This window comes from Syngnathus acus, chromosome 6, assembly GCF_901709675.1.
Source record: "Syngnathus acus chromosome 6, fSynAcu1.2, whole genome shotgun sequence".
NCBI classification, from domain to species: Eukaryota; Metazoa; Chordata; class Actinopteri; order Syngnathiformes; family Syngnathidae; genus Syngnathus; species Syngnathus acus.
In genome coordinates this window covers 2,839,887-3,088,387 of record NC_051092.1, presented here as the reverse complement: position 1 = coordinate 3,088,387, position 248,501 = coordinate 2,839,887, and the positions used below count along the sequence as shown (strand labels likewise).

The 248,501-nt window shown below is 43.3% G+C and overlaps 3 protein-coding genes and 1 long non-coding RNA gene across 9 annotated transcripts; 3 read left to right on the top strand and 1 right to left on the bottom strand.

Moving 5' to 3' along the window:
• Window positions 1–14,382: 14,382 nt before the first annotated feature.
• mef2aa (myocyte enhancer factor 2aa) lies at window positions 14,383–50,055 on the top strand. 3 transcript variants are annotated; one of them, XM_037255449.1, is made up of 10 exons: window positions 14,383–14,533; window positions 25,639–25,906; window positions 28,690–28,893; window positions 37,950–38,081; window positions 38,152–38,286; window positions 39,670–39,886; window positions 43,748–43,932; window positions 46,591–46,711; window positions 46,809–46,932; window positions 47,087–50,055. In XM_037255449.1, exons 2-10 carry the CDS (start codon window positions 25,853–25,855, stop codon window positions 47,445–47,447), a joined length of 1,533 nt encoding a protein of 510 aa, XP_037111344.1. In that variant the 5' UTR covers window positions 14,383–14,533; window positions 25,639–25,852; the 3' UTR covers window positions 47,448–50,055. The 3 variants fall into 3 exon arrangements, with proteins under 3 accessions (XP_037111344.1, XP_037111345.1, XP_037111346.1); XM_037255450.1 differs by lacking the exon at window positions 37,950–38,081; XM_037255451.1 differs by lacking the exon at window positions 38,152–38,286 and having other exon boundaries at window positions 14,384–14,533.
• A 2,728-nt stretch (window positions 50,056–52,783) lies between these two features.
• Window positions 52,784–210,533, top strand: mctp2a (multiple C2 domains, transmembrane 2a). Of its 2 annotated transcripts, XR_005098410.1 has the most exons (32): window positions 52,784–52,927; window positions 53,266–54,123; window positions 54,295–54,342; window positions 54,436–54,541; window positions 56,129–56,271; window positions 56,348–56,424; window positions 57,119–57,233; window positions 57,331–57,354; window positions 60,299–60,469; window positions 60,996–61,126; window positions 61,209–61,395; window positions 61,737–61,830; window positions 61,906–62,008; window positions 62,085–62,187; window positions 62,328–62,429; window positions 62,508–62,582; window positions 62,972–63,091; window positions 72,674–72,793; window positions 73,909–73,950; window positions 77,710–77,819; window positions 77,895–78,004; window positions 78,803–78,900; window positions 81,152–81,403; window positions 81,783–81,891; window positions 87,113–87,202; window positions 128,064–128,226; window positions 131,831–131,982; window positions 184,999–185,131; window positions 188,156–188,253; window positions 204,629–204,661; window positions 208,783–208,886; window positions 209,857–210,533. XR_005098410.1 is itself a non-coding variant. In XM_037255448.1 (23 exons), exons 2-23 carry the CDS (start codon window positions 53,278–53,280, stop codon window positions 81,209–81,211), a joined length of 2,985 nt encoding a protein of 994 aa, XP_037111343.1. In that variant the 5' UTR covers window positions 52,784–52,927; window positions 53,266–53,277; the 3' UTR covers window positions 81,212–81,762. The 2 variants fall into 2 exon arrangements, 1 of the variants encoding a protein (XP_037111343.1); XM_037255448.1 differs by lacking the exons at window positions 81,783–81,891; window positions 87,113–87,202; window positions 128,064–128,226; ... (4 more) ...; window positions 208,783–208,886; window positions 209,857–210,533 and having other exon boundaries at window positions 81,152–81,762.
• Window positions 210,534–225,832: 15,299 nt separating this feature from the next.
• nr2f2 (nuclear receptor subfamily 2, group F, member 2) lies at window positions 225,833–234,058 on the bottom strand. Of its 3 annotated transcripts, none has more exons than XM_037254439.1 (3): window positions 233,683–234,058; window positions 229,488–230,015; window positions 225,833–228,063 (listed from the first exon to the last, which is right to left on the bottom strand). In XM_037254439.1, the coding sequence occupies exons 1-3, from the start codon at window positions 233,720–233,722 to the stop codon at window positions 227,789–227,791; spliced, it is 843 nt and encodes a 280-aa protein (XP_037110334.1). In that variant the 5' UTR covers window positions 233,723–234,058; the 3' UTR covers window positions 225,833–227,788. The 3 variants fall into 3 exon arrangements, with proteins under 3 accessions (XP_037110334.1, XP_037110331.1, XP_037110332.1); XM_037254436.1 differs by lacking the exon at window positions 233,683–234,058 and adding an exon at window positions 230,575–231,851 and having other exon boundaries at window positions 229,488–230,033; XM_037254437.1 differs by lacking the exon at window positions 233,683–234,058 and adding an exon at window positions 230,575–231,846.
• On the top strand, window positions 233,164–236,070 carry LOC119124448. Its single transcript, XR_005098275.1, has 2 exons — window positions 233,164–233,460; window positions 235,223–236,070. It is a non-coding gene; the product is annotated as an uncharacterized LOC119124448 (long non-coding RNA).
• Window positions 236,071–248,501: the final 12,431 nt, after the last annotated feature.

Sequence of the window (248,501 nt, the reverse complement as noted above, 5' to 3'; positions counted from 1 at the left end):
GTGTGGTCACATGAAAGAGCTTCTTTGTGCGCTACCGTACACATGGCCGGCTTCCGTTAGCCATTAAATCTGCCATCTTCTCCCCGGGCCAGATGCGCTACATCCGATGGGAACAAATCAGCTCGTCTTTAGTCTTTAATTGACCACCCGAGTGTTTGTTTGCTTAAGACTTGTCGTTATGGGCTTTGGAATGCCAATTTAAAAACTTAACTCCGAGGACAGATTAGCCCATTTAGCATCTCCTGACAACATCTTTCACACGAGACACGACTTAAGTGGTGGAGCTAAGGCTTCCACGTGGGACTGGGCCACGTCTGTGGGTTATTTTTTTTTGGGTTGATGGTGATCCTACACTTAGAAGCGGCCCATTGCCAGGAGCTCGCCTTGACATCTTTATCATAATTGCCTTAAATATCCCCATTAGAGGAGCTAGCTAGTATCCTCAATAACACGAGTCATCCCTGATAGCACCGGTGCATTTAATTGCCTGGACTTTTTTTTTTTTATATGAAAGATTGCCTGACACCAGCGAGGCTCCCCACGGGCCGACCCTCTTCATTCTCTGCCCAGTAAAGCATATCGTTATCGCAGCCGGCAAAAGAGACCCGGCCTCGCCGCTCTTGGATAATTAACTGTCTAGCTTAACCGCGTAATGGAAAAAAGAAACGATGGCGGTCCGACGGCAGGCATTCGAGTGGACCTCGGAGATCCGGGGGGCTGTAGGACAATACTCGAGTCATCCCGCCAGGATTGGGTGATAATTTTCAAGCATTAGAAGTCGGAGCAGAGACAGAAAAGCTCGGCGGATCGTTTTCATGTGGTGATTAGGCTCCTATGCTAATTGTTGAGGAATCTTGATGAATTACTCGAGCTGGAGTGCAAGCGCGCCTATATCGACTGTCCCCGATGTCCTCCACTTGAAAGGTTTCAACCATCTTTGCATACACAAATACTGAATTTGTGACGACAAAATAATAAAAAAAGTGTTAAATAAATGATTAAAATGTAACTCGTCTGTTTGGGGTAATTAGAACATGGCCGCCATGTGTTTGTCTTTGTTTTGCTGTACGGCGGAGCTATCAAGGACACGGGCATTAATGAGCACCTGGAGAGGAACAGCTTGCGTCTCACGGTTGGCGTGACCGCGAATGGGGTGCATAGTCATCCTTTGACTTCCGATGACGTGACTGATGGAGTGGCGGGGCCGCTCTGTCAGATCTGGGGCGCTCCCGGGAGCTGTTGTTTGTCTCGACTGACAATAAAGTTGACTATCGGGGTCCATCTTGAGTGGAGTTGGTAGTCTTCAATTAACCTCTCGCGTCAACTTTAGGAAGTAAGAAGGTTCAACTCCCTTTTGCTAAATTTGAAAAAGCATTATACGACACTATACATTATACTTAAATGCATACGTATCCTCGTGGTGTGTTTAAAATTTCACATCTCTAATAAAAATGTTGCCAAATAAAATTTTTTTTTAAAAAACAGCTGGATTACAGACACTTATCTAAATCAAACCTTTTTTTTTTTTTTTTTTTTTTTTCTTCAAAGCCAGGCAAGCCGCAGTGGCACATGCATCCGACTCAGGATGAAAGGAAGTGAATAGAATATTAAGTGTCAAAACACTCTTTTGTGAACGCTAAGAGAACAAAGCCAGAGTGGTATCCTCACTTACATATGGACACAACCGGATGCATATGGGACACAAGATATAAAAAAAGCAGCTGGACGTCAGTGTCTGGCATTACTTTAAAGTACACTGAAGCCATCCCATTGTAAATACTGAAAAGTAAGAGCATTAGCCATAGCATTATATATTTCTAGTTGAGCTTGTCATCAACAGTCACTGAAGATACCTTTCCGATGTGACCATGTTAGGAAGTTTGAACTGGAGGTGAATTTAAACTTGCAAGCCACAACCGAGTCACATAGGGAAAGAATTTATATTTCTTAGGATGTTATAGTCTCATGGTAAAGTTTTTTTTCTTCAAGTTTAAATGTGATGAGTTTTCCAGGTCTGCTGCAGTTGCCGTTTCTTTATTGGTACAATGTCCCCCCCCGGCAACAGCTCAGTTGAGCAAAATCTTTTCAACTGTTGGGGAAAAGAAAAGCTTATGAGTTTCGACTTGTATAATACATGTAGGTGAAACAAAAATGAAAAAGTGAAGGAGGTCATCCTCTACCTAAAACCGTCCTTGTAACTGTCCACGCTATTATGTGAATGCTTGGCAATTTCTGTAGCTCATAATGTTCTGCCAATACTTTCTACTAGAACTATTTGGACCTTCTCTCGTCATTTATGTCCATTCATAGAGAAGAACCTTCTGTGAGGTCACAGATGTGGGACGAGGGGTTTCTGGCAGAGTTTTGGTACAAAAAGATTTTCTGTGCTTATCTTGGCAAGAGACCTAGCCCCTTAGTACCGTATTTTCCGCACTATAAGGCGCACCTAAAAACCTCCAATCTTCTCAAAAGCCGACAGTGCGCCTTATAATCCGGTGCGCCTTATGTATGGACCAATATGGATTCGTAGATGAGGACTAATTTATTAAAGTAAGCTTTACGTGTTTATTTTGGGTGTTGTGTGATATTTACGTTTGAGCAACGTTGCGTTATTGATTTATTGTTTTCACTATTTCGAGTGTTACTATATTGTGATTGCATTAACTTTAGAGCAACGTTGAGTTATTTATTCTATGTGCCTTATAATCCGGTGCGCCTTATATATGGACAAAGCTTTAAAATGGGCCATTCATTGAAGGTGCGCCTTATAATCCGATGCGCCTTATATTGCGGAAAATACGGTATTTATTCCACTGTTAGAACCATCAGAGGTGGCAAATCCAGGTCCAGAAAGTAAACGAGGACAAGCAGCATAGATTGGATTAGACTCCAAATGTGTGTGTTATCAATATACTCCATAGTTGGTCCATAGAAAATGGCAGTCCGAGCGCCTCGGGGACTTCCCCGCTTGTTCTACAGCTGCCCATGTTTACCATCCTCTACCTCGGGCTCTTTCCACTGAGAGAAAGATGTCAGCTAAGGTGCGTCTCTGCAAATCCCACCTGAATGTGGCATTCGAAATAAACAACCTGGGGGCACGGCTGCCACCCTTTCTTTCTTTGTTTTTTTTTTCTCTTTTTCTCCCTGTGTGCCACTTCAAGCCCCTCGAGTGTCGCTTCCAGCCACCTTTCATTTGTCACTTGAACTACCCCCCGTATAAATTGTCGCTGTTCTTAAGTGGTTCCTTTTAAGCGTGTGACTTGGCTCATTCTTCATGAGGGGAGGAAGATTTTGGTTTTTTTCGAGGGAATGATTTGCCTGATTTGTGCGGCGACGGTTCCATGGAGCCGACAGTAATGTGTAATGGCAAGGGCCGTTACTGATGCAGAGGGGCTTAGTGGTGGGCGTTTCGGTTCCTCGTCTGGAGTTGTGGGGCTTACTTTTCCTTCGCCTCCCACCTGCTCTCCTGGCTGTTCCTTCACCGGGCCGCTGTTCTTAGACAGACGAGGCTAATTGAAAGGGACAGCCGCTCTCCCAATGATCGGCTCTGACAGCAGTGTCTTGCCAGAGGTGGGTGCGCCGCCGCGTGCTGGGACTTTTCACAGCAAAATAACAGCGCCGGCGTGGAAAAAAACGTGCCACGATTTCCTGGGCAACTTGCCAGAAGGAGCCGGATGAAGATTTTGCGGACAGGAGGAGAAAAGAAGGGAAGCCCGCTATGCTGACCGCCGCGCACCGTCTGCCATTTGTGTGGCTTTCCAACACCGCACCAAATATGAGCGATTGTTCTTGTAAATTTGAATATTCAGTGGTTAACAACTCGCCCACTCTTTTTTTTACCACCGACTACAAAGTTACAGATAGGGCGATATAAACACGCAATGTTCACTTTCGGCCAACAATTACGCCATTGAAGACAATAGGAACAATATTATTGCAGTTTCAGAAGACTTTTTTTTGGTGGCGTAAGCCAAAAGAATTCAAAACAACCGTCTCCTTGGTAACTTGAATTTACTAGTACATTTCCAAATCAATAGGGGGCAGCATACTAACCTCGCTGAACGTACGACCCACAAAAAGGGGTCACAGTTCGGTCTGTAAAATAATAATGACAAAATTTGGTGTGTGCCACCTATTGTAAAACACACTTTAAATATGATTTTTAGAGTTTCAGTATGACGTCATTACACATGTCTCAGAAGGCCCCGACCCGGACTGACCTGCAGCGTGACTGCTATCAGCGATGGCAGAATGCAGTGACTTGATAGACCGGGACAGGCTGGGACCTCGAAGCAGGCCCATAGTGGACGACTGGGATTACTTCTGGCAATAATTTATGCTCCCCTCTGATTGAAAACACGAGATGAAGATGAAGGCGCAAAGTCCAAGGCATCACCTGAAGATATAAAACGAAGCCTCATCTGCTGTCGAGCGGGCCCACCTCCGGAGGCCTTCTGTCTATCCAGACCACATCGACATAGTTTTTCCCCCCCTCAGTCGATCTCGGAAAAATTCTATTTGCTCACGCACACTCTGAGGTGTGCCTACAGAGAGCTCTGTGAGCTTGGAGATTAGTACACTAATCCCAACAAAAGCAGCGTGCGGCCGCTTTGAACAACTATCTGCACTATTGTTTGTGTTGTCATCCCCGCTGGATTGCAAAGTGAGTCTGCGTTGACAAATTTGTTGCGCATGATATGAATTCCTTTGTCAAAAAGGATGAAGCGTTGTGCTGATTGTTGATGTGCCGTGGTAACAATCTTTGAGAACTGTACATGAGTACCGTATTTTCCGCACTATAAGGCGCACCTAAAAACCTCAAATTTTCTCAAACGCCGACAGTGCGCCTTATAATCCGGTGCGCCTTAGATACGGACCAATATGGATTCGTGGATGAGGACTAATTTATTAAAGTAAGCTTTACATGTTCATTTTGTGTGTTGTGTGATATTAACGGTTGAGCAACGTTGAGTTATTGATATATTGTTGTTTTCACTATTTCGAGTGTTACTATATTGTGATTGCATTAACGTTTGAGCAACGTTGAGTTATTTATTCTATGCGCCTTATAATCCGGTGCGCCTTTATATATGGACAAAGTTTTAAAATGGGCCATTCATTGAAGGTGCGCCTTATAATCCAGTGCGCCTTATAGTGCGGAAAATACGGTAGATTTTTTTATTTCTTATTTTACTGTACAAGGTCTGAGTACTTTTGTCAGACAAATTTTGTTACATCAGTGAAAACATAAGATAAAAAAATCATTTCATACGGCCTTCAAACAGATTTTACCGTCGTCACCGATTAAACTATTCAAATGAGATGCAATGTATGTCTTTGGATTCCTTCCACCTGAGGCAACATGCAGTAATAGGACATTTTTGTTATATGTCTGAGCCAGTCGCAGCCGCGGCCGCTGTTGTGACGATTGCCTGTCCCATTTTTCCGTGTTAAAACGACATGGCTTCACTCTTGCCATTCATGACAACGTTAGGTTACCAAAAATCTTGACTGGAACTCTGTGCTAATCGTTAAAAAAAGTTTCCTTTGACTAGAAATAAATCTCCAAGATCCCGTGATGAAAACGACGGCTTTGATGAACGTGTCTCTTAATAGAAAACACGTTTTTGTTCATTGTATCGCGTCAGAGCGACAACGAGGCAGTTAGCAAATGCTTTGCGGCATCAAAACATGCCATGCCAAACAATGTGTGCGTTCTACTTGGCAGCAAACAATGAAAATGAGCAATCTCTGGAGAGTGGGAGGCCACCTTCGCCTTGTTGAACACAGGAACTTCCAACAGAAAGGACTCCAACAATCTCAAGGACCTTCTCGGTCACCACAGTGCAATAACGTGTCAAAAATGTTGAAAGTTGCTCTTGACTTAAAATGAAAAACAAATAATGGATGACAGACAAGCAAATATTTTAAATGGAAGCAAACAAATTTTGCTGCTGATGGTGAAAAAAAGCAATTAAAAAAAAAAAACTTTGACACCATCTGATTGGGGCTCAATTTTGCTAATACCAGCCAAGTTCATCAAAGTACAAACCCTGGATTTGACCTAAAATGGCTGCTTCAAACCAATATGGCCGACTTCCTGTTTACACACTCGTCTTTGAGACTTTTTCATTCGTGCTTTTATGACCCATTTGTAACTCTCCTCTGGGTTCCATTTCGGAAGCTTGTTTTCTTAGGATAAAACTTTTTGTTATTCTACATACATGCTTACAATTAGGCATACTGGGCGTTCATCATCTAACTAAAGGTCAAACTTTGCACCTCCCGTGCTTGAGGACACCCCCTCCCTTAATCTTCCATGATTACCCCGTGTCACGAGGTTGTGGTTATTAATCCTTCCTCCTATAGAGACTGACAATAATTCTTGCACTCTGTCCTGGAGACAACTCAGCCATTCATCACCCTGTCACCTCTCACGAGGGATCCGCTGGTGTCCATTTATCTGCCTGAGAAACATTTGACTTTGGACTGTATGCAAAAAAAACAAGAATAAAACTGTTGTTAGTAGCCTACAGGGGAAACTGGTGCAAAAAATATTTAGAACATATACCAGCAGTACTTGATCCCAAAAAAATAAAAAAAATAAACTATTAATTTAATTTTTTTTAAATTCACCGTTGTCTTTTATGTAGAATTAATTACCTAATTAGTTTAGGCAACAGTTAAAAAAAATGCATTCACCAATGTTTATAATTGTTCGGTGGGCCGTTTTCAAGAATGGAGCTGGTCATTTGTGGCCCGCAGTCCATATTTTGCCTACCCCTGATATCTTATGTAAGACAGGCAAATTTCTCCAGGATCTGGTCAAATTCTGATTTCACGGTCATTTAACTTTCCTCTGTGTAGCGGCAGATATTATCTAGAGATGCTCGATGTTCTTTTGTCATTTTCCATCCTCTCTCTCTCTTTCTCTTCCACCTGCGCTTGTGCACGGCGCTGATCTTAACAGACACCGTTGTGATGAAAGCATTTGTATATTTCAGACGCCATCGTTTCAGTGAGTATTCTCCACAGGGAGGCCTTCTCTCCTGAGTTCTCCCACAACCCAATGGAGTCATTAGTCTGCTTACTGTGTTGAACGCTTTAATCATCTGTGTGCGTTACAAAAAGTATTCCTCTGCGACGCACACCCAAGAAGCCATCTTGGGCTTGCTCAGGTCTCACTTTGATGTACGCAAGCTGTTGTGTTGTCGCGTTCCGTTCCCTCCGGGGCGAACTGTAATATTTTCGCAGGCTCGTTTTGCAAGTTTGTTTTTGTGTGTGCAGACTGAGTGAATCGAATTGAGATGGAAAAATTCTGATGGACAGAAGTGTGGAGAAAACCCTAACCCTAACCCTAACCCAAAAAAATGCTTTGACTGCCACAATATGCAAAATCTTTACCACGTTCAACCAGCTGTTACATTCTGTATTGATTCTTTTCTTGACTGGGGGGAAAAACATGATAAACAATCGGAACTGTAACCTAACTCGCATCTTTTACATGCTTGAATGTTCCACCGGGATACAGGCAAGCGTCGGTCGATCCCTCCGTATCACATTTCGCTCGGGTCAGACAATGGCGAGGAGTTGCCCAGTGGCTGCAAACGGAACAATAGAACTATTCGGCGGTCCGAGCTCCACTTGAGCTGATCTGTCAACCCGATCAAGCTGTACAAACCACGTCGGGCTCGGGACCTCCTCCTTCTTTCACACACAATAGTGTAGGAGGTCAAGAGTGTGAGGAAATGGAGGGAAATTCCCAGCATGATATGATCAACTCTTTTACAGTGTGTGTGTGAACAGACCACAACACAAACACATTTTCTCTCTTTTAAGACACTCGCTGGTCATTTATACTTGAATTTGGTGAAAGTGCTGCAAATCTTGACATCCCTTCGCCTTTCAGTATAGATGAAGGGCGAAGAAAAAAAATCAGCAAATCACTTTTTGAGACATTCTGCTGTGATTTATACCGTGCTGTCATATTAGCTCCATTTGGCTTCATCTATGGAACATCTGTACAAGGCTTTCATCTCATGTAGAAGGGGTGGGGTGGGGGGGACGAGACGAGACGAGGTGTTTAGTCAGGCCGTGTGGAGTTCCTGCAGGGAGCTTGGTCTCAAAGTGGCCACTAAGGAAAGCAAGGCGGTGAAAGCCAGATTTTGTTCCAGCTTTTAATAAGCCACACTACTGCAAAAGCCGATGTGTGTCGCAAACCCTCAAAGCGCTCCACGTGTGCTCGGCCAATTTGTATCCGGAACGGGGGGACGACTCTGTTATTTCACAAACACGACCTTATTTGGCCTCTGTGATATGCCCAATTTGTCAGCTGAATTTGATAGAGTGCCACAAATATTTGCCCAGGCACACATTAGTGCTGTTTGCCCAGCGCGGAGAGACAAACAAACCGCAATGGTGTGCGGCGAATGTAATAAATGTTAAACAGTTAGACACTTTATGTAACCCACCCTGTGCAAAAGGTATGCCTTTTTGGACGTGGCTTCCATTTTTTTTTTTTGGATAGGCCGTTATTCCCACTTCCTGACCACCAAGAGCTATTTTCGGGTGTTTATGATATGCAGACGTTTCGTTATGAGGATTGTGCCATGAAAAATGTTGATTCCTCGGTGAAATCAAAAGCTGAGAATAAAACACATTGATTTGAAATGGCTTGTTGTACACTTGGAGATAAAGCGCACACTGTCAGGCTATTCAGGTCACCCGAGTTCCTCTAGATTTGATTACGTCATCCTCAGCCTAAGCGATAAAACAATAGTAGTCTTGTGAAATAAAACCATAAACATCTGCTAGATTCAGACACTGACTCGAGTCACTAAATCGAGTCAGTGAACAACCAAAACCGAATCATCTTAGTTGGTAATGTTTCTGCGGACCTGAGTCATCGAAAAATAACAAAGCAGTAACTGCGGTATTTCCGGTGAGCCTATTCAGTTTATTTAGTCCACCGATTCAAGTGAATCATATGAGTCTGACGTGTTTTTTGGGAAGTTAGTTGTTTCGGCTCACTGGGACAATGGACGGCGAGACTCTCAGTGATAGCCGAAACATGTCAGGTAATGAAACCTAAATAATTTGTTGGTGATAAAAGAACCGGTAAAATAACTGCTGACTCTGATTCTGTTCGTTCACTCAGCCAAGTTAGTGAATCTTCAGGACACTCTATGGAATCGAACGACTCGGTTGTATAACTCACCGACTCAAATTAGCCGCTGTATCTAAACGTCACGATGCCCGAATCAGCTTGGGAAAAAAACTAAAGGAGATTCTGTTCATGTCTTTCTTTGTTGCAAATATTTGAAAAGATATCCGAGAGCTTGATCCTTCCACGTTTGGAGCGTCGTAAAAGACAAAACACTCTTGACTCGTCTGTGATTGATGACTGAAGCGCACGTTGCATTCAGCTACAGATCAGTCTCCCTCCTCGACAAATCTGACACTCGCCAAACCCGGCGCCCCACCTGCTCGCTGCCCCCGCACACCAGCCATCAAAACCCTCACAGCCGTGCGCAGCCATAAATCACCCTCAACAAAGCGGCTCGTAATCTGCGACGCGCAGGCCTGACATGCAAATGTATTACCTGTTGTCGGCAAAAGTGCGATTGCCCCCTTCTGAGTGAATCCTCTGTTTACCTTTGTGGAACCAGTAGGATACTGTCGAGACAAAGTCCGCCACAAAAGAAGCTGATGGCGGCAATTCAGGAGACAAAGCCCCTCTTTCCCCCAACACGCCCGCTGCCTTTTCATGCCGGATGACATGCTTGTATGACTTTGCCAGAAAAGATTTAGGGATTTTTTTTTCTCAAGCACGTTTGTAAAACACGAATAGCAAATGATCTCCTGTGAATTGGCGTGTGGATAGCGGCGGCGTACGCTTGGAATTAGCTACAATGCTGACTTGCAACGCTTTGAGTCTACGGTTTTTTAGGGACGGGAATTGTGAGGGAATATCGTATTTGTGTGACAACTTTTTAAAGTGTTGCTCTGTCGCTGAAATGGTTATCAGCCGTTGATGCTACCCGTTAGCCAGTCAGTGGGTTTTTCCGTTGTGTTAGCTGTAAGCTAGCATTAGCAATTTTGAAGTTGCATCATTTGGAACAAACTGTGTGAGAATACAGTATTTAGTCATTCTATCTGGCAAAATAAGGTCAAATGACATTGTCACCATATGCTAACGTTAGCTAGTCAATAGTGTTTTCTGTTATGTGTTAGCATTAAGCTAGCATTTTTTAAGTTGCTTTGTTATTTTAAAATATACAGTATTTAGTCATTTGAACTGGTTAACTTCTGGTGTTGATTTATTGAACATAAATATATTTGCTGTTGTATTTGGCGGTAGAATTTTGACACTTTGCATGACGTGACCAAGTTCGGCTGCGTGCCTTCGGGTTGTTCGTCGTGGGCCTGGCTTCTAACATTGCCTCTACACTTCATAAATCTTTTATGATGCAAATTTTCAAAATCCAAGCAGACTGGAGGTTTGTTTCAGATCTCAGCTTGGAGTAGTTAGGAATTGCTTTTTCATCATCCCGAGAGGCGTTTTATTACCATTTGTGCCTAATGAAGTCTCCGGCAAGTTTATACCGAGTCTGATAGCCTGTTTAAAATTTCAAGACTGCGGAACACTTAAAATGTTGCGAGTGAAGAGCGGGACATAATTGGCTTTCTTGCGCTATGGTCTGACAAAATACGTTACACAGCACAGCTTTAGCTTGATGTGGAGAAATGGATAAAATGTCGCGGAAAGGCAGAAACGAGGTCCGCCCACATGTTCCTTCGGGGCATTTTCTCTCTGTGCTCGGCCCTCGTGTTTGTATATATATTTTTTTCAACATGGAGGATTAACAGAGATGCTACCTGCTGCCTGTTGAACTTCATCATCAACCCGTGATGCAATCATGTCATCAGATGTATAGAAAAATTAGGCAATGGTAATGTACGATTGCCTGAAATGGAGTTCTTTTCAATAAATGTTGCTTGTCCTTTTAATTAAACGGAACCATGGGACTTTATGCCCGCCGGGTCTTTTTGCAGTCACTTTCGGATGAAGACGGAATTTGCTAATATCACGGAGCAACTTGTCATTTGAGGTGATTAATTAAAAAAGGAGTTGAAATTAGGGATCAAATGAATAATGGCGAGCGCAGCTTCGTTCCTGACCTTGTTCAATTTTTAATGAGTTCAGTACAATAGAGATTCATTTTTATAAATGGAGCTACAGGCTCACGTGAACACTGCAGATAATTAAAGATTGTCTTCTTCTTATCCGGATTTTTGCCGGGGAAAGTAAGTCCCGTGTTTGGGATTCTGCAGCTCACACTTGATAAGCATTCAAGGAGCCAGATGAAAACACAGAGATGAATATATCAAGACACTCCTGAGACTTGTGTTCCCAGGAGAGATTATCACAAAGACCTTTTCAATCCTGATGTTGGCTGCCTCGGGAAGAAGTCAAAGTTGTTTGCCATGTGAGAGATAAACAAGATTCTTGTCGGTAAGACTTAACAATGAACCTCGCATTACAACATCAGTCCTGAATCTTAAAGGGGACAAATTGTGGAAGGGTGACTCGGAAAGAAATTGTTGCATCTTCGGAGTGCCAAGTGCCAGACACGACTGCCTCGTCAAACCAGGCTAATTTATTGACTGCCACTGTCAGTTTAATTTGTTTATGGTCCGTAAAAGGACAACATACTGCTGAGCTACGGCCTACATTCAAACAGGCATTTTATCCAGGCAGCAGTATTTCACTTAATGTGAGATCATAAAATTCAAGAAAGAGAAAATCAATCAATGGTACAGTATTAAAATAACAATTAAGTGATTAAACCTAAAAGAAATCAAATTAAATAGAATCAAAGTATTAAAAATAATTAAATGATTAAATATAATAATTAAATAAATACAAATAAAATAAAACCAAAGTATTAAAATGACAAGTGATAGAATCATGGTGGATTTTTTTTTTTGCCAATCCTTGGTTGCCAGTATAATGATCACCATTCAGATGTCATACTGTCATTGCCTTGCAGTTGCGTGTTATTCTGTGCTGTCAGCGGGCCGTCTGTTACGTTTTAATTACAACGGCAATCGGGAGGATATGCGGACTGTGAGAGGCAACTTATTTATGGAGTGTGATCTCAACTGGATCACATGGAAACATTTTTGAATTTGGAGAGACTTTATGTGTTGTTCCTGGAACTGGGCTGTTTTCGCTCTTTATGAATCCGTTTTAAAACTTGCATCATTGACAATTACTGTACATCACGTTTAATGATGGCAACAGATTGAGCTTAAATTAAAAAAAAATGTGTTTATTTGATCAAACCAATTCGTGATTCATTTGAGGCGTGTGTAATGAAAGGTAAATGTTATGCTGACAGTGGTAAATGAGGAAAAAGGTTGGCAGGGGCGTCGAGGGTCTCCTCAGAATGGCACAGATAACGAAGTGGTGGGACTCCAATGTTTCTCCTTCGCTGTTGTTGCAGATCAAACCAGACTTGCGCAGCCTAATCAAGCTCTCGGCTTGAGACGTGCGATTTGGGCTTTTTTTTTTTTTAATTGGGGGGAGAAAGAGTGTCTGGGTCTATTTGTGGTGTGGCGCAGTGTTGGAAATGCCAGCTGTCATGTCATGACTGTGCTGGAACAAAAAGTTATTTGGAAAGCTTCACGCCACTTGTTGGAATGCTGGTAAATAATGTCCTTTTGTACATACGGTATTTTTTCTTCAATCATGATTGACACTTGAGACTAGTCCGCAGATGCATGGCCGACAAATCCATGTCCACGATGGGGTTCAAGCCAAGGTCCTTTCTCTCCTCCCTCTTGGCTCTGTGTTGATGGATCCATGTACCATCGGTATGTCAATAATGTCAGCGTAGAAATGTGATTTGGATTTCAAAAGACGATAAGACACCTCCAACCGAAGCCCGGGTGTAGTTTTTGGAGCCTTTTAATTGACACAAGCAACCTAATACTGTGTACGCGCTGTGCTCCTAATACCTGACACATGGAATTTCAGCTTGCCATAATATTGTCCTTGTACAGCTTGAGTTTGCACAGCAAAGCAAAAGGGGATGAAGAAAAATTGCAGGAAGAGCCGGTCTGCCTCGCTTCGCCCCGCGCTGGCCATAAAGCACACTCTCATTTAACCTGGATGGCCGGCGTGGCCAAAAGCCAAGAGCACAACAATGCAGACATGGCCAGTTAGTCTCAAACGCTTGTCCGCTGCTTGTTTCCAACTATTTTCACCCTGACTCTCCTCTTGTGTTATCTGATACTCAGACCATGTGCGAACCACATTTTTTTTTTTTTTTTTTTCTGCCAAACTCAATGCAACTATCTTGCTGATTTTAAGCTGCTCTCTTGATTATACTCGTTGGACTTTGCCAAGTTATTAATTGTGTTTACACAAGCGGGCCAACAAGTACATTCATGTTTGACTGAGTTTTTTGTCCGTATCTCATGATATTGAATTTGAACTTGAATTAATCAAGAATGTGTCTATCATGTCCCATGACCGGCATGATTCAGTCTCATGATGTTAAGATGGGTTAGTGTTATGCTGAACAATCACGGAGGGGCTCATACTAACCAGATTAGTGCTACAATGTTTTATTGTATGACATCTGTTGCGACCAAAATATTGTTGTAAAGATCTTCTTAAGGCTAGTTAGGGATTACAGGTATTTGTTCTTTCTTGCTTCCCACCACTACCATGAAAGAATAATGTTCCTTCATTCCCCCCTATTTTGTTTATTTAGTCAACCTTCCTTCATTCTTTCAACCACCATTTCTTTCTCCTTCTCTCACTTCATTCTTTCCTTCCACCCAGCCCCACAATCAACATTTTTGTTTTGCTCAAGAATAGGCGAAAAAAGTCCCTTTAAGTGCACGGAGGCTTGCTTTCGTCAGCGTCATGTCTGACAAGCATGACACCTGCTTTCCTCTCCCCATTTTTACATGATCAACAAACATGCTGTCATGTTCCAAAGGCACGGCCACGCCTCCCCTTTTGGCCCTTTACACGTGACCTGATCCCGCCTACTCTTTTCTCCGATTGGTCACTCAGTTGAGGCGCTGCGTGCCACGATTGGTCGCTGCGCACGCCCTTCACAACTACCGCTGTTGTCTTGGCGATGTGACGTCAAAGAGCGTTTTTCTGTTTATTCTAGTCCCCATTGTGTCCCTTAATTATATTTTAGGATAAAAAGACTATTAGTTGATTATCTGCTACCAACTTTTGTAGAAACAACTGATTGATGTTGTGCGCGTGCGCAAAAAAGAGCGAGTGACTTAAGTGGGCGTGGGCGAGGAGTGATGACGTATGACGAGGGGGCGGTGCCTTGCTGTCAAGAGGCAGACTGGCTTTTTCTGAGTTTGTCAGCTTCCCCCTCCTCCTTCTCAACACCCCCGAAAATAGCAGCCCAGCGTGTTCAGTGTGTTCAGTGAACGTTTTGTCCAGCGGATCCGCCGATAGTGTCCTCAACAAACCCGACCCGGGACGAAAAAGGTGAGTGATCGCAAATAGAAACATTTGTTGTTGCAAGGCAGCCGTGGCTGACGAGGGCGAGTTGGACACGCCAGAGGGAGGCGTACAGTACAGTACAGTACAGTACAGTGGTTCGTCGAGATTGGAACACGTAAAAAAAAAAAAAAAAAGTAACATTTCTTTTCACTGACAAAATTGTCAAACGGCTGTTTTACTGCTGCTAACGGTTTACTTGCGCGGTAGTAGGACGTCACAATTCTACCTGTCATTTGCTCCTAAAACGAGAGAAAAGTTGACAGTCCTTCCCCTTTAACCTGATTAACCCGACATTTGAGTCCGTTTGGCTAAAGTTTGCCCAGTCTTTGATGATCAATGTCTTATTCACCATGGCAGCACCAGTTTTTTTTTTCCATGCACAATTTGCATGCATTCTTGTTATTTAGACAAGAGAAAACTTAATATTCACTATTACTCTTCCTAAACTAGTCTAACTAGTCTATTGTGATTTTTTGTTTTCCCCCCACTAGATTTTTGAACGTTTTGTACAGCATGTCTAAACAGTGCTGATCACCTTTGTGCATGCATGATTTGCACTCCTGCTTAGGTTTTTTCCTTTTTAGATGTAAAAAAAAAAGTCGCATTTTTCTTCTCTTAACTCAGTAAAACTAGTCATTACTTCCATTTTGCTTGCTATGGTTTAACTTTTACACTTTCACTGTCAAAACCACTTGATGTGTGCATCATGATATGAAAAAAAGTTGACAGTTCAAACCTCAAACCTTAAATGTGCCCACTTTTGATGATCGGAGTCTCCAGCACCTGCTTTTTTCCTTTCCATAGTGGCACGCTTGCTATTGTTTTTGGTTTTTGTCACGTAGCCAGGTGAAAACCTGACAGCATTCATTGTTTCTCATTGCATGCAAGTTGACATCCTGGGTGGTTTAGGCTTCTGGTCTTGTTGATCTCGTTGTTGTTTAGACTCGCAAAGCGATTCGCTGCCAACTCTGAGCACTTGAAGTAAAAATGCTGCCAGACTGAAGTTATTATTAATTTATTTTGGAAAGTCAGCACTATCTGGCTGCTTTTTCGTGGAATTTAGGTTTGAGGGTGTATTGTAAGAAGTAATGAGAGATCCTTTTTTTTTTTCTCACAAAGAATGCATTTTGGGACTTTTGTTTGCTAGTAGTCTTGCTAGCTCATCTGTTCACTCTTGAGCTATGCAAACTTCTCATTGGAAGTCTTGGTCCAACTCCAAGTTTAGCTCAACTGTATTGAATTCCCAATTCCCAGCCCGAGTCGTGCGACGCTATCGTCGTCGTCTGGTATTTGTCTTTGGTCACGATGGCCGTTACGGCGCGGCAGCTAGCGGCTGTTTGCCGCTCCATTATGATGGCAAAGCAAGCGAAGCAGCCTCCAATCTGCAGTCATTAAGGCCCGCGCGTCGCCTCGGGCCTCAGCGATAATGTTGCTCATAATCCGCGTCACGTGATCTTTGATGCGTAATTTGCGGACAAGAAGCATTTGAACAATTTACGAGCTGTGTTAGTGCGTCTGATTGAGCTGTCGTCCGCGTCTGACTTGTGCATGAGTTGTTGGTTTAACCTCAGTGACCTGTAATGTTTCCATCATGTAAATGTTCTTTTTTTTTTTTTGACAGTTTATGAAAATCCCATAGGTCTCTAGTAAGGTGCATTTGGAAGTCGTCAGCGTTTTTCCTCGAGTTCCTAATCGAAAGGGAGATAGAGGATGTGCGAGGAAGAGGGCAGCTGCAGCGTCCTCTCCCCGCACTCAGTCCCCACTTTAATCTCGACGCTTCAGCGTTCTCCTTCCACCGCAAATGTGGAGTGCGTGGGCGCGTCGGATCTGCAATTAAAGCCGGTTGTCAGAAAGAGAAAACGTGTTTTTAACACTGCGATAAAAGACCTTCTCCCCTGTTTTTCTCTCTGGGTAAGAAGTGCAAGGGCACCGGAGATTGAAAAAGAAATATTTTTTATTGTTGTCAATGTAGTCCAACAGCAAACTTGTCCATACTGTAAATTAAATCTTGACTTGGTCAATTGAGGAAAGGAAAAAGGAAAAAAAAAAAAAAATTCCAGTCTATTGACATGTTTTTCACAATTTTTTTTCTCAGCTTGTTTTTCTTTCTTTCTTTTGAATCAAAATCATTTTTACTATTAGGAGAGGTTGCTCAGTGAATGCCCCCCTGCCCCTCCCGTTTGACTGAGAAAGCATTTGGTAACATGAGTCATTGTTTATTGGCGCGCCATCATCAATATGGAGATTTCAGCGTTCTACTGTGAGACCTGGAGGTCACATGCAGAATCTTGAGCCTGGCAGATAATGTTTTACAATGCCGTTTACCGGACGCCATCGCCCCCCCCCCTGCCAAAAAAATCCCTCTCAATAATCCTCATATAGAATCGTTCCCGCTGCTTGATGATAAACAATAATTCATATGAACATATTTATAATTTACAATTTGGGTTTTGTGCTAAATGGGTCACCATGTGTGCTGTCATGCTAGCACTAAAAGTTTTGCTAGCTTCACAGTAAGTCTTCAATTTCCCCCCCCCCACACACTTTTCTGTTTGTGCAAAAAAAAATCGCTTGACGTGAGTGAATGAGGCCCTGTTTGTATAGCAAGACGGCAAGCGGCGACCTTTCAACTATCCTGCTATGGATCGAGACCTGTTGGTGAGCCCTTGGCTTCGGCTCACTCAGCACGCGTGTTGCTGAGCAGGGCAAAGCAGCTCAAGGCTCGGCCGAGCTTGTCATTTTTTTTTTTTCCTGTCAAACGGTCCTGACACGAGGTTTGGACCGGACTTCGGCGTTTGCTGGGAATGGTTGTCTAAGTCCTTCCTTGCTCATAGTTACCTTCTCTGTTTTGACTTGTGGTGGAAACTTGTGCATGCGTGAGGTGATGACTTTTGCAAAGTCATTTAGCACCTTTGTGAGAGGTCCCCTCCACTCATTTTGGCTTTCTGGGGTGTGCAGGAAGAACCGCACAATCACACTCTGCATCACTTGCAAGAGTATGTGGGTTCACTCAAAACCAGCAAGGCCGAAACGTTTGTGGCCCGTAAGGTTTCACATCAGTCATAAAAAGTGGTGACTGACTGATGTCATTGAAAGCGACTCTCGGGACAAGACGTGTTTGCTGAGTTGCATTTTATCAGAATTTAAATGAGACTCGGAAGAAGAAAAAAAAACCATACAGTAAATCAAAGGAATATATTACAATCTAATTTACTAGATCAAAAGATTCCCATGATGACTAATATACTCTATGTATTAAATTCCTGATGCAGATAAACAATTGGATTATGAGCGTGGAAAATCGTTTCTATAAAGTCCTCAAGTTCTGAGCGAGTTAGCCTATTTTGATGGCATTGTCCGTAGAAAAGAAGCACTTGTCCAATTCCAAGTACATCTTTTGTTTTTGTGGTCACGTTGGACAGAACTAGCAATACGATTAAAGAAAAAAAACAAAACTTGATGCCCTATTTCAGTCACAGGAAAGCAATATTTCATATTTGTCTAACAGTCGACAAACAAACCGATTGTTCGTTTGCAAGTCCGATCCGGTAGCTGTGGGAAGCCCCACAGGAAAGGACCCCGGCATCCTTGTTTTTTCGTCTGTTTGAGGAACCTTGTGAACCAAGACAGCTGGAGGCGGCGGGAGGTAAGCCGAGTCGCCGCCTTATTCAGCAAAACGCATCAAGCATTACGACAGCAAAAGGGAAGCGACGCCCCCGCAATCACGCACGCACGGCCCCGGGTCCGACCCACAGTCCATAAGTTGAAGACTCTTCCGTGGTTCAGAGAGAGCAATTTGGGCTCTGATTGGATGCTTGCGTTGTTGCTCTTCTTTGCGCGTCTCATAGGGGATTGTGATTCTGTTGCGAGGTGTGGAGTCTGCCCGCTGATTGCGCCTCTGCTTGCCCGTCGAGGTGAAAATGGTATCGGGTTCTTCGCCAGCGAGCCATCGGTGGCCCCGCCATCTCATCAGATGGCGGGCGTCCTTTTGGCTTGCACGTGGAGAAGAGTGTCCAAGCTGTCTGCTTGGAAATTTGAAATGTATGCAGAAATTTGGGGAGATGCTTGGAGCTGCTTTTAGTGGTATGTCGAGAACCTCCCCTTTAGGGTCTTTTTTTTTTTTTTAAGGGGGGTATCAAGTAGTTATTTGTTCGTGGGCCGCAGATTAGAGTTGACCAGGAAACAGCTTGGCAGAGAAGATTGCTAGTAAGGCAAGCAGCAGGGCCTGTGGGGGTCTCTCTCTCGCTCTCACTCTCTCTCGCTCTCTCTCTCTCTCTTGCTCTCTCTCTCTCTCTCTCGCACTCTCTCTCTCTCGCACTCTCTCTCTCACTCTATCTTTCTCTGTGTCTTTCTCTGTCTTTTTCTCTCTGTCTTTTTCTCTCTCTCTCTCTCTCTCTCTCTCTGGCTCCTTCTGTCTCACTCCATCTTTCTTTATCATGGTGTTTGGACACAGTGTTCATGTGATCGTGAGATAGCATCATCTGATTTGTGTGTGTGTGTGTGTGTAGGGAGGGGGGCTGCAAGAAAAACTCTTTGGCTCCCGTAGTAGAACGGCTATTCTATCCACAGACGTTAGATCAGAGTCAGCGCCGCCTTTAACTTATAATTACTCGGAATTATTGTTCTCGCGTTAAAAAAAAAAAATGAAACGGGTTCATCTGCGTGATGTGATGTAAGCAAGGAAGAACTGAAAATAGACTGTGGGAATTTCCCACACAATTATATCAAGATAAAAAAACAACAACCTCTTAGATGATTGTAGAAGTTGTTAGGAAAAAGTGTGATACGGCTTAAAAAATGTGATCCCTTAAAATAACACAAGTGCAAAAAACAACAACAGAGGTTTGGAAACCAAGATTTCATATCCAAAACTTTTTACCAGTGGTCCATTTGAGGGTTGACTCAACTGACCCCTATGTGAACAGCGCCACTTACATCCTCCAAAAAAAAATCAGCTGCACTTATTTTCTAGAAAATGAAACATCACTGCCGGTTGAGCTGGTCCAAGTTCAGTGTCGATATGACTCACGGTGGACCAACCTGGTCGGCCGGATTGCATAAAGCTTTTATGCAACGCCACGTTGAAAGAGGCATCAAGTGGAGGATAAAAATGGGAAGAGAAAATCAAATATTTAGAACTATCGTTTTATTTCCTTTACAACCATGCAAAAAAAAAAATGCACTTAAAGAGTACAGCGACTCTCTCTGAACTGTTGTCTATTTTTTTTGGGGCCCACTGCTTATCAAGCAATGTGAAAGTCGCAAATATCTCCAATCGGAGTCTAATCTTGATGAGATCGGCGTAAACGGCGTGGAGTTTGCTGAGACGCATTATGCATGACATCCCTCTAATATCCTTACGCCGCGGATTCCCCCCCCGGAGGAAGATCTCAGTTCATCATCGCTGTTTACCATTTTGGGAGTTGCAGCGTGCGCGCAACATCAAAAGGCTGCTGTAGCACAGCTCGCTCGCGGGCTTCTTGCCTCGGAGTGTCGGGCACCGTCGCTCCCTATGGCGGCGTTGGCATTATCCACGTTTCCCCAATGGGGACGTCCGTCCGATGATAGACAGACATGGCCGACTTGCATATCACGAAAAGGTGATGAGCGGGAACCGACCTTTTTTTGTTTGCTGTTAATGATGGCCAAAAATTGTAAACAAATAAAGTTAGTATCATGTCTACCTCACATTGGTTAAGAGGTGGGTCCTAAAAGTCCACGACATATTATTCAGGAATTCATGGACAGGCAGGGACGTGGTGGCCATTGTTAATCCAGATTTTTATTCCGGCCTGATAAAACCGCATTATGTAACCTCGAAATTTTGATATCAGTTTCCCTGTACTGTATTTACATCCCGTGTAAATGCGGGAGCACCGAATGACATCGTCGTAAAGACTGTTTATTTCTGGTCTACCGTGTTAAGACATTAACTTGTTAAGACGGACATTCCCATGTTGTTAACGTGATTTGCGTCATGAGCTTCTGTCAATTACATTGACTGGACATGGCATGACGAGCAAGGAATGGTAGCTAAGAGGCTCAAGTGGCAAACTTGATAAAACACGCTCGGGTCGGTTAACAATCTCAAGACGTATAATGACAAATCGACACGCAGATTTTAGTCTTGGAATGAATTCTAATCAACATACACAGATTCAGACCCTGAATGTCAGAACTATGACGCAGAAATGCTAAACGCTATTGATAACCAGTAAATATTTACTCACACGATTAATTGTCGATTGATTCTATCGTTGCATGAATGAAGTGATTCTCATTCCCGGAGTACTCGGGACGTATTCGATAACTTCTGTTTGACTTCTTTGAATGGATTTGCGGAACCAACATGAGAAAAGTGAAAAATCACGGCGATCCTTTTCGACAGACGGCCCATGTGGTCATCGGGATAGACGGAGGATTTTTCATGTTGATCTGTGACTTAAAGTGATTGGAGATGATCCAGCGTTTGTTTGGAAGAAAACCCAGACGCTTGGCTTTGTGCGTTGCTGAAAAAGAGGCAGAAAGTGGGCCAAGTGGGGAAACGCTACAAGCCGCGCCCGACGTGTGTCTGACTTCTCATTTGCATTCATTTTTAATGAGCCATAAATCATCACCGTAGCTCGGCATCAAAGACGTCGTCATTCTGTAGTTGGTGAAAAAGTTTCCATCCAGGGATTTACCTCGAGAAGGAGACGAGCTTCTTCCACATGAAATGGATCTCACCGTTAGGAGAGGGTCATCTCTTTATCCTTGAGAAACTGAGAACGCATTCATCGGCCGGGGCCACGAGAACCTGACTGACGCAAATGGATCATTGGGAATAGAAGTGTCCCAGCAGTAATTATATTACCACACCGCCACACACGCACACACTCGCGCTGAGGTAGGATGGCACGGGTGCGGGATGCTGCCTTTCTTTCGTCTCGTTTCCCCTCTGCCACCTTCCCTCACGTTAACGTAGTCGAGCCATCTTTTCCACATCCGACTCGGAGTCTCAATTTCTTGAAACCCCTGTTAGCAGACACCGGGAAGTGTGTCGGAAAAGTTTGAGGCAAATGTAATTTGTCTTTCTTAATATGGAATGTCGGGAGGGGTAAGTGACTGGAACAAACAATGCAATAAAATAATGAAATAATAGGGTTCTAAATTAATTTTAGCCCCGGATTAAGATGACTATGAATACGCTGCTTGTGCTCCGATTTGTTATTGAGATATTTGCAAAGTACAAATTTTGTTGTTGTATTGACACTTTAGTTAAATCTCATGGATTTAGGTAAGGAGGTTTGTTTTATCTTTGATTTTCGATTTAGTGACATTTACCCCCCAAAAAACAACCCTCCATTTTTTTTTAAGGATTTTCACACCGAGATAAAGTTAAATAAATACTGCTATGGGAGAAATTAATATAAATCTATAAAGGTTTTTTGCCTGGAATAAATATTGTTAAATATATAATTTTTTCATATATATTTTTTAAATTGTCTGAGAAATAATTTTTTTAATTTTATTATTATTGTCATTCTTCATTATAACCTTCCTCAGCATCCCTTTACCTTCCGTGTCAGTTTCATTTTTTTTTGCCCAATACGCTGCTCCGTGGTACTAAGTCAGTTACAAAAGAGACATGAAATTAATGTGGTGTCGTCTTCTCATGAAACCCCAGGGCACTCGGTCAAAGTCACCTTGCATAGTCCTCTCTTCCCCTGACGGTAGCGCTGGAGTGAGATGGAGATGTCTGCACGCTCGCACTGTCAGCGTACTATGTCCTATTTGGTTGTTATTCGCCGTCATCGTTTTTAGATTTGTTTTTTTTTGGGGGGGGAAATGATCTGCACTTTTTTTTTTTTAAGACAGCGGTGTCATTCGGTGAACCATTTTCTCTCACGTCCTGTGAGGCTTTGGCTTCCTTTTGATGTCATTTGCTAGGTGATAAGTAGCTTCCCGTCTGGCTCGTTCCCCAGCTTGCGCTAGGTGCGAGCAGCATGAAGGATTGTTTGAACTTGCATTGATTCAGTGAGGGATTACAGCTAGGTCATCGGAGACTTGGGCCGAGCCGCCGCCATCGTCGTCGTCATGGTGGCAGATTAACCACTCACTCGCTGTCTGTCTGCTCGGCCGCCGTTTGGTCGTGCGCGCCGGTTTAGGTCACACTCTCCTTTTCAACTATAAATTTTTATACGCCGTTTGATTGATTTTTCTTTTCGGCTCGATCCGATTGTGGGGTGGATACATATTACTTTATCGAGTAAAGCGAGGGAGATACGCCGTGACCTTTTATCACTTTCAAGTTTTCCGTCCTGGAAGTGTTTTAGATACTTTTTAAAATTGTATTTAAATTTAAAGACATACCATGAACTCTTGTTTATAACTTCCGCACTGCAGGGTGTTTCACAAATTCTGGAAAGTGACAAAGGTCATATTGCCCAGCTCTCCCTCCAAATTTTTCAATTAATCTTTTTTTTGTTTTGATCTTTGCGCTCTTGTAATGGCGTTTATTAATTGTCTCATTAGTTGCCGTGGTAACTGCATCGCAGTTATCGATTCATGTGCTTATCAAAAAGTGAAAGGAGTGATTCACAAAGACTAAATTGTCCGAGATGAGCAGCTTAAACGTCGGTTTTCACGGAAGATTCCAAATTGCCCGTAGGTGTGGGCGGTATCGGCTCCTGCTCACCCTCATAGAGAACGCTTGTAAGGGGGGGATAGTTCATCCTCCAGCATGTTTCCAATGCATATCTGTGATTCATTCTTATGTAACCAACCAGATGAGTGCTTTGGAAAGTAAAAAAAAAATGGAGGGAAAGGTCTCCAGCAACCAATGGTAAGCTTGCGCACGTCACCGAGCCTGTTTAATGAAGCTTCCAGTAAACATAATAAGCCGGCGAAGCGTAGCCACCAGAGATGAACCCCACTGTGGTTGTTTAGTCTCACACTAATCATCACAACGGCGCTCAGATGGGAAGGGTGTCCCCGAGGTGGTCACTCCCTTCCCTCCTCTCCAGATTTTTGCCTCTGACTGCGGAGAACAAGCAGACGTGCCGAAGAATAACAGGAAGTGGACGGGCAGGAAGTGGAATCTTGTCTACCCGAGGCCCGCCGTTGGATTGTGAGGATAAGCAGTTGGAATCCCCCAACTGTAACGCGAGCCGGGCTCGCTGGCTACACTTCTTATGATTTCCTCTGGCAGGAACGGCTTCAGACTGCACCCACACACACCTCCGTACACATTTTTGGGGAGAAATCTGCTGCTGTAGGCCCCCGTTCCCACCAAGCAGTACTGTTTGGTACTCGTAAAAAAAAAAATATCCGACTCAAAACTGTCACTAGGTTTAGCCTGGGTTGTTAGTGGAAATCAGTACACCACTGGATTTTTTTTTCGCAATCAAATCTTTTAAATTGAATGCAAGATGCCCTTCATTGACCAATCATTACCCCCCCGGTGGCCGATCAAGGAAATCTCGGCAAATGCCAAACGCGAGAATAGCCGTACCTGCAAATGGAGTATGCAAGCATGTGCACATCATTATCTCGGCTGTCACAGCGGGACAGCTCAAGACTGGAGGCATAATGGACGCTGCCATGACATTTCTCTTACACCGATGTGAAATGACAAGCTGAGAGGGAATTCAGACAGCAGGTGTGCAACACTCTCAATTTATTGCACACGCTAGGAAAAAAACTTAGCCCAAAGCTAAGGGTGGCTCTTGGGCACAGAACCAGAACCTGAATCCTCTCTTTGGTCCATTTAACATCATTGCCATGAACAGGTGTTCAGTAAATTTAGTATATCGATTAATTGATTATTTTTTTCTCGTTCACTCTCGCATTTGTTTTTATTTAATAGGATTATGTATGGAAAAAACGTCAACATTGATTTATTTAAATTACGAGGAAAAAAACATTGTAATTGGTGAAAGATAACATTGATTTAATGTATTTTTATCAAATTAGCTAACTGCACGACCAAAACAGACTTAATGTCCTGATAAAGCTTTGAGTCTTTAATCGTAATTCTATTTAATAGGTACGAGATCAACATCAAGCTCACACATTTTCATGACATTTGCTCTGGGTGATCTCTTTGCCCGATCCAGAAAGCCAGACATGGTCATTTCAGCTCATCTGTAAACTGTAATGACTGCGTGCCACCGGAAAATGCGCATTTCTATTGACACTGCCAATTCTGCCTCTGGCTTGCTTGCTTCACAACTACTAACTGCATCTAATCGACGCAGTTGTTAACCTTTCTACATTTGCGCCCCGAAGGCCGAATGTCGACAATTTTATCAGCTCGCAATATGTGATTAACGTGCCTCCAGGGCAGGGGCGATAATTCTTCTTTTCGGGACAGACTGACGGATTTTCCCAAGGCAACATTGGCCAGTTTACACCTTCATATGAAAATAGATATTGATATATTCATATAGTCCCACCCCTGTGATCTCCTTTGCAGCCCAGGAGACTTGTCGACCTGGGACTGGGTGCTGTCTTAATCATCTTAAGAGCAAAGTTGGCATCATGGTCAGCTTAGGGAAGGTCAATGTAATGTCACCGCGCTGCGTTTGCAAGCGGAGCATAAATTCTTTCTGTGGACGTGCTTAAACACTTGAAGAAAAAACATCCTCTCTTGCTGTTAATTTCAAATTTAAAAGAAATTAGAAAATGTGACTAACACCGAAAATGGTCTTGTGGTAGATGCTAGCACAAGTGCGCGTTAGCTAGCTAGCTTCTGATATTAAATCACAAACAACCCCGAACGAAAGACGGTTGGAAGTCATGTGATGATAATACTAATTGGCATCTTTTATCCTCTGACTTGTTCGTTGATGTTGTTTTTTCTTTCTTAAAAATGGCAATGTAGCCGTTTACAAATGTTTCCCCCGCTGTCACTGGCTGTCTTTCATTGACTTCATCTGTAGCTCACATGAGGGGCTAAGGCCCCGGCCGGACATGTGGGTTTCATACTCGGAATGACATTGAGAACAGAAGACATTTGTACTTTGAAGTGCCTAAGGAGACATTACCGAGTGTCATGTTAACTGTGTTCCGTCTCTCTTGCTCACTCGTCTTTTTGTTTTTTTCCCTAGGTTGTGCCGGGTGACTGCTGAAGAGCATATGGTGCGTGGAGACCAGCGAAAGTGTGCATACCAGAAGAAAGGACTTGCAAAATGTGCTAGGAGAGCGTTGGACGTGAAGTGTGTGTGTGTGTGAGTGTGCGCGTATGTGTGTGTGTATGTGCGTCTTCGATCGTCCAATATTGTCGGTGAAGTGTCAGAGAGACGGGAAAAAGGACAAAGAGCCATGGGGCGGAAGAAGATACAGATCACCAGGATCATGGATGAAAGGAACAGACAGGTACATTGTCGAACTCTAAAATTGATTGGGCAGCACTGCGGGCTAGCGGTTAGAACATCCGCCTTGCTAGTTCTGAGGTTCGAATCGGTTCTGGCCTTCCTGTATGAAGTTGTGAAAGGGTTGCTGGTGATCTGTCAAGTTTTGGGTCAAGACGCCGTGTCCAGACCTGATCGCCAGCAAATCGTACAGTCAGATAAAACATAAATACTTCAGTTGGCTGAGGTCCGCGCGGACTCAGTGCTCTTAATGTACTCGGTATGGCGCTGATGTGATTTCCAAAGTGTGTCTGTCATCAGAATGCTTTTTCCTACCTCCCTCCGTCGTTTCCCTCCCGCCTTACCTCTATCCAGAGTCCAGCAGCTGTCTTTGTTTGCGTTGATCTAAAGAGACGGCCCTTCCTCAAGTCTTATCCGGTTCACTGAGGACCGTGACATTTCTTTGTCATATTTACAGACTCTCTTCCCCTGACACCCTGCAATTACGTCCAGAAAAATTGATGAGGCAGCAGGAGTGGCAACGTTAGTCAGACCACCACCCGCCACTTGGGGCCTTGGCAGTAGGCCTGCCCCACACCCCCCCACACCCCACCCTCTCGCTGTAATGTGTTTGGTAGCAATTAGAAGCGGCCGCAACACCGCAGCAGCCTCTTATTTAGCAGGGCGGGTCATTGGGGCGCACAGCATCCTTCTCCTCGGTCACTCTAGTCTGGCCTAGCCGCAGAGCTGGATAGAATAAAATACCAAACAGATAAACTCTCTTCGGAACACCCTCGATTGGTCAGGAACTCTTTGAGTCCAACCGGGACTGTTCCAAAGTCACAAGAAAGAAAATGGGCCATTGCATTGGGAACGAATGAAAGGTAATCAATGTCCCGGTAGCTGCCCACCGAGTCTTTACGGTTTTATCATCAATGCTCAGGCAGTTTGCGTTTGCTTGATTTTGCTGACTCTGCAGAAAATGCGTGAGGACAATGCTGTAGAATACAATCGTTGACATGATGCAGCTAAGACTTTGACGGTCCAGCTGATCACCAGTCATCAAGCCAGATTGTCACGCTGATTGCCAATGAATGCTGGAAAACGACCGTCCAGCGGTATCGGCGATGCTTGATTCTTCTCATTCACCTTATGACCTTTGGGAGTGGCAGATAGAAGTAGACCCAGATGGTCTCTAACAGACTATAAACTAGTCTTTAGGTCTGACCTGTATTTGGCCTCAAGATTCAGTTAGGCAAAAACCTGATCTTCACATTTGAGTAGTTTTTGTTCTCCAACTTAAGGCGTTTATTTAACTTCAAGATCAACTCAGGACATCGTTCCATGGGCATTCCCACACAGGACCTTTGCATCCTCATTTGTCCACATGGTGATCCTCGGGGCTCTTTGCTGTCTCCAGCAGAGATGATCCAGACCGACAGCCACGATAGACTGTGCACTACAGCAGCCACAGGGCCAAGGTCATTCTGCCAGCTGGTGCTAGACCTCCCTTTGTCTCCTCTTCTCTTCAATTCTCCCTGCATCTCAATCGGCATGTCTGCCATCGGGACTGACACGAGGTTCTAATAAGGCTTCCAGCTCCTCACCCCTCCAAGGTGTTAGCAACTCTGGCGTCTTCTGCCGTGGCCCAGTCACAGCTGCAATCACAGCCCCAGATGTCTTGTTTGGCGCCTCCGCCCGAGGAATGACATTGATAGACCCGTTAAGTGACACACCAACTGTGTGTGTGTGTGTGTGTTGAGGCAACAACTGTTGCTGTTGTAGGATATTTCATTATTTGTCTTTGTCGAATAGCAAAAAATCCCAGAATCATTCACGCCCCAATCTACGGACACTCCTCTCTTCCGCTTCCAGTTCATCTGCTAAAGAGCGGACAATTTGTTAATCGTTTTTCCCTTCCCGCGAAGCTGGCCCCTTCTCAACCCCGTTCCGCTAGGTTGAGCAAACAAACCGACAGGCTGACAGGCGGATGAGTGAGTACGAAGGGCGAGGGGTGGAAGGTGGGACATGTCCCGATATTGGTCTTTGCACACGTCCGCTTGTCTGCTTTCATATGGTAATCTGCTTTCAGGCCATCATCAGAGTGACAGTCAAAGATTGAATTACAAAAGAAATATGGAAAGAAAATATTCCTTTAATTCACTGTGATCATTTTGAAACATTGACATTTTTTGGGTGATATTGGTGTAAAGGTAGAAAAAAATGATTGGCCACAGGAAATAGTTTGGGTTTATCATGTAAATATTTATTATAATATATTCATTTAATTTATTTATTTAATATATACGCTGTATATATAGTTTCTATTATTAGTATTATTATTATTATAATATATAAAATGAGATGTACCCTTTTTCCAAAATTTAAAACAGTTCAGGTTTCTGAAACAACTAAATGAAAAAAAAATTGACGACAATGTAGTGTGGTGTAACATAACGACACGACCGTCCAGAAAAACAGAACTGCGGAGATTCAGGACATGGTCACTTTGCTTGGGGGGGGTATTTTTGGGGCGGGGCGGTTCCATTACCAGTTGGAATGATGTATGACCCGATGTCCCATCTGAGGCCTCAAGTTACAAAGCTTGTGCTGCGCTACACAGATAGCTTTCCGTATATGGCGTCAGTGGCTACAGTAATGTATGGACGCTTCTGACTCAGCTCGCTGACTTCCGCATCTTTGCCCTGACCTCTTAACTAGACATTTTGGACCAGCGCCATCCTTTCGAGCGGACAACATCAATAATTTGAATACCCAACAGTAACCTATGCTCTGTTTCTCCGTCAGGTCACCTTCACAAAGAGAAAGTTTGGCCTGATGAAGAAGGCGTACGAGTTGAGCGTGCTGTGCGACTGCGAGATCGCCCTCATCATTTTCAACAGCTCCAACAAACTGTTCCAGTACGCCAGCACGGACATGGACAAAGTGCTGCTCAAGTACACCGAGTACAACGAGCCCCACGAGAGCAGAACCAACTCGGACATTGTGGAGGTGAGCCTGTTTTTTTTTTTTGCTTTTTTGCAGGTGCGCCGAATATTTTCACTTATTTCTCGGCTAGCTGTTGCGTAAATGCGGAATGATCATTTTGGTTCCGGGTTCAAGGCCTCATTAGGCGGCTAGTAGTGCTTTGCTAACGTTTTGGACATGCGGCAGACATATGAAGTTCCCTTCTTCAGTATAGGTCACTTCATGTCTGCGCTCCCTGATAAGTTCACGTCCACCAACTGCTGGAGGAAACCTATCTGCTAACCGTTTCCCGAAAGATAGCGTCCCCCGTTGTCGCTGACATGTCCTCAGCGTGCGTTTTCAGCGGCTGTAAAGTATAATAGAAATTCGGCATTTGCTCACTGAGCCTTTTAAAAGTTTCCCCGGCGTGTAATGGCTGCCTGTGGCGTTCTGCCAGCACAGAGAAGGCTCTGCCAAAAGGCTAAACTGTGAGCTAAAGGACATTAATGAAGGGGAGATCTTATTCTGAGTTGATGGACAAAATGGAAAAAAAATATGAACGCATTGAATGTGCTAATTTTCTTGAGCCAGTTAGCGGGTATCTGGAGGAAATCTGTCACCTCATGAACGGCTTTTACTGAAATTAGAGACATTACGTGTGGCACACAAGAGTCAGCTGTGGCCCATTATCTTTTATTCATGCCGCCACTGCCGCTGCTTGTGAATTACCTGCTTGGCAGAGCTGCAGCCAAGTGCACTCTGGCAAGCCGGGAAGACTCGTGCAGTCACTCTTTCATCGGGGGCCAGCAGCAAAAAAAAAAAAGCCAGGGCTCACCTGCATAAAAAATAAATAAGCACATGCCTTGCTTACGTAAGAGTGACCATAAATGTCTTTTTCTGTGCTTGTTTCGGTTTGACCTGAAGATGAAAGTTTCATCAGTTCCATCACACGCTAGTACCGCTTATGACTTGACTTTCGGATCAGTCGCAACTCTCGGGTTTGATTTTCCTTCCGTCTCGTAAAACCCGCAGTCGTCCGATAATCGACCGAAATCGGACACATCAGCCCATCCCGTTTGAATAGAAGATCTTTGATTCTCAGGGTCTTTGAGTGGTCTTAAGTGGGCAAATCACTGCTTTTTGGTGGCCAGGTCCAATCACCAAAGGAAGATTTCTCATGCACGAGCAAATATAGCTGATTGTAGCTCGTTTGGGCTACTCAAGGAAGCTTCACAAAAGGGCAACAACAAGGCGGCGTTGTCCCGGACAAATCACCCTCGCCCCTCCCATCCCCCATCTGCCTACCGGCTACATGTTGGGCGCTCAGAAGTGAAGAAGCAGAGCAGAAGTAACCCCGCCATTCCACTTCAGAGCATCCCGCAGGCACAACCTCGTTTTGCTCGGCCCTGTCAAAGGTGGACGATTGACTGTTGAAATTTTGTCCTCTCGCCAGATAGAAGCCAGCCCGCAATTACGACAAGAATCCAAATTTGTCCAGAGAAATGAGCCTCACATGAGAGCACTTTTCCTGAACATTTATCTAAATTTTTTTATTGCGTTAAACCTTTTTTTTTCCTTTTTCTTTCTGGGGCGGTGTTAACAATCATGTGCCTGTTTGTTTGCAGCAAGAAGGCCGCCGGGTCGTAGTCTCCAGACTTTTCACACAAATGATTATCCTTTGGTGACAAACTGAATAAAAAAAAAAAAAAGTTACATTCCTGCCTAGCATGCGCAGATAACCGTACAGCGTGGGAGAACATGCCTGCATGTTTTCCACAGATGGATGGTTGAGAGTCTGGCTCACAGTTTTGATAACCCGGCGGAGGACCGTAGACTTTGGCTCCGAGTCCAAAGCCAAGCAGTCGGCTTTTTTTCCTTTGTGAGCGATAACGGATGAGCGCTTTCTCATGTGGCACTCTGACGGAAAATCTCCGTCGATACGTTCACCAAACCAGAAACAAAGATGGGGTTGAGGATGGAGTCGAGCGGGCTGTCACGTTTTTTTGGCCCGTTTTCAATGTAATACAGTACAAAGGGAAATTCCTTTCCCGCTTGATTGATGTCGGTTGTACAACACTTGTCCAGACTTTGAGGTTTTTGTTTTTCCCCACACGAATAATCAGCCACACATTTTGGCTGACTGGACTGCTGGCAGACTCTTAGTTTGTAAAATCTTTTTTTTTTTATTCAAACTTAGCCTAGTTTGCAATTGTCTCCTTTACGTCTTTGGGCCTCGTAGTAGTTGGCGTTTTTTAATGGAATAAAAAAAAAAAAAAGTCTGCTTTTTTTACCGATGATGCGTTCGTGTGCCAACCCGAGGTAAGCCACGTCGGGGTTTTAAGGAATGTTACCCGAACCATTAAAAAGTCACGGACGTCCAAGATGAGTGTTTTTTGGAAGGAGTTCTTAGAATGTTTTTTCATGTAGCGAGGCAGTTTTCTCAGAAGACATATTTTTTTCTGTTTTTTTTTTTTTGGTTTTGTCCCAAATGCAGGGAAGCCCTCATGACAGGTTTTAACACCACTGCGCCAATTGTGTTTCTTATTGAATTCTTTTTATGCCACAAATGAAAATGCTGCAGTTAGTCATTACATTAATCTAATAATATTCACTCCTCCTACCCTCTCTCTCTCTCATTCTCTCCCCGTGTGGAGGTAATGAGATTTTGCCCTCGCTCGACTTCTAACCTCACAGTGTCATGGCCGACACGGAGGGATGCTCGTACGTCACCGGGGAAAACTTTTAAATCGGCATCTTACAATTAATACACTTTAAATTGTAATCAAACAGAACCTAAACCCTAATTTACTGATCTGTTGTGGCCTTCAGTGTTATTCAAAGATTTTTTGCATTTCTTGGCTGGCTTGTCAGTCTTCTCTCCTGATGAATTGTGGACGTAAACAAGCGGCCATCATTCATAGGGAAATTTTTGCCTTATCTTGCTTCATAATAAATAGGCCTGGCCATTGTTCCTTTGGGAAGAAATGGACAATTCTTTCTCCTTTCATGAAAGACCAGCCAACCCCCTCACATGACGGAGGAAATGAATATATAATTATCAGGCAGCTTCCATTAGCTTCCATATCAAGATTGCCATCAACTTTTTTTTTTTTTTTCTTTGTTATAAATGGACTTTTATAAATCATTCAACGCAAAATGTAAATTCTGACCGTTACAGAATGTCAGCTGCATTTTGGCTTTCCAAGCACTAAGCTGCCTTTTATTTGATTTTTTTATTATTTAAAATTGGTGGCGGTGATGGGCGGAGGTTCGGAATGTCAATCAAAAACCTGAGCGCTATAGTGATTAAGACTCATTTCTAGCTTAATGAATGCAAATTAGCACATCTGCTACGGTGGGTTAGCTGTCCGGACTCTTCAATTAGTGTGATTGATCAATTATCCGAGTGCTGGTGGCTCAACGGAAATGGAGGCTGTTGCGGATGGCGAGGAAGAAAAATGAAAAGGGGCAAAAAAAAAAAATCCGCCGCATTGAAGGCTTGTATCTCAAAACGTTACTTGTATCTCAAGGCAGCATAATGTTAAGTCGTTTAACAGGTTGTCGTACTTGGACGCCTGGTGTGTTTTTTCTTTGCTGGTTCTGTCATGAGCCAACTTGTGAGGTTTTTTTTCTTCTTTTTTCTAATGTCACTTTTAATAGGACAAGGTCTCATTTCCCCTTTGGGCTTTGAGTGGGAAAAAAAAAAAAAATCATCAGCCTCCAATGTAGTTAGTATCTGAGGGCAATGAGACAGTCATTGGATTGTTCATGTGGTTAGCCCACAAAGAGGCCTGCTAAAGGAGCAATTGCTAAGTTACAGTCGTCCTTTCCTTTGTGAACTTTTTTTTTTTTAAACTCAGTGGTGCCTCACCCGGTGTTATTCTGTCTCAGCTCTTTCTATTATGATGCTTGTTACCAGGATACTGCCAAGAGATTTTCTGCTTTTTGGCACACATCATGCTTCATTGACGTCAGTGCTCAATTATGTTGCATATGTCTCATTTCACACTGAGGGTCTCTCTTTGCAAAGTGCAGAATGAAAGGATGCACGGCGAGTCTGAGTGGCTTTTTTCCTTTTAATCTTTTTCATCTAAATATCTTGGAGCAGTGACGCAAATACTTCATGTAGGGTCGGTTTTGTCTTGAAATATGAAGCCGATATCGCTCGGCGCTAATATCGTTCGTGGAAAACATCGCCAGTTCAAAGTGTCAGTTAAAATGTGATCAATTAAAAAGTCATTTTTGAAAATATGTCCTCTTGAAACCAAACGTGATAAGTTTATGAATATTTCCTAGACTAAGTCGTTTTTTTCGCGTCTATCCTACCATCACTCCATTTTCTATTAACAATCAATTTATTTATCTTGCGCAAATATTGTGTCCCCTGCAATGAAACAAATGCATTATTGTTAAAAAAAAAAAAAAAAGGGGCGGGGGCTATTTTTCCATAACAGTGATATTACAGCTTTTATTTTTAGAAGGAAAAACAAATTACTTATTCACGCGGAAATGTTTTTTTTTTTTTTTAGCCAAAGATAAGCAAGTGAGAAGTAATCACTCCAGATTTTGAAATAAAACAACCACTATTTTTCGGATCCCCAAATTACAGTTTACTGATTGTTTTTGGCTCTTGTACCGTGATTGACCATCATTTCAGGAAGGCCCCAACACCCGCATTCATCTGGGATAGTTTCCATAGCGACCACGACCCCAAACGGGATGAGGCGGTGTCGACAATGGATGTCTGTGGTTCCGTATTGTTTACAGAGCAGGACACGTCAGATTTTGAACGTAATGTAAGCAGCTCGTGTTGGATGGTGGGAATTAATTGCGCAACGTCTCCCGCTCGTAAACCCGCGTGTTATGAACCACATGAAATAGGTCAAGATCGGGCTGACCTAATTTGATTGGCTCTAGCTGGGCGGCGGCGACGTTAGCGAAGCTGTTAAAAGATCATTAAACCGCAAGCCCCGAGTCCACCCTTGTGTTCTTCGGCGACCTTCAGCAAGGTGCTGAAATACACCGCGGTGCCTTTTGAGTTAGCAACAACCTGCTCGCCCTTGTGCCCCCCTCCTCCCGGTGTTCCCGCTGCGTAGCCAACCTCCTCCTGCCCAGGGGCGAGGACGGAGCAAAGCCCGCTGGGATGGGCTGGCTGGCACCACGCCACCACCCCCCCCACCCGCAGCAACTCGGACCGACCGGAGCCAGAAAACGGAGGTTGCTTCAGATTGATGAGGACTCAGGTCTGCGGTCAGGGTGTAGAGTGTTGCGGAACAGACGTCCTGCTGGCATTTCCTGCCCTCTTTGCTGCCCAACAGCGCCTCACCATATTCACTTCATCGGAACCCCTTATTGTCCTTATGAATATTTTAGAAGCCAGCAAGGATTGGAGTTCAGGGCGGGGGGTACGGTTTCAAGGGGCCTGGCAACTAATGAGCCATTCGATGACCAGCGTAGGCAAGATGGCGGAAAATGGTTGAAATTGAAAAATGTCTTTCCCAGCTTACAAAATTCGGCTCGTGACGCCGCTGTAGGAACTCAACTTGGTTGTAAACCAGCTTATCTTTTTTCTCTGACATCGTCCCTGATCTCATTCTCCTGATGACATTGGTTTGTCTTTCATTTGCAGTTGAATTCCCTCCCGGCTCACGCTGGAGATACTCAGGCCGATGATTACGCTCGGCGACTGCGGGAGCTAATAGCTTTGTCGCATCAGTCATCGTTCACCACGGTCTCAGAGCAGCCGTAGCCTCTCGCAGTCCTCTGTCAAATCAGTTGCCTTTTAACCGGGTACAGTAAATGGCAATTGTCAAGCAATAACAAGATGGCCGCCGTTAGCCAATTTGACCTTTTTCCACTTAGCTCCTCCCCAGCCTATAAAAACTCTTTGGACAGAAGTAGTGACTCGCTTCCCACGACAATCTTTAAATGTTTTGAATCATCGGTCATGGCATTTAAACGTTTGCATTCTATAGCGCTTCCTCGCCACTAACGATCCAGACAATAGAGTGAGCCAAAAGGAAGGATATGACTCCAAGCTCATATCCTGATATCAGTCCGACTCAGTCATGCGTAAGCACCACGAGATTGAGCGAGATGTCTGGCAATTTTGTTGTTGTTGTTGTTGTGTAATAGCCAAAAATTCTTAAGATTGGCCTTGATACGCTGTAGCCAAAAGACTATATATATATAAAAAAAAAAAAAACTTTTTTAATTCCCCTAAAGTGAGGACAACAGCGCCGCGAGGGGAATTTGAAACATGGTTGGAGTGAAAGTCTCTTAAGGTGTTATATAAGCATGCCAATGTTCCTTGGCAAGATAAAAGTCTCCTATCAGCTGCCTCCCGAGCTGCTGATTTCCGAGTGCCTCGGCATTCAAAGGAGCCCTTTGATAAGCCCATTAGACGGAACCGCCCGGACACAATGGTGATGTCATGAGGATTAGCGTGCTACCTTTACGAGTCTCCCGTGCCAGGGGCCAATTCTTGGCTCTGCTGGGTTAAAGGCTGCCGAACATCAGCCAGTGTTTTTTTTCCCCACAACATGCCCGAATTAAAAAGGCTATCGCATAAGTGCAGACCTTCCCACCAAAGATTGTGGTCGCAACACTTTCTTTTAATGCTACTTTGACTTACAAGCTTAATTAGTTCCATGACCTAGCTTGTAACTTGATTTTCTGTTCCACAAGCTTTTATTATCCAACCACAACGGTAGATGCTCCTCTTCTGCCTTTGCCTTAAATGCCATTCCTTGAGTGAAAGGACTCTTGAGGTCCTTAAAGGTCTTAAAGGACCACTTAAGGAGCGGGTAAAGAAATATAGTTGGACTGCTTTGAATCATTCAAAAAGTCAACGCTGAGGTTTACGGAGCAAAATGACATGCGATGGGCACATCCATCATGAGGAGACACAAAGTCTCAAGAAATAAAAACAACCAGACTGCCATTTTGGTCTGAGGCGGCCATTTTATGGTCATTTGGGAAAATGTGTTAGAATATGAAGTGGAAGGCATCACGGTTTTTCTATTTAATAACAGTACGGTCCTGATTTTTACTGGGCTAGTGTAGGTTAGCATCCAGCAACATTCTTGCTTTGGTACAAATTTGGGTTTCGTAGCCACTGTGGAATGGAAGCGGAATGGAATGTCATTAGAAATCGACATGACCTCAGCAGGTGGTGTCACTAAGCGACGTTTTACAATCAGCCAGACCACCATGTGTTGCACTAGATGTCTTAACAGATGCAGAAAATGGCGAGCTAGCAAAAGGAGGAGGTATGCGCAGTTGTTTACGTATTGATGGCGCTGGGCAGCTTTTGCGTGTAAGATGCAGGATGCTCCCAGGGGGTGGTCAGATCGCCTCTGGTGTCGGCAACTCGTTCCTTCTATGGTCATGTCTCCGCACAGCTGAGATGGTGCCGGGTTCTGACAGGTGTTGGGAGGTGCGACACCTGTTTGGCCATGTGCTGCTTGACTGATCCATTTACTGGGAACTGTGGGCGGTCACCGCGAGCACGCCAAGTCATTCGGCAAAGATTTACAGGCACACTCAACCCCCCCCCTCCCACTTCCCTGCAGCCGTCAGTCACCCACATGCACGAGGATGCCTCGACTGGAACTCTTTCATTGATGAACTAATGCTCAGCAGCTGTCTCGCATATGCGCCACCTCGAATCACGGCTTTATATAACGTTTTCAAAGATGCGTGGTAGCGTGATTGATGATGAATGTCTTTGCACAACTGCTTGTCCTTGTATCTTGTTCCTTTGCTGTCAAGCCCTCCCTACAAGGCTCAAGCCTGAGCGTGTGTGCGTGTGCTAGGAAAGAGGAGCCCCGGACCGGCACAACCGAGATATTCCCATAATGAGTAGGATGGCGTTTTAAATGTGCAGACTTTTTGGCCGAAGAAAGTGCATAGCGGACGGCTAGAAAAACACAAGCCTTGACTATAAAGTGCCTTTGCTCGGTAAACAGGAAATGAAGCAGCAAGGCGTTGTCTTCGAACCGGAGGAATGTCGCCGCTTTTTGTACCCGCGTCGGTCGGGTTGCTTGTGCGGTTCAGTGAGACCCGGTTATTATGCGGCCCGGTTCTTTCGTCTTCTCATTGCGGACGTTCCCGTCGGGAAGAGCTGGGTGGGATTGGGAACATCTCGGCTATTCTTTCTGCAGTATCTTTTGAGTTCAGTGGACCTCAAATTGGGTGTTTTAAGGCGCCGGAGACTAAAGTTGAACGGAAAGAAACTCAGTAAAGAAAATATCTGCTTTCAATATTTTGCAGGAATCTCAGCAAACCGTGTCTTGGCATCTTTGGAAATGTAAAAAGTGAACTTTTGCCGAGCGCCGTGGAGGTTAGCGAAGATGAGGCCCGCTGTCACGGTTCTGTCAAGTGCTCCGACGCCCCTCCCCGTTGCGCTCGCACCAAACTTGCGCATTCTCACCCAAAACAACACTCGCTCCTATTCCTCCCGCGTGTCTCTCACACACACATTTCATCATTCTGCCGAGCGATCGAGACAAGAAACCAAGAGTGAGGTCTCATTAGTGTGTGTCGGGTGGTCTCACCGTGACCCTGATACGCGCAGGAGTCAGCGACCTTCCTGTACACGCACGAGGCCTACATCCTCAACCCCCCTCCCGATCCCCCGGCGGCCCGCCTGGCACGAGCGGCTCGCCGCGACGGGCCTGCGGCCGTCCGATAAAGGAGCCTTGAGAGGTGGCCATAAATCATGTTTTGATGTACGTCCGCTGCTGTATCACAAGCTGTCACATGCTGTCAGCTAGCCTTGTTAGCGCCGCGATTCACAGCCGTAATGAGGAGCGGTGGAGCACGCGGCTTTTTATTTTTTTGAATTTGTCGGATTATTTGTTGTATAGTGCAAAGTATCCACACTACTTCTTACAGTAATTTTTTCCACATTTTTATTTATATATATATATATATATATATATATATTTAAAAAAAATATATGTACACGTACATGCATGTATATATTTAAAAAATATATATAAAATATAATTAACGCCTTGTTCACTCTGTTCTGCAAAACTAGAGCCATAACTCGTCTTGTCTTGTGTTTATTTCCCAATTGTGCATCTTCCTTTCAGAAATTAAGAAACAAAGGCCATAATGACTGTGCTAGCCCCGATCCCGACGACTGTTTCGGGCACAGCCCCCTCCCCGACGACCATTTCGGCAAACTAAGCGAAGAGAGCGATTTAATGTACAAGCGCTGCGGTGTAAGTACTTTCCTCCTGTCCCCTGCTGTTTTGTGTTGATGGTCTGTCTCTATGTTGATGTTCACTGCAGGCGCTAAACAAGAAAGAACACCGAGGTTGCGATAGCCCGGACCCCGACGCATCGTATGTCCTCACTCCTCACACTGAAGAAAAGTATAAAAAAATTAATGAGGAGTTTGATAATATGATGAGAAATCATAAAATCGTAAGTACTGTAAAAAAGACAAAATTCTTTTTTTTTTTTTTGCTTGGCTTTGTGTGCCACACCAAAAAACTCTTTAATTTTTTTGTTCATTTGACTTTTTTTTCTCTTTTAGTTAACCTGGCCAAAATCTCTTTTCAGAAATTTGCTTTTTATAAAACAAAAAAAAATAACACATCTACATCTGGATTGTTGTATTGATTTATGCTGCGAATGAGTTGTAAGAGCACCTTGATAAGATCACACCAAATTTTTGAAAGATATTTGCAAATTCTGTAATTAGCTCATCACATTGACCCATGAATATTTTTCTGGTGTAGCAAAAAACAAACAAGAGGGTTAAACATCAGCTCCCATTTTGTTTTGGGGAATTTGTGTCATCTTATCACATGTGCCTTTGTTCATGACTTGAAGAGCACCACTTTTGCCATTAACCAAAGTTCAAATAATGCACCGACTGACCCACTGGATGAAGGCTGTACTCATTTTGTTTTTAATCACTGACACACGCAGTTGTCATTGCCGCTTTGCAGTAAGCACGTGGTCACTAAACGCGTCACCTTTCTTGTAGCTGCCACGATCCGTCTTTGCTATGTTGACGAATGCACGCACAGATGCTCCAAAATGCAAAACCTGCGCCTGTTGCGCCGATGCTAAAGTGATGCCGAAATGCATGGTTTTTTTTGTTGTTGTTTACAAGATTTGTCTGTTTTGTTCTGTGCTGCAACAGCACTGAAATTCTGTCGACTGTATTTACTCTTTCAAATGTGTTTATAGTCCAAAGTGATTCATATGCTGGACAAATGTTCAATTCAAAGGAATTTTATTTCGTGGCTTTTTGTTGGAAATTGTGAAATTGGCAAAACGCTAAGATTATTTTTATTTTATACGATATGCCATTTTTTTTAACGATAGTTGCAAATTTTTACTGCGCAATAAATTGGGTGAATTTTACAGGCATCTTTTTTTTTTTTTAACCCAAATAGTGTCATTGGTTTTATTTTGACCTGCAGATTAATTTTCTTGTTGCCACCCTTTAAAATTTTATTCGCTAAACTAGCAGAATAAGGGAAAAAAAATTAAAAATAATTACTCAGTAGTGGCTAGCAGATGAATCATTTGGGGCTAAACTGAATATATCTGACCAAATGTTTTGATGTATCGTAATTCTTGTCAAATCCACATCTTGACGATACAAAATTGTAAATGACGATGCAAATGTTTGTCGATTTATTGTTCCTGTCACATGTGCCAGGCTGTTACATGAATTTGTCTCAGCTCTCAGTTGCTAATACCATGACAACCACTGATCATAATCATCAGGCCTTGGATTGCGTTTGTGTGTAATCATCCGGCTTTGTGTGTGTGCTGGTGTCCCTCTCGTAGCCTACAGCGTTGCCCCATCAGAACTTCTCCATGCACGTGGCCGTGCCCGTATCCCACCCCAACGCCATGTACCAGTCGGGAGGCGTGACTCTGGGCGGCCAGAGCTTAGCGGCGGCCGCGGCCTCTCTCGGCGACAACGGGATGCTGTCCCCTCCGCAGGCCTCCTTGCATAGGAATGCGGGTTCCAGCGGAGGCCCCCAGAGGCCCACCAATGCAGGTTAGTTGATGACGACCTCGCCGTCAAGAACCGATGAGGCACCAATTCTCAGACTTTTTGGTAGAATTACTTTTGCACTTGCCAGGTGCTTTTTGTTTTTGAGTCTTCTGATTGTGGGATGACTGCTGTGGGTCCAGATGGCTTTGGCTACACCGCATATGATACGAGTGCACGCGGCAAGGCGTGAAATGCCTCGTTCCGACGTGACTTTGTAGCACAAGTGTCCTTCCATTATGCATCATATTTTTTTTTCTCTCTCTCCAACTCTCAAGTTCTGGTAGTTTAGTCAGGAGGTTCTGGGCTCCCGGCCCACATGCTTGAGTTGGTAAATACTCAGTGGGCGAGAACCCCTGGTGTAAAGTCTGCCATAATTCAACAACCTAATACGTCTCCTTCCCTTGGATGTTCCGTCCCCTCCACGGCATACTGATATGAGAGACCTTGCCTTTTACAGACCCGTAAAATAAATCTACACGACACGATGATCACGTCTCGTCTCGAACCCTCCACACATGCGCTGCTCTTTTTTGTGCAGATGGTTAATCATATCACTCATTAGGTGGCCCGCTTGATAGCGCCGAGCTCTCAGTGGCAGCCAAGCGGCGTGGGCTCGGGCCCAGCGGGTAAGTCCTTCCCAAAGCGATTTAGATGCTCTCTGTAGCTCTGCCCACCGGACCTCCTGCTTAGCACTCGAGCTGGATGCTTGCGTTATCCATCTGTGATTGGTTCAAGACGACTCAGGATTGAGAGAGGGGGGGGGGGGCTTTTTTTGCTATGTGATGTGCTTGTTCGACACACGTGTGCAAGTTTGGAAATGGTTAGTAAGCGCAGCATTTCCTCTAAACCTCCCCCCCCAGAATCCCCCCATGGTGTTTCCTTCCCCGTGTTGACAGGTGCTTCTACCCTCACAAGCCTTATAAGGCTGGCCAGGGCTCCGTAAGATGGCCAGAGCAGCATAACCCTGGAGGTATTCAGGCCATGATATCCCTCTAAGTCCTCAGTACACAATGACCGGACAGCCTGTCATTGCTGCAATGTGTTGCGCGAGGGGCACTGGCAGGTGGGATTTTAAACCCTTCCCTGCCACTCAGCTCGCCTGTCGCCAAATGGGGGCCTCAGCTTGTTTGTAAAAATAAGTGCTGCACAACTTTGGGGACTTATTTATTATTTTTATTCATTTTATTTATTTATTTTTATTATTTTATTTTTGGTTTTATTTTTATTTTCACCCGCACAACGTTTGTGATTTTTATGATAGTCTGATTTTAATGGAAGTTTTATTTTTGTCCTTTTTCGCCATCACTTTATTTTCATTGGACTCATGTCCACTTTCAAGCAGCTTGCCTGTTTTGAGAAACGGTGACTCATTTAGTTACCGGGAACATGCTTTTCTTCTTCCACGATGTCGTCTCACAAGCCGCCGTGCGTAACGTCGAGGAACAAATACATTTCCCTCTGTTTTGTTTTCTCACTCGCCATCTGCTGCGGCTCCCGTCTAATTTAATATCAATACCCCAGTGTGCCATTCAATAATGGAGCAAAACAATCTACACGATTACATGCTAATTGCACCCTCGTCGTTTTCAAATGAAACTTTTGGCAAATCAGCAGATCGAGGGTGCGACTCCCATTGATGTAAGTAATCATAAAAGAAAATGGTCAACTTCATTTTGCTTATTTACCCCATATTGTCTCTGCAAACTTGTAAATGAATGAACCTCCATCCAGCCAGTGATGAGCAACAAAAAGGCTCAAATTGGAATAAATGAGAGAGGTGCAAACATTGCAGAGTGCGTCTCACTTTTCATCCACAGCAAATGCCCTGTGCACATAATAACTTAATGGGATTGCACAGAAGAGCTTTTATTATTTGCATAGCGTATAAGAAGTTTAAATCCCTAAATAGAAATATAATACAAACAAAAAGTTGTTCACAATTTAATGTTCAACATTTCAGGTCCTTTTTAAATAAAAGGGCCAGAAGCGGCGCCAAAAGCAAATCACGGCCATCTGTCGTCGTGACAAAGGTGCCGCCACGAATCTTTCAAGTAGAGCGCCAGCGAGTCCGTGGAAAAACAATCGTCCGCTTCATGGCGGCTTCAGGTTAGGCGAGTTGAAACGAGAACACCCAACTTGTCTGACTCAAGATCGAAACTTCCACGCACTTTTTTTAATCGTGGTAATGCAACTGTATTTGTGTGAGGTTGCAACTTTATCCCCATGATTTAAATGTATCCACAATATTTTTATTTATCCAAAATATGAAATATAGTATATTTTGATATGAATAATCTTTCAATTAATTATGCCCATTATTTAAATAATATTTTCTATTTATCCAAACTATAAAAAATAGTAGAATTTTGATTAAGTAATCACTATTTGTGAAGACTTTGATTTTATGACCCAAAAAAAAAAAATCAATTTCACCTCAGATTATGAAATTTTCAGCGCTCATCACAGCGTGGCCAATCTGCACGGCAGTTAAACGGCGCCGTCAATTCTGACGTGATCAAAGTCCCAGCTGACAGCTGCTTGTGGACATGCTGTTGATGCAGCTGTGCGATACCATTGTGGCCTTCATAACTGTTTATTTGACGGGAATTGTCGCCCGGTCCTTATCGTGCGGCTATTGTTCCATTATGTTCTTCGCCGATGCGGACGCACACAATAGAAGTCAAAAGTCAGCGACTTGGTGAAGTGTTACTGATCTGTTGATGCGGTGCCAGATACCATTCATTCTTTCAACCCGCTTAGCTTTATGGAATAGTGTAGCTTGGCTCACTAAGTGACTTTAGGGGCTTTAAAGTCCCATCCACTGTGTTTTATGAATGATAAGTCACACTTCCCCCCATCGTTTGGCTGCAACTTCTACTCTGGTGCAATTTGCAGATATTAAAATTTGACCTGTCTGTCAGCCAAATTTCCCATTTCCTAATCTTGTCGACGGTAGTGAACCAGTCCAGAAAATGTGACTTTAGTCCACTGTTTTGTTTCTTCTTCATGATACATTTTTGGATTGTATACTTTGGAGGGACTTATATAATTTTTTTTATATGTATGTATATATTAAAAAAAAATACAAATAAAAAAAACCTCAAATACCAAGTTATAATCATATTTTTTATATATATATATATATATATATATATACACACCGTATTTTCCGCACTATAAGGCGCACCAGATTATAAGGCGCACCTTCAATGAATGGCCCATTTTAGGTGCGCCGTATAGTGCGGAAAATACGGTATATAAATGTATTATTATAACTTGGTATTTGAGTTTGCACTTGTAAGACCATGCTGAAAATAACCCAAACCTCAGTTTTAGGAAACTATTAATGTGAACATTGTTTATGTAAATGAGTATTTTCTATTTTTGATAAAACAACTGTTTTACAATGCTTTGACAAGGGTACATTTCCAGTGGTAAATGTAATTCCTTCCATAATTGTGTGAACATCTAAGTGAGAGTCCAGCATGTGCGTGTTCATTGTCTTTTCCCTTTAATTGTTTTTATCCGGCCGTAATGGATTCAGCTATTTCTTTTACGCGGTCACGCTACATTTGCCCGGGAAACTGCCCCGTGTCTCCGAACGTGAAAAGAAGCCACTTGAATGTAATCATTCAACACTAAAAAATAAAAGGCTCATCAATTTTAAAATGGACATTTTATTTTTGTAACTGTTCGGGATAATTATCCACGTCCATTAAAACTTCCCAGAGGGTTGAAAACACTTAATGCCGCATGGAAAAAAAAACAACAACAACACAAGCTCGCCTTGATGACGGCGCCGGTCGCCGGTCACGCTTTGTGCTTTTTGACGAGGTGTCGCTGTTGCTGTGTTTGCTTCCGCAGGGAACGGCTTCGCCAACCCCAGGGGCTCTCCGGGCCTCCTCTGCGCGCCAAGCGGCAACGGCTTGGGGAAAGTCATGCCCAACAAGTCACCGCCACCCCCTGGAGGGAGCATGGCAATGGGAGCCCGCAAGCCGGACCTGAGGGTCGTCATCCCTCCGTCGAGCAAAGCGATGATGCCCCCGCTGGTGAGTAGATGGACTCTTAATATGCGCCACATGGACACAAGTGTTGGGCTATTACATCTGCCAGCATTTTTTTTTTTTTGCTTTGTATTAAATTTTCAGAGCTTCATGAGATTTTAGCAGAGCTGTTTTTGTCCAAAGGATCCCCGTCGAGACTGCGTGCTGCTTGAGTGCTATCACGCCTAATCATTTATTCGCAATTAAGGGCAGGGCTTTGTCTAATGGTGATAATGAAGATGTAGGGCACCTTTGACCACATGGAACACACTCTTTTTTTCATTTTGGATTTACACTTCAGGTCCGAGTGCCCACCACTCTATTTAATGTGTCTGTTTGATTGTCTATTTCCATTAATATTTTAAAGTTGCACATATCCCATATGGCTGTGTTTATATTCATAGAACACAACAAAAAGTAAATTAAGATAAATATAAATGACTACCGGAGTTGGTGGCGTGTGGAAATAAGCAGAACATTTTTTTTGGTTTTGTCCAGGAGGTAGCCATTTTGTCTTTTGACAGTACACTGAAAATGACATCACAGTTGCTCAGGGCTCAACAGCCAATCATGAGTCAGCTTTCAATTGTCACATAACCAAAAGGTTAGCCGTGATTGGTCGGTACCTGAGCCCTGAGCAAATGTGATGTCATTTCCAGTCAACAACAACAACAAAATGGCCGCCAGGTGGATCTCGCTGCTTAATTCATATTCCATAAACGCAATATTAATCACAATGTCGTGTTAAGGCTAGTGGTGGCTCAGAACAGATTAAGAACATTTTGGGGTTAACTATCACTTTAAGGTGTGGCTTTAATTGATTTCACATTTCCTATTACACTGGAGTAAGTCAGGTTGCGTTTTAAGAAGCAGGCTAGTCGTTCATGTCTGAGCCTTTCAGAAGCCTTCACAAGCTTTTCAGAGGTTGGCGGCTGTGGCGGGTCTGCAGACAGCCTGTCATTAGACCGTAATGGTATTAAATTAATCACATCTTGGCATGACAGAGTGTAGATGAAGACTTAATCAGGGGGCCCAGGGTGTGAGCCAGATAATATCTTGTCGCCCTTGTCGCGGCTTACTCGTGCTATTGATTGAGTGCGTGTATTAAGACGACCCGGTCAAATGAGAAATGGAGGAGTGGAAGTGGAAGTAGCATTTCAGAATTCAAAGTTGTCTGTTTTTGTGAGCATCACGAAACAATATTTGCAATCTGCGCTGTTGTTTATCAGCCTCCAAACAACTTTGCGACTCTTCCACCCTCGCAAGCCATTCGCACGCCATTGTTGTGGCCAAGCGTGTGAAGTCAAGACGCATCACATCTGGCGCTTTTTTGCTCGCGACAGACAATCGGAGCGTTGTCTTGTAACTTTTCTTTTGCTCTGTCGAGGGTAGTCGGAGGAGGAGGAAACGGGGTTGGTGAGTTTTCCCTGAGCAAGTGGCTGGCTTTGAGGCATGGTGCTCAGACTGGAGATATTTTTTAAAAGCAGGATGCACACATTTTCAACAACTAAACTGATGTGTTTTAGTTTTGAGGGCTGAAAATGCTCCAAATCAGACCGGTTATCGGCATGTGTGTACCCTTAGTATGTTGTCGAGAAAGAAGCCATTTTGTCTCGCTGCATGTTTTGGCTTTCGGGCTTGTGAAAATTGCCTCAGCCTGTTCACTTGGCTCCTCCGCATTCACGTAGGCCACTCCACGCCCGGACTGTGAAGGACTGTTTTTTTTTTTTTGTGTGTGTGTGTTTTTGTGTAGCATTTTCAGAACAACACTCCATGATTTTTTTTCCATCAGGAAGATAAAGTGACATCATCTCGAATGAGGTCATTGTGTCAGATACATGTTGAAGTCATCTGGCCTCAGAGTGCTGGAACAATGCGAGGAAGCTGTCAGCATGATGATGATGATGATGATACTACTACTATGGCAGCTGCACACGTTTGTTGCATTACATTGGCCATCATGTCTGACATTGATTGTTGCTGCATAGCTGCACTATGCAGTGTTGTTTGTTGTGGATTAAATGACTTGGCATTAAAATACAGCAAAATTTACATTACGTGATCCCATGAGGCTAAATTCATCCCTTGGGTATTGCTTTTCAATGCATGACATTTTAAAGAAAAAGTTGAGGGACTTGTGCTGTTTATGTTGGATCAAGTCAGAGCCTAAACATAGCATACGGAAGGCTACAGCACCACCGTGTGGTGGAAGGTATTATTACATGAATGAACGTACTGTGGAATGGCACGCATCAGTTGCCTATTCATTCTTTTTTTCCCGCTGTTCATATAAATATAAAATAGTGTATTAGTAATCCGTATTATTTAAATTTAAATAATTGATTCAACCATTGAATATAAATAATTAATTGCCTTAGAGACTGGTATTTGAAATTCTAATGAAATGAAATTAGAAATGTATCAAACACAAACAATTTTTAATTCTTCATAACTATTATCTATAAATGCATCAGATAACATAAAATATGAAATGACATTAAAGATGTTTTCATGTAATAGATATTTATCCAGCTTCTGTGATATGAAGTGATTCAAATTCAATTCAATTCAATTTTTTTTTTTTTTAAATCACACAATCTATAATGAAAACCTTTGAGAAAGGCAAGCATGTCAAGTATTTTTGTGTTGTTTTTGTCGTTGCAGAACACCCAAAGGATAAGCAGCTCCCAGGCACTGGCCACTCCAGTAGTATCGGTCACCACACCCAGCTTACCTCCACAAAGCCTGGTCTACTCGGGCGTGCCCACCTCCTACAACCCTGCCGGTAAGCCCGAACCCCCCCAAAAGTCTCACTTGGACTCTGATTGACGACTGCACTTATGCCATCATGATGGAGTGTGTTTTTTTTTTTGTTTTTGCAGAGTATTCCCTGAGCAGTGCGGAGCTCTCCTCCCTCCAGGGCTTTAGCTCTCCGGGGCTCTCGCTGGGCTCCATGTCAGCATGGCAACAACATCAACTGGGCCAAGCCGCGCTTAATTCTTTGGTGTGAGTACAGAGGACACGCTCTTCTGATGTACAAAACATTTGAGACTTCTTAGGCATATTTATGTCCCCAAATGAGACGGAATACGCTGTAATGACCTCATAATCTCCAAAGTCCACTTTTGTCGTTAACATGTATTTGTGTGGTCATCTCCAGAAGCGGCGGAGGGCACCTACCTCAGGGCTCCAACCTCTCCGTTAGCACGAGCCAGAGCATCAACATTAAGTCGGAGCCCATCTCGCCACCACGAGAGCGCGTCACCTCCTCCGGTTTCCCGCATCAGCAGCCGCCGTTGCCGCACCCGCAGCAGCAGCAGGGGCCCGGCCGGCAACAGGAGGGTCTGGGACGCTCGCCCGCCGACAGCCTCAGCTCCTCCTGCAGCTCCTACGACGGCAGCGACCGCGAGGACCACCGGGCGGACTTCCACTCGACCCTCGGTCAGGGCAGAGCGCCGGCGGCCGGCGACAGGGAAAGTCCCTCGGTCAAGCGCCTGCGCATGGACGCGTGGGTGACATAGAACGGCCGGCGGCGGGTGCCGAGCAGGCAAGAGCGAAGGGTCCTTCCAGTTAATGATATCTTCACTCAACAACCCCGGGTTCAGTTTGTAAACGAAGCAGGTACTGATTGTCAGGCGGGAACAGAGAAGCGTTCCCAGACAAACACCTTATAATAGTTTGTAGTCATCTGACAATTATATTTTGTCGTCGCTGTTTCGCTGTTGTGCTCGCAAACAATCAGAGAGCAGGCTGAGGGCCACCATTTTTTTTTTTTTAAAGAATCATGCTGTAAACATACACACATGCGTTTATGTAGTCATGTCAAGTGGCCTCTAATTTATTGAGAATGTGGTGTAGAGGGAGAATATCAAATGAAGGAATTGGCTGCAAAAATGGCCTCGTGTTCATGTTGCTGTTAAAGGGGACATATTATGGACTGTTTAAATGCTTGAGCGATAATCCCCACGCTATACGCAGAGGGGAGGGACTGAGCCCTGGGAAAAAAAAAAACAGGCTTTGTATACAAATAGAAGTCCACATGCACGTGCAGTCAAGACTCTCCGTAACCTCATTAGCAACCCAGGCTAAACTAAGCTTCCTCCCAGCATAAAATGCAAACTGGATAACGTCAACATTCTTCTTTGGCACCAATTTTTATGTCGATACTTCCTTAATCTTTGTGGAAGTCGTTATCAGGTCAAGGTGAGATGAAAACGTCTTGTAACCACTCTCGAAAACCGTCCTTGTGTTGGTACGCCGCACATAGTAGAGGAGAGGCGGGATGAGAAGTGGCTCATTTGCACATGACAGGATTGTCCACTCAAATGAAGCTTCAAAAAAAAAAAAAAGAAGTTTTTCTTGATCCTTGGGGTGAAAAAAATGCATACTATGTCTCCTTTAAAGTTAAGAGTAAGAAATCGGGAGGTTAAACTTGCCCGACCACTCAAATTTATTGCATCAAGTCATCTCCAGTTGAAAGCCAGACAATTGTTTTCACTTGTAAATATCCAGGAGATCGCTTGCTGCTCCGTATTTGAATTCTGCTCCTTTAGTGTCCATTGCGATTTTACGTTATCATAACTACACATGTCCACTGCACATTGACTTATTGTCTAAGGCAATGGTTCCAACGTTATATTGGAAAAATAGGAATACAAAGCTATTCTGATTTGCGAATGGCAAGGGGCTAGGCAGGTTAATTGTATTCTGCCCTCTAGTGGAAACGCATTTAATTGCTCTGCCTGTCACGACATGTCAGTGACATACATCCCGTGCCACAGCCTCGACTCGTTTCCCTCCACCATAAGCAAACACGTGACTCGGCATGAACATCCTGGGCAAACGAGCCACTCTCAGAAGGCGTCGCTCTGCATTGGCCGTGCGCTTCTCGCTTCATGCCGTTAGTCCCAAGTACACCGCGGTGATCTATGCAGTTTTTAAGCATACACATTACATATGATCCACATACTATGATGTCCTAACATAAGCAGGATCTTCATTTTATTTTTTCCTCTTATCTCAGGGGGTCCGCAAAATAAACAAAATGTTTTACAAACCCTCAAAAATCATCAGAAAATGCCTATTAAGATTGTTTTTATGATCCTTATTGGGGACAGTTGGAAATGTTGACAAAAATTCCTGATAAAATGGGGAAATACCCAAACACTAATTATCTGGGGTGTCCAAGCATAATTCATGGGAGGCCAGTGCCCCCACAGTCCCCCCCTCTAGCTCTGCCAGTGCATACATTCACCTCATGTTATGGTGGAACCTCCAAAGGATGACAGTTCAAATTTCCAAATTGAAAATGACCCAATTTGTTTGCCTATTGCCATCTTAATCACATTGCTAACTATACAGGCTATGTTTAAAACAACATTTTAACATCAGTTATACAAGCTCTAAACACAGTTTGTAGTTGCAATGGCCAGACATTCTACTATATTTATATATAATATCTAAATATTCACTTAAGTTATTTCCATCATCATTTTTTTCCATGTCATCACTGCTACCATTCTGTGATGGCGTCACAAAAACAGCCAAAGAAAAACATTCTGGACATGTTGCGGCCTCCCAAAAGGTGATTCTAATGCCATTTATCATTAAATGGCCCAAAAACATTTAATGCATGCATTCCGTCAATCATTTTCTGTAGTAGCTTTTAACATAGCACAACTGAAACTAGCAATAACAATGCGACTCCCAACATAGCAGCACATTTTATTTAGCACTTGATGCCGTTTTACTCTATCAGGGAATTTTCTAGTCTAAATATGCACATGTAGAAAATGCCTTATCCCAAAGAAATACGACAACACTCAGTAAAAGTCACACCTCGGTTCTCAAGAAGAAAAAAAGCGCACGGCCAATAAACAGTCAGTGACACACTCTTGCTCAAGATGACAAATGTGGAAGGAATGACAATTTGCTTTGCTTGCTAGCTTTAATATATATTTAAAAAAAACACAAGTGCGTGTGTTTGCTCAGTGTTTGTAATCCCAATTAGTTGACTTCAGAAAAAAAAAAAAAAGCTGTTTTCTCGGTTTGACTGCTCGGACCGTTTTGGCGGCACAAGCTGGACTTTGTTGCCAACAATGAAGTTTTTGCCCCCCCTCTCCCTCCCCACCAAAAAGAGAGAAAAAATGTTAAGTTAAACTGCTTTTTATTTCATTTTCATCCTATCATGGAAAAAAATCAAGTGAAGTTTTTATTGAAAAATTCAAATACTATGCTATTAGATATTTGTTGTACAAAATTTGTATTTTCAGAAAAGTACAGTTATTGGCTTTTAATGTGTCATTTAGGTTATATTGTTCTGTGTAATATATATATATATATATATATATATATATATATATATATATAAAATGACAAACGCTGACATAGTATTTGTCTTTTTATTGTGAAGAGACACACATACACACACATACAGTAAGAAACTTGATTAAACACATCAGTGTATGTTCAGACTGGACGTGGTGTCTAATTCATCTTTGACTTGCTCATTAAATGCAATTATTGGCTTGAAGCACTATTATTGTGTGCTCACATGAAACTACATTTTTTATATGTATTTTATTTCATTCAAGCACATTCATTTGTTAAGATTAATATGGTGTACAAAGCCGGTAGACCCATTGTTTTCCTCAAAGCTACAAGAGAATCTCAATAAATGAAAATCATAAACAAGTAAAAGTCGCCTTTAAAATTTTCTAAGATTTATTGTTTTGAGCAATATTCAAATGTACTTGACCTAGAAAAACAAACCTTTTCAATTTGTGTTTGACAAACTAATGCAAACTAGAACCAAATAAATATTACCTTATGTAATGTATAAATGATTTAATTGAACTAATTATCAACTTTTTTTCTTTTTTTTACTTTATCTCGTCTTTTTACTGCCTAAGCGTAATGATTTAGTTTACTTGTACTTCCAGTATCCGTCCACCAAGTAGTTGCAGTTCCACGCCCTGGCCTCTATGTGGTGCTGTGTGACCATGGATAACATGTTCCACTTTTAACCTTGAATTAATGGCGTTGAAGAAGACTAACGAGGAACCGCGTGTTGTTAACGTTTCTTAATTATTTACTTTCATCGATATTTAAACTACTAAATTCATGATATAATTTACAGAACTATCGCTAATGTGTCATTTATTGCAAAACTCTACCTGATACTGTTCAGTTTTACAGCATTTTTATCGTTTTATGAAGCGTGACTCCAACATACGTCGACGTCAACGGACAGGTAATTTGTAGATTGTCATTGTACAGTGCTAAAATATAATTTCCCATGAGAGATTATAATATGTCAGAAGGGCTAGTAGTAGTGAGTTTGTTTTGTTCACACTTGTCAGGTTTGGGGTTGAAATCCTTCTTGTGTGGAGTTTCCACGATTTCCCCGTGCTCAAGTGAACTATGTCCAGGTAGGTACCCAACTCTATTTTTTTTCTCCAACTTGAAATTACATATTTGGTTCATTGAAGACCAAATTGTCCATAGGTGTGAATGATTGTTTGGAAACATCTTGATTTAGTTTCAGCTTTAATCTGGCACTCAAACTGCACTCTGATGATGTTGCTGGGTGAAAAAGTTTCAAAGCAGAAAAAAGGGAGATTCATGTAGATCCCTTGTGTATTTAACATGTCGCGTCTTCGATTTGATGCCATCAAGTGCGTGTTCGAAGCTCGCGTCCTTTTGGACCAGCTGTGCAGCAGGCGGGAACAGGTCCAGTGTGCATGTGTAGAGTAACCAAGTAGGCTTTGGGCCTTGTTTGAATTGCACGAGAAGGGGCTAGGAGCCACCTGCCGGAGGGGCTTGCCCTGTTCCAATCCCCCCCAAATCCCGCCTTTCAACCAGGAGCCAAGCCGGGGTTCTTTCGTGTGGGCCTGATCCACCGTTAAGACCTGTGCAAATATTGAACAAGCTTGGGCCCAGACTCAAACGCATCTGTTGTCATACAGTCTCCACTCTCCTGGCGGTGTCCAATGGGGGAGAGACACAGTTGAACACCACCAGTTGGTATTCAGTTTTTGTGTGGACGGGGAAAGACATAGTTTATACTTTGCAAACACAAATGATGAGTAAACAAATATGGGTGGGGATGGGGGGGCAGTTTGGAAGACCTGAAATGACCAAGAGATTGCCAATATTTCATATGCCGCCTTCATGTCTGTCCTTTTTCATCTAGGAGTATTTTTGGATAGTCATGACAGGATGGAGAGTTTCACTTGTAAAGCAGGAGCAACACAAAATGAGGGCGAATTGTAACGATTTCCCGCCCCTCTGATCAAAGTAAGCAAAGGCTCCGATTTTCAAATGTGTCTAACACCGTGGTTCTCGAATTGGGTTCCGGAGACCCGCAGGGGTGTGTGAGCCGTAACTCAGGACTCAGCAAAATAATTGTCTTATCATATCAAAAAAGTGCATACCTACAAATGGGCAGGGCGATCAATAAAAGAAACTTACCGTAACTCCGACCCGATTAAAAGTTTACATATGATTGTGACATCACATAAATCGGACCTCCCTGCAAGAAGAAATTCAGGGGTGGTTTAACCAAAAGCAGTTTTATTGCAGAAAAGATGTCCACTTGTAAAAGAAAAAAATTACAAAAATATCCCTAGCTAAAATTAGATGTCTCGTTGGATAGTAAAGGTCAACACCCCCCAGTCTCGAAATTGACTTTGTGACATCATTTAAAAAAATCATTTGTTTACGCCTCGTAACGTTTGGGGGAGGTACCTTTTTAACAGCTCCGCTCCGAAATGCAACAGTTGCATTCTCACAGGTGTTGAAACTCGTCTCGCAAGACAGGTACGGCCAGTCTCAGTGGGGCCACACCTACCGATGACCGACCTCCGACTGGCGCATTTTGACGCACGAGTTTCTTTTCAAACATAAATATGATTGCGCCGCCTCGTTGAAAGCGACTTGGATTTTGGGACGCCGTTTGACAGAAGAGGCAGCTTGTTCTGAACTTCACTGCTCTCGCAGGGTAAGTTTATGAAGAAATCTTCTTCTTTTACTTTATCTTGTATTTATTCAAATTTTCGGAATGTAGCGAGCTATTTTGGCATTATAAGATAATGCTTAAGATTTATAGTACTGCTAAAGTTTTTATTACTGTGAACATTTTTTTCTGTTTCCTATTGAACTGTATTAAAAAAAAGATCCATTTTGTAACGACTCGTAGTTTCAGCAAATTGTTACAATATTGCATTTGAGTTCGAGACACCCGTGTGAGTCACAGAGGAATGCTTTGTCATTCATTAAGTTGCCATCATCCAACTCTGCCTGTGCACTTTTCAAATGTCTACTTTTTCCATTTCCAAGGAACCACTCAAAATGGAGGAGAAGAAAAAAACAGTAATGGATAATATTCGCTTGAAGACAAAACTGATCAATCTGATGAGGCTGCCGGGTAAGAAGGCGGCAAACAAGCAAAAGAAAAAAGTACCGGTATTCACCAGGCGCAGTCTATCCGTACCGGAACTGAATGTCAAGGAGGTCGAAGCGCTTCCTCCAATCAGCGCCTTGGCCAGAACATCCGAGGCCATATTTTTTGGATTGAGCGATAGCGATTCCGTCGCGAGCGGCTCCATCCCTGACGGCCCGACTGTCACGGACGGCGGCTCTATTAGAACTGCTTCCTCGTTCCATCTCAGTGAGGAATTTAATAACGCGATGTCAAACACGGAGAAGAAAGCATACACAAAAGGACCCTTGTTCACCTTTGATCCCGTTCCGACCCCGCGATCCGTCTTCCCCAAATCGTCATTCAGCTCACCAGCGCTGAATCCCGCAATGACCTCTGAACATTCCCGGCTCTACGAGGACAATCCGACGGACAAAGCGACAATCTCAGAAGTTCTGGCCAGAGCGAACTCAACGGGAGAACAAACAAACATCAACGCACAGCCGAGGTTTGTGCATTTCAAGCGGGACAGGCCGCTTTCTGGAAAATTCCAACTGTCGGCACGCAGAGACAAGACGCCCCTGCCGTCGGAGTCTCTCGCTAAACCTGCCGACGGCGTGGAAAGCGTCAGCGAGTGTTGGACCGGCGAAGACCAGGCAGCCATGCGGTGGTTGACGGACACGGAGGGACTGGATCCCGATGAGTTCTCCGCCATCGCTAATGACTACAGCATTGAGGAATCTTCACTGGAAGGAGCCACTCAGGAGGACATTGAGGTCAGTCTGATAGACATTGGTAGAATCCGGTGGGACAAGGCGACAAACTTAATGTGACTCCTCCATCATCGTACGCCATTACGCAATCTCGTTTGTTGCGAAACTTCAGAACGTTCGTCGGTATCGCGGTTTGCATTCACTTCCTTAACTTGCTTTGCAATCTCCTAACAGATGTCCAGTGAACCATTTGAATTCTTTGAGGACCCACTCGAAACCCCAGTAAGTGCTCGCCTTGGCCGCTTCGCCAAAATCTGCAAATCATTCGACGTGTCGACAAATAACATGAATGTTTTCCCCTGGGGGGGTGGGCAGCTTTCGCCATCAACTTCGGACTCCCAACTCCCGGCCCCCCTCCAGAGGTACCTGCTCTGCATCAGCTTGAAACATGGACAAAACCTGGTCATTAGAGACAAACGCGGTAGGTGAACAATACTTCCACATTTTGCTCACACACAAACTGCCCCAACTTGATTTTGATTGCTCAACACCTTTAAAACAGTACCTATACTTTCACTCTTTTGTTTTTGGCCAATTGGAGCGTTTGAACGATATCCTCTCCTGGCAAAGGTTTGTGGTCGTGTGCAGTCGGCACACTTGAAAAATATGCTGTCAGACCAGTAGGAGAGCGCAAAGAATGTGATACCAGTATATTGAAACTCACAAATTCAATTACGCGTAGAGTGCTTTGAAAACCGGGTGGGTGGATTTGAACCTTTTCTGATTGATCACCTGTCAATCCCAAGGAAGGCGTCCCTCCAGGCTCACATCCGCACCCACTGGCAATTAACTGTCTGAGGTTCATCAATTTTGTTATTTTAAATGACGTGATCCGCTTCAACTTCTTGACAATCAAAAACTGTCTGGAGGCACATTATTAAGTCCAAATTTAGATTTTATTTTATTTTTTTCTTCCCTGGTGACCTTATTGACCTCTTCCAGAGTCCTATCACTACCGGTAAATTTGAACTCGTGAAAGCAGCGACATCCAGCGGTAATAAATATCATCCGTTTCTCAATCATAGCACATTTTAAAAAGCACGATGAATAAAATGAAAATATTATAATACAGACGGAGTCACAGGGCCAAAACAAGCATTGTGCCTGAGCGGTTAGCACATCCGCAGAGATGAAGAAGTGGGGATATACCACCAATACGTCTGGAATGTAGCCCCCCCACCCCCCTCCTCCCAGGGCATTCACTGTATTCGAGTTGGACGTCTCAATGTGATGTCAAAGGGCGCCCTCCTCGCTGACAAGATGGCACGGCGATGATGCAAGCCACACACGTTCCGTGCCTCGCCCCCTGTTTGCCCAACAATCAGCATTGTGCCAAAGGCTCACCAAGGGCGTACGTTGTCATTACATATTCTGAAAAGGACCCACGCCACCAGCCCCCTCTCGCACTCTTTAGGTTCGCCCCCCCCCTATTAATTTCCATCGTGACCGTCCTCGCTTGTGCCAGAGCTTTTCTCCTCCCGATCTGCCACATTCTCCTCCTGTCAAGTTGCCTGGAGGTTTCCCTGTCACAGGCTGGCAGGGTGGAGCTGCTGTGGGTCCTGCCTGCCTTTTGCGAGATGTTCATTTGGAGGAGGGAGCTGACAGGCCTGACAGCCCATCCCCACAGGGCCTTTGTCATGTGATTCAAGCATCCCTGCAGGCTCTCGCCAGCACCCCTTTATCCCCCCCCCAGCGCTACACAAACCAAGGCATGGAAATGGCTTTCATTTTTTTTAGGGCAATTGCAGAAACAAAAGAGATCTCATTCCCTGGCCCCAGACTTTATTAACAAGCCTGGGAGATTAACACCGGTTGCTTCGAGATTCTCGCTTTTCGCTCGTCTCACGCTGCACGAGTGTTTCGGCTCTTTAGCTATTAAACGGCGGTGTGTGTGGTACTCCCCCACCCCCCCCCCCCCCCCTCTGGAATCGGCGTATGTTCTTATACAAGACAATTCAACGACCTCCACGGTGCGTTATGCTAATACGTACCCCGTTGTGCTTTGAAGGTACGAGCGACCCGTACGTGAAGTTCAAACTGGAAGGAAAGCAGTTCTACAAGAGCAAAGTGGTTTATAAAAACTTGAATCCCAAGTGGAACGAGTTCTTCTCCTATCCCCTGCGGGACAAAGAACACGTCGTGGATGTCCGGGTAGGCGAAGTTGTCATCAATCTGACACGGGCAAATCAGTCTCAAACGATCAATTACCCAATCATGTTTGTTCCAGGTCTATGATAAAAACCTGACGAGCGATGACTTCATGGGTTCGAGCAGCATTTCGCTGAAGAATCTCGAACTTTACAAGTGAGTGGTGTCCCTCTACAGCTGTGTTGTGAAAACAATACAAGGCAGGTGCAGGCAATAAAATGTTTTTTACAGCAAAAAGTATTTCATAAAAACTGGCCGTCAATGTTATTGGACAGCTTTAGCACCATGCACATAAATCTTTTTATTTTTTTGCAGCCACCACTTGTTAAATGCTATGCTAGCATGTGCTGTTTTTAAATCCAGTTAAGGATAATTTGATGTGGCTCAATAAATTTGAATTCTATAAAAAAAAAGTGAATTTATTTCAGAAATTAGTTCAAAAAATATAACTTTTCTTTCTTATAAACTTGGATTTTAATTAGTTAGAGCAAAGAAAAGCTCACAGTTTAACATCTCAAGAGATTAGAACATAATTAAATTTTTAATTGATTTTGATGTAGGAATTAGGTAGGAATAAAAAACAAAACAATAATCCAACTTCACTTTTCTATGTAAAGATAAAATGGCCTCCCTTGACAAATGCATGCTTCTTGTTGTAAAACACATTTTTAACTCAGTTTCAACAACTCATGAATAAGCATAGATAATCTTTGTCATTTTCCACTTAATTAGGTCTAAATTCACATCTTTTTTGTCACGCAATGATATATTACTCAGTTTGTTAAAGGGATTTGAAAGTTTTCTAGGGATGTGTGCGAGCTATAATATCAAACATCCCCTTTCTCTGTAGGACTTATGAACTGGAGTTGCCCCTCACCGATCCCAAAAGCAAAGAAGACGACATGGGAATCATCTCGGTGGACGTGTGCCTCATGTTTCGTGACGCCACCATCAAACGGAACTGGGTGAATATTATTTGTAACATAAAAAAAGTCTGCGTCATGATGACCGGCAGTAAAAAAAAGTGTTGTGTTGACTCTTGTCCATGTTTTCTTTGTACAGAGATGGCCAGCCAAAAAGACAAAGGTAAGAATGAACACTAGGGGGCAGTATCTCACTGTGTTATAGTGCAACAAAGACCAAGGTGAATGCTCTGTGGACTTTTGTGCTCTAACCTTGATTTCAGTGCCACTGTGGTGGCCTTCATATGCTTATCATTTATCAGCAGAAAAAAACACAATGTGAGATTCTGATCCAACACGTGTTGTCTTTAAAAGAGCTTAGTATTACAGGGCAGTAATTGCGTTTTGTAGTAAACAAAGTTGCGTCGCCTCAAGTGGTTTTCGACTCGCCGGCGCCGTAATTAGATTCGGTGCGAAACAGTCGTGCGGCTGTCCGGGCCCGACTCGCGCCGCACCGAGTGGGTTTATATTCACACCGATGCGGTCCCCACATCTGCCACTGTTGCGTCTCTTGATGGTCCAGCAGACCATCTCAATTTGAAACGAGATGACAAAGGAATGAAGCCATTTTGGTGCACTACAGATGGTTAAAGGTACTCAAAGGGAGACGGAAAACGTGCGATGGGACTCTGCACGCTTCTTTTCCGCCGCCTAAGTCATCGTGCTAATTTGACAATGTAACAATGCCAGCCCCGCCTCCACCGTCCCCACCTCCCTCATATCATTTTTGACAATATCTTTAACACCTATCCTGGAAGTGCTGAATCGCCAGCTTTTACAGCTCCGCTCCCCCCCCCTCTGTCTTTTGCGAAACGTGCTTTTTCCTTGTCGCCACCGCGGAGAAAACTCCGTTTGCAAACGTGTAAGGGAGGCGCTGGCGGCAAAGGCGGCACGCTGCCAGAGCAACGCGCCTAAGATCGGCACGGTCACTAATTCCCAGGCAAAGTGGGCAATAACCCAGATGTTGGGGAGTAATATCGCAGCTGTGGACGGACAGCGGCGAGGCGGCGGCCAAATGGACCCGGGTCTGAGCTCGTTGCGCCGGTCCCCGTGCTGTCTCGCCATATGGAAGCCATCGCGCGGCCCTTTTTAGGACCAGGAATAGATTCTCTTCGGGGGCCACTTACAGTTAAGTGGAATTGTTTTATTGGCCGCCGAGTTAGAAACGTGGCCAAGATAAACACTTGGGACGACTTGGCTGAGGCCTGTTTTCTATCGCCGTCCCACTCCCTCTGTTCTTTCGCCTTTTGAAGAGGGCTGATATTTATAGGGCCTCCGTGTTAATTCAGGTCCCCGAGATGAGCTTTGATCCCGGCCGGATTGGGTGGCGAAGCAGGTTGCGACCTCCGTAGCGAGGGCGGGAGGGGCCGGAGCGACAGCATTGGGGGGGTGGTATGTTTCCAGCCCCAGAAGCCAAACAATCAAAGAGGTCTGAGCGGATGACGGTCCCGCTCTTTAATTACCGTGGGCCTGGCGCAACCTCTCTGCTGTTTGTGTTTTTTTTTACAGCAGCGCGCTATCACCGAGCAGCCTCACGGGAACACTAACAGGGAAACGTATCAAGGCCGCTCTGTCTTACTCCCTACTCGCCGCCCGCCGGGAAGAGTCCCTTTGCCGAGCTTGTCCTCAATTTCCGACATGTTGACTAATGCAAAGCGTTGGAGCGTATTTTATGTTAAAGGCGACATATCGTGTTTCTTTTTTTCTCCCTCTCTATTTAAAACTCAGGTCCCTTAATAACACTTCTGTGACATGCTTTCAAGAAAATACCCAAAGGATGAAGAATTAGAGAACGCTTTACACCCCATTTTTTAAGCGTCCCGTCTCATAAAATTGAGTGACAGCTAACCCAAGGTGTCCTCGGGTCATGACATTCCTGACGTACATTTTTTTTTCCATTGGATTTTTGACACACTGCGCTTTTACCATTCACTATCTATCCTTTATTATTCTTTGAAAACACCCTGAGATGCCAGCTGATAATTCCAGATCCCTATCTAAATAGGAAAGTAGTACTGCTGGTCCTAGGAAATACGTCCAAGTGATACATCTGGACTAAGAGACAAGCTTTGAGCAGTTTATTAAATTTAGCCTGGGTTGTTAGAGAGAGTCTTCCTAAACCATCTGTAAGCCATTTATTTGTTTTAGGGCGGAAGTGGTTAATGATCACATCAATGTAAGTCATAGCTTTTCAAAACAGAGTAATATTAACATTTGTGCTAATCGAGTGTACCTAATATTGTGAGCGCGGACTCTCTGAATTTCGAGGCTGTACCCACGTACGAAAGGAACACGCTGCAATGTGGGCCATACGTGCTGCATTTTTTGCATAATATGCTGATGAGCGAGAGCTGCGCGTGCTCGCCGTGCATCATTACTCACTGCCGCCTGCTGTCTCCGCTGCAGCGTGCCAAGTGTCCTGACTCCCAACACTCAGCCTGGAAGCCAGTGATGAGTGGGACTGTCACAGCCCGGGACATCTGGCTGCTCGCTGTCGTCCCGCTCTCTTTTCCTCCTCCCCCCTTCTCTTTTTGCCAGCCTTGCCTGTCAGAAAGGAGACGTGCTAATGTCCTCCAACAGAGATGTGTTGCATAGTGTAAACCCTTGTCTTACTTTTAAAACGCTCGGCGAAACATGACGAGGTGTCGGGCCGAGGCGGGAACGGGGAGCGTGTGCAATTTGAAACCCTAAAGCTGGAATATAATTTCCGGCCGGGGACTCTCCTCAACTACCAATTTGTAACAGTTTTGATGGAGTTGTATCACGGACCGGATTTAGTTAGCTTAAACCTTAGATATGTCACAACCCTTAAAAATAAATGGCTTACAAATGATTTGATCTTGAAAAAAAAGGTATCAATATATTTCTTTGACACCAATTAATTTTTTCTTGCTAGCCAGATTTTTGGCAGAATATTGCCACATCTTAAGCCATGACAGACAAATTACAATGTAAATTTTTATTTAGCAGGTCGCTAAGGGAGGGAAAAAAAAAAACCATGAATGTAGGGAGTACTCTTAACAATACTCAACAAGCGTCATGTGAAAAATCTTCTCATTGTTCTGCAGAAAGCTACGCAGCACCCGAGCTCGGCCGACATGCAGAAGAGTCAGCCCAAGAGCCGCATGTGGACGGGGGCTCTGGCCATCACGCTCGTGGAGGGTCAGGATCTACCGCAACACGGCCAAGGCGACATCTATGTCCGCTTTCGACTGGGCGACCAGAAGTACAAGAGCAAGGTTAGACTTTCAAAAAAAAAGTCTCCCCGGTTTCTCACGCTCTTTTTACTGTCTTTTCTTTTTGCGTGGAGGGCGGGGGTTCTTCGTTTCGCTTGTGTGACTCACCCCCACCTTGGCTCACCGGGCCGTGGCTCATTAGAGCGGGCCGGCCTGCCACTCAATCGCTGCTGCCGGGCTCCACTTTCATTTGCATACGCAGCACGCCTCTGTTCATCTACCTGGACTTGTTTTTCCTCGCCCAGCATCGGCGAGTCTGCGGCGTCTCGCTGCTGTCGTGTCATTTCCTTTGTAAACCTCTCAGCCGTCCCTCTCCGCTTGTTTGTTTGTTTGTCCAACAAAGCCCATTCTAATTGGGAGCTGTCAACGTTTACAATCCCGCCGTGGCCACCGGAGCGTACCAACGCGCTCGCCGCCTCCTCCGCCGCCGATTGTGATGACTTAATCCAGCCGTCACGTTGAGTTTGATAAGGCGCCGGATGTAAATGTCTGCGTGGACAATGATGAGTGTGTCTTTGTGGGCCCTCAGAACCTCTGCATTCAAGCCAATCCCCAGTGGAGAGAGCGCTTTGACTTCAATCAGTTTGCAGATAACCAGGCACCTCTGCAGGTGGAGGTGCACTTAAAGAGAGGCAGGAAGGGCGAGGAATCGTGGGGAATGTGAGTACTTCCTGCTGGGTCATGTTAATGGAGCTCAGCACAGGCCTTCACCTTCCCAGCGGAATCGTTTTGTGTGCCGCAGGTTCGAGGTTGACCTGTCCAACCTGGTGTTTAACGAGAGGCAGCTCTACACGCAAATGCTGGATCCGGGAAAGGGCAGGCTGGTGTTTCTGGTCACCCTGCTGCCTTGCTGGGGCGTCTCCATCTCCGACATTGAGACGGCTCCTTTGGAGAAGCCTGACGAGAGAGACGCCGTGGTGGAGAAATTTGTAAGTGGGAGCATATTTTTGGGTAGAATTGTACTGCTGGGCCAAAGTCTTATGACCTTTGTTACCATGACAACATGGCAAATACGTGTGGGATTTGCAGCACGGTATGGATAAAAGAATTAAATAAATCTAATAATTTTTGAAAAAAAAAAAAAAAAATGAACTCCCATAAGAAGAGAGAGAACATTTAAAGTGGCTCACAACTTTATTTATTATGATGCTTTCACAGCAGTCGCGATTGCAACAAAGCGCTGGACACAAATCACAAAACACTGATAATGATTTTAACACCATCGTAAATAGCCCCAATTTATTACCCGTTTGCCATTTTTTTCCTGCAGAGCCTCCGCAACTCGTATAAATGCAAGGGCGAAATTGGTTTCCTCCAAGTCAAGGTTTTAAAAGCCAACGATCTCCCCGCTACAGACATCAATGGTAAGCGTTCACCGCGCTACTTTTCCCCACAATGATTTGATGTCCTAATGATTAACTCGGCATTGCCGTTTGCAGGGAAAAGCAACCCCTTCTGTGTGATGGCACTGGGAAATAGCAAACTTCAAACCCACACCATCTACAAAAGCCTCAATCCGGAGTGGAACACAGCAATCACATTGTAAGAAGGTCAATAGGGAATATTGAAATCTTTTTTACATTCAAGTTTTATATGATGACATGTTGTCATGCTGCAGCCCGGTTAAGGACATTCATGATGTGGTGGAGCTGACCATCCTGGATGAAAACGGAGACAAAGCACCGGGCTTTTTGGGCAAAGTTGCCATTCCGTTACTGACTGTAAGTTTGTGTAAGCCGCGACATTTCTACCCCTGCATGCTTTTTTTCCTGCTTGAAGCAAACCTATTGTGCATTTTGTATTTTCATTCGCGGCGGCAGCACTTCATTCACAAGCGTAATATGTCTGACTGTGTTCAAAGGTGCAAAATGAGCAGCAGATTTGTCTCTACTTGAAGAAAGAGGACTTGAGTGGCCCGGCCAAAGGAACCATCACGCTTGTGTTCGAGGTTATTTACAATAAAGTAAGCGGAAAAATATTTCCAAAGATGCCTCGTGTAGTTTGAAATATAAAAATGATCATTTATTTTCTCTTCTGCTAGGTTCGAGCTGGTATTAAAAGTTTCCAACCAAAGGAAGAAAAGTTTACAGAGGAAAGCGTAAAGTTCTCGAAAAAGGTATCACGCTACTCGTTTGTTACGATAAAGCAGGAGCGTGCAAAGAAATGATTAATTTTGCTGATTGAGCATTTTCCTAAAATTCTATATTTGTTTTTCTTTCTTGTTCATATTTAATATTTGTATTTATTTGTTGAACTGAGTGATTAATAAATCAAAATGAAATTACATTTTATCGTTAAAAAAATACAGATTTACAGGTGTATTATTAAAGTTCACCATTTCACACATTTTTATTTTATTTTTGTTTTACCTCACTTATGAATGAGCTGACAATTCTTCATATAAATTTGTTAAATTATAAGTTAGTCCACTCTTGTAATAAAAGCTCATTGCGCTCATGTCCAGTGATACTAACCACCGTTTTGTTTCAATTCCTCCCCGTTCAGGTTCTCGCCCACAATATCTATCGAGTTCGCAAAATCAGCACAGCAGTTCTGTACACGTTACAGTACATCAAGAGCTGTTTTCAGTGGGAGAACACGCAACGGAGCCTCATAGCCTTCCTGGTAAGTCATTGCTCCACGTTAGTTAATGAAATGCCTTTGAGCCCGGAGGTGAGACGTGTTTGTCCTACTGGGGAGAATCGCTCAAGGAAAAACAATGTCCGCCTTCCTTCTGTTTTGGTCCCGCGTGTACGCCCTTTATCCTTCAATCAAACCCCGCGTGGCTCTCCTCCAATTCGGATGACTTTTACAGTCCAAGTTTGAGACGTTTGCGCATCTGACTTGTGAGCAAAGCCTCCCGACCCCGAGGGACGCCGTGAGGAGGGGGATCACGGGGGAGGATCACGTGGAGGCGTGACGGCCTGCCTCCGAGATGTGAACCGGCGTTTTAAATGCCTCTGTTTAGCTGTTTTTAATGAGGCGACGTGATCTGAGGTCCTAAGCTAAAATAATCTCGTATCGCCCCTGCGAATCCCTCCTCAGAGCGGCGCGCCGTAATGTCACGATTAAGAGCACACATTCGTCAGGGTGAGGAGGCGGTCACAGACGGGGCGTGTTGTGAAGGGCTAGCCTTTGGCCACCTTTCCTTTCCGTCCGCGCCTTCTCAGGATGACACGCAACTCGTATCCTGTGAGAGCCCGAGGAGCGATTCGCCCTTAGGCTGTAAGCCTACGTAGCTCAGCCTCGCTTGGAATGGCAAGACGCGCAGACAGGCAGGGCGACGCGCAGATACTCGGAAAGGTGGAGAACAATGTATAAGAAGACGAGTGAGTGGGAGGCAGAATTGAGGGAAATGTTTGCCATTGGAGACGTGGGGGGCCGACAGGTGACGGCTCAGAGAAAAGACCCGAGCGCCGACAAATGGAATGTACAGAAGTTACGGGACGCACAACTTTAATAGACTTAGCGGTAGATTTTATTTGTTTGTTTTTTTTAAAGCGGGATAACGAACAAAAAGAGTGCACACAATCGGAGGAGGTTTGCTAACTGTTAGCTCATCTGCTAACGACGTACATTGCAACTGTACTTGTACTTGTAACCTCTCATTTTTATTGTGGTGAACCACTTGCGAGACACGTTATAAAAACACCCATAATCTGCCAGTTCGCTATTTATTTACTGTTAAGCAGCTCATATTCACTTTTTTGAAAGTACATCGGACTGTACCAAAACTATTTGCAACAGACACACTAACACAGACTAACTTATGAACAAGATGTCAAATTAAATTTCCCCCAAATCCATCGCATCTCAATCTCACCTGATTTTTTTTTTTTTCTTTTTTTAAATTGCCAATCATTCACATGCATCCAACGGAAAACGAGCACCTTAGCCGTAAAGGCTAACGAGCGGGCCTCGGCGCGCCATGCCCCCGGCCACTCCGAGGCCGGCCTCCGTACAGCGACCCCTCCTCCCAGTCATCATCTGCAATTAGATTCCTCTTTGGAACCGTCTACCATGCAACACGCCGCCCGTGCGCTCTAATGAAAGCGGCTCCCACTCCTATCTTTATATCTTTAGGCAGTGGTAATAAGGTAACTGATTCCGACATTGACAGATGGCCTCTGCTTGCCTCTGCGATGCGCATAATTATACCACTAGTGTGTGCTTCTCAGGCTACGCCGGTAGGAAAAGCTGCAGTTTGCGCCGCAGCTTCAATATACATTACGATACATTATTTATCAAGCCGGGCGGACCGGCGTGAGCCTTTTTACACCGCATACATCCTGTAATGCATTACCGCCGCCTCTGCTGGGACCACGGGGATGTTCCTCGCCTAGTGCTTTACCAGAAATACTTAGCTATTATATCACTCGCTCCCGCGGGCCAATTTTCTGACCTCGGCACGGCACGCAGCCGCCATTTTTATCCTGTTTATGGAGATGCAAGTGTGCATTATGAAGGATCTCATTGGCGTGTGCCGGCTATGTGGTATTCACATGACGGATTATTCACGGTACACAAAAGGAACCTTTTCTCCCTTTAATCTTAATTTTAAAACCGTTTGGAAAATCCATGCGATGTGCACAACTGGCCAGCAGCATGGTGAAATTGTTGTTTGCGCGTCTGCCTCACATTGAAAAGTTCTCAGTTGGAATATCTCAGTGTGGAGTTGACTTTCCTTGGTCATTTAAAACAAAGAACAAAAAAAAAAAGCTTTGTGATTGCATTGAAGGCTGGAAGTGGTAAAAAAAAGTTTTGTTGAATTAGCCACTGTTGCATTGCAGATGTTGTGTTTTAAGTGTCTTGCTAATTAAGTAAACATTTGTTTTTATGATGTCACGTTCTTACAAAAAAAGTTTGGGAATAGCATTTTCACAAGTGGATTCCAATACAAACAAGATTTTTTTTTTTTCCCTCTCCCAGCCTTCTCCTTGTTTGTGCGACTGTAATGAGCCTCGAATTGAAGCTTCTGAAGAGTTTGACAACAACGAGGCACTGTGACAGCTAAAAAAATCTTTAAAATAACCTTCTTTAGATGTTCTTTTGGCCCACTAAGATGCAGAGCCAGTTGAATGCGCCATACGTCCTCCTGGAGGGGTCACCCAGAGTTCTTTACTGCATGTTAGTATGCGACCTTTAGATGGCGCTATAGCACCGCTGGAGACGGTGAGTGAGGGCCAGCTGACACTTTTTTGTTTTTTTTTCTCTCCCTCGCAGAAGCCTTTTCTTGGGGAACAAGTTAGTTGTGAGATCCTATGCTTTGTGAGCAGCGCAAAATACAAGTTGGAAGAGAAATCTTAAATTAGCACGTATTAGCCAGGCAAATTAATCGTCTTCAGAAGTTCAACTTTTGATGGCGACTTAAAGAGAAAAGGGATCATTTGCACTTGAAAGCTGATTCGGAGCTTCTCTGTCATTAGAATCGCTTAAAGTATTTAAGGAGAATTAATATTTCAACGTGAGAGCTGCTTGGGAAACCTGTATATAGCTCGAGTGGGCTCTCTTTTTGACCCCAACTGCCTTTTCTTTTTTTTTTTTTTCCGACAGCTTCTAAAATGCTGATTGGCTCACATCACACTTTGTAAAGATTTCATTTGATGAATTTTTGATACGACGCACTTGTAAATACACTTGGCGGCCAACGGCGGGAAGTACGAGTCCGTCGTCGCTACGCTTAAATGGCTTTTCAGGTTACTCTACTTGAGTATTGATTTTTCTGACAATTTTTTCTTTTCCTTCCCACATGACAGAAATAGAGAGAGGCAAAAATGTGATTGCCAAGTTAGCAAGTGACGTGTCAGGTTATTATCACTAACGTAAAATGAGAATTGTACAGTATAGATAATTGACAGTCAAATTTCTACTTCAACGTTGAGACAAGGGCCTGCCGGGGGTCTCGGGTGACCACCTATGCAGAACCCTTGGAAGCGGCGGCCATTACCCAGAACACCTCAGATCAAAGACGCAATCAGACTCAGTGGTAATTGTTCTTGTCAACACCCGTCCCTGAAAAGTGGAGGCTTTGCAAGTCCAACGGCTCGGCTGTTAATCGTCACTTTGTTTCTGCTTTGCATCTGTTTTCTCTCTCTTTTGGTGTGGGGGTGGGGGGGGGGCGACAAAAAATAAAAAGTTGGAGGCCTCAAAAGGAGAGCCTCTTTACTCCCATGGGGGTTACGCTCTCTAGCTCCCCCCGAGCTGTGGGAGTTTTCACAGCCTGTGCGGTGGGAACAAAAACGGCAACGGCCGTGACGTTGAAGTGTGTGCTGATTTCATAATTATTAAACTTCACGTTGGCAGCATTTGCCGATTTAAGGCGGCGTAAATGTCTGGCGACAGCTCTCGAGGGCGAATGCAACCTTGAAACGCAGCCCCGTCGACTTTTCTGTTCATTATGGCTATGAAAATGATTCTCGGTCATCATAATAAATCAGTTTACATTGATGTTCGATACAAACAACATGATGATGTTCTGGCAAAACATTATTTATGTTATGGGACGTGGTGGCCATTGGGAATTGTTTTTTCCCCCCCAAACGGCTGGTCTATTCCCAGGCCTTTTACGTGGTTTGGAACTTCTACTTTATAAATTTTTTTTTGCAAATTTCATCAAAGTCTATAACCGATGTTTACATGTCCAATTCATTTTAGAATTTAGCCTCTGCTTCTTTTACTATTTTTTTTTTTTTTTCCTTCAACTGTTCATTACAAGTCGCCTCTCACGGAAGAACACTCTGTGTTTAACCCCACGGCGTATGTCGTATTTTAATGACTGACTCGCCACCTTACCGGCCACAGTGGACATCTCGGCCCAGGCACTTGAGGCGCTGACCCCGCCTCCGCGCCCTGGTGCGTTAACGTATGTGTGAGTGGAGTTGACAGCGAGTCCATGCCATTTCCCCCCACCCCCACCCTTCGGGTAAGAGGAAAAGGCTCACATGGCAGATCTGTCACCCAGGAGGTCGCTCAGTGTTAACGCACCCGACACGGATTAAACACTAGTGGCCAGCGCCCGAGTGCGGGGTCAGCGCGGCGGCCGCTGACAGCCACTACGGGGCCCCCCTGCTGACCGGCTCGGCCCCCCTTTCGTGCTGGTGCTGCTGTGGCCCTGGCATGTGTCAGACGGGTGGGGGGGGGGGCGTTGTGAAGTCCAGATCTGGCCCTTGGGAGCACATGCTAATGCTTTGCCTGTCGATGGAGAGACTGTGCAGACCTCCTCACGAGCATTTTCTTATCTCCTCCGCGCAAGTCGGACAAATTGGTTTATTTTTTAATTGCCCTGAAATAAGTGACAATGACTGATCACTGCCATATTTTGGTCCCCCCCCTCTCGAGTCAATCATGCAATGCAAGGGATGTGTATACCTTTTAGGCCAGAACAGTTTTGCTTAAATACAGTCAGAGATAAGTTGAAAATGTTCCAGAGAAGACATTTTACAAACAGTCCCAAAGTAGTGTAGAGGAACTGTAGATTAGCAATGATGGTTAAAATAACGGCGATGGACTGACATGACAGTTCTGGTTTGGCTTGAAATAATGGCGGACGAATAATGACGAATGACCGACTGGCAAAATTTACTGACACTTTTCGATGAAGGGACACGACAAGTACTGCGAGTGCGACCTGTGTAATTTTGTTTGTAATCACAGCTGACCTCTGCTTAAAAAGAAGTTTTCTCCCCGTCTTTTCATTCTCTTCGCAACTCTGTTTCGCTTCCTCCTCCTCTTGCTCCTCCTCAGTCGATACGACTTGAGCTGAGCGTATGTGAAATATTTATTCGGAAATAATTTGCTCCGAGCGCCGATGCTGCCCACACACACTCACTCTGCGTGCCCCGAAGAGAAATCTTATCTGCGCTTCCTCCGCCTGCCTGCAGACATCCACCCCCTCCCCTTCCAAAAGCCTGTCCCCGCACTTGCCCGATCTCAACACACATTACATGTCTCATTGCTCTGCGTTTACAGCCGCTCGAGAGACCCGACGGTCTTCGGTTTCAAGACCGGCGGCCGTGTGCATGCGCCTTTTGATTCATCTGACTTTTCTGACCATGTTAATTCATTTCACCGCAGAGACAAATTGATCCTTTCAACGCGACCGGCGTAAAAATTGCTGCGTCTTCATTTTCGTGCTGGGGCAGGTCAAGTTTGCCCTGTTTGGGAATATGAAAGACCCTGTTGCTGTTTACGCACCTGACAATTTAGTGACAGAAAGTGGACTGGAATTTAGACCAGCTAAAAGCCAGTCTAAGTTGTGGCGCAGATGTGATTTTTGGTCAATTTTATGGAGAAAGGCAGACGGATTCTGAGTTCCACAGAGCTCAACGTATTTCATTCCTTAATACGCCTTAATAGCCTTTGAATTATTGTCGAACAAATTCATTGAACAAAAGCCCCTTTTGTTGATCTTTTCCCCGCCGTGCTCCATCCGTGGGTGGGACCGGAGCTGCCGTGCTTGCTCAGCTTTCAGTTGTTTTATTCACACTTTTAATCGTTGAGTGCTTTATTATTTGGTGCGGCCAAGCAAAGGGTCTGCACGGTACATTTAGTGGAATAATATTAATGGCGCAGTAAAACAACTCTGTCAGGATCTTCTTAACCCTGCTGGTAGATTTACTTGCCCTCCTTTCTCATTGCTTACAGGTGGCGATGAAAGTGCATCTCCATCATAGCTACACTTAATACTCCGCTAAGTGCTAATTGCTTTATTAATACATTGTTTGTCTCCTCGCCCGGTCCCCCGCTTGGAATCATGCAGCTATTTTTCAGCGACCCGGTAGAGACGCTCCTGCTTGACTAACACTTGTTCAAATGCTAGTCATTTGTTAGCCCAGGTAGGCAAACTTTCATGCCATATTAGTCTTTTAATATAGATTTAAAATAATAATCCTTTCAAATGTTATTTAAAATTTAATAGGAGTGTTTTTGACGTGTTTATTTTACTAATAGCTTCTATTTAAATAATAATTATGAACAGTTGAATACTTCACCAATATTTACATCCATCCATCCATCCATTTTCCGAACTGTTTCATCCCCAATAATTAGCCAGGTCAACAGGAAATTTTAATCAGAGATATTATTTTTAAATAATGTCTTTATTTTCTAAAACATTATTAAGGTGGTTGAATTTTACGTTTTAATTTTGACATTTAAAAGCTTGTGCATTTTAGAATTTACAATTTAGAGCTATGGTGTTTCAGAAAAAAAACAACCACCTGTTGTTGAACCGTATGTGGCCCGCGAGCCACACTTTGCCCACCCCGCATGCCACGCGCTCGACCGCATTGTTTGTTCTCACCCGCTTCGTTTCGTCTTTTGCCTTTAACACGTTTGTCGTGTTTCAGAAGGTCGAGGTTTTCGCTCAGCGCATGTAATTTGTTGATGGAAGGAAGGTGGGGAGGGAGAATTAGAAAAGCGCCCGCGCTCGTCTTTGACGGCAATTAAAACGCGGATTATTTTTATACAGATTTACAGTTGCACTTTGTCCAACGTGTCCTTTTAATCACTCAGCCGCTTGCTAATAAAACACAAGCCACTTAGTTGGGGGGAATTAGTCTCGTCTCCTTTCTAGCTGAGGGACTCTGGAAGATGTGAGGGGACATTTTTTTTTTTTGGGCGACCCAATCTTTACCTCTGCTCATTACTTTAGAAGACTTGACAACGACAGTACCTGAGTGAAAGTCATCCCTCCCCCCCCTTTTTTTTTTAACCACCCAGATGTTTAACTTTTTCATCGCAAAACAAGCTTGTAAAGGCAGAACACACCAGTGAGGGAGGAATGGAGAAGCTCGTCTGACAGTTTTGGTTTATACCCTCATTTAGGCACTCACTTTTCTCCCGACACCAGCCATTGTCTTCCTGTAGGCTTTTATCTTGTCCGCTGAGCTGGAACGCGGCGAGCAGAAATTTGCATTAGTGGGCGATTATGAATACCTGTGACAGATTCTCTCTCTACCCCCCCTTCGGGCAAAAATGAATTGGCCTCCTCCGTTGACTCGCGCGAGAAGACGGAGGCCGAGCAATTAGACTTTTAGTGGTTAATGCGGCAGCTTTCGCCAGGCGAGAACAAGGTGGTGCGACATTCCTGCTGGGCTCGTGTCACTTTTCCCTTCCTTTTTTTTTTATTTCTATAATGGGAATACGGGGAGAATATGACAAGCTACCAGTCGGCCAGCCAGTTGAATTCCTCAGGGGGGGGGGGGGGGGGCATTGCTCTGGAAGCCTCTCACGGGAGCTGAGGTGACAACTCATGACGCAGGTTATTCATAACAGAGCCCCCATGCATATTCATTGTTTACCTTTTTTTTTTTTTTTCTTACTTCTACCCCCCGCTTGTGCTAGTTTGTTACTGTAATGCAAATGAGCTATTAAAAGAATAACAGCAGCATGTTGTCTATTTGTGAAACCCGTTGTACAGCGAACCCCCTGCCTACAGTATTTGCAAATACACGTTTTTGCTTACACTGTACGGTAGCAGTCAACTTAACTCAGGTCAGTTCACATTACAAAAGAGAATCACAAATTGTATATTTCTAAAAAAAAAAAAAAAAAGCCAAATGTCTCAGCCTTCAAATAGTGCACTAGCTTAATGCTAACAAATAATGGGAAACACCATAGACGAGCTAATGAAAACAATCATATAGATGCTGATTGTTTCATAAGCTTTTAAGGATTGGCTAATTGAACACAAAAGGTGCAGCAGCATAAGTAGACAGACAACAGACCAATTGGCATATATTCTTTAATTTCCTTTAATCACTTACAGTAACTGAGTGAAGCTCTTCAAGTTTTTTGGGGTGGTTTTAATTATTTGCAGTTTTTCCACAATTCATATCAGGCAACTATCCGCCTACGAATAGCGGCGCATTACTGTAGTCTCCTCAGCTCACCTACTGCTCTGTCAAAGCATACTAAGTGGTGCAGTGGAGATGCTCGAGGGCGTTTGTCTGCATTACTCACTGTTCCCTGAGTCCTGGTGCGGGACTAGGTAGACTGGCCCCGGGAGCCGACGCGTACACGAGCCGCTTGTGACACAAGCAGTCTGTTGTTTGCAGGGCCTCGATATACCCCGAGCTCTTTCTCGCTCTCTCGGTGTTTCACATCCTGTCTCGGGCTTTAACGCAAACATATTGTTCACTCTCCAAGCAGCCTGCAGCCCTTTTGAGCCTGTTGTTATTTTATAGCTTTCAGGCGCTAGCGTGGGTACGAGCTCCAGCCGTCACTGCTAGGAAATAAACTAGGATTTACTTTAAGTCGTACTTTTTCTTTAAAGAGATGGCGAGTTTACTCATTTCTGCGAGAAGTTCCAACAGCTCATAGGAAGTCATAGCGGTTATTAAGTACTTGTCTTGGCATGCCTAGTTGTACTAATGTGCCTTGAGATTATCTGACGACCGACCCAGCTTGTCATTTGCTTGTTTTTTATCGGTGACATTTAACAGTCAGGCTGTTTCCAAATTTCGTCTGACCGGAGGCCGCAATTTGTCAGTTTGAAAACCGAATAGTAAATGAATACACGTACTTCACATGGCCTTGTCGAGTTTATATGAATTTCAACTTAATATCTGGGACATTCCCCCCCCCCCCCCCCCACCACACACACCTTCTCCTTGTCAAGCGCCTGATAAAATCCTTTTCACACATTGCCGTGTCATTTGGGTTGTAGGCAGACTCATTAGACTTGCCACTAAGTGGCTTTGAAAGCAACCATCCAATTAGCACTCCGCTGTGAAATGCAGCGGCGTTTAGTGCGCTACTCTTTTACAGAATTAGAAGGGATTACGCATTCAGCATGATCCGCCTTATTTCTACCGGGGGGGTCAGTATCATCGCGGCCGAGGGGGTAAACGCTGCAAACGCTCCTCCGGTTGCCATATGTGCCTCGTCAGAGCTTCTCTGCCGTCTCTGACTCTAAGAGGATTTGACGCGCCGGTTAAAAAAGACGGCGTGCCGCGCCTATCCGTCATATTCTCTATTCGGCAGGAATGCTCCATGCCAACACAGCGCTATCTCTATGTGTATAAATAGGATTTGGACGTATTAAAAAGTTGTCTCTGGAATTTTCAGACATAATCGGTTGCCGAAGGCTTTCCGGAGATTTCGAAAGCGCTCGAATCAATTTTACTTTTTGTTTTCGTTCCGGCCGCACGGGCAATTTGAAGGTTGCATGAGCCGCGTGGCATTTAATCTGTCTTGTCTCCTCAGATCTTCCTGGTGACAGTTTGGCACTGGGAGCTCTTCATGTTTCCCCTCTTCCTGCTCCTGCTCTTCATTTGGAACTACTTTCAGCTCCGTGGCAGAAGCGTCACCTCCAACCAGGACCTGGTGAGTGAAATTGACGTTGCAGTTGTGCATAAGCGAAGAAACCTACACAATCCGCCATTTACATATGATCACAAGTCCGTCTTTAGGCTGAACAGCAGCGGTAGCTTTCACCGCTGGCGTCGGATTGGAAAAGTGGGCACTTTGGACATAATTTACTTGAATTATAGTTAAAGTGTGGGTTGGGAAAACGTCAGTCTGGTGTGTGGGTTGGCGGTAATTCCAAATGGAAAAATGGAGTGCAACAAGTTCAAATTAAGCCCGCGGGGTGTTGGACAAAGTCGACAGAGGGGAGGAAAGAAAAAGTAGTGCAGAGAAGTGTGTGAGACAGGAGACATTTAAATATCAACTATGTTAAGACACAGCAAGCACAATTATATCAAGATTAAAAAATACACCGTTTTAGTTAGCTACAGAAGTGACAATAGCGTCTTGCTCGCCGATAAACAAAAATGCAACCAACCGCAAAACATCCATCCAATCTGTGGCATCTCTACCGCTCTGGGCTTGAAGTTCGCCCTACACATGCCTGTGAAGGTTAATGCCGTTCACACTTCCGACTCCCACCCCTGCCCCAAGCCTGGCCCGCTCACACGTCCTCCCCAAAGTGGTGCCCCACCTCCCCAACAGTGAGCGCGTTTGCAAGCAAAGGTTGCCTCCCCGGGCAATGTTAAATCCCGAGCTCACCCTCCACACCCAGTTGCCGAGACCCTTTGGTAACCCTCCGGCTGGCAATGACAAAAGCTCTGTTCTCAGGCAATGTCACGGCAGGGTCAGGGATGACTTGATATAAAGTGATATCGGCAACAACATCCAAATTAAATGTTTTTTTTTTTTTTTTTTTCCCTCCACCCCGTGTTTTTTTTTGTGCGCTTATGTTGCGGAGAAATGAGATTGCTTTTGTGCGACAGTGCTCGCATGAAGAAGGCTCTCTTTCACCTCTTCCTTTTGTGTGAGTGAGGTCACCTCATGATGCTGTTTCTATGGAAACAAGCCTCTCCCAATAGGGGTGAATGTACTCAAAGGAAATTTCATTACGAGCTGTTTGTTAAAAATGCTCCCGTCCCACAAATGTCCCATTCACTTGAATTTCTCTCTGCCCTTTTATTTTCTCTCAGGTGAACATGAGCACGTGTGAGGACGAAGAGGACGACGAGAAGGTATTTTATCTCTTCTCGCTCCGATTTTATTTATTTTTGTACCGGATAATGTGTTTTGGTGGTAACGTCTTCAGATTTTGTTTAAAAAAAAAAAAGTTTTCCCCTGAATGCCGACTTTTGATGGCCCAAGGAAACATAAATAGACGGATCGAAATATGTTGACTTTCTGGCCAAGCCGTGCCGTTATAAATACAACTTGAAATTTTTTATTTAGCCGTGGCAAAAAATTTTTTTTTACTGCTTTTGATACATCAAATTTTCCCCCAAAATATGACAGCCACAAGAGGCCGCTGCGAGTACCGATACCTTGAAATAAGGCTGATATCTGCACAGATACGTCTCGTAAAAAGCGGAGCGTGGAGAGTCTCTGTTGCTGAAGTGCAATCAACAAATGGAGCTAACAATATAGGTCGCAATTTTTCAAAAATTGGCGAGTTGGTGTGTGCGCAAGGGTGATTTGCCAGATGTGAGTCACTGACTATAATTTGTTTACAGTTGCGTTTGGCCTTATCGCTTGATGAACACAAATTCTTTTAGGAAACCAGAGCAAAGTCAAAACACCAGACACGTGAGGCAAACGAGTTAAGCACTTCTCACAACTGTCCGAAATGTTTACTTGCATATAGCCTCAATAAATGACATTCCCGAGCGTATCTTGCGGTAGTCAACGTCTCTTAAATAAATCCACTAACGTCCTGTAAGCCTTTTATTATAACACATATATTCACATTCCCTGGCCTCGTAAAATGCATTCTGTGGACTGATTTAGATCTCTTGTGTCACGACTGTCTAAATGGAAAAGTAGTGGGTGATATTTACTCCCAAAGTAGCTGTAAAAAAACAAAAAAACTTGTGCTTTTGCCCAAAGGGCTTATGAGCCACTTCCACTAGTTCACTTGGTGAGAAAAAATCATAAAGCATCTTTATTACTGTCTGCGGGAAAACTAAAACAACAGGAAATGTTTAAGGAGGCTGAAAACTTAGACTTCTCCTCATGCCACGGAATACCATATTCAATTACACTCATCCTCCCGTTTGGTGTAAGGAAGGGACAGTTAACAGCCATGTGCATTATTGCTTTATGCGGGCCCAACGCAAAGCCTGCCAGCGCTGACCCTTGCGTCCAAGCCCGGCATTCATATCCATAATGCGCTCAATATATTTTGTTGTGATGACCGCGGGCTACCGGGAGGAGGGGAAAAAAACACCAGCACATCCTGTCTGCGAGGATGATGAAACTCGCATGATATGTCTGCAAACACACGCACGCAAGTTCACAGGAAGTAGCAGTAAAAAAAAAAAAAGTTTTTTATAGCTATGTGACAAGATGGCCGCCGTGTAATTAATGTAATAGCGACGCTCGGGAGGATATTTATTACGTTTGTTTTCACCTTGAACCTCCGCTTTTGATCAAGGTCTTTGTCATTTCGGCGAAGAAACGCCGACGTCTCCTTCTCATCTTAAAGCTCTCTGAAAAAATTTGCGCGAGCCTCGCTAAGCCCCTCCCGCGTACTGCGAGAGGGGGAGAGAAAAAAAAAATGGAATATCTCCTTTCATTTACTAATTAGGCAGCGGCCCGTGTTTGTTTTAAGCTGTCAGCTTTAATTTAAAGTGGCTTATTTGAAAGCGGTGTTATGGTCCGCGCTGTCACTCGAGCGCCATATCGCTCGGCGAGATCAAGCCCGTGTCGCTTTACACCTATCAAAGTCTGTCTTCAAAATATTTGGGGTTAAAGAGTGATCAGTTTTAAGTTTGACGCCTTCAAAGCCTCTCGGCTAACGTGCCGCGAAAGACTCCCCTCCCCGTAAGGGGGTTGCGATTACCACCCGAAATATGTTTTTTATTCCCGTTTCTCCCCCCGAGGAGGCAAACGCTAAGGCGTGATGTTAAAGAGAGTCGAAAGGCGACGCGGTGGTACAGCGGAATAATACACAACAGATCCTCGGCCTGTGAACAAATCTGTCCTCAGGGGTGGGACCAAACAGCTTACAAATTACGGGTGGGCAAAGTGACTTCCCTTTGGCCTTAGGTATCAATTGTGCACGCGGACGCTGTTTAATCATAACACAAAGAAACAGGAGAGGCAAAAACAAGTCCCGAGATCTCCAATAGAACTCAACTCGGTGGAAGATGAAACGGGCTGGGCCGCCCTTCGCTCGCTCCCAGAGGGGGAGTTATAAAGGGGGGGTGCGAGATCGGGGCAAGGGGGGGTCACTAGGTCGCTCCGTCCCTCAAGCGGGTCTCCTTGAGTGCAGCAAACTGTCCGTGCCTTCATCTGGAGCCCTACCAGGACACCATAAACCGCTTTCTATACATTGTATTTATTTGACAGTAGAAAACAAGGAAATTGACGTTCTTAACATAAATATCGAAGTAAGCTGAGCTGATATGAGAATGCGATTTTAGCAGCTTTTTTTTCCCCAATCAGTAGACATTTCGGATTTGTGCAGCCCGTTTCAAATGGTTTTATTTCAATTTGAAGGGAGAAAAAAAAATGGAAAGTATGTCTTGTCACCAAGGAGATGGAGGAGGACATGAATAATGGTAATCTTCACAGCCGCCTATTTATTTATACTTCAGAAGGCATCTATTTGTCTGTTTGCTTTCTTTTCCCGTATGAAAGCCAACACTTTGGCTCTTTATTCTCGCTCGCTGTAGTTCTATTGTGAGTTTTTGCGCTTATTATTCGGTAGATGCATGCGGTATCTATAGTTCGCTTTGTGTTTTCATGGCTTCCCACAGGTCACGTATTTAAAAAAAAGCCGAGCCATAGTCACCAACGCACTTTTTAGCCATTAACGATAAAACACAATGCAGAGTGCACTCATATGAAAGCTGCTGTAGGCCACAACTCTCAACCAGACTCTCACACCACCATAACCCCGCCTCTTAAAGGGGACACAAACCCACGCCAGACGCGTCTGGAATATATTCCCCACGCCAGAAGGGGTTTGTCCATCATGGTTTGGTACCCATCAGAATTCCAAAGTGCATAATGTACCAAACTGAACTCTGGAAGTCCAAACACTGATAGTCTCCTTGATGCGAGCGTGAGATCTTCCTCTCAAGCAAAGCATATTTGCCATGCTTCTGCCTTTTTTGGCCGGCGGCGGACCTCCAGTGCGGAGCCAGGATCCGACGCCCGGCGGGGGAGGACGTGCTAGTGTGGGAACGGCTCGCTTCCTGTGGGTCTGACAGCGGGCGGGGAGTCCCCCCCCTCGCTTGAAGACGCCACGTTCCCATGGGCGGCCTCACCGAACCGCGATAGCGGGCGGCGTCCCGCCTGGACCCCGTCAATACGCTTGTCCGGTATCATAAACATATACGGCAGACATCCTCCAGCCTCCGTAGCAACTGCCCCCCCCGTCTCCTCATCCTCCTCCATCTTCTCTGTCATCATTGCTGTCATTATTTCCTCCTTTTGATGTGAGCCTTTTCAGGCCTCTTTAGGCGGCGTTATCTCCACGCTCGCCTCTCCCTCTGGAAGGCTTCACGTGTGCGTCCTTATTTTGTGCCTTGATGTGATCAAAAAGACAAACCCTCCATCTCGCTAGCACCCCCTACCTAGCGCATGTTGACTCACCACATTGCCACACTCAATTATGATGTCAGCCCGTTAAATGTAAATAACGGCTCGATAAAAGGTGAAGCACACTCTGGGTTATTCAACTAAGATGGACTCTTGGAAAAAAAATGGTCTGTGCGTGCGTGTGTCTGGCTGTCCTCTTAACTGACCTCTTGCTTTTTTATTTTTTTTAGGAACCTGAAAGAAAGTGTTTCATGGACAAGATACACATGGTGCAGGAAATTGTGTTGACAGTCCAGAACATTTTGGAAGAGCTTGCAACCATCGGGGAACGGATAAAGAAGTAAACAAATCTATTTTAATACCACGTTTGTTTTGAATAGATTTTCATGCTGGTCTTCTTTTTTTTTTTTTGCAGCCTGTTCAACTGGTCTGTTCCCTTCATGTCGTGTCTGGCCTGCCTGGTCCTCTTTGTAGCCACATCGCTATTATATTTAATTCCACTGCGCTACATGGTGCTCATATGGGGTGAGTGCATTCACACCGTTGTGCAAAAAAAAAATGTCACGAAAAATGTTTGTGCACACACCCAGTTCGAGAAGCGCTGTGTGTCCTTACTTTCCGCCCATCATCTGATGAAGTGAAGTCTTTTCAAGATCTCTCCCATACACCTCTGCACATGTAACCAGATCAGACATCTGCAGCCGACGGGTTTGTAAGGAACACAAAGGAGAGCCGGCGAGCCGTATATAACGAACGGCGTGTCCTTGGGCGCTCCGAAGGCCCCGGCTCTCATTATCGAGTGTGGCGAAACAGCGCAGGCCGTCATCTCGGTGGTCAGGGAGATGCGTTGCCCTCCACGGGCTCTCCTCCACCGGCTCGCCAGCCCACAGCCGCTCTGTGTTTCCACGCAGCCTTCGACGCAATCGATAGCAGAATCCCTTCGTATCAAACAAAAACACGCTTCTCTGCCTCCCCTGTTAAACTCCATCCCTGCGGTTTTCAAGGCGAGCCTTTCAAGTTGCGCGCACAGATTTAGGTCCCGGGGTTCTTTGTCTGCGCGTTGAGGTGAAGCGCTCGCTAGCTGCCAGCACCCGACCGACCGCTTTTCCACTTATTTCCACGCAGTGTCTCACCGAGTTGCGCTCGAAAGTGAGCAGAAGTTGGCTCGTCTTTCCGAAATGAAACAAAACGGGGAACCCGCTTCGAATCGCCGTTCACAAATTGTGCTGACTTATATTTACAGAATTCCAGAAAAGCGACGTATGAAATTGATCAGATATTTGATCCTTGCGCATTCCTGAACCCATTCTTTCTTTTTCACAGGCGTTCACAAATTCACCAAGAAGCTGCGCAACCCGTATGCAATCGACAATAATGAGCTGCTGGATTTCCTCAAGAGAATGCCGTGTGATGTTCAGAAGGTAAAAGGGCCTTATTTTTCCATACAAATAGGGACCCCCATTCCCACAAGACGTTTGCATTATTTGCCATACGAGAATTCCCAAGCGTGCCGGAAATGCATCTTGTGGCTTTGTTTGATTATTAATGGAGCGACGCTTTTGTAAAGCGGCCCCTCGGCCCAATTATCCTCAGTGAGGAGATGTTCGGATGTGTCAGGTCGAGCCGAGGAGTGCTAACATTCAGGTGGCTGTGCCGCCTCGGGGAGTACATCACATACTTTCTTTTCACATTATAGTTTCTGCACAATTAATCGAATTCTAATCACGGTGACGATTTTGGCCGCCACGATGACATCTGCCTACCACTAGGGGGCGTACTCATGGGTCGAAATAACAAGCGAGCAACCACCAATCGCCCAAAAAAATGGAGATGAGGAACATGATGGAGTGCCTCTAAAAGGATCAACTAAAAATTCTCCATTAAAGCCGTGACAAAGTATTACTTTGTTACTTGGCAACGGCGGCTCTGCTGCTTGGTGCCGGAGGTCAACGAATGTGCGGCGCGACGACACATTAGCCTCGCGCTATTGACGTGACTGAGCTTTCGTAAAGATGTCGAGAGATTGGCCGTGCGGGGAAATGAAGTGCCACGTCGCTGCCTTCATCTCCCAGGTAGCTCACCCCTTCGCCGAACCCCGGGGGGAAAAAGAAATCCTGACGGTGCGGATCCAGGCGAGACTCTCTCACCCTTGATGTCCTCCCGCGGCAAAGACACGGCCAAGCCGTCTGTGATGTGGCTGGAGCCTGTCTCGTTTGAGATTTGGAACGGCCCAGTTGGCAAAACAAGGTGGCGGATGCGTTTTTGATTCCGCTTCCTTTTGTCCGTCTTCCTCCCCCGTTGGGATACTTTTTTGTTTTTTTTTGTTTCGGCTTTGAAATAGCACACACACGCACGGAAACAACACATTTTTTGAGAAAAAGCTCACGTTGGAAATAGCTTCAAGATTCTTGGGAGTCATCCCAAGTGCCTTTTATTATTGCTTGCAATAACCTTAACGTCATATACCCAAGAGACCCCTTGTAAGAAAGCGCATATTTTGTTTTTGTTGACTCGGAACAATTGTCGGATGCGACGGCAAAAAAAACACCACAAAGGCTGCAAACGGACTCCTGTCCTTCTTGCAAATGTGACTTGGCAATTAGCGGGCCGCGCCAATCTACAAAGTCGTCCTCAAACGCGGGACTTCTGACAACGCGGAAATGAGAAGCATCTGTCAGTTGTGAGCACGGTTTCATGTCGCCATGCACCAAGCTGCCACTTTGTTCCCGCACTCGCATCTCCTGTTTCTAATAGCGGGCCGCCCGGCTAATTAGCATAACGTTTCCTTACCTTTTTACCCAACACATTTGCCGCCTTGTTTGAGCGCCTGCCGGCGTGCTTCAAAAGCAACTTTTTAGCACGTTTGTTTTTAGCTCGCTCCCTCTTCACGACACCCCGTGATCACTTGAAAAAAATGTGCACCGCCTGAATCTTATTTCTTCAAGATTTTAGAAGGAGGAAACGCTGAAAACTTGAGTCTTGGGTAATTTGACATATGTACTGAATTGAAGACAGTAGATTTACTGACACAAAAATATGTGTGGACGTGTCTGTGGTTCATTTGGGTTTAATTAGTAGAGCGTAAACATGGTGACGCAGCATTTAGCTGTTATGCTGCACACAAACTGTTCTTTTAGTCGATATATTTTATTTCCGTCCTTTGTTTTTCAGAAGTTTATTTCTTATGACTGGACAAGTCTCATGGACACATACATGAAATGGAACTTGTCGTTGGCCAATTTGGTTTGAGGTAGGCTAGTCGCCAAATGAGTAACAATAATGTGAAGCTATTTCAAGAAGAGGGCCCGGCACGTTCGTCACTACTTGCAGCTTTCGTGTTTTTCCTGGACTTGGATTTTAGTTTTCTTCAGGGACGTAAGTTTCAGTAGCTTTGCAAGTCATCTCAACCGTTGATGTCCGCTTCTAATATTGTGATTGGGGCGCAAAATGAGGCGTTAGTACAAACACCCCTTTGATTCCTGAAATCCTTCCCCGTGCGTGATTAATCCCCTCTGCTCTCGTGTTTAAAAAATGATTCATTACATCGCAAGCCCGCCTTGCCTTTTTCTTCTCCCCGCCGCACCGGCTTCTCCTCAGGGGAGCCATTACCGTACGCTCGGCTGAGCTCGGATTACCTGGCTCCCGCTAAAAAACTCCCGCTTGTTTTTGCAGGTGCGCCACAGCGCACTGAGCGCGCCCACCGGCCGCAACCTGCCACGCAAGAAGAAGTAAGAGAGCAGCGGTCCGACCCAGTCCGCCTGACAAACAACGCACCGGTGCCACCCCAGCTCCACTGTAGCGCCCCGACTCGGCACCCTTCGCCCCCCCACGGCGCCCTCCGACTTGTGTTTGCCTCCCCGGCTGACAGCAGGAGGAGGAAGAGGAGGAGGGCAGCTCACGGCCCCGTCAATCATCAGCCGGGAGGTAAAAAAAAAAATCAAAATAAAAACATTGCCTTCGTCTTTGGATGTAATTTAATGGAGGAATGGGGCTTACCTCAGATATCCTCCTCTTTTTTTTTGCTCAGATATTCGCCCCAAGCTAAAGTTAATACCGGACTTAACAATTCATGGAAAACAAACGATGGCAAAATATTGCTCTTGATCCGTGCGCTAATATCATTAAAAGCCAACGAGCGTCGGCGTTCCTCTGTTTTTGCACTGCTGTCCATTTTCGGTAAGGATGTCGTATCTATGCTTTCAGTTAATTTAATCTCTGCAACTAACTTTTCAATCAATGCTATGTTATTTAAAATGAAATAAATGTACAAAAAAAATCTCTAACAGTTTGTCAATAATTTCAGCGATTTGCAAGCGCTGTACTGCCGGAGAAGTTGAGCTTAATTTGCCCGAAAAAAAAAATTGGGCAGAAGGTTCACCTAATCTGTGTATTCACCTGTTGACATATAGAGGGTAAGTATTTTCGAGTACTTTCAGATGTGATTCACATTATTTCGTTTTATACACTTTTGTTGGAAATTTTGATGTTCTGTGTTTTATTCTTTATGCAAAATGTGTGCTTTGGCGCAGCAAAAGTTGAGAACCACTGCTGCATTTCATTCCAGGAGGAGGACTGACAATATAAAATAAACATAGTCAGAGCTGATCTGAGGTTTGGGTGTTTGTATCTGCCGCGTGGTGGTGGTGGTGGGAGGGGGGGGGGGGGGTCTGATGCGACAGCCGCCCCCCCCTCATTCTCATCAGCAGTAGCCCAGTGGTGAAAGAGCATCCATCTGTCCTTTGTGCAGACTTTGATTGGCTCGGGGGGGACCCCGGTGGAGCCCCGGGCTATCTCTTTTTTGACAGGCTGATAGAGACATCACTTGGCTCTCCCAGGAACTGCCACCAGGGGTCCGTTTCAAAAGTGAGAGGGAGGTGTGGAGGTGACCCCCGAAGCTTCTCACTAGCTAAATCCCCCACACAAACACAAGACCCACCTTCAGGTGGTGGCTATGGAGGGGGCTGTGATGGGCTTTGGGTATGCCATCAGATCACTGGCGGAATACCCAAAGATGTGTCCCCTGAGAGGACTAACCAGTTTCAGTTTTGAGGGATTTCAATCAACTTCATATTGTTTAAAAAAAACTCAACTCGAACCAAAAACACTTACTGGCTCACATGGTTGCTTATTCATGTGATAACAGTTCACAATGCGCCCTAGTTGTTGTGCTTCCAAAGCTGTCAGATGTGTGCAGCGTGTATCAGCGAGGTCATTAGGAAGCCAATGGCCTCCTCCCACCGGATCATAACGAAGAGTGTGACAGCAGGGTCACGGCGGTTGTTGCACGCACTGGCGCGCGCGCTTACACCGTGAAGGCATGCCTTTGTAGTTAAAGAATTATTTATCAATGTGTTTGCTCCCGAAGGAGAGGATGAAGTGTCACAATGCAATATGGTCCGGGAATTCAGAGTTGGTCTCTGGAATTTTTTTTTTTACATGCTTGCTAATGAACATTTGAACCACACAGTAGCTAACATGGCCTCATCACTAATACTGTGGATGTCGTGGATATATATATATATATATTTTAATTTGTTTATTTATTTACTTATTTATATTTTTTGCACACCCATTCCCATATGTAGGTATGCACTTGTTTGAATAATGCAAAAACGATTGACAATTACTGCATTTTTGTGCACCCCATTTTGAGGACCCCCATTTGAAACTCCCCAGTAGTAGTTGTTCATGGTGTGACAGTGATGTCTTCATCTGGCTGTCAAAAAAGGAAGCGCCTGCAGCTGTTGCGGACCACCCCCCCTTCACACGCACCCCCCCAGAGCCTGTCACACTGCTTGTTTCCATGGCAGTCCTTCAGGCAGCACCACAGGCCCTCTGTGTGTGTGTGTGTTGTGTGCATTCGTGCGTGTGTGAGAATGTGCGTGAGTGTCTGTGTGCGGAACCTCATACAACCTGTTTTCCTCTCCATGCCGACGTTCCTCTGATGTTGAGCCCCAAGGCGGGCATCAAACTAGCGCGAGAGAGAGAAGGCCTCTAATGTTGCATGGTAAACATCTTCATTTGAATGGACCGCTCGTTTCGGCAGATCCTTAGTCACGATTACGTAGGACAAAGCGATAAAAGTTGACTTGAAGGCTTTTCTGTCACTTTAGTTTGCCGTTGACTCACAACTACTCAAGGGTGGAGTTTTTACTGTGCTGACTGCGCATGCGGGAAAGGAGAGCCACAATCACCATTGCACTTTTCCGCCAATTACTGAGCACCGGAAAAGCTGTAAAACATGTGACGCAGGAGCTGCTGACGGCCACAGCTCACGCCCACTCACACACGCAGTCTTGTCACATGCCAGGCCCCGCCTCCAAAAATAATCAGCCCAAAGCTAAGATAGGAAGGAGTCATTGTATGTTTTATTTACACGTCGGTGGCCATATTTAGGTATTCACTGAAAACATTGAACTGGATTGCTGATTGTTTAAAAACCACACGGAAGTTTAGAACTAAAATTCAATTCATGCATGCCTCTCGGTGTGTGTGTGTCAATCTTAAGTGAGCATTACTGGCAGCTATGGGGTGTCACTGGCATGTGGGTGTACCATTTTGCGTCTGGTACACTGGGAATAGAGCCAAACGGAGGTAACAAAAGAGGCAAAATGGTGACTAATAGCAGTTTACAGCGGCGTTACGACACCATAATTCTTCCAAGACGACGATGGCCTTTAAGTGCCCGCATGAAATCATTGGCCTTTAAAAGCAGCTCTCCGAGGGCCCCGCTCATTAATCCATTCAACCGATTCCGCTTTAATATTATTCCCAGCGCATTCAAATGAAGACAACAGCTGGGCTGGCTGATCCGGGATCAGAGGTTTGCCAAGCCCTGACACCCGAGGACCACGAGTGGCTCACTTAAAGATGAGGTCACATGGGAGGCACTTGCCAGTCCGCTGGAATTAGAACAGCAGGCACGTTTAGCTTCTCAGAAAACAATACAAAGAAAAATGTCAAGACTTACAAAGAAAAAATCGGATTTAATTGCGTAAGTAAAATGATCTGTTTTCAACGATATGGAGTAAAACTAAGAAATACAGACATGTAAAAAAATTCAAGTATAATAATAAAATATTGGCATTTCCCTATAATTAATAGTGACATAACGTAATGTGATTCGTCGCCTCTTGAGGAAACTGTGCCATTTTTTAAAATTATTTTTTTTTCCCCCGTGATAAATCGGCGTCGGCGAGTCTGGCCACACAGCCCGAGGGAATCAGGTATCATTAGAGACGTGAACGCATCGGCTTTTTGTCTCTCTGCGCACAAGCGTTCAATATTAATAGGCTTTCATCAAGGACGCAATTAGGACGCCTCCTTTTGACACCTTCTATAGGCTGCAGATGAATAGGAATATGCCAGGTCCCAAGGAAGGAGCGTGCTGGGCAAAATTAACAGCTCATGACAGTTGGGATCTGATTTACGCACAAGACTAAAAAAGTACATTATTGTTAGTAGTTGTACAGGACACATTTGTAATTCACAGCCGGGGGTGGTTTGTATATTTTTCCGTATTTGCATGTGATTAAAACGAGCCCCGTGTTGAACAACTTTGCAAAACCGTGCCATCAAGTTGCATCAACTCTCGACTCCCGGATCAGTGGGGCGTTTCCACGTGGGGCAGATTGGGTTCAGAGTTCCTAATTGCTTGCGTGGTTTTCTTCGGCTTCCTTCCGTGTTCCCAAAACTGATTGGCTGTGTTGCTTCTCCACCTGTAGCAATCGTTTGAATCATTCAAATCGTTCAACGATTACCGTCATTGACATTAATGCTAATTCCTCCTAGCCCATCTATGGCTAGACGCATCATATGTTAGCATTAAGCTAGTTTACCTGCGTTAGATGAAATTATGAAACATAAATAGATTTTTCTTAGGTAAAATATGTGCATTGGCGCCATAAAGGTTGGGAAACACTGCAATAGGCAAATGGGGGGGAAAAAAAATGTCTATGGTCCTTTTAAGCAAGCAGCAAGAGACCAATTAGTGAGTATCTCTATTCAATTTCTCCATGGCTCGACTTGGAGCAAAGTAGGGAGGAGGGGGTGAGTAACGGGGGGAGGTGATGTTGGAGGGGGGAGGAGTTTTGAGACACGCCGACAGGAAGCCAGAAAACAAAGCAATCATCTGGGCGCGCTTGCCCTCCTCTCCCCTCTCCTCGGCAGCTCCAATTACGAGGCTCCTCTGGCCGCCATCAGTATGCAGCGGGGCCGCCCGCTCTCCTCCACTCGCCGCGGGCCATTGAATACGTTACCTCCACTGTGGGGCTCGGGGCTCAGGGAGCACGGCGCCCCCTAACCCCCCTGGATAATTTGGGATTCCTGGGCTCCTGCCTGGCAGAGGCGGAGAGAAAAAAAAACCAAATAAAACACCTTAGATATAGAAATAAGGTTGCCTTGCAAATATCTAGAGAGAGTGTGATTTATTGATTTGTTCATTCCTCCACTTATTGTTTGTAAATCATTACTGAGGCGATACCACCCACTCACAGTGGAGAATTGCGCTTGGGTAAAAGTTTGGGAGTAGCGCATTATGTAAGTGTTAAGTTAACACAAACTGAAGTGCGCTATTGTCATCCAAATACGAAAAAAGGAACCGTGCTTTTTTTTTTTTCATCATCTCAAATAGTTCCCCGACGTTGCCAAAATGTCAAACTATTTTCATGATCAAGCATTTTCATCAAATCATCACAAGAATTAAGAATTATAGCACACTTTATACTTGAGTGAAATTAGCCTGTTTTCATCTTGGTGCCATCTTGAATCGGCCGTGCACTGCCAAAGCTAATTTATTTAATTTTTTTCTCTCAACTTGAGTGCATGGAAAGTGAACGTGTGAACCTCAAAACATGAAGTCGGTAAAAACCTGGATTTTATTTTCACCTGTCGAGGCAGCGCTTCATTGTCGTGTCAGCGAATGCTTTCACCTCTCAATCTGCGGTCCGGATGATTGTTCCGTTGTGATAATGTCAAACAATATACATGATGTATGTAATATGTAGCGTGATGTCATAGGCAAAGTGAAGTAATCCACTTAGAATGATTAAGAGGCCCCCTTCTTTCTTCTCTGTGCACATTCAAGGCTGTAATGAAGGACTGCTCCATAATGGTAATGACGCTCCAAATATTCTCCATATGAAACAAAGCACGCACACACACGAGGATGAGGAATGTGACACGCTCGTAAAGTATCATCTGCTGTAATGCCTTATGACAATGTAAGATTAATGAGGGTGCATTGAGCAGTGCTAAAAGCGGCACCTGCTCCTCTAATCATTTTCATACGCCGACTCCCCGCTGACACACTAACCTGCCGCCGCTCCTCGGCCTCCCGTACCCTCCAAAGAGTTTTTCTTTTTCTCCAAGGACCGCCGCGGTTACCTTTTCTAATGCGGCCCACATGTTACGTCGGCGCGCTTTTGTGCTCTGCTTCGTCTCATTCCCGCCTGCTAGCTGACCCCTGTGGCCGCCGCAGCCACACGCTCTCACTTAGTACAGCCCTTTTTGAATGTGCAAATACTGAACCTCCAAGATTGATAAAAAGTGGAAGCAAAAGACATGTTTGTTTTTTTGCATGAGCCACTGTTAAGTGGGTCCAAAAAAAATGATTTACTTCTTCTCTCCCGCCAGAATTTGAATAGGTCTAGTGTCAGCAGAGAAAGAAGATGCTAAAGTGGATCCAAAGAGATGAAACATTGGCCAGAATTTACATTTCAACAGGTAAGTTGATTCAAAATAGATGCGGTGGAAACTCCAAAATGTTTATTCCCTTGAATCCCATCATTGATTAGAGTTGACGTTTGTCATTTTTGTGCTATGCTTTTGTTTCATTTTCTTGATCAGGCCAATTTGCTTGTTAACCCTGCAACCAACCAATCAGCACTCTCCAGGCTGTCTTGTCAACCAATCAGCACTCTCCAGCCCGTCTTGTGTGCCTCGTTGTCACATCAGTCTGTTTCTTTTTTACTCTCCAGGTTTCCATTCCTTCCTTTACAATGATGTCCTAATTCCTCTGTGGTGGTGAGTTTCATTTGTTCACTTTCTATCTACTTTGCTGTTTTTGAAAAACTGAACTCCCCCTTGCCTGCGTCCCTGCACTCTTGTCCAACTAATTCCAACGTACCACCATGACAACGTCCCAAACATGACAGTATCCCTCACCCTGTTCCCAAAAACAAGCCCTTACCTTAACCACTAACCCCAAGTCATAGCCATGTTACTGCACCAAACCTTGACCCTTGACCCGAACTCCCCTAATACTATCACAAAGCCAACTGATTAAAATAAACATGCTTTAAAGACAAATCCTTAACCATCGCCCTAATTTATTTTTCTTCATGCAACCAAAAGGACCCTAATGGCAACGTCTAACCACAAACCCCAACCCTAAAAACCTCCATTGCTCTTGAGCCCAAAAGCATGTACTCCACAAATTCTCACAATACATAATTGTTCTATCTTCACTTCCATCACAGTGTGCCCACGAAAAAAAAAAAAAAGAAATAGCCCCTGATGAGGAAAAAGCTTCTGTGGGTTTGTTTAAAAGAAAAAAAAGTTATTTTATTTGTGTGTGATTCTTCTCCATTGACCTGCAGGGCATAGCCACACACAGGCATCACACGAAGGATAATAACATAATCAAGGACAAAATGTAATGGGAGTGGGGCGGGCGTGAGAGAAAGCACGTGAGGAAGAGAGAGGGGGGGGGGGGGGGGGTATCTCTTTAAACTTGTGTCTCATCTAGTAGACAGGCCAGGGAGAGGTGCCAGCAGCTATTCAGTAGAGAGCGGGAAAGCAGGTCATTGGAGTCATGGCCGCTAAGAGCAGCCGTGCTATAGAGTGCCACTGACAGCCAAACACAAGGCCATGGTCTCATCTGGGTGCACCGCCCCCAAAATTTGGAGACCCCAATAGGCCGCTGACAAAGATATCCTTAAGAAGGCCATCCCGAAATAACTAACCTTGAAAAAAGGGGAATAAAAATGTGTCAAATATGCCTTCTGTCAGGTGGATGGAGGTTATTTATGTAATTTCAGAACCTAACTTTTTTTTGGGTCGGTGCAGCATTCAGTGGCAGCCCCAGATTCAGAAAAAAATACCTTATGGTTTTTTGGGGAATTTTGTGTTCTATTGTGAGTCCAGTACACAAGTTTCAAATTTGATCGTAGTCGGACAATTTAATTTAATTTTAAAAGGAAAACTAAATCGGCTTGTGGTGGACATTTTACTGTGAAAATAGTCCAAAATAACTGCCTTAAAATAAAATGGCAGACTTCCTCTCTCTCTTTGGGCAAGGGTTTTTGAGACTTTTTGGGTGGCTCTACTCATGATAGACATGCCTACCAAATGTCATGTTTTTTGTCTTATTTTTTGGTCCGTGAGCTTTACACATGATATGGGGGGGACGAGGGCGAGTGGGTATTCCAACCCCCCCCCACACACACACACACATTGCCGGGCGACCACTCGTCACACACAGACAGGAAATGGACAGCCACTTTGGGGAAATCCAATTGGCTTGTCGTCGGCTGTGGGCAAGATTGAATCATGAAGACATTTGAGGTGATTTAATGGTGTTAACATGCGCACAGTGGAGCTCCGTGGCGTTAAAGCTACACGCGCTTTCTTGATGATTGAGTTGGCCGTAAAATCAGTCACTTCTCCAGAGTCTGTTTGACTGCCAGAAATGGATGGGCATTATCAGGAGTTGTGAAAGTGATCCGTTTTTACACAAACTGGTGATGGATTTCGCTTTTAACAGCCACTCTAACTCCACTGGATCTCAATTCTTTCTTTGCGTGCCGTTTCAACTTATGGTGGGCAACGAAGTTGGCCGTTTTTCTATCATTTGAAGCAATCTGTCGATGGAAGTCAAATTGCGAGGATTTCAATAGAAGCTGCCGACAAAGGATGATATCTTGTGTGTGTGGTTTTGTCTGAAGCTAGTTATGTTAATATTTGCTAGTCGCTATAGTTTAAGTGTTGTTTATGGACATGGTACTCATTTTAAAATAAATATAGTAGTTATTTTTGTCCTACAGTGTCATTGCAGTATTCCGTTTTATGTTGTCATAAGGTTTAGAATGATTGGAACGTCAATGCTAATTAGCCCGTGTAGTGTTTCTCATTATTTATTAGCATTAAGCTAGCATAACTTTAATTAGAAGTCTACGCTTTGGTGAAATATTTTGGTGGGTAAACAGACGTAATGTCTTGTTTTATGAGTCCATTTTACAGTAAAGAGTGACAGGAAAATGCCTTGAAGAATATTTTTAATTGTGTTCGTTGTGTGTGGGAGGAAGAAAACTTTAAAGAAACTACATTAAGATTTCTAATGTAGAATTTTCACCAAACATCCCGCACGATAAACAGATTGATCATTCATCTTATCCTCCCAAAAAAGGACTTCATCCCTTCAAGTCCACGCGGCAAACACTTTCACCATCGTCTTGTCGCTGATGAGCTGACCACATCCCCGGAATACTTCACAAGACAAATAATTGAACTCTTCAACAAGCCCCCTTGATGGACAAAAATTGCTCCTCTAGCCACCACTTCTGCTTCTCGCCTTTGTTCTCCAAAAGCAGCAACAGCGACCAAGTGACCGTAAATGAGGAGGCCTTTTGCACCAAACACACCTCGCAGCCATGATAACACATAAGAGCGCCGCCGCCGCTTACTTGCTTGCATTTACGCCCCCAGCTTGGCTGATTTTTGCAGCCATTAGAGGCGGCCCCGGCGTGTTGTACAAATAGTAATAAAGAAGCCTTCAAAAGAGATATGTGATCTTAAAAGAGTTGTTTTATCCTGGCACGCCGTGACTGATGCCACCATCAGCAGTTAGCAGCAATCAAGGCAGTAAAATAACCAAGAGAGGACCGAGCGGATGCTTGGAGTTTTCTTTTTTTGGTCAATAGGTGGCAATGTGCACCCGCAGAAAGCGCGTGTTGCCCGAGGACGCTCGAGGGCTGTTCAGTGGATTTAATTAGACAGAAACAGATACTCACATGTTCATTTCTCTGCAGCCTTTCTGTTAAGGAAGGGAGGAAAAAGAAAAATGCACTTTACGCTCCAATGGCAACTGCACATACGCTCGGTGAAAAAGGCCAAGTGTTAAGACCCAGCTTCACACCTCCTGGAGGCGGCGGTCATTATTGCAGGTAGAACTGTCAGAATAGCAGGCTAACGACTAAAATACGCTTAAAAAAGATGGGGGGGGTGTAGAAAGTATTGAAATGTAAGTCCTAAAGACCACACCCAGGAAACTTTAACAAAGAAAATTCGGGTAACACCTACTGCCAACACTTTGAAGTTAATTTTTAATGAATAATAATAAAAAAAGTTAGACTCTGACATGCAAACCAGAAATGTACAAATATGAAGGTTGATAATTAAAGCATTCCTTTGGTCGTCTTTTGTTTTTCCCCTCGGGGTTGCAATTCCAGATTTGAGGCGCATTCATCCATTATCTAAAGCATCTGTAAAAATATGTTTTAAAAAAAAATCACAACAGAACTAAAACAAAGTAAAATGGTATTTATTCAAACGTAGATGGACCCAACACAAAAAGCCAAAGAAAGAGCAAAAGCCAACAATTTTATTCGTCAAACGACTCTATCAACAAAGTCTAAAGAATCTATTCAAATTAAAGACTACTACTAAAACTATTCTATCACCAAAATCTGAAGAATCTATTCAAATTAAAGAGGAAATCAGCCATTTTGTTTTGAGGCAACCATTTAGGGCGAATTCGTACTTTGACTAACTTGGAAGGGAATCGGAAACAGGTATTCCAGAGAGTCTCTTATAACATTTCTGCTTTTTAATGTTGAATTCAAATCCATCAAATTCAAGCAAGAGACCACAGAGTGGGACAAAAGAAAAATGTTTAAGGAAAAAAACAAAAGGATTCGCTCTAATTGAATCAGACGAAAAATGTGTCAGTGTTAGTGACATTGGGGGGGACAAGGAGGAGCCAGAGGAACAATAGTCCGAGCAATAGTAGTAGAAAGAGCAGCTTGGCCCGAGCGCTAACCTTCACATGCATATTAAAAGCGAGGCGCCACCTCATGCAAATGAGAATTTGCCGGCGAAAATCAAGCCGGCCATTGAAGTCGTCGCGGTGAGATCGCCGCGCCATAAATAGTCCATTTGGCCGCCGGCCAGCCAGCGGAGGGACGAGGGCGTGAGGAAGAGGGCCTTTATTGTGTTATGACAGACAGACACCAGGCGCGCAAGATACGGGCTTTCCTTTCCACGTTAATTAAAGAAAGGATCAATTAACAGTGATGAAAAAGCACGGCGCCGCGCTGCCTCGCTGATAGGCCAATCAAGCCTTGAAATGCAGAGTAGTTGGCATGTTTTATCTCTCACAACTTAATTGCAATTTTCCAGAGGGGATGACGTGATCAAAATGACTGCAATAGAGTGAGCTGCACGCAAGTTAGTCCTCATTTGATGCTTCCCTGATTTCTTGACGCATTTGTGCGTGTACGTGTGTGTGTGTGTGTGTGTGTGTGTGTGTAGATATACGTTGTGTATATAAGTATGTGTATTATATATGTACCGTATTTTCCGCACTAGAAGGCGCACCTAAAAACCTCCAATTTTCTCAAAAGCTTATAATCAGGTGCGCCTTATATATGGACCAATATTGAGCCACTACAGCAGGCGTGTCCAAAGTCCGGCCCGCGGGCCAATTGTATATATCTTATATATGGACAACGTTTCCATATATTCATTGATGGTGCACCTTATAATCCGGTGCGCCTTATATATGGACAAAGTTTTAAAATGGGCCATTCATTGAAGGTGCGCCTTATAATCCGGTGCGCCTTATAGTGCGGAAAATACGGTATATATATATTTATATATTTAGCATTGGGTGTTGCGCTGAGGTGCAGCAACGTTGCGCTGAAAGCAAAATATTAGCGTCCATCATTAGAGGCAGCTAATTCTGAAAGGAATTTCCTTTCAGGGTTTTTTTTTTTTTTTTTTGGGAGGGAGGAATCAAATTAGCCAGCCAGACATCCAATTTGTGGTGCGGTGTAGTCAAATGTGGCTAGCAGACAAAACATTACATAACACGCACAGAAAGGGAGGGTATTGTGCTGATGAACGGTTGACAAACTGCAAATCCAATGCGAATAATAATATGCGTCCATTAAAAAGGCTTGTTAAAGTAATTGTTGGTCAATAAGCAAAGCGACGCGTGTGTGTGTGGAGCAAACAGTTTCCCCCCTGGGCTAAATCATATCAGATGAACTATCGACAGCATCCCGTCCGTCAATAGCGTCGGCCCTCCGAGGCCTGCCTATTTGCACGTTGACTGATTGACTGTTTCTTAATAGACACATAATTGGTGACAAAGACCTTGCAATGAGGTGTCATGTGCCAGAGCGTTTGTGATAATTCACAGCTTGGCCCATTTTACGTTGGACCGTGTCCCAACGCTGAGGAACAAAATGGCCGAGGTATAATCACAACCAACGGAAGACAAACAAGCCGCTTGGTATCGGATGAGAATGCAGAGGATGCAATATGGAGCGTCTCCAACTTTGACCTGATAAGATTATTCATTGGCTGTATTATTGCCAGTGTTCCAGACGAGGGACGTTGTTGATGGATAGTCATTTTTACGTGGCACTTTTGTTGCGCCTCATTTGTCGGCTTGGGCTTCACCGGGGAGATTTTGCGGCTGCTTGTCGGGATTGCATCAAAGCATCAACAGAGAAGTGAAACATTAAACAACTAATTTGAAATACTGTGAATATTTGGAAAAAGAAAGAAAAGCTAAATTACAGTTAAGGCTTGAAAGAAGTGGTTTTGTATCATAGTTTGCAGGGAAAAATTTGCCAAAACTGAAAATAACTACTGAGACAACAGCCTAAAGAAAGTAGAAGAAGAACCATTGTGTGCTAGCAGCTAGCTAGCGTCAAGCTTCGGCTAGCTACTAGCTAAGTTAGTAATCGTTACTTCCACAATGGCGAATAAGCTACATCTCTGACAAGTAACATTCAGATGAAGTTGTGGATAGAAAATATGGCATGCTAATTGCTAAACTAGCTTAAGCTTGATAACTAGCACGTTTAACACCAAATAACTGATATTGGCGGCTGCTTTTGTTTTCTTTAACTTTCCAGGGTGTGCTACTGAGTAAATTTTGGGGCACTGTGTTCAATACACACGAAATGCATTTCCACCAACATCGTCGCACCGTTGTTCCGAACGAGTGGAACATTTCAACTTTATATCGGTTGAGAAATATGGCCGCTTGAGAAGGACAATTAAATGGGGTAGAAGAATGAAAAACATAAAGCGCTTCGATCCAGAATGACGTATGTGTGAATCACACAATTAATTGCCTATTACTCCAATTACAAGGCCGTCATTGCGCCTCGGCCCCCCCTTCCTCACAAGCCCCCACGTCAGATAGCGCCTCACCTCCGGGGGGGATCCAATCACAGCCGTCCCAACCACCAGCGGCAGATGTAAGCAATTTACTTGTGATTTCTTCATATTGGGCGCGAGGCGAGCTCCTGGTGACCCACGACCCCGGAGCCTGCAGGATTCTAACCCTATCAAATTAAAGCTCTCTGCTCACTTATTCCCCTGCGCTCCTCCGCCGCTAAGAAGCCATCTCGCTGCATAGCAACGCCGGCCGGGCGTGCCGGCTCATACGCCCGGCCTCATCAGCTGCTATTAGGGAAAATATACAGTCCTCTAATTGGATGAGATTCAGCTAAGGAAGTGCAGTTAAAGGTCACCTTCCAGCGTGTGCCTCCTGCTCTTCAGAATAATTTCTGTGTCCTCCTGTCTTTGGGAGATGTTAAACAATAGGGCCTAAGTTTCAGTCCTTGCCGCGACAGAGTGCTTTGAGTCGTGATGAGCAACCGGCGCTGCCAATCATGTCGACAACATGGGCCGGGCGCTGACGGGTTCTGACGGATGCTCCCCTTGAGTTAACTGCACCTCAACTCTGCCTCCCGGAAGGTTACGGTCGACTACTCTTGCTGACTGTTGTTTTAATTAGAAGCCGTCCTCATACTATTTTTTTTTGTGGAACCAGTCTCCAGGCTTTCACATTTTATTCAGAATTTTAAAAACCCTATTAAGGGTCGATTGCGATTTTAAAAGGTGTAAATGTGAGCGTGATTTTTTTTTTGTCTGGGGTCTTAGTGTCCTTGTGCCACCAAAATGAGCACTCAAGAAACCCCAAAATTGTATTTTGCAGAAAATTGGCTGATGGTTAGCAGATCTCTGTTGGAGAATCCAAGTGTAGAGTTCTTGTAAGTTTGCTCTGGGTACTCCAACTTGTTCCCACAAAGCAATTTAGGTTAAGCGAAGACTCTAAATTGCAAGAATGTGAGTGGAAATGTTTGTCTTTATGTGGCCTGTGATTGATTGACTGAGTCCACGGTGTACCCCACCTCCCACCCAAAGTCAGCTGGCGCTCAACCGCAACCCAAACGGGGACAAGCACGATACAGTTGATGACAAATGACTCATTGCAGAGTAAATATAGCAAACGAGTATTATTAACAACATGTTGGCTCAAAGTCGGCGACCTCGGCTGGTGTTAAACGCACGTCGGTTCTGTTACAGCATGCACGGTAATCCTCTCAGGAGAGCCATGGATCTAAGTTCAAGAGCTCTCAAGTCACAGGCCACTTCATAAATAAATGATTGTCCTCGGTGCGGCTGAAACCGAGTTCAGCCCTACAATAATGACCCACTTTCATTTAGTGCTTAGACAGAAGTCACGTTTATTGTTTTTCTCTTCTCTGAATCTCGGATGTAGATGGGCATTGGGAAAGTATTTTTTCCCTAATTTAGTAGCCCTCATTTAGTGCACTGTTCTGACCGTCCATCCATTTTGTTTGTGGATGGGTCTGCTTCTATCCTGGCTGTACACACCTGATCGGTCGCCACCCCCCCAGAAATATAGAGAAGTTCGATTTAAGAAACGCATTCATGTCCGAGGCGTCTTAACGACCCCCCTCAAGATGGTGTATTTGTCCTCGCAGGCAGGCCGGCAGGGGCGGCGTCTGGCTCTGAGTGAGCTCTGCCGCGCATTGATCTGTGTCTGACAAAGCCGCCGGCGTGGTGTGCATGGTGCCTGGTGGCTCTCATTCCACTCAGGCGAGTGCATTTCAGCGCGCTGCGGTGGAGCTAATGCGGGACACGCTGCGCCAGTCACGGCCTTTGGGATTTAGTCTAAGTGATGTGCATGGCGGTGCTCTGATGCGCCCGCATTCTCCGGCACACAAGCCTTGAAACTCTTTTACATTCTTTTCCCTCGTGTTTTATTTTGGTAATAACTCCTTACAGTTTTTCAGACAGACCTCCTTGCACATGTTTCTAGTCTGTTTAGTTTTATCAGTTGTCCGGATTGTTTTGTAAATTCCTGTGTGTGCTGGATATTGTCAATGACAGACGCCTGTGTCTTCTCGTAATGTTGATAGTCAACACAGAGTACCTCATTACATTGGGGGAATTTGGTTCTTGGTGGTCATGGTAACAAAAAACTGGTTGCTGTGAAAGGAAGTTTATTGGTTAAAGCAGCTTAAAGCTGGTCAAAGTTGTGGCGCAGGTGGTGTAACGCAGATTCCTAATTCTACTCTCATGACAACAATCTTGGACAACAAACTTGGAAATTTGCCCGAGTGAGCCCCGATGGCAAACTAACTATGCTAAATTGCCAAACGTTTTTGATTTTATTTCAAGGGTTCTCCATGTAAATTATGTCAGACATTCAAGGACAATACATTTTAATGTAGATTTTCATTCAAATTGCTTTTCATTACACCCCTAGTATTTATAATCAATATTTGTTATTGTTTTTTGTAACATTGCCAGTAGCTTAAAACAGTTTATCAACGGGTCTCCTCTGAAGAATGCGCCATGATTGCTGAGCAAACACTCCTGTCCGGCGCATTTGACAGATGCCGTTTGAGCTCTATTGGCTTAGACCTCACCGCCTGTCACCTCTCACATCTCAATGAGTCCGGAGGTGACCTCCCAGCACTGCCCTTATTGGCCCTAACGCAATCAAACGCACGTTCAGCAGTCGGGGGGGGGGGTCGACAGCAACGGGCCGCTAAGGTGCCCCCGTGCCCGGGAGAGGGCCAGTGGTGGTGACCTCCGGCACCTGAACCATGACCCTCATTTACAAGTGGGTCACTTCTGCAACAACTGCATTTACTCAGGGTCAAGCGAGCGCTTCGTACTCACAAACAACTCCAAAAAATACATAGCGACTTTAATCCTGCAGCATTCCCTAATAGCGGGAACGCGATGCACATCAGCAACACCCGAGAGCGGGGTCACGGCGTCAATAAAAATAATATTCTGCTAGCACCTTCTCTTGATACAACAATGATGTGTATACCTAGTGCAGGCACGTGGGATCATAGGTCACTTATCAATACAGGTATTGAGAAGTCAAATGTTGCTCGAAAGCATAGGTGTCAAACTCGAGGCCCGGGGGCCAGATACGGCCCGCCACATCATTTTATGTGGCCCGCAAAGACAAATTGTGCAGTGGACTTCATGTGTCAATACTAAAATTACAAATTGCGAAATCGCTATCAATTTTTATTACATTCAACTTTTTAAAATATTCAGTCACAAAAATGGCTGGATAGATATTTTAATAAAAGTTTGATAGCATGCAGGTTTACTACAGTGGGTTAATACACATTAAACACGAGATGAATTAATTCTTTCCCAAAAGTGTGAAAATCTAGCAGGTGTGCTCACTGTCTTATCACCAACATCCTCGACCACACAGTAGCTATGAACTAAAAGTCTCCTTTCTTCGGCAATCAAAGGAAATAAGATGACAGAGACACACATTCATTCTTAAACAGTGCTCTTATTGCTGGGACATGTCAGTGTGGGGAAAAAAAAAAAAGAAGGGTGGCGCTTTTTCTTTGACCTTTGGAAAAGTCTAAATGGCAGCAAGGATCGTTTTATGCTTAATCCAATTCCCACAGAAGAGTGAGAACAGCCTTGTGCTTTACAAACCCATTTAATGGTCATTTTCCCCAACTTGTGTTGAACATTGTATGCGTTTTAAAACTCGTGAGAATCTCATTTCATTCCTATTAATAGAGAGATTCACCTGTCACACAAGAGGCCGACAGACAAAAGCGGCAAAAAAGGAGGAGGATGTGGAGTGAGCGAGAAAGGAAATAAATTGAGAGAGAGAGGGAGGTCACAGCGACCGTGTGATGGTCGCTGACACCCGAGTTCAGATGACGGTCAAGGCGAACGCTTGAAGATGAAGCAGGCGCACAGGCCGGGCTCTGTGTACAGGTGCCCCCTCGCTGCCCCGACAGCTTTCATCCACCCCGTCCCACTCCCACGTCGGGGCCCGCCAGCCCCACCGGCTCTCCACCAATCAGAGCTGGAGGGGGTGGTTGGGGTAAGGGTGGACGGGGGGGACGGCGCAGCAGGGACACATCAAAGCCTTCTCAGGCGCTGATGCTGGCACAACACAGAAGAAAGCGGACCCGGCCAGTTAAAAACGAGAAGAAGAAAAAAATCTGAAATGTCCAAATGGATTTGGAGGGGTGGAGTGGGGGGGTCCAGAACAAAACATTTCATTCTCTGTACAAACCGGCATTATGCATTTTCTCACTGCCTTGAGCCAATGGCTCCCTTGAGTTCTTGAGTTTCCGATTTAATTTCATCAAGAAAATCAAATTTTGCAGTTTGGGGTGGAGACGTGGAGTTGAATGATCATTTCTGAACAAAATGAAGAATGACGCTCAATGTCTTTTGTCAATTTCAGATTTATGACTGTAATGGTTAGCATGGCTAATGGTTAGCATGTCTACCTCATATTTCTGAGGTTCATGTTTGAAAAAATCTTGCTCGTGTACGTACTCCAGCTTCCTCTCCTATTCTGAAAATGTGCAAGTTAGGTGCTTTGAAGTCCAAATTTCCCCACCCCCGGGATCAATCAATCAATCAATCAAATGATTCCCCCCCCGCTCATACGTTTTATAAGTTTTAAAAAAAATCGACCGTCACCATTAGTCAACTCCTCAAATAAAACGTAAACACCCAAACGAAAGGCTCCATCTCAATGGAATTAATTCCAGCTTCCAACTCTCGCACTATCATTAAAACATTTTTCGTTCCGAGTCGATCAAACCGAGATGTCTCCTCGCTGTCGTAGCGCGGCCCTTTCTGTTTGCTCCAAACGCTCGAGTGACTTTTTGACAAGCCCCATCAGCGCACCGGGAGAGTTTCACTAAATGAGACGTGGCCCTCGCAATGCTGCCAGCCGAGCAGCGGTCTCGTAATGCGGGTGTCAAGTCCCTAAGTGAGTGCGATACACGATCCGATGAGCTTTTTGCATATGCTAAGACGGATAATGGACTCCTGTGGGAGATGCCACTCGGAGGCCCAAAAGTGAGCACGCCTATGAAAAGTATTGCATGCGACACGGAAAAGTGCAGAGGGAGCCTCAATGAACAAACACCACTTTGAATAATACATTGGCGGACGTGTGCATGGAATAATAACAGTTTAAAGGTTTGACACGCTCCTTCCCTCAGGCATTGCTGGTAATTTGAGCAAAATGTCAGTCATGGCACGATGAGAAGAGGGAAAAAGGCAAAAAAAAAATGTTGCCTAAAAATATCGTTTGATTCGCTAAACACTCGCTTTGCCCGTCCTTCCCCCCGATGGGCGGCAAAAGATGAAGCGGAACATTAAGATCAATAATGACGCAAAAGCAGACAGCTGCGAACCAAACAACACCCTGGTGACTTTGCTGGATTTGTATATCAAATTAATTTTCTGCACGGCTATGAATTGAATGCCAACAATTCATTCCAGCGTTGAAAATTAGTTTTTTGTTTAGCGATCTTAATAAAGCAAAAGAGCATTGTATTTTGGAAAATTACAAGACATCAACCGGTTTTATAAAGTGTAATTGTGACCGATGTGGATTTTTCGAGGCCCATGTCGATTCTAAAATTACAAAAAGCAATTAATTTACCAATTAATTAAAAAAAAAAAAAAAAAAAAAAAAAAAATATTTATTGGTGGTTTTTTTCTATAGTTTTGGGAGTTAAGAAAAAATACACATTTTTCCACTGCATTCATAATGGCCTCAAACATTATTTTGTATGTCAAATGAAAGACAACGTTCACTTTTGGCAATATAAGGCCAACGCTAGCCATCACGCTCTGCCTCGGTAGGCAACCATGACGGCCTATTGACTGACTCTGGCCTCTCGTCGGAGGACAAGCAGGTGTTAAAGCATTGCGTCTTATTGATGGAAATATCGAAAGGCTCCAGACAGACATGGTTGACCCCCTCCATGTCGGTGTCGCTGCCGTACTCTCGCCAGCGGGCACTGTTTAAGTGCAAATATAGACATGGCATCTCAACGTAATGAAAACCGATGGATGCCCCGCGCCACCGTGATGATGCCATTGATTGAATTGCACCCAGCTATTATTTGTATCATTTCGACGCTTTGACATTTGTCAATGGTGTGGAAAGAGAGGCGTGTTTAATTTGTACCTTGTCAATCACCTTCGTGCTCGGAGAAAGAAGTAACTGCTATCTATTTTCTATCCTTGTTACCTTCGCAAGTGTATTCACATTCACATCTACAGTCGAGAGCAAAGGTGTCAAACTCATTTTTGTTGTGGGCCGCATAAGCATTACGATATCCCTCGTGGGGACATTCATGGCTTAAATAGGAATGAATAGGTGGATATTATCACGTATACACAAGTTCAACAATTTTTCAGTTTGTTTTGAAATCGGGGAAAATGTTGCAATATCACACTGTTATTAAAAGGAAAGAACATTTAGAGTTTTGGTATTTTAACAAGAAACATTGATTGATTGATTTTGCTTTTGCGGGACACATAAAATGATGTGGCGGGCCGGATTCGGCCCCCAGGCCTTGTGTTTCACACCTGTGGTCGAGTCAACAAAGTAATCTAATTGTGATTTACTTTTACTTTACTTACTAAACATTTTTTTTCAAAGCCCCATTCGAACGTTTTTCCTAAACAACGCATAAATGAATGTGTATCAAATATCAAATTATATTTATCGCGATCAGCAAGATCCCCCACTTGCAGATGATGTCAATTTGGCTTCTGTAAAGTAACCACTTGGAGACCACCTTCCACCATCTGTGGTCTGTGTGACAACCCTACCTCGAGAAAACCAGAGCCAAAACTGAGAACCAGAACTTTGAGGCAGACGTGTTTACCACATGCTACACAGAAGCAACAATATATATATATATATATATATATATATGAAAAAAAAAGAGACAGTGGCATTTGTGACAAATCTGGGGATTTATCGGCGAACAATAAAAGCGAGCTGCTCAGCACGCCCAACACATGTTCCGTGGTGCGTGCAACTCCATGTAAAGGCCCAGCTGACATTTTGGCAGCATCCTCCTCTCTGTTTTCACTCGCCACTCTCTGTTCCCGTGCCAGCTTCTCCTGTGTGTGGTCTTGGCACGTTACCCCCGGCGACTCAGATTACTGCCTTTTACAACCGTTCCATTTAATACAAAGAGAGAGCCACGGACGAGACGAAATGTAAAAGAGAAAACGGCGCCGTGTATATTTTGCCATGACCTTCCCGCCGTTCCCGAGAAGAGGCGGCCCCTGATCCCGGTCTGGCGCCCGCGGCCAACCTCATTAGATCCACGGCGACTACCTATCCATCTTCTCTCATTGTGCACAGAGGTGACAGCTGGCATTCGACTGTTTGCAAAAGGCCTTTCAAAAAAAAATACACAACCTCCATCCTAGGCTACATTAAAGTAATTAGCTGCCAAGCTAGTAGAAAGCAGCCCCCTACCAAGTGCCAGCAAGACTGCCGATTGAAGTCGGCATCCTGTTTGACACATCTGGGCAAGGGAGAGTAATGAAAACAGCTGCTTCTGCCCATATGGCAGCCAAAGTCTGGCAGTGCGCTGGTGTGCCGTGCCAACCTTAGGCAAATTATCCATCATTAATCCCAGGATCTGACCAGCATACGAGTTGCTGCTAATCAAAACATCTGTGGGCGGTGGGAGAACGGCCGGCATGAGGGAGGGAGAGGTCTCACTAGGATGTATTTTGGGAAAAACAGTGGAGGGTAGGGTTAGTAGACAAATAAATCATGGGGTTACAGGATAAACATGGCAAATGTTTACCTAGAAAAGTTCCTCCATTTTTAAAATTTGCAAATAGCTAGCTCCGCCCCTTATTGGTCTTAGAGCAAAGGCTGAGGGGTGAGCAGTTGGATGAGACCCCACAAAATCTGTTCACCCATGAGGAAAACATATTTTATTAAGACACCTGGGACCTTTTTTAAAAACTCGGGGAAAAATCCACAAGACCTGGAGCATGTTGAAGAAGAAACCTTCAGATCTAAATCCGATCTAGTCTTGCATAACGACTGTTATGACTTTGAAGTGAAATGCTATTGCATGCGATAAAATCAGCTCCTCAGCTGTTTTGACTACAAATGACCGTCACATACATTTCTGCGAGCGATACGCGCCCGCCCTCCTGTGCTTTTCAAATTGGCTTTTTAAATTCCCTCAGAAAGTCAGTGACATTAAAATATCCTTTGATGCACCTTCACCAAGCAGGGAGCACAATAGTGATTCTGTCACTTCATGCTTTTCCGGGAAGGAGATCAATAGCTCTTAAATGCTAAAGTGGGACAATTAAAAATAAATAGGAGCGCGCTCTGGTTTAAATCAGATTATACATTGCAAGCCCGAGCAGGGTCCTCAAAAGCACAGTGTGGCTCCTCGATGAGTCATCTGCGCGGCACCCCCGGTTTGGCACTGATGCATATGTAAGTGAGGATGAACAGGAAACACAGCTTTTTTTTTTTAGTGTGCTGCCAGAAGCTGCCAGTCGCATCATATCAGAGCAAAATTGCCGTTGGAGAATTGTCGGATCGACTTATGTAGCACCGTAACCGATAGGCTATATCGCGTAGATCTATCATTTATAGCAAGCATTTTTTTTTTTACGTTTTAGGTATATTACTGTGATGCCCTTGACTGTGGGAAAGGAGATCCACAGTTGTAGACTGTGGGACACACACAGGAGCTGCTTTTGACCGCAGCTCACAACCAGGCACTCGCGCAGACTCGTAATGGCTTGAACCAAACAGCTAACCTCCTTCCAGCTCGTCGCTTGTACCTTTTCAAATTCATTCATGGACATTTATCCCTTTCATATAGACTCAGATTGATTTATGAGATAGAGAGGTTTACGATAAGGAGGCAAGGAAAGCAATGAAATGGCGCAATAATGACATGACTGAGATCTATATAGGCTTTGGAGGTCGCAGGCTGGTTCCAGCTCCCCCGTGGCCACCTGGGTAATGTCAGCTCAGCTGGTAATACACCCGTAAGTAGACAAAGAGCATGATGGGAACACTCGCTCTGTGACAGACATGACCGAGCCCAACGCAATTAGCCGGTGACAGCAGGTGCCGCCTAACTCGCTGGCATTAACGCGTCTCGGGTATCCTTGCGTAATGGCCGCAAAATGATCCTAACTTTCAATTAACACATCCCCTGCCTCCGCTGCCACTACACGGCTAGCCACTTATTTCCACGTCATCGCCATTAGCGGCGTGGGAAGCGCTGGTGACATTTTTTTTTGCTAACAAACTTGTAATCACATTTTTCCCTACACAAAGATTTGACTCCTATGCTTAGAGGAAATTACATTATATAAAAACTTTTTATTCTATTTGTTGAATCTATTAAGACCTGACAATAGTACATTTGTAAGATAATTTATGGGGAAAAAATAACTCTCTAGCCCCAACTATTATCTTCAATTTAATTTTTAAGAACCACCGCGTAGGAAGAAAAACAACCAATTAGACTGCCCGATTAAAAGCCTGAGGAAATGTATTTGATCAAAACATATTCCTATAGTTTTGCTTAAGTTAGTATCTAACCAACAAAAAATACCACAAAATCGAACAATCTCCTGAAGAAAATATTTGCACTTGATTCCATCCCACCATCCTAAACAGCATCCTTGGGAGGTTTATAGCATGAGAGCCGGCGTATCTGTCTCTGTCCAGTGCGAGAAGGAAGTACTGATGTACCTCTCTGCACTAAATCAGGATAAATGACTGCACCCTCCAGGAGGAGTGGAGGAAACCAAGAGCACACAGTGTCAACACCTTCTCTTCGCCAGAAGGAAAAGGTTCATCTTCATTCAATAGAGCACTATCCATCACCCCCAGAGCCACATCTGTGTCACAGAGCCCTACGGGGAGGGGTGGAATCGCGCCACAAATAATTGCCCGTGTAAGGAGTGGAACAAAAGTCTTGAAGAAGTGGTCAGCGCTGTCGTTTTGAATCCGCCGACCTTCTGTGATTCGCTAGTAGTACTCGATGAGAGGGCCTAATCATGCAGGCGGCGAGTCCCCGCAGCAGCTTCCAAGTGGGAATGACCTTGTTAACAAATTAGAAAATATTAACAGGAGAAACCACACTCGTATCTTCAAACCGTGCCTTAATTATACCACAAGCAAATCTTCTTGTCGAGTATTATATCAATTTTAAAAGCCGGAAAGAAACATTTCATTTGTCGCCGGCACGTAATTACCCACGCCTAACATGCACATATGATTCGCCTTGCTCAAAGGAAGTAAGGTGGCACATCTGCACCAAATCCCAAAGCTAATTCCTTTCCATGTCACCTCAATTATGACAGCTTGTCTAAAAGCTAGAATACTTGTCACGGTTTATTTAGACCGTAGGGCCAATGGGAGTCTCCTCTAACATCCTGAGGGGGGCCCCCGATAACAATGACACGTCCCCACGAGTGTAAGTAAACACGTGCCGTTGTGAAAGTTGCATGCAATTTGTTCAGCGCGTCGTGCTAAACACAGCTATTCCTTTTTTTTTTTATAAATGGATACATCTGTCGGAGTGGAGTCTTTCATGCCCACCACTCATTACTGGCACAACACAACACTCCCCAAGGACGTACCTTTTTACGCATTCACCCGCTGAAATCCACTTTCATGTTTTTCAATTTGATGAGCGCTGCCTCCAAACAAATTTTGTCTGAAGCAATTAAAAAGTATCACCACACAAGTCCTTTTTTAAACGCTGCGCTTTACATTCGCTTTTTGTCTCGCCGATTGCAAAGCACGCGCGGCGGTGCCATGTTTTGACCTTGCTTTAAACTGCTCATCAGGCGTGAATTGATTAAACATGATTACTTGTTTTTCCCACTTTCATATGGATTATTGTTTAGCTGAGTATTCATCCATCCATTAACATTGTACTCGCGACAATAATGGTAACGTGAGCATTCCCGGAGTAGAAGGCAAAATTAAAAATACCACGCAAATGTTCGCTACAAAAAAACAGGCAATTATGTAGCGGTATTAGTTTTATTTCACGTGTAGCGTCGCAATTTTTCTTTTCTGTGTTTGCCTTCTAAATTGGTTTTCTATTGTATAAAGGCATGACCTGAAAAATGTTGCCACTTTTTTTGTGTGTGAAAAATTTGCGCTTCCTTGTTAAGGCATGTAGGAGTCGGAGAAATGCTCAAGGCACTGCTACATGCACGTTTTCAGTGAATGTGAATACCTTGGCTGACGTTAAAGGTCATTTAGGTCAGTTCTTTGTACAAATTCTTTTTCTATACTGAGCTCATAATTCTAAGAACTGTCTCAAATACTGTTATTTCCATCCCCTTCCAACCATGGAAACAAACAAGGTAGCCACCACCAACTATGATACGAGCCTGACGAAAATAGTTACGAATTGTCTTAAAAATAAGGTCAAAGTGGTTGTTTGAGGGTGTAAGTAAATGTAGATACCAATTAACGTGCTGGCAATGGTGTGAAAGTTGTAATTAGTTGAGAAACAGTCTCGTGCTAATCAGCGCTAGCATGCTAATTAGCACTAACTTATTAACACCGTGAGGCTTGTTTTTTTTGTAAAGTGACTTAACGAATTGTTATCAATGTATATTGTCTGAAAAGCGACCCGGGATATTTTATTGACATGTTTCGACTTTATTTGGTCCATATCGTGTTTCCGTGACAGACTCAGACGCACTGCCACGCTCAATCAAACGCGGGTCAACATAATAGCGGTTGAAACCTAAAGTGTTGAGAAAGGTCCTGACATATGCAAGTGGACAGAAACGTGAGCCTCTTTGGATCACGAGCGTTTCACGAGTCGTGAAAATAAAAGCAAAAGAAAAAAAATAGGGCAGCTGTTGCAGATGAAATCAGTTTGTTCCAGACCTCATTGAAAAGGTCAAAGTTGACTCAAATGACAATTGCACGACACCAGGTCTGTGATTCAACATATGCCTGCACTTAACGTAATTAGATTTTCATGGAGGGGGGGGGGGGTTGAGTTCATATTTACTTTTGCAAGTGTCACTTGAGCGGCGCAAAGAACCAAATGTCTTTGTTTCAACCAGGGATAACAAGATGGCGGGTCACGGAGGTGGACGCTCAGATGCTAGCAATTCAGTTGTGGCGTCTTCGTCCTCACCTTGCCCTTGAATTGAGCGCAGAATTACTCGTTTCCTTCTGAAAATATTTTCCTACTTTGTTGAGTGTTGTTGTTACAGCTGTTTGTGCATAGCTCCTGGCTAACTACTTTTCCATCTCCTCTAATATAAGGTCGAATGCGAGCCATTCTCTTTGACTCTACGCTATTTAAGAAAAGAGGCCGGGTTTTATTTTAGGGGCAGTTAGACTTTGTACGGTCGCTCCAGTCTTTGAAATAGTCGGACTATTTGGTTGGGTGTCACAATTTGGTAACTCTCTGGCATAACACACATTTAAAGTTCATTGAAGACTGACAATTGTCCAAAGACTTCAGCCATCAGATGCCAAATCCGCAATTTGTTTATATGACAGATTTCTATTCCTCCCTATCACAATGTGACATGACAACTCGGATGTGACTTCGGACCTTTTAGACGCGGCGTAATGTGCTCCACTGCCATTCTTTTGTCTCGCCGCCGCCGCCGCCCCGCGTTCTCATTAGAGAAACGAGCGGTGACAACGGGCCTGTGGGAGTCTTGACATATGCACCGATCACCTCCAGCTGTCAGGCAATTGCACCTCGTCGGGAAACCGGCCTGATGAAATAAACGCTGGCTGCTGACTCCTCCAATTTCACAGCGCCGCTCATTGTCACTCCGAGTGGCTTTCGCCAGATTGAGATATTTGCAAAGTGTCACTGCCCATGAAGATCTGTCGGTTGGCTCGGCGCTCTAACGCCTCAAGACTCGCGGCGCAACCTCACGAGTCAGCATTGTTGCAGGAAAACGGCTGCGAGAGTCACGGAACCACCGCTGTCACTCACTTCCACTGACTCGTTATCTGACATGCTCCAATCTATGAACTCTATTAGTGCTTGCAAATCCCTCGCCCTGTCTTGGGGGATAAAACGAGCTTTGGCACGGTTCCGCAGCAAGATTAAAAGTTGTCATGTCTCGTGCGGACGCCCGACTAAGAATAAGTCTCGGAGGCTTTTTGGGATCATATCTGGCAGCTCATTACTTTCCAGGGATCCATATCAGATCCGAAATTCTCGTTATCTCTTTTCGTATTTTGTCTAGATTACAATGTCAGGAAAACTTAAATAAAACACCAGGCATGGCTGAATTAAATGATGTTATAATTCCTTTCGCGTCCCGTCGCCTTATCGGGCCATTAGTCTTCGCCTCCACTCGTACATTGACTAATGCGAAGGGCAAAGCTTGGATTATATTAGGCTGCTTGGGTTTTATTACTGGGTGACGTAACGTATTACACGGATGGCCGTCTGATTTGCGATTATACGCCTGGAAAAACGCCACGTTACTTCTGTATGTACATTAACGGGATTAACGAAGATGCCTGGTGAGGATAACTACACGTAACGTGAGGCTAATTGAACGTACAAAAGGCACACGTGTGAGCTCTAAAATGTTTGGGCATAGGTTTTTCTTAGGGCCTCATTAGCAATCCGAGCGGGAATAGCAAAAAAAGTCGTAAAAAGGGCGTGTTTGCAGCCAATAAAATCGGGTGTTTTCGGGCCCATAGCTCACGGTTACAACAGGAAATGCAGACAGGCTGTTAGGCGGCAACGCGGGGGCATTCATGTGCGTAATTGTTACCACTGCTGGCCCACTTTTAATAGCCATACGATCCACCCGGCGCACCGCCAGATAATATCATAACCTCGTATTTACCGTGGAGGCGTTTAAGATTTCCTCCATAGCTCTTGTAACACTAGAGCGGCAAATTTGTTAATGTCATTAAAAGATGTTACCAGTAACTGAAGCTGAGAGAATACAACCCTCCCTCAACACCACCTCCCATAAGACCGCAGCCTGTGGAAATAATTTATAACGTAGCGGCTATAAAACATGTACAAGTTATCAAGTTCAGGACCTGTCGCGCTACCCCGAGGCTCCTGTTACACATTGTGCACTGCCCCGCTGAAATGGATTTTCCACTGTTTCTGCGTGGGAGGAATCGGCCGTCTCACAACGGAAAGTGGAGGGAAAATCCAAGTAAAGACATTAAAACGCAACAAATGGGAGTTTTAACAACACTATGCGGGATTGCGTTGCCGGTATATTCACTGTGTCTCTGGGTTATCAGCGCAAGTGACCAAAGTCTTACAAAAGGCTCCCAATTTAATTGCTTATCAACAATATCACCCTATAACAGCCATTTAGTCTGCCTTAAGGTGACACAAATCCGCGTGACCAATCAGCAAGGGAAACTAAGACGTAATGGGCCTGGCCGGAGAGCGGGGACACGGACGGTCATTGAAGCTGCCAAAATGTTTAGTATCTCCTTGATTGTATTCACTGCGGTAATGCGATATGTCACACTGTTGCTAATACACTTCTGCCTGCTGTCATGGCGCCGTAACGCTTATCAGGCCCGCGTTGATGATTTGCCCTCTTGTCAGGGCCAATTACGCTCGGATGTGTCGCCGAGGCAGGCGGCCCCGGCCGTTATTACTGGAAACGGAGAGATGACGTGAGGCTGCCGCCAAGTGCCTGCCTGGCCTCTCCACCTAAGCGCAGGTTTAGATATGCTCAACTCAATCTCCTAGCTGAAGGTCAATGTCAGGCTACCATGACTTCTTTTATGCCATTGCTTAAGTTTCTCAATTGTAAACGTCAGCGTTTGTACATAATAGCTCGTCCTGTACTTGGTATGCATTCCCTGTAAAAAAAATCCTTCTTGAATCTGACCTTGGCAAGCTCATAACAAGACTGTCATGATATTTGACAGAATGAAATGTTGAACTTTATCTACGCTTGTCTGCGCTGTATGTTTGACCTTGGCTTTGATTTGTCCGTCACCTGAGAAGATCTACATACCGTGATGCCTTCTTAGCGGAAGAAGAGCTACTTCACCCTAAGGACCGTTGCTTTGTCAACACTTCCAAACATCAGGTAGAGAACCCAAGCTGTTAAGTCTACCTCGGCGCATCAAAGGTGTTGAAATGCCATCCGACCGTGACAACCGGTTCTTGGACGAGGACTTTGTAGTGTTTCCCTTCAAGCCGTGTTTGCTTCTGAAACGAGACAGTTTCCCAAAATAAAACTCCTCTCTGTGACCTTCCCTTTTCCACCGAGTACGGCGAATCCTTATTCTCTGCCAACAAGGACTCATTACTCCCTGTTTTAAAGGCAGCTTTCTGGTCTAGGAGGCCTCATTACAGCTGGAAAAGACACCCATGGGACATGCGAGGAAAAAAACACGAGACCCCCCTTGAGTAATAAGCCCGCAAAACTTCTGCAAAAAGAACTTGGCGAGCGGCCCCCCCGCTGTTCCATAGGAGCGAAGTCTTTGAGCTGCGGAGATCGGATGGCTCAGTAGTCACAACTTTCAATGCGCACAAACTGATTAGCAGCGCTCGGAGGTTTAACGCGGCAAAGCGGAAGACTTTGACACCTTTGCAGTCAAACGAGGCTATCTTGAGAATATTTAACCGAATGACAGCGCTAATGCGTCTCCACTGTCGGAGCCAATTAAGAATCCACTCTTTAAATCGAAAGAACTCCCCGGTGAACGCAAATTGATAGCAAATAACTCGGCCTCCCAATCCACAACAATGTCCATTTATTTTTAGTTGACCTCGAAAACGCAGCTGCTCCCTTTCTTTGGACCAAAAGAAAAAAAAAAAAAAGCAATCTGGAACAATAAACTTTGGACTTGTAGTTTACTTTAGAGGAAACATGAAGGGATTCTACAAGTCCAAACTGAATTTTCCCACAGAGTCACGCAGAAGGTTTTGTTTCGGTATCGCTCCGAGCTGCGATTCCCACGTGAAAGGCATCAGCGAGCGGCCTCGCTGTGTCACTCCCCGCTAAGGACAGGGAGAAAGTCCGCTACGTCAGTGTCACGACCCCGCGCCGCAGGCGATGCTATCCACCCACGACCGACTCCATAGTGTCAGTTACACGGCCTGGACTTGATCACCACGCACGCTCGCCAACACTTTACACTGCCCTCGGGCAGTCAATATGTTCACAGAGTGTGAGAAGGGAAGTTTTTGCAGTTCTCGCTCTAAATAGGAGATTCACACGTGAACATTTTTTCGTGGTAGCTTAACTTGGCTCACAAGACGTTCAACTCTGTTGGAAAATAAACAATCGTGAGATTGACTCTCCGTTTTACAGCTGACATCGAGTCTGCTCTTCGGGCGTCTGATCGGTTATAAATGTCAGCAGAGGTCGGCATTCCCAATACAGAGGCAGATGGCGCCTCTGTAAGATTTACTAACTCGTGATTCTCTCTTGAGGAAGGTCCTCGACCCATTTATAGCATCAACTTCAATCGCTAACGTAGCGACGGAAAGGTAGCCGTAAAACCTCGACCCTCATGAAAATTCTTTTGTCTCGCTGTTTCTAATGCCGGTTTTGTGTTTATCAACTCTACAGAGACTTGAATCTGTAAATGCCTGTGTGTAAATGTTAATGGTGGATTTTATTATGCAGAGGACGGACTCAGTAACGTACAAGGGGGGTCTTCGGTTCACGAGGGAGTCCCGTTCCTCACCCCGAGGGCTCTATTTTTGCTGTGTGCGTAATCTTCATTTTCCTGCCCGGGCAAGGCTTGGTTAGCTTGTTTGTGAATTTGGTAGACCGTGCTATGCGTTCCCGGTGCATCTGGCAATCTGGTGACCCCAAGGAGTTATTTAAATGACTCCCGTTGGAATCTTTTATATCTCAAAAACAACATAAACTGAATTTTCCATTGAATTTGGAAGAATCGGCTGCCCATGATCGTATTTATGACACTTTGGCGTGATAGGGAATGAGCCGAATCCATTCACATGTCAACAGGTTGCGTTTGAGTCATAGGGGACTGTTTATTGATAGGCCTTTAACTCTTGTAGTGATTTTAATTGATCACCCCCGGAGCTTTACAGGCTGTGAGGGTGCAGGGGAAGCTTGGAGGGCGGAGGAACTTAAGAGCCATTAGGCACAAGTGCGCGAGCACGATCGTTGACGTGAACAGATGATTGTGGCCGGTCAAGCCTCAAAGAACACTGATGGCTGCGATTAGCGTTGCACCGGGAGCCCCGCGAGTGCACTGACACCGGCAAAACATTGAAGTGACGTGCGGGATTAAGTGCAAGTGGAGAGGGTTTCCCCTCGCCGCCGTCGATCAATGGGCCGCTGCCTACCGGTCTAAGTGGCTTTTTGTTGGCTCAGGTTCATCTTCATTGCCGCAAACTTATTAACCCTTCAGCTCGGATAGCTACTTTATGCTAACAGCACTACTGTGCATTAATTCGGTTGGACCACTCAGTTTGTCCCCGAATCGTAATTATTTGGGTTGTTTAGATGAAATTAGTGTAAAATTGAAACAGCCAATTAGAAATAAAATTTCCTAAAGCCTTGAAATGATCCTCCCTCCGACTGTCAAAGTAACACGCTACTCTTACCACACCCGAGATTTAAAAAGACTACTCTGGGTGTCTCCCGTTGATATTTATTTCTGAAATTACAGTTGTTTTCTCCACTTTCAGAGTTTTTATTTATCTGCTTTGTGAGTCACCACAAAAAAAAACCAAAAAAACACTTGAGTGACAGAGTATTGCCAAATGCCAAAGTTAGGAGCGCTTTCAAGTAGAGTCGGCAAAACTGACACCGACTGATTTAGCAAATGTCAAGCAGTTATCTTGAGCAACAAGAGCCGCAATCGGGAAAAGCTCACTTTCAAGTAGCTGTTGAAAGAGGAGATATATATATATTTTTTAATTTAAAAAAAGGATGTTTCATCTACTTTTCTGCACATTTTGCTCCGGTCCATTATTGTGAATTTTCCGTGCTTGTGTTTTTATAATGATAGCTACAACCTTGATATTCCAGATTTCTCGAATCACACATGATAAGGAAAAAAATAAATAATACGCCACTGAGAAGAAATGCGTACAACAACACGGCGGGCATATCGAAGCTGTCACCGAGTTGTCAGAGAACAGTGACGCCGACAATTGATTCATGTGCAAATGTTGCCGCTCTCCGGATGCCAGTCGGAGTATATAAGACTCCGCTTTTCCTCGGCAGGAATGACAGGATGCGGCGAGTCAAGACAACAAAGCTGTCACAAACAGCTGTCGGTGCTGACAATTATCAGATTTATTTATTGACAGTGATCAGGCAGAACCATTCCATGGGAAGAAATGACAGGAAACGTCCTCTCCCGCCAGACGCGACGGACATGTATGCTAATGCTACGCGCACTTCCGCTGAATGGTTGTTGTCAATCATTTCAGTTTTTTTTTTTAAATATATGGCAGGAATCTTCATTAAATAAACACATTACCTTCCACCGTTGCGGAAAATGCAACGACTAACATCGTGAATTCCACGACCGGTAATGAAGATGTGCGATGCTAAGCAGGTAATGATCAAAAGGCTAACGCTAATATCATCCGGAGTCACCTCCGGGTTATTTTCGGTTTTCTTGAAGACGACCTGTAAGAGCGTCTCAAGACGTTCGCCCCCCTCGAGCGGCTTACGTACTTCTGGTGCCCTGTGGCTCATTTGATGATCTCGCTAGCAAAAGCAAGCGGATAAAAGGTGAACGTAATAACACTTGTAACGCGACTTGTTTGTAGGAGAGCAGCGAGCGCATGTGACTTGGCAGCGGGGGACGCATGATAATCCCGGCGGCCTGATAAGCACTCGCCCCCATCCAGAGGCAGCGGCCCTTTATGTCTCACGGTTTCGCTTGTGTGTCCCACTGCTACCCATTACCTAAAGAGGCTGCGGCGTTTGTTCGCCGCCGTAAGAGTCAGACCTCGCTGAAGAAGTTCATTTGTATTAGCGGAGGCACACAGCATGCTCTGGCCTTCAACCCTGATGGGGCACACGTATGCCGAGGGCCACCAGCTGATTTGGGTAACAAGGTTTTCCAATGAGCAAACATTTGGTTGGCTAAAGGTGGCCTTTAATTGGCACGGAAGAAGGAACCGGTTGTAGCTTGTTGAGTTTTTGGAGGAGTTTGTCCTATTTGGGGGCTTTGTGTCGTGACCCTCCTGCTGATAAATCATCTCTATGGATGCCACTAACGTATATCCGCAGCTCTTTTGATATTAGGAGTGAGCTTCTTAAAGATCAAATCCCAACAAAATCCATTGACGACAAAAAAAATAGTCCTCAATGTGAAGAATATGATATCCGAGACGGAACAAAGACACAAACCGTGCTATTTAATTCGGAGAATGAAATCGTAAACACCCGGGCGTTGTTGACATAGATGTTCTTCTTCTGTCATAAATAATCATCACTTGAAAAGAACAAAAACAACCTTCAAGTGATTTTTCAAAAAGCAATTTTTTTTTATGCTTCCTGCCAAGAAATGGAATTGCCAAAGCAAATTTAAAGAGCGATGCCTGGATTGGATCGTACGCCATCACGGGAATCCATAGGTAATATTCTCATCTGAGAAAGCTGTCACAGAAATCCACTCGTTTAAAAATCAACACCATAAAGACATTTTATCAGCAGACGCGAGATAAATCAATCTTGAACGAGAAAATTGACGTACGGCGCCACAGGATTTCCGCTCGATGATCCGTAAATAACTAAAAATCTGTCGGGTTCAAATCGCCGTTTTCAACGTTAACACATTTACAAAGCATTTCCATTTTGTGTTTCTGACTATCATCAAAAAGCTCTTTGCAAAGTTTGCAGTTGACAAGCACTTCATATCACCACGCCGACTTTTATCCACTCGCTGGTATAGATTTATAAACAAATCATTGTGAAATTATGCCACGACGGCTCATTTTCTCACGGGGTCCCAGGTGCCGCTATTCGAATCATTACCTAATTGTCGGGCCGCTCTATCGACAGCGCCGAGGCCCGCCGCTCGCATTCTGCTGACACCGGCAGGCCCTTTTAAGATCCGGGTTAACCTTTCGATGTTCCTTGACGGTCCCCGGGCTGATGATGATTGATCGGCGCGGCCCTTGCCGTTAGATAATACCTAATCAGCGTTCGGAGTAATTTGTGTAAATGAGACCTCATTATTGATGGGAGGCAACTTTAGAAGCTTTGCTGCACGTTGGATTTAAACTAGGATTGGATCAGCAATAAAAGTTTGCTCTAGACCTTCTGCGGTGTCTGAGATTGAGGGCAGGTGAACTGTCGGGTGGCGAATAAGCGGGAGAAGATGAGCGTACGTTTACGGAATCCAGAGGACTCCATTTTTTTATTTAAAAGGATGCGCTTCCCAGTAGGTGGAGCTCTGCCCCGCCAGTCGCGATTCAAGTGCGGCCATCTGACAAGACGACACGGGGCCGTGATGATGATTGATCATGTTTTCTTCATTAGCCTAAAGCCAATAAGCACTGGATGTAATTTGAGTAATGGCTGCTCATTATTGGCAATTCCGGATTTTAAGGGCTTCTTTAATGCACCTCTCTTAAAGGAACCTTTGGGAACGGATTAAAGGATCGATGGTGCTCCTCCTCCTCTCTTTGCATACACATGGGATGCTCGCTGATTCTATTTGAGGGTGAAGTTCAAATAAATGGCCTCAATCGTGCCATTATTGGCCCCGTCACAAACATTGGCACAATTTAATAAGCTCCATTAAAGTGTGTTTTTGAATAAATAAGCTTCATGTGTACGTGAGTGAGTGAAGTAGAACCTCAACTCAGGTTTGCTGAGCGTGTGCAGTATATTAGCAGCAGTCTACAAAAACAAATCTGAAGGATAGCTGTTTTTTCTTTATAACTACATTAATTGCCGTGAATTAAGAGGCGCACAGTGCTGATTATGACTCTGACTGAATCAATAGTTTATGAATTACAAGTACCAGGAGTCACTGAAGTGAAATGAAGGTAGATTGAGGCTATATGAATGAAAAGTGAATTTAAAAAGTAGTTTGTAGTTGTTAATGAGCCACTTGTGAAGCTCTTCAATTGAATTGCTTACTGCGGCAGATAGATGATATTTCGAAATGTATTCATTTCGATATTTGTAAGATGTTTACTTCAGTCCCTCTATTTCTGTAAGTAGAGTAGAAAAATGAACCTTGGCTTCCTTTCTTTTGAAATTCTAATTCATTCGTAGCGCCACCCATAAAATTATAAGTTCCGACACCCACTTTTGTTTTGCTAACGATTAGCTATTGATGCTGACCGTGAAGGGACCGCGACAGACGAATAATCAAACAGGCCAGTTATTAAAACAGGCATTTGAAATATGAGCACTTAATTAAAATGACAGCACCGATTACACAGCGCAGTGACGCTGAGCTTTGATGGAGTTTCCAATATCACTCTAGTTGATATTTGAAGCCAATTAAAAATAAGACATAGCGATCCCTAATTACATTGATGAACCCTCTCAGCTGCTGAGCGACAGGAACTGTATAGAAAGGTCACGCCACAAGTTTACACGGAGAGATCCGAATCAATAGAATATTTGTAGAAGGAATATTAGCAGTGGAATTTTCATTTAATACCAATCAGTCTATGACATAGGTGTCAAACTCAAGGCCAGGGGGCCAAATACGACCCGCAACGTCATTTTATGTGGCCCGCGAATACAAATTTGGCGTCGACTCGGTGTCATAACTAAAATTCCAAATTGTCTTCACTTTTTAAAAATAAAGCTATTGCTAGCAATGTTCATTTTTTAAACTATTTGAACAGTTTTTACTGATTTCAAAACTAGTTATTCATCAGATTATTGTGAAGCCTGTACCGTATCCGAGGGAAACTATGACGACAATGCGGCCTGCAACAAAAACGACTTCTACGACATTTACTTTAAAATAACGCTGATGTCATGTCTGCCTTGCGTCGATTTTGGCCAGTGCGGTAACGACAGAAAACGACATTGTTTGAATGAGCCTTAATAGTAGATCCTGACTTTGACGCGGCCACAATAACCTTACAATGCCACACTGTATGAAAGAATGCTTCGGGACATGAAAAAAAAAAAAAAAAGAATCAGCAGCAGCAAAGTCAACAACAACTCTTGTTTGTAGCCTTGACATTGTTGATCCTGTGAGGCACTAATGCCCCGAATTAGAGCAGATGAATGGGCCACTCTGTCGGTCATGACGGAGGAGGACGAGGGGGGGGGTTCTCTTGCCATCTTGTCTCTTCCTTTTCATCTTGTTCCCTTTGGTGAATCCCCGGTCCAAATGTTGTCCCCTTTCTTCCCGTCTCCATTTGGGGCCATCAAAAGAGAGGTGAACATGTGTCCAAATTCTCTGGGCCTCAGCTACAATATACAATGTGTTATTAGAGGCCAGACAGGGGTGGGAGGGGGCGAGTGGGGGGAAAAAAAAAACACACCTATGCACTCAGTCTAACATAACATAATCATGGCAGAAATGTACAGTACGCACACAAGTAGTGACGTTCATGCACCCGACTAGCGCACCTGCTGGTGCTCATTTGATGTCGGACCTGTTTGAAGCTAAATTCTTGTTATCACTGCCGTATAGTGCGATCCATTTTCAAGGTTTGGACGAGAGTACGTGGCTTTCATCTGAGACGATCCAGTCTATATAGGCGCCAACGGTCCGTCTGATGTTTAACATTTCAAACCCGGCCGGGTTGTGTTGATACCGTAGAAGGAAACGAGTGGAGACCGTACGTTGTCACCGGTTAATATCCTCCAATTTCTGTCAGCCTCCATGAAAGCAGACTGATAATATTTGCGGCAAATCCAAATAAAACATTTGCCATTAATTGGGGGGGGAAAAGAAATCTGCATTTTTTGGCCTATTTATGAACCAGAACCGTAATTTAATTAAAATTATTCTAAATGGGAGATATAAACATAATAATTAAAAGTTTTTTTTTTTTTATTTATTTTTAATTTTATTTATTTATTTATTTATTTATTTTTACAAACAATACTGAAAAAAAAGGAAACGGGTGAAAATCATAATGGCAAAGTGTGTCGGGCAGGCTGAGAGCGTACTTGGCTTTATTGTTCTAAAAATGTTCACTTCCCTTTTGAACAGATATTTGATTAACTATTTGGCAGCATTTCAAGCAATTCCATCCTCCATTTTCACAAGTGGAGTTGGTTGACACTCGAGCAGAACTCACTGCGGGCTTCCCTGGAGAATTCCTCCTTCATTCAGCATCCCCATCACCCCATTAGCCCGACCATCAGCCGACATAACGGCTTCCTCTTTCTCCGAGACACCTTCTTCATCCCCTTGTCTAATTCAGTTGCTTGATAATGATCTCCAATGCGGAAGGTAGTGTTGGAATCTTACCATCTACAAATTTCCACACTTTTACTGAAACTAAAGTAAATTGTTGGGAAATGGCAACGCAAACCTTCCCGCATTTCATCCCCTCCTCAAAGCCCGACCACTCGATGGAAATTCAAAGCCGTGGCTTGCTCTGAAATTAACGTCAATATGTCAATATGAAGTTGAAGAGACAAAAGTAAAGGGTCAACTTGTAGAATTGGATTCAAGAGATGCAATTATTTGTACTGAGTGTCTCGGGTCGTAAAGCTATCTCAAAAACGAAAATGGTCATTTATAACAAGGGCTTATGGAGCGCTAAGTGAAAAGCAGAACCAAGGTCCAAGACAGACTGCAACAAAATGGACAAAACATTAAGTGGGTTGTGTGTGTCATATTTTAGTGCCAAGTTCATTCATTGATGGACGCTTCCCTTTCATAGTAACCCAGTTCTGTACCTTCATGCAGAGGAATTTAATTGGCCTCTGTGACAATTATTTTTCCAAAACCATGGAAAAGTGTCAAAGTCCTTGACTGAATCCGAGTCATCTCGACTGTCGCATTTCCATTGGCTGCCATCAGTGACGACGCCACAACTGCGATTCAAATTTACAGCTAAAACCAGCGGCCGGGTAAAAGTCAGTAAGCCCCGCCCCCTTTCCCTGAGAGTTCAGTCGGGTTCGGCGGCATCGCTCGGCAGCCTTTAGGTGCCAAAAGATGTTTGATTCGTTTGCTTAACACTGGCAAATATGTGAAATACGGCAATAATGGTGAAATTGCGCTGTGTGTTTTATACATGTAGGGCATAAATTATGTCAGATGGCGCCAGCTCAACTCCGCCGTGGAACAGCTAGTCAATGGAGAGGGCAGGGAAAAGCAATGGAGCGAAGTAATGTGTAATCTTACTACTCAATGGGCTGTGCCCAGCAACGGGCCTCTGAATGCTGGAGGTGTCAGGGAGATAAATAGCGGAGTGTCCCCCTCGAAAAACATGATTAATACCCCGCCCGGTGACGCTGCTGAAGATGAAGTGGGAGCAGCTGGCTCAGGCAGCGTCGGCACGCAGGGAGAGGTGGGAGGGGCGGTCGGGAGCGAGCGCACTAGAGCAGAGAGGGCAAAGAGTAGGACATCCTGGCAGCTAGGGGATAGCAAGGCAAAGGCAAGGGCAATGCGGGCCACCGTAGGCACAGGAACTCTCATCTCCTCTCGTCTGGCCTTGTACACCGCTTCATTTGTTTTGCCTTTTCTCGTGGTTTAGAATCGCAAACTTCCGTAATGTGGCGCTAAATGAAGCGGAAAATGCAACGGCGGCAAAAGCCGGAGTATGAATGCTTGTTTTGTTAGCACGTGAATCAGGAGCACCTCATTCCGTTTTGAGGGTGGAGTGTTCCAAAGTTTTCCAGTGGATTATTTTTAGTAGTGATATTTTTTGTTCGATTTCAAGATAGCATAACAGATCTCAAGCTAGCATAACAGATTGTGCGCCATTTGAGAGCTTCTGCTTTGTGACTCTAATGCCTACTCGAAATCCTTAGTTCATTTGACGTGAACCGGCGCAGCTCGGATGTCTCAAGGGGTCCGCGAAACAAACCATAAAACAATTACAAACCTCCAAAATTCTTCATAAAACACTGAGAAAAATTCATTACGTGTTCCTTACGAAAGGATGCTGAGGAATTGTTGAACAAAATTCCAGTCAAACTTTTCTGGCCCAGAATCTGCTAGCATATTTCAGGGGCTGGGGGGGAAGTGCCCCTGTACCCCCCCCCCCCCCCCCCCCCCACCTCTAGCTCCGCCCGTGAGTATATGTCAAAGTAATGCTTTCGATCTTGGCGAGCAAATTTCCAACTGGGGAAACAGAGTCAAGTTATCGGGCCGGTTTTGTTGTGTGTGTAAACATGTCGAGGGGTGGGCTACTTTTTCACGGTTTAGAGGCCCCAACCCTCCCCTCACACAATTAACTTTTCCACTGTAATGAGATGATTGATATGCTGGAAGTGTGGGCTTTAAGGAGATATTAATCATTCCCTCTAGTAATTTTAATCATGCGTTCCATCATCCCCAGCTGCTGAGGATCACCTTCCTAGCAAACAAAGGGCAGCCACACCACTTGCATAGTCATTCTGTTCTAGTTTAACTTTATTTTATGCTGGTTCCCTCCCATCTGTTCACACAAGCCTCGGCGGCCCACGTCGCACGTCCTCAAGCTGGGGAAGCGGCGTGTGGGTGGGTGATTCTACCGCTGTGTGTGTACGCGCACGCTTGCGCGTAAAGTTTCCAAACACGGGCATCTTTTGAAATGGTAAATCTCATCCCCCGGGTACGTGACGGCTTGGTACAACGCCACCGCTACCGTGAACACAACACGTACAGGAGCAGCGCACGGACAAGCGTAGTCATACGTTGAGATATGCACACGCACTAAAAACGGAATTTTGGGGGTGTCATGTCTAAAAATATTTTCTGAAAAAATAATCCTGTGAATACCCCGGAAATAGCAATTGTTTACTGTAATAAATATAATATCATAATAAAATGAGAAAATGCAAATTAAATAAAAATAAAATAAACAAATAAAATATTTTATTGCTGTCTATACGTAAACACATTTCCCGCTTGACAAGTTTGGTTAATACTCACTTAATCATGCGCAAAGTTAATGACGCCCCGCTGACAGATATTCCATCATGGTTGCAAAAGTTTGCAAAAGTTCTTGAAGGGGGCTTGTCTGTTCGAGCACATAATCGTATCGCTCGCAGCCTGCGCAAGCTAACCGATGGGGACAATTTTTACCTTGGTACAAATTCAAGTTGTGTCACCACTCTGGGAAAAAAGATACTTAATGTGTCTCAGAGATTTCATAAGTGCTCTCAGTTAGAACCTAATCTCAGCTGGTAAGAATTCAAACAAAGGAAAGTAGTACCAAAGGAGGTCAGTGTGAAGGGAGGGCGATTGCCGTTTGATGTGAACAAGCATCGCTGTGATCTTTTTAGTTTTCATCGCTGCTCATAAACGTTGTCACGACTTCCCACTTGTCACGGAGCTAAATCACCTCAATAGAGCCGAGACGTCATTTTTTTTCATGGGGTGCTTTAAAAAAAAAAAAAAAAAAGAAAACATGACGACTTCAACAGAGCCCTCATTATTCCCCACCTTGCCTTCCTACCTTGGCAGTCCTGCTCCAACGCATGACTAAAAGACAATTAATTCTAATAATAAGGGCTTGAGCTATCATTCCTCATTCTGGCAGGCCTCTTTTTCCATAGGGGCACCGAGGGAGTGCCCCAGCCATGGATCTGTGCTACACACATGAACCTCTGACAGATGTTGAGTGAGCAGCTCGCTTAATCGCTACGCTACCTTACAGCACCTGCACCCAAATGAAAAAACTTGGAGCGAGTGTGTGGACGTGATCTTGAAATACTCGACAGTCGAGAAATGTTAAAAATGTTAATTTAGCGTGGTAAAGTACATTGTGTGAATATATCTTGAGGAAAAAAATGAAATTGGCTCTAATTTTAATCTGCTTTTCTGACACAAAGGCTATTTTCCTCGTGAAAACAAAACAACAAAACAAGCATAATTTCTCTGAAAAAGCTTCAATTTTCAAAATTCTTGCCGCGTTATACTAAGGTTGAATTTCATGAAGTCTGTCGTTAGCAGACAAGCTAATACCGCTGCCTCTCACAGGTCAAACCCGGAACTACAGCAAACATTTGCGGTGCTGTGTATCAAATGACCCCACGCCGTACAAGACCAGTAAGAACACGTCTTGCCTTCTTTTCCGTGTGCAAGTTAAAATGCTAAAAATAACGTCGTGTACTTGTCGAAAACAGTGTGGTAATATCGCTGCCCTTCCATCCAGACAGGAAGTTTGCAGCTTCAGGCGTGAATGAAAACAATAACCTCACACTGTAGCAATTACCGCCGTCCCTAAAACTCACTAAAATAGATGCCAGCGCCTCGGCAGCACTTAGAGCATCCCACACAACCAGCTCATTAGACCCGGCGTGCGCTCCCTCAGAACTGAGCCGCGGGAACAAATACAATAACACCTGAGCCGTGTTCACCGTGTGCCATTTTTCCGCTTTAAAAGATCTGAAATGCAGCCATGCCACTTAAATGATATTCTACACCCCTCCTCTTTTTTTGTCCATGCTACATGTTAGCGGGCAGGCATATTAATCACACTCACAGCCACTAATGCTAACAATCAGTCAACACAGTTGGCCAGCCTCTCTATCTCGAGAGACGCGGAGGTTTGTCCTGAGGCCTGCTGTGTCGTCCTGCTAGGTCATACCACCAAAAAAAAAAAAAGAAAATCACTGAAACATTAGTCAACAGAACGCCCCTGTTGTTTAGAATAGTCAGTGTTGATGCTGAGAAACAAGCTAGTGCACCTACAATGTAATCATCAATTTTTTCATCGCTATTATCCACGAATTTTAACTTGGAGGACAAAATTAGGTCAATAGAAAATCTGATTTATTTATTTATTTTATCAACCCATAATTAATACACAATGTCAGTAAGCCTATAAGATTTTGGTGAATATACGTATCTTGTATAAATAATAATAATAATAATAATAAATAATAATATAACATAGCTAACAAACAAACAAAATGTGAATATATCTTATTTAATATATCAATAATATATAAATAAAAAAATATGTATAATATATAAATAATACAACATAGCAAACAAAGAAACAAAACATATTCACCAATCTCGGTAAAGCTGTACAGAGAGAAAAAAGATATCCATCACATTTTTACCAAGACCGTGTCGAAATGAGGCACACGTTTGTCAGCAGAGTGATTTTCCGCAACATATGCCGAGCAGTCAAGTTTTGAGAGCTAAACAGCTGTGTAGTTCAGCTGAGAGGAAGCTTCCCACTGAGCTCCAGTGATCTCTCCCCGAGTGTCATCCGCCAACAGCGTGAGGCAGAAGCGGCACGTTTGGATTCCCGCCGTACTGAACGACAACGTCAAGCTGACGGCTGTGACGGCACCAAATTAATAAGCAGCCTGCGCGAGAACCGAGTCGCAAATCGATGAGGTGGATTTTGTCGTGTAGTTTGGAAGCCGTGCAAATTATTGAGCATCAAGGTAGCGTAAAGAGTGCATCTGTGATGGCTGTCAGCGCTTGACTGTTCAGATGGTGCACAAACTGACAGCGGGTGGTCTTTCTGTCTTCTTCCACACTGTGGTGGTGTCATTTTTTTTTTTTGCTCTGACGCCTATCCATTTTTTTTGAATCCATGCGTCAAACATTGGGGATGAAACTGACGGTGGCAGTGACACTGAGAGGCGATCCGCTGGCAACATCTGCTTGTTGCCGAGAGGAAAAGCCTTCTGCTGGACTTGATGCCACATGCCGCCGCTGTTTGTTCACAAATGTTTCGCCTCAGTTTGTTCTGATACCGATCCAGATTGTTCATTCTGTAAAGCGACGTGGTGTCAGCGTGTACGGGAGTTTGCATCAGACTACAAATCATTGAGTTTAGAAAAATCTGTCTTGACACTAATTACTTGGGAAGAATAGATTTTTGTTTTAAATAACAGGATGTTTTTATGGATAACACGACATTGGCTCTTTTGCACTGGCGGAGCTAGGGGGGGGGCAGGGGCATGCCCCTCCCTCCCTGAAATGTGCTTGGAGCCAGATAATTGAATATTAACTTGTCTGATTCTTCCAATGAAGAGCAGCATCTTTCTTTGAATTCACTCTGGACTTAATTTTTTTTTTAAATTATCATTAAATAAGTTATTTTTTTTACCTTTAAAAAGTAACTTCTGGTGTGTGCACCTCAATACAGGAACTAATTTGCATAGTGGGGTAAGAATACTGGAAGTGACAGCAATGGAAAGCTATGTTGGAATATTCCAAAATATTTTTCTGCCGTTATTTCTACGATCCAAGATGGCAGAATTTTAAACCCATTCTCGGCGGGCTGTAGTTCAATACGGCTATACCGTACTGCCATCAGTCATGTCACACTTGATGTGTCAAAGTGCACGGCGGGTAGATGTAAAAGGCAAAGAGTGGAATGAAAACCACAACAAAATGTAAAACATTTGTTGTAGGCTGGCGCAGGGTTGGAAGTCACTTGGCTGATTCTGTGGCCCCAGGGAGGGCCAGCACTGAAATGCTCTCTGACCATGAAATGGCCCCGCACGGTAATGGTGCTTAATGGCTATGTGGTGCCGAGGCCGGGAAGACGAGCATGTTGACTGAGACACAGGCTGGCGATAATGTTGTACTCCACAAAAGCTTGATGTATATTTTATTCGCAAATTGTAAGATATGATGAAGCACGCCGGCATGTCGGAAGACGTTCAGCTGTTCTGGTGTCATAGGACTCGAGAGACAATTTACCATGAGGGAAAAATCAAATTCAGGACGACACCAAACATCCATTTTGACTGCGTTGACCTTTTTACATGGCAATATGCCTCTTCTATCCTTTTGCCCTTCGACTTTGTGCCCAGTGAACCGCAGATGACGCAGGTCATTCTCGTGGCCGCTTTCATTTACCGCTCCCAAGTGCTCCGATCTGCCATATTGCCCTCCTCACCGCAAGGTTTCATCAGCCAAACCATCCAAAGAGCAAAACCCAGGGGCAAGACGCAGCTATGGAGACCCCCTAACAAAGCCACGGCATATCGAGGATCCTTCTCGCCCTGAGGAGCTCGCTATCTGAAGGCCAGCATGTGACATTACTAAGGTGATCCATGTTAGTGTCTCTCTCTTAAAGGTCATGATTAACAGACAAGCCATTGAATAGTCCCACTAAGTAGAACAGTCGGCGTTGGAACACAATCTGATCCCGGGGTTGTTTTTGAAAACAAAGAATACATTCAAATGCAACACTTTGGTCTAGCTGGCAATGGCAATCAAAATGTCAACGAGAAAATCCTTTGATAATTAAACAAAAAATGTCTCACATGAGCGGTGCTCAGAAGTTTTTTATTTTGGACGCTCTCGTGCTCTTGTCAATTGCCGTAAGCAGATGATGTCCTGTTCTAGAAGTCTTTGATGAAACTGATCATCGCGTCCTCCATGAAAATTGTCAATTATGAATCGTTCTTCCTAGAGGAATGAGTGTTCTAGATTTGTGATTTATGTTCGTCCACTTGTACCCCCCCAGCTGGCAGGCCAGATAATTGATTTTTGGGTATTCACGATTTTTTCGGGAATTTTTTTAACGACTCTCCACGTCCCCCTTAAGGATTTTACAAGGAATCTTTCCTTGAATTGTTTTCTGAATAATTTGTGAGGGTTTAATTTTTATTTTGATATCTTTGCCCCCCCCCCCCCCCCCCCCCGTAAAAAAATCCTAGCTCCGCCAGCGCTTGTTGTGTGATCACACCGCGCACAAACTAACACCCAAAGAAAATCTCCACGCTGACTGACTCCGCCGAGTCTTCCTAATCACATTTGACGACAAGTCGCGTTGAGTCATCGGCTGTGACGGCCGCGGCGAGGAGAGGCGAAGACGACCAAGGGTTAAGCTGCGAACCTCTTCTGACAACGCTTGTCTGAGGAAGCATTAGCCGGCGCAATGACAAGTGAAATATGGGGTCGACTATCAGTCATTCATCAATGAGCCCGTCTTGTCGTCATTTGAATTTGGAGCGCTAGGCGATATTAACCTTCGTCACCCACCCTGAGTTGCGTCGGACAGCCTGGCACTGCCTGAGACTGACAGGCACGGTATCAGAGTAACTGTTGGGCGTCACTCCAATAAATGCTTTCAGGCACTTGGAGACATGGAGAAAGTGGTCTCAGCATGATGACTGGCAAGTGGAGGAAAAAACAAACTACATTTTGACTGAAACAGCTAAAATTCACTCCTCTTTGCCTACTGAATAACGCGGCCTCACCGTTCCAATACTTGATGACATGTGTACAGTAATCCCTCGTTTATCACGGATAATCGGTTCCAAAAACCACCCGCGATAAGTGAAATCCGCGAAGTACCGTCACCAACAAGAAGTACTGGGCAGGCTAACGAGTTAGTGGAAAGATGCTAATTCACGATCGTGCTAACACGCGAAAACGGACTTCTAAAGGAATGTAAACGAACATTTGGAGCAATACTACATTGTCCTAAAGGTTAGACACATGGTTCCACAATTGAAAAGTTTTATTTTGACTTTTAAATGTTGTTTTAATTTGGAAAAAAAAATCCGCGATGTAGTGAAGCCGTGATAAACGAAACGCGAAGTAGCGAGGGATCACTGTATAGTATTCATCCACACTCTATTAATTGGTTCCGTAGGTATCGTCTTGTTTTTTCTTCCATCAGTATTTTCAAATGAATAACTGAAGGCACTTTTCAGCGCTTTGGTTTAAAATGGCCGCGCTCATCTACCTGCCAAAGATGGATAATAATCCTGGAAATGACTCCCTTTGGAGAGAGAAATTAACCTAGATTTCCATATCAAAGCGTTATGAATGGAGCTCCTTTTCCCTGCCTGGCCGCTCTGTTTAAAGAAAGCCGGTCGGTGGAAGTAGCCCGCAGTGATGCACGGCGGCCCCGCGTACAAGGCTCCTTTCTTCAACGGCAGCAACGCCGCAACAGAGGAAATCAGCGGCTTTGCGCCACGGCAAAGAATGAGATCACTGGGCTTTCTGCGCAAGGTCAACTCTGAGGCGAGGCGCGGCGCCGTTTAAAATTCAGTCCCATCCTTTGGCGAGCACTTGAAAGACACAGTACCAGCCGGGGGAACCCGCTCGCCATTATGCAAAGAGGCGATGGACTTAAAGTAGCTACGTAATCTTAATGAATGCTGGGATCTGTGTGGGGGGGGGAGTCAAGTAGACGAGGCTCAGACACGCATGGTGAATAATCTTGCGTCAACAAGAAGCAACTAGCTCCCTCCGTCTCAATGGATGCGTGTTTACAGTGAGACAAGTTCAAAGGTTTGCTGCAAAAAATAAGTGGAATAAATTTCCGAGTGAGCCGTTTTATCGCCATGTAAATAAAAAAAACATCTGTATGTAATTACCAACAGATGATAATTGGTACTATTTATTATTTTATGTATTTTTTTGCCAGCAGTTTGTTCATTTGTTTATTTTCCTTCCCCGTGATGACCTATGTCATCATCCCCGGCCGCAGAGACTTAAAGCAAAACGACAGCCATTAGCTGACATGTCACACAATGTCGGGGTCTCGTTCTGGCCCGCTGCCTGCTGGCTGTGTCCTTTGCTTTGCCCACTTGGCTTTGCGAGACGGCCAGGACATCGAGCCTGACACATCGGAACCGCCGCTCCCTCTCGGTGCCCTCTTTCATTCCCACTATGGGAGGGTCCGAGCCCGCAGAGATGGAGCTGTCCAGAGACCCGAGGCCCGCCGGGTTTGACTGGGCCAAGATCCGATCAAGCCTGGAGTAGAGGGTCATTTTCTTCCTTGACTTCCACTTGCTATGATCTCTGAACCGATTCTGAAAAGGTCCCCTGACTTGATATGAGCAGACAGCCCCCCCTCCCCTGAAAGCTGCCTTCGGTTCGGCTTGCCTAGCCCGGAATGGGAAGAGCGAGGTCAGGCTGGAGGAAGGCATGGAGAGAAAGGGGGGAGGGAGGGGGGGGTTGTGGGCCGATAGCAATGCTTCAGGTGCAGATGGCACACTGTTTTATGTGTGGCCTCAATGGAGTATGTCAGCCAAGCTACTGGAGGCATTTAACATGGGAAGATCACACAAAAAACATTGTCATCCCAAATCCAGAGCTTCATTAGCAAAGGTCATTTGCGTGACAGCCCATCCTTAATAGATGGACGATGAAAGCGGGTGGAAAGAGAATGTCATTTCAACAAATAGTTTTTATAATGAAGCATAGATGCAGGAAGCAAAATATATAAAAAATATAATATATAAATTATCATAAAATAAATTTAAAAAAATAAATATATATATAGTATTCAAATATTATTTTAATATAATATATTATATCTATCACGTTATTAATTATTAAATATTATTTAAATGAAATATTTGATAGTCATGATGGGATTTTCATTCACATACTTACTGTAATTAGGATTTTTTAGTGTTAACTTTTTTTCCTCATGGTTTTGCAGGTTCTGCAAAATCGGTAAAAACTACACATGCCACCCAAAATTCCGAATTCCTAACCTGGAATGTACCCACGCTTGTGTTAGCTTCCTGTCTTCCTCCAAAATTCCCAAAACAGCTACATTTCCGCATATTGGGGTGATAAGATGGAGCCTGACACTGAGCCCCAAGTAGCAAGCCTCGAAAAAGCCACGCGAGCGAGAGGTCGGCAGAGGTGAAGCAAAGATCCAAGTCCCGTCCCGTTGTGTGACATGTTCCCCTTTGCCCGCTCACCCCGAAGGCTCGGTGTCAGTGTTAACACTTCAAACGCTCAATATCTTCACCAAACACAAAGGACACAAGCGCTTCGCTATCCACATCCTTTCCTCCAGGAAAGGCAGATATGGATCCTTCCCAAAAGGTCACCGGCGGCTGAAGTTTCAATGATTAAGCGCGGCGGCTTTGTTGTTTGACTTTTTTGCCGCTGAAAAAATCTACTTTTAGGTGCAAATGGCCTCGTTACTTACGTACGAGAATGGAATGGAATCGTTTTCTATATGTCAATCTTAAATTGCAAGGGGTTGTCATTTTTTTTCTGTGTTTGATAGTTTTGTTATTAATGCTGACTCAAAATGTCAATAAGGGGGAGAAAATGACATTTTGAAACCGTGCATATCGGAATCAACAGAAATATTGTTGTCCGCCAAGTGGTGATTCGTAAAATAATCACGTATGTCTCGACTTCTCCCTTCTTCAGAACCAAGATGTCTCCCGATTCCCTGTAAACTTGGGTCACAAAAAGGTTGCATGACCCTAAAGCACAAAGACAGAACTGAACCTCAACAAGACTCTCAAATAGTCTGCTCGGCAACAGGTGACAACAACATTGTCAATCAAAAAGAAAGGGGAAACACATTCATGTAAGTAATATTTATTACTTTTCATTCTAATGACACTCGAGTCGATGTTCCATACTTTGGCACCTGTTCTAAGTTGTTGGTAAACGCTCGTTATCAAGCTAGCTTAAACGGCGTTCACCACGCGGCTGTCGTGGCGGGAACAAAACGTTCCCAATTCCAGGGGTGGATTTTTTGAAGCCTTTGTCTTCAGCAAAGAAGACTTCGGTGAAGGGGCGATACAAATATTTAGGGTTAAGTAGAGGTCAATATGTTGCTTAAATGGGGTACGGAATTTTCAAAAAATGTTAACGATCCAGATCTTAACTTTTCTTGCCTTTCTACTCCCAAACAAAATCTGAAGTATTTTTAAAAACACACTCTCCCCCCCCCCCAAAAAAAACTTGCGAACAGACGAAACAATTGTCTCCACTTTTACCTGTTCATCAAATCATGCAGCGACCCACATACCGTTTCTGGCTAATCTCTCCAAAGACTGAGATCTGATTTCAAGGCAGCGCGAGGTGATTCAGCAATCAATGCGGTGAGGTCCGCCGCTGCTCTTTGAAGGAATCTCTAGTGAGGTGACGATGAAACTCCTCGCTGATTACCGTAATTTTCGGACTATAAGTCGCACCGGAGTATAAGTCGCACCAGCCATAAAATGCCCAAAAAAGTGAAAAAAACCATATATATGTATATAAGTCGCTCCTGAGTATAAGTCGCCCCCCCACCCAAACTATGAAAAAAACCGCGACTTATAGTCCGAAAATTACGGTACTGATCTCGCTTCTCCACGAGCTAGCTAGAGGACGCACTTCCATTTTGAATACCTTCTTCCCGTTTTACCTGTAAGCGGGCGACACGTGGCGAAAAATAAAGCAGAACGTCGGATAAATACATAATTGTTTGTTCAAGGATGTTTTTGCACAAAGTGAGACCTTACCGCGTGGAATGCTCCGCAGGAAGTCTCTTGAGGGAAGGTCTCATTTTCTGCCTCCCGCCGTGAAATATTCAGCCGGCCCCGAAAATAATACGGGAACCGTTTCAAGGCTTAGCACCTTTCAGATATTCTGGCAATAATGGACAGGGGCATTAAATGAAGCGCGGCCCTCTCGTAGCAAAAAGGGGAGTGGGGGGGGGGGCAGAGGTTTGGAGTCTACAGCCGGGCTTTGGCATAATACTAATGACGGTTGAAGTGCCGTGTAGATATACGGCGCGGCGTCGTGATTAGCCGAGGATGAGCCTGCGAAATACAGCCGACACTTTTTTTTTTTTTTCACCTTCAGTCATTCAAGGTCTGTTATGGTTTTGGAAAACAAACAATAAGCGCATAATTGATGATAAATAAAATAGCTACGTTTCACCAGTGAATGCCAAAATGATACCCCCCCTCGGCAGAGAGAGAAAAGGAGCGGGAACTCAAGGGTGCGCACAATAAATGCAGCGGCGGCGAAGAGAAGATTGTTATAGGAGGGCTTTGTTGAAAGGATTGGAGGGTTTAACAGTCCCACATCCTCTCAGGCTGTCCTTCATCTCCAATAATCAAGCTTGGCCGCAGAATATCCCGAACCGTGTTGCCGTGCCTGCCTGGCACTCATCTTTAAACCGCCAGTCTCGGGCTTTCCTCTTGAAGTCTATATGTCGCATTTACGGCTTCAAACGCCAAGCGCGGCAGACGGACATGTCTTTAAAGCCAGATATCGCTTGCTTTCTTTTTGGCTCTCTTTTTTTGTGCTACATTAGCATCAGATGAAGGGAAGAATTTTGCGTGTGATGCAATGGGTTTCCTGAGAATTGGGTGCTGCTGTGAACTTTGTTTGCAAAAAGGCCTGTGAAGCAAACTCTTGAGCTTAGGTCAAAGTGCAGCACGTAGCTCCATTGTAGCCTGAAATTAAAAAAATATATATATATACTTTCTGTGTATATTAACCTTTTAATGAAAATGGTATGATACTGTACAGCAGTACTATTTATAGAGTTTTATTTGAAATAAAGAGCCTTTTTTGTTGAGGAAAATTAGAACAGAATAAACAAAACTATTTGTATAATTTCATCTTTTTAAAAATATTTATTTTGGGATTTAGAACCTGCATATACAGATTAATTAAACACATTGAAAGCAATTCCAAATAATTTTCTTTCTTATGTAGTCTAATTTCTTCATGACAGTGATTTTTTTTAATACTCAGCAATTATAATATTAATATTTCACTCTGTGTATAGTGAATCTGTCAGCGTTTTTGAACCATTGAAAAAATGAATATCTTCGCTCTCTTATTGAGGTGCACTTGAACAGTCTGCTCGTTTTGCCACTGCCAGTTTGGCCATTATACACTTGGGGGCGCTGCAGGCCACCAATTCCATTTTCCACTTCCATCAGAGTTGCTTGCTTTGGGCCTGCCTGTCAGTGACGAGGCTGTGCGCCGCATTCGTTTGTGTCTGCACGCACTTTAAGCAGGATGAGACCACAGGTACCAGGTTCACACCACGGTCCGTGTCACTGTCGATAGAAAATTAAACACAGAGAAAACAAGAGCGCGACCCCAAAATTGTCCATATTCCAACGGCTCGCAAGGGCTCACGTCACCTCGCTGTCGGCTAGTTCCAACCTGTAACGTTTTGCACGGTGAAAATAGTCCAGCTGGACGCATTGTGTACACTCAACCCCACCCCTCTCTCGTTTAACGCCTTTGTGTGAGACCTGTACGCCTTTGCCTGCTAATAGCTCGTCCGGTTGAAGGTCAGGGTACTCTCCTAATGAGCTGCTGCGAGGATTTGGATCAGCAATTTCAAGCAAGCATGCAAGGCCACGAATTTGGACGCGTACTGGACACAACATTAAGGACACAGAAGTGTGTCAAAATGGTGTACAGGATTTCAAAGTGAGGTCGGAGTTTGGGAGTCTAGAAAAAATGTTTGCATTAAATTTCAAAAAGTGCTTACCAACGTAATTATGAGCAGCGCGTCAATAAAGCAAACATACTGAATCAATTAGTTTGCTCTCGGCGTATTAAAGTTTCAGACGTGATTGTGATTAAAACCCGACATCCCGACAGTCGTTTGTGTGTGTCTTTAAAATGGTATTTATTTTTCAACAACAGTCTTTTGTAGAGTATGAAAGGCTGAATTGAACAAGAATGACATTTAATATTTTAACATAGCACAACAGTTGCAGTTTAAAAGATAAAATGGTTGAGGTCAAAGTGAAATCAGCAATTTAACCACAAGACATGTCAGTTACTCGTAATGGAGTAAAACAATGATGAGGTCTGTATGCTTTCTACACTCCAAGCCTGTCGGGTTTCCAAGAAAATGCGGAGGTGTGAGAGCTGAGATTTCACAGAACACACACACACTTGAGTCTTCAGCTCCTGCAGGGTTTGGTTCGGGGGTTCCGTCGAAAAAAGCCCATTGCAGATAGTCGGCCTGCAGCCAACTGGTTTGGATTGTAGGGTGGGACCCAAACAGATGGGAACTCACTCAAAAAGGTGAGGACGAGGTCAGTCTGAGCTCGGGCGATAAAGCTGTGGGCAGCGCTCGTAGCACTGTTTTAAAAGTTAACTGGAGAAAACAGCTTGTGCGGTCGGACTAAACTAAGAACATATTTTTCCCCCCTTTTGTCTAGATCGCCACAGGCGGAAGAAGCAGACACCAAATGTTTGAAAATGATCTGAAAAGTGGAGTGGTTTTTTTTTTTGGGCTAACCCAGATTTTGCCATACGCGGGAAGTTGAAGCACTGTCCACGCCCACCGCGCGTCAGACGGACGACATCACAGGTAATTAAGGAACACCTTGCAGTTTGGAGTTCAATGATCAAAAGTTAAACACTATTCTCACTCATAATACAAATCCCATGAGGACCTTCACCACAAGTAAACTCTTCATAACTCGTGCTGTGATTGGGCAACATTTCCCCGTCACCACTACCCCTCCCGCCCCCTTCCCACCCAGCATCGCTGTAAAAACACTCGCCTCGGCGGCACCAGATTAACAGAGAGCCCCCTAATGGAGTAATTACACCAAGCCAAACATCTATTTTTCACCTGTGCTCCGCCATTATTCTCTGTCTCCCTCGCCACTCTATTGGAAGTCACTTACTCGCCTTACAATGACTTATCATTGACTGCCATTTAGACGTTCCTGAGCAATTTGTCTTTGGCCCGACCGGACAATCTTTCTCCCTCCGTTATATGAAACATTCATGGGGAAAAAAGGGAAGCGAAAAGCCCTCGCACAAACGTACACAAACAGCGGCAGTGTGTCTTAACAGATACTAGAAAGGTGACAGACGAGGAAAATAATGTTGGCTAGTCCAAACGCCTCGGGGACCAGTTGGAGGGGGCGGGAAACATCTCCATGACACAAATGTGTTAAATGGGTCGTGCTGCTACTGCTGCTATTGCATCTGGTTAACGCACTTACAAACCAACAAGATATATGTTGCCCTTTGATTGTCGATACAATACTGATAAGATATATTTATAGTATCTTTTAGATATTTAGCTGCGCTAAAGGCGAGCAGCTAGCTGACTAACACCACTGCCACTGTCAGGGAAGCAATTAGCAATTGGCCGCTAACACTAGCGGTGTATAATTTTTTTTTACCGGCCAGAGAGGGAGATCTGTGTTGCAAATACGCCGCGTTGTGATCGACACTAAATTAGTGTCTATCATTTTGTTTGGAAGCAGCCATTTTGGGCGAATTCCAGAGCTACTACGACAAATTGCGACGATCGGTTTAAGGCACGCTAAACAGATGCGCCACAGTAAATAGTGAAGCTTTTTTCCTTACGGCCTCTAAAGTGGGCAGAATGCAGCCTCACTCCGATGATCATTTTGAAACGTTGTGTTTTCATTCGCTAATGGCGTCCTTGAATTCCAGCTTATGTTGTATTTTGCTGTCCTTCGTAGTAATGTTTAGACTGCTTTTTGCCACTTTGCACACATTAGCTTTATGAATTCACAATATCAACCGACACTCAAGTTTTTCCATGCATAACATAGAACAGCACTGACGGATCGTTTAGCCACGCCTCCCCGCGCGTACGGCGGTAGCCGAAAGGGTTAATGACGGTCTTAACTCAGGGGGGGGTTGTCTGATTAGTCTCTCTCGCTGCTTAACACAATGACAAATAACCACGATTCTTTTTCTTGCACTGATAATCAGGACAACATTTCTCACCGGCCCCGAGTGAGACCATTAATCCTCCCGCGATGGCGCCGATAAGTGGTGACTTCAGAGTAATGGCCTTGTCACCTTCAAAAAAGTGGGGGAAAATGTAAGCAATTAAAAAGCTACGCTTGTTATGATATCATTTTGGCGTGTCACATCTATCTGTGTCATCTGCCAGTTTTAATAGACTGATTAATGGAATTATGTTTTTTTTTGTAATTAAAAGGATTAAAAGGATGGTCTCTACACATAAAATATTATTTATTGCGTATGTGGGGCGGAGGTATGAGATCTAGATTGCCGTTGTGATTTTTAGAAAAAATCTTACACCGCATCGCCTGAAGCTTGAATGTACTTTTTCCTTTTAGTTTATAATATTACAGATGAAAAGATGATGTTCTTTCTGGGAATGCATCGCTTTAAAATATCTTAATAGCTTTTGAAATATCGACTGTCGTTTGTGTTTAATCTTAATCTATGCAATTCTGGTACAAGTATAATTTGTTCTATGACTAAATTCTTAAATCAATTTAATTAACGCAAGCTATCACCGTAAATTAGAATCGCCTTGAATTGTTATATTTGTGTCGGAAGACGATGAGAGTCCAATATCTCAACTTATTTATGTTATGTTACATTGTACCCTGTGAATTGAATTTTTTGTCATTCACCATTAACCATGCACAAAAAAAAAACCCTGATCATGCGATACGCAGTACGTCTAAGGCTACAGCTAAGTTTCCTTCAAAAGGGTCCCGGGCCCCGAGTTTCAAATCCCTTCCAAAGCCCGTTTTGGCGACTCTTTGTTTGGCTCATTGGCATTGTGACCCCATGCTTTCTCAGACTTTGAACTCAAAGCTTTGGCAAAGCCGTATTGCTTCTTTAAACACATTATCAGCGGACTTGGGTTTTAAGAATATCACTAATCATCTTAAGGTTTTAGTGCAGAGCGGCAGCATCATCAAAGACTCCCTGGGTCCATTCACTGACTTGGGACACTGTAAGAACAGTGAAATAGCCACACGTGTATTTGCGGCTATTCGTTTGCGAGTGATCGACTGAAATCCTATCCAAGAACTGAAACTACTTTTCAATGTTCCTTAAAATGCCTCTTCAACTGAAACCTCCTCCCCACCCCTTTTTGTCTTTCATCAAAAATGTAAATCAAGTACAACAAGATTTCCAGTAACATATTAGCAAACCTCAAACCGCAGCTTTCATTAAGGCTGAATCATTTGCTAGGTTAAGATTTCCGCCTACACAGCGGCATCATAACTTGGCATCTTGTGAGTCTTTAATGAATAATGAATGTCTAAATATATCAACTGACAAGAATCGAAGGCCGTGTTTTTAAGACGGAGACTCGGCGTGCTTAGTAGACAACGTTTGTACGTAATTAGCGAAAGCTAACGGTTGAAGCTAATGCTACAGTACGGTTGGTGTTCCATTTCCTTTTTTATCCATTATTTGTGCCTTGTTTACAAAGTTTCCAACATGGCTGAATCTTTCTCACTCACTTTTCTAATCTTAGCCGTGTCATCAGTGTATCAGAAATTCATATTATTTCTTTCACTTGATTATTATTTGTGGATCAAGAAAACATTTTGTCCAATTTATTTCAGGTATACTTAATTGGTTACTTTTAACAATCCAAGAGTGGATCAGAATCCTGTGGGGTAGTCAGCGGACTTTACCGAGAGAATCTTGGCGTAAAGTAGTTTGGAGTTTACTCTTTGCCCGTCTTTCTGGAGGGCACTTTGCAGAAAATGTGTTTGCGCATGTGATTGCACAGCGGTCCGCTTGTGCCCCCTCGGCTCCTTCTTAAAGCTCCTCAATCTCGTCAGTCCCCCCACCCGTGATTGCGATTTGGCACCTCGAGTCACATTGTCTTCATCTGGAAATATTTCAGCCGCTTTTGGGGAGATGAGGGATAAAGGAGGAGAGGGTAAAAACACACCCTGTTGTGTGAATCCTAGAGAAGGCCTTGAACCCTGCCATTCAGTCCTTTCACTTCATCAGCTGAGTCTAATTGCCAGAGAGGACAGAATACCCCAGGCCCAATTGTTCTTTATCCTCTTTGGAGCCTCTGAGGCATGAAAAGCGAAAGGCCTGCTTTTGATCTTTTTGGGTTGTTTTTTTTTTTTTCTTCTTCTTCTATCATCCCCTACTATCCTCTCCCTCAGAGTGGGACACTCCTTTTCAGACGATGCCCCCTTCTTCATCCACACTAAATAATTATCAAGCTCCGCTTCATCAAATAATAGCGGCTACGGGAGGTCACGACGGGGAGGTCCAAAGGTCCGCAGGGGTGGCCGCGAGGACGCGGCGGCGCTCCCCAACTCATCTCGGAGGCATGCTTCTCAGCGGTGACTACCTTTACAGACCTTGACCCCGGGTTTTGGTTTGCCCGTCCTAATGAGACCCTCTCGCGCGTCCCCGCCAATGGCCGTGTTGGGAGGCCGACGTACAATGAGACGCAGCGCCGTGCTCAAACAAGAGCGCATCTGTGCTATCTTATTCAAGCCTTGGAAAGGAGCTCATGCGTCTCAACGTCCCATAGGCGCAGAGAGCCCGTCTATTGACACCTACTTGTCCTTTGCGCTCGCCACCTTTCAGTCACACCCGAGCTCTCATCGCAAAGAATTCTCGTTGGAGTATTTAGCCCTGCAAATAGTGCTTAACTTGCTTAGCGTGGGGATGGAGAATTTTTTTTTTTTTTTTTTTTTTTGTCAAGATGAAAAAGTCTTTGACGCTGCTTGTCATTTCTCTAGTTCCAAAGAGTGCCCTCTCCCCACCTCTCCTGACAAAAGCAAACATTAGTTGTATCAAAAGAATGCGGGGGCACCAACGTTTCTTTTCAAAAAAAAAAAAAATGTTTTGTTTCTTCAAATGGATTCACAAGCATGCAGATGCTTGTTGATTTTTCTTTCAGAGTTGCTCATACATTTATTTATTTTTTTATCCGGCCTTCAGGTTTTGTCCTTGGCACTCACATGTGTCAAAACGTGACGACTATAAAATGGCACTCAGGTGATTAAAGGAAAATGTGCAAGAAATAACAAGACCGCCAACCAAGAGAACGTGTCAACAACAAAAAAAGCGACAGCGGGACATGCTAGGAGGGTTTGGAGCAAAGTGACAAACAAAAAACACAAGTAGCCCCAACAAAAACCTTCAAGCAATCATGTTACGCACGCCTAACATCTGAGCGCAGTGCCAGAACAAAGCCGAGCTGCTGTCAGTGCATCGATCCGCTCCTGAAGGCGCACACACACACCTACACACACACACACACACACCTTTAACTCTCTGAATGACCCCCCCCCCCCCTCTACCCAGAGCCTCTAACGCTCCGCCCTAACTGCTCCCTCAGAATGTTCTTATTGATCTGGCCTACTTCGCCGGAGTTAACTCGCTGATAAAACCGGACCGAGGGATTCCAACGGCACGATGAGTGTTTGGATGTCTGGTAATGACGTTGAAAGAAAACACTTTCAAACAACTCGATGCACACACCGACTGCCATTTTGCTCTTGTACTGTAGAAACTGAGATTCGACGTAAACTTTGACAAATTGTTTAGTCAGACTCCGAAAGAGATTATGCAAGGCAAGTTTATTCGTAGAGCACAATTTATATACAAGGCAAAATACTTTACATCTATGTGCATTAAATGACAAGAAAGCAAAAAAATAAAATGTTAAAGTGACATTTTCAGGATGACTGCTCCAGATTTTAGCCGCATGAAATTTTAGATGTAGCCTCTCCGTGTTTAATCCTGACTCCAGGCTCCAGCAAGGAGACCACTCCCTTTGGTTCTCAAGAGCCCAAGAGGGCTCTTCCGACATGTCAGAGATGTACTTTAGCGCTAGACCATGAAGAGACTTGTGAAGTCTATTTGATGAACGACAGGAAGCCCTCAGCGCTGAGCTTATATGATTGTGGTCAAGTTTGCTAGACACCGGCTGATTTATATTGAGAGGGAAAAAAAAAAAAAGACAAACTTCAGGAAATAAACAAAATGGAAACAATAACATATAATGTACACCAAAAATGAGGACCAAAATCTTTGGATAGTCACTAACTCTAAAATCTTCAATATTGAGTTCATTAGATAATATATCACTCAATCTAAAATCCTCAATATTGAGTTGATTGAAAAATATATGAACACTAAATGGAATTTATGTGAAGCTAAGAATTTCTTCTTATAATCACAAACTAAATAAGACAACAGCGCCTCTGCTGGTCAAAAGGTGCATTTCATTTTTTTCTAATTTGCTACAAAATTTAATTAATCCACAATGACTTCCACGCTAACAACCATATTCTCGATCCATGATTAGTATTCCCATCCCTCGTGTTGTCGTCTTTTGGTCAATTACGACATAAGTCTAGAGCTTGACATTTAATTAAACCTTCTCATAGTTTTTCCTTCATAGCTAACATAGCTAAATATCAACTTTGGATATTTTCAGCAATGATTTTTGGTAGTTATCCTGTTCGGATGAGTAATCAGACTATTTCTCCTAAAATTAAAAAAAGAAAAGTGTCTAGTGAGTGGTTAAATTGTATGTCAGTTTCACTTTTTTTTTTGTTAAACGTCTTTAGTGCTGTCATGTTCACAGCATTCCATGTGGGAGGGTCTGCTGATAAGCGAGCCATCTGTAGTGGGCTGCCGAATGACATGCTGTAAAGCGAGATTTGAGAGTGTGGAGAGACTTGACTTGACAAATGTTGGCACGTAATGAGACAGAAGGGAGTAAAAAAAAAAAAAAGAAAAGCAGAAGTCTGTCCAGAGATAAACAATTAGATTTGTCCCTGAGGTAAAGGCCAGGCAAAGCAAGGACTCTCACACTCGCAAAATCAATATGGCTTCTAGTAAGAAGGGTGAGAGGGATGATGAGGTTATCATTCCTTTCTCACGTAAACAATGAGAAACAATTACCGCTAATTAAAAATCGTTGTTTGCTAATATGAACGCTACACCTTCCCATCTGTAAATCAAACGTTTTTGCCAGTCCTTCCATCAACTGCCATGTTGGCATTATGTCACAATCTAGCAAAGGTTTTAGAATTTTGACAGATTAGTTTCCAGAGTCAAATCAAATATATTCATAAGAAATATATTTTAAAAAATGAGTTCCTAGCTTGTTAGTCTGTGCACAAAAGATTTCTTAATTCCTCGGCCACTAATAGACTAGAAGACGCCTTTGGGAAGAGATGCTTTCACACTCCAAGATAAAACCCATAATGGAGCCTGGCCCATAGACAGACCGGTCAGCCCCCTACGGGATGTTTTCCCCCCATCGGAGGCCCGGTCCAGACTTGCCGGTCTAATCTAACATCTCACCACGGCTCCCGGCAGGCTTCACAAGGCTAGCACTGCCAGGACACAGAGGGTGAAGCACGCTCGCTGTGGCATTCGAGAAGTCAGCAACGCGAGATGGTCACGGATTTTGGGGTGGGCGTGCGTGATATGCCGACTCTCTTCTGAGATGGCCTCAAAGGTGTGAGTCTGTGCTTGTCGCCTCATTTCCATGGAGACGCTGACATGACACCCCGGTGGGCTTGTAGCTGTCTCGGCCCCGGAGCGCCGGGGGAGGAGACCTAGCCATCACCTGGGCTCCGTGAGACTTGGAGGCACCGGTCCGATGACTTTTGATAACTGTCATCTCAGCCAAAGAAATGACAAGCCTGGAAAAAAAATAAAAAAATCGGCTAGGGATTTGTAGTGGGGCATTGTTTGCTGCACCGTTGAATCTTTGGGCGAAACTCTTTGTTATGCTACAATGAACGAAACCGTGAGATTCTCTATTTGAATGCAGAATTTTATCTTTCAATGCAAACCACATTTTAATGCCAAAGTTGTTTATTTATTCTTTGCTAGCAACAGTCAGAACATCATACGAACCAGATCACAAATATCGCAAATTGACATAAATAAAAAAAAAATAAAATAAAAATAATGGTCACATTTTTTTAGCTCAAATTATCCAAAACCTCAATGTTGCAAATTTACAGACAATAATAATAATAACCCTAATAATAATGATAATAATAATAATAATTCTCAAATGCTGACTAGACATGTCAAAACAAGTTTAAAAAAAAAAATTGTTCCTCTAGCTTTGAAATATTTCGGCGCATTAAATGAAGAAGTCAAAGACCAACATTAAAATAAAGACAAGCTTTATTGTAGTGCATAACGCAGATATCCAAAAATAAATGGAAATGATTAGATCCCTAATCAGAGACATCAGAGTAATCCCAATGTAATGTTCACGACCATTGTTGGTATTACCTAAAAAATGACTGCTAAATGGGATCGCAAATCTCCTGCATTATCCCGCCCACCCCGCCTGCCCCCCTCGTCGCGTGTCTCGTATTATCTGACAAACCAAATACAGGAGCTTTCATGGAAGAATCTCCACTTTCTTCCTTTTCAGCCAAAAAGAAAAGCGGCATTCTGAATAGCGTGGCGATTCTTTATGCAGAGCCGAGACGCGCCACCTTCCAGAATGTGAGAAATGGCCATCCCTAATAATACGCCACTATACAATGCTTCTGACAGACGAGCAATAAAGCAATCAGGGTCCCAGGCATTCCAAATCTCTTTACCGCCCACCCTCTAACAGACCGCGAGATGGACGGCTGACCCGCGAGCTGTCAATCATTGGGGGATACCTGCTGGAGCCTGATCAGGGGGGAGCCGAGGGCAGCGCTCCATCAGATCTGTTTTCACACTCCAGACACTGACGTCGCTAGCATAACCGTAGACACAAAAAGCTCCATCACCTTAATCTTAATCACGAGATACATATAGATGGTACCTATTTTCTTTTTGACTAGTTAGTTTAAATTGGAATGGGAGTGACTTGAGATCTAGCGAGGGTTGCAAATGTAATCCCAGCGAGAGTGTGAGTAACCTTTTTCCTTGCCTTGGGAATCAGGCATTGATCTGTCATGCTGTTTTGTACGAGATGAGGTCTTCGCATCGCCTCTCAATGTCTTCTCGTCTTCTACGTGCCGTGCATTCGCCTTTGAGTCTTTGATGGCTTCCGAAGGAGCGTCGAGGGAAGGGCGGGGGTGTCCGAGTCCAGTTCATTAGCCGTTTGTAGCTCTCTTCAACTAATAGATCACCATAATGCTGTGGTTAGTTAATGGCTTTCTGGCGTTTCCTCTGGAGTTTTCCCGTCTGTGGGCAGACTGCTAGAACTCCTCCGCTGTTTCTTTTTCCTAGAAGGCAAGCCGTGTGTTCTGCTGCCTAGTATCGACAATTTGCTTTAGCCGCCCGCGTCGGAGCCAAGACTGCAAACAGCCTGGCCGCATGGACTCGCTTGAAAGAAATAAAAGCAGCATCACACGAAACATAGGCATGTTTGCTGTCTTTCTCAGATCACGAGAAAATGTATCGGCGGTGCAAAGCAATCGGCGGCGGGGACGTTTGATTAAAAAGTGGCTACATCTTGACTTGATGCTTCATGAGCGCACTCTATTTTCAAATAAATTTTCCATTTTGTCTGAAAGGGGAAGACAAGTAAAAAGAATATTTTTGAAACAAGCATCAAAACTCAGGTAACGACCAATCACGGCTCAGCATGACCAAATTGACCAAATACGGTACAAAGTTGAATTGTGATTTATTTCGGGGTATGGTTCTTAGTATTGATTTAAGAAATGACTTTTGTACATGTTTGGAGCAGGCATTCTTTTCCTGTTTATTGGTAATTACATTCCGCTAAAGCCTTTGGACGTTCATAAATCAAAAATATTAAAATCTAATTGACAGATTGTCATGAAACTGGCGGGCCACTGTTTTTATTTGCTCCACTGGGGGATTAATGAGGTTTGTTCTCGACAACTCATTAGTAAAAATGTCATGTCAAATAATGTTTTGGCCTAAATACACTATCGGAATAGTGAAAGTCGTTCTTCAACCTAGTAAGAAAATAAATATAACAATAATTTAATGTTAGCCAAACTGCCAAATGAGTTTTTCTTTGAATTTGCAGTCATCCAGAAAATTAGTTTGCTTTGCAGACTTGCGTCAATTTTTTCATTTCTCACCTCATGGCAGCCAAAACATAAACGTCGCTTTGGCCAAAAAAAGCTGGAGGCGTTGCCGGACCCCCGGACCTTTGTGACCGGTGGCGTGTCATCCCTCACTTTGTCATGTTTAACTCAAACCGATCCCCATTCAAAGCGGCATCCATCAGCGTTAGTCGAGAACAATGACAGATTGCTTTCCTGCCGCACTCAAAGCATCTGGATTCTTTCCCTCCTCCCGCTCTTTTATTTATGCTAAACAGCCCGAATAACAGCTGGGCAACGGGAGTTTACAAGTTAATCAATTGTTTGTTAGCAGCCACGGCGATGCTCCATCTGCGAGCTAATGTTCATTTAGCATGCTAATTTTCCCACAGGCAACAGCGTAGCTTTTGATTTGAATGGTTTATTTACGTTTAGCAGTGCGCGAAACGTTCCGTTTGACTGTGTTCAGTATGTTAGGGACAACTTGTTAAAACAACAACAGCAGTACAATAAATCCCATTTAAAATTTTTCGGGGGAAGATAAACTCATGAGGAGAGTGCGTCACCATATGTTCAAATTGAATTCTCCTTCGGCGATATTTAGTTTCAGTGAGTGGTTAGCGCTTTGCTTTCTTTTTAACGACCTTGCCTTTGTGTCTCCTGTCGAGTGGCGGAATTTCCGACTTCTTGGAACGTGAACATTTTGTTCCAGAAAGCTAATTAGCCTTTTCGTTGCAATATCGTTTCAGATTTTTGAAATTTTGGACAGAATTTTCAAACTTTTCAATCAATCATCCTAACATTGTCAACTAATGAAGGATTTGAATTTAGGTTTCAATTTACGAAACGTCAAGCCTCCAATTCCCATTCAATCCTTCAGACAACAACAATTGGATGGTAAAATATTTGAGAAGGACTAGGGCGGGTGGTCTCATTAGTCCTATTTTATCCGTCCTGCCTTGGCAGCTCGGGGCGGGTGTTGAGAAAGGCCAGCGTTTCCAACCACGCTGTGGGCAGCAGCGTTCACCTCTCCTATTTGCCGTCTTCAGCGCAGCTACTTATTTATAATCCCACCAACCTCAGTGTTGGTAAGAGTAACTCTTGCCCAGTTACTCGCGCTCGCATCACACGGCGAGGTCACTTCCCTCCGCACTCCTCTTGCATTCCAACACGGCTCTAAGACAGCAGCTCTGTACTACTCCAAATCACAAAGAGGCTCAGATCAGAGCCGATGCTGGACGTGATCCAGGCCCTCACGGTTTGGGCAGCTGGGAGCAGCCTATAATAAGTCGGAGACAACGAGAACTTGCGGGCCTTCCACGTTTTGCATGAGCTTGTTGTTCTACGATTGAAATTAAACGCTTCCATTGGTTTTTCGGAGACCACCGTCAAAGATTTGATATCAAGTAGTCATAAAGTGTGTCAAATTTAATTTAAAAGCTGCAATTACAAGGCTGGCTAAGTTGCCACTTTCCGATTTAATGTGAAATATTTGTTGTCAATTTTGTTTTTGCTACCCTAGCGCAGATGGAAGATGCCATTTGCGCCACTCTGCGCCGTTGTGGGAGTGAACACAGGCAAAGCCCAGCCAATCAATGCAGATAGCTCATTCTCTTTAAATTCAGCTCAAGGAGAGCGGCTCTTGTATTTGTAATCTGGAGCATTCACATCAGCACTTGTGAAAAATGACATTTTTCTCAAAATATAATGAAAAAGTTTTTCCCACTTGAATTACAAACATTCATTTTAACTTAAAAAGTAGTTTTTATTTTGAATTTATAATACAAATAAAAAGTCTTGTGACAGAATTAATGAATTACAGGCAGGTTTCTGAAGATTTTTAAACTTCTGAAGTGTTAAAAAAAAAAACACACGCATTTATCTATTCAATCCAAACTGATAACTTTATTTGTCAAGTATTTCTTTTTCTCCAAGGAGTACTTTAAGAACACCTCTTGTGTGTAAATGCCATGTACAAACACACACACACACACGACAAAGCAGCTATATTATTTTATCATTCTATTTTAATGAATAATAATGACCAGTTTGCGACGACGTCGACTGCGGCGGCACTTTAACGTTCTCTCGTAGCCTCTTAAGCCTCCGGTGATAAATCTCGCACGGGCTCACTCGTATAACTAAACCCCAAACCTCATTCAACTTCACATCCATCAGTGTTTGGCTGAAAGCGATGACAAAGCACTTTCAATTACACCAGTAACTGACTCTGGAAACAGTTCATAGCGAGGTCCGGCCGGGGGAGAGTGTGCGTGCGTGGGTGCGTGAGGGGGGGGTAGCAAACACAAGGGGGGGGTGGCTGGTAGGGCATCCGTTTGACTCGCTCCCAAATAATAAAAAGGGTGGTGCGACGCGGGGGGCGCCGCCTGCATCGCGCACCCAAGGACAATTCACCTATTTTGTGCGCTGTCACCCCCGTCGTCTGATTTATGGTGGGGACATCCTTCTTATGACCTATTCGTCCATCAGCGCCCCGCTGGTGATTAGATGCTGAAGTTTCAAAGCGTCCTCAGTCGGGGCGCTTGTCTGGTCGCTTGGACAGGGTGGGGGGGGCGAGTTGTGTGGGGGGGGGTCAATGTTAGAGAGCCATTCTTAACCCGGAGCACCAGGCAAGCCAAAGGAGGTGCTTTTGGAGAATCCATCAGCTTACTAAATGCCCAATGTTGATATTTTCTCTCCCATGCCAGATTTTAAATTATCATGTGAAGTGTGAGCCGCTATCTAAAAAAAAAAAAAAAAAAAAGTTAACACGGCAATGTTTCATTGGAGTGATTTTTTTTTTTTTACTCCATAATTGCGCGATCCTCTTCAGCACTTTTGACTCGCCACTCGGTTTGAATAAGCAAACTCATTTCCGAATCGGTGTTGAAAAAATTAATCAGCGTGTCACATGTTTTGCTATTGAAAGAGGAAATGAGCAAAAAAAAAAAAAAAATCCGCCTTTGAATAATCAAACGACTGATTGTCAACAATAACAGCAAAACCGCAACAGTCAAGGAAAGGTCTAATTCAGCAATAGATAAGTGATAACTTTTCCTTCTTTCAAAAAGCCTTTCATTCCGTAAATGAAAGAGGCCCGATCCTCCCGAGTCCCTGATTTTATAAAGCAGTTCTGACTCCCCCCCTCCCCTCCCTCCCCAGATGAAGTCCACAGCCTTTACTCTCTAACTCCAGGCAATTATGACACAGAGGAGATCTTTGCCTTCTGCGCTCCCAACAACAGCCCGCAAAAAAAAAAGAAAACAGCCATGGCAATTATTTTATTTATTTTCCCAAAGCAGAGTTGTAAAAACAAGGTTGCTCTTCTCAATTGTAATCACCCCCCTGCCCTTTGCGAAAGCAACAACAACGTAGCGCAACAAGCCACGAGGCAAAACAAATCGCTGGTGATTTACAGAATTATAAAAGATTTTAATAGCCGCAGTGTTTCTCTCGCTCACATTGGTCTTTATTTCCAGGAGTCAAAGTTTCCTCTCCGCCCCGGGCTTTTAAGAAGCAGTAATTGGCCAACAGAGAGACGTCGGATCCCCCCCGAGTGATTGAGCGTATTTGTTGCTATGAACTGCAGGGTATCACTCGAAAGATCACAGGTTCGGGTTGTGAGAAACTGCAAGTTAGCAAAGCGCGCTACTGTTTTGGACCACTTTTCCATCATATTTATCTTCCTCTTTCTTCCTCTCAAAGTCTTAACCTTTTTGTTGTTTGTCTCTCAGTTTGCCTGATTAGAAACATTTCCAAATCATTTGGCACGAACAATTGGGCTCTGGCTTTTCTTTGTAATACTCGAGTCATCCCTCATTTGTTTATTTATGACAGCAAAAGTGCCAGATTGTTATTCAGGCATCTAATAAATGTCTAAGCGATGAAACGTGAGGGAATTGGAGTGCTGTGATTGTATTTACGACTGGCGTGAAACTTTAGCGGGTTGCTAATTTGTTTTGAAAGAGTTTTAACGTAACATTTTTTACTGTTCCGAAGCGACGACAAGAGCCGCAGTGGTAGGTGAGCTCAACCCACCAGGGAGGCGTAATGGAGTTTGACTCTCTAGCATGGCTCTCCTTGTTAGCGTTGTCAAAACTGCCAGCGCCAGGTAAGATGAGGGACGCCACTTTTTGGCTTTTTAGCTTCAGCGAGAAAGAAAGCGGCGTAGCCCCGAGCCCTCATCCCCACATCACTGCAGCCCTTTCTGCCTGACAGCCGCTCAATGGCCAGCGTCTGCCAGCATGAGGGAGGGAAGGGGGAGGAGGTGGGGGACGCTGCCAAGGAGCCAGAGATAGAGATGATTACCACATCCCTCGCTCCCCTCCCGGTGTCTGCTCACTACAAGATGATAGCTACTAACAAAGTGCTGTCGACGTGTTAGCCGAGCGACGAGTGGGACTTGGACTACGATGTGAAAAAAGATGTCTGGGAGGGTCAGCGGGAGAAGTCCAAACAAGTTAGGATGACTGGATATTCCAGTTTACCCCACACATAGTTTCGGAGCTATGTTGGCTCACTCGGATAAGACTTAAGTTTTTGCAATAGCAATTAGCACGCAAATGATTAGACCACGCTTGTTTTTTTTTTTCAGTTTATTGTTAATTTTAAAAGCCTGTTAGAAAAATTTGCAATCCCAAAAAACTGACTTTTTTGAGTTTTTCATTTCTTTAATATCCCTCTGGGACGCTTTGCAGACATTTAAATGAAAGAAAAAAAAATCACTGTTGACATTTATTTTTGTAATTACTGCCGAGTAGAAAGATCGCTCTGCTTAATTACCAGCATTTTAGCTACTGTGTTTTTTTTAAAAGAATGAGCTAAGATAAATTATGTCAAATAAAGTATTTGAAATAAATTATCGCCATTCAAAGATAAAAAAAAAATGTAGTTTTCTGTATTCAGAAACAGTCAATTATGAACTGGTATTTTTGTAAAGTTTGTTTCATGGAAGCAATAAGAATGTAATTTCATGTGCATGCAAATAGTTTTTCAGTCCAGTTTTATTTACTTTTTGTTAATTACAATATGTCCAATTATCCAAGTTTAATCACATAGTCAGAATTTTTAGAATATTTTTGCGTAACACCCTAATGCTGATGCTAATTAAAAAGACACTTGCACTATTGAATCACGCCATAGTTTTTAAAAAAAAACATTTTTCAATTAAAATTGGTATGGAAATAAAAAACAATATTTAAACAGTGTTCAAACTACTCATGACAAGTTTTAGAACAATTATTTTGGATTAGCCTTTTTCAAATGTCCTTGCTCAGAGCGCTTATTTCCTCGAATCTTTTCTCTCCATTTATTCAAAAGCTTCTTTCCATTTAATGATGATTTCAATGTTGGCTTCTCAGGATCAGAAAAACATCATTTATGAAAGAGACACGATTAATGTGTCAAACGGTCGAATAAATACCAAGTTATGAACTCAATGAATAATTGTGTTTATTCATGTCTTCAAGCAAAATAGTCAAGGTTACTATTTTTTTCCATAATTTTCCCAGCCCCAATAAAAGTTTGAACATTGTTCTGCCCTGCCTGACCCTGCTCGGGACCAGCACCGAGTCAAGCTTCGGACAATAAAGCGAATTTAAATAGCAGAAATTCTGCAACTTTGCTGAGCAACCACAAGTTTAAAAAAAAAGAAAATCAATTAAAAGGAGGCAGACAATGGAAACCAACCTAAGTGCTAGTTTGAACCAAGCCCATAAGGCTGGCCGAGAAACCACCGAGCCTAAGAAGCACTTTATTAGCCAGCAGGGGGGAGGGTCAGGAGGAGCAGCCCTATCATTGATCGAGGTTGCAGGATGCATCCACAGCTGCACTTTCTCTAAATTTTCTAAGAGTAAATATGCACCTTTGAAGTGGGGGGTGCCTGGGAGCACTCCCCTGCGTAGATTGCGCCGGGTTTCTGTGGGGAGCTGTAGTTACGGGAAAGATCAATGGGCAGGGCAATGGGGTGGCGGTGGTGGGGGGGTACACTGTCCAGCCCTCGAGCCTACACAGCAACTCCACAGCACGTCCATTGCCATGTTTTTTTTTTTTTTTTTAAGGGCTGCAGGCACTTGGGTTCTCCATGCTCCAAAAAGCAGTTGGAAGATAAAAATGAAATCATCTTATGTACAGCTAGTTTGGGATTGTTCTGCTTTGTATACTAAACATCAAATTGAGTCACATTTGACATTTAGAGTTTTATGTGAGTAAGAATACAAGTCTTTTTAAAAGAACAAAAAAAAAAATACATAGTACAGTATTTTCTTTGTTGTTAAACAGTGACAAGTTTTAACATTGCTAGTTTATTTTCCCCCTTCGTAACTTTGCATTTTTTTCATTGCGATTGATCGGTATTGTTTATATTCCTTAACAGTCAAGTTTTTTTGGCCCAGTAAAACATTTGATGATATGATCTAATGAGTATAAGACAAATATTTAGAGAAACACATTCATTTTGATGAATTTTGAGATTTACTTGTTAAAATAAAAATATGTACGTATAACCTGTAGTGAGACCAAAAAACTAGTAACATTGCACCTTGTTTCCTTCTCTTAGTTTTAGATTTTTTAATTTATTTATTTATTCAGTTATTCATTTATATTTTTTCAATCGTCGTTTCGAGAAACACATTAGCTTTGTTCGGAATTTTTTACATTGACTTTTCAAATTTTCTTCCTCCTAGTAGTAACTTTGCACTTATTTTTCCCGCTCATCATTTTACTGTCCTGTGGTCCAAAAACTCGTTATAGTCCGAAGCAAGCAAACACAGTTTTGACGGGAATACTCCGAGCGAGCGGGAAACTCTTGCATCCACTTTCTGAAAGCATGGAAAAAACCATATCGCGCCCATTGTGCGGTCGTAGCGTAGACGCGCTGCGGCCGACCGTAAGTGCATTAGGCTTGTGCTGAACACACACATCTTCCTTTCTTGTGGTGAGTGAAGCCTTTTTGTGGTAGAGACACTTGAAGATGATGCCTGTCTGCTTGCGGTTTCCACAGAGTGATTCTTAAAGCCCCTTCCTTCCTGCTTGTGTTGTTTTACACGTCGAAGGTTGTTGTTTTGTGTTAAACGTGTACGTTTGATGGTTAAAGCTGACCGGGACGGTCATCTCACTGACTAAAGGTTAAAATAATCTTCTGCGGTGAAAAGTAATGAAGGGCAAATACTCCATTAGTGTTGATCTTTGGTAGCTGGACTTGAATATTTATTTTTGAATAGGGTTGTTTGATACCACCAGACTGACATCAGTACAAGTACTCAATTCTCGAGTTGTCAGCGATACTGATACTAAGTACCGATACCATTAATACTTTTGATGGATAAGATGTTCCCCAAATAATCAATGACAGATATTAAAAACCGACTATATATCCCAAGATAATAATTGTCTTTAAAATTAAATGAAATTAATAGCAATTATATATTTTTCTAATTTCTACTTCCTGATCGTAAACGACTAGTCGCGGCACGAATACCGATACCTGGAGTTGGTACTTCCTACTTTTAGCCAGTATAGTTGACTTCTTTTTATTTTTGGCTACTCAAATCAGAATGTTAGCTAAGCTACAGGAGCTAGTTGCTAGCATCAATTTTGTCTATGTGAGCTAGCTAGCTAGCTTTTTCATCTTTGTACGAGCACTACAGAATGTAAAATAATGAAAGATTGCCAAGGGTGTTCTATATAATTGACAAATAAATTTTTCATTTTGTACCCAACAGTAAATACATTCCAGAGTCCAAACCTTTTTTTTTTTTTTTTACATTTACAAACATGCAAGTGTTGAATCAGCTCTCCTACTTTTACCACTCAAGTATCTAAATTTCTTAAGTACAGCGTGTAAGTAACTTTTGCAACCTCTCTTAGTCAATTATTCCCCCGAGGTAAGGCCGACATGCGTCATCTCTTCAGAATGTCAAAGTGTAGCGCCTCGGCACCACGAGGTGTTGCCGCGCTTTGGCTTCACCAGGCCAGGAGACCCCGCCAAGGGGAGTTAGCATTCACAGGCCGCTGTCAAGCTGCACAAAACACCGTGTCAGTCAAACGCCGCAGCCGGCGTGGCATCTCCATCACTAATGTGGACGATGACATCCTCCGACAGAACGTTTATCTACAGCCCTCAAACCTCAGCGAGGCAAAGACCTAATCCACCGACCGTGGAGCGTTTTTTCCCTGTTCATTCCTGAAGGATGATACAATTTGAGGATCTGTCTGCCACGTCTCCCCCCCCCAACAACGACATTTGCTTGTCAGTTCAACTGTATCACAGGTGTCAAACACCAAGTTAAATCCACATGACTCGTTTCATGAAGAATGCCCTCCCGGTTTATGCAGGCGAGAAACAGACCTCCAACAGATGTTATTTACATACTTGTGCCGCTGTGTTTTTTTTTTCTTCCATTTCACTGCATGGACTCACACGTTTAGTACTCATTGGCAAATTTGTTGAGATCCGAACAAAAATGTAATAATTATTTGTATTTTATTGCGCTAATTATGAAATGTGTTGAGGGAGTACAATGCAAAAACTTTTTGGGGTTTTGACAGAATGAGAAATAATGTTAGTCACAAAACTCAAAATTCTCCCTTTATTTCTATCCAATTTATATCGTGTACAAATTATTGCTACAAAAAATATGTATAAAACTTTATTTTAAGTTCCAAGAAGACAGAGTATTCAGGAAGAGATGCCAAACTAAAACAAAATGTTTCCCACTTTTTCTACAGCTTTGAAAACGAATGAGAAATATATTTTTTAATTTAATTTGAATATAATAATTGTATATCACTAAGCTATACGAAAATTCAATACAACATCTATTTTCCATATATGGATCTTCCGATTGTTAAGAACTGCTCTTAATCATCCTAAGAATTTGTAACCCCCAAACATTTTTGCTATAACGATTCCACGGTACCCCCTTCACGCTCTTCGGCCGATATACTGTCATGCTGAAGTTGACGAGGAAAGTTGAAGACAAAGGCAAAACAAACAAACGTCACCGCACAATACTCAAAGGGGGCCCCCCGTACGTGTTTCTATATGTATCAGAGATGGGTTCATGAAGAGTATGGGGCTATCTTTAGAGGATTGATTTCCCATACTGCCACACAGTTGGCTGCATTTATATTCCATGCCTGTGGCTCCGTGACCCCCGGGTTCTCCTTTGATGTGGCAGGCAGAAGCACAAACCAGGATGAAGCCCAGGGAGAGGAGGCTGAGGGATAGCAAGAGGTGAAACAGTCTACAGTCTGTGGGGGTGGGAGGGATAGGATGGTACGAGTTTGCAGGGTGCCGCGCGAACCAATGAAGCCATCATCTGACGGATCTGGGAGAGTTGGCTGGTGGGTGGGCAGAAGAGAAGCTGGTTGGGGGGGCACGGCGGTGGCTGATAGAGACGTCAAAATCGCTTCAGTAATCTCACGACGGGCAGGCCGCCGCGAGGGGCCATCAAGGGCCCACGAGGCGTGATAAAGCGGACCACCCCGACAATGCTGGCAGGAGGAGGAGTGACGCCCAATGTGGACAAATCAAAGCGGGAAGGACTCATTTTTGCAAAATGACAGAAATCTCCATGGAAATTAGCATGAAACGTTTGCTAATCTCTCGCATTTCACCGTGGACGATCGGGGTCAGCGCTTCAAGTTCTCCCGCCATGCCGTCCCTAATTTCATTATTCCCTTTTGATTTTCTAATTTTTTTTTTTTTCCCCCTCACTCATTTTACAGGCTGACGCTCATGAGTAGGCCCCGCCCTCCTTCGCTCATACGCTTCAACCATTCATTCGATTGAACCCCCGTTTTCCACTGACCACAATTAAACGTTTGGATTTCAAAGGCAAATGAAGGCAGAGGCCAGCCTTGCCCTCGGAGTGACACGGGATCAAGCTGCTGGGTGCTTTAGAAACAGCAAGGCGGATCCCCCCCTCCGCCACAAGAGTTGTCCTCTGCACCTCTTCTTTTCGGTCTGTCAGAGTTCAGGACGACGGCGGAACAAACGAGAAGGAGGGCGGCAACTCATTTGGTGCCACCGCGGGCTTTTTGCTAATCAACGGGTATTTACTCGGCCACAATAACACTAAAAGCCGAGCTTCTTCCCGTCATAGCCGCGCTCCAACAATGCGCGACAAAATGCACCCCTGATGAAAACGGCGGCGGAGGGAGCATTGTTGCCATACACGCCGCCGCCGGCCGCGTCGTCAAACGCTCGAGCCTTTTCATACTCAATTTGGCTGCTTAATGCGCTTTGATTGGATTCAATGATTTCAATGCACATCATCAAGACATCCGACTGAATGATGCTGCTTCCCTGCACACACAAAAAAAAATCTGCACATATAATAGACACATAACTAACTTGGATTAGTCTTTAGATGTGTGTGTGTGTATATATAAATCCAATATATTTTTTAATCAGATTTTTTTTTTCTTCCCTGTTTTACACCCATGGCGACAGTGTTGTCGTCTGCCACGGTTGTATTGATTTTTATCATTAGCTGTTTTTGCTTTGCTGCCAAAAGACCAAATATCCATTATTATGCCATTTTATGGTCATTTCAATCTTTTTTGTTTTTACATACAAATAAATTAATTCATACTTTCTCCTTTAAAATCACACAATGCACATTTGTTTAAAATTCTCTTTTCTGATTAATTGTCGCCGGGTAGATTAGACTTTTTTTTTTCATACTTGGAGACAGCAAAGAGACTGACTCACCAGGAAATTCTATCAAGCCACATCGTAAAAGAAAAAAAAAACGCTCTCTTGAAGCCTCGCTACAAAGAATAGAAAATAAATTGGGTCATTTTAAGTCCCGTAGTACGACAATATGTAAATTTAATTGCCTTCAGTCACTGCGTTAAGACATCATTCAGCTTGCATTTTTATTAGATTTGATTTAAAAGCAAATTTTTGTAAGCATACTCTAAATTCCCAGAGTGCAATTATACCCGGTCTTGTCACTTTTAATTGTCGGCTCTTTCTGATTCTCACACTTTACACATCTCGCTGGTGAAAAAAAAAAAAAAAACATGCATTTGGACAGGATCGAAATAATGGGCGTTAGGTGTGGAAGTAAAATGGCGACCTTTGATTAGCATCGGGGTCATGTGTGCTGATTCACCGAAAAGGAGATGTACTGTACAGTAACAGTCGTCGGACTTAATTAAAAGTGCTTGCTTTGCCGACTTGGCACATTGCGGTGACAAGCGGCGGGAATGTGTAGAGGAAACCTTTTCCTCACCTCCAGTTAAACCTCCTCTTTCATTCGCCCCTAATTAAGATTTCCCTTTCTTAATTATACACCAGAGATAGAAGCCACATACATTATCCTGCGAGAGAAAAATATAGAATATTTTTGGAACTATCCCACATATTTTGCGATGCAAAGGAACAAAGGCGAATAGAACCTTGTTGAACCGACACGGCGAGTCTGCTGCGCTTCTGTCGGTAATAGACAGATGGCACTGCATCCAAAGTAGAGCGGTCTACCTCTCCAGCATCTCTCATTATCCATCCCAAAATTAACCTGTCAATTTATCAATCAACACCATCTTCACTTTTCTGTTTAGCGCGGCCACGGTTGCAACGGCGCCGATATCCCGGATATGGCCGTGTTTACCGCTGTGTAGTCAATGAATGCATTATCACCTAAATGACTGCTATGAATCACAATCGCTGCCGGGCTGTTGATAAGAGGCGAATGCGTGAGCAATTTGGATTGTCTTTTTTTTTTTTTAAGAAAAAAAATATCTGCCGGATTTGTCGAAGGCGTCGAGAGTGGTTTTGCTGTCCTCCAAACCGCATCCATATTGAGCAGGGATGTGCTTAAAGGGCCCACATTGAATTTTTAAGACCAACACATGTATATTAAAGAAAAAGGAGAAATGTGTCGGTAAAGTAAAATAAAGAATTTTGAAATGATTATTCATTATTACATTTAAATATTGAAATTGTTATTCCTCTCTTTTAATTGATATCTAATTGATTTTATTAGAATATATATTTATATAATAGAGCTATACAAAAACAAACAAAATAAAAATGTTAGTTTTTTTGCTTCGAGTCAGTATTTTAACCAATTATTTAAATTGTATGAAAATGCTCGAGATGAAAGCGGGCCATATTTTCGCCACTATTGACATAGATACAACAAAGATGCTGCTTTTTATTTAAATGTCACCTTTTTGCTGTTCTTAAATAATCACATTTCTATTTACAATTTATCTTTTTCACCAATGTAAAAAATATATATATAAAAATACAAGTAACTTGTATCATTATTGACGCACTTGAAAAACAAAAATGCAGATTATAATGTGTGTTTGCATGCTCAGCAGGCTCCAGATTTCTAACGAGCACCCATTCTTATCTCAAACTGCTTTAAAATGGACCAAGCAAATGTAGACCCTCCTCGGGAAGGGAAAAAAAAAAAAAATCCCCCAACCAAGTGCAACTGCGGGTGGTGGGTCACGGGGGACGGGACCTCAATTGCCTTTCTTCTTTTCTGTGGAGAATATAAGTAACGCTGTGACTTGATCCTCTCCAAATGGAACACAGCAAGATAGTAAGAAAACATAGAAGGAGGCACTTGTTATTATTTTGCAAATGACATTTTGCTACCAAAGTGTCACAAAGAAAAAAAATGACAGTAAAATGAGTCGAGAAAAAAAAAAAAAAACATCCGGCAATTTGCTTCAGCATGTTACCAGATAAATTTCCAGTAGAGCTTCATCATAAAATTGCCATGGCTTGGATACGGCTTGTTTTTTCGTCTCTTTTCACACACCTTCTCAGAAGTAGGGATTTGAGTCACTTGATGCTGCGGGCTGCCCCCTTTGCCCAGCGAGCAGGGGATCAGTGGCGCGCCCCAATTGAAAGGGAGGCCAAGGAACCCGGCGCGATGAAGGCCACCGGCTCCCCGTTGGCGCGGGGAGGATGAAACACGCCATTAAGACCAATTTGGAGTGTTGCTCTAAATTTCAGCGACACTGATCGATCCTGACAGGAGGGCCGCCAGATCACTTAAACCGCTGCCCCCTCGCCTGCCGCTGCTTAATGTCACGTCATTCCCAGTCGCCGTGGCGGATTCCCGTTCAATTACTACCTGTAAGATTGCCTTTTTTTTATTTTTACACATCAGCAATCAATAAGGATTTTGATAATAATGTCAATGCCGTCCCAGTATTGCATTCTCCCCCCCCCCCCCCACCGCCGCTCTGTTCTTAATCCAAAGTGAAACCCTCTTGAGACTCACTGTCGTGTTGCTTTATTGATTTTTATTTTTTTTTCTCCTTCTTACTCTGTGAACATTGGAGCGAAACCCGAGTCAAGATACAAAAAAGAGACGATAGCTTACTCAAGGGTTTCACCACCAGACTAAAATTCTAATTATTTTTAGAGGAAATATAAAGAAAAAAGTAATAATAATAAAAAAAACAACCGAATTAGATTTTTTTATTGCCTTTTAAACATCTTCCAGTCTGCACTAATTCCAATTGGAGTGTATTATATGTCAGGCACGTTGAAAACATGCCCCTTGCCGTCTCCTGGTGATGTCTGTCTGCTTTATTGTGATATGCCGAGTCCGGGAATACTCGGGTCTATTATTGCCGCGCGACTCTCCACAGGCGCGGCGCTGACATTTTATATGCCATCTATTTATTAGCCAGAATGTTCAGCGCGGCAGCTCGGGTTAAGTATCTCGGCTCGGTGTATGGCGGAGATATTGAACCCGCGGCCCTCCTTGTCCCAAGTTCAGTTCCCTAACCGCAACCGGTTTGGCCCCCGTGAAGGATGAGGTCTCGGCCAAGAGCGCCCGCCGACAGTGATCTATCCCGCGTCTGCTATCGCGTTGCAGCGTGGCACTGACGGATGCTACCTGCGAAAAGACTCGCGTCCATGATTACATCCACCGTAGTGCCTTTATTAAAAAAAATCAAAAAATCACTTCCTTCTCTTTTAACACACACAGTGAGAGAGAATGCTTAAAGTTATTCCTAATCTTGCTTCATTGTGCACTGTCAGTCCATCGTTGACAAATGCGACTCATCCGAGCCGTTGACACGCTCCCCGAAGCCATCATGAGCTATGAGTACGTTACGTGAGGTTTTTTCAGAAGCACGCTAAGCACATTCATATGTAATGAATCGTCGTGTAATAAAGAACAATGACAGCGGAGGAGAAGATTTATTTCGCGGTTGACTTGAAAATGCTGATTTACGTATTACAGTGGAGATTTTATTTACTTGTGTTGTGCAGTGTTTGCAACTTAAGTGCACCCACACACACAGGAGGATGTTTGGTGTAGTACTAAGACTGACCTATGAGAGGCAGCAGAGTGCCACAATGCAGCCAGATAAGTGTCATAGAAGAAGCTAGGCTAGGTGCTAGCTTAGCAGGTACTGGCTCGCTCTTCTGCCTTTTCAATTAATCATTTAGGGCCTTTGTAATAATTTTCAAAATCTTTTAGTTGGAGCCCTACATTTATATCATTTTAAAAATGATTTATTCACAAAAGTGTCGTTTTTATTCCTCAAGCATTATGTTCAGTATATAAGTATGCGGTTTAGTGTGCCATTAAAAACATGCGAGTAATGAACTCGATTTAATTGGGCAACTTGGCTCCATTGTCAAAATGCAAAGTTGTTTCAAATGTCGAATTGTTTCATTATTACAAGATCGGACAAATCGGTCCATGTTGAAGCTGTTAAGACTCATGTTGAGGCAAGTGATTTTGGGGGGGGGGCATTGTACCTTTTTAATGATTTTGCCCGGTATGTATCTTCTGGGACTGTCTGCGCCCACCAGCTGAGGTGTTAATGCAAATATAGCAGATCATTTGTGGTCCAACCTCTTTTTAAGTACCTACTGCCAAAAGCGTGACAGGCATTTGGGCAGATGTGAATGAGCTAATTAAGCATTTGTTGTTGTCCTTATTAACAAAATCAAGTATCGTTGTTGCATCCTCCTCGGGAAAATATCCTACTTTTATATTAGTCCGTGTTGTGAGTAAATAGTGGAGCGATTGATAAAATCCGAGCTCCACTTTTGCAATTTTTGTAATCTCAAACCGTTTGGCAGTGCGGCATAATTAGTTTGCATGTCACATTCCCCACGAGTCCTAAGCTAGCTCAAAGCCGTCGTCGTCTAAACACCTACTTTATCTGGTTCCCCTGTGGGCCGTCCATCCACGGGGACTCTGGGTGCCCTCGAAAAGGGCTGCCAGTAGATGCTTCCCTGCCTCGGGGCTGCGGCGGGTTGAAACTTCAGATAGCAGATGGCGGGGGGGGGAAGGGGGGGAGGCTGGTGGACTCGATCTTTTAAGGTAAATCTGCCAAGCAAAAAGTGGAACGTCGTATCCTCGGGGCTCGCCTGCCTCCGCCAAGATTAAAGCATGAAATCTATGTAGGGAGAAGCCACAAATGTCTTCATTTCAAAGGCTGTAAGTGATCAAAATGCCTCAAGTGTGCCGGCACGCTGCGGGCTTTGTTTTAATGTGTTAATAACTAAATCCTTCACTTGCTTCTTCACATGCCGTCATTTATAAACAGGAGCGGCCGAGTTGAAGGTATCAAAGTAAAGCTTGTTCCGACGCGTGCGCCTTACTTGATGTCATTAATGCGCCACGACAATGCCATTTTTGTTTTGTTTTTTAAACATATTGAAAAGCCTTATGAGTGAGTTCTGGAACAGCGCCGTGTGAAATAGCTCTGCCAGTCAACAGCAAGAAGTGATCGGGCACTTTCTAATGCCACCGGGTCCATCTGGGAGAAGCACCCTTTTCATTCGGCGTACTTGGCCGCCGGTCGCCTCGCCATAATGGGCGCTCTGAACGAGCTCTGAAGCAATAGCCAATTAAAAGCCTTGAAGGGGATGCCTCGAGGCCCCCGCGTGAAAGGCTTCAGGTGTGAAATGCTTGTTTTTTTTTGCTTTTTCTCTTCAAGAGTGCTGCAAACGCGGGCGGCTTTCAAGTTCGCCGTTGCCCCGCTGCCGTCCCCTGCCAGCCCACCCCTGCGGCCCCTTCTCATGTGGAGGAGGGTAGAGGCCAGAGGTGGCGGGCAAGAGAAGACCACTTAAGTACAATTTTCTATTCAGCGTTCCAAACCTGTACACTCCTGTTTTTCATAACGCCGAGCGGGGTTTCAGATGATGCAGACAATAGCTTTTTCGCGCACAATAGAGAGAGGAGGAGAAGCGGGAGGGAGGGGGGTGATAGAAATGGATGAGACAGAAAGTCTGAGTCCAGACCGGCAGACTTTGACGCTTGAATGATGGCGGGGTTGGCAGGGATGAGGCTTAAAAGGAGGTGGATTGTTTGCTAATTATGGTTATTTCTGACCAGATCACGGCAGGTTCAATGACTACCTTGGTCCTGTTAGCGTATCCAACTTGAAATGGAGGCTGAGGAGTTTAGGATGTTTCAGTCATGATGGAATTCATGAAAATGCCTCGCCTCTCCAACCACTTTTACATGTTAATTGTTGTTGACCTGGATAGAACACCTTTACGCTTGGACAGTTTGGTGGAAAACATTTGGTGGAAAATAAAATCAAATAAAATCGTAGCATTTTCCCTTCTGATTAAATTTAGCCAATTTCCGATTGGGATGCCATTGACAAATTATTAATCTATTTTTTTTTTCTCTCTCCGATATGCTCAGACAACAATCAGGGCCTAAAAATAAAGAAAGTTAAACCTGTTTGATAAAGAGATGGATAGATTCTTCTAGAGCCCAACCAATTAATTGACCGACCGATTAAGTCAGCCGATTTTGTCCCTTCAAACCATCAGACAATGTCTGCCAATTGTTTTTGCCTTTATGTGTTTTAGCCATTATATATATATATATATATATATATATATACACATATATATATATATTGATTAATATTTGTATAGATATTTTTTTCGATTAATCGTAAGATTAATCTGTCATGTTTTTTTCTGCATTGAACTAAAAAAAAAAACATCAGTGTGGCCCATCAGACTAAAAAAAAAATACAAAAAAAAACATCGATCTGGCCGGATTTTTCATGCTTCTGCGTGGTAGCAACTGACAAAAATCCGCAATCATTGTCGTGTAACATTTAACGGAGTCACTGCAAACTAAGTAAGGGGGAAATCACCAAGGTGTATTCATCTTATTAGTATCATACATCATCACGGTGTCAGGTGATCAGACAAATGAACGCTTTCCTGTTTATCTGCGTTAAGTTGCGTGGCTCACCTACAGCCATCGCTCAGGGCACGCATTGTCATGAATAAATTGCTCAAGAGTGATTGCAGTGAAGTTAGGGACACCGCATTGACCGAGCTCACTAGGCCCCTTCCTGCATCCCGCCCCCACTTTTTTTATCTGTCCCAGATTGGGAGAGCCCTTCCATAAGATGAAGAGAGGAGAAATCAAAATAAATGGAGTCCATTAAACGCAGCAATGCATCAACTGTTTGATAAAGTGATTAATAAACAGTCCGGGATTGTGATTGATTAAAGCATTTAATCAAAGTGCTAAAGAAGCCGTATTGCCAATGATGCATAAATAACCTGCGTGATTTAAAGGGATAAAATATTATCAGTGTTTAGTCTGTCGCAACTTGCTGAGCTAAAACGTATTTTGAGGTCCTGATGGGTTGTCACCTCGGTAGAATCATTCAAGCTAACACCCAATTTGTATTGGAATTGTTGTCAAGGAATCAAATCCAATGGCAAATTCCAAGGTGGACAATGAGTGGGCAGTCGCACGGCAACATTTGTAAGCCTTAAATGTCATTCACAAATGCAAAGAGATAAATTGAGTAAATTGTCATCCCAAGCTTGCTAAAGTTCATCTTTAATGTATAGCGCATTAAGATGCAAAATTACAGACCAATTACAGATCAATTGTGACCCGTTTTTGCTTGAAGGTTAAAACGCTTTGCTTTTAAGACAGCAAGCGCAGGTAGGAACGGGCACATATTTTACAAATGGCTTTTTTTTTTTTTTTTAAATGAATAGCACAAATTAAGCGAATGTCAGAAATAATTTCGAAAGCTGCGGGAAATTTACATCGAGGTCTCACAAAGTCGATTCCTTTTTCAACCGTTTGGGTTAAAATGCCACCAATATATGATGAGTGGGTTGAAAGAATTTTCAAGCTTGTGGTTGAATGTCAGACATGTGGCATAGTTTCATTGCTCTGACCGTAACTTACAGCATTGTCTCATATTACTCATATTCATAATTGTATTTTTCCGTCATCAGAGGTTTTCAGCTGCAAGTTGAGGAATTACATAAAAATGCCTATCTGATTTTTAGAGTCAAGTTTTTGTGCTCCCATAACCAGTGGACCGGTGGCGCTTATTGGCTTTTGACCCTTAAAGGCCACCGTAGGGCTAGACAAATTCTTCTTGTATGCAATACAAAATACATGCATTGAATTCCCCATCAGCATGTTCTATTTGAATATATTTTGAAGTTCCATGTCAGGCACACAATAACCAGCGTGAAATTGTTTTGTAACAACCATTGAACACGCTCCTTTAACTTTAATCTGAATGAGCTCATTAATAGACTTTAATTGGTGTTTTTACCAGGGCCCGATCATGTGACGGCGGATACAGTGCACGGCGTGTAATCAGAAGTCTCTGGACAAATGAATGCAAGTCCAATGAGTGACATGTGAATAACTAGTTAATTATGCAAATGGGGCTAAGGCAGAACCTGGTAAGTTGCGGGAACTCTGTCATCTCAAAGGGTATGGCGAGTGTGATAATGTGGCGGCGTGGCAGCGCTCTCTTGATGTAATGACAGGTCAATTTGACGGCCTTTTATGCGCTGCGCCCCGCTTCTTTTCTCCTACGTTTACCACCCCGACCCCCCCCAACCCGTTTGCCTCCCGTCCCTCTGACTTTGATTCCCCCTTTTGTTCCGCCGGCTTCTCCGCTGACACTTCCCAAGAATAAGAGATGGCGCGTAAACGGCGACCCGTTCGCACCACGACGATGACCTTTGTCTCTTCGCCACGCAACCTCTCACCTAGGAGCTGACAGCGTGATTAATTGAAGAAGGTTATGATTTATGAGTATCTTCTCACTGTGATTAACAAGGCAACAGGTGGCGCCACCAAAGTCGCTAGCGTGAGCGCGTCGCCGAACGACCGGCACAATGGTGGATTAAATTTAGAAAACTGTGTTTTGTCTCATGCTGACTGTCAAATGAGTGGAGCCATACATCATTTGGGACTTTTTTTGTCCCGCACTGTCATGAGGTTATTATGGTAGAAGGCCCCCCTGTCCAACCCCAACATTGCGTTTTTTAGTTTTGCTAGCATAAAGCGGGATAGTTGCTAGCATGTCTGCCTCGTAGTTTTGAGGGACGGTACTGCCCCCACTTGATTTTATATTACAAAACTTCATATGGCAGATGAGATTGTCTTGTCTTCTACAAAATTCTACCTTGAATTGGCCGATTTTCACTGTCCACTTTTGTTTTAGCAACAAACGTACCGTTTTCATATAGGCTAGCAAAACGTCGATTGCTCCAAAATTAAAAGTGAAAGTAAAAACTCGCATCGGACTCTATTGAGGGCCACGAATTATATGAAGGCTTTCAAACTATCATTATAAGCCATTATTTTCTGTATTATATTTTGGGGGTTAATTACGCCAATATTTTTTGCTAATGGTGTCAGGGTTGGTCTCTGAGCAGCGGTGGGTCACTGTAGACTTTTTTTTCTAAGTCCCCTTTTGCTTGACTTGCTGAACATCTTGACAGAAGACAGTGAGTTGTGACATCGGGCCATGTCCGATGGTCCTTGGCAGGTTAACTCAAGTGACAGCTTTGGCGATAAATCCGTCTTGCCTTCAAGAGACTTAACTGTGTCAAATAGTCTAGCGTAGGTGACAAGGGAGCGTTGAAGAGGTCACATGAGACTTTCTCATTGCCTAAGTCGTTCACAAAAGAGTGACTTGGGGGCAGCGTGGCGGTCTCTTGACACCGCGCCACCGGCGTACCATCCAGCTGGGCGAGAGTGAACGGCGAGATCTGGCCTTTTTTCTTTTGAGGTGGCGAGCCGCGGTGACCCTTCGCTACAAGCTGTGACAGTTGATGACTGACTGATGTGCCGTTTCTGCTGTGTCAGTGGGAAAAGTCAAGCGTCTCACACAAAAGCCTTTCCCCCTTTTCCGGAATAACTTGGCTCCAGCTTGTGCGGGACAACAAAAGAGTCCCGCTACAGTTTGTGGCCTGTCATCCCCCGACCGGGATTGCTTGTATAAGACAACAGCTCCGATTTTAGTGACTGAAAAAAAAGTAGTGTTGTCTGGTGTTTACAAAGATTCGCTATCAATGAGAAAAATAATTATCTTAGAGTCGGCAAAGGTTAATTTTGGTCGGAAACCTTTCGATCTTGCCTCGGCGAGGTGACCCGTGCGCTGACCTGTGACACGGGAGAACTCCAGCAGAGTAAACCGGGTCGAGCTTCCCCGTGTCTCGTCGGGTCTGGGGGGACAGAGAGAGCTTCCTCAGACTTACTTTCTCCATCGGATTTCCTTATTCTTAACTTTAGACGTGGGTCAAGACTTGGCAACGATTGTAAGATGCAAGTCCCAGGGCGGCAACGGTTGAGGAGCACTGTCCCAGAGACAGCACTGCCCACCGCAGCCTGGCCCATATGTTGGGGCTGCACACAAGGTGCTTTCTCAGGATACAGCACTGGCTAATTATAAATTTAATTTGCATTTTAATGAGAACGGTGCAGAATTAAAGCCTGCCAGCTGGATGATTTCGGAATGCTGCCCCTCCCTCTCACTGTCCTGTTTGAGACTGTCCCGCCCTGCTTAAGGTGGGATGGGGTGCGGTGGCTTCTTATTTGTTTTTTCGAGTGCAAGAAAAGCCAAGCGGTCTCATAATAAAATCATTTACGCTTCATTTAACTCTTCACATAATTTGCTTAAACTTAATTCCTGTTTCACGGGATTTCTACCAAGTTATTGAATGTCGTCTTGATGCTCTAATCAAGGTCCGAATAGCTGTCACGGCCCTCATTGAAGACATTTCGCACGTGGAAGCTAGCGATGCTAATATCATTCAGTTTTGGTCATTATTTTTCAATCTCCATAATTCGTCCCGTTGGCCATGTTGCGTCCCCTTCCACCTTGCGGTCGCGCTCGTCGCCTCTCCCTCACCTCCCGCCGCGTCCTTGCTCAATAATTGTCATTAATTGATTGACAGCTCCGATAGAGCCAACTAACCCCGCTTGTGCTCCGGTGTCAGTGTTTTTAAATGAGAGCTTGTACGTCCACTGACCTTGTCTGACCGTCACCTGTCAGCCACGGTGAATACAATCCACGCAATGTCTCACCTTAGCAAAGTCGACAGTCCTAAATGATTCTAATTGCTTTCTGGAATCTACTTTGTGTTGAACTCCGGTGGCGATTTTAAAAGCTGAGATTTTTATTTTTCTGAAAATTGAGTATTTTTTGAGGTATGAGGATTCCGTCCACCTATTCCCCCTCCCTCTAATAATCCATGCATGAACCGTGTTCCGGGCCCGTGTCATGCATGACATTCTTGCAGGTTGTTTTGCTTTGGGAGGCTGCCAGCCCCAGTTTTGCACCTCTTAGCAAGCCTAGTTTGATGCGGTGTGAATAACATTCAGACGTACGCACACGCCCTCCATCGTGTTCGTTCCGGGGAAAGGCAATGCGGGACACCCTCCCTGCTCCGAGGGTGGCATTTGGCGTGGGCTGAACACAACGTGTTTCCATTCCCATTCCCCTCCCTTCTCTCACCCGTGGTGTTCAACACAAAACAAACTAGTTTTTCCCATTTTTATAACACCGACGACTAGAAACCGCACGTAACGTATAATCAGCCAAAATTCAAGCCAATATGAAACAGCCGTGCAAAAAACTTGTTTTAATAATTCCCACCAAAAAAAAAAAAAAACACTCAAGAGAACAGTGCATTCAATTAGCCTCTGAGGACTGGCATGGTGTCGAGCCTCCCTCCAAGGCATGGCTCCTTTCTGTGTAGCAACAGTAGGGATGCCATAAAGACTTGGCAGAAGGGAGGCACACATTCTCCAGATCTAAATCTGTCTGCTACCGCGTGGAACATTCCCTCTGTCGCTTCCCTTGAACATCTTCATTCTTGTGTGTGTGATTGCTATCAGTGGATTCGCAATTGTAGTGACATCAGTTGTTTTTTGTTGTTGTTTTTTTTACGCGGTCCCCGCGACGTGACCAATAAAGTCCCGCATTATTCCGATATTCTCTTTTTAGAACATAATGACAAACGACAAATTATCTTTTAGGATACTGTACCGTATGTATCTTATGCTATAAATTGTGACATCACGTTTTAGCAAAATTAGCATCGCGGTGACCTACTAGTTAGCAAGTCTGCCTTACAGTTCTTAGGTTCTGGGTTTGAATCTCATCTATTATGCTATGTGGATTTTCTCTCAATTTTCTCGTCCATTCCAAAAATATACATATTGAAGACCATGATGTCCCTGGATCCCAGCCAAAATTAATTAGCAGTGTATCCATCTTATATGTGCCATGTGGAGTCTGCAAATCAGTTTGCTCACACAAAAAAAGAAATTACTGGTCATCCAACTATTTCTATACAAGCCATTAAAAAGTACCATTTCTATTATTTATCATATTTCAGAATGAACTGAGGTACAGTGAATAAATAATCATTTTAAAAAAGCCTTAGCAGGAGCATTTTTAGGTTCATCTTTGTCAGTTGTCGGTGCGGCGAGGTGCCGAGACAGCTATTTGAAGGGATTTCAACTCATTTGAGCAATTACATGCTTAACTGGCCCGAGATAATCTGTCACCCAAAGCTTCTCCCTCTCCTTGACGATCCTCCGCTCTGTCTCAGAGCCTCCTACGCCGCACAAGAGACGCTCCCCAATAGCGGGATTTAGAGCACAAAAGCTCTCCCTGAATGGAACGAAGGCCTCCGAGAAATTAATTGCCTCTAACAAACAGCATGACTGCTAGCATGTTTTGTTTCCCTTTCTTATCAGGCCTCCCGATGGAGAAGGGTGGTCCGTACTTCTAAAAGAGGAGGAACCTACAAAGTATGGAATTTGTACCAGAGTTCCTTATTATGCACACGCTTTTTTTTTTTTTTTGAAGGAGACACATAGATGTGAGGTCCCAATTTGCTAAATTGCCTCGAGTGTCAATGAAGTGAAAATGGAGGAAAAAAAATGGAGTTAATCTATAATGGCTAAATTTGGCACGTTACTCAGGCGACTGTTGAATTTTTATTCTTGCTCGACCCCCTTATTGATTAGCTTTATTGATTATAGCGATTTGGCATTTGACAGCTTTCTTGATCAAGCGTGATTAAAAAAATTACTTTAAAAAAGTTAATAAAATTTCATTAGAAATATTGTTTCACTCAATTCAAGATTTATACCCAAATTTAAGATTTTGGAAATTAATCGATCGTAGCTTCCACTCGATTCAGGATAGGCATTTGACAAATTATCTTTGATCAGAAATGTGTTTTTTTCTTTTAATACGTTTGAGCGGACACTTTTAGTCTGTTAGCTCTCGATCGGACATGCCAACTTGATATCATCAAAATACAAAAATTGCATTTAACGAAGCGTAAATTAACTTTAGGTTACGTTCAGTCAACCTCTACTCCGTTTTAGATTTTTCCTCGTTGTGTAAGGTTTATGGCACGTTTTTACCCCGGTTGTGTCCGTCCCCCCCCGCTCACTCCCACACACCCACATGTCACCATTCTGTCAACCACCGCCAGCGCGGCATCTATCATCCCGCCGCAGACGCCGCCGCCGACGACTGCCGCGCCCCACAAAAGGGAGGCCGTCCACGCACAAAGAAATTTGCATTCTTGCATCTCATTAGGCTTATAATTGCGGCAGCGGGCCCGCTCGCCATTATCTGCCACCGTTTTTATCGGTGACGTTTGAAACGTGGCGTTTAAATGTCAGTGATTGACTACAGAAAAAGGAGTGACCTTTTGTGGTGTCATCCTTCTCTCTCCTTCATCCCTCGTTCACACTCATCCTATTTTTAAACCATTTTCTCACTGCTTTGTTGATTACATTAAAAGCCGTTTTTCTCCAATGGTGGCTAATAATAAAAGCATTGTTGCACACTGACAAAATGTTCTTGTTGAAATCAGCCATTGTCAGTTTGATTATGTATATACACCATAATAAGACAGACTTTATTGTTAATTCGAGAGGATGCAGTCATCAGATGTACTTTGTGTTTCCTTTTACGGCAAAGGTGTTTTGTGTATGGGAGTTATCCATTCCGTTCATTCATCTCCATTGTTGCTATTTTTCTCGAGGCCTTTAAAGTATGCGTAGGACGCTATAGATATGACAGTTCGCTTATTCCCGGGAAAACGAACAGCTCTTTATTACTTCTAATGCTGCTTGAGGGAAACAGACTGCGAATAAAACGCGTACTGCTTCCAGCGTGAACACGCGGTGTAATGAGCTGACAACGGTAGGACGCACAATCTTTAAGAGTTTATCAAACTCTGCCGCGCCTGCTAATTAGAGGCAGCCACACAAGCACGGGGATACATTTACATTTGATTTGATCCTGCCACAGAGAAGCTCCCCATTAGCATCCTCCTCCTTGTGAATATGACAGTAATTGCTGTCTCACTGTGTTGCTGTTGTCCCGTTCGCATACTGTAGCTTATTATTGCGCCACACAGTCCAGGGAATCAAATAAATCACTTAGGTTATCTTATTAATTAAATCCAAATAAATGTGCTCAGACTAATTTATTCCTTCCAAATACCATGGGATCTCTCGCTGTAACTAATGGCGTAGGCTGACATTTCCTCATCTTAAAAAAAAAAAAAAAAAGAACCTCAAGTCATTTATTTAGAGTTTTCCAATTAGAGTTAATTCCTTTCGGATGTGACATAACAGAGTTCTTATAAGGGTGGACCAAATATTATATGTATGTACGTATATTAGGGGAACAAAATCCAGTAGTGGCAGAACATTTGTGTTACGTTAATAAATATTTTGTGGAAACATTCAGCTTGAGTATTTTAGATGATGCAGTCATAGATATATAATAGGGTAGATGATTATTAGTTGATTTATTCAAACTGTACCCTGTACGTTAAGGGCAACCAATATGTCAAAAGTGAATTAGACATCCAACATTATAAGTTTTTTGAGAAAATGTAAACATTTTAGGTGAGCCTTATAGTCTGAAAAATCTGTTTGTAACCTCAAAACATTGTTTGGTAGTATTGTCAATAAACCGAGGCCCCTCCTAACTCCCATTAAATCCCATAAGAAGTTTTAGGTTTTGTTGATAAAGCCTCAACTCTTTAAAACTGACTTTCCATATAAACAGTTTGAAGCCAAAGGTTTATTCTTAGCCTGCCACAATGCTTGTTTTTATTCTTCCCAAGAAAAGTCCTCGAGTGGAAAGCGTGCAACGCAGACATATGACAGTCCTGAACCTCGGTGCCCACTTTCCTCACTCGCCCCTGAGGCTCTCGGTGGAGTAACACTTGAGCCAAAGCTCTCGAGTGCGCGTCCACCACGCCTCCCTTTCACGGCCCGCGGGCATGCGAAGCCCCCGAGCCCGGCTGAGCTTATCTGACCCTAACCTTGGCGTATGGTGACCTTGACCCGTAGCTAACCCCTTCCTGGTACTCAGGGCTACATCTGTTCCTTTCGCTAGGACACCCAAGTAGTTAGCCATACTGGAGCATCACCTTGGGGCTCCATTTGTTTTCTCTGGAGAGGTCAGCCGAGGGGTTGTCATTAAGGACTGAACTTGATCTGCTTCTTCCTACATAAATTGGTCTGGCCCTACGAGGAGTGAGCGCACTGTAAATAACGAGTATTTAATGTCCGATATGAAATAGAATCTGGGACAAAACTGACATTCGATACTTTTCCCAGGCCAATGTGTCATGGTGCCGAAGGAAAACAAGCTCCAAGTAGACAGCGAGGTAGACTTGTTAGTATTCCCATCAAGTTCTAGAAACAGCACAGCCCCAAACATTGAATTTCTTTTCAAGCCAGCGGTTGATATCTTGATTGTGATGCCCTTTGTTAGTTTCAATAAATCTGCGAGTTGGCTGACCTTTCTAGTTGTCTCCTCTGCAGCATAGACAGCAGGCATCTTTACCGTGAACCACACCGCTAAGACGTTGACATTAATATTCATGAAGGTATGCCATCTTTTTAAATACATGCTACATTTAAAACAACGATTAGCTAGCTAGCTAGCTAGCAATCAAAACAACAGGATACATCAAAGATTATTTATCCTATCCTGTTATGCGGATCAAATTCAGTGACACAAAGATGAATGTGGGAAATGAAGGAGGAGAGAAGTTGTCTCCTGGTTGTATCGAGTTCTCTAAGTATGGGAAAATCTCCTTCCATCTCCAGCACAGCCGTGGTATCATATCGCCGTGAAGTCAAGGGCTAGGCTAAAGGTTACAACTGTGAAACATGGCATCGATCCCAACACCTGACAACAGTGCGTTCTCCGTTTCTTTTTGTCTCCCTATGAGCTTTTTCATTTTTTTGGGTGAATCGCAACACCATGGCTAACTTACTACTTTTGCCGCTGTTCCTTCTGATGTGTGACTTCCACACCCAAGAAAACCAAACACCTGAATAACCTCAGTTTTGTTATTGTCCGCCACAGGTGTGGTTTGTGACGGCCGTGTTATCAATGTCAGTACTTCAAGTGAAATTATTCTTCCCTTTTCATCTTTCCTCTATTATATCGGCAATATAGTATAATATAGTAATATAGTAGCAAAAGAGATGTGGAGCTCGGTGTGCTCTACATATCATAAATCAGACCTAAAAGAGAATGAATATCCACCCACACTCTGTGCAAGGGCCACACTATTTGTATGGCCAATGTGGCCTTTCTCCGTGACCTCTCAGATTAGCTGCTCAACATAGAAAATTGCACTCTTGGTGCAGTCCATAAATCATAGCCAGCTATTTTTTCCTTTAAAGAGCTATGTAAATACCAGTGTACTAGCTAGGTAAACAACACTAACCCCCAATACGAATGGCTTGAAAATTGAAGAAAAGCACCTTATTTCTCAGCTGAAATTGCTTTTGAAACCCGGTCCTCCTACGAGGGAGTGGAGGGGGGGGGGGTGCTATGCGGTGATTTGTGCTGAGGGAATAGAAATGGCTTGAAGATAACCACACTCGACACAGTCCCTATGTTGGCGAGCTCCGGCAATGATCAAAGATATCATTGTAGCGCATTATTCGCTCCCGTGCAGGCACCCCCAAATATTTCTGTATCTGATGTGACATCCACCCCAATGCGCCAGAATTCGTTTCAGCGGACAAAAGGGCCCGGCGTGCACCGGAGCGTGACGAGCCTGCTCGGACCGGTCAGGGAGAAAGGTTAGCCGGGCGTTGAGAGGGTAGATATTAAAATGATTACCCTTTGGAGTTTATTGTGATGTGGTTCTGTTGAGCAGGCTGCAAGAATGCTAAAAACCTAATCAGTTGTTGAGGCAGATCAATGAAATACTGTCAAATCCCCAGTAATGAATTTCTCGGTTTACTGGTAACAACAGACAATATTTTGAAGTTATGAAGTCACTTGCGCTGCAGCATAATACGACATCACCGTATTTATTGATTTACATTAATTTTGTATTTATCGCCAAGTGTTTTCTGGAGTTCATATTGAACTAATTAAAAAATATTTTCAGTAAATTGTATGCTAAATATCCATAACATAAATATCCACATTTATACAAATATTTTTAATAGATTGTATGCTAAACATGCAAGAATATCCCTTTTTTACATTCCGTAGATGTGATACGATGTGTGACATGGATCGATTATTGCCTAATGGCTTTATTGTGATAGAAATCTTTTGCGTTGGCAAAATGTATCGCCACTTTAAAGCAAAACCACAGATTTGTCATGTTTTCAAAGTAATGATTGCTCCAGTGGAAGCATTTAAGTTTTGTTAGTCAACCAACATGAAATGAAATGTCATAACAATAGAGGCTTTATTTATTTCTTCCTATAAAACCTAGATAGACATAACTTTGACACTAGAACGGATTAAAAAGTCTTTCCTTTAATATGATTGGTTAAATTGCTTTGGTTGGAGAACTAAGTCCCGGAACGAATTAACTTCCGCTACTGAGATGTGACAGTATGATTCTGTGTCGTTTGGCAGCTCGGCAGCGTTACAATCCCACATTTCCGACTTTCAAGGAGAGCCGCGCCGCACTGCACGGCACGCCCCGCGGCAGCCGGCAGGACGGCTAATTCCCAACATCTGCTACAAGTCCGGTACAGTCCCCGTCTCGGCGTCGCCATCGCGGTATCGCTCGGGTGGGATGCCGCTTGGCAGCTTGTCATTTTTCAGACAGCTGAGGAATCACCCCCATTGCGTTTTAAGCAGGTTGGGTGGAGAGTAAAAGTGTTTCATTTCAGCACGGTGGACCACTGATGCCTGCAGTAGATCCCCTCTGTTATCTAATCAAACAGCACTGGTCAGTTAGGATGCCAACTCCTAAATCCACAGCCGCCTGTAAAGCCGTAGGGGGAGATTAGCCGCGACAGCGCCAATGTCCTACATTCAAAGACTTCCTCTTAAGATCTCAGGTTTTTTTTTTTTTGTCCCCCCGCCTGGAAAGTACAGTTATCCATACAAGCAAACACACACATAGACATGCGGCTCAAAGTAAGAGTCCTTCATGCTGTAATAGGGCTATCACAAAGACCACACAGCTTGCATTTTGGAAGAAGACTTGATGCATTGTGTCAGCCACTAGAATATCTCAAAGTGGCATGGCTTGTGCCTTGCTAGAGAATTCAAACATGTTTTGTTTTGTCGAAAAGAAAAATGGTGGCGGGGACGGTCCTCTTTTCGCACCCAGAAGACATTGCGTGGTACGAAATTTAACTCTTGCAAAAAAATTTACTATTTACTGACTAATACAGGAATACCAACAAGATGTAGTACGTTATCGGTGATAAGAAAGTAAAAGCCCCGGCCCCACCTCTCCTATGTAAACATGAACCTGCTGACTCGGTGTCAGTGAAAGTTACACTGCTGGGAACAGATGGGTTCCTCTTTAGCGAGACGGATGGTGTCAAAGCACACATCTCCATCAAATTAGCGTACGCAGAGTGAGTCCTCCGACCCCCCCCCAATGCCCTGACCATACACCGGAAAGCAGGTGTCTGCTTAATAATTTGGTCAAAGATCAGTGAGTTAAAGGTTAAGGCCGGGGGCAGAGAGGGCCGAGGTCATCTTAGTGGCGGGGAGGTGGTGAGACATGATCTCCTCAAGTCTGAAACGGCCGAACCCCAAGGTCATCCATTAGTGCTCTGGCCCATTGGTGCTGCAAGACCTGCAATAAATTTACCGTGCACCCTTAACCCTCTTAATACTCTCAGTGACCCAGATGAGGAGATCGGCTCCCTTAGGGAGGAGCACGTTACATTATTAGCGCTTGCGTCTTCATTGGCAGCTATTCTGCTCCCAGGGCTCATAATGGCTGACTTCATACTGTAAATACTTTGACAATAAAAAAGAAAAAAAAAGCGCATTGCGATCGTGAGTTAACCGTGACTTCAACATGGCTGTAATTGCCTGAATAAATCCGCGTCCCCTCGTTGCTAATGACGTACGTAAGATTGCATCTTTAATTCAACGGACTGCGAGATATTTTATTATCTCCATCTCCCTAAGCCATCTGTGATCACTTTCAAACCTGCACGGCGGTGTTAATGTCTAGCTTCATTTTGAAAGAACATCGGAGTTATGACTGATCCTTATCTGGCCTTTCAAACAATGAACAACTTGTCTACCTTTTTTAATACCGCCATGAGAGAGGGAGGGGAAAAAAAGTGGAAGCCAGCCGAAAGAGAGGAGAGAATGAAATGTCAACAGTGTCAACCGCTCCCTTTAAATAGGACTCTCCTATGATCTCTTGCCACCGCGCTCGGTCAAACCTTTCCAGGTGTCAAGACCGCGGTGTCGGAAAAACGAAATTACTGTGACACAGTGTTGACAGGAAGAAAAGGCATCCCGCTTTTCACCCCTCTCAGGACAACGTGGTTGTCGTCACCCCGGCCCAGACACGAGCTCTAATGAATCAAGCAACACCTTGAAGTTGGACGGTGCCACGGGCTTTTGGCTGAGGGCACCTGTACCGTGTCACCGATAATAGGATCCTGTGTTGGACTGCTGTTGATTTGACGTCTTCTTCAACCTCTCCCTGCGCCCGCCTTTGTGACATGGCCTCATTTGCCGCTTACTAGTAGACATCCTGTTACAAGGAAGGACTACAACGGTACAATTTCGCCCAGTCCATGCGACAAATCTGAGAATTGCTAAATTCTTGCTGTTTTGATCATGCATATTTTTGTTCTGATAATTAAAGAAATATATATTAACATTATATACACCTACAGATGAAAAAGTTAAAGCAAATGATCATTATTCGAGATGGGCAAGCACCAATACCAGGTACCAGATACCATCCTTAATTTAAGGCGAACGAAATTTGACATTGAGTAAATACTTGGTGCCATCCATCTGCTTCTTAAAGAAAAGTCTTTGTTCACAATTTTCGGACATGGTGTTAAATGGAATTTTATAAATCAAAAGTACTCCGTATCAGTGAGTACTCATGGACACAACTGGATTAATAAAGCTGGATAAAAAGAAGTTCCATACGCTTTAAAGCGTCTTCCGTCTGATACACAGACCCCACCCCGCAACAACCGCCCGCCCGACCGCCCACCCTCATGCTCGACCGGCGACTCCTTTGTGCGCCCCTTCCATCTCTTCATCACGTAGACAGTCTGTCACAGCAGCAATCTCACGCCTTTTTAATCAAATGCTCCCACGGCCATCCAATTAAGAGCCATCTGGCCCGAATGATCCGATGTAAAGTTACCCGACTCCGAGTGTCTTGTGACAGAACCGACGGAGGGCACGGCATGCCGTTTAAAAATGGTGACAGAGGCGGCCGCCGCTTTTCCAACTGTGTGTGATTCCCGATGAACTTGAGGTCATAGATTCCCAGCGGCTGAGTCGGGGCAGGGAATGGAGAGCAGCAGGGTTCAGGTCTTGGGTCAGTGGAGCCTCAGAAGTGGCCAGTCAGCTTTGCTCCCAGGAGGGATGATGGTGACTGATTTCACTAGTTGTTTTCTCAAGGTCCACTGAACCCTGCAGCAAAGACTCTCCCAACTTTGAGCCTGCAGAGAGAGGCGAGCAGTCCTCTCATCTCCAGTTCACCTAACTCCAAAGTAAAGCGGGAGGGTGGTCCAGAACAAAATCCTTCCGCAACCTCACGGTGGCACTGCCAAACCGTTTTTCATTTCCTATCCCATGAAATTCACCTAACGGCTAAAAAAAATACCAACCTGGTTACATGAAAAGGCTCAACGTGGTCCTAATCAAAATGGCAGCCCTACTGGCAAGGTAGGTCCCAGCTGTGGCTCCGGCCCAGCATTTTTTTTTTTTTATCCCCCCCTATTTCCCGCGTACATTGTTCCGGGCAGCACATCCAAGAGCTCTTGCTGTGTTATGTACTTAGCTGAGGTCAAAGTTGTCATTATCTGGGTCTTGTTGGCACTAAGGCCTGCTCTGATGATAGGGACTCACTTTCAGACCCCGGCAGCTTTTAGCACTGCCGAAGAATTAACCTCTGTGAAGATCAGGCAATCAACCACCTGCAAATCTTGCCCGGCCGGGATACTGCTGCGTTTCTCAAAGGCGTACGCTTGGTGACATTCGGTCACATGTGTGCTGTTTGCCCTGACCCTGTGTCTGTTTCTCCGGAAGATTTAGCTCTGATCCCCGACCTTGCCCTGCTTTGGTTGGAAGGCGTTAGGAAAGTTTATGTACGGAGATTTTTATACCCCTTTTTTCACGGTGGCATTATGCAAAGCTAACACTCACACACTTAACATCGTGCTTAAATGCATATGATTATAAAATAGTAGGATGTAAATAAAAATTAGACCTGATTGAATGTTTGAAATCAAACCGTTCTAAAAGATTGAATATTTACGTTTAAGTTAAATGCAACTGAACTGCACCTCACAAATGTACTGTATTGATTTATAATTCAATTCCGAGAATCCTTTGAATACCACTAGAGGGAGCTTGAGATACCACCAGTGTTATTCGTACCACACTTTGTGAATTACTAAATCATGATGCTCGGGCGGTGGAATTTGCGGTTTATTGTCCGAAATTTAGGTGATCAAGTAAAATGCATGCTGTTTGTGGAAGACTCATTGAACATAGATCCAACTAACGTATTTGGAACACAAAATGTTCTTAACTCCTATTTCAAAGCCAACAGGATGTCGCTCAACTTCCAAACATGCACCGTTTCGAACCAATTCCCGTCAGTTCCACACAATCAACCAAATTCTTAACAATCAATTAATCAATTACGCCTCTCATATTATACTCTTGTTTGAAGCCGGCTCCATCCGAATTAGAATTTGGCAAGGAATTTCAGCTTGAATGGAGGAGGGGGGGTGCTGCTCATCAGAAGTGGAAGCTGTTGAAGGTTAAGCTTGTATTTCTCCAGTTAAGCGCCGCCTCTCTTATCTCGCCTTATTCACGCGAACCCCATGGTGTAAGTCTTAAAGCAATTATTTTCAAGAATATAGCATCTTTTTGAAAAGATGTATTCCCCCCCCCCTCGCTCGCTCTCCCTATATTGTAATGCGTGTGCGCTAGCAGACATACGCTAGCCCCCCCCAGCCTCCATTGGCAATTTTGTCAGAAGTTGACAATGTCTTGATTTAGTTGTCTAGCTGTTCCGGGCCAGTTTTCCCCGCTGCGCTAATGTGAACAGGACATCCTGCTGGGCACCAAAGAATACCACTTCACGGCGGCCGTGGCGCTGGCAGCTTTTATTTATAGCGCTAGTGAAATGAATGGGTATTAGTGTCCAAACATTTCACCATGCTCCTGCAGCTACACACAAAAGCCACTGATTTTCCAGCAAATCTCTGCTTATTTTATTCAAGAAAGCCCGAGAAGGCTTGAGCGAGACAGCGAACGCGTTTATAATAACTTAAAAGAGCTGAAAAGAAGAATAGCGATAGCGTCGGATGGGATTTTATGAAGAGAAAAGGAAAACTGGGTGGAAAGTGGCTGAAATGGAAGCGGACATGTATGATGCTACTTGAAGGTGACATTCTGAAAAAACGACTCGTTTTAATTGCGTGTATACAAATAATTGTGACTCTCCGCCCACCAATTGTCACCTTTACCCCAAAATGTGTCATTCTTGTGATGTCGCAAGCCTGCTAATTTACATAATACAGTCCCCACATCAAGTTAGCTAAGCTAGCATTTGTTAGCAGCTGTTATTGAATTTCCAAAGGACCTCCCCATTAGATGACTCCTCTTGGCTTTTTGGAACTTTGGGAGCGTCGGGACGGGGGGCCGCTCCTCCCCCCTTTGCCTCCTCCTGACTGCTCAGGACCTCATCAGCACAGAGTCGCCATGTCCCAGCGTCTCTGCCGCTCACCTCGTCGCTCTTCATCTGTCATTCCTGCCCTTCTGCAAACACACTTTGCTGACATTTGAGAAAAAAAAAAAAATCTGGCATTCAACCCTCCATATGGATTTTTGTTGATTATAGCCTTCTCTCTGCGAAGATTGCACATATTATTGACTTTGCCATTCCGTGACTATTTACGCAGCTCAGTCAAGTCCGGTGATAATATTCAGCCTCGTTTCCACTTTTCGAGGAAATCTTTCCTCCCCTTTGCCTGTATTTTACTAAGACCTTTTGGCCACGACCCCTTTTTTATATGCCACCTGGGATCGGCGTTTGCGCAGAGCGTCGGTCACCGATGTCATCACGATGTGGATCCGAACCACCGGATGTCCGCCCCTGGCCTCAACTCCCAACAGTCCCCTAATTCCAAGTGACAGCTCCGTTTCACTTGAGCCCAAAGGTTCAAGTTTTGCCATTTGAATTTGCATCCTCGTTTTCAAAGCAGCAGGTAGCTATCCTGGCAATCTGTCATATCCAGTCATCTTTTTTAAAGGGTCAGAGGAGAGTAAGTTGACTTAACGGGTCAACCTAAGTTGTCTCCGCCCTTCTCCGGAGAGGGGGAAGCCGCGGAACCTTCCATTAGGAGCTGACCCCCGCGACGCAGCGCTTTGCCCTCAGCCAGGATATCACATGCCCGAGACAGAGTGCTCATTAAAGTCTGCCGCCCGTTGCAGGATTAGCGCTTTTCATGCTTGTATCCTCTTCTCCGACAATAGGCGCTTCAAAATGGATTGTTGGCCGTTATGAATCACGGAATTATCATTTTTCTTTCATGATGAGAATATTGGAAAATCCGTCCGCACGCGCAAGGCAAAAGAATTAATTGGCATCTGTTTTTCAAGGGCACATTGCTACACTGGTTAAGCCTGAGGAAACGAAAAGGGGAGGGGTGGTAGTCATGAGACATTTTCAATACGGCGCATCATCGTTTTCGCTATCGTGCTATTTGCACACATGAAGATGCCTTCTGACTCTGACCTTTCACCGTGACCAGACTCCAGAGTTTGGCTGCACTTAACACACAAAGGCGTGTCCTGTTTATTTGAGATTTGATGTTTTCAAAAGAGCGGCGGCGCCATTAACGGCAGAGGTTCGATCCGCGTGACACGGAGGTAGCCGGCGGGTTGCGAGGGCTGGAACTTTGTGGCTTGGAGTAGGACTTGGAACAATAGCTTTTGATCCGTGTGGGAATGTAGAAGCTAGCATGGATTTTTTGTTTTTGTAAAATCAGTCTTGGTCTTGGAATTTAACTTATTTATTTTACGATAGAGAGGGAATGAAAAAATGTGGTCAGATTTTTAGCATCGTAGCATCGTAGCGCAGGAAAATGGCAGATCTACTGCAGTCAGTTCCGAAGGGTTTTCCTAATTAGAAGTGTTGGCAACACTGTCGTTGTTGATGTACTCGGTCTGGTTTTTTCACACTCCTGGATAATGAACGAAGGACCAGGTAGATTCCAAAGGTGTTAATGAACCTTTTGGCAATACCTGCCGTTCTATGTACAATAAGGACCGAGAACACATAAAAGTTGCGTAACGAGCTGTTGTTTATTTAGCTTGCACGTTTATTTAACTTTGGCTTTGTTTTTAAGATATGACGTCTGTGGATGCTGAAAACATACATGACATACATTGAATGTATTTTGTTGCTTTAACTGTATGAATTAAGGATAGGCATTTGATTTCATTTGATTTTTGCATAGTCAGCAAAAAATGTGCATCCTCCGGAAATTATGGCTTTTGAGTGTTGCCATTTGGTTTGTTGGCATAAAGTGCATCACAACTGCCTACACGCAAGCCTATTATTTTATTTTTTTCCACTTCCACTGTCCACATCGACTGCATCATAGACATGTCCGTTTCCGCTTATTTAAAGCGATTCCGGTTTCCTTTTCCTGTGATTCAGTCCCTTAATGTCCGCATAGTTTTGGTAATTAATTTTGGTAAGCAAAAAGAATGGAAGTCCCGGAGAGAAAAAAGGGAGAGAAAAAGGCTTGAGCAGGAAAGAAGAAAAACTGTGTTAGAAACACAATTAAACTCTGGTAATGAGGTCAAACATCAGATCCAGGGCAAGGGATATCATTATACAGTCTGAACGGATGGCCTGCTCCAGCTGCCATGCTCTTGCTGTGGGATTAGACTCACTGTCCCGAGGCTGCACTTTTTTTTTTTTTTTACCAGGCTGACCCCTGCCCGCCACTGAGGCAAGCAAGCATCCCCCCCCACCCTCCTCCTAGGGGCTACGTACCAACCAACCCCCTCCTGGTCCCGGTGCCTGTGGCACCGACGGGATTGAGGAGAAGTGAACTGTGCTGCCACGTGGGATGACAGGACGAGCCACCCCATTAGGAAGCACTGAGACAGACAGGCACCAGCACACAATCCGGCCTGTGTTGCCAGCTACAAATTACTGGCTCCCTCTATTTCTGTCAGCTCATTTGTAAAAAGCAACCAACAATGACAAGGTGATAAAAGGACATTGTGTCAACGGTTAGAGCGCTGGGTTTAAACCTTGTGAGGCTTTAAGATACAGCAGACACTCCTTTATTTGGAAAAAAGTGATGTTTTGTTGGGTTATAAATTCTGAAATCAACAGAGAGTAGAACTAGCTAAAGTCCATTGAAGTTCAAAGATGGCGTGTTTCACTTTGCAGCCTGCTACTAGCATGTTGCTAATTTTTCACTTCCATTTGTATTTTCCCATTGAAGGTTCTTGATGAAAGCGTCCATTTAACGTTTGCGCTTTTCGACCGACACAGTGTAAACTATCTTTAACCTTTTACTTTGGTGCGATTTTTCTCAAGTCTTTCTTTATCAAAAGGTCAGTAAGCACCAGTTTGAATCGCAATCTGTTGCAGCAGTCTGCTCGGTCTTTTCTTACTTTTGTGTGCCGTTCTCTCTACCCTCTTTGTCTCCCTGGATATCGTTATGACGTTCAGCCGCAACAACAATTCTTCTGTTCTAATTCATATCAATTAGTACGGGACGCTAATGCAAACTGACGGCACAGTGCTCCTTGAAAGGCCTGCAAGGATGTTGTGGCGGCAGCACATCAGTGTGCAGCCAAAAGCCACCCTCTGTTCCCCTTTCTTCCCCATTTCTGTCATTCAGCGCGCAACAAGGGGCTCCGGGCCGAGAGGACAATACCGGTCGGAGCCAGTACTTTGATAATTAGTTATTGATTGAGAACAATGACGGGGCGCGCACTGCCGTATTAGCTCCGACGCCAGTAGGTCGCGACACCGAGAGCCGGCCATCAAGCGAGCGAGGCCAAAACACGCCTGACTCCCTTTAATAAGATATTCCTTCATGTTTTTTCCCCCCGCTTTCATTGCTCTCCTCTTTTTCCCCGCCCTTTCTCCTCAGGCATGTTAGCGTTCAGGCTACGCAGGGGTCAAAAGTATTAATGCCTGTGCACAAATGAGTGTCTGATGAAGGAGAATTTAATTAGAAAATGCCCACTTAAGCTTCTCATTCCACATGGCTCTGTTTTTCCTTCTTTAACTATTTCTCTCCCTTTGTTGTCTTTGAATGTACGAGTCCCAATATTTAAAATTTGTATATATCTATCTATATATATATATATAGATATGTATAAAAAATGTATACATTATGTATATATTATTTAATAGTATTTATTTATACATTATTTTTTTTATATATATAATTTGATATTATTTATCTATATAATATATAGATATATAATTTGATATTATATATATATATATATATTAAAAGACAGGTTTGAGAAGCCTCTCTAAGTGTCTTCACCTGATCTGTGGCCTGTAAGACACTCCTGGCCGTGAAGGCGTCAGTGCTAGGCAGCATCACTTGAACAATGGGAGGACTGTCGGGAGCGACAGCGGGACACGTCTCTCTGACAGGAAGGGAGGTAGGAAAGGGTTATGGGGAGGGGTGTGTTGCTCAGAGGCTAAACTGCTTTGCTGGAACTAATTAAACAGATGAAGTTGTGACATGAATATGCAGATGTTGTTTACATTTTACCATATGGTATTATTTCAGGTAATAACGCTGCTGGAGCGCCTCGCCGCTCATTAATGCGAGGGGATGGGGTGAAAACGTTGTCTATCAAGAGACACCCCGAGCGTGTTGGAGGAATCGGATCAGACCGACGCGCAGGTGTCCGCGTCCGAAAATAGAAGCGCAATTAACATACATGTTGAAAGACACTTCTGCTTGATTCAACTTGTTAGCATCGCAACAAGCGGACCCAAAAAAAAAAAAAAAACGCTGATTGTTTGCCGCTGTCATCCATCCACACGTCACATATTTTGTCTTATTTTTTTTAAATGAGTTGTTTTATTTGATATTTGACATTACCTTATTGAAAAAGTGCCTTGCTCCTGCTTGCGTGCGTGTGTATCTATTTCCGTTAGACATCATATAAGGTTGCTCATAGTTGAGTGACAGAGACCTTCATTTACAATATTTTACTTTGAACTGCATCATAATTAGAGCCATCTAATCTACTAATTGCAGTTACAGCAATTGCTTTCATGAGAATCAAAAAATATTAACAACGTAAGCCGCGTACTGCACCTGCTATGAACCCAGTCTTCATTCTCAATGCACAACCTGCATTTGACCCTATTTTCCCAAACTGCTGAAAAGTAGCATAGCGGCCCGGAGTTCTTTTCCTCCCGCTGTAGGCGTGCAGTGCAACTCGGCCTATTTCCCCCCAGAATGGCTGCTGAGAGGTTAAGAGGGAAAGGGGCCAATGGAGTCGCGTTTAGTAAGAAGTGCAGGATCACGGGGGCCAGCTGGTGGGGTGATGGGAAGCGTAATTGTGCCCGCTGTGCCGATAGAGGGTGGCGGGGTGAAAGGATGGGGTGAGAAGCCCCGGAAAAAAAAAAGGGGGGAGAGGAGAGGGAAGGGGCGGGGACACCTCAATTACCTGTGCTCCCTCTGACCCCTGCTCTCCCTCTGTCTCTCCACGCCGTCTGAGAGGCGGGGCTCTTTTCCACATGCACAAATGCACTCGCTCCCTTCCTCCTTTGTTCAACTCGTACTGGCTCAAATCAAAACTTCCAATCGAATCCACACGTCGAGATTTTTAATCGATTATAAAAATGTGAGAGAACCCACACGATGATGGGGGGGGAATAAATTCATCGGTGTACTGAAGATGACTAATACATCACGCCACATATGGCCAGATTTGCCGTAGTACCGAGATTGACCTGTGAGAGGCAGTATCGTGCCACAGGGCATCCAGATGGCCGGACAATACCAAGAAGAAGAAGAATCGACTGATTGAGTGGCAGACTCTTCTTCTCCTTGTTATTTTATTCTGGTTGAGTGACTTTTGTAGCAGTTAACAATCTGTTTAAATTTTACAATAGTTTTTCAAAGTTTTACCATTTTTCGGCCACACCTGGATAATCTTTCGAAACATCCAAAAATCGGGCCTTTTTTCTGACTTTGATTTAAAAGGATGGAAACTGTTTCAATTTGATCCAGTTGTTGATATATATCATCCCCTAACCCAAATAATAACTGACGTTTAAAAAAAAGGGAGGGGCTCCATTCTTTGTCTTTACCAAAACCAAATCAAATAGAATCAATTTCTGTCGCATATCCACGTTTGATCCCACAACTGGGCGAGCATATAGGAGATTAAAAGACACGCGGCGGAATAAAAAGCGCATTTACTTGAACTGAGCATTCCTCTCAAACATTTTCTGCGCCTCACACGAGGCTGTCGCGGTCGATTTGGACGCCGCCGCCGGGGGGGCCCTGGTACAGTAAGTGACAGAGACGGCTGTAAAAATCAATGGCTGGCAGGAGTGTGATGTCTTAATCAACTCAGTGTGTGCGTGCGTCTTGTTCAGACAGGAAGACGCGGACGTGTAGACAGCACCCGGCCTTTTGTGAGCCTGTCAAGCCGGGCCCTCAAAAGCAGATGAAGCTGTCAGATTATTAATATATTTATACTGACAGGGGCACTCCTTTCAGTGCCCCCCCTATGCAAAAAAAACAACATACTCCGGGCTTCAAAGGCGGCGGGGCCACAAGGTTGGACGCGAGGTCAGAGGACAAACACATTTTGAAAGCAAATTCTCTTCCTGGCGCAACCTGTTTTTTCACTGGTGGCGGCGTCTGCGACAGCGGCGGCCATTCAGCCGCGTCTTTGGGCTGAATTGGCGGCGGCTTTCAAAGCGCCCCGGCCCGGCGGCCCCCGGTGATCCTCCGCCGAGCCGGGCTGACAGTCTATGTTCAGGGGTCAGAGCACCAGGCCCGACTCCCAGGACCCGCTCGCTCGGGCTCTGCCGTCGCAGACCTCAAATTAAAATGTGAAAAGCTGAGCTACTGAAGGCATTCCTCCAACAGACGCTCCCCCCCCCCTCCCCTCCTGTGGCATCTTGCTTTCTCTATGACAGCTCCTCGGAGAATGCTTTTTCTCTTTCATGTTCCTTCTTTTAGCTCAGTGGTCGCCAACTTTTTTTTTTTGCAATATTTTGACAGACCAGCACAGAAATGCGAATCAGTTATAAAAGATAGCCATTACTCTGATTTTCAGTATTCAAACCTTGATTTGAATCTCAAGTAACTGAGTTCAAGGCATCATGTTGAGAGGACAGAAACAAAATAACTGAGCAAACGTTCACGCTTCAGCTGCATTAAATAGTTCTGGAAGCATTGTTGCGTTTGAGTGTCTACTGTATTCCGAGGAAGATGGAACTTTTGTAAAGCAGTCAACAGTCACTTGGAAGGGTTGAGTGGGTATTATGAGACAGATTTAATAAAGTGCTGATGTACGGTGGCACGTTGCCTTTCAAGACTTTGTAAATGAAAATGAGCCGGTTGCTATCTTGTTGTGCCTGTCCTGCTTTTCTGATATAACTGCTGAAATTGTGTCTGAAATGCAGCTTCAAAGTGAAACCAACTAAATAATATTTAATCTTATCGTGCGAGCCAGTACGGAATGTCCCGCCGACCGTGACTGGTGGTTGGGGACCAGCCAGCGCTTTAAATAATTTAACAGCATGTGAACAGAGTTGTCAGAAGGGGAATACATACTTGATCGACTGAGCGCAGGCGCGGCGGAGCCGTCAACGCCGGGCTTTAAATTCGATTTTCTATGCGCGTTCCGTCTGGAGCCAGTTATTGCCCAAGCTAGATGCGTTTTGATGGATCAATTATCCATTCTAGCATGTTGCCGGGCCAACGTGATGCCCGACTATGACACCTGTCACAATCTTCTATTAGCGGGGAAAGGAAATTGAAATAATTTAATGACAGCTAATTTGGTCTTTGTTTTGAATCTCATTATGCCCCTCCCCTCTCCTCGGAGTAATTGTGTTTCTACAGAGGGAAAAAAATATGACTGCACTCAAAGCAAAGGAGCTACTTGCGCTATTAATTTGACAGTGCAGCAAATGAACTGTTTTATCTGATTGAAGAGAACAAAAACTTTGAAAAGACTTAACTTGTCCAAGGAGAGATGACACGAGGAAAAAATAAATATGACTGACTGAAGAAGAAGGAAAAAAAATCAAGTAATCAAGGTAGTTCGATAATTATATTAAAAAAAAATACACATCACGATAATGAATTATGAGCAAGATTGAAGCAAATCATTAGCACCTAGCATCTTCCCGTTAGCTGCCAATGCTATGGCTAATGATGCGCTGCATCACCAAATTCATCACCGTTTAATCTCAGAGGAGTTGAATGCGGTATTGTTAATAATGACAATATATTGAAATTGAATCTTAGTTAAACTGTTTCATCCCCATCTGAATATTTGCGACAGCTTGTTAGCGCTCATAGCCTACTGAGCAATTCATCTTAATGTTATGGCTAAATTTGTGACATGTGATTTATGACGCAATTTTGTTCCTTTGTCAACTAAATACGCTCTTTTTTAATTTTTAAGTTAGCATTGAGATGTTTGGGGGGGGCGATACGCTAACTGTAGTTGTTATTTTTTATTTTACCAAGCGTTAAACTAATTGAGCTCAGTTGAAAAAAAAACGATGTATGCTTGTGGAAAAAGCAGCGTGGGAGCGTCTTACCGGTACATATGTGCCTATACTTGAATTTGCAAGTTAAGAGCCTTATTGGGATTACCCGGGCTACATTCCTCTCATCACTATCATAAAGAGAAAGAGGGAATAGATGCACGTCCCCCTTCTTCTTCTTCTTTTTTCCTGGGATTCAGTAAGCTCTCTGTCAATGCTTGTGGGATTGAATTGCCTTGGATGGCTCCCCTTCATTCCGCAGAATGATCTCAGACCTAATTTAGCGGGCAGCTCAGGATCCAAAGCATACAACTCTGCATAGAACGTGTGAAATAGATAGAGCGAGCCATCCCTCAGATGTGCTCAAGTAATCTCCAGCCAGCGCCGGTCCGGCAGGCCTCGCCCCCTAAAGGGATTGATGCGGTGTCAGAACCTTTGGCTCCGGAGGTCATCGTCTCTTCTCGCCCCGGCCCAATCGGACAAAAGCCGAATTTCTTTCTCCGCCGCTATTCGTTTCTCCTTTTATTTCCTCTCCTTGAATTCATCAGCCAGGGGGAGAGAGCCGTGAGACGTGAATGAAACATTTTCATTAAAAGGGAGGAGAAGAACGAGGCCAGATCTGATCTGAGCCAATGACATCCCAACCTTTTTTTTTTTTTTTTGTTTCCCCCCTTCTTCTACTTCTTCTTCTCACTTGCCCCAGCTGTCACTCGGCGAAGGCCGATTGAAATCAGCACCGTGTCACGGCCGTCATATCTCCCCGAGACATAAAACATGCAGAAACATCAATAAGCAACAGGGCCGCTGACAGCTTTCAGGCTACAGCGGTGGGGACCAGGGGAAGGTTAGGGCTCTCGGGGGCTGTACGTCGCCGCGTGCGGTTGAAGTGTCGTCTTCGGGCTTCACCCAAGACAAGATAAAGTCTGTCGGGTTATCGCCCGGTTCAAGTTGCTTCTCGGACAACCGCGGCCACGGGGACGTGCCCTGTCAGACAATCCTTGCGTGCGTGTTTGTTGGAGTTTGAGTGCGTGGGAAACGTTTTGAAATGTCCGTCATGTGTCCGAGACGCTATTAATGCGCACGATGCATCCTTGTCACAGTTAGAATAGCTTGATTCATGTAACATAAATATAAATAGGGAACATATATTATTGCTTGTATTGTTATTGCTGCATAGGTATATCATGATAGGTATTAAAATATAAATTGAAATGTCAACCTTCAATGAAAACCAAGTATTTAAAAAAGAGAAATGTTTAGATGACAACAATTTAAAAAACAGACTATACATATATATATATATATACCAATAAATACTATTTAATATAATTGATTTTATGTCATTGATTTATTTTCCAATTTTGACCCATTCTATTATTATTATTATTATAAAATATAAAAGGCGGTTAAAAATCAATCAATCAATAAATACACATGCGTTCCCTAGTTAGGGTTGTATTAATTCAATTCAGTCAAAATAACCTATTAAGAAGTTAAAAACTATTACAATAAAAAAATTTAAATAAATTTAAAAAATTGGATTGAAATTTGAGTTTTGCCGTTCTTCAGTTCAATCAAAATACAAAATTCATAGATGTGCTTCTAATTAAAAAAACAAAAAAATCTTTGTTTTCTAATCATACAGCGAATTGTGTATGAAAGAGCAGAAGGCTATTTCCCCACCGCAAACAAGCGTAATTTACTGACCAGTGCCCGTAGAAGAAGATTGATAACAAACGAGTGGCCCCCATTTGAGTGTGTATTTAATTGCCTAATGGGCGTTAAAGGTTGGTGTCGTGTGGCATCGTGTGACACCTCCTCGAGCTGCTTGCTTGCTAATGAGCTCAAGTTTGGAGCTCGGCAGGAAGTGCTGAGTCCTCCTTTTCCTCTCACCTGGTCACATCTACCTGTAAATAAGACTTAAGTCATTAACGTGACAGACTTTTGGCACAAGTTGCAATACGCCTCCTAAAAGCTGAACTTGCATTTCAAATGTGACTTCTGTTGTGTGTGTGTTTTTTTTCCCCAGCAATTTGTGTGTTCTAACTAGCAGCGCCTCGCAGCACTCCCCCATGTTCTGGTCCATCTGCCTCCTGTCCATTGATCAGCCTTCCAGGGGGCATCAGTCTGTTTAACATCTGCTACGAGTTGCCGAGGCTCAGGTAACCGCGGCGCCTATTGATCTCGGCGTCCACCTGCAGCAACATCTGCTCGGCCGCATCGTCCTTTTTGTCGGCGCTCGTTTCCCTCGGCTCGTCTGGTCCACTTTGACTCGCTCGCACAAAGGACTATGCGCCTCTGTTCGCGCGGCTTTTTACATTGTTCCTGTAATGAAGATGGAATTAACCATTTCGGAGTGGGCGTAGTATGAAAAAATATATATATACTTTCTTTAAAGTTGACTTTTATTTAAATGGAAATATTAGTCTTGATATAGTGAGATTTTATTTTGCTTGGAACTGCAACGAGACATGACTATTTTGAATTTATTATAACTAATTCAAAAATGTAAATTAAGAAAAATATGTATATTTAGTTGAAATCTTTTAAAGAGGAAATACTATATTTATAATTGATCATCAAATAGTATCTTAAAAACACAAATTCTATTGCTTTATTAATAATATCTGGTTGAGATTGGTAAAAATACACAGAACATGCTTCATCATGTAGTTTCAAATCATAAAGCAAATTTGATTATATTAATATTTGGTTGAAATCATGAAAATGAATTCACAATTATATATGATCACAGCATACAAACGGGTGATTATTTTAAGCTCAAATTCATATAGAAGAAATCATGGAAAAAAATATTTGGAAATGACTGCATGTTGCTATACCATACAATAAATCTGCAAATTAATTTCAAAAAAAGACCAAGTGTATAAATACACATCTTTTATATAGTGAATACTGAAACTGGATGTTGCATAGAAAAATGCATATTTACAGTTACAAAGAATATAATCACTTCAAGGTCCAATATATATATTATAGATTACAAACATTTATATGAATATAAATATGATATTAATACAAATTTACTGTTGGTCTGAGAATCATCTTAGAATTTGTCTCCAGAGCTCCGAGGGGAGAAAAAAATGCAACCGCCGCCGAGCTTGTTTAATTTGCTCTTTTGCGTGCGGGGCGCAGGTTAGTTCATTTCAATTTTTGATTTCAAAAGCTATCAAATACACCTCGTGCGAGGAAATCAATTTTCCCAGCCGCCCCGGCTTTTGTGGCAAAAAGAGCGGCCGGCATTGGGGGAGCGGCCCCAGTCACGTGACCCAGTCAGAGATTAGTCGGGGAAGGCCGCGTTGCCGCCACCTCAATTACGCTCTGCCTCTTGTCATTTACCTCCAGAACACCTCATTCATATTTAATTCATGAAAGACTCGGCGAGATTAATTGTCATATAGATGACGTGGAGCAAACACCGCAGCCGGCGTTCTACTCATTGCCTGGCATTAAAAAAAAAATCCGATTAAAAACTGCATATCCGTCGAAAACATTGATTTTAATTGTAAGGAAAATGAAGATGGGTGGCTTGATTTAATTGTCTGTAAAAGTGCGACTGGCAGCGAGTTTGAGTCTTTCCACGCTTCTCGATACGATCAGTGGCAGTCTTTCATCCGCATATCACATGCACAATGAAGCCATTTTGATCACAGCATTACACTCGCAATTATAAACTTTTAAATGCGTGCGGCGGGATCATGTAAAATCCTTTTTGATACGTTTGACCGATTGTTGACATCGTCTCGCTGCATGGATGTGAGCATATTTTACAATCTCGTTAATTTTTTTTTTGTCGTTCCGACTCAAACCCAACCCTCCTTTTTAGTCAAAGCAAATTTGGAATATATTCAGTAATCAAAGAATGGATCAACCCCAGCGACTGGAGAGGAGGCAATTTGCGGCCATATCATGAGATTATATCCATTAGACGGCGTGTGGGTTTGAATGCGTGTGCGTGTTATTCTATGGCGAGTTCCCATGACAACTGTTTTGGGGCGAGGCCTCGGTGGAAAACCAAGCTCAGCTGTCATCGCTTCACCTAAAAGCTTTGTAATTGCTCTCATTTGCATAGCACAATTAAGTGTGTTAGCTCACAGCAAGAACAATCAACCTCCACTAAAGACGGGGGACGCTATAATTATTATATCAGTGGATTGCGAGAAGCGCCTCGTTGATGAGCCTGTCAAGCTCCATTCCTCGGCGCTGCGCAAACACTCGCTCTCCGGCGGATCTGTGAAGCTGTTTGGACTCAAATTGACTACCTTGTTCATCACCGTTATGTTCCAGAGCAAACCATTATCGGTGAAAATATGTGATATGAAATTTGCGAGCATAAAATGATCAAAGAATGTACATCTGTCTGTCTCTGCGGAGTCTGCGGGTGAGTGTTGGGATGTGAGCTGTGGCTCACAGCAGCACCTGCGTGAGCATGCTCATTGCGTTTTATAAACTGAAATGTGCATTTGCGGCTGTGACTATCTTTTCTCGCATTACAGATTTCTACCATATAAGTGGATTCGATCCACACACAAAAAAAAATGGAGCCCAGGGTTCTAGATTACCAGCCACCTGAAGTTGTGCAAATGTCACGAATCAATACAGATTTCCATATATTTCAATATTTTTGAATTTTAAACACTTATATTGATCATCATTATTTATTTTTATCATTTTACGCATATACGGTTGTACCTGACAATAAAAGTTGACAAAATGATGATGAATTGTCAAAACTAGTTTGTGGCTTAGACTCGACCGCTGCAAACCATAATCCTAATCCTACAGCTGCATCAATTTTTGGCGCCATGTTTTGCTTTGGAGATGAACACATCTGCAATACCTGCTTCCAATTTAGGCTCATTTGAGTGGATTCCCTAAATGTTGGAAATGGTCCAAAATGGCGGCTTCAAACAAAAAAAGCTTCTTGTTCATTGTCGACTGTACAATAAATAAGTTGGTCAAATAAATCAGGCATCACATGGGTGCCTCCATGTGCAAATTTGTCCGTGTACCTAATGATGTGTCCTGTCAGTGAACCACTTTCACAGCCGTGTTTGATCCGTCACCGTTTTGATCCCGCGGCGCTCTCGGTCGTGGTCGACCGAAGCCTCGGAAAGGTTACGTGTACACGGCGTGCTCATCATTGTTTCTTTTCTCTCCCTTAGACGTTCGGGGAGTCTGTAATGAAGAGCTCTTGAACTGCCGGGCGGAGACGCGCTGAGATGAGAGTCCAGCAGGACGCCCCTTTTGGCTCTGCGGGACGGTAACACACACACGGATACACTCTTATTGTTTGATAAATCGCAGATTCTTTTTTTTTCCGCTTGTTCCAGCGTGTTTATTGTGGAGGGTAACAGCCTTGACATGTCGCCATGCAACATTTTCAAAGCGACACGCATGAAAGCAGGTGCTTTCTAAGCTTTATTATCAAGCCTGTGATCACATGCTGCAGCACATCTTTGCCTCCGGGGCCCTGCCGTGTAATGGAGGGACCAAATAGCAAGCTCTCTCTCCCCCCCCCCCCCCCCCCCCCCTAACGTAAACTACTCAAAGACCAGCATCAATTTTAATTTGTATTTATCCTGTTGATGCCCCCCCCCTCCCTCCCTTTTTTTTTTTTTTCACTCGCCGCACAAATTACAGCCATCATAGCTGTGATTCCAGCAGCCCACGCGGCGCGCTATCAGAAAATTAGCACGCGGCACAACCAGTGGCGGGTTCAAGGTGTCACAACACAATTATGCTACGACGGCGACCTGACGAGCTCTGACTGGTCGCCGGTTTTGTGACAACTAAGCCTGGAGGGCTGCCGTGTCTGTCACATGCAGGGGATACATTTAGTCTCCTTTGTGGGTTCGTCTTTCAATTCACATGCTCGCACATTAAAAAAAACAATTGAGATGATTAGTGGGTGTGTCATGAATACACTGTGTAGTCAATTATTAGGAGGAGGCTGTTTTTCTTTCGCAGTAAATATTTTTTATACTATCTTTTGAAATTATTAGGATTATGTCAAACGAAACCACTTTGATGACAACAGTATTTTTTTTTTATTGCCGTGTTAAAAAAATACAGGTACGATACGAAATCTTTTTCATTGTAGTATTAAAAAAGCTTTTGGGTAACTTGGAAAGAAAAGTAAAACTATTTTGAATTAAAGTCGTTCTCTTAACCTTGCGTGAAGGAAGCACTGTATTTTTTGTTTTTAGGCTTAAGGTTATCTTGAATTTTTTTTGGTCATATGTTTGAAACAAAAAAAATTGCAAATTTGAGATTAAAATCCAAATTTTACAAGAATAATGTAGGACATAATTTAGATATAGATTAATAATTTCGTCATAGATTAATGTTTTCGCAGTATAAAATTGATGTTGGTACAGTTGACATATTTCATACATTGGCGAGACGCGCAACTTTGCAAGAATCGTTTTTATAATATGAATATGACCAATTTTTGGGCGTGTCAGCATTACATTATCCCCAGTATCAGGAAGCAATTGTGTGATCTTAAGCCTTCATTCCATTCAATCCTACTCGCATAAATATTTGGTCCACACTGTGTATCAATTCAGCTTCATCTTTGCGGTCAAATTCACGCCAACCTCCCCGAGAGGCGACTTGACTGCTGTCTATCTACGCGTGCGTGTCATTAATAAAATGAAGCCGTCAAGTTAAAAAAGCTTCTGCGCTGTAGGAGTCAGCTCACGGTGACTTTCAATCAAGCCCTAATCCTAGCGTCTCATAAAAGTTGGAGCGCAAAAATGAAGGGAAGCTCCTCACTGTGCTCTCGGTGTCAAGCCATTAGGCTGTGTGAAATGAGGTGCCACTCACCCTTCCCAAAGCCGTCCATACGGCCGACGCGCCGCTAAAATACTATACGGGCTCAACACTGTCGGCTGGATGGAAACATAATTGTGCTGCGATGGTCGTCGTGCGGATGCTAATATCCTCTAACAAAGACTTGAAGAGCATGCAACATCCAAGTCGTAGCGGTTTGATGCCACATTGATCGGAAAAGCGTGGCTTTAAAAGACAGAGGGCGTTCCGAAAATTGTGTCAAATGTGAAATTCAAATACAAGCGGACAGACGGTTGGATCCGTCTTCATCGACTTTGAACCTGTTTGAGTCCCCTAAGACACAAGTTGTTTTTGAAATATAGAAAACTGTTTTGTATAAAACATGACAAACCGTAAAATCATTTTCAGAAAAAAATGGATTATATCGTGTAATGACGTGGCCAAGTGAGCTAAAGTCCCGTCGACCGGTTTGTCTGTGTGGGAGTGTCTGGATGTGAGTTGTGGCCTTCAGCAGATTTTCAATTTGTGTCAGACCATTCAAATAAATGGCAACTGTGGTTCTCCTCGCCCACATGTGAGAACGTTACACAGTATCTCCAATCTCTCATTTCTGTTCGCTCGAGTGGTGTTGCACGTGAAGCTTGATAGTAATAACTCACAAGTCAACATACCACTGTATTGAGTTGCGAACTTTTTTCTGCTCAATAGCGTTATAGATCTTTCCGGGAATCAGCTCCTAATAACTACGAAGGCGTCAAACAACAAAGATGTGGCCCGATAGTGGATTTACCCAGAGGTGGTACGCCTGTAACAATGAGGAGGAAATAAAGCGAATAAGTGTCACTTGGATGTGACAACACATTCTACATGCTTCTTTCAGATCTCATTTCCATTGGGTAGCCGAGAGATACCCTGAAGCGTGCCTGTTAATGGGCGCCTCCATCAGCCGTGCTGGAAACAGCCCGCCTCATTACTCACTCCGCCACAACTGTGCCCGGGGGGTGGTCCTTTTCCCCCCAGAGCCTGTGCGTGTGTGTACTATGTGTGAGTGCCTCAGTGGCGAGTTTATTTCATTTATTTCAAGGAAATACAATTGAAGTCGCTTTTGTTTTATCCAACTCAGTCACTCAGGATAGTTTCAGCGGAATTTGTGTTTTTGTAGTTGTTTTTTGTGGATTCCTTCTAATTGACTGACAAATTAACTTTACAACTTTTAAGGCAGTCCTACTTACTCATTAACCAACCAACTAACTCTGGTTTCTGCGTTATCCTACTCCTCCCAACCATTGTAGTTTTTGTGACCCTACTCACTACCCAATTGTCATTTTAGTGTCATCTTGCTATTATCTATCAATGCGGTTGTGTAATCCTCCAAAGTAAACAACTAACGACAGTAAATGTAGCATTAGCATAATTTGCTACTAACTCACTGTAATACTTAGCTCACTTACTGTCGTTTTTTTGGTAGTTTGACTCATAACTATCGATACTTTTAGTGTAGTCCTTTGAACTAACAAACTAATAATGAAGATAGTTTTTGTGTGATCCAACCAAGTAACCGGGTTTTATCAATTTGTGTTGTTTTGTGTAATGTTTGTTACTTACGACTACGAACTAGCTAATTTTTAGCATAGTCCAGGTAACTACCTACAGGTATGTACTAGTTGTTGTGGAATTCCACGAACTCACAATGTAGTTTTTGGTACAAGACTAATTTTCACACAGTCCTCCTGATAGCTACTTGAATAGTTTAGAGTAATTTTAGTGCAACCCTACGGTCTCTGGCTTAGCGTCGTTTCTGTGAAAATAATGTTTTACCTGCTGTAGACAAGCAGCGCCCACCACCTGATTAGCCGTCTGATTCTACAGCACTCGCTTTGCAATTCAGAGTGAGTTTCACGATTGGTGAAGGTGCCAAATACTCGATGTAACCTTTCCTCCCTCCCCAACCTGCGCAATGAATATTTTAAATGTGAATTTCTCGCCAGATCCACCTTTGGAGCGCCATTTCCCTTCTAATGTGAGCTCCTCTACATGATTTTCTTATCTCTCTCTCTGGTCACTGGTTTCGATCTTTCTTGACAAAGTCAACAGGGGGCATCCTTCATCTGTCAAAACCAAACATCGGAATACGTTTCATGCCATTCGCTCCTTTTCTTCGCCTCCTGTTTGTCACCTTGCCCAGATGATCATACCTGGCCAATGTTAATCAACAAGAGAAGAGATAAAGAACTAGCGGCTGACCCTCGGATCACTTGGACCCAGCCGGAGGGTCCGGCGGCAGCATGGCGTGCCGCAATCTGTGAAGCAGATGGCTGCAGAGAGCGGCAGGTCTCAGCCTGGCTGCCTCCGAGCTGCCCCGTTTAATACCTTCCTGTATCACAGACTTGTTAATAGTCTGGGCAAAAACTCACAGGGCCCTGTTCACTAAAGAACAATAGCTCCCGTCTGCTGGCTCACTTATTTTGTGATCTCCATCCCTGGTGGCAAAATGGTTGCTGCTATGCTGTGTGCCCTTTGTTACATGTTTGTTTATTTCCTGCTTGGACTTGGACAGTACTGGGCCAAAGGCTATGAGTGAACAACTCAGATAGATAGATAGATAGATAGATAGATAGATAGATAGATAGATAGATAGATAGATAGATAGATAGATAGATAGATAGATAGATAGATAGATAGATAGATAGATAGATAGATCGTATTTTCCGCACTATAAGGCGCACCGGATTATAAGGCGCACCTTCAATGAATGGCCCATTTTAAAACCCACGGGCCCGACTTTGGACACGCCTGCTGTAGTGGCTCAATATTGGTCCATATATAAGACTCACCTGATGATAAGGCGCACTGTCGGCTTTTGAGAAAATTGGAGGTTTTTAGTTGCGGAAAATGCGGTGTATATATATATATATATATATAGATAGATATAAATATCTATCTATATATATTTTTTATTTTATTTTTTTTATTTTTTTATTTATATAGTGAAACAATACAATAATGCTTATGTGAATGGTTTTACAAATTGGTTAATTAAGACCCAAAGGCAAAGAAGAGGAGGAAGTCATCAAACATTTGCCTGACTTCTGTTCCTCCACCTTTGCTTGTTGTTGTTGTTTGGTTTCGGTCTGCCGGGCAGCTATAGCAGAATCCGCCTTCCCTCCTCATCCTCCGTGGCGTCATTGTGGATGAAGAGTGGCAGGCAGCAGAGTGACAGACTGCCCCCAGAGATGACACCTGTCACCAAGGGGAGCGCTGCTAATCTACAAGCCTCATTTTGTTTGAACTCTTTGTCACCTTGCCGTCAAATCCTCCTCTGCTCAGCCGCTTGCCAGGTTTTTTTTTTCCCTTCCCCTCCCTACCGCTTTTTTGGCCCAATCTCAGCATGGCGCACTAGACAGAAAAGCAACACGAGCCTCTCTGATGGCTCTGAAATATCACTGCTACTTAGCAATAAGTGTTTCCTAATACATGCACTATGAGTTGGTTTGAAAAATGTCATAACTGTGTATTAAATGCATAATTAACAATCATTAATTGCTTTCAACAGTAAGTGGGCCCACTAAATAGCAAGTGCCACACATCTGTATTGTCTCCTGTACACCAAAATTATTACTGCGCTACCTGCATTTACTATCAATTTGAATCACCTCTTGCCAAATAGTGAGACTACTCGCCCCACAGCTATAAATGGAAGTGGCTACCGATGTTTGGTAACATTTTAAACATGACGTAAACAACTTGAACATAATTGAGAACGCACTGCAAATCTCAACTTAATGTTAGGCGACTTATTTTGCTCATTTATATGACACTATCCATTTATTGCACTTTAAAATACAATTTTAACTGTAGGCTAGGTTTTTTAGCTCTTTATTAAAGATGTAGAAGATCATTTGACCTGCAACATTACAGAAGATTTCAATGACAGTTGTAGATGTGTGTGCAGCTTTTTCGACCGGTTATCCATGTATTATTTTTTTTTCCCAAAATCCGTTTTCTAATGCATTTTCGACCGTGTAAAACCGGCCTTGTACCCCTGCGCGAATGACAAGGAGGAGGCATCCCTGTTCAAATGTTTTTATTCCCCAAACAAAGCCCCATTCATTCATATTGAGATGTGTCTTAGTTAAATTGATCTCAATAGAAATGCAGTCTGGAGTGGAACGGTCTCTATGGAGCAGCACACTCCGCCCCCCTGGCCAAATATCTATATTGTCCACTTCTACAGACTGCGCTTTGTAATTATAATATAATTCATTATGTCCGTGCAGCATGTGCCACAAAGAGGGTAGTACCCCTCCCGACGCGCCCTGAAATCCTCCCGCACTGATCAAGCTGAACGTGCACATTGTCGTTTTTTTTTAAAAAGTCGGCCCGCTTGGAAATCCCCTCTCGCACACACCCACCGACAACAATAGATTTCCCCCTTTTGCTTAATAGAGATATCAGCCGCAAATCTGACAGCTCACAGCGGCCTCGTCCACGGCTGTTGAGAAATCTATAGCACGTTGACAAGCCGGCCAAAAGAGCATTCATTCATACCATAACCACTATATTCGATTATGTATTTAGTGTTATTACTCCCGCTCCCAAGTGTGGGAAAATGTTGAGAGAATGAAAAAAATAATTCTTTCTATTTGCATTGAAAATAGTGTTAATAAGCTACACCTATTTATGATTTAGCTAGCAAAATAGTAGCGGGGGCAGGTCGCTCACTATTTGGCAAGCTTGAGTTTTACATTTGTTTTAGAACAATTAGCTACTCCAAGCATGAATTCGCTGTTTCCATAAAGTGTTCCAAATGTGTTAATAACCACTTTATAAACAATTTACAAAGGTATATTATGAAGTTTACCACAATTGGCCAGTTGGGCTTACAGCTAGCAAATTCAGTAGTCTCACTATTTGGCAAGCATGAGGCGAGTCTTGCAGTACCCAATTGTTTACCTTGCAGTTGAAGTCTTGATGAAATGTTATCGAATGTATCAATTACCACAAATCATGTTTAATTAGCTATTCCCATGTCTAGCTAGAAGTGGAGCCATTTTTTTCAATGCCTCTATTAAATACAATTATCTTTTCCGCACACATTTTCAATGGCTGTGCCAAAAAAAAATTATTGGCTTGCATATAGTTTCACTTAATCCTTTTGCTTATTATTGAGAGTAAGATGCAGCAGTTGACAAAGATAAAAAAAAAAAAAAAGCTCATCTCCATCCAACACAATAGCTGAGGTTAAATGCAAGGTTGCATACATTTTCCAGTGTATTCATATTGAAATAAAAGCAGCAATAACTGTTGCTTATTGCATAACAATGTGTATTTTTTGCATTGTGAAGGCAACCGGTAAATGCGAGAAATTAAACAATTGTGATGTAATTTTTTTCAATTTGTAGATAAATGAAAAATTAAGTTACATTCATTCATACCAAACATCACATTTACATCCAAATCGTCTGCAGACATTTGCATTTTGACAGCATTCCGTCCTGATCAAACTAAAGTCTGTTTTCCCATAAAGCATGTAGCATGCTAACTTGGGCGCTATCCTTTGATAAATGAGGTCAAATATAAAACCAAAAATAAGTTATAAAATCCCCCATACAATATCTTTGCGCCTAGTGGGAAAGAAGTCACAAATCATTTTTTGGGTTGTAACCAGAGCGTGTCGAAAGAGAAGCGCTCGTCTTTGAGTCTAGAAGGAGTTCCGGCCTCCCATCGCACACCGATCCAATTAACACCCCGCCTGCCAATCCCTGTCGGGGTCATACGTCGGCTCCCGTGGCGTCGCTCTACCTGTCTGCGCCGCTCTCCATGCAATCTGGAATTAACGCCGCGTCTCACCTGGTCACGCGGACGCGCCACAGATTAGACCGGTGCGGCCGGGAGATACGCCCGGCTCTCCAAATGAGGGCGCGGGGGGTTAAGATTCCAAATGCAGCGGGGGCTATTGTTTTGCAACTTCTTTCTTATTCATTAAACTCTGAGGTGAACCCCCCACACCAAATTACCTTTTTTTTTTTTTTTTTTTTAATTCTTCCACAAGCCTGATAAGAGATTTTATTTTAATGAATAGCTAGAAGTTAGCAGTTATCGCTAAGCTACTTGGGGGCTAAGTAGCCTACTTCTTTTGTGAAGTAAAATAATGTATTAAAAAAAAATGATTGCATGTGAAAGGTTTAACACACATTATTACAATGATGGGTTTAAGTAATCTTTTGCGTTCACAGTTTTTTAATTAAATAAGAAAAAGACTTTCATATAAAAATAGGCCTATTTACCGGTAATATTTTCCCCAAAAATTTAAATAGCTTTTTTTTAATCTTTTATTCTCACCAGAATTTTGGGGCCAACTTGAGTAAGCAAATAGTGACTATTAAAGTAAATGGTACAAACTGGGAAATTTGCCATTTTTTGTTAGTTCAATGGTCGTCGTCGAAAAAGTGGAAACTGTCTCTAGTGGTCCTCTGTTGAGATAACAAACTGATACAGTTTGATAGAGGAATGCGTTAGTATTGAACACATTCAATATCACTTTAAACCATTGCAGCTCGTCTATCTGCTGGGCAAAACAACATTATAGGCCATCTTGGACACAGATACATCACGCTACCTTGGGATGTTCAAAACCATTAACATCAGGCAAAGGCCTATCACTTTGCGGGAGTGCGCGTTGTATGTGAAAGGTTACACTCACCTCAGCGTGTCCCTGAGGTTATTAAGACAACACTTGTGGAATCCGCTGGGCGTGTTTTAGCAAGAAAAAAAAAAAAAAGCCTTTTTATTTGACTGCAAGTCAACGACACAAACATGACATAAGTGCAGCTCAGCTTGTCTTCACCGCCATGTAATTGGGATTTCTTAACAGTGTATTGTGTACGTTGACAGGAGTTGCCAGTTGATTGCCCTACATGGGTGTCTAATTGATTTAGATTAAAAGAAGACGGCTTGGGATGGTTTCTGCGGGGAAAAAGAAAAAAAAATAAGCTTGGTTTGGTTTCGCTTTGCCCTGAAACTGCACAGTGTATATCTCACATGCCGTGCCGATGACATCATCAAGATGAAGTGCGGGCTGAATAACAAAGTACGAAGTCAAAGCCGGAGAAAGTGCTCTCCTTCGCTTCTCGCCGAGCTCCACTACAAAGTACAACCAGCGGATCCTCCCGCCCGGCTCGCTTTGATAGTGGACCGGCCCGCGTTATAAATAATGGATTACAGCATTTACAATGCAGAGAAAGAGATCTTGCTATCAGTAGAATGAAAATTCTAAGGAGGACAAGGAGGGGAAAGGAAAAAAAAAAAAATGTTAGCGCTTTGCAGTCTTGCGCATAAAGGAGCGTCGATTTTTTTTTTTCTCACATTGTGCGGGTTAAGAGTGTTTGGTTTCCCTCCCACTTCTTCTTACATTTTGCGCTAGCTTATTTTTCTGGCAAAAAGGTGTTTGTGGTCTACTGGGACCACTTAAAAGTTTATGCAGAGCACTAGCCAAGTTGGACAAAAAAAAAAAAAAAAAAGGGCCTTGAAGTCTACACACACTGGCCCCTTTCTCAGAGGCTCTCAGCTCCGGCTTGGGGGGGAGTGTTGTTGGTTTACGAGAGGGAAAATAGTCCCGGCCCTCCGCAAAAGTGAAATGGGATTAAGGCCTTTGTTCGCTCCACAATGGTGAGGGGAATTAGCAATAGTTGTAGGCACTTAGAAGAGCTCTCACACACAAGCTTATCCCAGATTTTGCACAATAATCATTTGAATATCAACAGTGTTTTGCAACTACAGCGCTAATGTATAAACCTCCCTTTAGGATATCAAAATCCAACCCCCTCCCACCCCAAAAAAAAAAAAAAAAAGAATTTTAGCCGGTGCATGCATCTCAAATGTTCTTGTTTGAGAGATTATTATTAAATTTGAGCACATTTTAATTTAAATTTAAATTAGTTTTTTCATATGTATTCCAGTTCTCTTGGTTTGTGGAATTTGTGCTTGTTGTGATTTTAGCTCTACTTGATATTTTTGGGCAAACGAGAAATGCTTTTGATGTTGATTATAAATTGAGACAAGGAATTTGATACTTTAGTCTTGTTCTTTATATTTTTTTCTTTTCAAGTCGGTTCGCATTGGCTGGATTGTCCAATATTGACTCGAGTGAGGAATGCCATCAGCAAAAATCCAGTTGTTTTTTTTGCTGTTTTTTTTTGTGGTGATAAAGCAAGACTTTGGATTTAGTTTCACAAGAGCTCCTGTCTCATGACTTTCCTTTGTATTCATCACAAAATGGCCACATTTTAGGAATTTGCTGTTGTCTGCAGATTTTGGACCGCTTTTCTTTCGCTTACTATTGCTGACTCCAAAAAATTGCAAAAAAAAATGTTTGCGTCTCAGTTATTAGTGCAATTATTGACAAAACATTGACTCATTTTCGTTTGTTCTTCTGCCAGAATGAGTCATTTGATGACATTTTCTGGGAGTAATATGCACGGACTAGTTTTTTTTTTAATGCCCACGCACTGAACACGTATTGTCCCGATCACAAAACATTGAGTGAGATCAGCAGACTTGTCAAGAGGCCCCGGCTTGAATATGAATGATGAGAGAAGAGCAGGGTGGTCTAGTCCGAGCGCCGCTTCTGGCTCTTAGGCAGGTGAAAATAAGCTCCACTGTCCCCGCCAGCTGCCTTCATCTCCACTCGGCCACTTCGCCACGACCAAAATGGACGTTGCCGTGCGGGCATAGCTCGTTTTCAAGCCCATTGCGTCTTGAGCTGTCAAACCCGAGAAATGAAGACATAACGCCTTCCCCTTCTTCCCTTTGGCTGAATGCCCTCGAGTGTCCACATTGTATCGGCGTGAATGTGGCGACTACCATGCGCAGGATGAATAAAGTTATTTGGAAGGGGGCGGGGGGGTGAATAGGATGTCGTGAGCCCCCTCGGCTTTTTGAGGGCCCCGCGGTGCGGGGGTCACGGCCCAGCTGCCTTTTAGGGGTGAAAGGGACACCAGCGGGGCCGAACGGCCTCGCCAAAAGAGCAGACAAAAACCCCGACGGTGTCAAATAAAGACATCCCAGATTGGACGTTGACAGATTCTCAACACCCCCCCCCTTTCCTCCGTTGCCCGAGTCGCTCGACGCACTTCACACTTTGAATCTTGGCTCAGATTTGTATCAAGTGTCCTGGTCAGTGTCCACTTCTAAAATGTAGACCTTTGGTTTTCTTTGATTTCTTTAATTTATAGGGTGCTTTGGTGATTTCAACCGCATTTCCTCACAGGTAGGATTCCTATTTAATTTTTGGCTTTATTTTCTAGCAAAACAACCAGTGTTGGAAATAATGGCATCGCTGTCTCTTCAGCAGAACATTTCCAAGAGACAATCTGTCTCGGTCCCACAGGTCCCATCACTCCTGTCGTGGCTTCCTGTTCATTTTCCGATTCACTACAGTCACTTACAGTCCTCAATTTGTCAGTACTGAATGTGCTGTCAGTCCCGTGAGGTCATTGCGCTCGGCCTTCTAAAGACCGTCCCTCACTCCAAATTAAAGGTGATAGAGCCTTGCACTTTCTCGCTCTTCCAATAAAGCTTCATTTTTAAGAAACAGTCCAAAACATGTTTTGGTAGAAAATCCAGTAAGACTTAATTTTTTTGATTCGGTATTTTAATCCTTGTGAGGTGCTTCATACAGTAAATAAAATGGATGTCCTTACTAGCCAAGATCCTCTCAATCGAGATAGGGAAGCAGAAATTTCTTCCAGCGGGCTGAAATTGGCCAGGCTAAGTAGGCTAATCATCAGGCCACATTAGAAGGAATTGCCAGTTGATTTAAGCTGTCAGCAGCCAGCGGTAGGTAGCTCAGGTCCGAAGATGCGGCCACCTCCGCCGCCTGGGGGTGAGCAGGGGGTGGGGGGGAGTCAAAGACAATTTCCATGGTAAAAAAAAACGCCGCTGGAGAAATCCCAGCGACGGCCCCCGCGAGATGATCAGAGAGTGCGACGCGGCCGGCGTAGCGAGATGGAAGTGTACAAGTGTACAACAAACGCTCGGTTCCGGTTGCCGTGCGCTAATCGTGTTGTTTTCACGCGTAGCCACAGGCTATGATAAAGAGACAAAAGACGCTTCTGACAAGTGTGCTGTCAAAATGGGAAATATGGACTATTATATGTGTCAGCCTGTAATCACACACACATACGCCGCACAAAGAAAGTCGTCGTTTTTAGTTTGGATTTTTTTTTTTTTTTTTTTTACTCTCCCTTTCATCAAATGTGTGTCAAGTGTCATCAGAGCGCTTTATTCATTCATCACTGGCTTCACATTTAAATTCATTTTCCTTCAGGCTCCTTTTCTGGGGGGTTTTTTTTTTTTGGGGTGTGTGTTTTAATTTCTGCATATGTGCAGAGTTTGCCGGGAGACAGATCATTTGCGGCGAGAAGAAAAGAGATCAGTGGCGCGCCGGTGGTTTGTCTGATGAGCGACGAGATGAAGAAGCACTTTTACAAAAGGAGCAAAAACGCGGCGGTGACAAGCGTGTTCATCTGACACCGTTTACGTCACTCTGCATTCGACGTGACAACACTGACGTGTTTCGTTGCACACGGAAGGCCTTGGCATTTGCTACAGTCACAGTTTAATTTTTTTGCATTATTTCTTTTTTTTCATTATAAACTAGTTAACAAGATTGATTTCTACTGTTAGGTTTTAGCTTTATTTATGTTACACAAATTTAGAGGCTACACTGAAAAAAGTTTTTGTTGAATCAATTTTATTTGGTCAAGTGCATAAAATATAATCATCTGGATTAAGATAAATTTTTAAATCACCTTTTGTGCACGACCTGAATAAATAATTTTGGATAAATTCAACACACCATATTATTCTTTTTAGTGCACTAAATAAAAAGACAAAATATCATGTAAATAAAGTTGCAATTGAATATAAATGAAAAAGTTGGTGTAATGTTAGAAAAATTATTTTGAAAATTAAATCGCTAATCTTAATTTGTCACAATTTTACTGACTAAAATCTGAATCGGTAAGGTACGTTATGCATTTTCTACTGAGTAAAAAAGTCTTTACAGGCACAAACCTACAACATGAGTCAAAATATAATTTTGCAGGAGTTAATTTTTTTTCAGTTTTGTCCAAAAATCCAACAATTGCTCAGTTTCATTTTATATTTCAACTTTCATTGTTAAAAAACAGAAATATACTTTATCCTGGCCTTATTGTGACTTATTTTGAACATTAGTGCTCGTGTGTTGATGGGGGGGGGCTTGTAGTCTGTTGTGAGTGTGAGCCCCCACGTAACAATAGATAGCGAGGCATGATGACTTATTAAACAGAGCCAACCTGCGGCGTGCCTTTTTCTCATTACCTTTTCAATTCCCTGCTTTAGAAAGGCGTCGGGTGCGCTGACCAAACTCTCGCCGTGTAATTCTCTCTCGGCCGTGCTTTCATCAGCACTATTGGCTGGAGGAATATGAAGCTGATTTTTATCTATCAACCTCTATAAATTCACAAAAAGCCCTCGAGTCCCCCACCACCACCACCACCAAAGCCTTCTCCCTCATATGGAAGACATCTCCATGATGTGGTCGCCACTATTGCTGATCCCCGCTATCCGATAAAGCTCCCCCTCTCCTTTTTGTCAATGATTTGACAGGCATCTGACATGAGCCTTATACAGACGGTGCTTTTTTTTTTTTTTTTATAATACACTTGTTTACACCACGCTGCTCACATGAAAGCACATCTATCTATTGCATCGCACTCTTTCTCACGATGGGGGACATATATTGACGCCTACAGATTGCAATTAAATGAGTACTAAAAGGAGAGTCAAAATAAAACCTGTGCGTTCATATGTAATGTTCACTTTTGATATATTACCCCCTCCCCTCCAAAAAAAAAAATGGAGTGCTGTTATGAAATGAATCGTTTCAAAGTTTAAAATGCAGAGAAAATATTGAACCCCCATGGTATTTTGCTGAACGGTCAAAAATCTAGAAACATTTCTTTTAATCTGTTTTATTGTGCGTCAAATACAGATTTCACAGATTCAGAGAAAGAAATAGGTTGGCCTAATTGACCTTTTTTGGAAAAAATAGAAAATCTTAAATTGGAATTAGATTTATGTTGGTGCTCATGTTTTTTGTCATTTAATTATTAATAAGGTTTTGTATTGTGATCTTTGTTGATTTTGCTGTAAAGTGGGTCACGTCCCATTTGGATAATCTGGAAGGAAAAATTGATAAATTGGGATTACATTTATTTTGATGGTCATGGTTTTCTTCATTTACTTCAGAAGACTGAGTTGCTTTTTTTTTTAAGATATAGAGTGGGTCATATTTCCACGTTTGAAAATCTAGACGGATTTTTGGTGTTAGAGTTACGGATACATTTATTCTGGTAGCCTTACTTTTCCCTTTTCATTTAAAAAAAAATAAAAATACTGCCTTTTGTTATTCTATCTTTTTTAGTTGAACCTGCAAAAAATCTAGAAAAAAATGGACAAAAAATGTTCTCCCCTACTTTCTTTTTACGAATTAAGTAAAACAAGATTTGCAATGTGTTTTGATGATTAAATGTAAAACGAGTCACACTAACCCATTTGAAAATGAAAATGGGGATTTCAATAAACTGCTTTCACTGTGTTTTCCTGGAAGCTCTACCACCACTCCACTAATAAACACAAAATCAAGCATCACACAAGTGACAAATGCCTTAAAATAAAAAGTAGTAGCAGTGCTAATAAGACAGTTGGTGTCACACGTGCTTACTTTGAATGTATTCACTACTCATCTGCTCTCGATTGCTTTCTGGCACTTTTGCAGCAGTATCCTGGCGTACTCTTTGAAAGTCTACAGCGACGGTGTCACTTGTGGGAGGGGAGGCAGGGGGAGGAAAAAAAAAAAAACTTTCATCATGCATGGCTAGTTAATCAATTGAAATCCAGCTGCCTTAGCGCAGCCACCCACCCATATCCCCCCTCCTCCCCCCAAGCTAGGTTGTAACGTCGACTCGCTCTGCTTTCATCAGCTCAGCCTGCTCTTAAAAAGAGGACTCCTGTTCTGATGAATTTTTCAGTTTGAAACAGATACTTTGCTCGCATACCTATGTGGACTTTCCAACTCTCCAGTTGGCTTTATTTTGGTTTGTGGGTGTAAAACAATGCAAATTCTATTATTCAATTTCAAAGAAACGGGAGAATGCTCTTTGCGACATCATAAAAAATATATACATATATAACTGGAACAATGGAAATTCATTTTGTGTGTGTGTAAATTTAATAAATCTGTTTTAGCGATTTTTTTTCAATATTGATCTACATATATTTAATAAGCCAAAGAGTAAAAGAGACAAAGAAATAAAATAGTTTTTTATTTTATTTATTTTGTGTATATTTGTAGTTACGCAATATACGAGAACAATCTTTGTTTATTTAAAAATAATGGAGGAATGATAGGGAAATTAAGTGTTCTTCAATTTTTTTATGTTTTGTTTCTGACATGGGTCGTTTTAGATGTTATCATAAAAAATGTACTATAATGAATATAATTCCTAATTTGGAAAATTAAGATTGAAAAACAAAAAAAAAATCTCAATTTCTGAAGGCTACTTTTTTTCTTTGTCACAGGGGTCGAGTAGACCGGTTTTACATTTAATCATCCAAAAATGCAACAGCACAATGTATTTTTGCAGTAAATTGCATTTTTTCCCCCAATTAAAAAAATGAATGAAAATGTTTTCTGATATATGAAAAAAGAAGAAGAAAACCAATGTCTGATTCTTTTTCCTCCAGCTTCTCAAACAGGTTTGACCCACAACATAACAAAGGTCAAGCGTATGCTGCTTGGACAGCTGACTCCAAACTTTTTTCCATATCATTTCAGAATGAGTTGGTGTTTTGCTTGCATACAAGTCCCAAATTGATTTTCATCAGCACATCACAGCATTTTTTTTCCCTTTTTAATGAGATTATAATAATTGTAAGGTTTGACAAGATGCATTTCCGCCTACGCCCCCCCCCTCCCTTGTTAACTCTCTGCGGACTGGCCTTACATCATTATTATTTCATATTTGCAATCTTCAGCTCCATGGGGGAGAATATTATCTGCAATCATCGCTGTCGTCGTCATCGCCCTCGTCGTCCTCGCGATTCTCTTGGTCGCCTCCCAAATAAGTCATTTAGGTGTAAAGCAGCTTCATTTACTCCACCTATTCATGCCCCCCACCCCCCACCCACACCGGCCCCCGACCGCCTCTTTGCTGTCATATATCTAAATACAAATCTTCATTTTCTAACTGACAGCTTATTACCTCTGAGCACACATGCTGATAAATTTAATTCCAATGAGTTAGTTTCCATTTTAGAGATCCCATTTATCCGCTAATGTGCTAGCAGACACACACTGGTGGACGAAAAAAAAAAAAAATAGAAAGAAAGAAAAAGTGCTACACGTATTTACAGTAAATTTATGACATTTAAAATGTATAAAATATGTAATGGCAGTCTGGTCCTAATCATTAGTAGTATGTTTTCAGAGTAAATGTCACTTTATATCATACTGTAATATGACATTCTGATTTCTGATTTTTTTTTATAAAAAGTACCAGATTGTGACGTGCGTTTTCATCACAATTGTCAAAAATAAAAAAAATTGTCTTGTGATATTATTACTTTTTTCATATTCAAATATTTTTGTCATCTTCTGACTTTTTTTTTTTTACTTTTATTATTTGAAAAACCTTTTTCAGAAAAAAACCCATAACTTTAACGTTATAATATATTTAGATGTACAGTTTCTAGTTTTCTTTTACTAATCATTTGTATTGTGTTTTGTCTTGCAGGGCGGTTTTTGTGCGGCAGCATTTTCTCAAGAAGTAAGTAAACTATTATTATTATCAGCTATGATGTTGCTCCCTCCCAGCGCCCGTTAACAATGTGGCTAATGAGCCCCATTATAGGATGAAAGTGTTCTCAACAGGTATGAGAGGACACTGCTGCTTGGAAACTGTGAATGCACACTCCTTTCAAAGCCCCCCCCCCCCCAAAAGAAGAAAAAGCAAAAATGGGTCTCATGAGGTAAAAAAAAAAAGCTTACTTGAAAATGAAGATAACTGGAAAGCAAACATAGGAATAATAAAGCGAAACAAAAAAAAATCAGGACTGACGTAATTGTCATATTGATTATTTTTTGCAGTGTATCAAAGATAACAGAAGGGTGTTAAAATAATTTTGGGTGAGAAAAAAAAGAAAATCCCCCCTAATGATTTGGTGCATGGATCAAAATTTCCCTTTTAATGACTAATTGTAGTTAAAAGCAAATGTAAGCCTAATTAGCGGTGCTGTGTGCAATTACGGCTTTTGTGAGCAGCCGCCGCAGCAGATTCTTTTTTTTTTTTTTTTTCTCTCCCCTCTCTGTCTTGCAGCAGGGCTTTTTCCCACTGAAAGGCTTCACGCTCGGATTAGCCGTGGCTCAATTGCCGCGGAAAAAGTTCCTGCTAACTTGCAACATTTCTTTCACGCGCCTCCCCTCCTTCAATTCTCAACCATAAAAACAAGATAATGCACAAAAACCTGTGACCTTTAGCACAAAAAAAATCAACAAACCCACCATTTTAAATGCTAAATTGTATTTTTTTTAACGGACAATAGCAGCAGAATGTATATAAAAACGATATGACAGTTTGTCAAATGAATTTATCTTTTTGTGCTTGTCTGCACAAGTTTTGCCAATGTTATCAGCAGTTTTCGCTCAAGAATAGCTTGAGGTGTTTTGAGTGTAAATCCAGCCAAAGCTGCCAAACACACACACGCACGCACACACACACACACACACAGCATATGCTAAATACAGATAAGAGTATTCCTAATAGATCTGCAAAAAAAAAAAAAAAAAGTCTGGTCGCAGCGTAGCTCAATGGATGTGCTTTGAATGTAGTTGATAAGTTGGCTTAAGCTTGAATGCTGTAGCCCGACGCAACATTGTGCAACTGGGGCCCGCTCCATCACAAAATTTGCCTTCCAGTAAAGACCCCCTTTCGGGGGGGCGGGGGGTTGGGGATTAGAGAAAAGCCTTCCAGATCAGCTCATGTCTTACTATAATTTATGATTAGAAATACGGCCGTACCAGGAGGAAAAAGCGGCGCGTTGGGATTTTTTTTTTTTTTTTAGCCTTTATTTATCTATTTTGTTCCGCTAAAAAAGCAAAAGTAGGGATTTTGTCTATTTTTTTTCAGCCTCTTAGAATTGGATGGATGGATGGATGGATGGATGGATGGATGGATGGATGGATGGATGGATGGATGGATGGATGGATGGATGGATGGATGGATGGATGGATGGATGGATGGATGGATGGATGGATGGATGGATGGATGGATGGATGGATGGATGGGTTTGTACGGACGGACGGACTTTAATTTTGCGACTTTATTTTGGCAGCAAAAAAATCATTTTTTTCTTCCACGTGGCTCTTTTGTAATAACCACAGTGGAATCATTGTATAGATTTCTTCATTAATCAAAATCTTTTTTTTTTGACAAAAAGTAATTTAGTTGACTTTTATAGAACATTTATTTAAAAAAAAAAAAGCATCATTTCATTGCGCTATAAGAAAGTTTGCGAGGTGCTGTGTGTGTTCGTGTGTGTGTTCGTGTGTGTGTGTGTGTCAGGAGGGCATCTCTTGGCTGCCTCCTTAATAAGCTGCTTGCACGGGCCTCTACTGTAATATATTGCAGCAATAAAGCAATTCCAAAGCCAGCCTGGCCTTTTGACCGGCGCTGAGAGTGTGGAAAGCAGCAGGCCCACCTCTGCTAACTAGGCTGCTTCTCTAATATGAAATACCTGTCCCTGGCTTTTCACAATCGGGGAGGCGGGGGTGGGTGGGAGTTTGGTGGGGGGGGTGACGGCAGATGAGGCTTAGCGCTTGATATTTTCATTTGGTCCCCTCGCAAGATGCCACCGTGCCGCTTTAATCTCGTGTTTGACGTCGGAGCGCTCTGTTAGCCTCAACTTTGACCCCAGGGGACCGTCATAGAAAAATGACAGTGGTGGGTGGGAGAGTAGGGGGGGTATCCTTGACCCCTTCCCATTGGCCTGCCAAAGTCTTTCCCCTGCCCTTCTTAATCAGGTGGGACCCTTCCCTTTTTAGCCAGTGAGATGTATTCTCTACTTCCAGCTGCGACTTTCATTCCAAGTGGGCTCAGATGTCCGCTGATAAAGATGCAAGTCTTAAAAGGAGGAAGGCGGATGCTGCTTACTTTTCCCTCATTTATTAAAAGAAAAAAATAGTAAATAAGTTTTGAAATAGATTGGTCCAACTTCTGATCAGATTGATGATTTTTATTTATTTATTTAATTATTTGTGTGTTTATTTATTTGTGTATTTATTTATTTATGTATTTATTTATTTGTGTGTTTATTTATTTAATTATTTGTGTGTTTATTTATTTATTTGTGTATTTATCTATTTATCCCTAATTGTACAAATTGAAGTCTCGAATTGATCATGGGGGCAAAATATTCCAATCGCAATTGTGTTCAACACAGCATAAGAGGAGGAAGAGTCGGCTAATGACTTCCTCCTTCTTGGTGTGGTTCTTTTCCAAAGCGGTTGTTGTGAAGCGCGTACGACACAAACAAGCCACTTCTCGGCCGCCTGCTGATTGACGCGCAGAATCAATTGCTCCCCATCGCATCCGTGTCAGTCTAATAGGGCGCCACCCGCTCTAATGATAGGCTGCTCTCCAGCAGATTATAGAGTGGCGTCAACAAAGACTCGCTTCGCCTGCTATCATTGAGCAAAGCCTCATTTTCACTCACGGCAGGTAAACACACACAGATTACAATCTTGACGGCATATGGAAGAGTCTACTCGTCTTTAATGGGGAATGAATTATTAATACGGCCGCATTAGTGAGAGCCGCTTATGTTTCCTCGCTTTCCAATGACGCCGACTTGTGATTGGTTCGACTTGGTTTGCTCACTTGCAAAGAAATTCTCAAAAATGTTGATTGATTACGATAAACGACAGATTAGCGATGAAGAGTAGATGAAAACGTTTTACGGCGGGAAATAAGCATTGATGGCAGATGTTGCTGATTGTTTTCTTTTCAGCATTTTTCATCTTGCCGGTGGTATCAAAATTGGGATTTGAGAAATGGATTCCCAAAACAGGTGTGCCAGACACTCTGCCAAAATTCTGGATGAATTGCACACTTTGTGTGTTTTTCTGCATTTTGAACTGATTTGCTTGACTCAGTTCTTTCTAAGTGAGCAATCTTACAAATTCAACTGGGGGATCACATAATTGTTTCCTGTGTATGTGTCACAATAAAAGCTTTGGCACATATTGGAAGTCATCAAAACAAATGTGTTTCCTTAAAGAGACCCCCCCCACACACACACTCTGTGTAATTGTAGTTGTCAAGTGAACACAACACCGGCCCTCTCGCTGCCAACACGACGGCGATCCAAAACAGGAAGCGCCAATAACGTTTAGCCACTGTTCCTCCGTGTTTACACTTCATCAAAGTTTGATTGACTTAATTGAAAAGAAAAAAAAAACTTCCATTCTTCCAACAATTTGTGTTGACCCGCAAGTGAAATTGGATGACTGGAAAAATGTGGCGCACATCAAGCGAGTCCCTCGCCCTAAGTGGCACGTTTGTATATCGTCGGAGTTGGAAAAAGATGACAAGAGAAGTCGAGGCGAGACAAAAAAGACGAAGGGCGCGGCTAATGAGACTAGTTAGCCATTCAAATTTATGGAAATGTTATTAATTACAGACACCTATCTCTCACGGCGGCCATTTGGCGCAAAAGGTAATTACGAGCGACAATGACACACACGGAACAAGCCAAGGCGATCAAAGAAAAACGGAGGAAAGTTGCGAGGCGAAGCGAGCCCGGCCGCGGGCTAGCCAGCCTCATTAAAGTCCCACTGTGTTGATCACCAATTAACCTGCTTTGTTTTTCTCCTTTTGATGCTCCCCCTCAGCTCGTAGCCCCGATGAAGGGAGGCCGCGAGTCGGAGGTGACCCGCTCCCGAGTGGCGCCCGGTGGCGAGGCCGCGAGCCTTGATTGGTCCTCGCCAGGGAAGGGGTGAGTGACAGCTTGGAGTTGGCCAATCTCAGTGGGGAATAATTAAGATGATATTTAGGTGAGCCTCATGTGTTGATGAGATGGATTGACACGAAATGATTGTCTCATTTGCACTCCACTAGAATGAAATTAGAAGAAGACGACGCTGATTGGATAGCTGTACTGTGTTGAGGTACCAATAATTAGCTACAGATGATTTGAAGTTTAAGTAGTAAATAATACTTGAATTTACTTCTGGGGCTAAAATGAATCAAAGTTTGTCTCTCAGTCCAAAAAACATCACATACTTCCTTGACGCCAATTAATGCTTTGTGAAATCCTACGACGTCCAGAGAAAAAGATGATTTATTTCCTTTTTTACTCCAGGTGTCAGTACTCTGAATATCCTCCAGACCATTGTTTGCGTATCGTGTTTATAAAAGCTGCAAAAAAAAATTGACTCGGCGACTAGTGATGTCACAGCAAAGTTCAGCGAGTGTTTTTGTTCCCCGCCAGTGACGATATGAAAGTGCTTTAATTGACTGGGGCTCAGAAAGGAAGATTAGCGCTCGGACGGAGATGAATAGTTGAGAAAATCTCCGGGCTGATTAGACGCCAACAAAATGGGTGGCAGCTCTCAACTTTTATTATGCGGCGATGGAGGTCATATTTAAAATGAGAGATTAGCCGCTCATCGCAATATTGGCGGATTATCAGCTACCTGCTAGCCTGGCCGCCGGTCGATAAGAGTTTGACTGCATTTCGAATTAATTTTCCTCAGCTTTACAGCCTCCTATCTTGTTATTGATCACGCCGTTAATCCATAAGCAAGCGCATCCTTTCCCCGAGCGGGAATAAAGAAAAGAAAAAAAAGGACTGACTAAGAACTCGAGGAGACGTACAAGTTCCTTCTCCGGTCCTCGCATTGATTTCCACGACAGCGGGAGCTCGTCACACCTCGGCTCCTTTATCTGTTTGTCTTCTCCAACAGAGGGACCTCCGCTGCGGGTGAAATGTAGCCCGTGACCCCCTGACCCTCGGGGTCCGGCATTTGTCTCCAGTGCAGTGACCACAAACAACCCCTGGTTTTGCTGTAAATGTCAGCGCGGCGCCGTTCCCGCCCTCTCGCCTGTGAAGCACAATGCTGCGCTCAAGCTGCACTAATAGGACACTTTGATGGCAGCGCCATCATCGCTTGTCCTGTTTGTTTGATTGATCTACTCACTCTCTCACCCTTCCTCTCTGTCTCTCTATCTGGGCACCATGTCCAAGTGACAGTATTACCTCAAAAGCTGTTAATTATATATATGTGTGTGTACATACATATATATATATATATATATACATACATACATATATATATTTTTTTTTTTCCTATCGTTAAATTACCTCGTTTAATGTAGACAATTTTCTTAATGTAGACCTCTCAAAAATAATTCACAATTGATTATTTTTAAGCCAAAATTATAGTTATTTGATGTTAGACTTTCTAAATAGTTTTAAATGTGGGTTTTTTTTATTTCAGGGGTCAGGATGAAATTGTAATTGCAGCATCATCATGGGTTTGGTTTCTGACCAAAATAACCACAGACTTTGGTTTAAATAAAAAAAAATTAATTGAAGTGTACACCAAAAAACAGACAAAACGCATCTGCTAATTATTTTTATTATTTTATTTATATGAATTATTTTAATGAGAAAAAAAATTGTCCCCTGGATAAAATGATAAAGATAAAAAATAGTTTCCATCAGCAGATCAATTTAATAATTTAATAAAATATTAAATGAAATTTTATGATAATAATTTGTGATTATTTAATGGATCTATCCAGCTATGTCAAATATTTGGGCACACTTTTTGAGAAGCTGGTCTTGCTGGTTGAATTGTCAATCCTCACATGTTTTCGGTGATTCATGGTGTGAAGACATTGCTTGTCATGCATCCAATTTTCAGCCACCATGTCACACCCTTCCCCCCTCAGACCCTTTTTCCTCCAAAGAAACACACACACACACTTCATCATCGGGCCTCCCGAGGTTGGTGTCTGTGCTTTGGGACTCTATTGTTGCCCACCGCTGGATAATGCCCTTATTAATTGTACCTCTTTGTAAGGTGTCAGCTGCAGCCTCCGATTGAGATGGATGGATCTCTGGAGTGCGCTCTGCTGCACAGCCTGCAACAGTGCAGGGCCGCCCGCCCGCCCGCCGGCCAAATGCTCACATAAACGTGCTATTTTCACCAAGATCATTTTTAGTCATTGATTATTTTTTTGTGTGTAGTTAATTAGGTGCATTGAAGCCTGTGTGCTGATCAACAGCATTAACATCAAATCCTTTCCCTCTCATTAACGGAAGCAAAGTCGTGACAGTTCATTGATGCACGTTCCTCCTGGCTGATGCTGGTTTGAACTGAACTGTGGATCACTCAGGCTGCCTCATTCGGGTTTGAACACACTAATTAAACACGATTTATAATTATACAATGTTAAATGAATATATATATATCTACTGCAATTTCACATTGGATTGTTGGTTTGAAATTTACTTTTGATATTATTATTTTAATAAACATTTCTGTTGAAACGTGTCTGGTGTTTTATTCCTTCTTTTTACATTCGCCAATTAAAACTTAAAATCAGACATTTGGTTCACTGCTTTATATGACAATATGTGTTTTACGTTGTTATATGAGTTGGTGTCCCCCAAAATAACAAATGTCGACATAACGGATTTTTTTTTTCAACCTTTTATTCAAACACAAACATTCGGTATAATAACACCATCAACTATAATCCAACAAATACAAAATTAAAACATCAACATCGGGTGTGGCACTTTCACTTAAGCTTTTTCCCTAATGAAGTGGCCTGTGATTAGGTACACCTCATGGACACTTCAATAGGTACACTACACGAGGTAAAAAAAAAAAAAGAATAAATAAAAGTGTAGCGAACGATTCGGTGAACGATTCTTTTGAACAAACCTTTGGAGTGAACCGATTCTAAAGATTCAGTTCACTTAAAACGGGAATGCACATCACGAGTACAAAAGAATGCTGACGGCCAGTAGCTGCCAGGTCGAAATAGCCGACTGGTTAGTGACACGGTCTCTTGCTCGTTAAGTCCTTGGTTCGATTCCAGGTGTGCGCATATGTCTAATTGTGCTTTTAGACTTGGAACCTCACTTTTGTATGCGTTTTTCGTCATTAGGGAAAAACCTTAAGTGAAAGTGAAAAGTACCACACTCACACCCACCTCCTGATTGGCTGTTTGATCTGTGACGTCGTTCGGACACTCCATTAGGTACACCGCCATTTTCAGGTGTACCTAATCACAGGCCACTTCATTAGGGAAAAATCATGGCCAAAGCTTAACTGAAAGTGAAAAGTGCCACACCCGCCCTCACCCCCACTTTCTGATTGGCTGTTTGAGGCGGGTGTGGCACTTTTCACTTAAACCAGGGGTGGCGACCTATAGTCCTCGAGGGGCCGCGTTCCAACATGTTTTCCAAGTTACCCTCGTTAAGCGCACCTGCGTGAAAAGTTTTAGCTCCTTTCACGTTCCGCAGGAGCTAAAACTTTTCACGCAGGTGCGCTTAACGAGGGAATCACACGGACACTCCATTAGGTACACCGCCATTTCCAAGTGTACCTAATAGGCCACTTTATTAGGGAGATATCATGGTCAAAGGTCACGGGTGTCAAGTTGTAGTCCTTGGGGCCGCGTTCCAATATGTTTTCCAAGTTACCCTCGTTAAACACACCTGCGTGAAAAGTTTTAGCTACTTTCACGTTCTGCAGGAGCTAAAACTTTTCACGCAGGTGCGCTTAACGAGGGAATCACACGGACACTCCATTAGGTACACCGCCATTTTCAAGTGTACCTAATCACAGGCCACTTTATTAGGGAAATATCATGGCTAAAGCTTAACTGAAAGTGAAAAGTGCCACACCCGCCCTCACCCCCACTTTCTGATTGGCTGTTTGAGGCGGGTGTGGCACTTTTCACTTAAACCAGGGGTGGCGAGCTCCAGTCCTCGAGGGGCCGCGTTCCAACATGTTTCCCAAGTTACCCTCGTTAAGTGCACCTGCGTGAAAAGTTTTAGCTCCTTTCACGTTCCGCAGGAGCTAAAACTTTTCACGCAGGTGCGCTTAACGAGGGAATCACACGGACACTCCATTAGGTACACCGCCATTTCCAAGTGTACCTAATAACAGGCCACTTTATTAGGGAGATATCATGGTCAAAGGTCACGGGTGTCAAGTTGTAGTCCTTGGGGCCGCGTTCCAATATGTTTTCCAAGTTACCCTCGTTAAACACACCTGCGTGAAAAGTTTTAGCTACTTTCACGTTCTGCAGGAGCTAAAACTTTTCACGCAGGTGCGCTTAACGAGGGAATCACACGGACACTCCATTAGGTACACCGCCATTTTCAAGTGTACCTAATAACAGGCCACTTTATTAGGGAGATATCATGGTCAAAGGTCACGGGTGTCAAGTTCTAGTCCTTGGGGCCGCGTTCCAATATGTTTTCCAAGTTACCCTCGTTAAGCGCACCTGCGTGAAAAGTTTTAGCTCCTTTCACGTTCCGCAGGAGCTAAAACTTTTCACGCAGGTGCGCTTAACGAGGGAATCACACGGACACTCCATTAGGTACACCGCCATTTCCAAGTGTACCTAATAACAGGCCACTTTATTAGGGAGATATCATGGTCAAAGGTCACGGGTGTCAAGTTGTAGTCCTTGGGGCCGCGTTCCAATATGTTTTCCAAGTTACCCTCGTTAAACACACCTGCGTGAAAAGTTTTAGCTACTTTCACGTTCTGCAGGAGCTAAAACTTTTCACGCAGGTGCGCTTAACGAGGGAATCACACGGACACTCCATTAGGTACACCGCCATTTTCAAGTGTACCTAATAACAGGCCACTTTATTAGGGAGATATCATGGTCAAAGGTCACGGGTGTCAAGTTCTAGTCCTTGGGGCCGCGTTCCAATATGTTTTCCAAGTTACCCTCGTTAAGCGCACCTGCGTGAAAAGTTTTAGCTCCTTTCACGTTCCGCAGGAGCTAAAACTTTTCACGCAGGTGCGCTTAACGAGCGAATCACACGGACACTCCATTAGGTACACCGCCATTTCCAAGTGTACCTAATAACAGGCCACTTTATTAGGGAGATATCATGGTCAAACGTCACGGGTGTCAAGTTGTAGTCCTTGGGGCCGCGTTCCAATATGTTTTCCAAGTTACCCTCGTTAAGCGCACCTGCGTGAAAAGTTTTAGCTCCTTTCACGTTCCGCAGGAGCTAAAACTTTTCACGCAGGTGCGCTTAACGAGGGAATCACACGGACACTCCATTAGGTACACCGCCATTTCCAAGTGTACCTAATACGTGGTACTTTTCACTTTCACTTAAGGTTTTTCCCTAATGAAGAAAAACGCATACACAGCAAGGTTCCAAGTCTAAAAGGACATATAGGTATGTGCGCAAACCTGGGATCGAACCAAGTTCTTACCGAGTAAGAGCTCGTGTCGCTCACCAGACGGCTATTTCGACCTGGGAGCTATTGGCCGTCTGCATTCTTTTGTACTCGTGATGTGCATTCCCGTTTTAAGTGAACTGAATCTTTAGAATCGGTTCACTCCAAAGGTTTGTTCAAAAGAATCGTTCATCGAATCGTTCGCTACACTTTCTTATTTATTTATTCTTTTTTTTTTTTTTTTTTTACCTCGTGTAGTGTACCTATTGAAGTGTCCATGAGGTGTACCTAATCACAGGCCACTTCATTAGGGAAAAAGCTTAAGTGAAAGTGAAAAGTGTGCTTGTTGGATTGTAGTTGATGGTGTTATTATACCGAATGTGTTTGTGTTTGAATAAAAGGTTGGGGGAAAAAAATCCGACATTTGTTATTTTGGGGAACACCAACTCATATAACAACGTAAAACATATATTGTCATATAAAGCAGTTAACCAAATGTCTGATTTTATGTTTTAATTGGCGAATATAAAAACAAGGAATAAAACACCAGACAAGTTTGAACAGAAATGTTTATTAAAATAATAACAATATTAAAAGGAAATTTCAAACCAGCAATCCAATGTGAAATTGCAGTAGATATATTGGATAACCATATTTAGGCGTATATATGCATACACGTTATTTAAAAACTACTATAAGTGTTGTAAAATCAAGATTACCCAAAGAGAAGCATAATCTCCCCGTCGTTGCATAACGGCGCATCCCTTCATGCAATAAAGTTAGCCGTTAGCTTGGAGAAAACGTGCATAAAAGAAGTGGTGGTTCTTTCTTTCCTTGGCAAATCGTAAATCTACATTCTGGTTTACATAGTTCACGCCAGGAGGGAGACGCCACACGTTCACTGACTGATCCGTTGATGCACGGGAAGGAAGGCAGTTCACCCATTGACTCGTTCGCGAAAGTCAGGATTCGTTCCCTCACTGGTCCGTTCTCGCGATGAACTGGAAATGAGAATCACTCACTTACTCGTTCGTTGGTGAACGGGAAATGCAATTCATGACTCGTTCGTGAACGGGAAGTTACGTCATTTTCTTCTTCGTTTTGCTTTACGGCGAGGTGGCACCAGCTTCAATGGGCATTACCGACACCTACTGGTTGAAGTCATATGAACTGAAAAAAGAACGAATCACTTTAGGAAGTGATTCGTTCACTCTCGTTCACTGAAACGATTCGTTCTTTTGGACGAATCGTTCTTTCACGAGCCAACACTACACTGAACATGAAATGATCCACTTCCCTCAGATCCCATTTAAGAGAGGGCTCTGCACATTTTGAAAGTGTCCATTTTTTTTGGTCTCTTCAAGTGTGGCTGGAATGTTTGAATTCCAGCATTAAAGTGCGGCGCCCGCTGAGTTAAATTACGGTGTCGAGGGGTGCGGGTGGGAGTAATCAATAAGAATACACGAGGGCGCCGTGTAGCGCGTCTGCTCCGAGCAGCGGGGACGCCGCCGCCCCTTAGCCTGTCCCCCAGCAGGTTAGATAAATATGATATTGAAACGGGGGCACACTGGATTATATGATATCAATGTGGAATCAGCCAAGTGCTATTACACTCTCCTGGCCCACTGTGAGTACTATTGACAAGGCTGGCTTTGAACGCCGCTCCCTTTACTCACCTCGGTCCACCTTCCCCCCGCCCCTCCCTCCCTGTGGCTGTGCAAGCACCACAGCGGGACTGAGATCTTCAGATGGATTTACACTGTATGTCCAAGTGCCCAATTCCCATTTGCATTTTTTCAATCTGTCTCCACATTTCAAGTGGGACGTTTCCTATATGGACAAATGTACTTCAACACGGATGTAAACAGTTAATGGATGGAGCGTTTAGTTGGCCTGATCAAATTATATTTGGACTTCAGAATGAGCCTGTAGCACGCTGTGGTCAATTCATATTTTCAGAATAATCTACAGCAGGGGTGTAAAACTCTGGTCCGTGGGCCAGATATTTGGCCCGCAAAAACAGATTGTGCATTGACCTTGTGTCAATACTACAACTGCAAATTGAGCTGTTGCTGTTTTTTTTATTACCATTCAAATTGTAACAGGTTTTACTAGTCTAAACGAGTTGGTCATCAGTTTGGCATGTAGCCTATACTGTATATAATATGAGACGTTCATACATTTATTTGGGTTGACAGTCATAATGGCCCTTCCGAAGGAAACGACAAATATGGGTTTGACACCTCTGATCTACAGCATTGGTTGAATGGATTTCATCTAACGCTCGAGTTTTCTTACCAATTAGCCGGCGTGCAGCTAGCTCACCGTTGCACATACAGTAACCTCATAGCGCTCTATTGATTGACTTTGGTGGCAGTGGGAGGGGGCGGGTGAAACCTAAAAGGCCATTATCGGCGTCCTCTTCAGATGGACCCAATAGGGCCTTTCTGGCAGGTCGCAACCTCGCCTGGCCTTTGTGTAAGCAAACCCCCCCTTCCATAGCGTCATTATCACGCTTGTGTTAAATGACACTCGGGTCAAGAAAGATGCTCCACGTCGAGGTCTCGCATGTGAATAATCTTGCCGCCAAATGTCATGCAACCGCTTCATCTCCATGTCGCCAAATATGTCAGATGAAAAGCATTAGAGGTCATGTCTTGCCCAAAACTCACTCACAGTAGCACCTCCTGGAAAGTTAAAAAAGAAATAAGAGCACTGTTCCAATTTTTTTTCGTAGATTCTACATCAAAATTAATTTATTTTGATTTGACTTATTTGTTTATTATTTGATTTATTTTTTTGTTTCATGGCTGTCACAAACTCATTAGCATAAAGGTCAGAGTCGAGCATCCTGATTAAAGTTTGGCGCCTTCGCCGTCTCTTAGCAACGCTACATTTCACCGCGCTCTCCTTGTGGCCACTTATCTCTTGCTCTCGTCTATAATGAAATGCCAACCAGCTCGCCGAGGAGTCGACGAGTGCGTGCGTGGACTTGCTGCCAATCAATACGGACGTCCTCGCATGTTGTGCTTGTGAAGAAAAAGTCTCCCTAAAAAAGAGTCAAACCAACAGGTAATTGGAGACACCTGCAAAACTAAGGGGGAAGGACAGAGGAGTGCAAATGTGGCCAGCAATTTTTTTTTTTTAAAAAGGGAGGGGGTGAGGGAGGTTAAAACAATAAAAAGATTTGCTATTTTGAGAAAAATGAGGGTCTGCCAGAATGAAAGGATCGCTCCAGTTGACAACAACAACACTTGGAGCTCAAGTCATCATCCATCCCATAATTAGCCCCCCCCCCCCCCAGGATGAGGCTGATGACTCCCATCATTTTCCTCTTAAAGCAGAGGTCAAAGGTTCAACTCGGACACATTTAGCACATTGTCAGCACATCAGCAGATTCTCTTCTGCACCGCTTGTGCTTTGCTAGTGGAAAATTTTTCATGCTTTTCTCCATGTCGTGTTTAAACTATTGTTGTGTTTTTATTCAATATGTCAAAATGTTATTTATACTAAAGTATGGTGTACATTTTGTATTTTTAATGTTTTCTTTTCTCTTTTTTTAATTTTAAATTGACTAGCATTGTTTTAATTATTTCTCTATATTTTTCTCTCAATTTTTTTTTTCACTTTGGATGGAAAGAGGTCTTCATAAGCTTCTTTTTTTTTTGCCGCTCCCTGCTTAAAATGTCAGCCAAGGTCTAATGATTGTCTTTTTAATTGCGACCCGATCCGCCCCTCGGTGTGTGCTCTGTGTGAAAGTCCACCCACGCAAATTGTTGGCCATAACAAACCTTTTAGTGAACCTTATTGACTGCGGTGGTCGTGGGGAGGAACAGAAAGGGGCGAGGTCAGCGGCGCAGATGAGTGGCCGATCATGTGTGCCAATAAGACAGGTGTTGTCATGTGACTCCTTCCTGCTGCTTCATTTAATCCATGCCAAGCCTGCACGTGCCTCGTGAACGTTATGTAAGAAATAGAATATTATCATAATTTGGTTAGCACGTCCACCTCACAGTTAAGAGTGTGCGGGTTCGATTCCAACTGGATTACTTATAATGAAATTTGATGACTATTTTATGTCATGTGATTATCAATGACAAAGACATGGGGGAAAGAAAAATCAACTTTGTCCCAAAAGTCACTATATGCCATGGTTCACCAACTGACGTTGCAGCAGTGCAGCAAAATGGCGGCCGGCAAGACGTTTTTCTGTCGGTTGATGCAGTTGGAGTGAGGTTTTAAAAAGATCCTGTTGTTCCAACACTGTGCTACTACCACCACTGATGAAAACCCAAACTCCCGGAGCCGGCAGGCAAGCAGGCGTGTTGCACAAAGCCACAGAAAGTCTTTTCTATTCACTGGGCTGCACTGAAACTCAGCAATTAACAAAAGTTGTATTCTGCCGATGCTTTACCCTTACAGATTCATCAGCCCGAGTGTACTCCCTGCAATCATATCAAAAACAGTTTTTTTGTTTGCTATTGTTGGTCAAGCCAAAGGGAGGTCACACTAATAATAGCCGAGGTCAGCGGCGGGAGCCAGCCAGTCTCCTAGTCACAATTCATTAGTGCTCGCGCACACACAGCGCAACATGGGGAAATGCCAGACCATCGATGATGTCATCAACACATGCCAAAAGTATGAATAGTGTATCTAGATATATAAACTGTATAAATACAGTCTAGTATATTTGTTTTTTCACCTACCACAATTCATACATCCAAGCTAGCATGGCACCTTTCACAAACATTAGCGCTCCATTAAGTTTCACAAATCTGTGTTGCTATGGTTCCTTTTATTGTTTATCAATACAATAAATGGTCATTTTCAAAATAAAAGTCTGACAATACACAGTCTGTGGAATTTTCTTTCGTTTGGTATTGACGTTCTTGTTGTCATTACGTGCAGATGAGTGAAGCTGTCGGATGGATAATACGAGCCTTCAATCGCACTTTGTGACACTTCTCCCCCATCCCGGCACGGCGGGGTCACACCAGAATTGAAAGTGACAGTGGGAGCGGCATGTTCAACTGTCTGATCGGACCAAAAGCTGTCACGGCCGAGATCAGAGCTCTCTAACACCACGCGGGCTTTCTTCTCAAAGTCACAATTTGCTCTGAAAGCTATGCTAAGCTATTTAAGTTGGAGCCATGCAAACATTTCACTTAACAAAAGAAGAATAGAATTTACAATTATATACAATCATTTAATCCACCTTGTAACATAAGACACAGTATCAGTGATGGCATCAATATCAAACCCTAGTTTGAAACCCTAACCCTTGTTTGAAACCCTAACCCCAGTTCGAGACCCTACTTTGAAACTCCCACCTTAGTTTGAAACCCGACATGAATTCTACACACTTTTTCCACTTGGCAATGCTTTTCACTTGGAAGAAAATACAAGCGGACGTATGGCAGGTTTGCCACGTTTGAATGCGAATTGATTCATCTGTCACGTTTGCATGGTTGAAGGCCACGAGTCCTCCTTCACGTCTTCTTCCTTCCTTCCGTCCTTCACTCATCTCTTCTCGAAATGCAGCAGTGGGTCACATGTGTTTTCTTCTTTCTTTTGGTCTGGAAGCAATCTCGGCCCGCTTGTGACCCCTGACAGCTGCACGTCTTTATTCCTCGCCGGCTCCTCTGGCACTTCATTTACTGCAAAAGCTCTCAGATTCACACCTCTGCAAGTGTTTATTAAGTGCACACACGCATGGCGGAGTGCACCTCAAGGGCTTGGGGAAAGCGTGGCCAGGAAAAACATGCGTGGATGTCACACGGATCGCGTAGGCTGCTTCCAAAATCGCTGCTATTGCATTCAAGACACTGAAAAATATTAATCATTGTTATTGAACACATCACTGCTGTGTCTATGTAAGAGGGCACAAACATGAGCTCAAGAGTGGAATAAAGAGTCAAACCAGGTTTTTGTAATATAGAAAATGAGACCAAATTCTCTCGAAACGTTTTCCACTGTTAAAATGCCACTGGAAACAAGCAAATCTTTTCACGTGAGTACATAAAAAAAAAAAAAGAAATATCAGGTGGCACAAATGTGCATTCAAAACTCATTAAATGATAGTCAGCACACACCTGCCGGCATTACAAGTGACTAAAATAAACTTCAGATGTTCTAGTAGGCTTTTCCTGACTCTTTGAATCATCATTGTTCTAGCATCAGGAACAAATGAATATCCAATGCATGAAATGTATCATGGAAGACAGTCATTGAGTGAAAAAATTAACCAACATCTTCTCTAATGGCCACCCTTGACCACCACCTAGCTCCGCCTCTGGATGGTATTAAATGTTTTCAAATGATTTCGCTTGATCTCATTTCTTGTCCTTTGAGGGTGTCTCGACTTTCATGTACACTGGAAACGACTGCATTTGAATGCATCAGTGCTATATCGATCTCCGAAAGATACACAAGATTGTTTTTGTGTGTGTTACCTGCTGGATTGTGATTTGTGCAGCGCGGCAGCGGCGGCTGGTTGGCTCCACGCATGCAAGGCAGAGGGCTCCTATCATTAGATCGGATGGCAAAGTCTTTATGCAAAGTGTTTTGCATAATTACATAGCAAAGCCACGAGAGCCCCCCTCGCATTTGCTGGGTCACAAAACCTGGACAATTGGCGCGTTATTGTCCGCCGCTGCCGCCGCCACACATGCACGATCGTCGGCAGCCAGCAAAGAGGAGACAAGACAACAACAACAAAATCAAACCTCGCAGGTTGCTCGTTTTTTTGCACGTTTGGGAATTTCACACAAAAAAAGTCCGACTGAAAAGTTGAAACTATCATATGGATGAGTTTTTAATGGCACCTTCTCATGTTTTTAAATTAGTAGCGCAAAAGAAATTGATTTATTTTACAATGCAGTTTATTGTAACTAACTTCAATTAAAAGATATTCTTGGCGTGGTTCTCGTTTTTATGTCAAAAATGCAGGTGTAAAATTTACTTTTTTGTTTAATTAAAAGAACTATGACATTTTGTGGAGAATTTTCTTCGTCACATTGAAATGACTTGAGCAAAATTGCAGATAAAGCTGTAGTTTGCAGATTTGAAATTGTCCTTTCCTTTTAAATCCGAGCAAAAATGTGAGCAACACTGACATTTACACACTTATAATTAAAGAACATTGTGTTTGCTCCATTTTTATGTATTTGAAATCAAACATGTTGAAGCTTGCTGACATTTAGAGAGAAAATTGTAAGTGTAATCCAATTTCATTTTATTACATTCGTTATGAGTTTCTTCATTTTTTGCTATCTCTTTAAACAGTTTCAAACAAATGTGCACACGTGATGTCGAAATTTAAAGACGTAAACTTTACTGTGATTTGTTTTCTAATGAACTTCAAAATCCACTGCATTTTTTCATTCAATGACATTAATGCTGACACAAAGATCTTATTTTATTCTTGTTGGAATTAAGGCTTTACGATATCTTTTTCTTCATTTGTATTTCTAATATTTAAATTTGGTATATTTAAATTATTTGAGGGAGAATGCACACAGTCTTGACATAAGCAGACGTTGTTATTTAAAAAACAGACAAATGCGTTAGGTGGATTAATTTTGTTTGGATTGAACACATTATTATAAACGTACAGCCATAAAAATAAACGCCAGTTATTAGAGGAAATTCATTATGTAAAGCTTGGAGCAAAAGACTGTGCACATGTTGGACTTGTACAATTGAACAAATATTTGACCTTTTGAAGACACCTTTGTAGCTGTCGATATGGTTAAAAGAAACGAAATGCATTAAAAGAATAGAAAATAAACATGTTTTCTAAGCAAGTATGAATTTCGATTAATTAAAAAAATAACAAAATGAACGCATCAAAACTAGTCGAGATGAACTAAAAATAATTGTCAGCCACTTAACATATTAAATATTGTGTGGATGAGTTTTAAATTATACCTGTCGATTAAACGTAATTTCAGAAGGCCAATCGGCCTTTTTATAATGTTGAATATCTCACTATAGTTTGAATTACTGGACTAGATTCCGTTTCCCATCATAGTGTCATTTATTAAGATGTATCTGCATGTAATTGTCACATTTATACCATCCATGTAATACTGTAAAATATTACCTCAGTAAATGCGTCTTATTTGTAAATTGCTTGGATGGAATAAAAGTGAATTTAAAATGATTTCCTTCGAGTTCTTTGTTTTAAAAAAGATTTTTTGTTTTTATAAAAGTGACAAAAATAATCTCGTATATTTATGAATAGAAAAATGAAGATTAAAAAGGAAAGCAAGTGAAAGAGCGGGTGAAAGAGCGAGCAGACAGCTGAGGCGAAAGGTGCTGAAGCGCGCCCTCTGCAGCACGCCACCAGTACTGCACCACCATGCATTCAGCCGGCCCTGCATGAGCGCCGTGGTCGCCACTTGCAAGTTATTAGTGCAACGGGGCCCGGCGCCACTCACCGGGTCCTGTGGGGGTCACTCGGCGGCGGGGGGACGAGAAAGGAGGACGAGGGGGAGAGGCAGGCAAGGATGGGCGAGTGTATTCTTTCTCCTCCTGTAATGTCATCTCCACAATTGAGCGTACATCATCAGCACATTTACAGGCTCACTATTTAAGTCCTCACAACAATTGATTTTTTTTTTATCACTCACTTTTTTTCTAGGACAATAATAAGGCATACATTTATGTTTGTTCTATTTTTTTTTTACATGGCAGTGGAAGCAAATGAAATGCATTGGACGTTTGGTGTGTGAAGTACATCAAATGGCAAGACTGTGTTTTAAAAGATGAATAAATACTAGGAATTTGATATTTTCTATTATAAAGATAATTGGTATTTTTCGCATTCATTTTTTTCCATTCCGTCCAGATGACAAGGTAAAAGGCTCCAGAGATTGGATATATCACGATCATTTTACCACAATAAAAAAAGATAACCAAACATTTTCTTAACAAACATTTGAAAATAATAACATATTCAGCACATTTGATTTGCACAAAGTGAATTATAAACTAAACCAACAACTAAAAACTCTAAAACGTTTTTGCCTGTTTTTCACCTGTGGGTGTGAAGGCGTGGTTTGTTTGTGGTCATTACGACGATGATGGATTATAATAATGATGATGTTCACCAAGTGACGCCGAAATTAAAGCAACAGATTGTGAGCACAACTCGCTTCGAGACAAATTTGGTTTGGTTTGGTTTGGACGTCACAAAATTGTACATTGAACGCATCCCGCAGGGCCTCTTCTATCTGAAGGGTTTGAGGGCTCTCAAATTGGAGATTTTTGTTTTTTTCCCGAAATGGGCTCAATCCCACATGCGTTCAAATTCTCCAAACTGGCAATTAGTGGTGTGAAAACCTACAAACAGCTTCAAAATATATGTTGATGATGAAGATGAGTTTTGGTGGTTATTGAATGCGCTATAAATAATGTTTAGTTATGACCACAACTTGAGCAATACTAGTATTTATTTATTTATTTGTATCTATTCTTTTTTTTTATGTTGTGGATGACATGTCACACGTGATCTCCAAATTCTGGGGGACAAATCATAAGGACTGGTGATGAACAAATGAATGTGGACTATCCACAAAATGATCATCTATGTTTTAAATTGTTTTAAAAATAAAAATAATTGTATTTATTTGCAGGTTATTTTAAAGTACAATATCTAAATAAAGCTTAGCCCTTTTGCTCTATATCACACGTGAACATGCTTCCTCAAATCTGGCAAAAATAAAATTACAAAATATTGGCTACGATAAAAGAACCAAAAATATGAACATATTTATGAAGGCTTCCAAATGCTTTAAGGGTCATTCTGAGCACTGGTTGTAAATGCAAGACTTAATAAATAATGCAGTGCTACTGTGCGTGTGCGTGACATTTTAACCAACTATCAGTCTGTATTCATTTGGTTTGGTCTTTTCTCCATCTATTGTAGAAAATAATGAGAAAGTGAAACTCAAGGTTGTCTAACTGGAGCGCTTTGCGCAATTTAAATACACCAAAGTGTGGGGGACGCCTTTACAAACACGACAATTTTTGATTGGTTGCAACTTGCAATCAATGTGCGCGTGTGTTTATTTAGTGTGGACACTACACTGAAAAAAATTGTGTAAATTCTAATTTACAACCATCATCTGGAATTAAATTATTTTTCAATAACATCTACTAAAAAATAAATCAAGATCCGGATGATTTTATGACAAAAGAACATCGAGTAAAATCAACACCCTTTTCCTCTATTTTATAAACTCCCATTTTTGCACCAACTGTCAATTTCCCCTCCACTTGTTATGTGAACGAGCAACGCTTACAGAAATAATTACGAAATAATTCAAAATTGGTTTTGAAAGTTGATATTGTCATTCGAATACACGAATTATAACTATCCACATTACATCCACTTGCACTATTTAAATGCTACATTGCTGCCTTAACACTAAAACAACACTCCATTTGGAGTGTTTCGTTTTTTACTGAACAATACCAAATATATTTATTGAGCGTGGCGCATCATGATTTACACCTGTCAGCTATTTTGGCATCGCATGTCGTTCGCTTGAACATAAACTCGCCTCAGTGTAATGCAGCGCAACAATTTCTTCTCCTACGCGTCTTATGGAGGACGTCATCAGGCGTACCTAATGAAGTGTCCCCAATGCGCAGACGCATCAATTAAGTTTGAGGCTCACAATCCGTACGAGCACACTGAAAAAGTTTATCCGTGGGTGAGTGCGAGTTGGTCACTCAGTTCACGAGGTGTGTGCACTTTCGAGCACGACGGGTAGATGGCGATATTTTCTTACATTTATGGCCTGACCTCCACTCAGTGTGTGTGTGCAAATGTACGTCATGATGGAGAAAATGTTCTCAGTAACACATGTTAACATTATGTCACTTAAAAACAGTAACAATTATAATTTGGGATAATTTGGGGGGCTGATAAAAGTAATAAATATGACTTGCTAATGTCCACTAAACGTAAGAATGTTTAGATTTTGGTTTTTAAATGTAATCAAATGAAAACAAATACCGCCTCACGTATTACGTCACTTACGCGCATGGCCGTGAATAGAATTGACGTGAGAGTTAAAATAATAATCATGGAAATAATGATGACGTTGTCATGATCATTCTGTGACCGATCCAAAAACGTCATTTGGTGATTATTTGGTGACGTCATAACGACTATTGCAGATAGTCGATAAATGACGCCCATCATCCGAGTCATCATTAGTAAAGCAAGTACGCATGCGCAACACAGCCGCAGCAGCAGCAGTAGACGTCAAAGTTACACTGCTAATAATGAATAGCCACAAGCACACAAAAACGTCTGGATGCATTTTTTTAGGAGGATTTGTGGTGACTTTTGGGGGAGATGCACCAAAGCTGGACAATTAAAAAGTATAATAAAAAGTGAGGAGGAAGAGGAACGAATCCAAACTCATCCATTCATCACAAAGAAGTGAGAGAGGAAAAAAGCCATGAAAAGATATCCAATTCATAAATTATAATTTAATACCAAGAACAAATTTACAGCAGAATGCTCGTTGTACAATAAGCTAACACAAAACAAACGAACGAACGAACGAACGAGAATCGTGTTCAACTATTAGAAACTTTCACGCGCACACACACTCACAGGTATCACTTGCAATGAATTCATCATCATCATGATCATCATTTTAAAAAAAAGTATCTATACGTTATCAATACCCTGCAGTCATATATTTTTTTTATATTTATATAAAAAAGGTGGGTTCATAATTACAATCATGTATCATTCTCTGGTCCACGTGTGTGCGTGCGTACAATGTGTGTGTGTTGTGTGCTCCCGTTATTTTCTTAATTAATTTTTATACGTGTGTGTAATTAATTGCTCACACGCGCGTGCGCGCGCACACACACGCACAGGCACGCACGCACACTGCAAAGCACCCCATAAAAACCTGCTCACCCTGTTTCTAAGTCCTCATATGAAGATGAATTTTCACTTTGTGTCTTTTTTGAGTGTGTGTATGTGTGTATGTGTATGTGTGTCTTTAAATACAAGGGCTTGTGTGTAGTGAACGCACAGATTATATCTATACAACCCCCCCGCCCTCGAGTCCCTCCACTCACCCAATAAAAAGAAAGAACATTTACATTTATATAGCAAATAGGGTAAAATAGGTTAGCGACCTGTGGCCATGCATTCACAGTCTAAATATACATGAAACCAAAAAACAAAAACAAAAAAAGAAAACAAAACCAAAGAAAATGTGGTTGTAATCATAATAATAATTAATATTAATAATAATAATATGTATGTACAGAACTCGTCAGTGCTACCGAGCCGAGCTGAGTCCGACACTCCGTTGGAAAGACGAGCGAAAATGATGGCAACCACACATTTGCTCTGGGCCACACAGAGCTGGTAGAAAAGAAACAAGTTGACCTATATTTACAACAATACTGCCCCACATCGGCATGCTTGCACGGCCGATTCACTCATCTTAAGGGTGCACATCGGGGAGAAAGCACACCATTCCCCCACTTTCACCATGCACGTTGTTGTGGAGAAATCGCGTCATGCTTGTCAGGCACTTAATTCGGACAAAAGGGGATCGTTTGTTTTATTGTTTCGTCATGTAATACTGCTATTAAACGCCACATAGGCTTGGCTTTTAAACTTGGTTGACCTTCCCCAGGAATCACAAGTCGATATAATAATATTCTCAAGGAAAGATAAAGGCTGCCAATTGTTCAACGAGGACAAATGATGCAAGATTATTCATAGGGGCTCGTTGGGACCGTAAGTGCGCTTGCAAGCATGAAGCTTCTACAGATGGACCAAAAAAAGTCTCGAACAACTCCTATTGCTGTGGTTTTAATTCCTCTCCTTTTCCCCCGTTTGTTTGTACACATTATTCTTCACGTGAATGGAAAAAAAAACACAACCACCTGTGTACAACACAGTCACATATTAAGCCGGTTTGGAACCAGAGAAAACAAACAAAAAACGAAAATGGAGGAGGAAAGTACAAAACACACACGCACCCACGCACGCACGCAAGCACGCACACAGCTATACATTTGGACACAGGACACGTGAATAAAAACAAAATTCCCTTCCTTTTTCGAAACCAAAAAAAAATGCACTTAATACTTAAAATTTCCTCAACAAAATCCCGCGTTTTCCTTTTTTGTTGTTGTTCTTGCTTTCGTTACAAAAAACACTTTTCAGTTCAGTCAGTGGATGGGTGTCTTTTTTTAACGCGGGGGGGCGGGGGTGAAATGAGGGAGGGAATAATTCACAGTTTTTTTTTGTCCTTCCAATATTCCTTCAGCGCAAATAAAAAGAAGAAGCAGCTAAAATCATTGAATCGTCACCTCCAGCAAGCAGCCCCTCCCTCCCTCACAACACACACACACACACCGCCACCTGCACCACCATCGTCATCTTGTGTCTTCTTTACTGAATGGACATGTAAGGCCAGTTAAAGCTGCTCCCCGACAGCAACATGTCCCTGATGAGCGTTTCGATGGGGGTCTTACCTACCAGGCGGACGAAAAACAACTGTTCAATGACCGACGAGGAAACGGTGCGCAGCGAGGGCAGGCGCAGCAGCAGCTTGCCGAAGCGGGTGGGCTGGTTGGGGTACTGGCTGCGCACGTACTCCTCCAGGGCGCACTGGGACTTCTCCTGCAGGCTCTCCACGTGGGCCACGTCCGACAAGCCGCACGCGTCTGCGATGGGGGTGGGGTGGATTTAGGGCGTGGGTGTGGGAAGGAGGGGGGGTGGGGGGGTCAAACAAAACAAACAAACTCAATTTTCAACGCAATATGCATGTTTGATGCTTGCAAGGTGCAAGACGAAGAAGTGGGTGTGGGGGTGTTATGGTGGTCTGACCTTTAGGAAAGCCCACCCCATACACACCACCCCTCCTCACTTCGCATTATCACTGAGTTTACAATCAACTCTTGTTTATGTGGGTGGATTTACTGCAAAAAAATAAAAAAATAATTGCGCTTTACACCCCCCACCCCTCCCCTCTAAAGTACACGATGGGCGCGTCCATACATTTTCTAGCATTTGATGTCATTGCAGGGCATTCAAATATTTAATTATTAAGTTTGGATTTGTTTTTCTTTGGTAGCAATACACTTTGTAATGAGACCACCTATGTGTATCTAAAATAATATTGTGGTCTCAATTTCAACCATGTAAGGCGCATAGGAAAAAAAGGAATATTTGAGTTTTATATTGAGTAACAAATGTGTTCTACCCAATTACTTGTAATTTGTGTTCTTTTTCTGCAATAAAATTACATATGAAATAAAGATCAATGCCATAAAGAAATATCTAAAGTTTGTATAACGCAACAATTGCACGTTACATGTTATTGTTGCTGTAGTCCATAAAAAATAATTTATGAAATATGGAGAGTTTTTATTGACGAAGAAATGCATGAACTAATTACTTTTAAGTGTTCTAAATTAATATTTCTTGGGGGCACCACAAAAATGTGAGATTTTTGTTGTTTTGAGCAGTCACAAGAGCCCATCTTCATACTGGATTATTTTTATATCCTTCCCTTTTATATGTAACTATAATGATTAATGTGCTTTTAGTGAGCAACAAAGTTATGTTTAATTCTTCTACGTATTTTAGACAGCAATTAGCCAGGAGTGTTTACATCCAAAACGGGATTTAAAAAACACAAAAAAACTGGGCAACACATGCGTAACCGATTTTTTTTTTTTAAAGTAACACAGTTCCCAAATAAGAATGACAACATAGCTGACCATCAGGACATGCGTGTATGTTATTTTTGTGGAGCATTACAATTGTCCAATGGAATTGAGAGCACCTTCTTGTATTTGGAGACATTTACACAACCTGACGTCAAAAAAAACATTAACATTAAATCTTGACACCCCCCAACACACACACACACGCGCACACACACTCTGAGCAATATTAGGGTTGTCTTTCTCTCTCTATCATTTTGGCACCCCCTCCCCCAAGTCTGTCTGAGTCCCCCATCACCCCCCACACACATCATTTATATCTGTCAGTGGCCCCAAACAAGACTCGGGGTGACAAATGGCGGAGTAGGAGAGCAAGAAACGTGCTATAATCGCGCTCCACGAGTGGCTCCGGTTCTCACCTGTGGTGAAGAGCACGATGGCCTTGAGGCAGCTGTACTCAGCCGAGTCGACGTGCAGCGCCTTGAGCTTCTCCACCTGCTCCTGGAAGATCCGAATGTGGTCCATGAAGGCCACCACGCGATCCGCCGACATGGGCGAGGCGTGCAGGCCGGCCGCCGCCAGCAGCGGGGCCACATGAAGCGGCATGGAGCACTGCGCCGCGTTCAGCACGAACAGCTCGCTCCACGTCAGCCGCAGCAGGGCCACCTGGTCGGTGATCTGCAGGTCCGGGAAGAAGGGGATATTCCGGGCCCACTCCACGGCGCTGAAGAGCATGCGCGCCGCCAGTTCGCAAATGTTCTCGATGCCCATGATGTTGTTGGGCTGCATGCACTGGCTGCCGTAGCGGGACGTCGGGTAGGGCTCCGCGCGCAGCAGCAGCGAGATATATCCCGAGAGGTACGAGTGGCAGTGCAGCGGGTCCCCGTTGGTCAGCGCGAACTGGCCGTGGTGCGGCTGCGTGGGCGGCACCCGTCCCCTTTGCACGGCTGCAGTAAAAAGAGAGACTACAGATATTGAAGCCTGAATTCTGCACGTCAAGCACCGGCCAAGCGGGTCGGCGGCGATTTCAACGTCAACTGCTTAGCGCCTTGCAAAATGGCAGCAGTAAAACACGTACACGCAGCGGGGAAGGCTGCATGCACAAAGGCGTCGCGTGTGGAACCCTTAACCCATACGGTTGCATTTGGCGAGAATACTCCACGCACACTCGGTAAACAATAGACCTCGAGTGGAAGTGGACGCGCCGCGAGCGTGCCTATTTTTGTAAGCATAGCTAGACATATTCCATGTCCACAGTTATATCCGATCGCGTATATGACAAAAATAGACATAAAACAACAATAATAAGATCAGAAAAAGATCCAGTGGAGTCCCCCCGACTCGAGCGCCGGCACAAGGCGGCACTGAGGCACGCTCCGGCCGGCTACCTCGCGAGGGAGCCCCCGCTGCATCGCACACACACGCGCACCGATCGCAACACAAAGCCAAAAGAAAAAGAAAAAAAGAATAAAAGAAAAAAGTGAGGTAAACAAAAAGTCCCAATACCTTCCCGTCTCATGCCGACCTTGAGGCATTTTTTGAGGCGGCAGTACTGGCACTGGTTGCGGTGGTGCTGGTCGATGGGACAGTTCCGGTTGGCCCGGCATGTGTACGTCAGGTTCCGCCGCACGCTGCGCTTGAAGAAGCTCTTGCAGCCCTCGCAGGTGAACTGGCCGTAGTGCTTGCCGCTCGACTTGTCCCCGCACACCACGCACTCGATGTGCTGCGGCTGCTTGTCCGGTTGCTGCTGGGCGCCTTGGCCACCACCGGGCGCCGACTGCCCGTTGGGGCCGCCTTGCGCGGGGGTTTGCGGAGCCGGCGGCGCCACTTGCGCGGCCGTCAGCCCCAGCTGGCCCGGCTGCGCGTTGCCCAGCGCCAGCCCGCCTTGGGTCTGCGAGGAGAGGGCGCCCTGGGTGTCCGCCACGTCGTCCTGGGAGCCTCTCCACACTACCATTGCCATATCTGCCTCTCAGTCAACGGGGGGGAAACTTTTTGATCGGCCGTTTTGTCTCTCTTTTGACCTTATTGGAGGGTTGTCGTTCCACGCGCCGACCGGGGTGGTGGTGGTGCTGCTGGTGTGTGGGGGTATGTCACCACAGCCGAGGCGCCGCGCTCGACGCTCCGCTCCGGGAATGAGTAGACTCGACGACGACGACGACGGGGAGGAGGCGGAGGAAGAAGACGACGACGAGGAGGAGGCTGCTTCTCACCAGCGAGGCCGAGTCAAGGGGGTTCCTACTGCCGGCCATCCAGCACCCCCGTCGGCGGGGAAGGTCGGCCGAGTGCCGGGACGAGAGCGAGCAAACAGCATGGACCGGCTTGGCTTTTTGGAGGGAGGAAGAGAAGGAGGAGGAGGACAAGGAGGAGGAGGAGGGTAGGAAAAGGGGGGGCGAGGATGGATGGAGAAGACCGGCGGTCGAATGGGGGACCAACAAGCTCCGGGTGCGAGTCTGGAAGAATTCTCTCCACAAAAAAGAAAGAATAGGAAAAATCCGCTTCTCGAGCCAGCAAATGTTGGAGATCTGCGCCTTTTAGAATCCCTCCTCGCGTCTTCGTCTTCTTCTTCTCTTCCGTGCGATGAAAATTATGATTAGAATGTGGTTGAAAAAGGCGAATCAAAGTGTGGAAATATGTTAAAAAGGCGGTCGGGGAGGTTTTTGGCTTAAGACGAGCACGGCTGGCAGAATGCTTTCTCTCTGATCAGCTCGCTGAGCTTCTCTATATAGTGAACTTTGACACGACTGCTGCAACTTAGCACACGTTGCCATGGCGACGCGCTGCCATATAAGGCAGGCGGAGTGTGTGTAGGACCGCCCCCCTCGCTCTCCATTGGCTGCCGGGCCGCGGCTGTGCCACTTGGTGCCGAGCCAAGACGCAGCCGAGGTCGAGCCAGGGCCGCCGGGTCCTAAAAGGAGGCGGGTTTCCAGGAAGAAGGGGCGAAAGGGTGGGTGGGTGGCTTGGGGGGAGTCGTTTCTTCCCGTACATGAAAAATATGTCTCATACTGTCTTGGACATCAAAATTAAACACAAATAAAGCAACCGTTGCTCTTTATTTGAATTTTTTTAAATAAATAGGGGGAAACGGGGATGATTATGTACTTAATCCAAATGTTGAAAATGAAATAAAATGAATAAATAAACTTTTATAATTATGAAGTAAAATAAATGCACAATTATAGTAGATAGAATAGATATTACAATTATCATTTACACACAGACACAGACTACACAGTTGGGTAAACAAAATGAAAAGAAGGATTTTCCCCAATGTCCCATGCATTCACACATGATGCACATTTTAAACTAAAAAAGAATTATAAATACAGAGAGGGTTTTATGATAGGCTAATTAGTAGAATTTCTCTATATATCTGCCATTCACACGCAAGCTTAAACAATTTTTGGCATACAAAATAGTAATTCAAATGCATTCATTAAAAACAATAAAATGGCAAAAAATAAAATCCATAAAACAATTAAAAAATAAAATACATAAAGAAAATACGCTCTGTGGCTGGCGAGCAGACCCCAAACAGATCCTGCAGCAATTTCTAAAGCCCCCCGCAAACATGAAGAGGATAAGGGGTCCAGAAAGTGCAAGGAAGGATGGATGCAAAACAAAAGTGCTTTTTAATATTACAATCGCACACACACTTCAGCTCAATCCGTCTCTCATATGAAAACTGTTCAAATATACGTGTACAATGCTACTTACACGACTGCCCAAGTACAAGTGACAAATAAAAAAAGTCAAAAATGAGGGTTTTCAAGATGCCTGTAAATTGGCACTATTCAAAAAAAATAGCTGCATAATTAAAATTATAAACCAATATGCTCAATAAAATGACACGTTAGGGGAAAATAACCACAAATTTGCTGCTGTTGTCAATAAAGCCCCTCCCTAATATTATTATTAAAAGCCAGGCTATGACCTCATTCATGACCACAGGCTGTGACACTTGAACTCTGGGTGTGTGTGTATGTGTGATTGTCTTCTGCTCCACGCATTGTAGTCCCAGCATAGTGTATGGCTGCCCCCCAGCGTCAGAAAATATATTACATGCAATCCCGCCCGCCCCGCGTTCATTCATCGCCTTGTTGATTGCAAGCGAGGAGCGCGCTGGGTGCAACTCGCACCACAGGCAGCCTGCTTTCAGTCGTCTGCTCGCCGCAGCCTCGGAGCAACTCAAACCAACCACCGCACAGACTGGTGGCCGACTTGGATTAACTCGTATTTCGAAATTGACCGCTTTCCCCCCTCCGCATTCTAAAATCAATTATCTGCTCATTAGCGCGACTTTGTCGCTTTTATTTGCAGATTCTACACAAATGGAGGATCTGTAAATAAAATAAACACTTGTAAAATTTCGGACATAGCGTCGCTGCATTTGTGGTAAGTATATATTTTTGCACGCTTTGTGAGGATAATACAAAACTGCTATGTCGTGTTAATTAAAAGCAATAGACTGGAGAGATGTCTGTATTAAAAGTAACGGCTGTAGGATTATTTTTTGCATGCATTTAACCTTCACCTTAAATTATATGTATGACTCAAATGTCTGAGGCAAACTCATTTTGAATCGGGTTTATGTTGTTGTTACGGCAGCACACCTACCAAATGCATACGCTGCGGACTCGTCCGTGGCGGGGTGCATCTTCTCTCTCCTTTAAAATCTTTAATTTAGTCTTGGAGTGAGAGTCAGGCGGGCTTCTTCTCCCCACATGCAAAAGACAAAATAATTAAGGAAAGTTAGAAAAAAAATCAAAACAAGAACTCGTCGTTTATTGCAAAAGTGTGATGTCTGAGCGTGCAAAAACTTTGCAAAGAGCTCCGAGGCAACTCATTTGGAAATTGCATGAAATCAATTTGAAAGGCTTGTCAAGAATTAGGAGGAGGACGACGAAGTTTAGATACATCCCCAGCGCCTTTCCTCTCCTTCATACAGCGCGCAAACTGGCAGAAAAAAGAAGACAAAAAAAAAGAAAAAACTGTCGTGAGCTGGGAGGGAGGGGGTGCTGGTGGGAGGAGGGGGGAGGGAGGCAGAGGGGAGGGGGGTACCTGTCTGTATACAGGCTGTTATATGTATGGAAAGCATGTATTATGACATATCTAACCACTTATAGCTCATTTAAGAACGCGCATGCGCACTATTAACATAAATGAGGCCATTTAATGGATTTATTGAAACAGAATACAGGATGATATCTTAAACAGCCTGCATGATAAGATAGGGGCAATAAAACGTCACTTAAGCATCATAAATATTATTTTTAAAAAATGACAACTGGCATTATCATCAAGTGTATTTGCTACAAAATACTCTAGTCTCGTAATCTTTATAATTTTCAATTATTTGTGAGGTTCTAAAAATGAATAACGGGATGCGTGTAAAATGAAAAACGTGAGTTTGAAATGAGAGCAGGATTCTAAATTCATGTATTGTATGCTAATTCATTTATTGTATTTTATTTATTGCATGTTCATAGCAGGTTGTTACAGTTTACTGTGTGATTAGCAGTTGTTTCTCCTTCAGGCGGCATGATGGACACACACGTACACACAACCACGCACACGTACACACAACCACGCACACGCACTCACACACACACTGCTGCACAACATGACGTGTGTTTGCACACAACAATCGATTAAGACGAGCCAGACAAGAGGATGTCGCCGTGCACTTTATATTTACTGATCACGCGCACACGCGTGATTTTCTCATGTTAGTAGAACAAAGCTCTGCTTGCGCACGCACGCGCGCGCCACAGCACATGACGCGTTGATTGGCAGCAGTGCCGATCGATACATAAATTCTTTGTATAAAAGATTTTAGTACAAGACTGATTTAGGGTAAATCGAGTATAAATCTTGTATTTTGTTGAATTCTTCTAGTTAGGAATTACAATCAGCAAAAAACAAGAAACCTTTAATTAAAATACATTGAATGTATTGAAAGTAAAAATATAAATTCACACGTGGGCTGCTCGTGGTCATCCGTCAGAAAATGAAAAATTTGACTGATCATAATAAAACAAATGAATCTTTGCGTCTAATTCAACACCAAGAATTATAAAAGAAGCCAAAAAAGTGAAGTGGAAAGAAAAATGGCAATGGTGTGGGTTGGGGTGGCTTTAATGTTATCTGTGCGCAGATAGCGGAGCGCTGACCCCGGGGGTCCGCAAAGTTCCCGGCCTGATTAACCTCGGCAGAGCGGCGCGGGAGCAAAGGTTAACCGGCCTAATCAACTTCAAGAGAGCGACTCTGTCACATCATCAACTGGGACACTTCCACACACACTCAAAAATGCAGGTAATTTTTTTTGCACAATCAATTCATTAATTATCATTATTATTATTATTATTATCAAATCAGAGATTACTTTAGTCTCCTTGACATTTTCATTTTCTCCTATATGGATTTAAATGCCGATGTACTGTAAATATCAAAACTATAACAATAAACAGATTTTGACTGCTTTGTCATAATTGATGTTGATGCAAATGATGTTTATGAATTTTATGTCACATTTTCTGGACAGTTTATGATGATTATGATACTATACTGTGAACGTCAATCACATTGAACAAAGCGAAGCATTGTTGTCTTTTTAAAGGCAGGATTGCTGGATTAGACAGACGTATTGGAGGTTTTTGTGTGTACCTAATATTCTGGCATGTGCTCATAGTACTACAAATGTAACATTAAATGACTCAAATTAGGCTTGTGTCATTAATGCTGACATCTCAATTGTGGGTGTGTTTGGTTTTTAAAAATTAAGCAACTTGTGTGTGGCCCCATTCATAAAGTTGTGCTCCCTCACACACACAACTGCAATGTGTGTGTGCCTTCACAGTCCACATTTGCCAATGACAGACGACAGCAGCAATTTGCACAGATAGAGATCAATTTGTCTCAATGATCACTCTATAGGCCCACTGCCAGCCTGCTTTCAGTCTTGCCTGTTAAAATCAGCAGTTCCAACGCTGAATGCACTCAAGCGGACGTTACAAAGAAGGGAGCTGGAAATGTACTTTTGAAAAACTTTTAGGAGGGTTAGCGGATGTGGCTCACAGTTCTGAGGTTGTGGGTTTGGATCCGGACTTCCAAAGAAACACATCAGGTTAATTGAAGACCGTTAATTGTGCCGCGTGATTGGCTGGTTTTGGGCGTACTCCTCCTTTGGCCCAAAGTCAGCTGGGATTGGCTCCAGCACATACCTGTGAGGGTAAGTATCAGTAAGGACAGCGTGTGAGTATTTTCGCCACCACTAATGTAAAGCCCCGGAGAAAAACTGCTGCAGCTTGGAGTGCCCTTGGGTCGAGCTGTGCACACATTTTTCTTCTGATTCTTCTTCTGAGGTGTCGGCTGTCCAGCAGACGGCGTATTGTATGGCGCGTTTGTGCTGTTGTCTAGCGTTGGAGTTGATGAGTGGAGTGTTTTTAATAGTTTGTTGATCATTAAAGTATATTCTAGATGTAATATAGTGAAACCTGAGTTATACTTTTCAGATTGATTTGTGACTTTTATATTTTTATATCTTCATTCTGGACATATTTTATTTTTCAGATACATTTTTATAATTGTTTTATTTATTTTATGTAAATTATTTGATTATTCAGATGAGATTTAATTATTTGAGTGTTTATTTTTAACTTCATTTGTGGCATTTTCAAAAATCATGCATTTTAGTTTGCTGAAATAAAAATTCAAAACAAAAAATCCTGTCTGTTATTCTGCAAATTCTGCATGTAAGCGCTCAAAATGTGTTTCACGATTTGGTGTTGACTTGCATTATAAAAAGTGGACACAGTCTACTTATAAAATTTAGCTAAATCCAGATGATTTTATTTGCCTTGACAAATTGAAATTGAGCAAATTAAATACACCCGATTTTCTTCAGCCCAAAATGGCCGCTTCAAACCAAAATGGCCGATTTCTTGCTCAATTTTGTGTGCGAGTCCTTAAACCCTTTTTGTGAGTTCTCTGCCGTTCGAGACTTCCACCAAATTTTGTCTCCACTGCTGAAACTGATGTCGGTAGCTAATTCTTTTCAGCTTTCCAGGGGGCGCTACTGAGGGAGTTTTAATTCACCTGAAACCACGCTTGCAAAAATTGGTGACTCCTCAGGCATTCACAGCCCTCGAGTAATTCCTGGGAAGAATAACAAACGATTACAACACGGCCCTAAACACGAGATGATGAAATAACAAAAAATGTCCGCATGAACGAGCAGGCAGTAAACGGCGGCGGTGGAATAGCGGCGCAGAAAGGCGAGCGTCTGACTGGATGATGGCATTATAAACGAGTGTAATGTTCACAACAACAGCAGCAGCGGCAGCAGCAGCAGGCAGAGGACGAGGCGCCCCGAGGCCAAAGCATGAAAGCGAGGGCGGACGCACAATGTGGTGCGATAGAGCTGAGAACACTCGGCGGGCTTGTGATGCAAAGTATCAAAAGGATTTTTTTTTTTTTCCCACATGACGGAAAAAAGAGCTGCGGGCGCTGGCGGCGTTAGGGAGCTTGGAAATTGTTTTGCTATTGTGACTACGTTGTGATTATCTACCGACGTGCACGTGGAGAGATATGTGATAAATGTCTTGTTGTAGTAGGTGAGTCTTTGAGAAGAAGTCCCACAAGTCTCAAGAAGTCATGCCTGAAGAGACACAAAGTCTGCCATTTTGGTTCAAAGCGGCCATTTTAGGGTTGTCAGGTGATGATTTTGGCGATATGAGCAGTTGTGATTTTCTACGCGAACGTCTGGAAAACAAATGTTTCCTAAGTTTTCCAACGAAAACCTAAGTAGATTGAACATTCCAAATCAGACAACATCAAATCTGTAACAGTTTGTTTGGCAACTCTCCAAATGAATAAGCCATGCTATCAACGTAGCCGCTTTGGCTAACGTCATGTTGAAGGCTACAAATAGGATCAAATCCAAATTAAAAAGTGACGATTTTAAAGATATTCTGAAAATGGCGGGCGGGGTTTGTGGAAACAGCCAAGAAAGTTGTCAACAAAGACATTTTTTTCTCTGGAAGGAAATTCCACTGTTCCTGCAGACCCCGAGCCGTAACACAATCACAAGACAACAAGCTTGCGGCAACCTGAAAGGTCAGCGAGTATCACTTTCACTCGTAAGACGAAGACTTAAAAATCATGGCGTCAACAGGTCAAGTGGCCACCACAGCGACTCGCTTGACACCGTCTTGCCTTACACACCAGAGTCAACGGAAAAACTAAAACAGAAACATTTGAATTATAAATAAAGGCATTTTGTATTTTAATGAACACTGAAGGTAATGACGACATTGCTTTATGTTGTTTGAATTACAGATAATATTTGCAAAGTAATATTTTAGAAATGTAAATATGGAGAGCTGCTGTGTGAACCATGTGATTAGTTTCTGCCAATCAGAAAAGAGATCACACTGAGGAAAACTTTATAATGCAATATTATGAAAGGGTTGATCATTTTGAAAAAATATACTACAAAAAGCACATTTAAAATAAATGAACTGAAAATCGAATAAGGAAGTTTCAACTAATTTGTGATTTTCCAATTTTCCCAACAATATATTCGTTATTTTTCCTTCTTAAATTTGGTTGATTGATTTATTGATTATTATTTAACTTCTATTCTATCAAATAAACAATAGATTAATTTTAGAAAATTTTTGGAAATGAAAATGACTTTAATCCATTCAAAGAAATGCTGAAAAAAGTAAGAAAAAAAACATATCTAATGTAATTTCATTGACAAGAATGACTTATATTCAGGATTTAGCTAACTAAGGTGTACACAGGTGTGATCAGTTTCTTTAACCCCGCCCCCAAAAACCTTTTTATTTCCAGATGTGACTGCTCACCATGTTTAGCGTCTATTTTTTGTCAAACAAAAAGAGAATAATTGTCCAGTAATAGCTTGTGAAATGCATACTTGGATCGAAAGAGAAATTAAAAAATATAAAGTTTAGACATCTGTGCTAATCTCATTTATTTGGCCTTTGAGGTGGCGCACGAACTTCTCGTGAAAGATATTCTTCGGAGAGTAACGTGTGTGTCCATGCATAGATGACCGAGCGCTTTCTGTATATATAGCACGGACTGGAGGCAGTACGTGGAAATGACAAATAAACACAATTTCTCTTTACAACTGGACACCGGCGTTAGCGAGAAGTGCTAGGAAGAAATCAAATGACATGTCGTAACTTGAGAGCTCTCCAACGTGTTTGCCAGCTATTAGTGCCACGTTGAATGACATCAAGACAGTTGGTTTCAAAATGGATTCTTGACATTTTGTCACGTAAGAGACAACATTGACAACATCAATGACAATTTGCTGGTGCGGAAAAATCGAGTTCACTCAGCATTTTTGTCTTGCATTAATTTAGCTTTTTTTTTTTTTTCCTCAAAATTTCCAACACAAGAAGTTCATTCCAGACTTAGCTCCCCGACAAAAGTAATAATGAGCCCTGATCTAAATCCTATCGAACATGTGCGGAAAGAGCCGAAACATACAATCTGCAATTCTGATTCCCACTCTGCTCACTACACAGTCTGTGATTTAGTGCTGGGAAAAAAAAAGTTTATTCAAACAGCATGAAAATAATACCATAAACTATCGGGCTGATGGTCATAATATGGGTTCACGTAAGTGGGTCGGGGGAAAGGAAAAAAAAAAAAAAGTCGAGCCCATTCCATCAAGCTAATTGCCTGTTTGTGAAGAGGGAGCAAACTTTTCCAAGCGGCACTCCATAATGGAAGCTTTTTCTTAATCATAAATAGAGCTCTTGTATCCCACGGGGACTTGCTATTCTAATTTACAATTGAACTAAAGACCAAAGCTATCAATCTTTCACAGACACTTTATTCCTGCACCCCCCCCCCTCTCTCTGGCTTGTAATTGTGGTGGCACGGCTGTAAACAAGAGAGAAAAGACTGATCGCTGGAAATGACATATTAACACATAAGCACTCTCATTCACTTTGCGTTTGATTGGAAATGGACGCCAACGCCAACACGCGGACCTCGTAGGGCAAACATCCGGCGGGGTTTGTATGAAATCCGAGCGAGGTCATAATGTAAGGCCTGACTCGGCGTATTAAGAAATAATATCCCATTAGCGCTAGCTAAAACACAAAACATAGATTTTAGCGACAGCTATTTGGGATTCCAGGAAAAACAAAATCTGGGCCGTAGTACTTTGGGCAAAGATGCTACAAGTGATCAATCAGCCATTGAGTCAGCTAGCCTACAGTGGAGCTAAACGGCTAGCATATAATGATGCAAGAATATGCAAGATATGCTAATGCACAATATGCTAATGCTACTTCCAGATGCTGCGCTTGGGGGAGGCAACGGGTCACAGAGCAAACCCCGAGCGGTGTCATTCTGTCATCGCGCTGCCAAAGAACCGCCGACACACTCGGCGATCACTCGGTGATGCAACATCAGCGCGATGCCTCTAACGACGACGAGTTAATGCAGAAACTCTCAATGTCATCGCGGAAAGATAAGAGTTAAAGAAAGCGCGCCATTGTTCACCTAATGACGGGCTGCCGGCCAGCCTCGGAGATGTCACAGGTCAGTCATGTTAAGAATGTGTGCGTCCAATCATCCGCTGATCTCTATCTGGGCCCGGCCTGCAGCTAACCATGACTTGGGCACAATCAGGGGTGCTGATGAATGGACAAAGAGGTCCTTGAATAGCCGGCGGCGTCACATGACTGCTTTTAGACTAAATGACGATGACGTTTACAATCAAAACACAAAGTGTTGAAGAGCGATGGGTTAAGATTGTTGTCACTATTTGTCATTCTTAGCGTTACATTTCCAAGCATCTGAATATTTATTCGGTTATTAAATTTGACAGTGGACAGGGCGATTAACGCTATCTTTCCATAACACGTCCTCTTTAAAATCCAAATAGAAAGCGTCCAAAGCGTTGTAGGACTTCACACCACACAATGAGAAGGCGAAGGAGATAAATTCCAACTGTCACGTAAGATGACAAATTGTAACGAGGAACTTTGTAATCCACACCGGCGTCATTTCGATCTCCTCAAGCCCGCCGCTGACATGCGGCGTGGTCTTACATTCAAGTCTCGGGACAAAAAGAACTCCATCCTGTCTGGGAGCTATTTGTCTGCTTATCTGTAATCAAACGCTCTATTACACTACCGGCGTTATGTACTTAACAATTGGGCCAGCTCTAATGTGAGGCCGCTGACATTCATACCCAAGGATGCCTCCAGTGTGTTGGGCATAATGGCAGAGATGAGGACAATGAAGCAAGTACAGGGAAATAAAAATGACAACAAACACAAGAAGAGGTCGTCCAAGGATTTTCCAGGATAGAATTAGGAAAGCTTTCGCGACCTTCCTTAGCTACAATACAGACAGCCGTCAATTAAGTAGATGTAGATGGAGGAAAAATTCAATGTTCAAATCTTCTCTTTGATATCAATAAATGTGGCCATGAGAGAATGTAATGTTATGCGGGTCTAATAATGAAAGGATGAAAACAGACCTTTGATTATAAACTCAAATTGAAAGTGGCGTAAACATTTATTTTTTTGTACTTATAAAGTTTGTTGATGAAGCATGGAAAACTTAAATCGCCATCAGGGTTTTATTCTTTTGCACAAACATTCCGAATAATCTCAATCAAATATAAATCAAGCAAACAAATCCCTCTTGGCGGGCGGCCATTTTGTCACAAAGCTTGAAAGGGTTCAAGGTAACGACCGCCACGACTGACAACTATTACTTTCCTAAGAAAATCACACTTCGAACATTTAGAAAAAGGCTCCGCCAGACCCAGAAGACAAAGTTCTTTCACTGTGAGCTTCACTACGAGTCTTTTCTTCTTGTCAGAGCGGTCTCGAGTGTCAAGTTGCTGCTGGTACATCGATACCACTTTACAAAATGTGCTTGTTTATCCTGTCTTGGCTTTTGTCACTGTGCCAGACCAATGAGATCAGCGGAGGTGGCGGCAAATCCTATAACAGCAGAATAGGCCTTCGGAGTTCACAGACAAGATAATGACATTAGCCCATGTACGGACAATGGAAAAGAAACCAGTCGCCACTGTGAGAGGGAGAATTCAGCCTTTGAATCGTTTTCGGCATCCATTGAGCATATTCTTTGGTAACTTCTTTTGCTCTGTTGCCGGAGTGTGTTCACTCAAGTGTGAACCGGATCGTTCTGAACAGCAAACGAGCGGACCGAGACGTCTTGAAAGAGATGCTCAGTGATTGAACGCTAGCTAGCAAGTCTTTGATAAGCGACTTATTTGGTGGACGTTTTTGGGGGCTGTTTGGTTTCATAATGTTCAAGGAGCACCACTTGAACGTACGATGGCGCAATCATTAGGCAGGGCTAAGGTTCAAAGCACCACTGATGTTTCTCGGCGGGTGAACTGTGACCTCGGCGATAGGAAATGCCTGAGTTGATTAGAATCGAGCGAAAGGTGTGTCGCTCTTAGCCGGGAATCGCCCGCCGATTCCCTCCAGCAGATGCGAGGGGCGTCTCCATTACAAGTTACAGGTGCAAGGCTTGATGTGAGGCCTTAATAATGGGGGGGGGAGGCACTGTGTTTAATCAAAGACACGTGGGGATGGGATTCATTGCTCTTTGATGGAGAGCGCCCTTATGAAGACGGACAATCACTTTGCTCTCTAAGTGAAACCATCGTTTAGGCTCAATTCCCACAGAAAAGGCCCATTTGTTATCCACGGGAGTACGGCTGGGGCGCTGATGCAAGGTGCAGGGTGCATGCATTTTAAACACAATTACATCCTACAGGCGTATAATGGAGATCGTCTTTCTGGCAAAGACGACACACTTTGCCGTGGGAGAGAAATCGCGAGAAAAAACGAATTAGGGCGGGGCAGATGAGCAGAGCTTCTGTTAATCAACTATGAGCAGTTGGATTGAGACGATGATTGGGATTATGTAACGGTGTTCAACAAGTGTATGATACCAGGGGTGGTTCCCAGAAAGTATGGTCCCAAGAGTGTGACTTGAGAAAAATTGTTTTCCTCAAAACAAGGTCAAAATGACGTTTTCTTATTTTTTAATTGATTGTGAAGAGAGGAAAATAATGCCTCTGAAAGTGAGTCCGCTTTTGACCAGCAAGTTGGACCACACATTCTGAGAACCAGTATGAGGATAAGCGGTTCGGATAATGGATGGATGGATGGATGGATGGATGGATGGATGGATGGATTTTACGTACAGTGGAATCTCAAGTCATGAACATAATTGGCTCCATGACCTTGGTTGTAACTTGAAAAGAATTTCTCTTCCACCAAAAATATTATTTAATTTCATTTAACTTTAGACTTTGAGGCTATCATCAAAGAATTTCTCTTCTACCAAAAACTGTATTTAATTTTGGACTTTTAGGCTATCATATCAATCTTTTGCGATTGAATGATTGAAGATTCAGAGGCGGAGCTTCTGCCGACATATATTCTGATTAAGTTTGTACTCCGCTTTAGAGAAGAATAAGCCATTGATTGGACTTGAGGGATTCTAAAAAAATTCTGATACGCTCCTAATTTTCAGACTCTCCGCGCCGTATCCACCTTAAGGATCTGTGCCGATCCATTGTTTGGTGTTTAAATAATCCAACTTGACAGGCGCTCTTTTGCTTTATAGTATCTCCATATCTGCAACTTTTCAGCTCCACATGTTGTATTTCACACACGCTCCAGCTTGTCATGCCATGTCGAGTGTGTTTAACGCCGTCTCCAGCCTCGGCGCCGTGATACCAGCTGAGTGTAAGTGCTCCTCAATATCTGTTTCAATTAGTTTTTGATTAAGGAAGCCCCGTGCGGCTGTTTGAGGGCCTTTAATGTTGTGTCAACTGGATGATGATGGAGCGAGCGCCCATGGTCGTCCCCCCCCGGTAACAAAAGCAGCCAGTAAAAAGGCTCAGAGTGAACCAGTTTATCTTCTTAATGGAAACCAGATGACCTCCCTTTTTGTGACTTCCCCTCCCTTTTACAATGTGCAAGTTTTTTTTTTTTTCTTTTTCTAGAGTATGTCTTTTATGCCTGATTTTATTAATATTGATTACAATTGGGAATGTTGAACACGTTTGACCATGACTGGAACACGCTCATTATTACTCATTGAATCAGAATTCAAATGTAAACAATTAAAAAAGGTTGCAACTACAAACTACAAAAAGAATATTATTGAATTAAAAATAAACAAAGAGAACTTAAATGATCTGTTTGAAAGAATTGTAACCGTTTAAGCAATTTTAGCATTTTCACCTGAACACGCAAGAGCAAGATTGTGATGTAACAGTGGAGCTGATTTACATAATATAAGGTTGGATATTTTCATACTCCACAAAGCCAAAAAGATAAGCAGAGCTGCATTACTGGAAGCACAGCATGAAATAGGACAACCCCCTCAAAACAGGCTAATTTCACTGAGGCTAAACGTAAAAACATGACTGTGCACACAAAATCTGATAAATTGCTGCTTGTGTCGTTTTTGTTTAGTTTACTTAATCCCTCGAGCTGGAAATGACCTTGTGAACTCAAATCAGCTTCGGTGTGTCGTTTTTTTTTTTTTTCCACGACCTGCCACTCAGTCGACAACTTGCTCTTTACCTGCTTTTTGGACTCTATCAGGAGTCAACGAGCCATTAGGAAGAGTTTTTTTTTTTTCTTCCCTTTACAGGTACATAGCAATGACTGAGTATGATTGTGAAAAATTCGTCACAGGTTAAAAGATGAGCAACAATTCTGTTTCGGATCCTTCCATGCAGCAGCACTTTTCATGCAAACACGTTTGTGCACACATGGCCTGGCCTCTAACCTGTACTCAACCTTGGCTTAATCATTAGCGCAACCAGTTATCTGATTGTCAAGCAGGTAACCATTAATAAGTGTTTGCTTCCAGATGACCTGCCCCCTAAAAAACAGCACGGAACCACAAATGACAACTTTTAGGCCAGATGAGGTCATCTATAATTTTTTTTTTCAATTGATATACTCTAAATAAAAATAAAAATTAATTTAAAAACATTAAATTAATTAATTAAGAGGTCATCTATGATTTTTTTTCAATGATATACTGTAAATAAAAATAAAAAATAATTAAAGAAATGTAATTAATTAAATACAAATTTAAAAAAATGAGTACATCATATAATAATAAAATTATCAACTGATATATTGTAAATAAAAACTAAACTAAATACAAATTTAAAAAAATGAGTACATCATATAATAATAAAATTATCTAATGAAATAAATTAGCTACAGCTAATAATGACTAACTATTTTAGTCGTTTCAGACAAAAATAAGAGTAACTTTCACTGGACCGTGTCTCATTTAGTGTGCAGCACGGCTATGGTCCGCAATGATAACTCAGCACCCTCCCCTCCCTTTCCTCCCCTCCCTGGGTGAGGAGGCTGATATACAGCGCCGAGGTGTCCTGACACACTTATATCTGCCCGTGTCCTCCAAAAAGACAAGGAGAGTCAATTACGACGGCGCGGCGGTGATAAATAACAGCTGACCTCACACGCAGCGGGCTTCCGGCGCCGGGCCCGGAAAGACCAGCCTGCGTGGGATCCACAATGTGGGCCACGTCTGGAGAGGACGAGGGGGGCGCAAAGGTGGAGGACGCGGGACAGAGGACGTCTGGAATGAGTGCGTTTACTTCACGCTAGTGACATGTGTAAACACACAAAGCTTCAATGTGGCCTTTGTGGCGTGTTTTGTGTAAACCGGCATTGTCACCATGCCACCTGCATTTTTGTCGACACCCACTTTTATGGAAGTTAAGAATAAAAAAATATGTGTTGTTCAAAAATAGCACTGCATATTCTATTTTTAAATACGACACAAATGTTCAAAGGGAGTTTTATGGCAGACTCGAAGAAACTGATGACGAACTTGACAACTCCATGTCCCATAACTTAATATACCAAAATGTTCACGAATATTTTGGCAATTATCACTAACAACTCGTATCGTTTTGGACAAAAATACCCAGAAAGTTGTGTCAAATGGAGCCAAGTTGGTACGTTTTGGACCCAAATTGGATTTCTTGGGTCAAAGGTGACACAAATTGGGTGAAATAGCAAATCTGGCAGCACCAACAGTCACCAATAGAGTATTTTGGGACTTTGTGGTACTTTTACACTACTCGGTTCCTATCTGCGACAAGCCGGGGGATTATGCTACTCCCTTTTAATGACCACTTCATATTCTTGACATAACATATGCAAAAAATGGAGGGGCGTTGAGGGCTCGGGTGTTGTCGGGGGTGTGAAGTCCTTTGGGAGAAGCGCTGTCTGAAAGAAGGCAAGAACGAGCAACAGGCAGACACACAAGGGCACGGGCAGATGTGTGCAAAGATAAATGAGCAGATAAATCACAGAGTGTCTGCGCCCAAGGCACATTTGCATTCCTCAAATGAAACTCCAAGGAGAAACACTGGCACGGACCTCCGGAGACTTGAAATAAAACGTACAGACGACACGCACCGAGCGTGGCTGAAAGAGAGCATATGCTTCCTCCCAAGGACTTTGCGTGGCAATCGCTTGATAAAGAAAGCTTCTTTTTACAGCTCGGTAATGAAGCCCGTTGACAGTTACCGAGTGTCGACAACTCCCGACGCAGCTTTTATCACATGTTGCACTTAAACAACATCATCGACTGCAGGAAAATTGGAGGTAATTTTGATAACAAGCATTCCTCTAGTGATAGGAAGGGGTGTGTGTGTGGGGGGGGGGTCGCCCACGCGTGGCTTATTTAAAAGGCAGGTCATGTTTGATCTATGGTGGTCCTGGGTTGCCTCAATGTCACACGAGGAAGGACATCATTGCATTCCACAGCTGATGTTCATGTCCATGTGACAGGTCGCTACCTTGAAAGGAAGGATGGATGTCACATGGCAGTAATTGAGGAAAAGCAGGAGATATTTTGTAAAGTTTTACCTCCAGATGTGCATGTGTGAAAATGGAAAAGCTGACACCGGAGAGTCATGAAAGTCATAAAATGCTAATTGCTTTTAGTAGTTATGCGGTTACACAGAACACACCAAACACTTACGACACATCTTAAAAGTCTTCGTACGTTTTCGTCGTTCAGACGTAAACAATGATGGGGTTGTTTGCAAAAAGCTAATGAGTCAACATTTAAACAATAAAAGTGAATAAAATGGCTAATAGGAGAGAAATGACGTTTTTTTAGCATTTTTACAAGTTGGGAAGCGATGGAATAAAACATGGCAGGGTTGTTGCGTTTCGGCCAAGTGTAGTAAAAAAAATATAACGAAAACATTCAAATAATCTCTTCGACATTTTTAGGCCGTTCTAATCTTGGCAATTATAAACATTGGGGGTGATGTTTACAATCCATGAACTTTGGAGGCTTTACTGTACTGTAATTATAACTTGACTGCAAAGCTAGCATTAGCCTAGCATAGACTCGAAATACACCAAACAAACTTGACTTAGTGTAAGTTGTACCACAGGAAACTGAAAACGCAACGAAAAGCCACAACACAACACTTGAACCGAGACAGACTACAAACAAACAACATTGAACTCTTTCAAACAACCATTCCCTCCTCCAAACTGGCGCTATCGTGCAAACAAATGGCAGGAATTACGATATGCGCCGTGTTGCCGGTTGAAAACCATGCCATGTAAACGGCCACTAAATTGAAATTGTTTTGTTTTACACAAACCACTTTTGTAGACTTTACAATGTATTCACACTAAAAAGAGCATTTACCGACTTGGTTTGGGGAGCAATTGTAGCCGTGCTTATAACACTTAAAATGTCAATTTGTGTTTGCCTTCCTACATAATCATGCTCACTCGCTCGTAACTTTTTGCAGCTCAGGGACTTTCCCATGAACGGAGACGAGAGAAAAGTGGTGGTGGGAGGCGCGTGCGTTTGTGTGTGCGCGTGTGTGTGTATGTGTGTGGGAGGCTGCATGAAGGAGAGACTGTCATCACTAATTCCTTGCCAGCCAGCCCAGAGAAGTGTTGACTAACTAATGGCCTTGTTTAACAAGTGAAGTGTAACAAGCTTGAGGAAACACAGCTGGATATGAGTCCCGCGCATTGAGTGACTCCGAAAAAACAATTCATTGTCTTCAGCGACACCCACCCGCACACAACGACGGGCGGGCAAAGAGGGAGTTAAAAAGCGGCCAAGGGGAAACAGCTGGATTCTTTCAAGTGTGCTTGGACGCTCCATCTTTGCTGTGGGAGTGCAGAAGAACACAATCGTGCAACATTTGCATTCAAGACTCTTGAATCTTGAAAGGAGAGAAGATATGGCCAAGAGACGAAAAGGATAATCAGAAAAAAAATTCTTTATATTAAGGTTAGCGAGATTTTCTAGTTTGGGGTTAAATGGTTGAGGCCGGATTAGGGTTAAGT

Excerpts from the sequence above, each read along its gene's own strand:
- mef2aa (XM_037255449.1), top strand. The coding sequence starts at position 25,853 with ATGGGGCGGAAGAAGATACAGATCACCAGGATCATGGATGAAAGGAAC. Across the intron at positions 43,933-46,590 it reads AAGCGATGATGCCCCCGCTG|AACACCCAAAGGATAAGCAG; the intron begins GTGAGTAGATGG and ends TTGTCGTTGCAG. Across the intron at positions 46,933-47,086 it reads GCCGCGCTTAATTCTTTGGT|AAGCGGCGGAGGGCACCTAC; the intron begins GTGAGTACAGAG and ends GGTCATCTCCAG.
- mctp2a (XM_037255448.1), top strand. The coding sequence starts at position 53,278 with ATGGAGGAGAAGAAAAAAACAGTAATGGATAATATTCGCTTGAAGACA. Across the intron at positions 61,127-61,208 it reads GGCGAGGAATCGTGGGGAAT|GTTCGAGGTTGACCTGTCCA; the intron begins GTGAGTACTTCC and ends TGTGTGCCGCAG. Across the intron at positions 77,820-77,894 it reads ATCGGGGAACGGATAAAGAA|CCTGTTCAACTGGTCTGTTC; the intron begins GTAAACAAATCT and ends TTTTTTTTGCAG.
- nr2f2 (XM_037254436.1), bottom strand. The coding sequence starts at position 231,028 with ATGGCAATGGTAGTGTGGAGAGGCTCCCAGGACGACGTGGCGGACACC. Across the intron at positions 230,034-230,574 it reads GGTCGGCATGAGACGGGAAG|TCTCTCTTTTTACTGCAGCC; the intron begins GTATTGGGACTT and ends CAATATCTGTAG. Across the intron at positions 228,064-229,487 it reads CATCGTGCTCTTCACCACAG|ACGCGTGCGGCTTGTCGGAC; the intron begins GTGAGAACCGGA and ends CCCCCATCGCAG.